The sequence below is a fragment of the Globicephala melas genome, chromosome 16 (assembly GCF_963455315.2).
Source record: "Globicephala melas chromosome 16, mGloMel1.2, whole genome shotgun sequence".
In the NCBI taxonomy this organism is placed as follows: domain Eukaryota; kingdom Metazoa; phylum Chordata; class Mammalia; order Artiodactyla; family Delphinidae; genus Globicephala; species Globicephala melas.
This window is the reverse complement of record NC_083329.1, coordinates 81,014,702-81,303,059: the sequence shown is the minus strand read 5'-3', so window position 1 is coordinate 81,303,059 and position 288,358 is coordinate 81,014,702. Positions and strand designations below refer to the sequence as shown.

At 44.4% G+C, this 288,358-nt stretch overlaps 6 protein-coding genes and 1 pseudogene across 9 annotated transcripts; 4 read left to right on the top strand and 3 right to left on the bottom strand.

Annotated features, from left to right (window-relative positions):
- Positions 1-15,120: 15,120 nt before the first annotated feature.
- On the top strand, positions 15,121-67,888 carry TRIM67 (tripartite motif containing 67). 2 transcript variants are annotated; one of them, XM_030839484.3, is made up of 10 exons: positions 15,121-17,247; positions 48,515-48,610; positions 50,192-50,314; positions 51,431-51,541; positions 52,964-53,123; positions 54,625-54,770; positions 57,524-57,662; positions 58,737-59,040; positions 60,759-60,921; positions 62,069-67,888. In XM_030839484.3, exons 1-10 carry the CDS (start codon positions 16,213-16,215, stop codon positions 62,132-62,134), a joined length of 2,343 nt encoding a protein of 780 aa, XP_030695344.2. In that variant the 5' UTR covers positions 15,121-16,212; the 3' UTR covers positions 62,135-67,888. The 2 variants fall into 2 exon arrangements, with proteins under 2 accessions (XP_030695344.2, XP_060141930.1); XM_060285947.2 differs by having other exon boundaries at positions 15,205-17,247; positions 52,964-53,117.
- Positions 67,889-71,901: 4,013 nt separating this feature from the next.
- On the bottom strand, positions 71,902-92,367 carry FSAF1 (40S small subunit processome assembly factor 1). 2 transcript variants are annotated; one of them, XM_070043845.1, is made up of 8 exons: positions 92,008-92,367; positions 89,543-89,886; positions 80,847-80,909; positions 75,179-75,235; positions 74,070-74,165; positions 73,861-73,947; positions 73,240-73,292; positions 71,902-72,198 (listed from the first exon to the last, which is right to left on the bottom strand). In XM_070043845.1, the coding sequence occupies exons 1-8, from the start codon at positions 92,084-92,086 to the stop codon at positions 72,060-72,062; spliced, it is 918 nt and encodes a 305-aa protein (XP_069899946.1). In that variant the 5' UTR covers positions 92,087-92,367; the 3' UTR covers positions 71,902-72,059. The 2 variants fall into 2 exon arrangements, with proteins under 2 accessions (XP_069899946.1, XP_030695418.1); XM_030839558.3 differs by lacking the exon at positions 80,847-80,909 and having other exon boundaries at positions 92,008-92,362.
- Positions 92,189-123,180, top strand: GNPAT (glyceronephosphate O-acyltransferase). Of its 2 annotated transcripts, XR_004035786.3 has the most exons (17): positions 92,189-92,451; positions 100,092-100,274; positions 105,599-105,775; positions 107,668-107,797; positions 110,871-110,998; positions 111,698-111,773; positions 112,025-112,176; positions 112,324-112,454; positions 113,918-114,141; positions 117,513-117,755; positions 119,066-119,145; positions 120,009-120,149; positions 120,426-120,525; positions 120,610-120,703; positions 121,186-121,247; positions 122,341-122,459; positions 122,712-123,180. XR_004035786.3 is itself a non-coding variant. In XM_030839544.3 (16 exons), exons 1-16 carry the CDS (start codon positions 92,374-92,376, stop codon positions 122,753-122,755), a joined length of 2,043 nt encoding a protein of 680 aa, XP_030695404.1. In that variant the 5' UTR covers positions 92,344-92,373; the 3' UTR covers positions 122,756-123,160. The 2 variants fall into 2 exon arrangements, 1 of the variants encoding a protein (XP_030695404.1); XM_030839544.3 differs by lacking the exon at positions 122,341-122,459 and having other exon boundaries at positions 92,344-92,451; positions 122,712-123,160.
- Positions 123,181-127,836: 4,656 nt separating this feature from the next.
- Positions 127,837-129,280, top strand: LOC115843509 (transmembrane emp24 domain-containing protein 2 pseudogene; annotated as a pseudogene).
- Positions 129,281-133,662: 4,382 nt separating this feature from the next.
- On the bottom strand, positions 133,663-136,374 carry EXOC8 (exocyst complex component 8). The gene has a single exon (XM_030839543.2). The coding sequence runs from the start codon at positions 136,063-136,065 to the stop codon at positions 133,888-133,890; it is 2,178 nt and encodes a 725-aa protein (XP_030695403.1). The 5' UTR covers positions 136,066-136,374; the 3' UTR covers positions 133,663-133,887.
- SPRTN (SprT-like N-terminal domain) lies at positions 136,312-148,568 on the top strand. Its single transcript, XM_030839545.2, has 6 exons — positions 136,312-136,477; positions 136,609-136,883; positions 137,903-138,002; positions 141,873-142,001; positions 144,722-144,989; positions 146,234-148,568. Exons 1-6 carry the CDS (start codon positions 136,475-136,477, stop codon positions 146,965-146,967), a joined length of 1,509 nt encoding a protein of 502 aa, XP_030695405.1. The 5' UTR covers positions 136,312-136,474; the 3' UTR covers positions 146,968-148,568.
- Positions 148,569-155,363: 6,795 nt separating this feature from the next.
- EGLN1 (egl-9 family hypoxia inducible factor 1) lies at positions 155,364-212,327 on the bottom strand. The gene is made up of 5 exons (XM_030839555.3): positions 211,135-212,327; positions 166,662-166,781; positions 161,609-161,745; positions 158,938-159,005; positions 155,364-157,913 (listed from the first exon to the last, which is right to left on the bottom strand). The coding sequence occupies exons 1-5, from the start codon at positions 212,068-212,070 to the stop codon at positions 157,849-157,851; spliced, it is 1,326 nt and encodes a 441-aa protein (XP_030695415.1). The 5' UTR covers positions 212,071-212,327; the 3' UTR covers positions 155,364-157,848.
- Between the last annotated feature and the right edge of the window lie 76,031 nt (positions 212,328-288,358).

Sequence of the window (288,358 nt, the reverse complement as noted above, 5' to 3'; positions counted from 1 at the left end):
CATGGTAAGTGCCAAGGCCTTAGTGCTGGGGGGTCCTTGGGGACAGTGGCCAGGCAGCAGGCAGCTCACCATTCAACCTGCTCCCCAGTCTGCTCTCAGGGCCTGTCCTGTTCCTTCATCTGTGGTCTGCAGTGAGGGGGGCATATCAATAACCCTTGGTCCTCCAACGCCTAAATCCCAGATCTTTCTGCTGCCTTATAGCTTAGAAAAGAAATGCCAGCACTTCCGTGGGATTGAAGGACGATCCCCACCCCAGAACCCTTCCTTATGCAGCATGATTCTGTTCTGCCTAGGGCCTCTGTGTTCTTTCTCACTTCTGCAGGAAGCTTGTCTTCTACCCCAGACCAGCTCTTCTCAAGCATTTTTACCTGGTAGCACGTTTTTAAAATGATGACATTGGTACAGCTTGCAGGGTAAACAGAGGATGCTGCTCTGGCTTCCCCAGCCCCTAACACCTGTAACCCATTCAAGACCCTCCACTGGGAAGCATAAAATGTCTAGCATGTGTCTGGCACATGGTAGGCATTCAAAATACGTTAGCTTAGTCCCCCTCTGTCCTATCTTAACGTAGGCAGCAGGAAAGTAACTAGATCACATGGCAGCAACATATACCAGATTTTCTGGGACAGTCCCAAATGTAAATCGTTTTATCATTTTCAAAAAGGTAACATTTTAAATGTATAATTCCATGAAATTTAAAGAAAGATTTATTCAAGTATTGAGGCAGGCAGAATTCTGTGATGGCCCCCAGGAATTCCTTAAACTAGGGGTCTTATCCAGGTGGGCCTTTTCACAAAGCCTTTTTTTTTTTTAATATTTATTGATTTATCTATTTATTCTTGGCTGTGTTAGCACGCGGGCTCACTAGTGCAGCGCGCGGGCTTCATCGCTCCACGGCACATGGGATCTTAGTTCCCTGACCAGGGGTGGAACCCGCGTCCCCCGCATTGGAAGGCAGATTCTTAACTCCTGGACCAGCAGGGAAGTCCCCTCCCATAAGCCTTTTAAAGTGGAGAGTTTTCTCTGGCTGGCGGCAGAGGAGGAAGTTAGAGGTCTGACCTGCCTCTGCTGGCTTTAAGATGGAGAGGCCACTGGCAAGGAGAACAGGTGGCCTCTAGGACCCGAGAGGTGACCTGCCAGACCGCCAGCAAGGAAATAGGGACCTTATTCCTACAGCTGCAAGGAATTAAATTCTGTCAATGACCAAGCATGAGCTTGGAAACAGATTTCTCTCCAGAGCCTCCAGACGAGAACTCGGCTGGCTGACTCCTTGGTTTCAGCCTTGTGTTTCCCTGAACGGGGGACCCAGCCACAGCACGCCCGACTTGGACACACGGAACTGTGAGCTCAGTGTGTGAGTTTATGGCGATTTGTTAGCAACAGAAAACTAACAGGTCTAACTTGCATAAAATAAATTCACTTTTAAGTGGTCAGCTCAGGGAGTTTTGATAAATTTTTTGATGCACCTACCATGATAATCAACATACAGAACATTTCCGTCACTCCAAATCTCCCTCTGCGTGCAGTTCTCTTCCTCAGTCCCCAGGTCCTGAACTGTGTTTCTGTTCCTATCTTTTTTTTTTTTTGTTTCCTTTTCTGGAATGTCATATAAGTGGAACATAAAGTAGAGAGCCTTTTGTGTTTGACTTATTTCACCTAATGCAATGCTTTTAAGATTCCTCTGTGTTGTTGCACGTATCAGGTCAGTTGTTTATTGCTGAGTAATATGCCCTTGTATGTATCATAATTTATCTCTTCACCTGTGATGTAGGTTTGGATTATTTTCAGTTGTTGGCCATTATGAATAAAGCTTCTCTGAATATTTTCATGAACTATGTCTTTGTGTAGACAATGTATTTTTATTTCTCTTGGTAAACATCTGTGTGGACTGTATGATACATTTGTGTTTTCCGAAGTGGCTGTTCCATTTCACACTGTTACCAGAGATGGATGCGGGTTTCAGTTATTCCACATCTTCATCAATGCTTCCTATTGTCAGACTTTTAAATGTTAACCATTCATGGGAGTATGCAGTAGTATCTCATGAGATTATTTTTTTTCATTTAGTTATTGGCTGCGTTGGGTCTTCGTTGCTGCGCACGGGCTTTCTCTAGTTGTGGCGAGCGGGGGCTACTCCTCATTGCGGTGTGAGGGCTTCTCATCACGGTGGCTTCTCTTGTTGCAAAGCACGGGGCTCTAGGCACACGGACTTCAGTAGTTGTGGCACACGGGCTCAGTAGCCGTGGCTTGCAGGCTCTAGAGCACAGGCTCAGTAGTTGTGGCACACGGGCTTAGTTGTTCCGCGGCATGTGGGATCTTCCCAGACCAGGGCTGGAACCCGCGTCCCCTGCATTGGCAGGTGGATTCTTAACCACTGCGCCATCAGGGAAGCCCCATGAGATTTTAATTTGTATTTGCCTAATCACTAATGTTGTGAAGCTTCTTTTCATGGGCTTATTTGCCATCTGTGTATGTTCCTGGGTAAAGGGTCTGTGCAAATCATTCACCCATATATATATATTTTTTAATGTTCTGGATACAAGTCCTCTATCAGCTATGCATTTTGCAAATATTTTCTTCCAGTCTGTGGCTTGTCTTTTCATTTCCTTAACAGTGTCATTTGAAGGGCAGAAAATTTTAATTTCAAAGAAGCCCAATTTATCAACTTTTTTAATGGTTTGTGCCTTTTCTGTCATAGCTAAAAAGCTTTGCCTAAATAAAGGTCACAAAACTTTTCTTCTAATAGTTTTATCACCGTAGCTCTTCTATTTAAGTTTATGATCAATTTGAAATTAATGTATTGTATGTGATGCATGGTAATGGTTAGGGCTTGGTTTTTGCTTATGAATATCCAGTTGTTCCAGAATCACTTAGTAAGAGTGTCCTTCCTCCATTGCACTGCCTTTGCATCTTTGTAAAAAAATCAATTGACCATGTATGTGTGAATCTATTCTGTTCTATTTGCCTATATATACATATACATATATATATATAATTTTTTAAGCCATACTTATTGTCTTGGTTACTGTAGTATTATATTAAGTCTTGAAATCATGTAGTGTGAGTCTTTCGACTGTTTTTTTTTGTTTGTTTTCTAAAATCCTTTTGGTTATTCTAGATCCTTTGCATTTCTATGTAAATTTTAGAGTCCGCTTGTCAATTTCCATGAAAAAAACCTTCACGGATTTTGATTGGAATTGCACTGAACCTATGGACTAATTTGGGAAGAAATGAAACCTTAACAATATTGAGTTTTCCAACCCATGAACACAGCATACCTCTCCATTTATTTAGGTCTTCCTTAATTCCTGATAACAACGTTTTATATGTTTCAGTGCATAGGCCTTACACATATTTTGCTAATATTTTCCCTAAATATTTAATTTGTTGATGCTTATACAATGGTATTTAAATTTTTGTGTCCAATTATTCATTGTTAGCATATATAAGTACAATTAATTTTTGTAATCTTGACCTTTTCAACATTGCTAAACCCACTTATTAGTTCTAGTACCTTTCTGGTAAATTCTCTGGGATTTTCTATGCTGAAAATTATGTCATATGCAAATACGGTTTTACTTTTTCCTTTCTAATCTGTAGGACTTTAATTTCTTTTTCCTGACTTATTGCACTGACTGGAACCACAAGCCAAACATTGAATAGAAGTAGTAGAAGGCATTCCTTGCGTGTGTTCTTGAGCTTAAGGGGAAAGCATTCAGTGTTTCACCATTAAGTATGCTGTTAGCTATAGGTTTTCAGTAAATGCTCTTTATCAGGTTAAGGAAGTTTCTGCTATTCTTAGTCTGTGCAGAATTTTTAATAAAGAATCAATCTTAAATTTTGTCTCATGCTATTTCTTCATCTACTGACACGATCATATCATAGGTATTATTTTTTTCTTTTTTAGTGTATCAATAGACTGAATTATATTAATTAATTTTCTAATGCTGAAACAGACTTGCATTTTGGGGAAAAACCCCACTTGGTCATGAAGTACTATCCTTTTTATGTATTGAAGGATTTGAGTTGTTACAGTTTTGTTAAGGATTTTGGCTGCTGTGTTCATAAGGGACATTGGTCTGTAGCTTTCTTTTCTTGTTAGATCTTTGCCTTGTTTTGGCATCAGGGTAATGCTGGTAATACAAGTTGAAAAGTGTTGCCTTCTCATATTTTCTGGAAAAGCTTATGTAAAATAGCTATTGTTTTTAAAGGTCCATATCCCTATTTGAACTCTTTTTATTTTATTTTATTTTATTTTATTTTTGGCTGCACCACGCGGCTTGCAGAATCTTAGTTCCCTGACCAGGGATTGAACTCAGGCCCGCAGCAGTGAAAGCGTGGAGTCCTTACCACTGGACCGCCAAGGAATTCCCCAAAATTGTTATTATTTTTTAAATTTTTGGTAAAATTTCTTAAATTTTTGGTGGAATTTACCAGTGAGGCCACCTGGGCCTGGAGTAGTCTTTGTGAGAACGTTTTTATCTATGAGTTCATTTTATTTAACAGATAAAGGACTAATCAGCTTACCTATTTCTTTTGAGTAACTTGTGTCTTTTAAAGAACTAATCCATTTCATCTAAGTTATAAATTTACTGGCATAAAATTGCTTATAATAATCTCTTATTATTTTTTTATTTTTTAGTGACTAGGGCTCTAGAGTGATGTCCCCTCTCTAATTCCGGATATTGGTAATTTGTTTCTTCTCTTTTTTTTGCTGATTAGTTTTGCTAGGAGTTTATCAACTTTATTGATCTTTAAAGAACCAACTTTTGGATTTATTAATTTCCTCTGTCATTTTTCTGTTTCCTGTCTCACTGATTTCTGTCCTGATCTTCATTATTTCCTTTCTTATGCTTACTTTGGTTATGCTTCGCTCTTTCACTGTGGTCAGAAGACATCGTTTTAATGATGAGAATCCTTTTAAATTTATTGAGGGTTTTTTTGTTTTTGTTTGTTTGTTTGTAGCCCACAGTATGGACTACTTTAGCAAATGTTTTATGTGCAATTGAAAAGACTGTGTATTCTACTGATGTTGGATGGAATGTTCTATAACTGTCAATTAGATCAAGTTGGTTAGTGATGTTGTTCAGATCTTATATAGCATCTCCGATTTTCTTGTCTATTTGCCTTATCCATTGGAGGGAAGTGTTGAAACCTCCAGCTATAATTATAGACTTGACTTTTTCTTTTTCAATGCTTTCCATTTTTTTCTTTATATGTTTCAAAGCTCTGTTAATACACTCTGCATACACATTTAGGATTGTTATGTTTTCTTAAATTTACCCCTTTCTGGGACTTCCCTGGTGGTCCAGTGGTTAAGACTCCATGCTCCCAATGCAGGGGGCACAGGTTCGATCCCTGGTCGAGGAACTAAGATCCCCCATGCCACAAGGTATGGCCACAAAAAAAGAGAAGTACCCTTTTCCAATTCCTCTTTATTTCTGCCAACATTTCTCATTTTGAATAAACTTTGAATGTATAGTCCCTCTAGCTTTCTTTTGATAAGTATTAACACAGAATATCTTTTTACATAATTTTACATTTTCACCTATTTGTGTGTCTTTAAATTTAAAGTAAGTTTCTTGCTTTTTAAAATCCAATCTAGGACTTCCCTGGTGGTGCACTGGTTAAGAATCCACCTGCCAATGCAGGGGACACGGGTTCGAGCCCTGGTCCGGGAAGATCCCACGTGCCGTGGAGCAACTAAGCCCGTGAGCCACAACAACTGAAGCCCACGTGCCTAGAGCTCGCTGCAACTAAGGAAAGCCCAGGCACAGCAATGAAGACCCAATGCAGCCAAAAATAAATAAATAAATTTGAAAAATAAATAAATAAATAATAAAATCCAATCTGACAATCTTTGCTTTTTAACTGAAGTGATTAGAACATTGACATTTAATATAATTGTTAATATGACTGGGGTTAAATCTACTATCTTTCTACTTGTTTTTTATTTATCACATCTGCTCTTTAATCCTTTTTCCTCTTTCACTGTCTTCTTCTGAATTGAGAATTTTAAAAATAATTCCATTGACCTCCACTATTGACTTAGTTATTCCACTTTATTTTATTTTTAATGATTGCCCTAGGTTTTACAATATATACCTTTAAGTTATCACACTCTGTCCTGTTCTCTCTCTCTCTTCCTCCCATAACTCAACTACATGTATGTTAGATCATTGGAATTTATCCCACAGCTCTTAGGGCCACATCACCTGCTTCTAGACTCTTTGGCAAGCTCGTTCACATGAAGATGGAGTGGACAAGGATGAAGAGTAGTCCAGCCATAGTAGCACCAGGATTTGACCCCTTTGGGCAGCTCAGAAGTTCAGAGTAGATGTTCAGCCAGGCTGCAAAGCACATGTCCAAAGGACTCAAGTCTTTGATCAAACTCTTCGCTCGAGGTGGAGAGAGAGGAGGGTGAGCGTTTAGAAAACTCAAGAAGTTTTAGAGTCTCTCTGAGTGAATTCAGTTTTTATTTCAGCCACGGTTCTGCTGGCGATAGAAATTTGCTGTCTGCCTATTAGGTGTTCTCGCAGTCGTTTCCAGGCAAACACCTTCCCCCGCCTCCTCTCCTCCCTGGGGTGAACTTGAGTCCTGGAGGGCTTTCCATCATGAGAGTGTGTGTCTGCACCAGGGCACTAAGCAACTAGTCTCACGTAACTGTCATCCTCACACACACTGACATCTGCTGAGACAGCGGGTTTCCAGCTTGGCTTCTGGTCATACAGTTCTGTTGATTCTGCCTACTAGGTCGCTTTAGTTTTGCCAGTGTTCTGGGGTGGACGTGAGCCACAATAAGCCACACACGAAAAAAACATTCTAGTGCCTCTGGAGTACTTGCGGGGAGTGCAGGACCCAGCTGGGCTGCCGTGGCCTGTCTGTCTAGACACATTTCAGCTCCACTGCCTTTTCACCCACCAGGCCCTCCGCACAGCTTGCGGCGTTCTGTCTTCTCCCGGGAATCAACACGCTGGCTCGCCCTGCTCTCAGGTCCCCTGACACGTATGAAGTACCTGTGATCCCTCATCCCTTCCCGCAGGGCCAGTATGAGGGCAGGGATCTGTGGTGCCCTGCGGGTGACAAGCCAGTATCTCAGCTCTCTTTCTAACACTGTCCCCTCCTCCCCTAAGGGGTGCTTTCTTTGATTGGTTTTTGTTTTATCCTGAGACGGGAAAAACTAACCGATCTTATAGTCTTCTAAAACTATTATTTATGACATTAAGTGTGTGTCCCGCATTATTTAGAACTCAGATTTTTTTTTATATTCAAAATCTGAAATTTAATATTTTTCTCTTAAAATATCATCTTTGCCCTGAGTTCAAAAACCTTACTTGGGAGTCACAGGCCGAGATCTGACTTTTCTTACTCTCTGGTTCTACTACGAGAATCATCCCTTGGCAGTGGGTACAGAGTTTCAAAAAGAGGACCTGGAGATAAAGAGAAATGACTGAAGAAAAAATTATTGAGACTATCTTGATGAGTGTCTTGAAATACTATCCAGTTACATGTATATAAAAGATGGACAACTATAAAAGTTGGTCACAATTTCTTTATTTAGCATTGTTTCACTAAAAGATTTAAAATCAACGTTCAACCCTTAACCTATGAATAGTGTAAATACTTAAAAGTCTCTCCTTGTTTCTTTTGTATCTTAAAAAACCCTTGTTGTCTATTTTTAGCAAGCTTACTACTTCTGTGTTTTCTTTGCCGTGACTGTGACATCTGCCTTAGGTATTAGGCTCCTCTGGAGCAGAGGCTGTATTTTTCCCAGGAACTACACTCATTTCCTGATAGATTGGTTCTGGCAGCTCTCCCGTCTCCTCCTCTAACTCCTGCAAGATATGCGGCTCCCTTTTCCCACTATCCCCAAATACAATCCTAGACTGCAGCCAAAATCGTCTACTTGCGGTTCATTTATTCATGAATAACTATGGGGAATCAACCATATGACATTTGTTGGCAGGCAGAAAAGTAGTAGCGTAGTAATATGTCATGTTTGTCGAGCACTAGGCATTGCCCACTTTTCTTAGTGTTTTATATGTATTTCACTAAGTTGTCCCAACTGTTTAAGGCATATACTGTTATTATTTCCATTTTACAGCTGAGGAGTACGAGTCTCTGAGAGGTTAGGCATCTTGCTAAAGTTACCGGGGCTAGAGCCATGATTCCAGCCCATCCAGTCCGGCTCCAAAACCCACACTCCTAATCTCCACACTGCCTCACACCCCAGGAGGTCTGTCAAATTTCTACCGAAACTCGAGGGATTCTTAGGTAGAACTACGTCAAATATGACTGACGTTAGGAAGCTACTGTCTACTTAAGTGTGTAGTGACTTCCCTGGGCGAGTGAGTTGGACAGCAATATTGTTTTGGTTGGTCTCCAGCACTCTGCCATAGGGAAGCAGCCCTTCCTGGAGGCTTATGAGTTCCTTCTCCTTGGTGGTGTGTCCTTGCAGAGACGTTGGGTGAATAAAGTTATCAGCGTTTGAAATCACTTCCCCACAATATTCCACAACTTTTTCTGATCTTATTCCCACCAAGTAACCAACTTATTATTCCACGCACAGCACTTTACCATTTACCCACCTAAGGCTTTGCCCTCTGTCTCACTACGGGAGGCTATTGGACTTACAGGTACCACCAAGTACCTTCTAACATCCCATTGATTTTCAGTCAGAATATCAAGTGGAGAGAGTAATAACATCACGGAGCCATGGCTCCTGTCACGGTCAGGGAGAGGAAGCTGGGGGGCCCCCCAAAGGGAAAGCAATGGCCCGGTACAGTGGTAGTCAGGGTGAGGGCAAAGGGGGAGCAGAAGCTGAGCAGACCGGAAAGGTCAAGCCGTGGGAAGAAAACAGCATGCAGGAATGAAAAGAGCAAAACCAGTGAATAGTTAAGGCCAGAATCCAATAGAATGAGAGCAGAACCATTTCAACACCCAAAAAGAGGTGACTGAAGTATCCAATTAAACAAGGGCGTTACCTCAGTCCTTTGAATAGGCACATGGGTCAACCCAATCTTTTGTTTCTGAACTTCTTTCGGAACCCCTATCTTTTCTGAAAGGAAGACACGGTATCATAATATCATTAGGGTAGAGGGGTGTTTTGTGGAACCCAAGAGCATGAGGATAGCTGGGTCTCAGAAGTGTGCAAGGATGTGGGACCCTCAGAGGCTCTCTCTTTGCTGTCTCTGCATTTCTGCTTTATTCTTCACTCTCTGTTTCTATTGCTTTTTCTAGGACCGCAACACTCCTTAACTCGGGTGTTAGAGGTCCATCCAGATTCTCTCTCTGGATTTCAGTTTTACATTTCAGGAAGAAAAGATTCTCCGATTGGCCTAGTCTGGTCAGGTACTACCCTTGGACTAAACAATCGTGCCTAGGTTTGGGGTCAAGTTGTAGTAGCATGGCTGGTGAGAACCTACTATGGGCGTTGGGCCCCTCCTTCAGTTTCACCATCTCCCAGGCCAGTCTGTGTTGCTGTAAGGATCAGATTAGAGAATATATATGAGAAGCTGCCATGAAAATGGAAAGTACTGTTACAATTTTCATGGCTGAAATGTGTAACCGTAAGGAAATATTTGAAGCCCAAATTGCTTTTGTGGTAATATTATTAGTTTCCATGCATTATAAAGATACCCTAGATATATAGAGTCCTGTAAATTGGAATCAATTTGCTTCTTCTGAGATTTAATTCTAAACCTTTTGCTTGCAAAGGATGCAGTGAGAGAAGGGCAGGCTTTCCAAGAACAGGTCTCCTGATTTATAGAGAAGAAAAGTCTAGAATTGGAGGGAGCAGGGAGAGACACAGAGACAGTCATTATTTGGTATCCAAAAAGTTAACAGAGGAAACTGTTAAGCACCAATCAAGGATGTGTGAAGGGGAAAGTGGCTGGATTTTAAGTTTCCTCTATAGAATCTCTCTTCCAGAAAAGAAGCCAGTTGTACCCCCTGGAGAGGATGCTTTGTGCCGCTAGTGATAATTGCTCCTCATTAACTTGGCCACAAAGAAGCCGTGTGCTGTGCATAGAGGTAGATGTGGTTGCTTTCTTCTAGTTAAATGCTAATTATTTTAGACCATATGGTTCTTGGGCTGTAGATTTTTATTATTAAATTTCCTGACTCCTCTTCCATTGTAAAAAGCAAACAAATAAACAAAAGGTAACTCAAAAGAAAAATATCATAAGCTTTCATTTAAAAATGTGTTTCAGGGATTCTTCCGCTTGAGAGTACAGCATCTATTTTTAGCTGATAAAGCTTTAAATTCCATTCTATTTCACACTTAAAATTCAAAGGGCCAAGTAGATTGATTGTTTTACTTGTAAGGCTGTGTTGCCCAGAGTAAATTGTTTAACCTCATTGTGCTTTTTGAGGAGGAGAGGTAACATCTTACGTCTTGTGTGTTGCTGGGACTTTAAGCATAAAAACCATGCTAGAGCATAAAGTAAGTCATGACACAGTGTTTTTCTCTGCCTTGATGACAGTGCATCACAGAATTTTAATTATTAATGTGTTGTTCAGATGTGTCCAAATGCTTCCCTTTTAAAAGAAAAAAAGCAATGGAAAATGGAGTAACTGGGATGACACTAGAAATTAAATATAGGGCCACCTTTCTGAGATCTGTAAGTAGTTCAGAATATAGATGGAGGTGATCAAGGAGGAAAGAACCAAGTAGGAATAATCAGGTTAAACAGTAAGAAGATCAAGAATAAATAAAAGGGACTTCCCTGGTGGCTCAGTGGATAAGAATCCGCCGGCCAATGCAGAGGACGTGGGTTTGATCCTTGGTCCGGGAAGATCTCACATGCTGCGGAACAACTAAGTCAACGAGCCACAACTACTGAGCCCATGTGCCACAACTACTGAAGCCCGCACAGCTAGAGCCCATGCTCTGCAACAAGAGAAGCCACCACAATGAGAAGCCCACGCACCGCAATGAAGAGTAGCCCCAACTCACTGCAACTAGAGAAAGCCTGTGTGCAGCAAAAAAGACCCAACACAACCAAAAATAAACAAAATTAAATCTAAAAAATAAAAAAGAATAAATAAAGGATGTTGAGAGAAGACGTGCAGGGGTGTGTGTGCATGTGTGCACATGCACACACACCCCAAAGAACAAAAACTAAATAACATATTTGAACCTCAGAATTAAACAGAGAAAATTTCCCTGTGGATCTGTTGACATCTTCTACAGGAAAAAAAAAATTACTTCTACCAGAATTTTTCAAGGAAGTGTATGCGGATGGATATTCTTGAACTGACAACCAGTCAGTCGGTCCACAAAAATGGATAACTTAGTCAGAGCCAGACAATGGCAGAGGAAATACACCCGGGAAACAAGATAGACATGATCCCAATCCTTGAGGAGCTTCTTGTCTAAAGGAGAGAGATACATAAACAAAAATAGCAGTCAATGATAAGGCTACAGAGGAATAACACAGGGTATGTCCAGGAGCTTATTAGAGGTGCACCTAACCTGGAGGGTGGGGGAGCCTGGGAAGGCAGAGAATTGCACGTTCAATGGCCCTGGGTGAGGAAATGCTACCGAATCCAAGCTCGCTCTGCTCGCCGCATGACAGGCCAATAATCAGAGATGAGGTGTTGAGGCAAGGAATACTACTTTATTCGGAAAGCTGGCAGACTGAGAAGATGGCAGACTAGTGTCTCAGAAGAACCATCTCATTGGCGTCTGGATGCCAGTTTCTTTAATAGAACAGAGAGGGGGAAGAAGTGAGGAAGTAAAGTAAAAAGGCCATTTGTCTTGCAAAATACCTCCTGGAATGGCCAGCCTCGAGGAGGGGATATGTTAATTTCTTCTTTCCTGCAGGCATCCTCAGGTGGACAGGGTCTGATTGTCTCCCTGTGAGCTGAACAAAGGCACTTTAGTTTAACATTCAGGTGGAGGGGCAGGGTTCCCCGAGGCAGGCCATTATGTATGCCAATAGCTATAGACAATACCCTTTTAGTGATTATAGCAACAAAAAGCAATGAAGAGCAAAGGTTAAATTAAAAGAAACAGATCCAACATGGAGTCAGATTTTGTTCTTCCCTGTTACAGAAAGGGAGCATGGACTTCTGCATTCCTGAGCTCCCCTAGACTGTCCACCAGTAACTGTGAGGGGAAGTCCTCATTAGCAACTGTGGTTTAAAGGAAAATGTTTTGAACTTGAAGTCAGACCAGTTCTAGATCCACCATTAAAAGTTGTGAGATCCTGAGCTTCCTCATCTCAGTTTCCTTGTCTGTAAATTGGAAATAATAAAATATTTCCATGATTCTAAGTGACTGGAAGCTGCATTATCAATTTAATAAGAAATTTTCAAGGTAAGCATGGAGAGAGAAGTATGTGTCAATTGTAGTATACGTCCTGATTTCAGCAACATTAAAATGTAAAAATACGTACATCATAAAATTAAGAAAATGTGGTGATCTTCCAGAGTTGTTGTGAGGATTAAATGAGATTATATACAAGAATATAATTTCACACCGTGCTGTGGACTGAATGTCTGCATCCCCCAAAATTCATATGTAGAAATCCTAACCACCCATGTAATATATTAGGAAGGGGGGCCTTTGGGAGGTCCTTAGGTCATGAGGGTGGCTCCCTTGTGAGTGGGATTAGTGCCCTTGTAAGGAGAGACAGGAGAGCTTGCTCTGCCCTCCCTCTCTCCATGTGAGGATACATAAAGAAGGTAGCTGTCTGGCATCGAGGAAGTGTGTTCTCACCAGACACCAGACCTGCCAGTGCCTTGATCATAGACTTCTCAGCCTCTAGAACTGTGAGAAGTAAATTCAGTTGTTTAAGCCACCCGGTCTATGACATTTTTGTTATAGCAGCCTGAACAGACGAGGACACACTGTCAAGTCCTACAGTGGAAGTATTATTACTTGCCTCACCATCTGCATGAGACCCAGACTTTAATAAAATACTAATGACTTGAAAAAATGGATATGCCGTTCAATCTTGGGATCAAATTTCTTCGTAAGAGTCATTTTTATTAAGGAGGTTATATCATTCTTAACAACTAATATGCAGAGGCTTTTAGAACTAAAAGGAAATTTAAACTTCAATGAATTCTATCCTTAAATTGTATAATAGTAAAAAACAGGATCAGAGAAGTAAGATTGCTTTTCTGTATACATATGGTACATGACTCCGTTGGGACAGAAAGAGGACTTTTTATAGACGATGTTGACAACCGTTAGTGATTATGGCTATGGTGAACTCTTGGAATCGCTGTGTAACCTCAGCTCCTACACAGCAGCTGAAGGATGCCAATCCCCCCCAGTAAGCAATGCCTTAGCAACAGTGCGGTACAAGGTTAAGCTGATTTGGGGGATGGGATTGGGGGGGGATGGGATGGGGGCAGGTGGGAAAGGCATAGATGGAGAATTCTGAAGTATGAGATGAGCTTCCTCCCCATGGGAAACAAAATCATGCTCAGTCTGAGGGACAGAGTTGCTGGAATTGTCGGTCCTTCTGTACAGGGGTGTTTCCATACCCCTCCAGGAGCCCTCCCCCCCCCCACCCCCCCGCAAGCCGTCTGAAAATGACAAAGCAGAGGAGGTCTCTCAGACACATGACCACTGGTTGGGGTGGAGAGTGAGGCATGTCTGTTCACACTAGAACCATAAGAGGTTATTATTTTCTTTGTAGTCACCAGGAAGGCTGCGTTGGGTTGGGGTGAGTGATGACATTGCTAGCATCCCAGGAAGTGCATTTGCGAATGATTCAATCACATACCTACCTACACCCATGTCCCCCCACCCCGGCCCCCCTCAGCAGCGTAGCAACGCTATAGCAACTCTCTTATCAAAGCACTGCAGGCAGGACGCAGCACTTTGTGCCTCTATCTATAGAAGGCAGATGAGGATGGGGTTGTCACCATCCCCCATCTGGGGATACTGACGCCTGGTTACATCATTGTTCTAAGCTCCCTGCAGATGACGAGAAGTCCAGTCTGTTGTTTTAACTCTGTGTTGCTCTATCTGGCACGCGGTTGGCCTGCTCTTCAACTTCAAGACAAACTGGAAACAGGCTGCCCAACAGTGGGCAAAGCTGAACTGGAGAGTCACAGGATTTTACAGCAGGAAGTCGGGTATGCAATCTGTGTTTACCTACAACGACTTCCTTGAGTTCTCAACACAGAAGTATCATTGCAACCGTCGCTGACAGATGCAGGATCAGAGACTAGGAAAGCGTAGTCAGACCGCTCAGCGTGGGAGGACTGGTTCGTAAAGGAGCTGAGATTCCCACCCGGGATCCTGACTCGCAGAGTTCTGTCAGGGCCGCGTCAGCACGCCTCCCCCCCAGGGGTCCCCGTGCGCGCGGCCCCGTCCCCAGGCACCGGGCCTGCCCAGGGCTTCGGCTCCGCGCCCGGCGCTGCGGCGCCTCCCCAGCCTTTGTTTGAGTGCCGGAGAGCCCGGAAACAGAGAGAGGCGTGACTTCAATATTCCTGTGGTTTTTGAGCAAGCGATTGCCTAACCTGTGTCTGTCTCACGCCGGCGTGAAGCGTCCGTAGGCAGAGCCGGCTGCGCTGCGAGCGCTTCCCTGGGCGCGCGCGGCCTCCCCACCCATCCTTCCCCGTACACCAAGCAGCCAGGGCCGCGGGTGGGAGGCTCTCCTCGTGGCTGGCGTGGCGGAGCGTGGAGATCTTTTTCATTCATAAAACGAACATCCCCGCTCGCTGCCTTCCCGCCGGCCTCTTGCCGCGCCATCCGCGGCCAGGCAGGCCTGGGTCCCGGGGAATCTGCTCGGAGGGCCAAGGGGCCTAAAGTGGCCCTTTGCGCGTTCCGCCGGGAAGCCCCATTTTATAAACCCCGTGTCGTGTCCTCCCGCTGCAGAGACGACTGACATGGATCGCGGAGGGACACTCGCGACTGAAGAGACGAGATGGCTTGTGGTTCAACTCAGAAGTAAAACCTCACCCTTTGACTTCAGGCTGTCCGACATTTTGTGGCTTGCATTTTTTGGAGCGACGGTCAACTGGGCTACCTCTCCATTTGTAAACAACCGGCTTTCTAGGTCCCTGTTGTCCCCCTTTTATGGCGGCAGGTGGGATCAGGGGAGTGGGCGGGAGGGATGCTGGCAGGGGCGGGGCGGGCCAGGTCGCTGCGCTAATTCAAGATGCGACCTCCATCCAGATAAAAGCTTGCTGTTAACAGCGGTTTTCTCTGCGAACCCTTAAAATTGCCCCAGGACTCCCCTAGCAGCGAGAGGCGAGCCCTCATTCGCCGAGCGGGCCCCCCTCGCCCCTCCTTTGCCCCCTCCCTGCCGCTCCTCTCGGCCCTGGAAATTACAACTCCTCGGCGCACGGCGCCGGCAGGAGGCGGCGGCGGCACGGAGACCGGAGGGGATTCCCGAGCCAGCCGGGCGCTCGCCTTCCACCCGCGGGCCGCCGCGTCGCACGGCCAAGGTCACAGGCGCCGCAGGAGCAGCGGCGGCGAACCGGAGCAGCGGGGCCGTGCTGGCCGCGGAAAGAAGGCCCCGGGGCGCGTTCGACCCGCGTCGGCAGCGGCCTCAGAGAGAGGCGAGAGAAGGTCTCCGGGCCGGCGGGGCCCCCCGAGGTAGTCGCGGGCGCAGAGGCCCGGCAGCTGAAGGCCCCCGGGTCGGCGAGAGCGGAGCTCGGGCTCCAGCGTCGGCTCCCGGGCGCTGTCCGCGGCCTCGTGGTGCTGAACCCAGCCGCGAGCCAAGAGGCCTGCTCGCCCGCCTTCTCACCTACAGATCGCCCGCACTGGCGGTGGCCACCGGCCAGGGCAAAAGGGGCCCCTGGGCAGCTGCCCACTGCACCCGAGGGGCTGAAACAGGAGAGCCAGCGAACCTCAGCCCGGCAGCCGGTCCTCATGTGGAGAGGAGACGCGCGCAGCCGCCAGCGGCGGCGCTACTGCTGATTCATCCCCTAGAGCATCTCGCAGGCCACCGCGAGGGCAGCCGACCAGCTCCGGACTCTGGCCGCAGGTTGCAGCCGCTGGTGCAGGAGCCTCGCGGGCAGCAGGTGAGGACCCGCTCTCCTTCCTCTTGCCCCCAGTCGTCCGTGGGCGGTGGCCCCAGGACTGAGAGAGGGGCGTGCCCCCGGCTTGCAAAGCAGTCATGCCCGTGTGACGCGCCCGCCTCCCCCTCACTGGTGCTAGCCACGCTTGCTCGCCTCTGCCCGTCTCCGGGGCTTGGGCCGTTCCACCCTCCGCGCCGAGCCGCTCTCTCCGCCGGCGCAGCGATGGAGGAGGAGCTGAAGTGCCCCGTGTGCGGCTCGCTGTTTCGGGAGCCCATCATCTTGCCATGTTCCCACAACGTCTGCCTGCCTTGCGCCCGAACCATCGCGGTGCAGACCCCGGACGGCGAGCAGCACCTGCCCCCGCCGCTCCTGCACTCCCGGGGCTCAGGGCTGCCCGCAGGCGCCGCCGCCGCGCCCCCTCCGGACCATGAGACGCCGGCTGGCCCGGCCTGCGGCGGCGGCGGCGGCGGCGGCGGCGGGAGCGCGGCCGGCGGCGACCACGCCGACAAGCTGAGCTTGTACAGTGAGACAGACAGCGGTTACGGCTCTTACACCCCGAGCCTCAAGTCCCCCAACGGGGTTCGCGTGCTGCCCACGGTGCCTGCGCCGCCCGGCTCCTCGGCCGCCGCCGCCCGGGGCGCCGCCTGCTGCTCCCTGCCCTCGGCCTCCTCGAGCTCCATCACGTGCCCGCAGTGCCACCGCAGCGCCTCCCTGGACCACCGCGGCCTGCGCGGCTTCCGGCGCAACCGACTGCTAGAGGCCATCGTGCAGCGCCATCAGCAGGGCCGCGGGGCCGCGCACGGGGCGTCCGCAGCCGCTGCCGTGGCCGTGTGCCAGTTGTGCGACCGCACCCCGCCCGAGCCGGCCGCCACGCTCTGCGAGCAGTGCGACGTGCTCTACTGCGCTGCCTGCCAGCTCAAGTGCCATCCATCCCGGGGACCCTTCGCCAAGCACCGCCTGGTGTCGCCGCCGCCGCCGCCGCCGCGCGCGCCCGCCGAGGCCGCCTCTGCGTCTCCAGGCGCCGCCCAGGGCGCCCCCAGCGCAGGCGGAAGCTGCAAGAGCCCGGGTGCCGCCGGCGCCGGAGCGGCGGGGGGCGGCGCGGCCCGCAAGTACCCTACGTGCCCTGACCACGAAATGGAGAACTACAGCATGTACTGCGTGAGCTGCCGAGCCCCGGTGTGCTATCTGTGCCTGGAGGAGGGCCGGCACGGCAAGCACGAGGTGAAGCCGCTGGGGGCCATGTGGAAACAGCACAAGGTGAGCGCCCGCGGGGCAGGGCACGGGGCACGGACGCCAAGAAAAGGGCGCTCCCCTTCGTTAAATAAGCTCCAAGTACTCTGAGCTGAGTGTTGGAGATGGGAAGGGCATGGAAGGACGACACCCTAGGTCCCCTCGCGCCTGAGGCTTTATGATTCCACCCAAAAGTCGTCTAGAATGCAGAAGCAGGACTCGTTCACTCCCCAAATTGACGAATAAATTACCTTGATGGCCCCTCTGGGTTTATGACACCTAGGGCCCCCTTCCTCCCTCTAAAAAGTTCATATTTTTTTTTCTTTTCTTTTTTCCTTTCTTTTTTTTTTTTTTTTAAGTACAAGTGTTACCACCTGATTGCAGGAAAATGTCTGATGCCACCCGTGCTTGGTTAGTCTTCTCTGAAGGCAGGAAGGATTCTATCCCAACCCTCAGTGAAGGGATACACTATCTCCCTTAGACCAGAATTCCCATCAGCTTCTAGAGCAGAAAGTTTTCTACTCTCTCAGCTAGTCTCCAGCACTTTCTAACCCCAGAATGCCTCTCAGCTTAAAGGGAAGATGTAATTCTTCATGCGCTTTATTTGAGACTTCGGGCGTGTGCCCTGTTAAGGAGGGAACCCACTGAGAGACCTTCTCTTCCTGGGACTCCAGGTGGCAGGAGTGCGGTGGAGTAAGCACTTAGTAGGACAGCCAGGCGCACTCATCGGCAGGCTGCTGAGGGCCATCTTTCCAGGGACTTGCCTGCAGGTGCCACCTCCCAAGTGGGAAGGAACAGCCGCTACAGGCAACTCGCACACACTTGTGGTGGCCAGTGTATCCTCACAGCTGACACCGAAGGAGAGAAGCCTTCAAACTCAGGGCAGGCCCTCGATCAGACCCCAAGGCAAGAGTGGGGTCAGCTTTTCTAACATTCACCTTAATTTCCTACTCAAAGGCCAGGCCGTGCAACTGGACTCACTGCCGAGGTCAGTGATCCGGGTCCTTTGTTCAAGGACTCCAACTGCAAATTTGGACGTTTATCATTCAGTATCCTCTTTCCAGTAAACTCTTACCCCACAAAGAGGCAGGAGATCTCCAAATAGCCCAACAGGAAGTATGTATTCTGACTGAGGAAGAAAAACACAGGAAAGTAAGGCAACTTGCCATGGTCCTCCCAGATCATCCAACTGGAAATGGACGAAAAGGGGAGCATAGATGGGAGGAGAAGAAGGGACCAAGCATTCATACGATAGATGTATTACATACAGTTACTGTATAATTTCTGCTACAACATGCCTGTTGTTACTGTAACTCAACATTTTCAAACAAAAAAATTAGGCAAGAACAAATGAGGAACACTTCAGAAATCCACCTCGGAAAGGGAAATTTGTATAGTAGTTCAGAAAAGGGCGATCTGGAGTCAAATCCCTAATTCTAGAGCAGCAGTTCTGATTTGGGAACAGTTTCACTCCCCCTTCAGGACATTGCCAGTGTCTGGAGACATCTCTGGTTATCCCACTTAGGAGTTGCTACTGGCATCTAGGGGTAGAGGCCAAGGAGGCTGCTGAACAGGCTACAGGGCACAGAAAACCTCCCACAAAACAATAACCCAGAAAAATATCAACAGTGCCTCTGAGAGAAACCCTGTTGTAAGTTACACAGACCTGGATCCAAATCTCAGCATTTGTAATTGACTTGCTGTAAGCGTTTAGGCACAGTTTGAAGCCCACTGAATAATATCTAACTCAGATAATTGTTGTTGGGAGTAAGTATAATGCTGTATGTTTAGCCTCTAGCACAGTACCCAGCTCACAGTAACCGATATATATTATTTATCATTATTGTTATTATAGTGCTAATACCACCAAACTTGCAGAAAGCTATAGGGCAGCAGCAAAGAGTACTTCTTTGACCTCAGTGACTTGGTAACCTGGTGAACACATGAGCTGGTAGTGTTTATGTTGAGTCCTAAAATAGCTTGGAGCTAAATGAGAATGTCTGCTGAGTGAGTTATTCATGTGATATTTTGTTGCATATTGCTCCAGGGTAATTATAGCTGCCTTGCTTATTTCATCTTTCAAGTGAAGAGAGTCATTTTACAAATAAAGAACTCTTTTGCAAAGAGGCTGTGATCAATTACCAAGACAAGGTTCACATTCAGATTTTCGGAGCTGGTAAATTTTCGCAGCCTAGAAGGCTAGAACTAATTCTGGGTGTTGCCAGCCAAACTTTTAGACTTAGTGAAGAGTGGAAACCAAAACGAGTTGAGATGAGTTTGCAGTCTTAAAAGAGATTAAGCCTCTTACCTGGAAAAGTGAGTTGGATAATGACCAAATGGCTTCAAGAACCAAGATCAGGCAGGGAAAACATTGGTCGTCCTTGATTTGGTGTCCACAGCAGTTTTATAACATTTCTATCTGAGGAAATATGGAAAGAATATGTGATATTTGCTCAATAGAGTGGGACAGTTATCTGTGGGAAACACAGCTAAGCAGAATCTAAATGTCTCAATTTAATGCCACGTCTTCAGGGAACTAAGACATCCTCTTAAGTCCAGAAGGAATTCTCTGAGATACTTTCGTGAAAAGCTGTTTTCAAGAATGAGAAGAAGGTCTGCTGTTCTCTTTCAGCAGGTGCTGTTTTTCTACAGAAAGGGCAATCATTCAGTGCTTCTTATGAGCATCTCAACTAGGGGCTGGAGATCAAAAGATAACAGAGGGAGCCTTGATGGACCGTTTGGTCTTGCTTTGTGGGCAGGCGTCTAGACCACCACTGTGAGCTGTGAAGGTGATTACTTTTGAAAGATAAACTAGTGCACTCAATTTCACACTCCCACCAGGGCAGTTTAAGTTCTTTAGTAAAACTTAAAAGTCTCTGGATTTTGTCGTTCTTGTCATCGTCCTCGTCTAAAAATCCCAGGAGCCATGACAAAGCTTGGTACACTACCAGAACGAGAATCAGGACAGAAATATTTCCCTAACATCCCTGACTGGAGAAGCCTTAAACAAAGCTTTAATTCCTCTCTAGCACGACTGGAGCTTGCCATCTAATTAGTGATTCTTAGGGAGAGAGACATGTAAGTGACACTGAAATCTACTTTGAAACAAGATTGATTATCACTTTTCAAAAAAAGTGTAAACACACTGCTATATTTAAAATGGATAATCAACAAGGACCTACTGTACAGCAGAGGGAACTCTGCTCAATGTTATGTGGCAGCCTGGATGGGAGGGGAGTCCGGGGGAGAATGGATACATGTATAGGTATGGCCGAGTCCCTTTGCTGTGCACCTGAAACTATCACATTGTTAATTAGCTATACTCCAATATAAAATAAAAAGTTAAAAGAAAAAACAACAGTGTAAACACTTTAGGTCTTGGCCAAACACATTTTTAGATGATTCTCCTGGAAGAGGATTAATAACTTCAAAGAACTTCTGATGTGAAGAAACTATACGTTGTGAAAGATAGGACAGGGAAGGGAAGCTTTCCATGAGTGCTTTTGTCTTTTTGCCTATTGATTGTGGAATTCCAATTTTCCTGAAGGAAAGGGTCCAGAAGGAGAGGGTCACTGTGGGATGTACCTCTTCCTAGTGTGACATGTCACAGAATGTCGGCAACCACTGTAATTCCTGCTGGGTGCAGGACTCTGAATTAAAAATGCTTAAAAGTTGATTCTTGAACTGAGGAAGGGACCGCTGGATAAGCCCTTCCTCAGAAGTCTTTTGAGAACCATGGACAATAGAATAGAATCAAAACAAAAATCTCATTGTACCCCAGGATTACTGTTCCCAATGAGTCAGGCACTTCACAAGAGCAAAGGAGATAGTGAGGTCTAGAAATCACAGGAAAGCCCGGACTTCAGGTTAGTCCCGTGCCCCAAGGATCTGCCAAAGGATACTTGGCTTCTCAGAAGCCTGGTCCTACCTTATTTTATCAAAGAGATAAAGAAAGCCTTTTAGCCTTTTAAAGCCTCAGAGGAAAGACTTCCTCTATTAAAAGAGGTAACACATGAATGCCCAAAGCAGAACGTGTAATCATAACTGTATACGATCGTAAGTATACTTATTCGAATATTTGTAGTACATCATAACACAGGGAATAGATGCGCTTTGTTAAGAATTAGAATTACAGAGGTAGAGATGTAGAGATTAAATACCAACCCCAAATTCCAGTTTGCAGAGAAAAATCATTTCTAACATTTTGGAGTTTTTTCTTCTAGAATTCTATTGTATATTTATTTTGTAACTGTCTTTCTATTTTTCGTCTAATCATACCGTACAAATATCTTTCCTGTCAGTTAATGAACATCACTTTCCCGTTGTAAGGATTTATTATTTTGCTTGATCCACACCCTGATGCTGGGCTCATCTAGGTGTTTTCAGTCTTTTGCTGTTAGGAACACTTTTCAAGTTAAATCTATGCCTTTCTTCTTAATAATCTCCTCAGGTTAAGTTTCTAAATACGGAGTTACTGTATCAAAGGAGCGCTGTCTTCCAGACATCTGATGAACGTTGCCAAATTGCCTTGCAAAACGTTTATACCTATTTTTCCTCCCAACAGCAAAATTATATAAAAAATTAAACATTCATGTAAACAGGGACCATTGGGGGAAACAATAAGGTGGATTGCCTTGTTTCTAGAAATAACTGTTGGCTACTTTCATTACATTATTGTTAGAACTATGTTTTAAAAGGGGATCACAAGTATCTAGATTTTTATATTTTTAACTACCAGTTAGTGATCTGCCTTCCCTCAAAAACTGCTTTAATAGGCATAACTAGTGCCTAAATAGCCCCTTTTGGATTTTAAGACCCCTGAAAAGACCAAGCCTTCAGGGCCCATCTAAGGCACTTTAAAAAATTTTTATTTCTTTATTTTTATTTTTGGCTGCATTGGATCTTCATTGCTGTGCACAGGCTGTCCCTAGTTGCGTCGAGCAGGGGTGTGCGGGCTTCTCATTGCGATGGCTTCTCTTGTTGCGGAGCACGGGCTTCAGTAGGTGTGGCATGTGGGCTCAGTAGTGGTGGCTCGCGGGCTCTAGAGCGCAGGCTCAGTAGTGGTGGCGTGTGGGCTTAGTTGCTCCTCGGCATGTGGGATCTTCCCGGACCAGGGCTCGAACCCGTGTGCCCTGCATTGGCAGGCAGATTTGTAATCGCTGCGCCACCAGGGAAGCCCTAAGGCACTTTTGAGTGGGGTCTGAACAGGGAAAAAGAGGGCTAGGTAGAGAGCAATGCTTGGCAGAAGTCTGCTGGGAGGTCTGAAGTCTCTATCTCTGTGGCTAATCGCTGCAAGCCGAGAGTTGCTAAACAAATCCATCAGGGCCCTCCGAGCATGCGGCATGGAAGTATGCACCATCTGAGTGCAAGCCTGGATTTTTCGAGATGTTGAGTCCTTCACCAACTCTGAAGCTCTGGGAAATGAAGTGCATAGGCTGGCTTCTGTTCCATCTGCTGCAGACTGACAGAACCAATGGCAAGTCTGCTTAGACCCCTGGAAACGTGAGCTGACTCCAATAAGTAGTGGCTGCCGCGTCTTCTGAAACCACCCTCTGTGTTACCATCACCACTGTCTTTAAAGCCACTGGGGCTGTAACCTGCCTTGTGCTTGGATTTAATTCCAAGGAGCTCAGTAATTCAGGAACAAGTATTAGAAAGAACCCCTGTGTTACAAGCTTTGAAGTACATGCTTTCCTCATCATTCCACACATCTGGAAAACAAAAAGTGGGTTTGACAGAAGGCAAGAACCCATAACTTGAATTGCTTTTCTCTTCTCTTTGAAGATTATTTATGGAGTATCAGGGTTCCGAATTGAGGAGGACCTTAGAGATTGTGAAAGGACAACCCCATGTGACTACTGCAGAATGTGTTTCCTAGTGTACGCTCTGGTGGCCACTCCGTGGCTAAGCTGTTCTATTTTTAGCCTGCAGTGGGAGGTCCTTTATCTGGGTCAAGATTCTTGGTAGATAGGACCTTACTTGTGGATGTCAGTGAAATGGACTGTCCTAGAGGAGAGGGGTCTCTCAATCTCTGAGACTGCCTAGAGGGGTCAGCAAGCTGGCATACCGCCTGCTTCTGTAAATAAAGTTTTACTGGAACACAGCCATCCTCCTTTGTTTACATTTTGCCCATGGCTGCTTTGGGCTAGAACGGTTGCTTTTGGTAGAGTTGAGTACTTGTGACCAGAGATCGGCAGCCTGCAAAGCCGAAAATATTTACTCTCTGGTTCTTTATGGGGAAAAAATAAAAATAAAAGCGCCGACTTCTAGACTAGGACCTCGTGACTCAAAGCGAGGTCCGAAGAGTAACAGAAGCAGTGCCGGGAGCTCGCTGCAGATGCCGACTCTTGAGACCCGCCACAGCCCTACTGACTCATGGTTTGAATTTAGCAAGATCCCTAGTTGATTCAGATGGACGTTCAAGTTTGAGAAACCTTGACGGGAATGCTTTGGGGGCTCCAGGGCGCTGGGCCCAGCACTGTAACTGTGCAAGTCATCTACAGCAGTGTGAAGTGGACTCTAGGGGGTCCCGGAGGTTTGAACCAGTCTTAATTACTCTGGGAATCTTCAGGTTCACCAAATTCTGGGTGCTGGGAGGCAATATGGTGCTCAAAGACCACCTGACCCAGAGGTGGGCGGGAACCTCTGAGGGGTGGTGGTGCTGTCTGAGCCCTCCTGGGCCAGAGCGTAGGTGACTCATGAGAAGGGAATTCTGGGCAGACGCTCTTTGCTGCTTCCCTGGGTTTGAACAGAAACGTACATACTGCTGTTTGTATCTCTGGGTTTCCTTTGGGTTTGTGTCTTCGTCGTTCTATAAAGGAGCAAAGCGGGCGCTCTGTCCACTCTTTAGGCAGTTTTAAAGGTCCTGGCCAGAGGGTGGAACTCTCAGAGCCGTGAGGCCTGAAGGAGCAGGAGAGAAGCAGGCAGGTGTTGCGGGGCTCTCATGAGTTCACCCCTCCCCGCCTGGCATTTCCCCTTCCTAGGGTAGCCCGGTTCCTAACAGAGACCATAAACCCCAGCATGCTCCTTTTGCACATGAGGAACGTGAGGCCGAGGGGCTTGCCACAGTCGCACAGCAATTTGTGAAATGATTCTGGAAAAACATGATCGATTCCTCCCTTGTACATTCTGATGAACTATAAAAATAACAGGATGCTCTGTGTATCTGAACAAAAACAGGTGCCTAGAGCATTCTCTAAAGAGTAATGAGGTATGGAAAAAATACAGGGCTAGCGGACACCTAGTCTAGACAGTGGGGACAGAGAGTAGGGCAACAGCCCCTCCCTTATTCAACGGACACGGGCAGCAGAAAAGGGAGATGAAAGGTTGAGGAGGACACAGTTCATCTGTTTGGAGCAAAGAGGATAAAAGAACTTGAGTACTGGAGGGAATCTAAGAGATCAAATGGCTCTGTCTCTTCATTTTTCATGTGGCTGCAGAGGGAAGAAGTGGTTTGCAGGGAAGAGTAGTCAAGGATCCACAAGGGACAGAAACAGGTGAGGGAGTTGGAAGGGTCTAAATGACGGATGTAACAGACAGGAACCTGGACCCCTCCACAGGAGGGTCTGGGCCTTGGTCACATGTCCTCTGAAAAGTCTATCCAGGCTGTGCATAGTTTAAAAAACACAGGTCAGGGTTGTGTTAGGAAAGTTTGGCAAATGTTTGTACTTATCCAATCTCCCAGTTCTTCCTTATCGTTTGATTCTGGGTGGTAATCCATAAAACCAAGAAACCAATAAAATATGAGTCATCGTAAATGACAGGCCTCTTTAAAACAGAGAGTTGTGGCTTACATCACTCCATAAATAACGCGTCACCAAATGTCTGACTACCTATCCGCTGAGCCGTGTACCCACAGGACCAAAAGTCAGCTCTGGCACTCACTGAGGATAACTTAAAAACTGATGATGCCTCTTGACCTGTAAGTCGTTTCCCTGAGCTATGCCGCTAATGAGCACTTATTCTTCAATCGACCTAATTCCTTATTCAGTCAACACGTAAGTCTTCAGTGCCGGTATCCTACCAGCACCGCTGTAAGCACCAAGGCCATGGAAGGGCATGTTCTTTTCCCTCAAAGAACAGAGATCTAGTCACAGGAGAGAGAAAATCAACACATGCATAAACAAGTAAATAAATTGGAGAATTTCGGATAGTAGTAAGTACTAGGATGGAAGTACAATAATGTGATAAAAAGCAGTTGGGCAGACTTCTTCAGGGGGAAGGTTGGAAAAGCAAGACTTGACGATTGGCTGAGAAGTAACCAGCCCAGCACACTTCTGAAGGCAGCTCGCTTCACAGGGAGAGGAAGAGCCGAAGAACCGAGAACGGGAGTTGGGGGACCCCCACTGTGCCTGAAGGACAGAAACGTGCCTTTGCAGTACAATGAAAAAGGTGGATAAGGTACAGGAGCAGAGACACAGGGAGGGTCCAGACGACGCAGGGCCTGGCAGCCCACAGGGAACAGATGGGATTTTATGGTAAATGCAAAGAGAGGTGACTAGAGGACTTTAACCTGGGGAGTGATGTTTACTTTTTTAACTATATACGTATTTTAAATGTATTTACTTGGTTGCACTGGGTCTTCGTTGTGGCACGTGGGCTCCTTAGTTGTGGCACACAAACTCTTCGTTGCAGCACGCACGTGGAATCTAGTTCCCTGACCAGGGATCGAACCTGGGCCCCCAGCATTGGAAGCGTGGAGTCTTAAGCACTGTGCAACCAGGGAAGTCCCCTATTTTTTAAAAGATCTTTCTGACTGCAGTTGGGAAATGTGTGGCAGGGGGACAAGAGTAGGGGGAGGAAGACCACGTCCTAGGCTGCGAGAGTCACTTGGGCTGTAAAGATGGGGGCTTGAACTAGGAGGGAGGCAGCAGGAATGGAGAGACGTGTATGCATTCACATGCTGCCTGGGGTTCTCTGAGCTTCTTGGACTTGTGGTCTGATGTCTTTTATTCTTTTTGGAAACTGTTTGTCTGTTATCTCTCTCGATGATTCTTTTGCTCTGCCCTCTGTCTCTCATACTTCTGGGATTCCAATTACATGTGTGTTACGTTGTTTGATATTGTTCCACCGTTCTTGGATGCTCTCTTCTTTTTCCCGTAGTCATTCTTTTTGTCTCTGTTACAGTTTCATTCATTTCCGTGGACCTCTCTTTAAGTTCACTGATTCTTTCCTAGGCTGTGTCAAGTCAACAGATTAGTCCCTTTCCATCTTCTCAGTTGTCCTGACCCTTCCCCAGCAATAGGAAGCCTTGAATGGTCTGGACCCAGGCCTGTTTCCTGCATCTTCTCCAGGAAGATTGGGTTTTTTCTTTTCCGTATCTCCAGCCATGTGGGATCTTCACTTTGCTCGGGGGGGAGGGGAGGAGTGGCTTAAGGTTTTTTTCTGGCGGGGATAAGGGTCCTGGTAGGGCTTTGTACTTTCCTGTGGTGACTGTCACATCTCTCCTTCAAGCCAGCTCTGCGGTGCAAATGTTTCCCTCTTTTAACCTAGTAGGCACTTTAGATTGTGCAAGTGGTCAGGTTCCACTTTTCTCTTTGGTCGCTAAAATGCTTAGAGCCAAATATTTTGTGTGTACACAATGGATGTGATTATGTTATAAACTGTGAGCCTCATTTCTGGCTCCATTTTCTGCTCCCACCCTTGGTTTTCTTTCTTTTAAGTTATGCAACCTTGAATTCTGTAGACCCTTGCAAGCTGCCTTAAATCCCTTCTGAACTAACTAGGTTAATAAATAAATGAGTCGCCTGCTTGAATAAAACCACAGGGAACAAGAAACTTCTGGAAAACCTCATTAAAGTAGTCCCCTACTGGGACTTCCATGTTGATCCAGTGGGTAAGACTCTGCCCTCCCAATGCAGGGGGCCTGGGTTTGATCCCTGGTTGAGGAACTAGATCCCACACGCATGCCACAGCTAAGAGTCCGCATGCTGCAACGAAAATCCTGAGTGCCGCAACTAAGACCCGGCGCAGCCAAAATAAATAAATAAATATTTAAAAAGAGGGAAAAAAAAAGATAGTTCCCTGCTTCTGAGCAGTGCCCAGTCACTGTTACAAAAGCTAAATACTGTTTGAAATGTTCAGATCAAGAAACAGGGACTTGCCCAGTCACTGGGACACATGACTGTTCCCTTCTCCCTGTCAGTCCCTTGTAATAAAGAAACTCCAAAATGACTGTGCTTGGTGTTGACAGCAGGATCATGTGTCCGGGTTCACATCCTTCATGTGAATATCACCGCATACCTCCGTTCGTTTTGAGGGTGTGATTATCACCTCTCAAACTGGCTTCCTGTACGCGGATTTGCAGCTTATCACTGATGAATATTTGTCCTCCACACAGCCAGGCAGGGTTCCACCCCTCTAGCTTGTTGGGAGTATGAAGGTGTTCAGAGGGGAAGTCAGGGCACGTTAAGGCCAGAAGACCCTGCTGAGGGGTGTCAGGAACCACAAGAGCTTTGAGATTTTTGCCTGTGTACAAGCTAACATATGCTCTTGCCGCGGTTCATGGATGTGGGCAGATGTGAGACTCCTGGGTCAGAGTTGGAGAACAGTTTTATCACTCACGGCAGCAACAGCAGTCAGAGAATCAGCATGTCTGTGCCATTTCCCGGAGCCCAGTTCCCCCAGGGTGATGTGAAGAGAGCCAGATGACACCCCCACACACAGTAGGTTGCATTACAGAAGAGAGGAACCTCAGCTCAGGGAGGCTGAATCTTCTGTAAGATGCAGTGAGCACCGAGCTCTTCGCTCCAGAGGGAGACAGCAAGTCCAGTTCCCAAAGTTGTTTCTGCAGACATCCTTGGAAAGATAGCCAGAACAAAGAGCAATCAGTGCCTCGCTGACAACACTTGTAAAAACCAAGAGAGCAAAGTTATCTTCCAACAGGAAGATTAAGTCAAAACGCAGGTAGTTCCTCAAGTGGTTTCTGCTTGTATACGTTATGGGTAACGTCTCCAAGCTCCTCTGGTTCTCCGAACTCCTTGCTTCGGTTGGGGTACCCAGACCTCGGGGTTTTTCTGGATGGTGATGGTGGTGAGGAAGGTGGTGGAATGTCTGTGGTGTGGGCCACAGGAAGTCTGAGGACAGCTAAGGTGGCTTTCATTCCTGAGTCCATTTGTCTCCTCTGGCACGTGAAGGACACACAGCATCTCATGACTCTGTATGATGCAACTGAAACGTTCCACTGGACGAGCATGCCTTGGGCACCTGCTGTAACCCACAGGCTGTGCCGAGGGCTGTGGATGCACTTGAAACAGGCTGCAGGGAGCTCACAGACGCCTGGAAGAGGGGATGATGTTACTCCAACCTAATGTTTGCATAAACAATATAAAAAAGTGGAATAAGTGCCACAGTTGTCACGTGAATAAACTGATGAGGGACGAGACAGGAGAAGGAAGTTAATCCCGCCTGGAGATTTGCAAGGGGAAGGGGAAGGGGTAGTGAGCGGGAGGTTAAGCAGGAGATGGTGTCTGAGCTGGGGTCGTGAATGATGGGTAGGAGTTTTATTAGTTGGGAAAGAAAGGAGAGACTTCAATATACAGCACTGTGTGAGATGTTAAAAAAGATACTGAAAATCGAGTTCCTACTTCAAATAGCTTCTTATCTGCTGGTCGAGCACCAGGGATGAACGTACATTCACACGAAGCCGAGGGACCTTGAGAACCACGACACCACTTCTGATAAAAGTGAGGGAACTTGAAATACCCATCCTTTAGCATCTGAGACTCACAGAAAACATTCGGGATCTGGAGAGAGTGGTGAGAGAACGATGGGAGAAATGGATTCCAGAAGCCACATGTAAAGGGACAGCTAGCTTGAAAGCCTAAGGAAGATTTAAACGTTGGCTTCATTTAAATTTCAGGGAAGAACTGGGGTAGGCTGGCTATAATCCCTTTGAAGGTTCTTGTAAATTTGCTTTCTTTTCCCAGGTTGTTATATTTATCCTGTTTGCCAGTAAAACCTGGCAGCAAAACCCTTTTGAACATCTCGATTTGCTTTGCTAAGTTAAGAGGAGAAGGGGGCCAAAAAAGAAGTGAGGAAACTGTATGGGAAAAGAAGGAGTAAGGCAACGGCGGAAGGAACTTGGGAAAAGGTTGATAAAGACGGCGATCTTGCACTGGTCATTAGCTCTAGCCTTTTAGATGGACAGGAGGGCCCGTCTCTCCATTTCCTCACAAGAAATAAAGAACAGTACCAGAGCGCAGATAACTGGGGCTAAACCCTAAGTGTAAGTGGGCGCAGAGCAGAGTCAGATCGATGGCAGACTGCAGGGACGGCTGTACGGAGGGGATTGGAGCTGAGCTGGGTTTCAAAGTGCTGGGAGGATTTGCAGAGGTGAAAGGAAGGAGGTATCCAGACAGGAAAGGAGAGTGTCCTTTTCTGTAATTTGATCATGGATAGAAAGCTCTAAGACACGTCCTCATGATCGTCACAAAAACCATCCTATTATGGTTGCCGGTGACTGGAGTTGGCCTGATCCCAGTGAAGAGGCAGTTTGGGTTATGGGTGATAAAAAACATCACCTGACTTTGCCCCGTGTATGGCCTTTGTACGAGTACAAAGTCAGGATTCTGGTCCGGGGACTTTGTGCGCCCACCATCCTATCCCAGGCTGGTTTGCTACCACTGGAACATGATCTGAATGACTCTTTTTTTTTTTTTCTTGCAAATACCTCTTTGAGATCCTGCTTTCAGTTTCTTTTTTTAATAAACTTATTTTATTTATTTGTTTTTGGCTGTGTTGGGTCTTCGTTGCTGCACGCGGGCTTTCTCTAGTTGTGGCGAGCGGGGGCTACTCTTCATTGTGGTGCGTGGGCTTCTCACTGCGGTGGCTTCTCTTGTTGTGGAGCACGGGCTCTAGGTATGTGGGCTTCAGTAGTTGTGGCATGCAGGCTTCAGTAGTTGTGGCTCACGGGCTCTAGAGCGCAGGCTCAGTAGTTGTGGCACACGGGTTTATTTGCTCCGCGGCATGTGGGATCCTCCCGGACCAGGGCTCCAACCCACGTCCCCTGCATTGGCAGGAGGATTCTTAACCACTGCGCCACCAGGGAAGCCTTTGTACTCCCAGTACCCAGCAGAGCAGCTGGCACCCAGTAAGCCACGAGAAGCATCAATTTAATAAGTGAATGGTGACAACACGAAAATGTATTCTAATATCAGCACCGTAAATGACTGTTCCAGTGGGGTCCCTCTTAGCTTCATGGAACAGAGTGATTCCTGCAGGAGGGGGCACTCCAGGGAACAGTGTGGAAAATGAGGGCAGGAGGAATTATGCATTTTTCTGGGCCCCTTATTGAAGAGAGCCATTCACACTCATTAGCATAGCACACCCCTCCCCCATTAGATGAGCTAACGGTTTTGGAAACAATCAGCTGATCTAGTGGGACGACAGAAGCCAGCTGGAAATATCGGTGGGATTTCTCCCAGATGTTAGCTGTTACATCTTGTCCGGAGAACAGATCGAGTCTCAGTTTACTAGACTGCCATTCCCGAACTCTTTAGTGCTCCAGAGGTAGCAGGATGCGTTGAATAAGAACGTTCGTTTTAGAGACAGCTCTCCCAAAACTCTACCACTTGCCAGGGAGTGAGATCATGCATTTTGAGAACTCATGACAGGGGACTTCTCTGGTGGCACAGCGGTTAAGACTCTGCGCTCCCAAGGCAGGGGGCCCGGGTTCAATCCCTGGTCAGGGAACTAGAGTCCACACGCGTGCCGCCACCGAGAGTTTGCGTGACGAAGAAGCCCGCGAGCTGCAGCTAAGGAGCCCACCTGCCACAGCTAAGACCCAGCGCAACCAAATAAATAAATAAAAGGAGCTCGTGGCAGCGCACACCACAGAGTAAGTGCTCGGTGAAAGAAAGCCAGAATCATAATCGGCCCCACATCGTGATTATTGTGAGTGTCGAGGCCAAGCACGGTGGGAAAGAAGAGGTGACAGTTTCAGAGTCTGAGGTGGTTCCCAAGAGCCCCCTTGTGGGAGGGCTGAGACGCAGCCGTCACCCTAATGACGCAGCTGTCCCTTGGTAGGGCCTCTTCACCACACCGCATGAACAGGTGCTACAGAGATCTGTCCTAGGACTGCCCGGACCAACCTTCTGGTCGCCACTGACTGATATCATGGGAAGGATCTGGATTGAAATCAAAAGCTCTGGGTTCAGTTTGGAGCTGTGTCTCGAGATAGGGCTCTTAATGTCTCTCAGCCTCAGTTTCCACACTTGAAAGGTATGAGGACGAAGCGAGATGAAGTAAAGGTTCGCATGGCAGCTGCAGGGCACTCAGTTTATTGTAACCCCCGACCTCTTTCCTGAAGGAATAAGCAGCTTGGCCGCGTCCCCTCTTCTCTAAAGAACCCAAAGCCCACTTTATGGTGTAGAGAAAGACTGTGTGTAATATGATTCCATTTAGTGAATATATATGAAAGAACATGTGTTAGAATAGGAGTAAAAACTGTGCATAGGGTACTAGTTTCCTGGGGCTGCTGTAACAAATTATCACAACCTGGGTGGCTTGAAACAACCAAAATTTATTGTCTCACAGCTCTGGAGGCTGCAAGTCAGAGATCAAGGTGTCACAGGGCCACGCTCCCTCTGAAAGCTCTGGGAAGCCTTGATCCAGGCCTCTCTCCTGGCTTCAGGGGGTGCCTTGGCTTGTGGCCACGTAACTCCAGTCTTGCCCCTGTGTGTGTGTGTGTGTGTGTGTCTGTGTCCAAATTTCCCTTTTTCTGAAAACATCAGTCATACTGGATGAGGGGCCAGTCTACCCCACTATGACCTCATCTTAGCTAACTACACCTGCAGTGACCCTGTAAGTCACATTCGGAGGCACTAAGGATCAAGACAGTGAAAGACAATCGCAAGTTACCAACCAGGCAGAGGAAGCCGGTTGTCTCCTCGTACCCTGTGAAAATGCTTGGCTGGATTGAATTTGAATTGTTTTCGAGCAGAGACTAGGCACTCTAAGGCGAGTGGGAGTTCAGATTCCGGTCGTGGGTCGGAGAGAATGAAGGTTTTGAGGTGGGAGAGGGGCTGCGGTGTTGGGTGGGCAGCAAGGGCCCTGGAGACTCTGGGTGGAGAGCAGGAGAGGGGATGGAGGAGAGAGGGGGCTCTCAAAGGGAACCTTGTCATCCTTGCGACTTTTCCCTGAGCCCTTATGAAGATCACCGCAGTCAATTATGTTGAAAATATTAGCCATCCAGGGTTATAGTAAGAAACGGTATTTTTGCATCAAGACATTGTTCTGGAGTTCAAATGTCCTGAATCAGAGGGCATTTGGGGAAAGAGCAAGTGACTGTTTTCAGTTGTAAAATTGCTTAGCTACCCAGGGTAGAAATTTCAAATGAGATCTTAGTAACATATGAATTTTTTTAATGAAAGTAACTTTATTGTTTTGTCTAATTATAAAAGAATAATATGCATTATTTTTAAACATTCAGACAATACAGAGGAGATGCAAAGAAACATGTGAAAAATCACCTATACTCTTACAATTCTTACATGTGTGATACACACACACATTTATATAATTACCTTAATAGCGATCATATATATGCCACACATATATATGTATATAATTTTTAAATAAATGAGCTCTTCTTACATGTGCTTTTGGTATAATGTTTTTCTTTCCGTTGAACAATCTGTTATGGAGATTGTCCTACATCGATATAGAAACACGTTGCCATTTTAATGGATGTTGGGTATTCATTCATGTGGATAAAACATCACTGATTTAATCATTATTCCTGAACATTTAAGATCATGTACAAATGTTTACTGTTTTTAGTGATGCGATGACATCTCTGGATGCTTATCCTAGTATTCCCTTTAGGATAAAGTCCTATACAAACATTAAAACATTTTAGGGATTTATTTCTTACCTCTCGCTGAAATATGAAGCCAGGATCTTGTCTTTAAGAAGCAATTCTTGGGACTTCCCTGGTGGTCCAGTGGCTAGGACTCCACACTCCCAATGCAGGGGGCCTGGGTTCGATCCCTGGTCAGGGAACCAGATCCCACATGCTGCAACTAAGAGTTCGCAAGTCGCAACTAAGAGTTCGCATGCCGCAACTGAAGATCCCAAGTGCTGCAACTAAAGACCAGCGCAGCCAAATGAATAAATAAGAAGCAATTCTCAACTGCTCCGTGTCTCCCCGGGTGCCATCTTCCTCTCCTGCCCCTCTCGCAAACGCTCTCCTGCCAAACCTATCGCACTGGTGTCGGCAGCAGGACGGAGAGAGAAGGCAATGGTAGAAGGAGGGGTTGGGTGACCCAGGGGAAGGAAGAAAAAAGTCACGTGTTTTAATGTGTTATTTGATTTCAATTGTCACAGCTAAGTAGGTAGTGTAATCCCCAGCATGTAGATTCCAATAAGAGAGGAAGAACTTGCCCAAGAGCACATGGCTAGTAAAGGAAAGCCAAAGTCTGCCTGACTCCAGAGACCGTTTTGCCAGATTTAATTATTTGTTCAAAATATTTTCTGCTCTCCTTGTGGGAAAGCTGTACTTCTTTCTCCATTGATATAAGGTTGGGCCGTGTAACTTGCTCTGGCAAATGAATGATAGAGGAAGTGATGTGTGCTACCTCCCAGGAGAAGCTTTAACAGCCAAGGTGTGTTTCTGCCATAGCTCCTTTCCTTCTGCTATGAGGCTAAGATGTCTCAAATATGGGATATGCTCCTCTAGCTTGGATCCTGAAACAAAGAGGGCATGTGACCTGCAGTGCGCATCCAGTGTGAGCAAGAAGTAAACCTTTGTTGTTGGAAGCTTCTGAGTTGGTAGGGGATGTTTGTTACTGCAGCTTACCAAGCTGAGACTATCTAATACAAACACACTCTTTCCATTTCACTTTCTTGTGTCTCTTGCCCGAGCCAGGCCCTGGTTATTGGTCAAAATATTTCTGTCTTTTCCTTTGGTTGCAGAAGAATGAGGACATAGTTTTTTGGTTTTTTTTGTTTTTTTGTTTTTTTGTTTTTTTTAGTTTTTTGTTTTTTTAATTTATTTATCTTTGGCTGCTTTGGGTCTTTGTTGCTGCACACGGGCTTTTGCTAGTTGCAGCGAGCGGGGGCTACTCTTTGTTGTGGTGCATGGGCTTCTCATTGTGGTGGCTTCTCTTGTTGCGGAGCCACAAGAGCAGGAGAGGAGTCTGCAAAGGCTTCTGGGGATGCCAACGTAGGGAGATTTCTGCAGACAGAGACAAGCAGAGGGAGCTGTGGGTCCCATGGAGCAGTCTTCTCCTTGTAAATATCCAGGAGAAAGCAACACCTAGAGAACAGCGATTTATAAGAAATAAAAGACCAGTGTGTCTTCTCTTTTTACAACCAGACCAGCACTGCTGGCCTTGCTTTATACAACTTCCAGGAACCAAATAAATCGCTTTTGCATTTTTGGCCTCTTCATGGAGATTAAGGCAGATTGTCCCAGCCCTGATGGAAGATGGAGGCCAGGGCTGTGAGCTGAAGGAAGTAGCCCACCTGGAGGCAGGGAGAGGAGTGTCTTCCTGGGGACTGGGTAGGGGATGGGCATGGGGTGTGGTGCTTGTGGGCCGTGTTGTGGAGCCAAAGAATACTGGTTGGGAAGGACACCAAGTTCCTGTAGAGGATGCTGAAGGTCTCTGGGTCTCCTGGTCTATGGAGCAGACTTTTGGGAGGAATGTCTCAGAATGCACCTGGAGCAGCCATGCCTGACAGAGGAGGACTAGCCCTCACCATAAGCTCATGGACTTCAGTAGTTGCGGCACACGGGCTCAGTAGTTGTGGCTCACAGGCTTAGTTGCTCTGTGGCATGTGGGATCTTCCCGGACCAGGGCTCGAACCCGTGTCCCCTGCATTGGCAGACGGATTCTTAACCACTGTGCCACCAGGGAAGTCCCTTTTGAGGGTCATTTGGCACTAACTGACCCTCTTATCAGAATGGGATGCAACCGTGTGCGCATGGGTACATGCAGTGAGGTAGCCAGTTCCCTTCAGGCCTGCCTCATTTTTGACCTCAGCGTTAAGTCCTAACCAGAGAAGTTTGGTTGGTGGCTCTGAAAAATCAATACTGGCAGCTTAAAGGTCCCTGTTGACAAGCTGAACTGCTCCCCCTGCACACCTGGGGCAGGAGCTCACCGAGAACTCCTGAGCTGTCAGCATTTTGGGGAATCGGAGTCTGAAGCCGAGCTGTGGTCAGGGCGGAGGAGAGGCCTCTCGCCATCAACCGTCTCCAGAGGGACTGAGCTTACGCAGCTGCAGCATGAATCACTAATTACAACATAGATATCTTTGTGTTTGTTTAGCCTCCTAGCCAGTTAGAGCGAAAGAAACCAACTGTGGTTCACTTGAATTGAAGAAAATTTACTGGAAAAATAACATGCTTGTTTCTAAGCATTTACAGAATCCTAGAGAGCTTTGAGAGCCACGTTCAAAATTACAACAGGGACCACATACAGCCCTGCATGTTTGCTAGCCTCTGTTCTCAGCACCTCACAGGTAGCAACTCAATCCCACGATAACACCACAAGGTACCTCCTGCAGGAAGAGACTAAACAATTCACCCAAGGGCACAGAGGATGTGAGTTGGGATCCACACCTGGCATTCAGGTTCCAAAGGCCTTCTCGAGCCCTAAGAAGCAGGAGCTACAAGAATGGTCTCCTCCCGGGAGTCTGGTCAGGGACCTACAGAACAAATGCCTGTATTTCTGCGTTCCTTTGCCCCTTTCTCAGTTTTGAGTTCCAAGGAGCTGACATACTCCCAGCTAGAGCAGGGCATGTGCCTGCCCCTTGTTGGGTGATGACAGTGGGACTGGGGCCATGATCCCAGTCCTACCAGATGGTACCTGGAGGGAAAGAGGCAATTTCTCAAGGCAAAACAAAAGTACCGTTAGGAAGGTTAATGGATGGCCAACAGCAGGGAAGCAGCGGTGCCTGCGATGGTCTGGAGAAGACCTGTCTGGGATCTCATTATGCTCAGAACCCCCGTCCCTAGAGTGCCAGCCCCTGAGCCCGGGGCTCTCCACGCAGGCTCTCTCTTAAACCTTGGAACAGCCCTTGGGGTGCACATCACTGCCCCCATTTCCAGTGAGGACACAAAGGCTCACAGAGAAACTTGGTCACATAGAACCAGGCTTGGAGTTCAGCCCTTGACTTTATAGTCCAGTCCGCACATGGCGAGGCTTCTGGGCACGTGGCTGGCAGGTCAGGAGCTTAGTCCGCTCTCCGGCCTGGTTAGCGCGAGGCTGAGCTGAGCTTCTGGGGAGCTTGGCCCCCGTCACCACCTCCCGTCCGCCAAAGCCTGAGTGGCTGGCTCGGCGGTGGGAACGGGGGATGTCAAACCAGCCACCTTGTAGTCGCACCTCATCCACTCCTGGCCTTTTTCCCCCGTTGTCAGGGTTCACAACTCTGTGATCTCAAACCTCTGTGAGGAAAGAGCCCTCCATCCCCTGGGCCACCCTGCATCCCACCCGCCACTTTGGAGGGACCGAGGGAGGAAAGTCAGAAGGTATCCAGCTCTGTTTTTACTCAAGTCAAGTGGGGAAGGAGTGGTGCTCAGGAGATCCCACCAGGGCGGGCCCCCCAGGGAGAAGCCCCGGGAAGAGGCCCCGGGCCCAGCAGGATGGGCAGGACGGGCCAGGCGGTGAGGCGGGGTCGCCACAGGCGCCAGCCGTCGGAGCCCCCAGAAGTCAACCTAGACACCTCCCGCTGCACACCGGGGCCCCGCCCGAGGGAGCCAAGACTCACCCCTGCTTCTCTGCTGCCGCAGCGCACACGGCACTAAACTCAGTCAATCCACAAGCCACGCGAGCGAGCGCCTGTTGTGTGCAGGCCCCGCGCTGGGCACACGGATGAATTCACGTCTCACTGGAGGAGCCTCGCTCCACTGAGGGCCAGGGGACAAGTAACTAGATACCAGACAGACAGTGACAAGGACTAAAATTGGGGGTAAGCAGGAGGCCAAGGGGGAGCAGAGGAGAGGAGGACCCCACAGACTCATGGAGTCCGGGAAGACTTCATGGAAAAGGGGAAGTGCACCTGGCCTTGGGCAGGCTGATCCAGGGCTCCAGGTGGGCGTTGTGAGGGCAAGTGATGGCTGGGACAAGGCTCACAACACAGGGGGGGAAGCGAGGGGAGCGGATCTGCCGGAAGCCGGTGTCTGGGTTCAAAAGCCCCAGGGAGGGCGGAGGTGCTGACCCCCCACCAGCACACCACCGGGCCTCCTCAGCTGTAGGTGGCCAACGGGTGCCTGTTGACGCATCAGCCGGTGACTGGGTGAAGGTCTTGACGGCCAGGGTGAAGGTCTTGACGGCCAGGCTGCAGGGTTCCCCCCTTGTTCAGCAAGAGCCACAGGAGAGGAGACCTTGAGCCCCAAGGGCCAGGCGGAGAAAGAGTCCAGCAAAGACGCCATTTCTTACTGAAGGAGGAGTGCATTTCCAGGCAGGACAGAACAGATTGGGGTCTGCCCTGGTTTATGATTTAAGCAGGACAGCTGTGAACCTCCCACTTTAAACCCTTTTGTATTAGTGTGTGATAGGAGTGTATCAAGGTACAGTCGCCCCGCTGTATCCGAGGATTCAACCATCTGTGGATCAAAATTAGTTGAGGAAAAAAATTGCAGAAAGTTCCAAAAAGCAAAATTTGAGTTAGCCACATGTTGGCAACTCTTTTCTTAACATTTACATGGTATTAGGTGTTTTAAGTAATGTAGAGATGGTTTAAAGTATGTGAAAGGCTGTGTGTGGGTTACATGCAAATACTACTACCCATTTTATGAGGGACAGTTCTGGAGGCCAAGTCTGAGATCAAGGTGTCACACGGCCCTGAAGTCTCTAGGGAAGGATCTATTCCAGGCCTCTCTCCCAGCCTCTGGCAGTTCCTTGCTTTGTGGTAGCATAACTCCGATCTCCACGTGGCGTTTTCCCTCTGTGTACATCTGTCTCTGTGTCCACATTTCCCCTTTTTATAAGGACACCAGCCACATTGGATTAGGACCCACCCTAATGACCAAATTTTAACTTGCGTACCTCTGTAAAGACACCGTCTCCAAATAAGGTCACATTCTGAGGTCCTAAGAGTTGGGACGCGGACACATCTTTTTAGGTGGCCATAATTCAACCCATAACACCTCCCCTTGAGGCTGCCCCGGGTGCAGCCTTGAGTTGGGAAGGGCTGCGTGATGGAGAGGTGGCGCTCTGGCCGTTTTGCTTCTCTCCTGCTGCCAGAGGCCTGTACCTACACACGCCCACGAGGCCCATGTCTGCCGAATCCGCAAGGCCAATTGGGCTGCTCACCTTAACGGGCATATGAGTCTTAAACAAGATAAACGTAAGAGAGGAAAGTTCCGAAGCTCCCCGGGCAAGTGACAAGGCCAGGAGGTCACCACTGTGTTAGCTGTTGGTGTCCCGGGGGCTGGGTCCTTGGGACCCCTTGGCAAGAGGCAGCATTTGAGAGGAGGCGGGGAGGGGGCCTTACCATGGGAGGGTGCAGGGCCACCTGCCTGGGCGGAAAGTCAGTGGCCACAAGTGCTCAAGGCTCTCAGGAGGGTGCTTCGAAGGTAGTTTCTCTGCTTGTCCAGGAGCCCCTGACTTTTGATTTTCTTAAACGAGCTCTCCACATCACTCTTTATTACTGCTGTTCTGTCAAAGGATTAGGACATTTTTAACTCATTTTACGGATTATCGTCAGCCACGAATTTGAAAAGCCAGCACCCGTTAGTGAGTGGAGGAGGAAAAGGGGGAGGAAACGCGCCTTGGCCCCATTTCACAGCCTCTTCCTCTGTGCTGAGTGAGCGCTCCAGACACTCGGTGAAAATTCGGCTGTCCTTGACCGTGTGCCCCAGAAGCGCGGGAGCAGGGCGGCTAGCTCTCCTAGCGCAGAGGCTCTATGTCCAGTGGCTCCGAATCGCTCCCCCCAGAGCCCTGGGAAGGCAGTTAGGCTGAGGGCCAGGGAACCTAGCTTTAGGGACAGCGGAGTGAATCGCTGGCCGTACCCTCCGCAGATAAAAGCAAATCCTCCTTTTATTCTCCCCCAGAGTGCAGCTGCTTACGTGTTCCCCCGACCTCTCCATTCTCGCATTACACAGCCTCCCGGTGTAATAGTGTCATACTGTGATTTATAATAAAATATGTATTTGGTCTTCATCTCGGTTCCTGGCACAGAGCTCCTAAACCTCTAGGAATTTCCTAAGTGATGAGAGTGATAAAGTATCTTTCATGATGAGGTGATTGTTGGAAAGCCTCAGGTAACCGAAGGATGGACTGGTTGCCAGGGGAACGACCGTGTGAGTAGGGGCTGTAGCTGTCAATCCCCCACTCGGCCCTCCTCCCAGCCTCTGGGGAGGAGAGATGGGCTGGCACTTCAATCAATCACCGATGACCAACGACGTACTCAATCACGCCTGTGTAATGAAGCCTCCATAAAACCCCGAAAGGATGGGGTCCTGAGAGCTTCCGGGCTGGGAACACGCGGAGATGTGTGGCGAGGGCATTGAAGCTCTGTGCCCTTCCCCAGACCTTGCCCCCTGCATCTCCTCCGTCTGGTCGTTCCTAGTTACATCCTTTTATAATAAACTGGTGATCTAGTAAGTAAAGTGTTTCTGAGTTCTGGGAAAGTAATCAAACCCAAGGAGGAGGTGTGGGAACATCCTATCTCTGGGCACTCGGCGGGAAGCACAGGTGATAACCTGGAGTTGCGATTGGCTGAAGGGGAGACAGACCTGCGGGCTGAGCCCGTAACCTGCGGGATCTGACACTCTTTGCAGATAGAAAGTGTCCGAGCTGAGTTGAATTGTAGGACAGCCGGCTGGCACCAGAGAATTGCTTGGTGTGGGGAAAGAACCCACACGTTGAAACTGGCGTCAGACTCATAAAGAGAAACGTCTTTTCGAGCGCTGTGTCCTGTGACTGTCCACATAAACCCCTTCCACCCCTCCCACCCCTCAACTGCATCAGGACGCGCCCTCCGGGTCCTGCGGTCCCCAGCTGGCTGCCTCTGCGCAGGGCTGGAGTGGGAGTCCTGACAGCACCTCCTGCTTGTGGGCAGGGGCGGGGCGCTACGCCTCACTGCTGTGCTGCCACGTCACCCAGGCTGAAGGGGGCCTTGCTTTGACACTTCGGAAGTTGCTCTGGTTCCCTAGGCAGCTGCACGTTTGAAACGTTAATGGAGGGGAGATGGAGAAAGTCACTCGACGGACAGGCAGCCTCACCTGAACAGGAAGAATGTGAGTCAAGATGCTGCCAGGAGAGGACGGACTGTCCCTCCCCATCAGCCCGCTTACGGACGGTTTGGCTGGAAATCAGGGTTTCTCCTTCCTCTGTCTTGCTTGAGTATCTGAAAGGCAGCCCAGTGCTAGGAGCAACGGCTTTGGGTTCAGAGAAACCTTGGTCGGAGCCTTAGCTCCATCTATCAGCTTCTAGCTGTGTGACTTTGAGCCTCGGTCCCCTCTTCTGTAAAATGAGGAAAATGCTAGCACCCCCCTGGTAGGTTGTGAGAAACCAACAAAATTAGACACGTTATTTGGTGTCGGCATTCAGTGAACGCTGTCTGCCGTCATCACCGTAGCTACTGACCCAGGTCATGAGCGTCAGAGAGCTGTACCGGGGCAAGAGAGGGGAGGCCACAATGCCAGGGGGCAGCCGGGTCCAGGCAGCCTGCATTTTACCCTGTGGCACGAGAAGCACCCTCTTCTGGCCTTAGGGGAGGGTCTTTGTGGGGTAGATGTTAGTTCTCTGGGTGGGTCCTATCCTGATACCTGTCCTGCATCCTCAGTAAGGGGCTGAGGACCCAGGTGGGATCAGACCTTCAGAGGGGCGTGGCTTCTGGTCCCTCTGTGTGCTTGGCACCTGGCCCAAGCTGGGAGTACGGCACTGCATACGCCCAATACGCCTCCATCCAGCGCACAGGCCTCTGAAGTAGCAGACGGTGAACAGTTCATCCGTCACATGTGAAAGGAGACCAGAAGAGATCAATTCAGTTGCCAGGTATGGCAGGCTGAGTAAAGGCCCCCAAGGATGTGCACGTCCCAACCTCCAGAATTTGTGACCATGGCACCTTACATGGCAAAATGGACTTTGCAGGTGTAATTAGATTAAGGATCTTGAGGGGAGGAGCTTATCCTTAATTGCTCAGCTGGTTTAAGGTCATCACAGGGGCCCTTGTAAGAGGGAGACAGGAAGGCCACAGTCAGAGACAGGAGGACAGAAGTGAGAGGCTGAGTGATGCAAGGAAGGGGCCACCAGCCAAGGGATGTGGGTAACCTCTAGAAGACGGAAAAGACAAGAAAAAAGGTCTCTCGGGGTTTCCCTGGTGGTCCAGTGTGTAAGACTCCACACTTCCAATGCAGGGGTGCCTGGGTTCAATCCCTGGTCGGGGACCTAGGATCCTGCATGCAAGCCACAACTAGGAAGCCCACCTGCGGCAACAAAGATCCCACGTGCCGCAGCTGAGACCCGGTGGAGCCAAAATAAATAAATATTTTAAAAATAAATGAATAAATAAAGCCAAGGGCATGTTTTTTTAAAAAAAAAAAGAAAGAAAGAAAGAAAAGGGGTCCCTCTCTAGAGCCTCCAGAAGGAAGCTGACAGCTTGACTTTGGCCTGTAAGACTCACTTCGGACTTCTGGCCTCCAGGGCTATAAAAGAATAAACCAGTGTTGCTTAGGTCCCTGAGTTTATCGTAATTCTTGATAGCAGCAACAAGAAGCCAATATACCGTGAGAACCCACAACACGAGGGGCTGAATAAGTCTGCGGAGTCAAGGGAGGGTAGAGCCCCTCGGAGTATCAGTCCTGGGTGGGGACTGTCAGGGACCATGGAGGCTTCATAGACAGCATGTCTCCATATAGAGGTTCTGGGGGTTGGAGGTGGCTTCAGTGCACAGAACAGCGCACTAGATTAGCATCTGGAGACCCCCATTCAAAGCCACCTCTCGTTACTGTCTCAGTGGCCGGAAACAGTGAGCCAGTGGGGACAGGAGAGGATCCTCTGAGCTGTTTTGCCTACGGGGACTCCCCCCGAATCTGGGTCACATCCACTGAAGAGAGAGGCTGCCTGCATCACCCCTGGAGCCTAGTTCTCCTGCCAAAACCCCTTTCTGCTTCTGGGGGACCCTCAGTCTACCATGGAAGGGGCCTGCCACCTGGCAAATATTCATCTGATCGCTCTCTAGGTAGACGTCTACCCGAGGCCCACCCTGCTCCGCTGGACCCCTAGCATCAGTCCTTCACACCTGCGTGACACATCCTTTACAACCTGGACCCTTGGATGGGGGCAGGCTGGGAAGGGGGATCCTGTAGGGCTGGGGTCTCATGCACCCTGTGTGGGTCGTGTCCTCACCCCCTCCAGAGCCTCCACGTGCCTGTCTCACCCACCTTCTCCTGTTCCCAGGTGTGGTCCCTGTGGGTGGGATAGTACCCTCCCATGCAGTCTCCAGCTTTGTCACTTCATCTGCTTCAGTAGTAAGGGCACCCGAGGCCCCCTGCCGTGTCGCTGCACCTCGGTTTAGGCTGACCACCAGGGCAGTCGTATTTATCTTGGTCGCTGGCCTCCTGGCGAAGGGCTTTTCCAGCCCGTCAGCGGGGCTTTTGCAGCCGTTTGTGGTAGCAGGTGGATCAGGAAAGGGGAAGCAGGCCTCGGTGGAACCCTCTGGTCTTCCGGAAGAGGGAGGGCATCGGAGGTTCTGTCAGGTAGGACTAAACCGGGGCAGGATCCGTGCCAGCGGTTAACTAGAAACAGTTAATACCCAGAAGTCGTGAAAAGAGCTTTGATCCGCAGGGCAGGGTTGGACTGCCAGTGCCCAGGACCAGATGGGGCTTCATACCCTAGAAATGGCGGGTCCAGAGTGGCCACATGGCCGTTTTAATTAAGCCCAGCGTGTAAGAGGATTGAGACGTGACTAGCTCGGGGCAGCTAGTCAGACAAAATCTAGAACAGAATCCATCCACTGACTGGATCTCTGCGGAGCACATTCTAGGTGTGAGGCCCGTGCTGCCTGTGCAGAGGTGCACAGGACAAGCTTGCAGGGTGGCCGACGGGACAGGGGAGCAGACGCATTTCCCCTGGGCTGCCCATCTCAAGGAGAGTGAGACACGCCCTGGAAGGAGTGCCAAGGGCACGTTCCATTTGGGCAGGGAAGCAAAGCGTCAAGAGGAGGTGGCATCTGGTGGCCATCTCTAGATGCTTGGTGCCTCATGTCTGCACTTCTGCTGGGTAATCCTGACGTCAGAGAACAAAGACCAAGTTTAAAAGGAGGCAACTTGGGACTTGCCTGGTGGCGCAGGGGTTAAGAATCCGCCTGCCAACGCAGGGGACACGGGTTCGAGCCCTGGTCTGGGAAGATCCCACATGCCTCGGAGCAACTAAGCCCGTGCGCCACAACTACTGAGCCTGCGCTCTAGAGCCCGCAAGCCACAACTGCTGAACCCACGTGCTGCAACTACTGAAGCCCGCGTGCCTAGAGCCCGTGCTCCACAACAAGAGAAGCCACCGCAGTGAGAAGCCCACTCACTGCAACGAAGAGCAGACCCCACTTGCCACAACTAGAGAAAGCCCGTGCGCAGCAACGAAGACCCAACGCAGCCACAGATTAATTAATTAATTTTCTAAAATAAATAAAAGGAGACAATTTAGGGGCTTCTCCACAGAGTCTGTTTCAAACATGAGAATTATCTCTGAAAGGTCCTAGTTGGGTAATTTAGATAATTCATGTCTTGGTCTGTTTGGGCTGCGATAAGCAAATCCCACAAAACAACAGAGGTTTATTTCTCACAGTTCTGAAAGCTGGACATCCAAGATCCGGCTGCCGGCCAACTTAGTTCCTGCTGAGGCTGCCTTCGGGCCTTTGCGGACAGCCACCTTCTCACTGTGTCCTCACGTGGCCTTTCCTCAGTGCAGTGGGAGGAGAGGGGGAAAGCGCTCTCCCATGTCTTTTCTTTAAGGGCACTGATCCCATCATGGGGCCTCCACCTATGTGACCTAATTGCCTCCCAAAGGTCCCATCTCCTAATACCATCATACTGCAGGTTAAGGCTTCAACATATGGATTTGGGGAGGACACATTCAGTCCGTAACAACCCATATATGATGGGTTGAACAACTGAGAGGATTTCGGGAAAGCTTGGGCTATATTTCTAAGCATAACAGTAAGAACTCGTATGAGGTAGGGGTTGTTATTCCCACCTTACAGGGGAGGACCCTATAGAACAAAGAGATGAAGCATCTTCCCAAGATGCACAGCTAATGAATGACAGCGCCAAGATTTGACTGTACTGGCCCAGAGTTCTCTTGCTTAATGCAGTATGAGGCCCTCTAACACCATCCAGAATGGGAGGGAGAAGGGAGAAAGCTACCCCATGTACCTAGAAGCTACTCTTTCGGGATGCAGGCAAAGATGTGATGCTAGGCCAGGAAGCAGGTGGTTTGGCCCACTTGGAAATACATTTTTAAGCTGTCTGTCTAAACTTAGAGACTCCGCAGCAATGTAGTTCTAACCTTAGAGGAATAAAAAGGCATAAAATACAATGTTTGATTCAAGTTAAAATCCATTCAGTCATTTTAAAAAATTTGTCTTCGGTCTGGATACTTCCTTTCTTTCCAAGAGGATAGTATAACCAGCATCCACAGAGACAGAGCAATCCATTCTCATTTCTCAGACGACAGGCTCTTCTCTCGGACCAGAAAGACACAATTTTCAGTGTCCCCTGCTGGCCCCAAGGTAGCCCTGTGGAAAAGAGGAAGAGCATGTTTCAAAACACTGAAGCCAAATACGGTATGCTGTGAACCCATAACACGTTGCCAATAAGTGAACCACTTGTCCCTTGAGAAATGGTTTCCACCTTCGCCGCCCAAACCCTGACTCCTTTGCCACTAGAATAACCAGGTCCAGTTTCCACAGTGCTGTCACCTGGGCAAGGAGAGGTGTCTCGTGGCCACATCACACAGGAAGGAACTGGGGTCAAGAAAGGGTCAAGTGTGTGCTTGTCGGGACATCCCTCGACGGCGACCGGACCTCACATGGGTGTCCGGGCTCTTCCCGGAGACCAGGAGACCGGGCACAGGTCTCTGTGCAGGCGAGCACCCTGCTGGGCCAGGGCCAGACGGCGTCAAGAGAAAGCAGAGGGCATGTCTGGTGGGCCTGGAGCCGTGTCTACTGAGCTGTGAGATCATTCCCCTTTCAGATGGGCGTTTGCCTAAGGTCCCTGGAGGCCTTCAAAGATCACTCTGTTCTGGGCTCCTTGCCAAGGTCCTGGGTCTACTTGCCAAGCAGGAAGCAGGTCCACAGGCCCTGGGGTGGGACGGGCCGCGGGGAGGCCAGGGCTGGCGGGGACAGAGCCCCGCTGGCTCCAGTTCCCCGGGTGAAGGGAAGGGGACTCTCACTAATGCAGCCTCTCGCCGGAAAAGGTGGTCGCCGTGGCGATGGATCTGCAGGGACCTGTCTTAGCTTAGCATCCGCTTCTAGTGGAGCAATTGCTTTGCTTTGTATTCAGCCAGTGAGCAGTTTTTGAGCCCCTGCTTTGTGCCAGTGCCTGGCTAGAAAGACAAAGACAAAAAACAAAGTCCCCGCCGTGAAGGATTGTATAGATTCCTGGGAATCGGTCCCTCCGTGGGGAGGGAAGGGGTGCAGCCTCAGTGGGCCCTCTGCTCTGGGTGACTGTGGTGGGGAGGGAGGTGCCCCTCTTTTCTGGGCACTGATGATGGGCCTGAGGGATGCCGGCCTCTCCGGCTCCTGCTGGGCACGGTTATCAGGGACAGGCTGAGCTGCCCGAGGACCTGGACCCCTCTAAGGACGGGTGCAAAGATCTGTGCTACCCAGGGACTTCCCTGGTGGTCCAGTGGTTGAGAATCTGCCTCCCAGTGCAGGGGACGGGGGTTCGATCCCTGGTCAGGGAACTAAGATCCCACACGCCACGGGGCAACTGAGCCCATGCGCTGCAACTAAGACCGAACGCAGCCAAATAATATTAAAAATAAAAATTAGGGCTTCCCTGGTGGCACAGTAGTTGAGAGTCTGCCTGCCGATGCAGGGGACGCGGGTTCGTGCCCCGGTCCGAGAAGATCCCACATGCCGCGGAGCGGCTGGGCCCGTGAGCCGTGGCCGCTGAGCCTGCGCGTCCGGAGCCTGTGCTCCGCAACAGGAGAGGCCACAGCAGTGAGAGGCCCGCGTACCGCAAAAAAAAAAAAAATTAAAATTAAAAGAAGATCTGTGCTGCCCAGAACAGCAGCCACTGGCCAAACGTGGTGGCTGAAAACTTTAAATAAAATTTAAATCTAGTCCCTCAGTTACATTAGCCACCTTCAAGTGCTCAGAGCCACCCATGCTGGTGGCAGCTGGATTAGAGCAGACACAGAACACGCTGCTGTTCCTGTAAGGTCGACTGGGTATTCTTCCTGCGTGGATAATTGCAGTAGAAAGTGGTCCACGCCGGGTGCCCGTGGAGGGAGGGGCCTACACCAGCTGAGGTGGGGGGCATGGGGAAGCCAGTGGAAGAAGGAAGAGCTTCTCCGGAAGCCGCCTTTCTGCTGAGCCACACCTGAGGCTCCCAGCTGTCTCCCAGCAGGACAGAGCCCAGACCTCACCTTGACCTCACCTTGAACGTTGGTGACCCTGGTCTGAGGCCCCTTCCTTCTCCCTGTGTCTCCTCATCCACTCCGTGGCTATGTTTGTACCATCCAGCGGATCGCAAACTGCATCAGAAACCCCTGGAGAACTTGTTAAAAGACAGATTCCTGGGTTTCACCCCCAGTTTCTGATCAGTAAGACAGGGGTGAGGCTGGAGAATTTGCGTTTCTAACAAATTCCTAGATGATGCTGACGCTGTCAGTCTGAGAACCACACTTGGAAAACCATGGATATGGTCCAAAGAATCACATTCATTGATTCAGTCATTCAACCAATATTTGTTTCATGCTGCCATGGGCACGGTGCTCTTTCTGTATGTGAGCAACCAGGCAAGGTCCCTGTTCTGGGGAGCCTACATTTTCGGGAGGAGAGACAGACAGGAAGCAAACCTGTGTTGGGTGGTGATGAACATTATGAAGAATAAAGCAGGGCAAAGGAAGAGGCCCCGCTGACAGATCATATCTGAGCAGAGACCTAATGGAATATTACTCAGCCATGAAAAGGAACAAAATGGGGTCATTTGTAGAGATGTCGATGGACCTAGAGTCTGTCATACAGCGTGAGGTAAGTCAGAAAGAGAAAAACAAATATTGTATGTTAACGCATATATGTGGAATCTGGAAAAATGGTACAGATGAACCTATTTGCAGGGCAGGAATAGAAATGCAGACATAGTGAACGGACATGTGGACACAGCCGGGGGAAGGGGAGGGTGGGACGAATTGGGAGATTAGGTTTGACATAAATACACTACCATGTGTAAAACAGATAGCTAGTGGGAACCTGCTGTATAGCTCAGGGAGCTCAGCTCTGTGCTCTGTGATGACCCAGACGGGTGGGATGCGGGGTGGGAGGGAGGGAAGTCCCTGAGGGAGGGGATATATGTATACATACAGCCGATTCACTTCATTGTACAGCAGAAACAACATTGTAAAGCTATTATACTCTAATTTTTTAAAAAAAGAAAAGAACGTGGAGAGCAGGTATGACCCAGCCTTTCTGGCCCCATTTTTGCTCTGCCCTCAGCTTTTTACTCTGAAACATGAGTCGTGTTAAAAATCAAGGGCACCAGTCTATTCAATAGCAAGATTTTGAAGACAAATTCGATGGTGTGTGTATGTGTTTCATTCAAAAGAAGCCTGAGGCTAACAACTGGGCAGGGTAAGGAGTCCCTAGCGCTAAGGAGGAGGCCACCATCATCCCCTTCCACGTGATGTCTTGGGACCCCCAGTCCATATGGCTCAGGCTCACTTCCAGTTCCTTTCCCCGCCCATCCCGCTCAGGCCAAAAGGCGCCTGTGCAGGGGTGGGGTGGGCAGAGCGTGGCCTGGGACCTGGGGTTCCCTCACATAGGCGTCTGAGTTCCTACTGATGGGGGGGCACAACTGCTACAGCGGGGAGGGGGCCAGACCCAGTCAAGGCTCTACTTGCCTTCTTGTCCTGGGTCCTGTCAGCCTGAACCAATTAGCTGAATGCTCCTTTCTTCTACCCAGCTTTTGGGGTCCAGACAGAAGAGTGTTGGTCAACCAACACTTTATCAACGATCGCTGGATAAATAAACACATGCGATAGAGTCCGGGAGTCAATAGCGGTCCCTTCGTAAGTGAGGACGGTTCCTGGGTTCTACCCTCTTATAAACACAAGCCTTCACGATGAAGTGCAGACCAAGTGCCTTTAACACCTAATTTTCCTTTTCAACCTGTGATATCTTTTAGGCCCAACTGTCTCAGGCCTTAAATGGAGTTTCCGATAAGGCAAAAGAAGCCAAGGAGTTTCTAGTTCAGCTGAAGAACATTCTGCAGCAGATCCAGGTGAGCATAGCTCCGGCTGGGAGGGGAGTCCCTGCAGGAGGTACGTGAAGCTTAGCGGAGGAGAGGAAAGGCCCCATGGCAGGCGCTTTTCAGTGCTGCACATGAGCAGGCCTAATTGTCCCACTGCACGCCTCAGATGCTGCGGACATCACACGCTCAATCCACTGACACCCCTGTGACGTCTGATAGGAAAGGGATTTTGCATGAACTCAGAGAGAATCCTAGAACGAGAACTGGGCAGAAATAATGCAGCACTCTGCGTGGCCACGTAGCCCTAGGCGGTATCTGTATACGGTGCTTTTGTACCAACGCATCAAAATATAAAAGCATCATTTACTAAACAGATGTATTTACTGAGCACCCATGCTGTGTCACAGGCAAGCCCGACGCAGATCAGGAAGGCACAGCCTCTGTCCCCAGGAGCTCTGTCTGTCGGGGAGACAGCGTATAAATAAATGCACGCCTGGGGGAACTTTCCCACAGATCACGAACCGTAGAGCATTCCGGTGTCTGGATGGGAAAAAGGACTGAGGGCACTGAATTCCTAAGCAGCCAATAAAAACCATGCTTCCTAATAAGTGAAAGCACAGAATTCCGCTGCCAGGCGTTTCCTGTCCTGGTTCTGATGTTTCAGGGACACCGGAGGTATCCGTTTGGTGGGGCAGCTGTAACCATCGATTGAGTGGCTTCAACAACAGTAACTTATTTTCTCATAGCTCTGGAGGCTGGAAGTCCAAGATCAAGGTGTCAGCAGGCATGGCTCCTCCCAGGGCCTCTCTCCTTGGTGTACAGATGGCCATCTTCTCCCTGTGTCCTCACACCGTCCTCCCTCTGTGTGTGTCTGTGTCCTGATCTCCTCTTGTAAGGACGCCAGTCAGACTGGATCAGGGCCCAGCCTGATGACCTCATTTAACTTACTTCTTTCAAGGCCCTGTCTCCAAACACAGCCCCATTCTGAGGTCCTGGGGGTTAGGACTTCAAATAGGCACTTGGGGCAGGGGTGGGAGAGAACACCACCAGCCCATGACACGGGGTCTGAATCCAGGCTGACCTGAGTGATGGTGAAAGTTTTTTTTTTTTTTCTTTTTTAAACTGAGAGAGTCAGATCCTACAGCAAGAACAGTGGGTTTTGTTTGTTTTACTGTTTTCTGATTAGAGAAAGCAAAAGTATGTTATAGAAATTTTGAAAAGTAGAGAATAACAGGCAGAAGTAAGAAAAGTTCACCAATATCTCAGCCCCTGAGGTGACGCCCTCGCCGTTTTGACACGTTGCCCCACTGCTTTACACACACACACGCACGTGCAGTGTGCGGTTACGCTGCACACGCTTGCAGCTGCTCTTCTTCTTCGGTCTCTCCCACGAGCTTTTCCCGTGGCATTGAAAACCCTCACAAACCCTCATGGTTTGGATGACTGAATATTCCCTCCATCCTATAGATGTGCTGAGACTCACACGTGCACTGTTTCCAGTTCAGTAACGGGACAGCTCACCCCGGGACGAGCTTGCTGGTGTGCCCCTGTGTCTCTCGTGCCGGCCACGTTTCCGAGTGTCTTCTCCCTAAAGCTCTGTGCATCCCACAGGAGAACGGCCTGGACCACGAGGCCTGCCTGGTGGCTCAGTGTGACGCGCTGGTTGATGCTCTAACCCGGCAGAAAGCCAAGCTGCTTACCAAGATTACCAAAGAGAGGGAGAACAAGCTGAAGGTGGGTCCCCGGGCGGCCGATGCCCTCGGTCCCATCATGGCCTCCGAGCCGAGCTCGGGGGAGCACGCAGTGTAGGCTCTGGGTCAGTGTTAGTTGAGTGAACAAACGAATGAATGAGTGAATGAACGAACGAATGAATGAACGAATGAAGGAATGAACAAACGAATGAATGAATGAATGAACGAATGAACGAATTAATGAATGAACGAATGAATGAATGAACGAGCGAATGAATAAATGAATGAACGAACGAACGAATGAATGAATGAACGAACGAATGAATGAATGAATGGGGAGAGGAAGGGCTGAGCAAGTTGGCCTGGGACCTACTTACACTCGTGTCACTTTCCCTGAAGCAATCAGCACCCCTGCTCTCCCTCCAAAGCTGGAGGGAGATGCCTGAATCCTGCTGTTTTCAGTCAGAAGGCCACTCTCTCCCATCTTCTCCCGGCCCCTGTCTTCTGTCGAAGGGACACTGCCTGTTCTCATCTTGCAGAGCAGAGGTGGCCACGGCGGGTGACAAGGCTCCGGCTCTCCCCCTTCTTCGGGCTTTCTGATGTCTGGTGCTCGCAGTGGTCAGCAGGGACACCACAGCCAGTGGCCACCGCGGCAGGGGGAGGCTTCCCCCCACTCGGCACCGGGTCCCCGGCCCAGGCAGGTGCCCCGTGAACACCCTGCCTTGACAGAAACTACTCACCTCATTGTCTGGGCTCGACCTATTCCATAGACATTTCCCAACTGAATCAGGAAATGTTACTTTCAAGGAAAGAAGGAGTGTGTGTTGGGGATGAGCCATGGTTTACATGCAAAGCAGCCGAGCCCCTTGAGTTTCCACCCAACGCGTGAGACTGGGGCACCGGTCACTAGGAGGGTTTCAGGGGGTGCACGTTCTCTGCTTCTCTAGCCAGAGTTCAGGAAGGTTGCTCTGTGGGGTGTGGCGACCCTGCTTGTTGGGAAGCGGGTCCATTTACCGCCCACGTAACGAGGGCACGTGGAGCTCAGGAACACAGCAGCAGCAGGAGAGGGTGCAAGGCAGCCGGGACCCATGCCGCTTGCCGCTGCAGCCGGGCTGCTGTTCCTCAATGAGACAGTTACTAGGGATACTTCTCGTGGCAGATGGTTTGGGACCAGATCAATCACTGCACGCTGAAGCTGCGCCAGTCCACGGGGCTGATGGAGTACTGCCTGGAGGTGATCAAGGAGAACGACCCGTCCGGGTTTCTGCAGGTGAGCGGGCTGGGCATTGTTCCTCCAAATCCACTGCCATGCCCCAGACTAGCCGAGGTTCTAGGAAGGTCCCTCCCAGCAGCTTGGAGTTGAGCAGAATCTCCTGTGCTCAGCGATTCCAGAAGACCTATGTTCTCTTCTTAGCTCTGCGTCTCACTAGCTGTGACCCTGGCTCTGTGTCATCCTTAAATGAGGAGATCAAACATCATAATCCCTAGGGCTGAAATGCCGTGCTTTCGTGCCTCGACTTGAAACCCCAGTTCAACATTTTCCCCACAGATGAGAAAAGACAGTCTTTGCCAGTCAAGCTGGAAAGATTGCACAGGACGAAGTGAGTCAGAAGAATCCACATGACCCGTTCCCTCAGGGTGCGGAGTCCTGCAGGTCTGGGCACGTGACCACTGCCTGCAAAGCCAGTGCAGCCTTGCTGGGCATCCTTCCAGCAGCCAGTCTGACTCGGGGTCACGAACACCTCTTGGGATCATGTGTGTGATTCAGACAGAAGCTCTGTCCTCCGTCTCTGGGGAACATGATGAATCTCCTGGACTGGTCCCCAGCAAGGGTGCATGGAGTCATGGCTCTACAGGGACACGTGCAAATGTCTGAATGAGCAGGACTTGCCAGCAGAGGAGAACAGAGCTATGGGTTTGATGCAGTGAGAGTCTGGAGCAGAAGCTGCAGCACAACGTGGAGGAAACACAGTGGGAGGGAGGGAGCTTCACGCTCCTGGGGATGAACGAGTTGCTTTCAGACCCTGGGACAAACCACTAGTATGTTTCAATTTGCAAAGTGCTGGATCTAGCAAAAGAGGGAGAGTGAAGACTGTTTTTGTATATTTTAAAAGTACTGGGCTTCCCTGGTGGCGCAGTGGTTGGGAGTCCGCCTGCCAATGCAGGGGAGGCGGGTTCGTGCCCCAGTCCGGGAAGATCCCACATGCCGCGGAGCGGCTGGGCCCATGAGCCATGGCCGCTGAGCCTGCGCGTCCAGAGCCTGTGCTCCGCAACGAGAGAGGCCACAGCAGTGAGGGGCCCGCGTACCGCAAAAAAAAAAAAAAAAAGTACTGGACTTCCCTAGCGGTCTGCTGGTTAGAACTCCGCGCTTCCACTGCAGGGGGCGTGGTTTTGATCCCTGGTTGGGAATGACCACGCATGACGCGCAGTGCGGCCAAAATAAATAAATAAAGTAAAAGAATTCTTTTAAAAAGTATCATTTGCTTCGCAAAAGGGTTTAGCCTGAAACAGCAAGTGCTTCTTTACGTTTAACATGACTAAGCTGTTAAAAGATGATCTCTGCCAGGGCGTGAGTGGGCGTGCTTAACCACCGCAGACCCCTGCGCCCACAAAGTCCCTGTCCCTTCCTTACCCCCTGCTACGCTATTTTCCCTTTGCACGTGGAAACCCTAAACTCTGTGCTTCCTTTAAGATCTCGGACGCCCTGATCAAGCGTGTCCAGGTGTCTCAAGAGCAGTGGGTCAAAGGTGCCCTGGAGCCGAAGGTGTCTGCAGAGTTTGAACTGACCTTGGACAGTGGGCCACTGCTGCAGGCCATCCACCAGCTGGACTTCATTCAGATGAAATGTAGGGGTGAGCCGTGGTTGGCCCAGTTCAGGTGATGCTGCTTCTGGAAGAGGCATCCACTCTGCAGCGCAGCTTAGTGCCCTCAGAAGACCTGGGACACTGGTGTGACCCAGAGTGGGAGGGAGGGACGCCTGAGTCACAGACCTGGGTTCAGATCCCAGCTCAGCGACCCTCAAGCTGGGTGACCTCTGTGGGTAGCACCCAGCCTGGGCCAAACTTTTCCCGTTTGTGAAAGAGGATCATTTGTTCATTCAGAGACACCTGTTGAGTGTCTACCACGTGCCGGGCACCATCCCAGGTGCTCAGCACACAGCCGTGAGCAAGTGTACAGACTCCCTCACTAGACGGAGCTGATAGTTAGAGAAAGAAATAGACAACACGTCGATAATTCAGTACAACAGGTAGTGTAATGTAAACTGATAGTGGCAGGTGGGACAAACAAGGTGCCTTTTGAGAAGGGGGCATTAGTAGACATGGGTGTGGGGGGGGAGGTATTTTGAGGTGAGGAGGAAAGAGATGTAAGGGAAGAACATTCCAGAAGGCCGAGGGGTGGTGAGTGCAAAGGCCCCGAGGCAGGTATAAGTGTTCTGTGTTCCAAGAAGAGCGAGAAGGTCAGAGGTGAGAGCAGACGGGAGAAGGTGGTGGGTCGTAGCGGTGAGTTCAGAGACCCACGGGGGACACGAGCTAAGGGTTAAGCAAAGTTTGCATAGCTTTCCCCAGGTTACAAAATTAGCAAGTGACGTCCCCCTGCCTCTCCAGAGACGTTAAGGGTACATTCAGGAGGGGGAATGAAGCTCTTTGGTTTTTTTAGACCCATATATCCAAGGGCTGAGTGCCACACCTACAGAATCTGTGAACTCAGGAAAATCCTTACTTCAAAATGCACGGCCATTTTTAAACCAGAGATACCCAGTCTCTTGTGCATCTCTGTGCTTTCTCCCATACTCAGTTTGCACCTCCCAATCTCACCTTAATCGAACTTACGATACACTTGACTCAAATCCCTAATTCCACGGGTTGACTGCCTGATACTGTAAGATGGCCTCTCCTTCCGGAATCTAGTTCCCTGGGCCTTTAAAACGCTTCCAGACAAAGGTCTCAGTGGGTCTTTGCACTTTGCCCTTCCCGCCCCCGAGAGCATCTTCCGGGCCCCAGGTGTGAGCTGCTTGCCGCCCTGTGCAGAGGGTCCGCAGAGGCCGGGCTGCAAGTCCTCACCAGCTGCTCATGGGGCCGAGCCAAAACCAGTGGTTCTTAGTGGGCAGGTGGGCAAGGGGCAGCTCTTCCTCAGGGCTCCAGACCCAGAGGGGTGGAGGCACCTGCCAGGCCTCTCCCTGCCCCAGATCCCAGGACCCCCGTCCAGGGTTGAGAAGCACACTGAGCTGCGCCCACGAGCAGCCAGGAGGGACGCAGGGTGGCCACCTTTCCTCCTGGGGTGCGGCCGGGTCCACGCGGCCTCCCTGTGCCCTGCAGGGGTTTGTGCACTAAAGCCCACCTGTCCCCGTCACAGTGCCGCCCGTGCCCCTGCTGCAGCTGGAGAAGTGCTGCACCCGGAACAACAGCGTCACGCTGGCCTGGAGGACGCCGCCCTTCACCCACAGCACCGTGGACGGCTACATCCTGGAGCTGGACGACGGAGACGGGGGCCAGTTCCGGGTGAGGCCCCGCTGCTTGCCAGGGGGAACTTGCGCTGTCCCAGCCTCTGCACCAGCCCAGGGGGCTGCCCTTAGCTCTGATGCCACCAGCGAGGGCATCGGCCCCCAGGACGCAGAGCAAGTGGGCCCGGGCTCATGGGATGTGGGGCTTCTCTACCGAGGGCTGGGTCTGGGCAGGCAGAGGCGGCGGCCACAGAAAGTTCTGGATGGTTTTTCTGTGAAGACTGACACAGGTTGGAGGCCGAGGTAGAGCTCCGAAAAGGTGTCCCCCGTGGTACCCACTTCCCAGTCGGCCCAGCAGCGCACTGGTATCTGGTCAGCACCCTCCCACCCAGCACCCCGAAGCCTCTCCCCACCCCCTCGAGGTTCCTTCACACCTGCCTTGCCCAGTTCAGTGATTAGTTCACCTGGCAAGGTGGGAAGACACCTGAGAAATATTTGTTGGGTTGGGGTGACCATCTACGTTCATGTCAATACGCTTAGCGAGTCACAAGTGCGTCTTTAGTCTCGGCCCGTGGTAGCAAACCTGGACGGCTCCCCACGCCAAGCCAGCGCCCTAACACATCTCTACCGCGAGACGGCACACAGTGAAGTTCAGGCTCCCGTCCAGTCGTTGTGCTGACAGGAACACCAGGGCGTACAAACTCGGGGTCTGCTGAGAGCTCCACCTTTCTGTCCCCGAGAGACTAAATAAAGACTCGTTCTAACAAACCAGCGCAGTCATAACAATTCTCACACTTCTTCTCCTGGGAAGTGGCACCCATTCAACGTCTCTTGCCAACGGTCAATATTCTCTTTGTTTCCCTCAACTGGATTGATGCCTATGTCTTGTCTTGTCTTATTTCAAGAATTTCAGAGTTGGGGAAATCACTGCAGTACTCCCTTGGGAATAATTGAGTCCCTGGGGATATGGGCTCTTTAGTGAGAAGCTGAGGTTGCTTTGGCCAGGAATAGTGGGTCATACACCGGGTCCAGAACCTCAGCCGTTCCAGTCGTGCAAATGAGCTAGGAACTGACAGAGCTCCCTGACTAACCAGAAACCGGGAGGAGAGCTTATGGTTTCGAAACGGGAAGAAAGAGGAGACTGTTTGAGATATTAAAAGAAGCAGCCAGGACTTCCCTGGTGGTGCAGTGGTTAAGGATCCGCCTGCCAATGGGAAGATCCCACATGCTGTGGAGCAACTAAGCCGTCTAGAGCCCGCGAGCCACACTCCTGAGCCCGCGTGCCACAACAACTGAAGTCCGCACACCTAGAGCCTGTGCCCCACAATAAGGGAAGCCACTGCAATGAGAAGCCCGCACACCGCAACGAAGAGTAGCCCCCACTCGCCACAACTAGAGAAAGCCCGCGCGCTGCAACGAAGACCCAATGCAGCCAAAACTAAATATAAAATAAATAAATAAATCTTTAAAAAATAAAAATAAAAGAAGCAGTCCACAGGGCTGAACTGAAGATGGCTTCTCCCCTTTGAAGCATGACCACTAACAAAAGCTCCACCCGAGGGCTAGAATTTATGAGAAACCACGTGTTATGGTGGGAAAAGCGTGGACGCTAAATGCAGACAGACCTGGATTTGAACGCTGGCTTCTAAACGGATTAACTGTGATCTTGGGCAAGTTGCCTACCTTCTCTGAGTATCCTTGTGAATAAAATAATGAAAATAATAGCAATGTCCCAGGGTTGTATGAGGATTAAGATGTCTTATACAGGGACTTTCCTGGCGGTCCAGCGGGTAAGACTCCGTGCTCCCAGTGCAGGGGTCCCGGGTTCCATCCTTAGATCCTGCATGCATGCCGCAACTAAGAAGTCCGCAGGCCGCAATGAAGATCCTGCGTGCCGCAACTAAGACCCTGCTGCAGCCAAAATAATAATAACATAAATAAATAAACATTTTTTGAAAAGATGCCTTATACAGCGCCTGGCACACAGCTACTATTATCAGTAACTTGGAAAAACAAATGAAGAGAAACACCCCAAGTAATCAAGCAGACGTTTTAGACTAAGCTGATGTAATGCCATAGGTGAGATGTAAGGCTATGCATTTGGGGGAAGTTAATAGGACAGAGTAAGTGTGAAGTAAACGGGAAACAAAGTAAATGTTCTAGAAAAGGACCTTTGGGAGCCGATGCAGAAATGTCCCACCCTCTGGGGAGGCCAGGAAAAAAGCAGCTCCAGGAGTCCCAAAAGGAGGAGGAAGGTGGCAGCCTCAGCAGTGGGAGAAGCGGGGAAGGAGGTGGAGTGCCCGTCTTACTCCAGAAATGGCCAAATCAACTTGAACCACCTGCGCCTGGCCACGCCCTTCCTCCATCTGCTTTTTCCCATCATGTGTGATGACCCTTCCCTTTCAAATATCTTTTGTTTTATTTAGATGCTTAGCCCATGTTTTTTCTAACTTAATTTCCCACTGGAAACCAATAATCCCCTCTTACTCCAATCGAGAAGGAAGTGGGGTTTTCAGCAGCCCCACTCCCGGGCTCCAGAGTCCTGTCCGTCCGGCCTCTCCTCTGCGGAGGCAGGATGGTCTCGGGCAGCATCCCGGCTACCGCACCTCATACCTTCGCAGGAGAGGGCCCATCAGCCAATAGGAAGAGTTTGTGTCCAACTTGGACGTGGCCTGAGACTCGGCCACCACGTGTCCAAAATCTCCTTATTAATAACTCTTCGGGGATGCTAGCACTCTGATGTCACCGTGCGGCTAAGAGAAATTTTCCACATAACGGAGGCGCCTGACGAGCCGTCTGGGTCTCTTCCAGGAGGTGTACGTCGGCAAGGAGACCCTGTGCACCATTGACGGCCTTCACTTCAACAGCACCTACAATGCCAGGGTCAAGGCTTTCAACTCCTCTGGCGTCGGGCCCTACAGTAAGACCGTCGTCCTGCAGACGTCCGACGGTGAGCCCTGGGGTGTCTCGGGGGAAACAGATTCAGGCCCAACCCACACAGACGGGCAGACAGACAAGGGAAATCTGTGAGCTGCTCATGAGGGAGCGTGAGGGAGTGGCGGAAACAGGCGAGTCTGTCTCTTCCAGCCCCGCCCCTGCTCCGCTCACTTGGCTCCATGTGCCTCACCTCCCTGCCCCCCAGCCACGAAGGAAAGAGACACTCCTTCACCCCATTTGCTGGAGCTGGGAAGGGAAGCTAGGAGTTGAGAGGCACAGGGAGGCTAAACTCCCACTTCCGAGGGGCCGAGAGCGGGTAGGACGGTCCCAGAGAAGAGAAGGCACGCGGCTGCCAGGGAGGAACCTACCCCTCGAATACCCAGCGCGAGAGCTCAGATCTGAGGCGTGCCCACCGCGCTTCATCCTTTCAGGTTTCAGGCAACAAGAGCACATCGGCTTTCTGCGGGATTTTGATCATCTGAGTCCTTAGCGTCGAGGGATGATGTAGGGGTCCCAGGACGGTGCCAGCCCTGTGTTTAGTGTCATTGTTTATCCCAGCATGTCCTCTGGGGAACACGTGACAGCCTGGACTGTCTCCCAGGGACAGGAGCAGATGATGCTTTCCCCCCCAAGATGGGTTCACCAGCTGTGTGCCCACGGGGGCCCTCGCCTGCCAGCGGGCTGTGAAGCAGAGCCTGGAGCTCTGGGGCTTTGGTGACCTCACTTCACCTCTCTGCGTCTCAAATCCCCCTCCCACGAGGTGGGGTCTGGATATCTACTCCCCCTCACTCATAACAGTGCCCGAAGCGTGCAGAAGGGGCTTAGAAACCAAGATTCCACGAAAGCATTTAGACTGGGGGCCTGACTGTCTGTGTTCCTTGGCAAGGTTGGGTTCATGGGATTGGGATATTGGATGAACACAGAGGAGGGAACGTGAGTGTGTGTGTGTGTGTGTGTGTGTGTGAATCGCACAGGGAAGAACATTCGACACCGGGTGCCCGCTTCCTGAGATGCCAGTGGGTCTGTGCCTCCGAGCCCAGGTCACAGGCTGCCACTCACCCTGCGCCTCTTGCCCCTTCCTTTGCAGTGGCCTGGTTCACGTTTGACCCCAACTCTGGGCACCGGGACATCATTTTATCCAACGACAACCAGACGGCCACCTGCAGCAGCTACGATGACCGGGTGGTGCTGGGCACGGCGGCCTTCTCCAAGGGCGTGCATTACTGGGAGCTGCACGTGGACCGCTACGACAACCACCCGGACCCCGCCTTCGGGGTGGCCAGGGCCAGCGTGGGCAAGGACATGATGCTGGGCAAGGACGACAAGGCCTGGGCCATGTACGTGGACAGCAACCGCAGCTGGTTCATGCACTGCAGCTCCCACACCAACAGGTGCGTGAGCGCCCGGCCTCCCTGTCGCGGGGCTTAGGGATGAGAGCCCTCCTGCTGTTCCCACGTTCCAGGGTCGGGAATGGCAGGCGGTGTTTTCGGCCACTTTGGCGTCCAGCTTCCAGGGAGAAGCGAGCGCTGGCCCGCAGCGCAGAGGCGGGATCGGACAGAGTCTAGAGCACAGCAGAGCCAGCGGGTGTGCAGGCCGCTCGGCGAGCCCCGCGCCTGGGTTCCGCCGCCCCTCCCCTCTGCTTTCCTCCACACCCGTCAGCCCAGCAGGGCTGTGAATCAGCCCGGCGGGAGGTGCGGCACCCTTGGGGCGCTCCTTGCTGGTGGCTCTGTCCCGGGCACCCCCAGCACTGCCTCACCCTGAGCCCGGCCCCGGCAGTGGTGTCACCAGGCTGGACACAGGAAACTCCCATGCTGGGGGTACAGGCCCTCTGGGGCTGCCCTGGCGAAGGAACCCACAAGTGGAGGGTTGTGACCCTCAGAGCTGCCTGCTTGCTGTGGGGTTTCCTTCCCAGTCTGCTGAGGGCCTTCTCCCCAGCGGCAGAGGTGAGGGGCCCCGAGAGGCCGACCTCCCTGCACGCCAGCGCTGGGCAAGGTCAGCTCTGGGGGCTCTCGGTGCTCTGAGCCCACCTGCAGCTCTGCAAATGGCCCCAGGGGTCCTGGTCTGGGGCAGGGACTTGCCCGAGGATCCTCGGGGCGGGGTTGGGGGGGGGGGGTGGAGGCCGATCGGACCCTCCCACCTGCCTTTTCACTGGCAGTGACCGTCTCTCCAGAGGCAGCCCTGCGCGGGCGCTAAGGACGGCCTGCTCACAGACCGCGCAGGGGCCGAGTCTGGGCCCAGCAGCTCCGTCTCTACTTGCTTAGGCCACGCAGGCGCCCAGATACACTGGGACGGGCGTAACAAGAGAGAGCAGGTGCGGAGCTTTCTTTGTGCCCCATGCTGTGGGAAGCCCCTGGCTCCTACGGTTCCATCTGGGCCCTGGGAAAGTGCGACTGTGATCGCCATTTTGCAGATTATGAGATTGGGGCGTAAGGTTGATGCTCAAGTCACAGGACTCATTAGAGGCGGTGTCAGGGTTTAACTCAGGATGCCGGCTCCAGTTCCGGGGGGCAGGGGCGGGGGACCCCGGGGGAGGCTGCAGCTTGGGCGGGTCATTACCGCCACCTGGTGGTCAGCATCTGAACAGCACCAACAGGCCCGCTGCCAGTTCCCTTCCCCACCGGCGGGCTCCTGCCCTGGGGGGCCCGGCTCACCCTCCGGGAAACCTGCCCTCTGAAAACTCCCAGCGAGCGCTGCTCGCCGTTTCCCGTGCTCCCAGCCCACCATCAGCCTCCAGCTGACCAGCTCATTCCCAGTCAGGAAAGGACAAGGATGGTTTGGTGATCCGAGCAGAGCAGCCAGTGGCAAGGCCGGCCGACCTCAGCCCCAGCCAAGGGAGGGGACGGTCCGACGGCCTCGGCCCGCCCGCCCCGGTGCTGCCCGCCTAAGGACCGGCCCCGCCCGGTGGAGGCGAATCCCAGCCACCACGAAATGGAGCCTCGCAGCAGGTGTCAGGAGCGTCACGACGCACGCCCTGTGCCCCGCCGCGGGTCACCGTGGGATGGCCAGCGCCCTGCCCCGCCGCGGGGGCTGTGTTTTTAGGCGAGGGTACCCACAGCATCCTTTCGGGGATCCTCCCGTCCTCACCTACGTGCCGGGCTCCTCTTCCCAGGACGGAAGGCGGCGTGTGCAAGGGGGCCACCGTGGGCGTGCTACTGGACCTGAACGAGCACACCCTGACCTTCTTCATCAACGGGCAGCAGCAGGGCCCTACGGCCTTCAGCCACGTGGACGGGGTCTTCATGCCGGCCCTCAGCCTCAACCGCAACGTGCAGGTACCGCGCACCCTCCAGGCCAGGGCCCGTCTGCTGCCCCCGGCCCCGGCCCCGCTGCCCGTGGGCCTCCAAAGTGCGCTGGGCAAAGGGGGCTCTAAAGAAGCCGCCCGCGGTGCCGTCCAGGCAGGGAACTTACCCACCGGCCCACCTGGGCATCCCCTGGAGACGCTCCTCTCCGGCGTGATGTTTTCTTGCTTGTCCGCTTGAAAGGAGCAGAGGCTCTAGGTGGTGGCTTCGGGGCGGGGTGTGGAGGGGGCGGGTGACAGGCAGGGTGGAGAGGGCCAGGGAGGGTGAAGGAGGGAGGCAAGTCCTGCTTCCATGTTCTGGGAGAGAGGAAGGTCGGTGCCCTTGCCCGGCGTGGGCCCCGATGGCCCGGGGTGTGCCGGGCCTCCATGTGGCTTTCCCCCGAGAGGAGAGACCGAACTGAGGCGGGACCTCTCCTAAGGGTTCCCTCTCACCCTCCCTGTCCCTCTGGCTCCTGCGTGAAGCAGGCAGCCCCTCAGGGCCAGGCCCAGTCCTGGGGGCTGCGGGGGTACCGCCGGCCCAGGAGGCCCGACACACCCAGAGGCAAAATGGGAGCCCGGTGAGGGGGTGAGGGAAGCTTGGAGAGCAGTGTGGAGCAGGGTGCCAGCCTTTGTTCCCGGCACACTGCTCCTCCCCCCGGGAGGTATATGGGGTGGGGGGCAGGCCTGCTTCGCGGTGCCCACTGACCCTGAATACTGTCACCTACTGATTGATTTGTACCTCCAGTCCTTGCAAAAGGGCTTTGAGGCAGCCTGAAATATGGGCTGTTCTTCCACAGCGTTCATAGAACAGATGTAGGAGAGGAAAGAGGGCCATGGAAAGAAAGCAGAAACGCATGTAAACCCGGAGCCCCAGTCCCCCGACTGTAAGAGAGCATCAGCCTTGCTGGGGCTCCCGGCAGCGGGGGCGGCGTGAAAGAGGCAACGACCAGCTCCTGGGGCAGACTCCCGGGCCCGATGTCAGTGAGGATGAGCCTGATAAACAGCTGACTCCACAGCACAGAGGAGGCGGGCTGCCGCCCGTGGGGATCCCGGGGCAGAGGGCGGCACAGCTGCTGAGCTGTCTGAGCTCAGGGTTCACGGGCGGCAGCTCCCGCCCTCGCTCACCGCGTCTTCTTTTCCAGGTCACCCTGCACACGGGATTGGAAGTGCCAACCAACCTGGGGCGGCCAAAGCTGCCAGGCAACTAGCCTCCCAGGCCCTGCTCTGCACGGCTGCCCCTCACTGCACTCACATAACCCTGAGGGCAGCACAGCCACATCCTGGGTGCAGCCCAGCAGCCACGGAGCATCTCAGAGACCCGCTTTCTTTGGGGGATGGAGAACGATCTGCAGGCTGTGCGCACGGAGGCCCCAGTCAGTGGTGAACACGGGAGTGTGTTTCCCCTCGTTCCACCGGCCATTACAAATACGAAGAGGGACCTTTCTCAAGGGAGCAAGGAAGTGTTCGGGGTTTCATTTTGTTTCCTGCCCTCCGATTTAGAAGCTTGTCTTTTTGGGGGGCAAGAGGAGAGCAGGCTCTGAGACGTGAATCCTGAGAGCAGGAGGCGGCGGGAGGCGCTCGGGAATCTCGTGGCCTCAGTGTCAAGTCTTTGCTGGACTCTGCTCCTTCAGAGAACCAAGGGTGCAGGTTCCCATCTCTGCCAGGAAACGTTGTTATCCTTTAGCTTTTCGGTTCTGGAGTCTTCAGTACGTTATGCCACTTGCAGACCTAATCCAGGATGGATAGAGAGGGATGTTAATCATTCATCATGATCTTTGCCGCTCTCGTTGAACTGTTGAGAACTTTTTAAAATAGTTTCCTTAGGTCCTTCATTAGTCCACCAACCTCTCTCTCTTACACACACACACACACACACCAGTCTGCTACAATTCACTCAGTTCTTAAACACAAAAGAAAACACTGGAATCTGAATCACTATGTGAAGAGTCTCCACCTGGTGATGGCTTTTTCGGGAGCTGGCTTCCCACGACGTTCGCTGCAAACCTGTTAACTCTTCCGAGCTCGGAGGCTCTCAGACTCATGAGCGTATGAGATGGGAGTCCCTGGGGAAGTCTCTTATACTCAGTCCACCTTCACTTTGAGACCATCTACTGTCAACGTGAACGCATCATGAGAGCAAAAGGTGGCCCCGATGGCAGGGGAGGCTCTGCCCTGACGGGGTGGGCAGGACTCTGCAGGAGGCAGGAAGCAGATGACGTCATGTTCCTGGTCTCCCTGCTTGCCCGCCAGCCCGGGTGTGCGGAGTCCACGTGGCCAGGGCGGGGCTCTGGGGTGAGCCCTCCCCTGCCTGCTGGGAACACCAACCTTCTCCCTTGAGTCCGCAGCCCGCTGCAGGGTCTGAGCCCGGAGCCGGCCGCCGTCCTGGCCCCGGAGCCCCTCCCCCTCCTCCCGGGTCTCTTCTTCCTTGACCTCCACCGCCTCCATCACCAACTGGTAGTACGCCGTTCTCTCTCCTTTTTAAAAGAATATATTTTATCAAGCATTCTTTTTGAGGTCGAGGGGTAACTTGTCTATTTGCTGGATTGGATTTTTATAAAACTTAGCCCGGAAACCGGCACCAACTGTGTTTACTCAGTTCACTCACTTCTACCTGCTAGTTTAGACGCTGCACTTGCTTTCTGAGTCAGCCCGGCCAGTGCTGTGCAAATCCTACCCTCTATTCAGCAGATCCGACAATCCTACCTCAAGCTCCCGCTCCCAGACGGGGGGTGGCCTGCGAGGCCGGCTGCCCCACGTCTGCAGGAGCCGCCTGGTGCTGTGTTCAAGCCCCCGCCGCCCAGGCCCTGGCAACCACCTGCTCGGTGGAGTCGAGGTCTTGCCCCGTCCTCGTCGTCCGGCGGGTGGCTCCCAGGGCACTCCCGCATCTCGCCCCGAAGCCCCGGCCGGAGCCCAGCAGGTGATGCGCACGGCCCGGTGCCCCGGCCGCCTGCCCCGTCTCCGCTTCCACTGCCCTTCCGTCTCACTCCTGGGCCACGGCCCCGGCAGCCTCGGCTTGGAGGGTATGGAAGGTTCCTGAAGGTTGGAGGAACCAGAGGAGGCATAGCCTTCCCGGGGCCAAGGGAGCCGTGGCCGGCAGGGCCAGAGGCGTCGGCTTTGGGATGTGTCTTTTGGGAAAGATGAGCTTGTCGGTCCCGAGGCGGGCCGGGCCGGTGGAATTGGCTCTTTTCGGTGGAGTCTGGGTGAAAGGCTGGGGAGCTCCCAGGATCATGGAAGCCGTGTGACCATGCGGCCCTGGCCCTGAGTCTTCGGGGAGGAGCTCCTGGGCATCAGCTTGGACTTAGTACCAGCCTTCGGAGAGCCAGCACCTCGGTCAGAGGGAGATGGGAAAGGGAGAAGGGAAGCCTCTTTAGGGAGAACATGACCTGTGGCTCAGAGAGAAGCCACCGGGACTCTCTCCCTACGGCCGCAGCGGCCAGAGGGGCTGTGAGTGGGGAGCCGGTGAGCACGTGCCTTTCCCAACTCCTCCAGGGGCCCAGAAGCAATACGGCGGATACTGGGGACCGCGTCAGGCTGTCCTACAGCCACCTCTCCCGTCCTCAGCACAAAACACCTTCTAGGAACCAGAACGGACCTCGGGGAGAAGGCAGGTCCGTGCGGCACACCCGTGTTCTTGAGGAACCAGCAGACTGAACAAGGGACTCGTCAACAACTCATGGCCTTGGGTCACCCTCTCGAGAAGCCTGGGATTCAGAGTAGAAGCGACAGGTCACGGGCTTCTCATCTGCCATCGAATTCCCTGTTCCTTTACAATGCGGTGACATGTTTGTACATAAAAAACGATATCAAGATGATGCTTTGGTCGGGCTGGCTGACAGATAACTTGGTATTCGTCTATCAAGCAGTTTCGGTGAGAAAGGAATTCAAAGTAATTTAAAGTGTCAAGTTCCATTATATTGTAAATAACGCCCCCCCCCCCCCCAAGCAACGTAGTTCTGCAGTTTGTTCTTTGCTAGTGAGCCAGTTTGGTCCAAGTGTATGCCTTTCCTTTTAGAATTAATCTCTTTAAAAATTGTCCAGTAGCATTTCACTGCATAGCATCCTAGCTCCTAATTCAAAGCAAGGTAAGACATTACACACAGCCCGGCTTCCCCCTCTGTCCTGTTTGGGAAAATAACGATTACAATTAAAGTGGGCATCAGTCATCCTGACCCACAAAGGGACTCACCTAAAAACTATAAAACTGTAGATAGTTATAGGCTGAGCCTTCAGCCCTATACGTACGTATCTGTAGTTTCGACAGCAACCTCAGGCGCCCTGTGGCCCACTGACACTGGAGAGGGTCATGCGTACAGCGCAAGCCTGGGCAGAACAGGGGTTCAGAGAGCCATGGGGACAGGCCCATCCTCCTTGCTCTTAGCACCCAGGACTGCCCCGTCTCTGGTGCCCCTGCCCTCTGCCTACCAGAGCACTCTCAGGAAAGGACCAGGATGCAGGATCTATGTGTACTTCTTCCAGGGATATTTGCTTTTAAGCCTTAATTCTAGTTGCAACTGAAAGGCTTGGTCCCCTGAGAAGGCGGGTTTCAGAGCAGGTGAGCAGGCCGCTTGTACAGGAAGCTGCCGCTGGTCCCAGGGCGCCTGCTGGCTGTGAGGTCGGGAGGGTGGATACAGCCTGTGAATGCTGAAAAACACTATCAGCCTGTGAATGCTGAAAAACACTATCACGAGACCCTGGGCGATGCCAGGAGTTCTCAGCCTCAGCACTACTGACATTCGGCACGGTGGGCGAGAGCGGGAGGGATAGTTCTCTGTTGTGGGATCCTGCCCTGTGCACTACAGGACGTTGAGAAGCGTCCCTGACTCACTAGATGCCAGTAGCGCCCCAAATTAGTTGTGACAGGTAGAAGCGTCTGCAGACTCCCTGGCTGAGAACCACCGGGTTATGCTGGCAGTCTGTCACGTGTCCATACGTACAGTGATGCGTGAGGCGTCCACGCTGTGGTCCCCGGAAAGCCTGTACCGCGAGGCTGCGGGCTTCACCTTGGCACCCACGAGCAGGCTTTCCCAGGTCTGCAGTGTCCTGCCAGATGGGGCAGGTCGGTAAAAGGAGGGGAGCCTCTCACAGAAGCCAATCCGTCAGGTCTCACTCTGTACTCCCCAAATGTCCCCAACCCACCCCCATGCCTAGAAAGCAAAACTCCTTACCCGTGTTTTTGCCTTCCACTTTTGACTGGAAGCAACAGGAACTTCTTCGGAGGGGTGTGGCCTTCAGCTGGTCAAAGAAATCTAATCAGGCATCATCAAAAAGCTATTCAAGGCCTCTGCGGATCCTGGGAAATCTTGGCTTTTCTTTTGCAAGTGAGCCAGGAGCTATTCATTGGTCACGTTCCTTGATCCACGGCTCTAACTTTAAATGGACTGTAAGACAGTGAAGAGTAGGTTTGGGGCAGGAGACCAGGCTCAGCCCCCAGAAACGCCTCTCCTTGAACCTGGTACCGGTGCGGCCAAATCTCTTCAGTGTTTCCGTGCCTCAGTCTCCCCGCCTGAACGTGGGAGCGGCCACACTAACCTACCTCGTCTGGTGAGCTGTGAGGAACACAGGATAACGCTCCTTAGAGAAGAAAGCGGCGCGTTTCATCTATGGAGGTCCAGGCTAACAGCTCACGTTCAGAGGACGTGCGGCGACTTTCCCAAGCTTTCTCTGACCAGTGTCTTCCATCCAAGCTTCTTGAGACCAGGAGCACGTGCTGACTACACAGCTGCCTGGCCGTGAGGAGGCAAAACCGGCTTCACGTGAGCAAAGAGGGCAACACAGCAGCTGTTCCCACTGTCAGAGCAGAAGAGCCGTCAGCAGGCTACGCGTCAGTGTTCCCAAAGGCGTCTGCAGGCAGAAACCCCCTTGAAACATGGAAGGAGAGTGACCGCCTTCCTGCCTCCTTGGTTATCTTAGTTCTAGTATCTAAGGGGTCCCCCAGCCAATGATGTGTCTCCTCTGTTTCCAAAGATCTCAGCAGAGGGAGTGGCTTTGAAAACCAGCATCTAAGTGTGGAAGGCGGGTTAGGCAGAGGGGCTGCTGTCATCACAGGCTGGGACTCACTTGCACTACCTGGCAAGGGGGGGCTCCTGGCTTTCGCGATGAACCATGCCGACTTGAGTCAGGAGGTGGGAGCTGAGAGTCCAGGCAAACCTCTACGCCTTCTCTCAAAGGGCGCGGCTCCCACAGGGCGGGGGCTGCCTGGCCGGGTCCCGGGAGACCCAGGGGACTCTCGGGCCAGCAAGGTGGGCGCTGGTCCCCAGGCCAGGCCCTCAGGAAGCCTCTGAGGAGAGTCCAAGACAGGCTTCAGGTGTGGAAAAGTGACTGCTTGCGGCTGTGGACGCAGGAGCGTGGCGGATGCTTCCTGGGGGAGGCTGCAGCCTGAGGAGGGCTTTTCCGACTCCTCACCTGGTGGCCCGACGGCCCAGACCCCGGGGTTGCTCAGCACCAACAGGAAGTGCAGAGGGAACAAAGCAGAAAACGTGAAATGCATGATGTAGAATTGCTGCTTTCACACTAAGCTGTTGTATCAAGCATGAGAGATGTGTGTCTAACGTTGGCAAAGGAATTTTAAGAGTAACAGAAAGCTTTGTGTCCTTGTTTCGGCTGTCGACAGAACCTGCGTCTTCCTATCTGTGTTTGCCCCGCCCTCTCCCTCCCCCACCCCTCCCCCACCGCACCCGCTTTCTGTCGGCATTTGGCGGCAGCTCTTGGTCCCGTCGGTGTTCACGTTCCACTGGAAACACGGAGGAGGGAAGTGGGGGGGAGGTAGGCAACGTTTTTCTAAGTTTTGTATTGGTATCCCAAGCGTTTGTATTTTTGAATTGCAGACACTGTGTCTCTGGTCCTTGGGGGTTGGCTGAACTTCGTGTATTGCCTTTTGGAAAACCTGAGTTTTACCGCAGTCGTAAGCAGATTTGAAATAAATTCTTTTGACACTGCCAACAGCTGAAAGACAAGGTATGGTCTGTGCTTACTGCTCAGCGGCAAGGTCTGCCTCTCTCCAAAGCGGCCTAAGTGCCAGCTGGATGGGGCAGAGACTGTGGGGCGGGGTGGAGGGACCCCAAGGTCAATGTGCTTCTGCGGCGTGCGCCCGGGAAATCGTGAAGGGATCACATTTGACTCTCTTCTATAAGGTACCATCTCAAGCAGTCCATGGAAGTCATTTTTGCAAGAGGTAATAACGCTGGAAATTGATAGCAGTTAACATATGGTTAAAGATAAATTCACATATGAAAAATCGATCATGGGTTCCAGTGGAAGGTAAGACTTGGGGGAAACGTCCTAAGTGACCTGGGAGCATGAAGGAGACTGACCGGCCCCTTCACCCAGACCGAGCTTGGTGTCTGACTGCAAACTCTGTGCCGCCTTCACTTCCCTCGAATTATGCTCCCCAGGAGCAGCCATCTCCAGTGCCCCCCCCAGCCCAGGACCTGGCCTCAGCCCTCAGTCACCTGCCAGACCACCGAGTGCTTCAGCAGGGTTGGGGGCAGTCGCAGACTCTGAGAGCGGAGGGCAGGACGCCCCTGAGAGAGAGCTCAGTGCCCCCCCAGCCCAGGACCTGGCCTCAGCGCTCAGTCACCTGCCAGACCACCAAGTGCTTCAGCAGGGTCGGGGGCAGTTGCAAACTCTGAGAGCGGAGGGCAGGACGTCCCTTAGAGAGAGCTCTTGACATCAACACGAAGAGAAGGAAGCAGAACCAGGCCAAGGGAGACTCAGCGAGGGCCTCACACCTCAACTGGAGTCGTCCAGAGCTGGGATGACAAGCCCCTCACATCAGGACTTCCCTGGTGGCCCAGTGGCTAGGACTCTGCGCTCCCAATGCAGGGGAGCCTGGTTCAATCCCTGGTCAGGGAACTAGATCCCACATACATGCCGTAACTAGGAGTCTGCATGCCGCAACTAAGACCCCGTGCAGCCAAATAAATAAAAATTATTTAAAAATAAGAAAAAATAATACCCTCAGGTCAATCATCACTGCCTGTGGCCAGCACGGGAAGGGGGCGGGCAGTCCCCGAAGAGCGCTGACCGCACTCTCAGCAGCAGAGGGACCAAGTCCTTATTCCTGATGGGGGATCTGTGAGGGACATCGCAGGGCCCACTGGTCCACCCCCCTGTGCCACACATCTGTGCCTCCCTGAGGTTTGGGGAGAAGCTCTTCCAGAGTCCCAGAGAGGGGAGCTGGGCCGAGGAAGGCTCGCTGGGCCTGGCGCTGCCCAGACACTCACCATTAGCGCCCTTTCCTCCTTACCCTAGACTCCCTCCGCCGTCACCCAGCACCTGATTCAGACCCTCATCTCCTGCGGGCCCCTGGACCCTTTGCAGTCCAGGGTTCCGGCACTTGTGCGTTTGCCACCCACACTGGGGACAGGGAGTACGAGAGACACATGGGTGACCACCTGGGCGCAGACAGACCCCTCCCTGGCCCCTGGGTGCCGGCAGCCCCACCGGCTCTTGCTGGTCAGGCTCAATCACCCCTGTGGGGTGGTGTCTTCTCGTGCAGGCAACAGCCTCGGTTCAGTGGGACACAGCTGTGCTCTCTGCTTCCCTCTTTGCAAAGTAGGGGCGCTAGGTCCACAAGGCCAAGAGTTTTGGGGACGGGAACCGCGAGTTCCCTAAGCGGGTCACCGGGAGCAAGGGCAGGCGGGAGTGTCGTGTGGCACCAGGACCGATCCACGCGATGTGCCCACGACCGGGGAGACGTTCTGCGACGGGGGAAGGGCGGTGAGTATGGAAGAGACCGCGAGGAAGCTCTTACCCAGCACACCCAGGCCAGGGCTCCTCCCTCTGTGGCTGCTGCCAGACGACCCTTGTCTTCCACGGAGAACCGTTTTCCATTGTCACTTCTCTCTGCTGCTAACCTTGCTGGAAGGAGGCTCACCAACAGGGAGATAAAAGCACAGTCTTATGCGTGATCATCAGTCCTTACCGTGCAGGTTGCTCGTAGCCTCTAGACCTCTGAGTGGTTCCAGAGCACCCCGTGGTCACAAAACTGCTCTGTAAGTATTTAAGAGGTGAAACGAAAACAAGGAAAGCAATTTATACTAGGGATTTGCGTGCTTTTCCAGAATTGACTAGCCTGGGGCTCTGCTCCTGAGTCGGGCCAAGTGCTCAGTCATCTGAGCCACTGAAGCTCACAGGTGGTGAGGTGAGGTAGAGCCGCTAGGTTTCCCGGCTCCCTGCAGATAAAGAGAGGGCGTTAGGCCGGTGCCCACTCCACTAGGTTATTTCCAGCTCCTGAGATTTTTCCTAGGGCTTCTGCCATATTTAGGATCTTCTACACCTTCTTAAAAAGTCCCTCTTGGGCTTCCCTGGTGGTGCAGTGGTTAAGAATCCGTCTGCCGATGCAGGGGACACGGGTTCGAGCCCCGGTCCAGGAAGATCCCACATGCCGCGGAGCAACTAGGCCTGTGAGCCACAACTACTGAGCCTGTGCGTCTGGAGCCTGTGCTCCGCAACAAGAGAGGCCGCGATAGTGAGAGGCCCACGTACCACGATGAAGAGTGGCCCCCTGCTCGCCGCAACTAGAGAAAGCCCTCGCACAGAAACGAAGACCCAACACAGCCAAAAGTAAATATAAATTTTTTTTTAAAAAAGTCCCTCTTAAAAACTGCCAGAACATACACCCTAACGAACACCGCCTTTCAAAGTGAACCTGAAAAATAAAAGTTACAGTGTTTTCACCTAATAAAACATTTCCAATCTTGCTTCAATTCAAAGCATATTTTGAACAATGGCAATGCCTTCAGAGTCAATGTACGAGTCGCTTAAGAAAGTCAGCCAGCAGTGAAAAGTACCCCTCTGTTTTCACCAAAACTTTATTATTTGTTAGGCTTGGATCTCAATTTTTGGCACTGAAAACAAAAAAAAATTGAAGACCTTTTTTTTTAAAGTTCCACAAGCTTTGAGAAGTTCCAGACACTTTCAACAAGGGCAATATTATTTTAAAATATACGTATGATTACCCCAGGTGATGACTTAGAAAGAGATAACATTTGCTTAACTCATCTGTTGTGTTATTTAATAGTCATGGTCATTTTTACCACAAAAGTTGTATTTTATTTATACAAGTTCTTACAAAGTAGAGTTTATACACTTTGGCTGAAAATCGAAAATGCTCTTCCCACAAAACAACTGACAAATGATCACATTCTTAGTTCTTTGATGATATAGTAACATTAAATCATTTTTAGAAAATTAAAAAGCAATTTTAAGCTAATTATTAGCATCTACAAATCCGTAAAATTATGAAATATCTACAAGCAAATGCACAAAACACCAGTGAAAGTGAAACTCGAGTGAACCTTGATGGAGAATATTAAAACATTCTTCTCAATAGTTTTGAAACAGGAGGGAAGGGGGCAGGGCACAACCTTTGAAAGAATGACATAGCCCGAGGACACGACATAAACTGATTAGAACCAAATGGGTCCAAGATGGCGGACGAGTCGACTTCCACTAGACCTTGAGCCTCAGTATACGCTCACTGTGACACATCAGCAAGCTAAATGACACACCCACAGGCGCCATGACAGTTCCAAGAGCGACCACAAGGGTCAAAAAGAGGGCGGCGGCCCAGTTCCTGGAAATCCCCGCCCCTTCCCCCAAACAGCTGGAATACTCCTACCACTCATTAGCCTGTGAAATGACCCACCCCTATAAAAACGGACAACCCCAGACCCTGGTGCCACTCTCGCCTTCTGAGATGGCCCACGCCGTCTGTGGAGTGTGTGTCTCTAAATAAATCCACTTCTTCCCCATCTGTCACTTTGTCTCTCGCTGAATTCTTTCTGCGATGAGACATCAAGAACCTGAGCTTCATGAAGTCCTGAGACCAGGTGTGTGACCTCAGCTGGAAGCCTGTGGGTTCAAGTCCCAGTCTGAGTTACACGGTTTCAGTTTTACTTCAGATTCACATTACAGTTGTGGCCCAACATGGTTATCACCAAAAAAAAAAAAAAAAAAAAAATCAGACACTTCAGCAGATAGAAATTTTATTATTTCAATTTGATTCTGTTCCCTAAAATAAAAGAGCAGTCTATGAAATATGAAATAAATAAGAATAATCTGGAAGTCGTGTAGGGGTCCAGTTTCGGTCACTGGCACCTTCCCATTTCTCTCTTTATTTTATAAAGTACTTCATTTAGCCACTCTGGAAGAATTTATTTTTTTGATATCAACTTGGCTCAGAATCAGTGTCCCATTTTTGAATTTTCCAACCTGTCCAATCCGTCCACTTGACAAAATACTGGGAGCCGATTTCTTCTTTTTGGATTTCCTACATTTAAAGTGAGAGGAAGGTACTATAGTTAAGCTTATACAAAAGGATTTCAGCACCACCAACCAGGCCACCGAGGTCTGGCCCTGCAACCTCCTGGCCCCTCCCATGCAAGGCCCCCGCCCCACTGCAGCACCACTAGCTTCCTGCGTCCCTGAACATGCCAACTGCCTCCTGCCCTAGGGCCTTTGCACTGGTTTCTTCCACGTTGAATATTCAGCTACCAGATCTTTCCGGATCTTCCCCACTCAGTTCTTGACTCAGATGCGGCCTCCTTAGAACGACACACCAGCCCACCCTCAGTGACGTTCTCTCACGATGCACTATTTCAACCTCCTCACAAAACCTGCCAGGACCTGACATGCCCTTACTTATCTGTTTAGATGTTTTGCTGTGTTTCCCTCCCTAAAATATAAGCTCCTCCAGGGCGGGGACTCTCAGTGTGATCATGGCTGTGCGCCCAACACCTAGACACCTATGTGCCGGCGCACAGTGGGCCCTTGACAGACCACACAACCAGAAGAGATGACCACCTTCCAGCATGTGCAAGCTCGCTAGGGGTCCAAGAAAAAGCTCAAGACAAAAGTAGATTTTGAAACAGTAATTTGAGGAGAGAGAAAAAGGTACTTGAGCAAAAGCTAAGAAGCAAGCAGAATGGCACAAAATCAACGCTCCATTACTCAAACCACGGTGCTCTGCCTCATGTGGTCATGCAAGTGCAGGCAGCACAGGCTCTCTTAGGAGGGGACAGAGGTCTTGTTGGAAACGTCAGCCTCAGCTTTTCCACTAGTCACTGCACATGTCTGGTCTTTGAAAATGGGAGACTGGAGAAGGTTCCTAGTTCAATCCTGAGGGAGTTGTCTGATCTTGGACAATTTACTGAATCCTGTCTCCCCCCTCAAGGGCTGACTTAGGATCAGGAGAGACAGTGCACCACTCTATCAGGCTTGAAACACCACATCAATTCAAGATATCATGTTCAGAACTAACCAATGGATTTATCCAAATCATTCTACCCGAGTACCTGATGGTATCACTCACCTGTCTTCCTGTCCTTTCCTCTTCTTTTTCTTGAAAATATCTGTGTCCTGGGCCTGATTTCACAATTAAAGAAAACATATGTATCAGTAATGGAGATTCAAAAAAAAGGCAAGAGGTTTGTGACCAAAAGCCACAGAGATATCATTTATTTTTAATATTTTTTTCAAGTAGGCATGTTAATTATACAAAGTTTCATCCTAAAACCCTTTCAAGACTGTGAAAGGCCATTCAGAGAAAACAGACAGGAGAAATGTCAAATCTTCCATTTTAGGCGAAAGGGAGGGAGCGTAACATCTATTCCCCTTGTGGTTTTTCAGAAGCCCGTGTGTTGTATACAATGTAAAAGGCAAAAAAAAAAAAAAAAAAAATGACTGCATATAGGGAAAAGGTCAAAGTAGCTCCCAGTACCTGAACAGGAGTTTGCTATTTCAAAGCAAACCTTTCAGGTAAATAAGTCAGATTATGTGGCTGGTATCACAAAATGTAGCTGACTTGAAGAGAGGGTAAGAACAGTCATCTAACTCTAGATTTGTTGCTGTCTAGACTGCTTTCCAAGCAGCGGGGTCCAGCAAATTGCAACCACCTTTCTGTTCTAGTTTAAGAAAAGGCTATCACACCTACCGTTCTCTTTACTTTTTCCTTTGCAGACTTTTTTTCTTTGATTTGCTCCTGCAAAACCTTGTAATTCACATAACTATTTTTGGGAGGCTGAAATGAGAAAGAACACCAAGCATCATTTCTGACTTGGCCTTTGCCCCCGCCCTGCCCTGCCCGGGGCGCCCCCCTTTGCTGCACCCCGTCTGCGGGTGGGAGGCAGAAGCAGCCCTCACCTTAGCGCCCAGCATAATGGCGCGTCCCTGCTCCAGGACTCTCTCCTTTCCTTTTCCATAACCTGTGATCCCAAACCGGTGCACTTCCAAACGAGCCTGCAGACACAAAGCACAGTCAGGCCCAAGTGCCTTCCAGAAACTCCACAGAGGAAACACAGCCCTAGGAGTGCTGCCTGCCAGACACGATGGGCTACACGCCCAGCACTTTTATGGAGGACCTGCAGGGGCTACACCTCGCAAGAGTGCTGTCACGGTGTGGTTTAAGCAGCTTTGTGGAGTCTCTCACAAAGGTCCATAACCTCCCCACGCCATTCTCCCACACTGAATGCAGGCAGTCGAAGCAAAGACTTATCTCCACACAAATTAGTGACAAAACGAGGGTGACCCGCAGAGCTCTGCTGTACTTTAGGATGTGCCCTAAAACAAGCTACTACCCATAAAGGCAACAACTAAAAGTACCTTCCCAAATACATCTACTCACACGTGGAAACCCTTTATCACAGCAGCTTCAAACACAGGTCCATGTTCTTTCTTTAAAAACATATTGTAGAAGAGAAAACGTCACCAATACCCACTCTCGGCAGCTGGATTACTTCCTGTCTTTTTTCTCACACATTATTTTAAAATTTTTATTATTATTATTTATTTATTTATGTATTATTTTGGCTGTGCCAGGTCTTAGTTGCGGCACGTGGGACCTTCATTGCGGCACGTGGGACCTTCATTGCGGCACGTGGGACCTTCATTGCAGCACATGGACTCTTAGTTGTGAAATGCATGTGGGATCTAGTTCTCCGACCAGGGATCGAACCCGGGCCCCCTGCATTGGGAGGGTGGAGTCTTAACCACTGGACCACCAGGGAAGTCTCTCTCACACATTTTTAAAACCTAGTCACAACCACAGAACACACACATCCTTGCTTTTCCTACTTACCATTGTATCATTGACACTGTAGTCACAAAACCGACATGTTTTAAACGACTGCACAATGTTGAATCAAGTAAATGTAGTGTGATGTGCTCCACCATTTCCCCAACCATTGGACAACATGTAAACATATGCATTTTTGTTACAAAGCTGAAAAAATTAAGAATTTCAAAGCACGTACCTTTTCTAAGTTAAATTCTTGTATATCCACATCTTTCTCGAGGATACTAGTTTTGGTCTGAAAAGGAAAAGAAAACATTCTTATTAATAAGGTCATCTGTTCCTTATAGCATTCATCATACCAAGAGCATACTCATGTTTTAAAAGCCTTGAAACTGGCCCAGATGCCTAAATAACAAACAATAATACATGCTTGTTGCACAGAAGCCTAATTAACAGCTAATGGAAGATAAACAGAGAAAATAAATTTAAGGTTTCAAAGTTTAAGAAAAGACTGACGAGAAGCTAAAAAAGAAAAGAGAGTAAGAGAGAGACCAATGTCTGTATCTCACACACCAAATGTGGGAAACTCTGTATGGTGGGGGGTTTAGAAAAGGATAACTGAGCAGAATTTTAGAGGGTAAAAAGGTCATATTTAAATAATTCTCAGGAATTCCCTCGCGGTCCAGTGGTTAGGACTTAGCGCTTTCTCTGCCATGGCCCGGGGTTCAATCCCTGGTCAGGGAACTAAGATCCCACAAGCTGGGAGGGGAAGGAAGGGAAGGAAGGGAGGGAGGGAGGGAGGGAGGGAGGGAGGGAGGGAGGGAGGGAGAGAGAATTTCCTCTTTTCTTCCCTCCTATCCAGCCACTGGAATAATGGCTAACTCTCTTAAACTCTCTTGAGTTGAAAATTTCTTTCAGGAACATCAGATTTCTAGAAATGATGGAGACTGGGTTTATAATTCCCCACAGAAAATAATGATACTGGAAATGCCATCAAAATATGTGACTCTTTGCATCAATATATCCCCTGGCTGTGGTTACCAATCCATAGAATTGACCAGAAGTTTGAGACTTCAAGGAAACTATTGTCAAATCTGGCCAAGGACAGCGGTCTCTACTCAACCTCAGGCCATCCCAGCCGTGCAGCATCTAGAAAAGCAGTCCTGGCCTCTGGCTCGGAGGGGCCGGGTCTGTGCGGAGAGCAACGGACAGGGGAATGGCTTGTTAAAACCCTTCTGCTTGTAACCTGCCTTCACTGGTTAAGCTCGCTTTAGTTATTTTGTTCTTTCCTTTCCCCTCTCTTTAACTGCATACCTACCCAGCTTCTCGTAGCCTAGTTGTTTTGCAGGAATTTGGAGTCAGCTCCTGCCCCGTGCGAGCTGGCTAAGGCTGGCCGGGTCATCAGCCCTAAAATGGGCCTGCGCAGGTGTCCGAGGAAGGGCCTTTTGAGGTCAGGGGCCAGAAAGCTCCGATCACGCTGAGCACCTCCATTCTGAACACAGACGCCTGTGACCCAGATACGCCTGCACAGAACACCGATTACCTCACCTTTTCCCCTTCCTCCGATCACCCTTCCCCACTCCTAAGACCACCATGCTTATCCCATAAAGACCCCAGCCCCCTCGCTGTTGGGAGGCGGATCTCAGACTTGTTCTCCCATCTCCTCACTTGGCTGCCTCCTGAATAAACTGTAAACCTCGGCATCTACGCGTCTGGCTTGCTGCACGTCGGGCAAATGGACCTGGTTCGGCAACAGATCCTTCTTTACAGAAAAAATTCTTGGATAATTATCATGGTGCTGAGTCTATCAGCATGATCCCCACCCCCACCTTCACTTTAGTTTCTACTTTTAGCTTTAAAACCACTTTAGTACAGTATTCACAATGCAGCACCTGCATTTAGAAATAATCAGTGGCCTCCCGTCTTCTTTCCCCTACCCTCACTGTGGTAGGGGGCACTAGTGCCTACAGGTAATACCGGCTCCTCCTCCGCTTCTAGGCTCACAGGAGAACTGGGCTTTGCTGCCTACCCGAAGTTAGGCACGGCTACATGACTTGTTTTGGCCAAAGTGTGAGCAGACGGAAGCATGCCCCTTCCACATGAAACCTCTAAGAGCCTTCATCGGGACTTCCCTGGTGGTGCAGTGGTTAAGAATCCGCCTGCCAGTGCAGGCGACACGGGTTCGAGCCCTGGTCTGGGAAGATCCCACATGCTGTGGAACAACTAAGCCCATGAGCCACAACTACTGAGCCCGTGAGCCACAACTACTGAAGCCCATATGCCCTAGAGCCCGTGCTCCACAACAAGAGAAACCACTGCACTGAGAAGCCCATGCACCGCAACAAAGAGTAGCCCCTGCTCGCCACAACTAGAGAAAGCCCGCGCGCATCAACAAAGTCCCAACACAGTCAAAAAATAAAAAATAAATTAAAAAAAAAAAGGCTTCATCTACTCCCCTTCTCCACCAAATGGTGGAGCCCCTATCACCCTGGGCCCCTAGAACAGGACGGCATGGATCATAGCCGCCTGCCCTGACAATCCTGATGAACACGTAACATGAGAACAAGATTAACTTCTGCCTTTAAACCACTGAGATGTAGGGACTACTTGTTATGGAACCACTGTCTCACCCATCTTGACTGATAAAGCCTCACTGTCCCACACACGAGAGAGAGAAACGTTTGGAGACTGTGAGACCTTGTCTGTTAGGTAGTGAAGAAGAAAGCAAGCTATAAGAAGCAGACTCAGACTGAGTACCAGACTCAGTGAACTTTCTCATGGGCTGACTTGCTGACCAAAAGTATTTTCTACTGCACTGGTTAAGATTTTTCTTCTATTAGTTACCCTGTCCAAACTTTGTCCAATTAGAAAAGAGTTGGGTAAATAAACACTCTCTTTTTAATTTATGCCAGCAGTTCTGGGAATATTGAGAAATTTTTTCATATCTTCTTGAGCGTAAATTATTTCAATTAGATTACTTTCTTCTTAATACCTATCTGACACTCGATATACTAAACAGTAGGGGACATGGTACAGCTAAAGGGTGATGGACTTCAGGGCAGCCCTGGGGTACGGCAGAGATTATGAGGGCAGTAAGAACCCGGGGCAGGGACTTCCCTGACAGTCCAGTGGTTAACACTCCATGCTTCCAACGCAGAGGGCGCAGGCTGGATCCCTGGTCGGGGAACTAAGATCCCATGTGCCATGGGGCGTGGCCAAAAATAAATAAATAAATAATAAAATATAAAATAAACATTAAAAAAAACACAAGAACCTGGGGCAATAACTTGACAGAATGTCTTTATGTCTAGTGAAGCTTCTGGTGCAGTACACTTGTGTTCCTCAAGAGACAAACAGCCTAACTAACCTACATTCCCTCTCGCTTGTGTAGTAGCTGGGCACACAGCTTTTAAGCCAGAAAGTCTGGGGTCTGAACCTGAGCTCTAGCACTTATTTCACATCCACAGTCCTTCATCTGGAACCCTGAGACAATTCAGATGGTGATGCTGTGAATATACTGAATACTGTCCAAGACAGCAACCCGTAATTAAGCGCATTCACGTTTCTGCAGCAATGCCTATGAATATTCACGCCCAATGGAACCAACAGAAATAACTCTTAAGCCTCACTTCAGTTCAGGTCGGGTTTTACTGCCAAATAAATTTGCGCCAAACTTAAAAAAACAACTTAGCTTGTGCTTTCTAAAGCTCTGGGGTTTTGGAACTGCAGATATGGGATGGTGGGGTACCTGCTTAAATGCAGGCAAAGAGCTCAACCTCTCTAGGCGTCAACCTCTTCTGCGAAATGAAGACAGGTCACGCTGTGAAGACCTAATGAGATACCGAACTAGTTAATGAATGCAAATAATCACGGTTAGTACAAGTAAGCACTCAGGAAATACTGGTAAATCTTTACTCAGCAGTTCCTTACATGTTCAGAAGCAGTGTATGCGTACCTCAGTCCAGGCCACAGGATCCAGGCGTCCCTTCTGACCTACAGTACACTGTTCTATTATTTCTACTGTATCTTTCTTGTCTCTTTTCTGTGGAGGCCATAAGGTTCATGAGATGGACCAGTGTGAGGGGTGGAAAAATCACATCGATCAGACACACCTCTGAAGGCCAGACAATACTTGGATCATTTTAAGCTACACTTGACCCTTTCATTTCTTAAGAGCACAGGAATTTTCTTCCTTATAGGCAGCCTTGCACTCATTAAAGAGTGAGTTCATCCACTCAATCCTCAAATCACAAGTCCAGGCCACCCCATTTTGAACCTGGACCCCTGCAGTAATCCTCACTCGGTCCCCTCATGCCTCTGGCTACTGCTCACCTATGATCCATTTACCACGCAGGGGCCAGAGCCATCTTTTTAAAATATAAATCAGATCACTTCACGCCCTTGCTTAAATTCTCTGGTGGCTTTCCATGTGCTTTAAACTAACTCCAAAGGCCCCATGTCTCCGAGGCCTGGTGCGGGCTGGCCTCAGCCTGTCTCTCCAACAGCCCACACCTTCCCCCCTCCGTCCCCCTCCCCCTTGTCTTCTGGCTCCTGGAACCCCGCAGGCCTCTCTACAGCTCAGGGCATTTGCAAAGCAGCTTCCCTCCCCTGCATTACTCTGCTCTCTCCTTCCCCAGCACCCTGCAACAGAGCATCAGCCTCAAGTCACCTCCTCGGACACCTCTGACCACTGGCTCTAAAGGAAGTTCTGCCTGCTACTCTCAGGACCCTGTATCTTTCCTTCAGAGGGTTTATAGCTCTTTTTAAGTATATTATTGATATTAATTTATCCAGGGTTTGCCCAATCCACCAGTAAACCATACACTCCATGAGAGAAGAGGGCTGTACCTTGTTTACTGTGGGATCTCCTGGGCCTGGCAAAGAGTAAGCACCCAATTATTTGTGGAATAAATGAATGAATAAGATTTCTGGGCAGACTACATCTATAGAGCTTTACAAATGGGACATGATCAGGAAGTTCACTTGTAGGTCAGCTATCTGGAATGGGTAAAATATTAAACAAATGGTGACCAAGTTCCCAGATAAGTCCATTAAAAGGGGTTCTGGTCAACAACTCCGATGCAGGGGGAAGGGTTTCCCACACAAGGGAGCAACGGTCCCACACAGTCAGGTGTCCTACAGTTCAGTGCTACTCTGACACTATCTACCAGAGATGGCACAGGTTCCGCAGGTGAAGGGGCTCAGTCCTACGATACCGTCCCCACTTCAGAGGCCAAATGCAAGCCCAGGTTGTTACCTGTAGTACTTCTAACAGACCGCCTACAGACTGGAAGTTCTCATGACCCCCTCCTTGGGTTCAACTAATTTGCTAGAGTGGATCACAGAACTCAAGAAACCCGTTTACCTCCTAGATCACCAGCTTATTCTAAAAGGACATAACTCAGGGACAACCAGATGGAGGAGATGCAGAGGGCAAGGCTCGTGGGAAGGGCGAGGAACTTCCACACCCTCTCCAGGTTCCACTCTCCCAACCTGGAAGCTCTCCAAACCGAACCCCGTCCTTCTGGAGTCTCAGAGGTTTCATCACATAGGCATAATTGAGTAAATCGTTGGCCACTGGCAACTAGCCCCTTTGCCCTCCCCAGAAGTCAGGGCATAGGTTCTCTAATCACAAGGTTGGTTCTCCTGGCAAGCAGTCCCCATTCAAGGACGCTTTCCAAGTCATTTCACTAACACAACAGAAGACACCTTTACTGTTCTCATCTCTTAAGAAATTCCAAGGGTTTTAGCTCTGTGCCAGAAACAGGGACAAATATTTAATATTTCTTATTATAAATCGTCATATCACACCTACGAAAATCTGTTTCAATACACTATGTAGTTTAATCATTGTTTATTGCACAAGCCTAAATTCTGGGAAAAGAAGGTCATTTACTTGCCAGTACCTCTTGTGTTCTCGAGAATACTTCAGACAACAGAGGGCAACAGGAACTCACATGGAGACTCGACTAGTGGGGGGAGCCACATAAATGGAGAAATAAAAGGAAAACAAATAAAAAGAAAACTTCAAAGACGGCCAGCTGATTGCACGACTGGTCAATGGAGGCTACCATTATTTGATCACGTATTTTTGCGGACCCCATGTCTGCACTGTCCTACGGTGACTTGTAAGTCTTCAGAGAGCAGGGGCCACATGTACCTGTTCCCATGTTGCACAAACTCTTAGCAGAGCACTATGTGTCTTAATTACTCCAATGGTCTATCCTTTGCCTGGCATGCCCTATACCCAGGATATGCCATAACAACTAGCTCTATATTAATTTGCAGTTATTTATATGTTGCAATGTCAACATTCTAAAGTCTTTTTATGGGCGTATGTGTTTTTACTGTGTCCACATATACTGTCTCCTTAGCCAGACACAGTCACATTTTCAGAAGATAAACTTTAAAAAGGAGAAAAGGGTCAAGATGGTGTACTAGGAGGACGCGGGGTTTGTGTCTCCGCACGACTAGGGCACCTACCAGGCACCGGTGGGGGACCAAGGACACCTAAGGGGACAGGAGGAACTCCCAGCGACCGGGCAGAACGTGGGGCATGCGGGGAAGTGAAGGGGGAGGAGAAGTGGAGGCGGGACTGGACTCGAGGGGCGGCTGGGGGAGGGGAAAGGATCCCACGCCCGGAGGGGAAAGGGGAGGGACGGTTGGGTGGGCAGAGGATCAAAAGGGAGCGTGGCCAGGTTTCCCCTGCCCACTTGGGCCCCGGGGAGCCAGCTGAGATCCCGGGCCTGATCCTCTGCCCACCGAGGCCCCCTCCAGCCGCACGGGTCCTGAGGGAGTTGGGGGGGGAAGGGGGAGCAGAAGTAAAGGCCGGACCTCTAGGACCGGCACCCCTGAGGGGCAGCTGGAGGAGGGAAGGAGTTCTCATACCTTCTCCCCTTCCCCGCCTCCACGGAGCCCACCCATGGTTAGGGGTTCAGCACCGACAGGGGAGACCCTCAGGGGAGCGGAGGAACGGAAGGGAGCGCGGCCAGTGCTCTCCCTGCCCACTCGGGCGCCAAGGAGCCTGTTGGGCTCCGGGGCCTAATCCCCCGGCCTCTGACGCTCCCTCGGCAGCACAGAGCCCAAGCCCCGCCCCTGCCCCCCACCCGGGGCCCCGCCTCTACACCCACTCCAAGACGCCCTCCAGCTACGCTGAGCCTAAGCGCCACCCACACACCCTCACTGAGGGCCCGACCTCCAAACCCCGGAACTGCACACTCCGGAGGCCCCCTAGGGCCACGCTGCCTCTCCCCCAGCAGAGTTCAGGTGCGAAGCCTGAGGCCCCGGCCCGCCCTAAACCCCTCCCCCACCTAAGGTCCACCTCCCACCACCCCTCCCCCCCTAAGTTCTGCCCCCCCCATAGCCAAGGCCCTTCCGGCCTTTCTGTTTTTCCTCTTTGTTTTTTCTTTTTTCTCTTGTGGTTCTGTTTTACCTTGTTGTAGCTGTTTCAATTCTATTTTTATTTTTCCTAATGTATTTTTTATCTTTCTAATTTTATTTTATTTTTTATGCTTTGTTATTGTACCACTCCTTTTTTTTTCTTTTCTTTTGCCGTGCCACACTGCTTGCAGGATCTTGGTTCCCAGGCTGGGGGTCAGGCCTGAATTCCTGTGGTGGGAGGGCTGAGTCCAAACCGCTGGACTAACAGAGAACCTCAGACCCCAGGGAATATTAATTGGAGTGAAGCCTCCCGGAGACGGGAGGTCCTCATCTCGGGCACCAAGACCCAGCTCTACCCAACTACCTGCAAACTCCAGTGCTGGACGCCTCAGGCGAAACAACCAGTAAGACAGGAATCAGCCCCACCCATAAATAAAAATGAGACAACAAAAACTACGTTACAGATGAAGGCGCAAGGTAAGAACCTAGAAGACCAAATAAATGAAGAGGAAATAGGCTACCTATCTGAAAAAGAATACAGAGCAATGATAGTAAAGATGATCCAAAATCTCGGAAACAGAATGGAGAAAATACAAGAAACTTTTAACAAGGACCCAGAAGAACTAAAGAGCAAACAAACAGTGATGAACAGCAAAATAACTGAAATTTAAAATACTCTAGAAGGAATCAATAGCAGAATAACTGAGGCAGAAGAACAGATAAGTGACCTGGAAGATGAAATGGTGGAAATAACTGCCAGGGAGCAGAAGAAAGAAAAAAGAATGAAAAGAACTGAGGACAGTCTCAGAGACCTGTGGACAACATTAAGTGCACCAACAATCGAATTACAGGGGTCCCAGAAGAAGAAGAGAAAAAGAAAGGGTCTGAGAAAATATCTGAAGAGATTATAGTCAAAAACTTCCCTAACATGGGAAACAAAATAGTCACCCAAGTCCAGGAAACACAGAGGGTTGCATACAGGATAAACCCTAGGAGAAACACACATATTAAGCACACAAACAAAAATTAAATTCAAAGAAAAAATATTACAGCAGCAACAAAAAGCAACAAATAACATACAAGGGAATCCCCGTAAGGTTATCAGCTGATTTCACAGCAGAAACTCTGCAGGCCAGAAGGGAGTGGCAGGATATATTTACAGTGATGAAAGGGAAAAACCTACAACCAAGACAACTCTACCTAGCAAGGATCTCATTCAGATTTCACAGAGAACTCAAAAGCTTTACAAACGAGCAAAAGCTATGAGAATTCAACACCAAACCGGCTTAACAACAAATGCTAAAGGGACTTCTCTAAGCAGGAAGCACAAGAGAAGAAAAAGACCCACAAAAACAAACCCAAATCAATTAAGAAAATGGTAATAGGAACATACATATCGATAATCACCTTGAATGTAAATGGATTAAATGCTCCAACCAAAAGACACAGACTGGCTGAACGGATACAAAAACAAGACCCACATATATGCTGTCTACAAGAAACCCACTTCAGACTTAGGGACACATACAGACTGAAAGTGAGGGGATGGAAAAAGATATTCCATGCAAATGGAAATCACAAGAAAGCTGGAATAGCAATACTCATATCAGATAAAATAGACTTTAAAATAAAGACTGTTACAAGAGATAAGGAAGGACACTACATAATGATCAAGGGATCAATGCAAGAAGAAAACAATTATATATATTTATGCACTGAACATAGGAGCACCTCAATACATAAGGCAAATGCTAACAGCCATAATAGGGGAAATCAACCATAACAAAGTAATAGTGGGGAGACTTTAAAACCCCACTTACACCAATAGACAGATCATCCAGACAGAAAATAAATAAGGAAACACAAGCTTTAAATGACACAAGAGACCAGACAGACTTGATTCATACTTATAATAGGATATTCCACCCAAAAGCGGAAGAATACACTTTTTTCTCAAGTGCACACTGAACGTTCTCTAGAATAGATCACACCTTGGGTCACAAATCAAGCCTTGGAAAATTTAAGAAAACTGAAATCGTATCAACCATCTTTTCTGACGAACTCTACGAGATCAGAAATCAGTTACAGGAAAAAAAACCGTAAAAAACACAAACACATGGAAGCTAAACATTGCGCTGCTAAATAACCAAGAGATCACAGAAGAAATCAAAGGAGAAATTTAAAAAATACCTAGAAACAAATGACAATGAACACACGACGATCCAAAATCTATGGGAGGCAGCAAAAGCAGTTCTAAGAGGGAAGCTTATAGCAATTCAAGCTCACCTCAGGAAACAAGAAAAATCTCAAATAAACGATCTAACCTTACATCTAAAGCAACTAGAAAAAGAAGAACAAAGAAAACCCAAAGTTAGTAGAAGGAAAGAAATCATAAAGATCAGAGCAGAAATAAATGAAATAGAAACGAAGAAAACAATAGCAAAGATCAATGAAACTAAAAGTTGGTTCTTTGAGAAGATAAACAAAATTGATAAACCTTAAGCCAGACTCATCAAGAAAAAAAAGGGAGAGGACTCACATCAATAAAATCAGAAATGAGAAAGGAGAGATTACAACTGACACCGCAGAACTACAAAGGATCATAAGAGACTACTACAAGCAACTCTATGCCAATAAAATGGACAACCTGGAAGAAATGGACAAATTCTTGGAAGGTACAACTTTCCAAGACTGAACCAGGAAGAATTAAAAAATATAAACAGACCAATGAACAGGTAATGAAATTGAAACTGTAATTAAAAATCTTCCAACAAACAAAAGTCAGGACCAGATGGTTTCACAGGTGAATTCTATCAAACATTTAGAGAAGAGTTAACATCTATGCTTCTCAATCTCTTCCAAAAAACTGCAGAGGGAGGAACATTCCCAAACTCGTTCTACAAGGCCACCATCACCCTGATACCAAAACCAGGCAAAGATATTACAAAAAAGAAAATTACAGACCAATATCACTGATGAACATAGATGCAAGAATCCTCAGCAAAGGACTAGCAAACAGAATCCAACAACACATTAAAAGGATCATACACCATGATCAAGTGGGATTTATCCCAGGGATGGAAGGATTCTTCAATATACGCAAATCAATCAATGTGATACAGCATATAACAAACTGAAGAATAAAAACCATATGATCATCTCCACAGATGCAAAAAAAGCTTTTGAAAAAATTCAACACCCATTTATGATAAAAAAACTCTCCAGAAAATGGGGACAGAGGGAACCTACCTCAACATAATAAAGGCCATATACGACAAACCCACAGCAAACATCATTCTCAATGGTGAAAAACTGAAAGCATTTCCTCTCAGATCAGGAACAAGACAAGGATGTCCACTCTCGCCACTATTATTCAAGATGGTATTGGAAATCCTAGCCATGGCAATCAGAGAAGAAAAAGAAATAAAAAGAATACAAATTGGAAAAGAAGAAGTAAAACTGTCACTGTTTGCAGATGACATGATACTATACATAGAGAATCCTAAAGATGCCACCAAAAAACTACTAGAACAATCAATGAATCTCGTAAGGTTGCAGGATACAAAATTAACGTACAGAAATCTCTTGCATTCCTATACACTAACAACGAAATATGAGAAAGAGAAATTAAGGAAACAATCCCATTTATCATCACAACAAAAAGAATGAAATATCTAAGAATAAACTTACCTAAGGAGGCAAAAGACCTGTACTCAGAAAACTATAAAACAGTGATGAAAGAAATCAAAGATGACACAAATAGATGGAGAGATATACCATGCCCCTGGATTGGAAGAACTGAGACTGTGAAAATGACTATACTACCCAAAGCAGTCTACAGGTTCAATGCAATCCCTATCAAATTACCAATGGCATTTTTCACAGAATCAGAACAAAAATTATACAATTTGTGTGGCAACACAAAAGACCCCACACAGCCAAAGCAATGTTGAGAAAGAAAAACAGAGCTGGAGAAATCAAGCTCCCCAACTTCAGACTATACTACAAAGCTACAGTAATCAAGACAGTATGGTACTGGCACAAAAACAGAAATATAGATCAATGGAACAGGACAGAAGGCCCAGAGATAAACCCACACACCTATGGTCACCTAATCTATGACAAAGGGATACACAATGGAGACAAGACAGTCTCTTCAATAAATGGTGCTGGGAAAACTGGACAACTACATGTAAAAGAATGAAATTAGAACACTCCCTAACACCATACACAAAAATAAACTCAAAATGGATTAAAGACCTAAATGTAAGACTGGACACTATGAAACTCTTAGAGGAAAACATAGGAAAAACACTCTTTGACATAAATCACAGCAAGATCTTTTATGACCCACCTCCTAGAGTACTGAAAATAAAAACAAAAATAAGCAAATGGGACCTAATTAAATTTAAAAGCTTTTGCACAGCAAAGGAAACCATAAACAAGATGAAAAGACAACCCACAGAATGGGAGAAAATATTTGCAAATCAAGCAACAGACAAAGGATTAATCTCCAAAATATACAAACAGCTCATGCAGCTCAATATCAAAGAACCCAATCAAAAAAATGGGTGGAAAAAAAAAATTGGGTGGAAGATCTAAATAGACATTTCAGCAAAAACGACATACAGATCGTCAAGAGGCACATGAAAAGATGCTCAACATCCCTAATTATTAGAGAAATGCAAATCAAAACTACAATGAGGTATCACCTCACACCGGTCAGAATGACCATCATCAAAAAATATACAAGCAACAAATGCTGGAGAGGGTGTGGAGAAAAGGGAACCCTCTTGCACTGTTGGGAATGTAAATTGATACAGCCACTGTGGAGAACAGTATGGAGGTTCCTTAAGAAACTAAAAATAGAACTAGCATATGACCTAGCAATCCCATTACTGAGAAACTGTAATTCAAAAAGACACATGTAGGGACTTCCCTGGTGGCGCGGTGGTTGGGAATCCGCGTGCCGATGTGGGGGACAAAGGTTCGTGCCCTGGTCCGGGAAGATCCCACATGCCACGGAGCGGCTGGGCCCGTGAGCCATGGCCGATGAGCTTGCACGTCCGGAGCCTGTGCTCCGCAACGGGAGAGGCCACAACAGTGAGAGGCCCGTGTACCGCAAAAAAAAAAAAAAAAAAAAAAGACACATGTACCCCCATGTTCACTACAGCACTATTTACAACAGCCAGGACATGGAAACAACCTAAGTGTCCATCGACAGATGAATGGATAAAGAAGATGTGGTACATGTATACAATGGAATATTACTCAGCCATAAAATAAATGAAATTGGGTCATTTGTAGAGATGTGGATGGACCTAGTGTCTGTCATACAGAGTGAAGTTAAGTCAGAAAGAGAAAAACAAATACCGTATATTAATGCATATATGTGGAATCTAGAAAAATGGTACAGATGAGCCTAGCTGCAGGGGAGGAATAGAAAGGGAGACGTAGAGAATGGACATGTGGACATATGGGGGGAAGAGATGGTGGGACGAATCGGGAGATTAGGTTTGACAATACACCACCGTGTGTAAAATAGCTAGCTACTGGGAACCTGCTGTAAGGCACTGGCAGCTCAGACCGGTGCTCTGTGATGGCCTCGTGTGGTGGGATGGCTGGGGGGAGGAGGTCCAAGAGGCAGGGGATGTGTGTATGCGTATGGCTGATTCACTTGGCTGTGCAGCAGAAACTAACACAACATTGTAAAGCAATCATACTCCAATTAAAAACAAAAAAAAAAAAGAAAGAAAGAAAAGGGGAGAACCACCAAGGAAGCTAAAAATTTCATCAAGTTGAGGAAGTCCAAAATGTAAAACGAGTTGAGGTTCCTGAGAAAAGCCAACTACAATGAAAAGGGATTCTTTGGAGCAGAAAGAAGAATAACAGCCTGCTACACATGTTCCATTATTAAGAGATAGGGAGATGCAGACTCATTCAATGCCAACTTTTTTGTCCTTTCTATTAGAAAGAAAACTCTCTATTCCAGAAAGATGAACACGAGTTGAATCTAAGCAGAAAGTGAAGACCGAGACCTTTGAGGAAACAAGGGAGGGTACCTAGATGCTTTATGTCAGTTAAATTCTCCAAACACATAATTGTATTGCACAACAGTGCTTTCCAACCTTCTTCACATCATGGCACACAGAGAAAATACTAATATGTCTGGCTCACTGCGGTACTCTGTGGTAATACCAGTCTTTCTGGAAGCTCCCTGGCTGGCCGGCTTGGGGGCTCTGGCTGCAAGGGCCAAAGGAATCCATTTCTTGGTCTGCCTGTTAACAGTTCCCATTGCCCCAGTATTTGGATACTGTAAGAATTGGAAAGCTGACCTAGAATCCTAAAATAAAGGTAGATATGGTTACAGAATGCATTAATAATCTTTGAGGAAGAGATGCTGGTGAGCTTGACATAAAGTACTAACTAAATTCTAGAAAAGATGTGGTAAACACCAGTCACTAGCACGTGTTCACATGTTCATCAAGAATACGCAAGCCTAACTGTCTTTGTAGTGGGTTGAATCGTGGTCTCCAAAAAGAAATGTCCATGCACTAATCCCCGGGAATCTGCAAATGTGACCTTATTTGGAAAAGGCATCTTTGGAGTGTAATTAAGTTAAGGATCTCACGATAAGATCCATCCTAGATTTAGGGTGGCCCTAAATCCAATGACGGGTGTCCTTCTAAGAGAAAGGCAGGAGAGTTGAGACTCAGACACCAGGAAGAAGTCCATGTGAAGACAGAGGAAGAGCCCAGAGCTCTGCAGCCGCCAGAAGCTGGAAGAAGCAAGGAAGGACCCTCCCCCGGCAGAGGGAGCGTGGCCCAGCCAACAACATGATTTGGACTTCTGGCCTCCAGAACTGGAAAGAATACATTTCTGTACAGCAGCCCCAGGAAACTAAGACAATCCTCTTTCTTTTTATGACAGACAAAAGTGTACAGGACATGGGGAAAGCAACAGATATGTGACGTCTGGATTTTTGCAATGAATTGGACAAAAACTTGTGAAAAAGTTTGGATAAGCAGCCATGCCTCTCTCAGAGAGACTGAATTCGGAGTCAGACTTCCAAGTTCAGCCTGAGATTGCTGCTCAGCAGTCACACTGCTTTCCATCAGAATGCAAGTTCCTTGAGAGAAAGCAGTTTTTGCCTTTTGTTCCCAGGGCCTAGAACAGTGGCAGGGCAACATCAGGGTTTTCACCACGAAGGCCAGTTCATTACCTTTGTGTTCTCGTCTTGATCGGGCTTCTGTTTTCTTTTTCTACTTCTGCTGTGAAATTTCACCACTTCTACTGGTTCCCTGTCGTTCCTCAGGGGAGAGGGGGCTACTGCAGAACTAGAGACTACAGGTCCTGAAGGGAAACCACCAGGGGTCACGGCGGGAACACCCTGCAGCTCTTCCTGGAGTTCCTGGAAGAAGCTGGAAGCGCTCTTCCTCTGGCCTCTGACAAGAGATCCAGGTTGGAGATCTGGCTCTGCAACCAAGGCCCCTGGGGTCCCCATATCTCTTTTCTTCTCTGTTTTCTTTCTGATCCTTTTCTGCTCTGCTTCATCTTCCGTCTCTCCTGTTCGTTCAAACACAAAAGGAAAAATAAACATTTTGTGTTTTAGCTATCACTAATACCAAATCACGCGAATGCACGTGTACAGGTGCCACAGCTATAAACATGCAGAAATACACACAAAGACAAAAACTATTTTTATTCCAAGAGGGTCGTATTTGCACAATTTATAGAATCCAAAGTGCACAGTCATCTTTTCCCAGGTAACTATATTTACGTCTTTGACTCTTACTAGCACAATTACTTTAGTCCTCATGTTGGTCCTGACTGTACGTGTCATCATCACAATACCCCAGAAACTGGTAGTCCCTGTTGGCTCATACTTTGTAATAAAAATGTTAGTACATCTGCCACTGCAGCCAGTGTTTCTTTTTTTTTTTTTTTGCGGCACGCGGACCTCTCACTGTTGTGGCCTCTTCCGTTGCAGAGCACAAGCTCGGGACGCACAGGCTCAGCGGCCATGGCTCACGGGCCCAGCCGCTCCGCGGCATGTGGGATCTTCCCAAACCGGGGCACAAACCCATGTCCCCTGCGTCGGCAGGCGGACTCTCAACCACTGCGCCAACAGGGAAGCCCCAGTGTTTCTTTTTAACACTTTCTAGGGTTACAGGTGGGGACCGCGGTCTTCCTATTTCCTTTCACGGTTATGAATTAAGATGAACCTAAGACAACTGGCTTAATTCGAATGCCTTTACTTTCAACTAAATCTCCACACCTCCCCTTTGTTTCAGCTGCTCAAACTCTGACCAGTCACCTGAAGGTTCTGACAAGAACTCTAGGCCTAACGACTCACCGACAGTATGACTATTACAGAGCTCTCCAAACATTAGCTATTTATGTTTGTCTATTTTCTCAGTCTTTTATTCAGTAAATATGTATTAAGAGTCGACTAACCTTTGGCATTAGGCATATACAAATGAGTAGATACAGCCCATGCCTTCGGAGCTCCAAGCATAATTTCCAGGCTGTGTTAACACGACCTATATTTAGGATTTTGCAGAATAGTCCTTTCCTCTAGGACTTCTCAAGGTCAGAGGCTAAGTCTTCTCTGTCTTCCGACATTCCCAAGGGCACAGAGATGCCCTGTCCACAGTTCAAGTCGATAACAAGTGCAGGGGTTGGAGCCAGAGAGTGTAGGGCTTGGAACCCAAGCTCTGAAAATTACTAACTGGGTGAACTTCAAGTTTTTTAACCTTTAGTGCTTGTTTCTACAATAATGGGATCTGTCTTGTAATAATGGTATTAATGACAACATCTATTTCATAGGATTGTTGTGAAAATTAAACGAGTATATACCTGCAAAGCATGGAGTGTATGGTAAGTTCTCAATACGATTTTAGCTATTATTTTTACTGTGTAATGAGCTTAGAATTTTGAGCAATGGCTCCAAAATAAAATAGCAACATCACGCTACAAAGTTAAGAAATACGTTTGGCCTTTAAAGGCACTAATGCCTAACGATTATCTTTGGTGCAGGAACAAAGGATGTCACCTTCCCTGGGGCAAATTCTTCAGAGTGTGTGTAACGGTCTCCCTACCCAAGTGCCAGGAGTTGCCAATCTTTAACGATAAGCTCTTTTATCTTCCTCTTCCCCAGTCAAGATAAAAGAAGGAGAACATAAGTCAGCCAACTTAGGGATGACAGGTCATGAAGAGCTTCCTGTGAAACCGCCCCCCGAAGTCCTTGGCAGGGGACACACTGAAGGATGAGATCCCCACATGACAAGGTGGCACCAATGCCCGAGGGTCAGGCGAGTCTGGGGGGTGCGTGGGGAAAAGGGGCTTCCCGGAGGAAAGCGATTCAGGGGAAAGGGGTGCTATTTCGAGAGCCCGAGGTCCTGCGAACACCTCCCCGGTAAGTCTGAAAGCCTTGGTGCTTCCGACACGCAAGCCGGTCCCCACCGAAGGACGAGCTAGGAGGTTTAATTCATAAAAAACGCTCAACAGACTCCGGTCGCAGGTGAGGGTGATCTCCGACAGAAGCGAGTGGGGGACCCACTGTCAGAACCGGGTCGGACGAGCTGAGAGGTGCTCGACGTTCAAGAACCTTTAGTCGCGGAGGTCGGCCCAGTTCCGGGCTGCTCAAGTCCGCTCTCCACGTGGGCTCCGAAGGCCCGTACTCACCAAAGTCGTAGAGGTTCTGGAGCAGAACGTCCAGAAGGGCCTGAGGAGCGGAGGCGTCTAGCGCTGGCTCCTGCGCCATCGTGGGGCCCGGCCGGTCGTAGCGGGACAGCGCAGAGCGCGCGAGACTCCGGCGGCCCGGCACCCGCTTCCGGGTTCCGATATGCTGCGCACGCGCGCGCTGCAGGTCCCCGCGCGGCTTCCGTCCTGGTTAAGATGGCGACGCCCGGGGTCCTGCGGAGGGGCCGCGGAGGGTGCTGCCGCCCTAGGCGAGGTCGGGCCGCCCCGCGCGGAAGAACCGCCCCCAGCAGCACCCCAACCACCGCTTAGCTAAGAATCCCAGGCCACGCCCGGGACAGCGGCCGCAGCATGGATTCTTCCAGTTCGTCTAGCTCTTGCTTCTCCGTCGGCTCCACCAGTCCCGGCGCTGTCGTGCTCCTCTACTCGGTATGCGCCCGGGGGAGCGAGGCCGGGGCGGGGCCGCGGGAGAGAACCCCCTTCTCCTGGTCCCGGGTTCCTCCGGGCCGCGACCCAGGGCCCGGAAGAGTGGGTCCGAGCCTCCTCCCCACCCCCGCAGGAGGGATTAGGTGCTTGATTTGGTTTCTAGGGCAACGGTGTAGCGCTGCGTGTGGGAATGTCCGTGTGCTTTTAGAAGTTTCTCCTGGTGATGGTTCCGCTGGTTCCCTCCCGCTCGTTCCTTCCCTTCCCTTCCACCAGGCGTTGGGCCTTCAGAACGCCCCTGGCACGGGAACGAGGCGGGGATAATTGGAGTCTCTCCATCTCTTGCGAGGCGTGTCGGGCTACCTTTCGGTCGAACCCGAGGAACCTGCGGGTCTGACTCAGCTTGAGGTAGCCCGTGGCTCCCCATCCCGCTCTTTTGCAGCTGTGATATTCCCGGGAAAAAAAGTATTTGGCTTGTCTGTGGGCATTGAGTTTCTAAGACTTAACGTTTATCATCTAAGAAGATTTGGAGTTCTGGAAATTTGTATTGTGTTTCTGTCCTCTGCCCATCATTGTACTTTTTCCACAAGTCATTTTGGAAGAGAGCTAATACCCCCCGGCCTCTCTCCAGTTCACCCCCCAACCGCCTCTTCTGATTTTAACCGGTCTTTTTTGCGACGGAATGTTGGTCACTCAGAATTGTCATGAAGAAATTACGAGGTGGAAGCTTTGTAGCCCTCAGTATTTCACAACCCTGGGGCAATTGACTTTTTTTTTTAAACCAAATTAAGTTTTATCTACCTTAGGAGGAAATAAAAGAATGCATTTTAAAGTCATGTTACCAGTGTTCTGGCTTAAATATAATGTTAATTTATGTAGGAGGGTCATAACAGGGAAAACACAAGAGCAAGATAAACAAAAAACTCAGTTTCAGAAAAGAATGTATATACCTATGGCTACCTTCAAATTGGGAGACCAGTGGAGCATGGGGAAACTTCTGTTCCCTTGCTGTCAAGAGCTCTGGGCTTATGATGGCTGCTAATTGTCCACTTTCCCAAGGTTTATCACTTGGACCTCTCTCTTCATTGACCTCACCGCACAGTGCAGTGGTGAAATAGTTCAACCTCAAAACGTAGGGAAAGAGGGTTGCTGTGTAGCTCTGACTTCCCATGGGTAGTTTTTTTCAGCCCTCAACTGGTTTGTGAATTACAGCAATTTTCCACGTGTGTATTAAAGGAAAGAGTTGGTTTTTTATTGCCCCATTCACCAATGATAAGACTTTGGTCACCTTTTTCACGTGAAAAACTAAAGCAGTTAATTGCATGTAAGCCGTTACTGCTTCTGAAGCTGGACAGCCACCCTCACTCCTCTTATGACAGCAGTCTTTTAACTTTCATGTTAACCTGAACTTTTTCTTACTGTTTCAGACTGTCCTTATTTCATTCCTCGGCCACACTCTTATTGTGCAATACTCTAATCTAGTCTTGGAGATATTTAAGATACTGCTGCTTGCAGCAGACGTTGCAGCTGTAGGTACTTACAGTGTCCTCGTCAGTATTCTCCGTGTGCAAGATATGGAGGTTAAAATTCCAGCCCTTGCCTTTAAGGACCTCAAAGGATGTCATGAGAATAAAGGAGTAATCGCAGCTAAGTGAGATAAGCCCAGTGATTGAAGCATGCACAGTATATTGTGGGAGGGCTGGGAAGGAGGGCCTGAGCTGTCTGGGGACTTGGAGAAGGCTTCTCAGAGAATGTGACACCTGAGTTGAGATTTTGAGGTATGAATGGGAGGTGAGGGAGAGGAGGACTGTCGTAGGCATCAGTGTAAGAAGACCACTCCTTGGCATGTGTGGGGGAACCAAGATAGGTAAGGGTAGAATAAAGGGGACGTGAGAAACGAAACTAAGGAAGTAGGCAGAGGATATTTCCTAAAGGAATTTTATATGTTTAAACGCCTTTCAGGATAAAATTTTCATTCTATGGGACACCATTTAAGGATGATTGGATTTGTATTTTTGAAAGTCTAAGAAGACTACTAGGTTTCTGGCATGATTATGTGGGTAACCTCTATTATTGATACTTAAGCAGAGGCTGTAGAAAGGGAATTCGTTGGAGAAAGGAATCTGATACCGGAGGAATCTGAAGCGTGGAGGTCAGTTAGGACGCTGTTGCAGTAATCCAGGGAGGTGACGAAAGCCTGCAGTGAGGCAGTGGCCGTGAGTCTGGGGAGGAGGGAGACGGGTGAGTTAGTGTGTTATTCAGGACAGTTGAATGTGGTAGCTAAGGAAGAAGCCACAGTCTGAACTTGACTCCCGTCTCTGCGATCTGGCAACTGGGCGGATGCCTTTCACTGATAAAGAGGAAGAGGATGGGCTTCCCTGGTGGCGCAGTGGTTGAGAGTCCGCCTGCCAATGCAGGGGACACGGGTTCGTGCCCCGGTCTGGGAAGATCCCACGTGCCGCAGAGCGGCTGGGCCCGTGAGCCATGGCCACTGAGCCTGCAGATCCGGAGCCTGTGCTCCGCAACGGGAGAGGCCACAACAGTGAGAGGCCTGCGTACCGCAAAAAAAAAAGAATACTCAGAACTCAGCACTTCCTAATTATTTTACTAAATTTTCCTGTTATCCATGCTCTTGAAGTTATTTCCATCTGTCACGCTGTAAGGTGGAAATCCTAGAGAACGGTGGCTCCTTGCATCTCCTCCCAGCTCCACATTCAGTGAGGTCATATTGGTAGCTTGAAATCTGCCACGGTGGGAGCGTGTATACCCCAGAAACTGGCAGATGCTATAAATCAGGGCTCTCCCATAGTTGCACGTTACCAGCATGCTACTGGTGGTGTCCCTAAGTGAACTTACCTTGTGTATTTGTTGTCCATCTTTCCTTCAGCTCCCTCAGGGTTCCTTGTCCACCTTGTTCATGCCGTGTTCTTAGCCTGTAGAACAGTGCCCTGTATGTTTGGGGCTGTCAGTAACTGTTGAATGAATGGATCCACCAGAGCAGTTGAAAGGGAGGTACAAGGAGAGGCCTGTTTAACTAGCAATAAGGAGAGGCCCACTCTGCAAAGTAAGATAGGGGGACAATCGTTCACGTCATTCTTCTCACTTGGCCTCCTCATTGTATCGTGCTCCTGGGTGAGTATTTATTTTATGATGGTAAATACTTCTCCAGCACGGCGTAGGGAATGCCAGTTAATGAGCAGTAACGCTCAACCCTGGCTGCATGTAGGAATCGCTTAGAGTACTTTCAAAAATACTTTTGATAACCCAGGTACCACTCCCAGACCAAATTAATCAAGAATCTTTAGGGGGGCCTGGGCATCAATATTTTAAGTTCCCCGAGTTATTTTAATGTGAAGCCTGGGTTAAAAACCACTGGATTAGACATTGAGTTAGACCAGATTGGGAGAAGTTGGAGCTTTAGACTGTGAATATTGGAGAGCTGTCATCAACAGGGCTCAAGAAGTGGCTTCATTTAGTAAGTTATTTTTTACTCCACAAACAATGATTGAAGGACTGGGAATACGAAAATGTGTAAGACACATGACAGGGAGCTCACAATCTTGTAGGGGAGACACCAAAGACAAGTTTATTGACGTATTCTAGATGAAAATGTGATGAGGATTCCCTAAAGGCTTAGCGGAGAAGGTGACCGTTTTGGTCCTGCGTTAAAGGGAGAATCTGGACATGGTACACAGAGGAGGTGTACAGAAGCTGTGGTTGATGGCCGAGGGTTTTCCAGGTGAACGGTGGCGAACGGCCATTTGTAAGTGCCCCGTCTCAACAACTGGGACCACCATGCACAGGGTTACGGACAAAAGAGGCTGTGTCTGTCTTGGTTAGACAAGGCATATCCCCAACACATACCACAATAGCACGCATATAACAGATGCTCCGGTGTTTGATAGGAATGCCATTCTTAGAGGTGACTTGAACAAAGCTGTGGGAGCCATGAGATGTCATAGCTTGTTGAGGCAACTAGGTCTTTGTATGGCTGGCTCGTGTGTTAAGAAGTGTGAGCTTGATCCTGCAGTTACAGAACCGTGGAAGGATTGCAGATGATCGCAGCTGGCAAGGTTTTCAAAGGATACATACGTGCTGCTCTGCCTTGCAGGTTCTTGTTCTGAGGACGCCCTCCCTCCCCTCTCCCCCTTTCCTCTCTCCTCCCCTTCCGCACTCCCCCCCGCCCCCCGCCTCCACACCACAGACACCTCCCCAGCTGATTCTGATCCTTTTCTGTTCCCACACCCAGGACGGCTAAATGGGAAGTCTCTGAGATCTTTCTTGTCCCTAAAATTATATCATTTATAATGGTAATTTGTGGCATTCTACCAAGTCTGAGCCTGTGTAACTTATGCTATTACTTCATTAATGAGAACTGTGAAATTTGAGGTTCTTCAGCCTTAGAAGCAGGAGTATGCAATACGTTACAGCGACTGCAGTTTTACACCAGAATTCCAAGCTCGAATATTTTCCCCTCATATATTCTCTATACTTATATACGTGGGCATAAAAATGTTCACATTTGCGTATTTTACATGTTTTACATGCTACCCTTTTATACTTAAGCTCCTTATAAATGCTCTTTGCTTCTGTCTGTATTCTCGTTGTGCCCTAACGGTGGTCTCAGTTTTTCTGGGGTTTTTTATTACCTTAACATTTAGTCGGTCAGTTATTGATCAATTGTGCTATATTCCAAACACAGCTAGATGATGGAAATGCAAAGAGGACACAAACCGTCCTGCCCTCAAGGTAATTGCATTTTAGTAGGGAGACAGACATGCAAACGATTACATGTTATGGGACACATACCACAATAGACGTATGTAGAAGGTAACGAAGTCCTGATGAGGAAGGGAGAGTAATTCCATCAGGGGAACTCAAGGAGAGCTGTCACAGCAGAGTGATGCCAAGGCAAGGGTGACAGGAACAGAAGGGCGTTCCAGGCAGAGATGGACACGTGCAAAGGCCCAAAGGCATATCAACGAGGGACTGTGTTAGGGAAATCAAATCACTCACTGTTGAGTGGACCATGAGTGTGGTGGGAAGGAAAAGCCAGGTCATAGAGGTTCTCATATGACGCCAGAAGTGGCTTAGGTCTTGTTCTGAAGGAGGTGAGGGGTGTCATGTAAATATTTTAAGCCAGAATTGTGTTTTAAAAAGGGCACATGGTGGCATGGAAGACTGATTCAAAGGGACAAAACGTAGGCAAGGAGACCAGTGAGGAGGCTGTCGTGATAAAGAGCACAGGCTGGACATGTGAAGGAGGAGTAGACATGATGGATACTTAAAGGCCGTGTTAGCAGGATGGAACGGATTGCATGTAAGGGGTGAGGGAGGAAAGGTCTAGAATGATGTAAACACAGGGATGTAGATGGTGTGGGGTTATTGATTGAGATTTCAGGAAAGTAATCAGCTTGTAGGACTGTGCAGAGGAGAGATGAGTTCAGTTTTGGAAAAGCTGGATGCGAGAGGAGGACAGGGCAAGGGATTCAGAAGCATAAATATTTGAAACCAGTTGAGTAGGTGAGAGTACTCAGCACTGTGTGGAGTGAAGAAAGGAGGGATGGAGATGTTAACATATACTAAAGGAAGTGGGAGGAAAGAAGACATATTTGTAATTGGGGGAGGAAAATTTCCCCCAGGTTGAGAATCTCTGGATTAGAGAAATGAGGTGGGGTTTTTGCTGTGACAGAGTCATGAATTAAAAACCACAGTAGGAACATTTCAGAATAGCTGTAGGTAATGAAAGGAGGGAGTGCTTGAGAACGGTGTCCCACGGTGCGGAGGTCTAGGAGGAACGAAGACTTGAAAGAGGCCAGGGTCTGACGATTAGATTTGAAAGAAATATTAATGTCTGTTACGCTTTTTATAGTAGCAATGAATGAAAAAAAGAGTCCAAACATCCAACATTAAAAGTAATATCGTGCGAGAAACTTAAATGACATGGAGGAGTGTTTATAACATTAAGTAAAAAGAAAATCAGGAGACAAATCAAAATGTACGTGTGGTGAGGGAGGGACTCTTCACAGGCACAGAAAAAAGCATTCACTGAAATGGTCACTGGCTCATTGGGAGACAGTTGATTTTAATTTTCTTCTTTGTGCTTTTCTGTATCTCCTCAATTTTTATAATGAACATGTATCACTTTGGTAATTAAAACATTACATTAAGAAATTAGGGAATACAAAGGTGACGGTGCAGCCACTAAAATATTTTAAAACAATATTTAATATAGGGAAGTATTCAGAATACAGTTGATAAGGCAAGATAAACTATATTTGGTAGGGTCCATGTTTTAAATTTAAAAATATGTATTTTTATATCTATGAATGGAAAAAATAAGGGAACTAGTAAGTGTTACGAGTAGTTATTCCCAGGGTGTAACACTGTGGGCAGTTTATCTTTGCTTGTATGTTTCCACGTTTCCAAATCTTCCATAATTAGCATGCTGAGTAGTATAGGGTAGTGGTTAGGAACAGGGTCTGTGAAGCGATAAGGCTTCAGCTTGAATCCTGTCTCTGTCCTCTGAGAGCTGTGGGACCTTGGCTGAGTTATTTCACTTCTCTGTGCCCTGGTCTCCCCACTGTGAAACGTGGCAGTGATGATAACTCCCTCACAGGTTTGTTGTGAGGATTGACCCTTCGTATAGGTAAAGTTCTTAGGACAGTGCCTGACGCTTAGGAAGCAACGACGCATGTTAGCTGTACTTATTATTACTACTATTACTTTTATCATCAGAAAAACAAACTTTTAAGAATTAAGGATTCAGAAGTCGTTGGTAGCCTAATAACGAGCAGTTTCAGGGGCTGGTTGGATAGAAGCTGAATTTCAGTCGGTTGAAAGGAGAAAAGAAAGTAACACAGCAAAATACAGACTGCACCATAGTAGCTTATATGGGAGCACTTTGGTCTTGCGTTTGCACCCATGTAGTTTTATTTGATTTGACATAATCTTGACTCTGATGTACGCTTTAATTTTTAAAACTAAGAGAGGCAGACAGAACAAGTTTATTGGTGTGATTGACGAAATCTGTAAAGTTGATCAGATTCTCTAGAGCCTAACGTCCCACCTTTGCTATGTTTGTTAACTTTCATAAAGGGGCACTGGCTTTATAAAGGTAGCAATCAGAAATATAATAAAATATTATAATTCAGCATCAATTCATTGATCCTAATAATAGCTACATTTCTTTTTCTTTTCGGTAATTTTATTCTTTTTTTTTAATTTTTATTTTTGGCTGCGTTGGGTCTTCGTTGCTGCGCACGGGCTTTCTCTAGTTGTGGCGAGTGGCAGGCTCCTCTTCGTTGCGGTGCGCGGGCTTCTCATTGCGGTGGCTTCTCTTGTTGCGGAGCATGGGCTCTAGAGCGCAGCCTCAGTAGTTGTGGCGCGCGGGCTTAGTTGCTCCGCAGCATGTGGGATCTTCCCGGACCAGGGATCGAACCCGTGTCCCCTGCATTGGCAGGCAGATTCTCAACCACCGGGGAAATCCAATAGCTACATTTCTTTTTCTTACTATGTGAAAACCTAACATCGGAACACTCTGCTCTTGTTCTATGTCATAGAATAAAAATTTTGGCTAAGATGAAACCTTACCAATGTAGTTTTACAGCATGTGCATTACTTTCTTTCATTTGCCTCATCCACAGAAGGAACTCAAAAAGTGGGATCAGTTTGAAGATGCTTTGGAGGAGAGGAGGCATGTCAGTGACCTGAAATTTGCCATGAAATGCTACACACCTCTTGTCTACAAGGGAATTACTCCTTGCAAGCCAAGTGACATTAAATGTAGTGTTCTCAATTCTGAAGAGATTCATTATGTCATTAAACAGGTAAGTGATTTCCTCTTCAGCCATAGCCAGATTTGTTCATTGTCAGCAAGTTCTCTTCTTGATTCTATGAATTTATTTTGCTATTTTTAATGTATCTTTTTAGATTTTGCTATATTCAGCACATTCATCAAATGTTTATTGTACCCATAATGCATCTTAGCCCCTTTGCTAGACATTCTGCCTAATAGCTAGTTGAGCAGCGTGCTTGACCTCATAAGTGTATAGTCTAATAGGGAATGATGACAGTTGTGCAGGCAATTACAGTGAAATATGATACAAGACATGCTAATGGGAGGCCAGTGTACAGGGGCATTAATTAGTTATAAGAGCAACTAATTTTGTGTAGGGAGTTAGAGAAGTGATTTTATAAATGAGGCCTGAAAGATGTTTGGGGGTTTTCCAAGTGAAGTGGGTGAAGAAGAGTGTTCCTAGCAGGGCAAATAACTTTTTCCCTGTGGTTTTGAAACCTCGTGGCACATTAAAATTATTCGGGGAGGGGCTTCCCTGGTGGCACAGTGGTTAAGAATCCGCCTGCCAATGCAGGGGACACGGGTTTGAGCCCTGGTCTGGGAAGATCCCACATGCCGCAGAACAGCTGGGCCCGTGCACTACAGCTAGTGAGCCTGCGAGCCACAACTACTGAAGCCCGCGCACCTAGAGCCCGTGCTCCACAACAAGAGAAGCCACCGCGATGAGACGCCCGTGCACCGCAGCAAAGAGTAGCCCCCACTCGCCACAACTAGAGAAAGCCCGCACACAGCAATGAAGACCCAACAAAGCCAAAAATAAAAAAATAAATAAATTTTTTTAAAAATAGAACGTTTAAAAAAAAAATTATTCTGGGAGCTTTTAAAAATCCCTGTGCTTACGTCTCACCCTCATACCAATTAAATCATAATGTCAGGAGTGAGAAACCAGGCATCCGAAGTTTTTTAAAAGCCCAGCCAATTCCAAAGTGTGGTGAGGTATGGGAACCACCAGCTTATTTTAAGGCAAAGAGCACATGTGTGTTCGTGGTATTGAGAGGTGTTCAGTGGAACCAAGACTGAAGAGAGCAGAGGAGGGTGATGACAGGAACTGGGCTGGAGAGGAGAGCAGGCCACGTCGCGAAGGGCTTTGTGAACCGTCTGAAGGAATTGGATTTATCCTACACACAGTGCAAAGCCATGGAAGGGGTTCAGGTTGCAGTGTGGCGTGATCAGTTTATGTTTTAGAAACACCGTTGTGCTGAAGGAGACGGGAAGGCTGTGTGTGGTGCTCCTGCAGCAGTCCCTTTGTAGGATCGTAGCTGCCTGGACTGGTAAGTGGTTATAGAAACAGAGAAATGGTCAGGTTTAAGAAATGACCAGTTGGGTGAATGAAGTGAAGGAAAGGAAGAATCAAGGCTGATAGAGCCATTCACTGAGATAGGGACTTAGAAGAGGGCTTAGGAGAGAAGCTGTGCTCTATTTTGCACACGTCATTTGAGGACATCCAGATAGAGGTCCTTGGCAGGCATGATCGGAGCTCCCCGACGGCGGGCTCTTCTATCATATCGTGCTCCTGTGCCTTGAGGTTCACAGAGAGATCCTGCTTCTTTGACTTTTCACTGGAGGTTAGTCCGGTTTGTGGCCTTGGGAAGATTCTTCATTTTGCAGCGGCACTGGGGTTGGGGGCTGCGTCACACGGCTTGCGGGATATTAGTTCCCTGACCAGGGATGGCACCCAGGCCCAGACATGACAGCGTGGTGTCCTAGCCCCTGGACAGGGATGAAACCCGGGCCCAGACACTAACAGCGCGGTGTCCTAGCCACTGGACCAGGGATGGAACCCGGGCCCAGACACTGACAGCGCGGTGTCCTAGCCACTGGACCAGGGATGGAACCCGGGCCCCGGACAGTGACAGCACGGTATCCTAGCTACTGGACCAGGGATGGAACCCGGGCCCAGACACTGACAGCGTGGTGTCCTAGCCACTGGACCAGGGATGGAACCCGGGCCCAGACACTGACAGCACGGTGTCCTAGCCACTGGACAGGGATGGAACCCGGACCCAGACATTGACAGCACGGAGGGAGCCCTAGCCACTGGACCAGGGATGGAACCCGGGCCCAGACACTGACAGCGCAGTGTCCTAGCCACTGGACAGGGATGGAACCCGGGCCCAGACACTGACAGCGCAGTGTCCTAGCCACTGAACCAGGGATGGAAGCCGGGCCCAGACACTGACAGTGCAGTGTCCTAGCCACTGGACAGGGATGGAACCCGGGCCCAGACACTGACAGCGCAGTGTCCTAGCCGCTGGACAGGGATGGAACCCGGGCCCAGACACTGACAGCGCGGTGTCCTAGCCACTGGACCAGGGACGGAACCTGGGCCCAGACACTGACAGTGCGGAGCCCTAGCCACTGGACCGCCGGGGAGCTCCCAGGAAAATTATTTGTTATCTTTATTATTTGCTGTCTCTTTTATTCTGATTCGGACATATGACCTATGCTCTTAATCGTATTGTTGTGATCTGTCTTGGGGAATCTATTAATCTTGTCTGACTGAACTTATTTCATAAGTGAAGTCAAATTCTCTCTCTCTCTTTTTTAAATTGCTGTATTTCTGGTGCCTAGCACATAGTACACATTCAATAAATATTTCTTGAATTAATGAATGGAAAAAAATACTTTGGTCCTATCCCCAGAGATTCTGGTGTAATTGGTCTAGGTTAGGACCCAGGCATTTCTCTTTTCTTCTTCTTCTTCTTTTTTTTTAAGTTTCCCCATGTAATTCTAATGCACAGCCAGGTTAAGTGCGACTGATTTAAGCCTGTGTTTTTCAGACTTGAACGTACTGCTGAGAAAAATCATACAATCGAGGTAGATTGGAATTATTATAAATTCTTGATTACGCAGCACACTTGGGCCCTCTTTGTTACCCAGTCATTGATTGTTTCCCTAGGAAACTCTCTCCCTTTCTCCAAAGTGGCAGTTTCAGTTGCCCCATTCTCCTTGAACCTCCAACCCTACCTTCTCCACTTACTCTGGACAGATGACTTTTCTTCCTACTTCACAAAGAAAATTTAAGCCATTATATAAGTGAGAGCTGTTTCAGCTCTCTGAGATCAGGCCCCTAATTTACCTGCATCTAACACCCGTGATTTTCTTCTTCCCTCCTACTAGAATGGAACAGGGATCCCTTCTGTTCGAGTTTAATCCCTACCCTACTCCTTTGCTCCGAATTCCACCTCCCCCCTCCTCCTCGGGAACTTTGCTTGTCGTCTGTCCCCTCAGTTGTCTCAACTTCTTCCTGTTATCAGCTCTTTACCCTCAGCATTTAACATGCTCACTTCTCTTCCAACTTAATTAGACTTCCTTTGACCACATTCCTTCTCTACTTCCTACGCATCTCTTCCTTTCCCACTTCTGCTCTGCTCTTTGAAGAAGTTGGCTGTGTTTTCTATGCTTGTTGCCCTACTTTCTCACCCTTCATGTACCGCTCAGCTCACTGGAATCTGATTTCCAACCCTCTGTAGGAGCTCTTCGCAAGATGGTGAATGACCTCCTTCTTCCTCGTGGCAAAAATCAACCTCATTCAAATCCTGGATAGCTTTTGGTACACACGCTCTCCTTTCCAGGACACCACACTCTCCCACTTACCCACCACATCTTTTTGATTATTTCCCAGTTGTCTTTATGGCCTTCTCTTCCTTTGCCTGTCTCTTTAAATGCTGCAGTTCCTCAAGATTTTGTTCTAGCCCCTTCTTATCTACCCACTCACTGGGAGTTTTATTTATTGCCAGAATTTTAAGTACCCTCCTTATGCTAATATCTCCATATTATAATATTACTATATAAAAATAATATATTATCATAAGTAATATAGATAATTAGTATCTATTGCTTCAGCCCAGATCTCTTTTGAGTTTCACACATATATTTTTACAGTTTATTGGGTATCCACTTGGAAATTCCAGAAGCACTCCGAAAGCATTCAAGATGTCTACCTCAAAGTCTTGGATCCACCGCACCCCTGTACTGTGTGTATTCCCCCCTCCCACCCAGATTGTCCTGTCTCTAAGAATGCCCCCCCCACATATGCTAGTTGCTCAAACCAAAAATCTGGATGCCGTCTTCAGCTTCTTACTTTCCTCTCACACGCTCCCAGGCACTAAGAGCTGCTGATGTGCTCTGCTGAAAATGATGTACCCTCCTAAAAATAGCGCTGGTCTACCTCCGTCCATCCCTGCTGCCACTTCTCCAGCTGAGGCTGCCTTTATTTGCAGAGTGCAGTAGCAGCCATTGAAGGGGCTTTAGCCAAGGAAGGATGTGATGACTTCTGCGTTTAAGAGACTGCTCAGGCTTGTGACATGGACAAGAGACTGAAGAGGGACATCACTGGGGACAAGGAGTTGTAAGACCACTGCTTCTCTCAGGTTTCCAGGGAGAGGGGTCTGTAGGGACAGCACATCAGTCGGGCAAATGAGAAGCCCAGGTGCACAGAATAAGAGGCCAGGCCATTCTCTTCTCTGCTTTCCTCCAGTGCCTTCTGAACAAGCCGGCCTTTTCACCTGTGTTCTTCACCTATCCAAGTCCTTCCTGTCCCCAGGGGTCTTGGCTTTCCCACTCCCCAGCCTTCTCAACCGGCTCAAACTGGCATGAGCATTTTCTGTCTCGAGGAAGGTCCTCTCCTGGCAATGTATTCTTTCTTTTTAATGCTCCAGTTCTCTCTTTCCCTTCTGATCCTGATTCCTCAGATGTGTAGGCTGTGCGACTTCCCTGGTGGTGCAGTGGTGAAGAATCTGCCTGCCAATGCAGGGGACACAGGTTTGATCCCTGCTCAGAGAAGATCCCACATGCCGCAGAGCAACTAAGCCTGTGCGCCACAACTACTGAGCCTGCACTGTGGACCCCGTGAGCCACAACTACTGAGCCTGCGTGCCTAGAGCCCATGCTCCGCAACAAGAGAAGCCACCGCAATGAGAAGCCCGTGCACCGCAAGAAAGAGCAGCCCCCGCTCGCCGCAACTAGAGAAAGCCCGCGCGCAGCAACGAAGACACAACGCAACCAAAAATCAATCAGTCAAATACATAAATTTTAAAAAAAAACAGTTGCAACAATGTACTGAAAGTAACTACTAAGTGTATGCTCTCAGACACTAGATCTTGAGCAACAACTTATTTTAGAGAATTTGGATGTAAGCTTAAACTATATCAATTTAAATTAAGAAAAGAACATACCATTTTGAGTTATATAATAACATTGGTCCATTTGGAACTGGTCCTACTGATTTGAGCAAAAAGAATTTTGACTTTTTTTTTTTCCAGAAATTTATCCCTGCTTTCCCTTTTCTTGTAGCTTTCCAGGGAATCCCTTCAATCTGCCGAGGTCCTGCGAGAGGAAGCCTGTGGCATCCTGGATGAAATGAACCACAAACTGCGTCTGGGAGCCATTCGGTTCTGTGCCTTTGCCCTGAGCAAAATATTTAAACAAATTTTCTCGAAAGTGTGTGTAAATGAAGAAGGTATTCAGAAAGTGAGTATTGCTTGTAGAAAAGCAATCTCTTCTTCAATCCCTCACAATTCATTCAGCTCAAAGGCATCCCGCTTTGCACTCGATGAGCAGGCCCTGGTTAGCAGGTGGCCTCCAGCCTGAGCAGAAGAGACTCCGCCTCTCCGCGGGGTGTTTTTTCCTTTTACCTTCAGATCTGCAGGCTTCAGACAAACTAACGTAGTCACTTAGTTACAGACTTTACAGACTAACCTAATGTCAGATGTTCATAGAGTTACAGAAGTCGTACAAAGAAGTTCCACATATTCTTCACCAAGATTCCCCTACAACATGTTCTCTTTCCTTTCCTCACACACCTTTCTGGTGTGTTTTCCCTATAAACAAGGACATTCTCTTATGGTGTAATTATCAAAATAAGCAAATTAACATTGACACAGTGCTGGTAATACAGATCTTATTCATGTTTCACCAGCCGTCCCAGCTGTGTCCTGTATAGGCCAAAGAAAGTCCTGCATCGTGTGTTACAGTCAGCTCCCATATCTCTTTAGACTCTTTTAGTCTAGAACAATTACTTAGGCTTTGTTTGTGTTTCGTGATATTACTTTTGAAGAAATCAGGCCAGTTATATTCTAGTGTCCCTTGATTTGGGTTTGAGATGCTTTTTCGATTAGGCTCAGGGCGTGTCCTTCTCAGTGTATCAGCCCAGAAGCACGCGGCCTCCGTTTGCCTGTTCCTGGTGATGGTCACGTTCGTCACTTGGCTACCGTGCTCTTCGCCAGGCTCTTGGCCCCTGTAGAGTTACTCTTTGTGCCCCTGTAATTAATAAGTATCTTGGGACAAGAGACTTGAAGGATGCTTCAGTACGCTGTTTTTCATCATACTTTCCTCCACGCGTTTTTACAGCCACTGATGTTTTTTGCTTGAATCAGTTATTACTCTTATGATTGCCAAGTGGTGATTTTTCTAATTCTGTCACTCCTGGCATTTAATTGTTTACTTTTTTCTGAAAGTAAGAGCTTTCCCTATGAAGATTATTTTTATTCATTTGTTTTTAATACCTTTCTTCTCTTACTAGGAAGCTCTTGCCTTCACCGGCCTTCCTCCTCATACCTTTTAATGCTTTGTTTTTATTCAGTCATTTATTTTGCTTCCACGTATTTCTTCCTGCTGTGACTGATTTCTAGATTGCTGACTTACGTCTGCACCTCTGTCGGAGAACGTTTGATACGGTGTTGGGAACGGGGGATGTTGCTGGCTATGTCTTGTTTGTCGGTAGGTTATGTATTTCGATTTCAGAAGAACAGACACACGTTGACACAGTGGGTATTTTTGAGACTGACAGCCCGAGGAATGGATCGGGAAGCTCGGATGCATCCCTCCCTGCTACAAGGCGCCCACTCTCCCTGACAGTGAACCCAGTGCATAAATAGAGAAATACCATTCCTTTCCTTGGTCCTAACAATTTGTAATTTTTTTTAATCTCCCTGAGAGAAGTTTTGTTTTCTCTTCCTACGAACTAACAGTCAGTCTAGCGCGGTGGCTGACAGATCCAGTCGTAGCTCCACCGTGTATTAGAGGCATGACATGTCGCAAATGAGGAAGCTGAGGCTTAGGCCTTGTGTACAAATACGTGGTATTAAACTGCATGTACGATGCTTAATATGCTTCTCAACTAATAGCTGCTAGTGATCGTCACCATTATGATGATCTGTAAAATTTATGTTTGCTGTCCTTGCGTTATGGGAGATTATTTAACTAGAACTCTGAAATTAGTTTTGTGCACGTGGTCGGGAGACAGAAAAGCATTACTCGTATTCCCTCTGTGCATACGCACAGTCTTCCGTTTTCTGATTTAAGATAGCGATTTTAATAATATGAAAGCTGAAATTATTCAAAGTGTAACATTTGTTTTAAAGCTACAGCGAGCCATCCAGGAGCATCCTGTTGTTCTGTTGCCCAGTCACCGAAGTTACATTGACTTTCTGATGCTGTCTTTTCTTTTATACAACTACGACTTACCTGTGCCGGTCATAGCAGCAGGAATGGGTATGCATTGGTTTTTTCCCTTTTTTTAACTATAAAAATTAAGGCATTCACGGGAATGATTTTAACAGTGCCGAGGTTATTTGAAGAAAATGATGAGAATAGCTTCTCGCTTCTTTCATTCATTCATTTATTTATTTATTTATTTATTTATTTTTGGCTGTGTTGGGTCTTGGTTGCTGCGTGCAGGCTCTCTCTAGTTGGGGTGAGTGGGGGCTGCTCTTTGTTGCGGTGCGCAGGCTTCTCATGGCAGTGGCTTCTCTTGTTGCAGGGAACAGGCTCTAGGCACGCAAGCTTCAGTAGTTGTGGCACGCGGGCTCAGTAGTTGTGGCGCACGGGCTTAGCTGCTCCGCGGCACGTGGGATCTTCCCAGACCAGGGCTCCAACCCGTGTCCCCTGCATTGGCAGGTGGATTCCCAACCACTGTGCCACCAGGGAAGTCCCTCTCCCTTCTTTCTACAAGTCCCAGTGTTCAATAGGTTGGATTCTGTCCTCTGCACTGTGCTTTACTGTGCCTACCCAGACATCAGCAAGCATATATGCACATAGGGTTTTTGGTTCAGGTTGAAAAATGAGATTATACGACCTGGATGTATTACCTGCTGTTGTTATTTTTATTTGGTAATATATCAGTGGCTATCTCTGTATGTCAATAAATAGATCTAAATTCTTTTAACATGTTTTTCAATTGTGGTAAAATGCACAAAACATAAAATTCACCATCTTCAGCAGTTTCAAGTGCACATTCAGTAGCATTAAGTTCACACTGTTGTACTGTCATCCATCCACAGAAGGCTTTTCACCGTGCAAAACTGAAATTCTGTCCCCATTAAACACTTAACTCCTCATTCTGTTCTCCCTCCAGCCCCTGGCACCCAGCACTCTCCTTTCTATTTCTGTGAACCTGACGGCTCCAGATACCTCCTGTAAATGGAGTCAAACAGGATTTGTCCTTCTGTTGCTGGCTTATTTCACTCAGCGTGATGTCCTCAGCCTCCATCCATATTGTAGTGTCTGTCGGAATTTTCCCTTTTTCAAGGCTGAATAATATTCCACTGTATGTATATACCATATTTTGTTGATGCATTGATCCATCCCTGGACACTTGGGTTGCTTCCACTTTTTGGCTCTTGTGATTAGTGCTGCAGTGAGCATAGGTGAACAAATACCTGTTTGAGTCTCTGCTTTCAATTCTTCCAGGTATACACCCAGAAGTAGAATTGCTGGGTTAGATGGTAATTTTATTTTTAACTTTTTGAGGAACTGCCGTACTGTTTTCCACATGCAGTCACTGCACCATGTTACACTCCCACCAGCAGGGCACAAGGGTTCAGTTTCTCCACATCCTCTCCAACACTTGTTATTTTCTGTTTTTTAGGTTTTTTGTTTTTCTGTTTTTAATAATAGCCATCCTAATGGGTGTGAAGTGGCAGCTCATCGTGCGCTTGATTTGCATTTCCCTGGTGATTAGTGACGTTGAGCATCTTTTCATGTGCTTGTTGGCCAATTCTATATCTCCTTTAGAGGAGTATTCAAGTCCTCTTGGTTATTTGTTTTCTTTGTTGTTGAATTGAAGGAGTTCTTTATATGTTCTGGATATTAACCCCTTATCAGATATGTGATTTATAAATATTGTCTCCCATTTCACTCTGTTGATTGTACCATTTGATGAGCAGAAGTTTTTAATTTTGGTATACAGTCGGCCCTCTGTATCCACGGGTTCCGCATCCATGGATTCAACCAGCCATTGATCAAAAATATTCAGGAAAAAAAAACTCCAGAAAGTTCCAAAAAGCAATACTTGAATTTGCCATTCACAGGAAACTATTTACATAGCAGTTACATTGTATTTACGATTGTTTACATAGCAATTGTATTAGGAATTATAAGTAATCTGGAGATAATTTAAAGTGTATGAGGATGTGCTAGGTGATGTACAAATACTCTGCCCTTTTATATAAAGGACTTGAACATCCAGGTGTTTTGATATCCATGGAGAGTCCTGGAACTAATGCCTCACAGACTCCCCCCAACCCCAGGGACAGCTGTAGTCCAGTTTATCTGTTGTTTCTTTTATCTTCTGTGCTTTTGGTCATATCCAAGAAATCATTGCCAAATCCAATGTCATGAAGTTTTTCCCCTATATTTTCTTCTAAGAGTTTTATTGTCTTGGGTCTTATATTCAGGTCCTTGATCCATTTTGAGTTAATCTTTGTAGGTGGTGTGATTTTTTTTGGTAAGGTTCCACCTTCACGTCTAACATTGTTACTGCTATATAATATTCAGGAGTGTATATGTATCATAATGTGGTAGTTTTGCTGTTACAAACAAGCTTTCAATATGTTTTCATATTAGTGCTTTTATTTCTGTAGGATTGATTCCAAAAAAGTAGGATTGCTAAGGCGAATAAATGGTCTATCATCTCCTTTCTGAGCTAGCCAGGAAAGCTGGGGTCCAAGCCCACACCTTTGCTAATGGACACAGTAAGCAGTAAAGTAGAAACTGCCAGGACCTTAAGCACTTAGAAAGCGTTTCCATCTATACAGACACGTGAGGACGTTATTGGAAAATTAGGGGAAAATGAAAAGAACTGTTCTAAAACAGGTGGTAGAACTCTTTCTCTCATTCTGGACTTGCTTTTCTTTTCTAATCTGTGCCACTGAAAGAAGCGTGGTATTTTCACCTGATGGTTAAAAAGGAAAGGTGAGAGCTGGTTTGGCCTGACTGTGCAGAGCAGGGAGGATGTATGTTGATCTGTCACTGAGGTCAGCGGCACTGCTGACTAAGGCAGTTGGCATGGTGGCATAGTTGAGGCTGTCCCATTGCCTGCTGCTGCCCCACCTCTAGCTGGTCTGGTTGTAAATGCAGAGGTGCGTGGGGAGTGGGGTGCACAAGGTAACCTCCCAGCCAGCACCTGCCGACAGAGTCCCTTCTTTTCTTAATTCCATTAGATGCTTCTTCTTAAGATTAGGGGTGTCTTACATACATGAAATCTATCTTAATAGAATCTGAGCTGAGATATTCATAGAAAGCTTCAAGGTCTGCAAATCAACATTAACCATTGTTTCTTTCGTAGACTTCCTAGGAATGAAGATGGTTGGTGAGCTGCTGCGAATGTCGGGGGCGTTCTTCATGCGGCGGACCTTCGGTGGCGATCAGCTCTACTGGGCGGTGTTCTCTGAATATGTGAAAACTATGTTACGGGTAATGCAAATAATAACCGACTACTTGCAAGCTGTGTTTTCTTTTCACTGAAGTTTGCTCTAAGATCTTACTTAAATTTGTGACTTTTTCTTCGTTTTTGTTTTTTCTTTTGTTGCAATAGAGACTTTTTTAATATAAATTTATTTAGTTAGTTATTTTTGGCTGCGTTGGGTTTTCGTTGCTGCGCATGGGCCTTCTTTTTAGTTGCAGCGAGCGGGGGCTGCTCTTCGTTGCGGTGCGCGGGCTTCTCGTTGCAGTGGCTTCTCTCATCACAGAGCACGGGCTGTAGGCGTGCGGGCTTCAGTAGTTGTGGCTCACGGGCTGTAGAGCGCAGGCTCAGTAGTTACAGCACACGGGCTTAGTTGCTGCGCGGCATGTGGGATCTCCCCGGACCAGGGCTCGAACCTGTGTCCCTTGCATTGGCAGGCGGATTCTTATCCGCTGCGCCACCAGGGAGGCCCTAAATTCGTAACTTCTGAATGGACTGCTTAGCTGGTTTTTCCCCCTCGAGGAATGTGCATAACCTCCGCAATCTGTTTCCTCTGTGTGACTCTCTTGTCTAAGTTTCACTGTGAGCAGTGTTTGCTCGGAGGGCTGGGGAGGGAACTCAGGAAAAGGAATCAAAAGAAGCATTTATCACTTTGAGAGTAGGCAATGGGTTTTGTGTTTGTTTTGTTGGTTTGTGTTTTTTCTTTACAGAATGGTTATGCTCCTGTTGAATTTTTCCTCGAAGGGACAAGAAGCCGCTCCGCCAAGACACTGACTCCAAAATTTGGTAGGTTCCTTACAGACTGAGGGAAAAACACAAGCCCAGAGGCTCCAGGCGTGGTGTCATCGTAACTGCTGAATAGAACTTGACACTTTGTTTGCAAGATGTTCTTTACTTCATAAGTGTAACTGTTTCTTTAAGTTCAACTGTTTATATTTATGGGCTTGGTATATAATGTATACTCTTAGTATCTTCCTGCGGCCTTGTTTACTTTCCTTTTCAATATGTTTGAACATCATTTCTCCGTCCGTTTACAGGTCTTCTGAATATTGTGATGGAACCGTTTTTTAAAAGAGAAGTTTTTGATACCTACCTTGTTCCAATCAGCATCAGTTACGATAGGATATTGGAAGAAACTCTGTATGCTTATGAGCTCCTAGGGGTTCCTAAGCCGAAAGAATCTACAACTGTACGTAAAGGATAGCCAAGCTTGATCGTACTGGAATTTAAAGAAATTAAATTTCTTTAAATTTATATTTATTTATGATGTACTTTATACACCAACTGATTTCTGAATGTATTCCTGTTTTCTTTTCCCCTGTTGTGATACTCTCAGGGATTGTTGAAAGCCAGGAGGATTCTCTCTGAAAAGTTTGGAAACATTCATGTGTACTTCGGAGACCCTGTGTCACTTCGATCTCTGGCAGCTGGGAGGATGGGTCGGAGCCCATATAACTTGGTTCCAAGGTGCAAGGCCTGTGTTTTCATAACTGACATAGAAACAAGGATGAATATCTGAAAGTGTAAACTGTGATTCTTGAGTTGACCACTTCTAGCACTGAAACTTGATTATCTGAGATCACACCCCGGAGAAGCAGAAAGCTTCAATTAATATGTTCGCTGGACACTTAACTGCAGGATATATACATTAAACATGCAAAGCCAGACAGTGCTCAAACAAACAAAACAAAACACAAAACCCATTGCCTGCTCTCAAAGTAATAGATGCTTCTTTTGATTCCTTCTCCCCAGGCTCCCTCCCTAGTACCCTACTGACTTAAGAGTGTGAAGAGATAAGCCGTTGTTAACAAGTGCATGTGTGGGAATTGCTGAGCACTATTGGTAGGCCAGCCAAAGTATCTACTAAGTATTGTTTTTGATCCTAGAAAGGATTGTTTAATAACGAATGGGAGTGAGTGCCTGTTCTCAAGAAGGTTATAGTTTTGTGGCAGGGAAATGTGTTAGCTTCTTCCAGCGTGCAGCGTGCAGGTACACACACACATGTGGGTTTTCTCAATGTAGAGAAACACACCCGCAGGAGTAAAGGAGACCAATCGCCTGCCCAGCCGGGCTTCCGTGACCGCAGCATCATTCATGATTCATCTGTAGCGCCAGTGGTCCCACGGCAGCTGGCAGCCTCGCTCGCAGCCTCATCAGCTGTCAGAGGCAGATGTTAGCTTTCGGCAGCCACGAGCTTTCACTTGGTCCGTCTCAAGTTGGCCAGTTGTATCCATTACCAGGGAGTCCTCACTGGCTACAGCTTTCACGCTAAGCCACCTTATGTGCCTGCTGTTAGGTCCTATGCATATATCCTTGCTCCAGCCAGCTCTGGGTAGGTTCTGGATATCATCTGACTCAACGCTGGGTGATTCACGCATGAGGACTCTGTCAGGCAAGGACCGAGACGGTGCCTAGCAGGTGCCCTGAAGCTTCTCAGAAGGGCGGTGTAGCAGTCAGGCCAGCGGTACAGCCTGTCGGTACAGGCATGAGCAGTTGCCAGGCATATCATGTCGTCACCTGTTAGGCGTGTTCTGCAAGAGCCGTGTTCAAAGCCCTGTGGGTTCTCAGGAGACAGAGCAGTTCAGTCCGCGGGAGGAGGCATCGGTTCTCACAGAAGAAGTGATGTGGCCCACTGACAAAGCAGCAGCAAGTGTTTTTTGTCTGTTTGCTTCGGCCTGGAACCAGGGGTCATAAAACCAACCCTCCTGCCTTGAGTACTTTTAATCACCTCTCAAGAGCATAGCCCAGAGACGAATGGAGATCCCACTCTAGTAAAGTGAAAGTATATTTTTGCAGCGTGACCTGAGAGAGTTCAGCTGGCAGAGAGTATGAAAAACCTTCTAAAGGGTCTGTCTTCTCCCATTCCCTTCTCCACTCACATTGTCTAAGTAGCAGAACTGTAATGGGTTGTTCTGTATTCTTCCTTTTAGATATATTCCTCAGAAACAGTCGGAGGACATGCATGCCTTTGTCACTGAAGTTGCCTACAAAATGCAACTCCTGCAAATTCAAAACCTGGTTCTGAGCCCGTGGCCACTAATAGTTGCTGTTCTGCTTCAGAACCGGCCATCCATGGACTTTGATGCCCTATTGGAAAAGACTTTATGGCTGAAAGGCTTAGCCCAGGCCTTCGGGGGCTTTCTCACTTGGCCTGGTATGTATGTGGGACATATGTGGTGATAATGCTTGCTTTTTTTATTTCTTAATTTGGAAAAGTTGTAGCCTAGACGTGAAAAAAAAACCCATATAGGACTTTAAGCAAAGCATTGCTCAGAGGAAGCAAGCCTAATCTGTTTTTATCGCTCTAGGACATTGAACGTAGCGTATCAATTATTTGAGAAGAATTGTTTACATGTCATTTCTCCCTGGGAGGCTCTGAGTAGACAGAGGACCAGAACACCCTCCCTTGCTTCCTAGCAGAGTGGAGAATAAATAATGACTCTCTGTGCTCCACATATTCTTTCCTCTACACCCACCTCTTTCTTTTTCTTCTTTTAAATTTTTTTTTAAATTTTTATTTATTTATTTTATTTATTTTTGGCTGCGTTGGGTCTTCGTTGCTGCACGCGGGCTTTCTCTAGTTGCGGCGAGCGGAGGCTACCCTTCGTTGTGTGTGGGCTTCTCATTCTGGTGGCTTCTCTTGTTGTGGAGCACGGGCTCTAAACTCGTGGGGTTTAGAGTGCAGGCTCAGTAGTTGTGGTGCACGGGCTTAGTCACTCCGCGGCATGTGGGATCTTCCCGGACCAGGGCTCAAACCTGTGTCCCCTGCATTGGCAGGGGGATTCTCAACCACTGTGCCACCAGGGAAGCCCCTACACCCATCTCTTTCTACCACATTATATTTGCAACCCATTTGCCTCACTGGATTGTAAGGATTAAAGGGCTGGTCTTGGAGAACTGTATACAATTCTCTGATAATAACAACTTTGTAGAAACCTCATTGGAGTTATGAAGACTATGCCGGGAGTTTGGGATGTATATGACAATAGTTAGCTTAAGTTGTTTTCAGTCTCTGATTTAAAATTGTAGAGACTACAATTGGAAATGCAGTCTTTTTAAGACCGGATAATTATTTATAGTCAAGTATTTACTGTCCACTCATTAAACCCATACTGAGCACCTAGTGGGTGCTGGGAACTCCCAGGGGTACAAAGATGAACTAGATGCAACCCTTGTTCTGGAGGTTCTGCTGGTGTGTGGAAGACAGGGTGGGTAGTAATGTGTAAACTAGTAGAGAGGGCTCAGTGACATGAAGACAAAGAGCTACAGACAGATTGCTGGGGCTTACTGAGACTGCTGCGTAGGAAAGGGCCCACGCGCAGGGAAGATTTCATAGAAGCTACTTGAGCCCATCTTGGTGGGACGGTAGGCGCTCTTCAGGAAGACAGATGGAGAGGAGCGTTGTTAATGTAAGGATCAGGAAACACGCGATGGCGGGTGTGACAGCCCCGGGCATCCCTTGAGCTGCTGGCGGTTGGTAACATTAGAACATTGGCTCTGGGAAGGGAGTGATGGAGGCGGAGATGTGGACAGAGGCTGGATCATAGAGGCCTGCTGCCTGGGGATCTAGACTGGAGTCTGTAGGTCACAGGACGCAGACGTGGGTTTTAGGCAGCGAAGTGTGAGGGATTGGCCTTTAGCAAGCAGCCCGGTGTCAGGTTTTTTGTTTTTTTTATAGGGTGGTATGTTTTTGTTCTTTTATTTTGGCTGCACTGAGTCTTAGTTGCGGCATGCAGGGTCTTAGTTGCAGCTCCTGTGCTCGGTAGTTGTGGTGCACGGGCTTAGTTGCCCCGTGGCATGCGGGATCTGGTTCCCCGACCGGGAATCGGACCCAGGGCCCCTGCATTGGGAGCATGGAGTTTTACCCACTGGACCCCCAGGGAAGCCCCCGATGTCAGTTTTAAAGATGGACCACAGTGGGGAGAAACTGGAGGCAGGGAGACAATTGAGCAGGTTGCCGTGCGTAGATAAGAACTCAGGAAGCCGAGCCAGGCAGCGGCAGAGGGCGGTGTGGCTGAGAGAGGCTGGGAGGAATTGCCAACAGGAGTGCCGGCCAGTTGAGTGTTGGTCACCGGGAGGGAAGTAAAGATGAGTCCGAATCCCAGTATTGTTAACGGTCTGATGGGAAGCAAAGGACATGTGGACCGCAATACAAGGCAGAAAGTCGTGAAAGACGCATGTTCGGCCCAGAAACGTGTGAAAGCAGAGGCACCTGTCTTTCTAAGGTGTTGGTTTTTCAAGAGGGGATAAATATGTGGCCAGTTCACAGCGAAAAGTACCTGTGCAGCTGCCGCGACAACTCCAGTTGTTACAAAGTGAGAGCTGCTTGGTATCCAAGTACCAGAAGTCATGTAGTTATCAAACACTATTCCTAATCTAGAACGTGGTATGTATATTCGGTTCCTTTTTGCTTTTTTACCCAGATTATCCCATATATTCTTAAGCATTCTGTCTCGGCCTTTTTATGATATACATATCATTATATGTACCTGTCACATAAATCATCTTGTATTATATGTATGATGTCATGTGCTGCACCCTTACCTCGAGCAAGCTGAGACAGGGCAGATTAGTCCAGAGCGGATGTGACGAGTCCGAAAGGAGAACCGCAACTCCCCCTTGTCCCTTCCGTGACACACGAGCAGCGCCCCTGCCTGGCACACCTGTCAGCCAGCTGAGACAAGGCAGGTTAGCCCAGAGCGGATGTGATGAGTCCGAAAGGAGAACCGCAGCTCCCCCTTGTCCCTTCCGTGACACACGAGCAGCGCCCCTGCCTGGCACACCTGTCAGCCAGCTCTTTGGCTCGGGTGAGCAATAAAGGTATTTCCCTTATCAAGAGTGTTGTTAAATATCACCGTCTCTTTATTAGACTTGTCATTCTAACTCCTTGGCTATCTCTAGGCCAGTGTAGTGTCAGGTGATGACTTACCGGGAACTGTTATGAGCCTGCCTCTTCAGTTATCTTTGATGTAGGAAAACCAGAAAAATCTCCTCAGTGTCCCTCTGTGCTCAGAGAGACCTGAAGCTAGAAGAGTGCCTCTCTGGGCTGCCCTCGGGTTTACCTGCAAAGTTGTAAAGCGATATCCTTGCCGTCTCGGAATTGGTCTAAGCGAGGTGTGTGTATGTGTGTGTGAAGCATGTCTTCCTGTCTTAGTATTCTTAAATTCCCATATATGTGATTTTCTTGTCCTGTACCTTGCAATTACAAAACCTTGGTTCCTGAGGAAGTGTTGGTTTTCAGAGTGGGAAGTGATGTGCATTTCAGAATGGCTGACAGATTGGGGGTAGATAAGAAAGCATGTTACATGTTCTCAGAGAGAGCTGATTTATGAAAGAGTGCTTTTAAAATATCCTTCACATATGGTATCATTAGCCCAATTGCTGGAGCCTAAAACCCGTACCTGGCCCTTGAAAATAAACGTGTCGGGTCAGTAGCGTTGATTCATACTGAGCCTAAGACTCGCAGCAGTAACCTTCCCATTTCTGTGCCATTTGCCTGAATGAATTGTCTGTGTGTGCGTGTAGATAATGAACTTGCTGAAGAAGTGGTCCAGTCCAGCCTTCTTCTGCATTCCAACATCGTCAGCCTCGTCAAAGACCGGGTGACTCTGAAAGTGGACTCTGGAGGCCCAGAAGTGGTCGATGGGCTTGTCTTCCAGCACGTCACTCTGCTCATGTGCTCGGCTTACAGGAACCAGCTGCTCAACGTTTTTGTCCGTCCTTCCTTAGTAGCTGTGGCATTGCAGATGACGCCTGGGTTCAGGAAAGGTAACCTTCGGGAAGGTGGTCTTGAATTTTGGAAGAGACCTGGCCGTTGAGTTCCATATAGAGAGCAACGTTTGAAGCCTTCTGTTATGATGCTCTGCCACATGCCTGCAGCCCACACACCAGCAAGGGATGGGACCTCTTCTCAGAGCTCATTAGGTTTTTTTTCCCCTACATACCTGGCCATAGAATTTGGGAATTGCAAGGGACCTAAGAAATCATCTCATCTCAACCTCTCCTTTTATAAATAAGGAAAGTGAGGCCAGAGATTCCTGATCCCTTAAGGATCTGGGACTAGAGCACAGCTCCCCACTTGCTGGTCTGATGCTCTTTTTCTGACGTCACTTCCCGCATCTGACAGAAGCAGACAGGGCGGGTAAACGGTCCAGCGGTGTGTGAGTGCTCAGCACACGGTAGCATTCTGGCCCCACCGAGGAGTGTAATAATGAGTAGAACTCTTTTTCACAGAAACCTGTAGTCAAGGCCAGGGGTTTTCTCCCCGGGCTGCACCTTCGAATTTCTGGAGGCTGAGTCCCATCCCCAAAGGTTTCTGATGCAACTGGCGGGGGTATGGGCCAGAAATCGATGTTTTTGTTTTTGGCTTTTCAAAGCTCTGTAGATAATTATAAGGAAAAGCCAGAGTAGAGAAACACTGAGCTCAGCCACAGACCTTTAGCCTTGGAAGGAACCTCAGAGGTCCGGCGTTCATGCCCTCATTTTGTGAATGAGGAAACTGGGTCCCAGAGACGTCAGACAGCTTAGTTCAGGACACAGAAAACTCAAAGCTTGTGTCCATATGGATGTATATTTTTCTAATGAGAAAATTCACGTCAGAAAGCTGGTCTGTAGCCGACGGTCAGGGCAGACCTACACGCCCGAGGGATAAGACAGTAGTCTCTATGATTGTGTGCCAGTGTGTCCTAGCGCTAAAGGTACAGTAGAGACATCAGCAGATATGAGTGTGGAAGGGAATGAAGGAAGCCATTCCTTTCCTTCTCTGCTAGGGAACCACGTACAGGGGAAATGAAGTGCCCTGGCTTCTGCGGAATGTGGCCTCTCGCTCGTTACCAGACTGACTGGTTAGAGACCTGGTTGTAATTCAGTCTCAACCATTGAAACTATGCTAGCCTGTAGTTTCTCTGTAGGTAAAATTTGGATTGGTTATAGCTTCCTTTGGGGGCCTTAATTCTTGTCCCTGGTATATGAATAATATGCCTTTAAAATACTGCATTTTGGAGTATCATGGACTTCTTGGTACTCCCTGAATGTTTAAAGAGCAGAGTTGTAATTTTATGTAATGAATTTATTTCCAGAGGATGTCTACAGTTGCTTTCGCTTCCTATGCAATGTTTTTTCAGATGAGTTCATCTTTCTTCCAGGAGATGCGCTAAAGGTAAATCCTTCCTGCCAAAGAGCAGGTGTGTTTGCGGAGTGAGTTCTGGAAACGCTAGGCTTGGTTTCACGGAGGTGTCTTCCCTGCCTTCAAGGCTACGTGCAGCAGAACAAAAGAGAAACATGGACACTCACAGTTCAACAAACTCTGTTTTAATTCTTGGTCAGGTTTAATCAATAATTTAGGGATTATTTGGTGAGAGGAACCAAATCTTTGAACCATTAGCGCAGCCACTGTAAATAAACCAACTCTATTTTGTTAGAAAATTTAGCAACCAGCACACTTTTTCCAGCACCACTTGTTAGGATGAGTAGGCCCTTTTGCTTTGCGATTAGAGAACAGTGGTCCTGCCTGGTGGTGTAGACAGCAAGTGAAGGATCGGGCTCCCAGAGCTGGACTTCTGGCTTGCTGGGCTGGGGGCAGTGCCAGCATTGACAAGTGGGTTAAGTGTCTGTCCGTTAGGCTGAGGGCCACAGGTTTTATTCAGTAGGAAATGAGGGCAGCCGTTCTCAGCATAACATGACTCTCAGTACTTTTTGGACTTGCTACATGCACTTCTATTCAAGAGCAAGGAGTATGCTCGTCAGTGCAAAGCGAAGGAGAATCTGTGGCCCAGGTGATGATCTCTGAGGCTCATCAGGTTTTTGGTGTTCGCTGTATTTGAGGTTCAGCACTGTGAGTGTTGGAACACTGCTGCTCTGGCTCCTGTCTGACAGCCACAGCAGTCCGGGAAGGCTTGCAGAATTAGCTGGTATTTCCCTTGTTCTGCGGGCACAGGGCTGCACATGCTGAGCCCAGCAGTGGATCGTTGACCTCAGTTATAAATTAGAGGGTGCGTTCTGTCTTCTCCCCTCCCCTTGCAGGACTTTGAAGAAGGCTGTTACCTGCTTTGTAAAAGTGAGGCCACACAGGTGACGACAAGGGACATCCTAGTTACAGAAAAAGGAAATACTGTGCTAGAGTTTTTAATAGGACTCTTTAAACCTTTTGTGGAATCTTACCAGGTGTGTAAATCTTTCGCAAGTTCTCCTTCATCCTCCCATAGCAAATATAACTAAGACTTTCCTACCCTGTACTTGTTTCTGGTCTGAAGAGCAAGTGTCTTCCCCAGGTGAAAGGTAGAACTTTTTTTGGTGGGGATCAGGGGGAGGTCTTAATTCTGCTCTAATATAAAGTATCGTTCTGTCAAGAGCGGCAGGTGTAAAGTTATTTACTCTTCTCCGGTATTTGGCTGCTCTGTTTCACTTTCTGTTCCTCTCATCCTCCCTCTTAAAAATCAGATAATTTGCAAATACCTCTTGAACGAAGAAGAAGGCCACTTCACTGAGAAACAGTACTTGGTGAACGTTAGAATATTCACAGGTCAGCTTCTCCATCAAGGTGAGTCACACCTCTGTGGGTGGTAACTTCTGTTAGTTGAGCACAGAAAGGAAGCCACTAACTCTCCCTTTCCCTCTCTTTTAGGTGCCTCACAGTGTTACGATGTATTATCCTCCGATGTACAAAAAAATGCCTTAGCAGCTTTTGTGAGGCTCGGTGTGGTGGAGAAGAAGAAGGTGTAAGTAACTGTGCACGGTGCCCAGGGTGAGCTCAGGGCAGCGACAGCTCAGAGCAGTTGGGCACCAAGTCGAGAGAGAGATGTGGGAATGCAGGATCTAGGAGACATTACATCATGCTTCACTTATCCATGTCCTGGTTAGCTAAGTCACTCTGAGTTACCATGCGAATTTTATTGTGGGTGTGAATAAAAACCACATTGAAGCAAAGAAAGAAAGTGCTTTAGGCCAGCATTTTAGCTTCGACCTAATACGGAAATTTATAGGTTAATTATAAGAAGAATTGGGGGGCGGGGCATGGTGTGTGTGTGTGTGTGTGTGTGTGTGTGTGTGTGTATTCTTACATATATATACACACAACTTTCAACTATTTCAAACGAGCCCTGAGGAAGACTGTTTAAAAGTAGTCTTACTATATAAATGATGGACGTTGTCTTTTCATCCTGGTTTATGCAGTAAGGAAGCTTGTTACTTTTTCTCCTAGAAATAATGATTATATATTTACTGTGAATGAACCTGCCACAACCAAGTTAGAAGAAACGCTTGGTAAGTGCTGCTTAATAAAAATATGATGGGTTTGCACATTGCACTTAGCAACATACAGCAAAACAAGAAAGGATGGCACTAAATGCTTTATCAAAATGAACAGCAGTAGAGTTTTAGTATACGCAGAGAACTATTTCTGTCATCTAGAATTTTCTCAAGGAAACTAAGGAGAAAACTAGCAGAGAAGACACAGCAGGCATAAAATAGGCGGTCTTATACAACATAAAAATGATCAGCTCCTGACATAACTCATCAGGGTCCACGATCTAGACCTTTCCATCTAGTCCTAGTGAGCATCAAGAAAATTCCTCTCGTTTTGGTCCTTGGATTCACTTGCTCCCTCTCCACCCTCAGATCTCTTCTTTCCCGTGTGAGGGTCGGGATCAATGTCCACATCATATATAGACTCTGAACTTGAAATTGGGGGCTGATAGCACATCCTTAGGAGAATAATCCAATCCAGACTCTTCTGCACATCCTATCAGCTTATAAAGAAATAGTCCAGTCCCAAAAGGCGAGGCCATTTGTTTATGGTATACAGTAAGAGTCAAGACTTTTGATATAAACAGATTTTCAAGGTCAGAGGAGGTAGAGAACACTTCTCATAGGAATGATGGGGTGACTTTAGAAGGGGAGAGTGTTAGCTTTTGAAAAAAATAATTGCTGATTATATTGAAAAAGCACTAGCTCACTGAGTGGATATTCTTACAAGTAGTATTTTTGTACCTAATCGTAACTCAGTACACTTGTCAAACCTGTATAGAAGAGCTGTAGATAGATGTCTGCTGGGATTAGGGGAAAACCAGGGCAGGCGTATACTTAAAGGAGAGTCATTGAAGAAGAAAGTATAGAGGGCAAAGGTATGGTTGACAGAGAGAGGGAAGGTGAAAATGCTGATTTCTTGTTGAAGAAAATACGTAGGTTGAAATCCCAGTCTTTTCTTTTTTTTGGCCTCGCTGCGACTTGCAAGATCTTAGCTCCTTGACCAGGGAATGAACCTGGGCCCTCGGCAGTGAAAGCGCAGAGTCCTAACCACTGGACCTCCAGGGAATTTCCCCCCAGTCTTCTATTTATAGTATGTCTGAACTTTCAGAATACGTGACCTTGGAACTCGATTTTGAATTTGGTGAGAGGGGCATAAACTAAAACAAACCCCGAAGCCCTCGTCGTGAGGACGACGGGATTGAGTTCTTCCTCTCAGAAGGCAGATACGTGAGTGTGAACGTACTAGACCACGCTAGACGTGAAGTTCAGGAAACATGGCTGTGGGGCTGGCCATGCCCATCGCCTCTGCGACACCTCTGCTTCTCCAGCGAAGGGTGCTGCTGTCTCCATTGGTGCTTGTCAGTCTGTAAAACTCTGCACAAGTGTCATGTGTTTCTCTTTTGCCAGTGCCTAAACAGTTGTACAAGGAAGGGCAAACTCAATATCATTTCATGAGCTGTCTGTGTCTTTCTCCCTTAGGTGGTAAGACACCAGTAGGAAAACCGGCAACTGCAAAGCTTTAATGATTGCCAAACGGTTACGGAAAAATTGGTCATATAACTACTGTCATCCAAGGACTCGTATTACAACAAAGAAGGAAGCAAAGGAAGAGACCATCTTCTCGTCCTTCATAAGGTGTCAAGAACGGCGGGCTTAGTAGAGAGGAAGAGTGACCAATTTAAGCAATCCGTGAAATCTCCACGTTGGTTAAAAAGGCATTTGTGTCCAACTCCACGTGTGTTTTAAAATAAAACAGGCTTTCGGAAACATGTTTGGAAAAACAAAGCCCAGCTCCTATTTCACTAATACTTTTTAACTTACTACATGTATTAAACTGTTACGTTGACTTCTGAATTAAAGTGCAGCATCGAGTCTAAAGGCTCTGGCTATCAAAAGAAAACTACTAGAAAGGGCATATCTGAGACTTCTCCTGGCTTTCTTTAATTAAAGTTGCCGCAAACAAGTGCACATTTGACAGAGATCTGTAATGTGGTGGCTAGCTTACAGTAAGTTTTGCCACCCAAGGGCCTTAATCAATACAACTGAATTAGAGAAAGTACATGGAACAAAGAGAAGTTAGGAGAAGTATCATAAATAGGCTTAACAATTCAAGGGAAGAAAAGTTTGAAATAAGGTGGATGAACAGCTAGCTTGACAGCCAGCCACTACTGGAAGTGACGTTTAAGCTGAGAATTAGGGTGAGAGGAGCCAGTCCTCGAAGTGTGGGCTTGAGGTGACAGGAGGTACGGGGGTGGGTGTGCAGAAAGAATAGTGATCGAGAGGTCTTGGGATTGGTTCCAAAGGACCTGAAATGTGGCTGAAACAAGAGTCATGGGAAGTGAAATTAAAAAGAAAGGCAGGTGTATTCGTCTGCTTGGGCTGCCATATGAAATACTACACAGTGGGCGGCTTAAACAGCAGAAATCTGTTTTCTCACCGTTCTGGAGGCTGGAAGTCCAAGACCAAGGTGCCAGCAAGGTAGGTTTCATTATGAAGCCTCTGTTCTGGGCTTGTAGGAGGCCACCGCCTTGCTGTGTGTTCACATTACCTCTTTGTGCATCTGGAGACAGAACAGTCTTCTCTGCTTTCTATTCTTAGAAGGGCACTAACCCTGTCAGATGAGGGCCACACCCCCATTTACCCCCTCTAGCCCTAATTTCTTCCCAAAGGCTCATCTCCAGATACTGTCACACTGGGGATTAGGGCTTCAATATCTGAATTTGGGGGCCACCGTTGAGTCCATAGCAGCAGGGCTCAACATATGTAGTGGCTTAGAGACTCTTGTAAAACATTTGAACAGGAATATAAGTGCCATGGGAAATGCTGAAAAGTTTCTCGACCTGTGGTTGTAGGACTATCTGTATGCAAATTCCTGGAATGTGCGTTTGTTCCCCAGAGGCCAAACTGTTTCTGCTGCACATTCAGATTGGAGAGCCATTGCTGTAGTCCGTGTGGGGGGGCAGAGGGGCCCTCCGTGTGGCTCTGCTTGTTTCGGGAGCCAGAGAAGACTGGCGTGTGTTGAGGCTGCGTAAGAGCTGAGTCAGTGGGGCTGTTCCTGGCTGAGGGCTGTGTGGCACGCCAGCCGAACGGCACCGAGCTGCTGCCCTCCAGGGAGACCAGAGCAGTGGGGAGGCGGGGTCCTGGCCAACCCTAGCTGCGTAGGCATGCCTTACAAAGGATCCCTGCACACCCGGTTTGGTTACTTGATCTCTTCTCATGCCATGAATATATGTGTTGAAGACTAAGGTGACTTTTATCTACTTTGAGACCTGTTTGTAATGCGTTTCAGGTTTGGGGACAAAGACCTTGGAGTTTGGGGTGCACGTGGCTATAGACTTGTCTCCTGGCCAGCTCTGGCATCAGAACCACACAAGCAAGCAGACAGGAGAGGTAGGAAAACGGGGTGCAGCCCAAACCAGATGAGGCCTTGCAGCAGAGGGAGACAGCTGTGGGAGGGGGCAGGGGGCACTTCTCCCCTCTCAGTCTCCTCAGACCCTCCCAAGTCACCCAAGTCAACCTAAAGTCTCAGTCAAAGAACAGCACGCGTCATATGCTGTCAGAGCTTCAAAGCGTGTATGCTGTGCCCGGCCGCACAAGAGCTCCTGCACACGCCGCAGCTACAAGCCACACTGCTGTCCCTAAGGCCTTCCCCTCCACACCCCCGCCCGACCTATAAATTCTGCAGCTGCCCCTGCTTCGAAGTAAGTAAAAAGACCCTTAGCATCTGGTTTTCCAGGACAGTCTCCCATCCAAACAGTATAATGTAGCAGCTAAGAATGCAGGGTCCAAAGCCCAACTGGCTATGAAATCCAACTCTGCCGTACAGTAGCCCTGTGTTATGTGGGATTTGCTTAAACTCTCAGAGCCTCGGTTTCCTTATGCATAAAATGGGGATGATGCTAATACCTCTTGAGTTGTGAGAAACGTGTGTCAGTGAAATGTTTCAAAGAGTCCTTGGCAGCAAGGGTAACCTGTTATTACTGCTACTCCTGACTGGGACAAGCCCTCCTTGGCTTCTCAGAGTAAATGAGATTGGGTGCTTCTGGAGTGGTCATTGTGGCCATAGGCACTCGCATCCCTGACTTAGAGCAGGTCTCAGCCCAGCTGTTCAGCCCAACAGCATTATGGGGTGGTGCATTGCTCCATCTCTCTCTCTCCTCTCTCTCTCTCTCCTCTCTCTCTCCCTCTCTCTCTCTCTCTCTCTTTCTCTCTCTCCTCTCTCCTCTCTCCTCTCTCTCTCCCTCTCTCTCTCGTTCTTTATTTAAAATCACCATCCTGGTGAGACCCAGTATATATATGTGCTATATACACATGTGGATGAATATTTCTCGATGTTTTAGTTTTTCTCCTTATGTGTTTTTCTTTTCCTTTTTCACCGCTCAAATAATCAAGCTTCATTTTCCTTGTCTTGGGGGAAGTTAGCAGCGGGGTGGAAGGCAAAAACATCACCCACAAAATGTCTCCCTCTTAGGCTTTTTGGCTTTTGTTTTCACTGATTTAAACCCAAGGCAGAAAATGGGATTTTCAGGAAGAAGCAGGGCCCCAGGAAAGGAGCAGGGGGAGAGATGCCTGCTTCCTGCCCACTGCCTCTCGCCTCCTGCACCTGGCCCTGAAGTTCTTCAGAAAGCAAGAAGGTCTTGGGGCCGGGGGAGTTGGGAGCGGTTTGTCCTGCGGGACTCCATCTACTGTTGAGTCCAGAAATCGACGCTGGGTAGGGGCGAGGGCGGCAGGCGGGGTAGGGTGGGGAGAGCCAGCATGGAGAACCCAGCCCCTGGGGTTTGCCCGAGGGCCACCTTCATAGTGACAACAAGGAAACCACATATTCTTAATAGCCTCCACGCGATAAAAGATACTCTGTAAAGGGGACAGTCAGACAAAAAGAGAGCTCAGGTAAAATAAACATGAAAACGGGAAATGAAAAACTCAGTAGAAGGTTGGAAGATGAAGACATTTCTCACAAACTAGGGCAAAAATAGATGCTGAGATTCAACATGCATTCCTGACCTAAAAAAATTAAAACCACAACTCTTAGTTAACTGGAAGAGATGATCACTTCCTTAACATAATGATCAAAAGCCAACATCAGGCTCTGAGGGAAAAAAAAACAGGAAAAACACTTCTAGTAGATACATATCTGGTATAATTTCTAATTCCTTGACATTAATATCAAGCAAAAACTATGATTTAACATAGTTTTGGATGTTCAACTTAATATAGGATATTAAGAGAACTCCATAAGATGTATAAAAATTTAAGAGGTAAAATTATCCTTATTTGGGTGATGTGATTATATACTGGAAAACTCTTAAAGATTTCATTCACAAAAGCATTACAGATGAAGTACCAAGGAATAAGCTCACCAAGAAACGTGCAAGATCTACCTGAAGAAAAGTGAAAGTGCTGCTGAAATATGAAAGTACACGTGCATAAATAAATAAGATTCAAAATTATGAAGATGTCAAATTTCCTTAAATTAATCTACATTCGATATGATTTCAATCAAAATGCCAACTCTTGGAGGATGGTAAGGAGTGTCATTAAATTATTCAAAATGCAATTTGAATAATAGACATGTAAGAATACTTAGGAAAATACTGAAACAGCAGAAGAATGAGACCAGTCCTACCAGTTATTAAATTATAAATCTACAATTAAAACAGGTTGATAATGGCACAGAAATCAAAATATCAGTGAAACAGAACATAGAGCCAAAAATGTACCCAGATACACATCTAGTACAACTATAATAAATTATTAAAATGGCATTTCAGGGCTTCCCTGGTGGCGCAGTGGTTGAGTCTGCCTGCCAGTGCAGGGGACGCGGGTTCGTGCCCCGGTCCGGGAGGATCCCGCGTGCCGCGGAGCGGTTGGGCCCGTGGGCCGTGGCCGCTGGGCCTGCGCGTGCGGAGCCTGTGCTCCGCAACAGGAAAGGCCGCGGCAGTGAGAGGCCCGCGTACTCCCCCCCAAAAAAAAAAAAAAAATGGCATTTCAAGTAAGGTCGGGGAAAAGAAGCATGATTCAAAATTACTGCAGCAATTTGCTAATTATTGATAGTTGTGGGAAAATGGGATTCTTACATCATTCTTTAAAACAAATTACAGACGGAGCAAAATTTCAAATACTACAATATACTAAATTGCTAGAAGAAAAGCATGAATGTTTTTGGAATCCAAAAGCGAGTAAGGCCTTTCAAAGTCTGACCGAAAACATAGGAATCACACAGAAAAAACACAGATAAGTCTGGCTTCATAACAGATTAACAAATACTGTACTCCAAAACTAAATAAATAAATAGATAAATGAATAAATGACAAACGAGGGGATAAATATCTGTAACACTTAGTACACATGAAAAATTAATTTCCTAAATATACTATAAACTACAAATCATAAGACCAAGATCATCTAAGAAAAGAATGGCAAAGGACAGACGTAGGGAGCTTAATAAAAAAAAGAAATATACAAGGTTGCTGAATGTCACTCATAAAAATTACAAGCAAAACTTGGTAAGTTTTTTTCACAGATGAGTAAATCGTATTACAATCGGAATATTCTGGAGGCCGCAGTCCCGGTCCTGGGTCCTGGCTTCGGGCCCAGCGCCACCATGAGGACGCTCGCTGAACTGCTGGCCGCCCTCCCGGCCACGGCCTCGGGCTACGTCGTCAGCATCGGCGGGCAGGCCAAGGAGTGCTTCTTCCAGCGGGTCACCTCGGGCACCGAGGTGGGCCTCATCTTGGAGGTGGCCAAGGGCAGCTTCCTGGACATCGACGTGGAGATTACAGGGCCTGATAATACAGGAATTTGTAAAGGAGACCGGGAGTCCAGTGGGGAAATACACATTGGCTGCTCACGTGGATGGAACGTAATAAGTTTTGTTTTAGCAATAGGATGTCCACTGTGACCCCCAAGACAAAGTGATATTCACAGTGATAGTGGGGAGGCTCCAAAAGGACAGGACATGGAAACAGAAGCTCAACAGAACAAGGCAGACGAAATGATTCATGAGCTCACAGTGGCGACGATGGCTGTAAAGCGTGAACAGGAATACATGGAAGTTTGGGAGAGAATACACAGAGCGATCAATGACAACACAGAGAGCAGAGTGGTCCTTTGGTCCCTCTTTGAAGTTCTTGTTCTAGTTGCTATGACACTGGGACAGATCTACTACCTGAAGAGATTTTCTGAAGTCCAGAGGGTTGTTTAAAAAGCCTTTTCCTGAAGATCCCAAATTCATAATTCACTGTTTACCAAACATCCTGGTCATAATAATGTCATTAGTTTCTCTGTTTTTATTTTCTGAACTGTACATTCACAGCTTCTGTTTCTTTGTGATTAACAGATATTGGGGGAAAACACTTTTTGGGGAAAGTTATAGTGAAAATTTGACATGTGATTGGCATGATTTCACATTTGAATTCTTCCTTCATTATACAGGTCCTTCCAGAACTCAAACACTGTGAGTGGAATATAGGTGTATAGTCCTTACTATATCTTCTTTCCTTTTGTTTTCATCATAAAGTGCAGTTTGTTCAGGATAGTACTTTACTGATAGCACTTTACTAAAAATGACTACATTCTTGGGATCCCTTATCCTGCAGTTCAAGTCATTAAAGATTCCTTTTGTTGAGTCCTTACCAGAAACAACAATCTGAATCTTGACATTTTCTATCCAGCCTAAACTTTTTCCCCTTTAAAGTTTTACTTTGAACCTTAGAACTCAATCACCTCCACTTAAAATTGTTGACACAAGCAGCTAATAACCATTTTTTGGTTTCTGCCTAACCTTGTGAGAAGTCTCTGTTAAAGCCAGTTCTCTGGGTGGTGCAGTGAACGGTGGTTCTTTTTCTTTCTATGCCGGCACATACACTTTCTCTACTCTTGGCACATAGGAGGTATGCATTCACGTAATTGGAAAAATTTGGATTTCTGATGCCAAAGGGTTAAAAGCCTCTTGGATTTCTTTGCAGTGATATACGGCCACTATTTTATTTTTGATCGGTGGCATTTTGGCCACTAATTAGTGTATTGAACGTTACTGTCAGTACTAGGGTTTTTGTTTCTGTTTTTTTTTTGGCTCTTTCTTTTTCGGCACATGTGAATCTTGTTTTGTATAAAACGAAATGATGTTCTCTTGGTCTCTGATGATGGGTTTAAAATTAAAAGATCATCCAGTTTTGGTGTGGGGTGATCCAGGACCATGTTGTGACTGATGTATATTAGTTATTTGGACATTTTCTTTTTGGATCTTTGCAAGGGGAAAACTACAAGTAATGAGTTTTATATAATTAATTTAAATTTGTTACAGGTTTTCACGTTCAGGATAAACAGTTTTTCAACCTTGGGTGAAAATACTTGCAACAGTTTTAAGGTGACTGTGTTTTACCTTGGGACAACTGTTGCATGCCAATTTGTGTGTGTGTGTGTGTGTGTGTGTGTGTGTGTGTGTGTGTGTGAAAACACTTCAAAAAGATGTAAATTATTTGCTCCGAGGCATGTGGGATCTTCCTGGACCAGGGCTCTAACCCGTGTCCCCTGCATTGGCAGGCAGATTCTTAACCACTGCGCCACCAGGGAAGTCCCATTTACCTAAATTTAAAATGTACGGTTTGGCCGAGCAATTTCTAGAAATGTGTCCTAAGACACAGTCGCACAGGTAAGCAAAGATACATGCACAGAGAGCTTTTTTCGGGATTTTTGGCAATCCTGAAAAAAACCTGAAGACAGCAAAGTAATTGGAAAGCGCGCAATCCTGACAGATCCATTCATTGTGATTGAGTGCTGTTCAATCACAGAAAAATCCAGCCCGGTGAGGTACTGACGTGAGCAGTTCTGAGAAATATTGAACTGGTGGCACTCGAGTAGGAGCAAGAGGCTCAACAGTAGGTGCCGTACAGTTCAATTTCTGGGGAAAAGATGTATGAGAAACTCTTACAAGTGGCACCTATGCTGAGGGGGTCACCGGGGGCTCGGGCAGGATGACGTGGACTTTTTACCTCCTGCCCTCTGCATGATGGAAGCTTCCTTAGTAGGGATGAGTTACAGACACAGCGTTCCTCTCCTCAAATCTCTAGCACATCTGCAACGGCGCTGTGACAGTGACATTACTCCACAAGACTGTCCCAAGCACGCACGCGCTCCTGCTGCATGTCTTTGCTCACACTTGCACGCCCATCTTCCTTGCACACCTAAATCTCGTCCCCTCTTCCAGGACCTGCTCCAAGGCCAACAATTCCACGAGGCCTTTCCAAACTCCTCAGAATAACACTGCTCTCATCCTTCTCAGCATTCCCATGGGACTTAAACTGCGACACGCAGGTTTTTTGGTCGTTTTTTTTTTCCCAACACGGTTTGCAATTATTCAATTATTTATTGATAAACGAATTAATTTTGCTGAATTTAATTTGCAACAGTTTTGCCTTTAATTTGCTAATTTATTTTTTCCAAGTTTTTATTCTCTATTTTCACCAATTTTTAAGCATATTAAGTGAAAGCATGCTTAACTTTCTTTTGTCCTCCCCACCCGCATTTTAGTCAATGTGAGGCATAGCATTCTTTAAATACTGTTAAATCAATTATACGTGATAGTTCCCGCAATATCCACGTATTATTTAAAAAAAAAAAAAAAAGAAGATCCTTGTCATTTATGATCCTAGTTCCTAGGTCATATAGCCCACATTATATTTTCTTCACTTAAAGATGTGCAGATGGTATGAAACCCACTTTTTATATTTTTATTTTTACTTATTTATTTATTTTTGGCTGCGCCCCATGGCGTGCGGGATCTCAGTTCCTTGACCAGGGATCAAACCCACGCCCCCCGCATTGGAAGTGTGGAGTCTTAACCACTGGACCGCCAGGGAAGTCCCTAACACCCAGTTTTTAGAGTAAATTCACATTTTGTACATCTGAAATCTCCCACTCAAGGGAATCCTAAAAAGTTGCCATCTGACTTAATTCACTTAATTCTGATAGTAGCAGAACACTTACTTAAATAAGCTAACAGTTTTGTACCTATTACTCCTCATATAGAAAAACAAAAACTAGAAAACAACCTAGGCTTTTAAAACATTTCAGTAACATGAACATAACAATATTAAATCCTCATTAAAGAAAATAAATAAATATAACATTGTAATATCAATCGATTTTATCCAGTGTAAGAAAAATGTTCAGCTTTATTTTGGTAAAACATCTCAGATTCCCTCAGATCACAGCATACCAATACGCAAAATGTACACGTACTGATTTTATAGTACACGTCGAGTCCCGAATTCCCAATCCCAGGAAAGCAAGTTGCAAAGTACAAGTGCTGATGACAATGATAGGTAGTGTTTTAAACAAAAATAAGTGAGTTTTCAGCACTTAAGTGAAATGAGGCTTTTATCGAAAACAGACTTAATTCCACAGGGCATCTTTCTTCAACACTAATTAATTCAATCAAGTCTGATTTCAAGCTCAAGTGACAGTGTTACCTTCAAAGCAACCGAGACAAGGCAATCAACACTTAAGTGGTATAATACCGTATGTACGACATTTTGGGGCAATCTCTAACCGCATTCCATTTTCAGACCTTGTTTTGGTGTCGAACTAAAGAGAACTAGAGAGAAGAGCTCTGACCCCACTTGGAGGAAATGCAGCGAAATGCTCTGTCCTGGCACAAAGGCACGTTGCAACATCGATGGTCTTTAATCAACTTCCCACACGAACTGATTCACCAACAGCTTAATTCCTCCCGCTACAACTTTGCTTAAGGAACACACAACTTTTAACAGAAGAAAGTTCTGTACTTCCAGTTTTAAAAAGCAGACAGTTCTGTGAAAAGGCTACCATTTAAATAGCATCTGAGAGCATACGCACTGAGGTTTTTAACACTTCATGCCGTAAGAGAAGTTTTCATTTCAGAAGTATCATTTCACGGACCCAGCATCAAATATTGACACAATACATGTTTCATACAATATAATTTTGGAAACTTTAAGTGGCACAAAATAATCATAAAATTTTTATCAAATTCAAGTTTCCAGTGATCTTAAAAAACAAAAAGGCAGATTATAGCTGTTTTTGTTCAACTGAGATATCCAGTTATGGTTATTATCTAGCAAATGCTAAAGTTATGTGAAAAAAAGGTCAAAGAAAATCTTTAACTTTGATAATTTTCAACCTTTTAGATATGCACAGCTAAATATAAAATGAGAGGCTCGTCTGGCATATGAGTAATTAAGTCAAGGAGCTTTACAACCCTAGCCTGCTATTAGAAGCTATTTTAGGTTTTACATAATTCCCAGAGTCTTAATACCACTATTTTCCTTCAGATAAAAGAAACGACCTTTTGAAGTCATCGGCATCAGAAATGACACTTAGGGACAAGAATCACAACCAGAGTTAGGGGAAAAATGGGTCTTAGCAGTTTCTCTCCCAGTATGAGGAAGGCCAGATAATCAAGATACAATGGATGCAAGTTTAGAAACCTAGGGAAGCTCAAATTTCTTTATTTTTGTTTACTAAACAATCTGAAGTAAGCATTATATTCAGTTTGAAAAACAAATAAAATTTAAAAATAAAACAAGAAATATGCAGCCTGGAGCATTTTAGGAGTCACCAAAGGTTTTTCCCCTCCTTCCTTTGGGCACACTGTCTCACTTTTCTGTGAGACGAAAAAACACTTACCCTTAGCCATGAAAAGCTCTCCACTTAGCCACGAAAAAACAAAAACAAATCTCTGCTCAAAGCAGTCATACTTAAGAACACCGTGGGGTCTGCATAGGATTTTCCCTAATTTCCCACCCACCCAGACCCTGAAATCTGAAAACTTTTCTTCCACTTGCATGAAGTCTGCGCCACTATGTGTAACCCACACAAAAAGCGCTGTCAGGTTCTTCAATGTGTCTTGTTTATTTTTTTTAATATGATAAAAGGGAACTTCAGACAACTCAGAAATATGTTTAAAAAAATTTGATGATAGTTCTTAAGATTTTCAAGTAAATGCTCCCAAATCAAGTGTTATCAACATGCTAATTGGCAGCTAAAAATGCTGAATCATTTAAATTACGTTGGAACTGCGTTTATGACAGCTTCCTCTTGTGCTCTGTAAGGATTGGAGTACTCAAGTCCACACACTAGCTACCTTCATGAAGGAATTCTTTTGACCAAAGTTTACCCTAAAACCAATTTCCTCAACTCCTTTCTTTCCCCAGAATTGTTCAAACACATTTTAAGGTGTGTAAGTATAGGGCACAGGGTGTTTTATATGGCACAGTACCCTTTAAGAAACCTAACATTTTTGTGAACGGGGAGACATTCACAACATACTTAAACTCTGTATTTACAGAAACTGTTTATTGGCGCTGCACAATCTGCACTGTGAGAACGTGTGTCGTGAGTCAAAGGATAAGCTGAAATGCTATAGTGTGACGATATATGCATTAGAGAGCTGCATAATTTAAAAGGAAAGCATATATTTTAATAATTCCAATGTTTTCGTCATATGGCCTTAACTTAACATTTTTTTTCTTTCTCCTTGTGATTTTGCACTTCTATCCGAGAGGGCATCTTTTATTTTTAAGACATGTTTGAGACTATAAAGAATACGCTACTGCAACTTAATATAAATAATCCATAAGCAATATACACGGATACACATAAACAGGTCCAGGCATCAGACCACTGACGTTGTACTTTCGGGATTCACACGCATCAGTCTCGATGCATTTCTCAGGTCCTGGAGTTGCTTGGCGGGTTTCCCCACACCCTCCTCAAACCTTTTCTCCACCACGGGGAGGACAGTTTCATACAGAAAGGATGCATTCTGCCTGATAAAAGCCTTCTTCTCTGGATCCTGCTCACATCGAAGACTGTAATCCACGTGCTGAACAGCAACCAAAATGATTTCCACCAGGCTCTCCAAAAGCACCATGTGCAGCTCCGGGAAATACAGCTTCAGGGCCTCTTCCAAGAAGCCCATGGTCTGTTTGGTGAAAGCAACCACCGTGTAACTGAGGTTCACCCAGCAGTCATCCCCCGTGTACTGCTCGAAGTTACCCACTCCACAGCTCTTCATCTCCTCTTTGAGTTTCCCCAGGGCCTCTGGAGTCATCAAGTTCATCCTCCTCCACATCTCCTCGGAGTTGCGATGCTTCGTGGCTTCGATGATGATTTCTTTGTAACTGTGTAGGGCCCCTTGGATGTCTTTCACCAGGAGGGCGTGGATGATGAAGGTGAGGTCTAGTCCGATGTCGCCCAGCTGCTGACAATGCTCCTTTGCCACTTTTACACACTCAGCCGCCGTGGAGAGGCTCTCCTTACTATCAAACACCTGCTTGCTAAAAGCATCCACAAACATGCCCATGGCTGACCTCGCCCAGACCACAAAGGCAGAGTAGCAGCCGCTGTCGGTGCCCGCAAAGTCCGTCTCAAATTCCCTGGCGGTCTCCAGAAGGCTGGTAAAGAAGACGTGGCAGAGCTTATGAATGTAGAGTAAAGTGGCACCTTCAATGCGAAGCTGGCGTATTGCAGTATGCACAGCTGCTGCCCTGTTTCTCAAAAACAGCTCACAAGCCTTCGTGCACTGGCCAAGCCGGATTAGCTGAGAAACCGCCCGGCGGGTAGCCTTGGGACCACCTCTCAGGGACCGATCCGGGGAGAGTTCAAACACTAGCACCTCAGTGAGCTGGCGGACACGCTCATCCACTCTGGCCCTTAGTTCTTTCACAGGAGGTGGGCTGGGCTTATCTTCCAGGTAACGGTTCAATTTATCCAGCAGGTCGACGGCCCCTTCAAAGTCCCTCTGGGCAATACAGACATCCAGGTCTTCAGGCAATTCCTGGATCCATTCCACTGAGAGGTCCACCTTCTCTTCTTCTGCCTCGGGAACAGCTGGTTCGCCGTCGTCTTCGTCCTCAAATGGGTTGCCAGCCTTGGAAGTCACCTGGGGTGGCCCTCGAGGGGCAGCTGCCTCCTCCTGCCCCCTGCGTCTTTTTTCACTGAGGGCCCTCTTGGTTTCCTCCAGCACTTCCAGCCACTCTCGTTTGATTTTTGCGTTTTCCGCTTGAAAAATACGGCTCTCAGGAAACATGAGCAGCTTGAACATGTCCTTCATGGGCGGGTTGTCCTTGACATTGACCACGGCCAAACCATCCAGGGGATAGAGGGCGTTGTAGCGATACATCCCCCGCCGCTGTGGCAGCCAGGTGGCCACCAGCAAACAGTCGTTCATGAGAAAGCCGTGCACCCGCTGCAGCTGGGCCATGTGGTCCGCCTCGTATTCCACCAGGTCCCCGTTGTACACCAGGTACTGTCCCGGCGTCTCCAGCAGGTGCCTGCAGCCTTCCACCTTCTCAAGCAGGGTGGTGAGAGTGCGCTGCTTTCCTTCCTCGCCTGGCCCAGAACTGTCGCGGGAGGCACCCCCGGGGCTGGGGAAAAAGCCAGCCTGGCCCCGGAGGTGGTCGCGGACCCCCGCGCCGCCTCCCCCCTCCTCCCCTCCGGAGGCGGCGGCGGCCCCCGCGGCGGCGGCAGCCGGCAGCAGGGTAAGCGGGATGCTCTCCAGGCTGCTCTTCTGCTCGGTCAGCAGGTGACTGAGCTGATACATCTCGCTCTCCAGGTAGGAGATCTCGCGGGCCGTCTCTATGAACTGCCGGTAGTTCTGGTAGACGTTGCGCTTCAGGTTCTGCGCCGTCTCCTCCGCCAGCGCCTGGATGCGCTGCCGGTGCTCCTGCAGGTCTCGGTCTCCGTCCGACTGCTGCGAGAGCTGCTTCACGTACAGCCGCGCCTCGAAGCCGCCCGACTCCAGCTGCCGCCGCAGGCGGCTCGCCCCGCTGTCTGACATCGCCATCGCCATTTCCGTCCGGACTCACGCAGTCCCTGTCACTATCGCCGTCGTCCGTGCCGCCGCTGTCGAGGCCCACCCAAGCCGGGTCCAACTCCAGGGCTGCGGAAGCAGGCTGCAAGAGAGACGAGTACGCCTGCGCCCGCGTATGAACTTCAGACACTGCGCCTACGCAAGAGGCCGGGCGCAGGCGTTGCGCCTGCGCAGCAGCGCCAGCGGCCTAGGGCGCATGCGCCGGAGAAGCTATTGCGGAAGCGAGTGGAGGGCGGGGCAGAGAGACGTAGGTGCTGCGCCAGAACCGAGCGTGACGTTGGTGTTTGGCGTTACTCGCGAACCGAGAAGGCGGTAACCAGGTTTCTGAAACCTGCCTCCGGCTCAAGCCCTGGGAACCCAAGTTTTGAGCCCACTGGGACGTGCTGTCATGGTGAGTTCTTTTTTCTTTGAGCCCCAGAAGCTTTACTTCGGCGTCTGGGACAAGTTCCGTTCTCGTTGTCGGGGCAGTTTGTCTGAGTCTCGCGAGATCGGTGGGCTGACCCGTGGGCCGGCATCTCCTAGGAGGAGCTCGACCCGGCCGTCCGAGGCTCCGGTACGTGGAGTCCCCCGGCAGCCATGGATGAGGACCTGGTTTTGGCGCTGCAGCTTCAGGAGGAGTGGAACTTGCAGGTCTTGGAGCGCGATCCAGCCCAGGAGCCTCTGTCTCTGGTGGACGCGTCCTGGGAGCTGGTGGACCCCACCCCCGATATTCAGGCCCTGTTTATGCTGTTCAACGACCGTTTCTTCTGGGGCCATCTGGAGGCGGTCGAGGTGAAGTGGAGCATGCGAATGACGCTGTGAGTCCCGAGCCGCGCCGCGGGCGGGGGGCGCCGGCGGCCGCAGCTGGCGCTGAGGAGCTGGGGGCAGGCGGCCCCTCGGTCCTGTGTCCCTTCCCTGCCCTTCTCTGTCCCGCCCAGACAGCGTCAGGGGAGCCCTGTGGCCCACCCCGCGGCGGTTTGGCTGGTAAGGGGACGTTCCTTGGCGTTAGAACGATGAGCTGACCGTTTTCTGATGGGGCTTACGGGAGCGCTTTAGGACCCAGGCGGGAGAAGCAGCCGGAAGCTGACCCCGGGAAAGGAGGCCGGGGCCGCGGCTTGCTTTCTTCCCCGGGACGCGTGCAGTCTCTGCCGGGCTCGGCGGGTACCGCCGCTGGGCCGCGAGCTCGCGGGTCAGGGTGGGGAAGGGGCGGCGTTTCCCTACTTCTGGGTCCAGGGGCTCTTCGGGGCGGGGGGCGGCGGGGTGCGTCTCAAAGCAGCCCTTTCCGGCACGCCGAGTCCGGGAAATGCCGGCTCCAGGTAACTTGCTGCTGCGTACGAACGGAGTTGAGAAGTTGACAGTGCGGTTCGAGGCCACCGCGCTTGCTCTTGGATGGAGGCGAAGCGCCCTGAAGTAAGAGATGAAGGTACGACACGGAAGTGTGTTTCTAGTGCCATGCTGCTGCGTATGTGGGTTTCCTCGACACTTCTGGACACAGGCTACTGGAGACCTGGCCGTTACCGCCACCGACGACTGACCGACGGTGGCGTGTAGGGAGGAGGCAGGGAGCGGCAGAACGGGACGGCCTTCTTCGAGCTCTTACGGCCCGGCTGGGGTTCGGGGAGTCCCTGCTGCTCAGGTGCCTCCCTAACTGGCGCGGAAGGCAGGGGCCGCCCCTCCGAGCGGCTGCGCGTGCGCTCTCGAGAGAGAGCCCCTCCCCCCCGCCCGAGAGCCCTCTCAGTCTGGACCGTTGGAGAAGGAACCGGCGGTTGCCCTTCCCCGTCCGCTTCCCTTTCGCGTATCTTTGCTAAGCGACCGTTTTGTGGTGGTTGTTTTCCAGGTGCGCTGGGATATGCAGCTACGAAGGCAGGGGCGGAATGTGTTCCATCCGCCTCAGTGAACCCCTCTTAAAGTTGAGACCAAGAAAGGATCTGGTGGAGGTATTCTTTGCGTGAACCCGATGCTTAGCTCAGTAATTTAGAAACGCTTGTTACTGGTTTAGACTGCTGTAAATTAATTTGTGCACGTGAACAAGAAAAAACCCGTTTTCCCTCACTGCGAACTTTTATTGTGGGGCAGATAATAGTGATTACCTTATATTCTTATCGTGTTTCGAAAATAGAGGCTTTCAGGTAAGTCACCCAATGTGATCTTTACGGTAATCCTGTTTATGTTCACGGTGTGTTCTCATTTTATAAATGAGATAATCAAGGTTCAGAGAGGCAAAGTGGTTGGTTTAGAAGCAGAGAAAAACTTAGGATCCAGATCTTTGTATTGAGACACACAGATTCTCCTGTGTTCAGCCACCATGGTGTCCTCCCAGGACGTGTAGCTGACTGGCAGAACAAAGCAGCGTGAGGGCACGCTGCGTATCTAGAGCTAGTGGTCACTCCTGCTAGCAAAACGGAGCCGTGGGAGCTGTCAGAGTATGTTTAGTGGAGTCGAATAGTTGCCTGAAGATCCCCAAGATACAGCCAGTGTGAGTGGTCTTGCCCCAATTATATCACCTGCAACATACGCACTAGAGGGCATAGGTGGTAGAGAAATACCACCTGTGGTATAGGTGGATGGGAAATAAGTTAAAGCATGCTTGGAAGTATGTTTTTAAGGGTAATAAACGGTAATGGGTTTCACAACAATGTGAATGTACTTAGCACTACTGAACCGTACACTTAAAATGGTTAAGGTGGTAAATTTTATGTTACTTTTTTTTTTTACCACAGTTTTAAAAAGGTAAATAGCCACTAAATGTAAAATGGTACAACAGAAATAACCCAATTAATAAGAAAGAAAGGAATAAAGGAACAAAGCCCAGATGAAATAAAGAGAAAGGTGGACATAAAAACAGCAGTTATTATGTTAAATGTAAATGGATTAAACACTCCAGTTAAAAACATGAAACGACGTCCTAGGTTAACAGAGACATGCTTAAGATAAAGACACACATGTTAAATATAAAAGGATGAGAAAAAGCATATCATCTAAATACTAGACAACAGAAAGCTGCTATGGCTTTATTAGTATTAGTTTAAAGATTTTAAGGGAGGGAGTTTTACTAGAAAAAAGGGAGACATTTTATAATGATAGAATAATCTATTAAATAAAAACACATAATGACCCTAAAAGTAATAACATAGCTTTAAACGACATGAAGCATCAATTAGCAGAAACAAAAAGAGAAATAATCAATCCACATAGTTGCAGATGTTAACACAACTCCGTTGGTAATTAAATGAATAAACAGGAAAAAAAATAGTGAAAATGAAAAAACAAAAGTTGAACAATATGATTAACCAGATCAACCTTACCAGGAGCCCTAATTGGAACAGCCCTAACTGAAAACTGCTTCATGAATATTTGTTGCATAAATGATTAAATTAACACGTGAACAGTTTTTATCTTTTTAAGGTGATGGGCAAGAAGAAGATGGGAAATAGGTGCTAATGCTTCCAGTGAGCATTTGCTGTTGGCAGAAAGTTCTAACATCAGATCGGGGAGGCGGGCAGAGGAAGAATAGGGGGACTCTGGCCCGTATTGAAAGTAGCTGCCTACATTGTAATCAGTAGGACTCAGAAAAGGAAAAGACTTAAACTGCTTGAGGAGGTCAAGAAAAGCTTCAGAGATGTGGATTTTATTACTAGTAACATCACCACGCCTACTGCGTGCCGGACTACCCTGGTTATTGTAGCGTTCGCCTTTACCACAGCCCTGCAAGATTCGGGTATCTCCATTTTAAGGGTGAGGGGCAAGTGTAACTTGTCCAGGGTCACGTGGATCACGAATACCAGATCCTCGCTTTAGGCTCTGGATTCCCTGGCCCTAAAGCTCTTGTCCTGTCCCCTTAGAACTGTTACCACTGCAAACTAAAACATGGGGGTGAACCTGACAGGACAGGTTGGATTCTCACATGTACACATAGTAGAGGAGACTATCTTGACAGAAGGAACGGGAGTGCTGTGAACAGAAGCGAGGCCACTAAACTTACGGCATGTTTAGGAGCAGAAGTACTTGTTTTTGGCCAGATACAGAACAGTGGTGGGCAATAGAGGTATTTGGGGACCATGCTGTGTAGAGCCTAAATGTGGAAAATGGTAGATATATAAAAATAGAAGTGTTCAGTACAATGCCATGTCCCATTTTCGAGATGTGTTTAAATTGGACCAAAAATCAGGAACCTAAGTAGTTTCTCCTTTCTGAGAATAGTTATCATTATTTTAGAATGTTGAGAGACATCTGAAATGTAGAATGGCCTTTGACTCTAAGTCTCAGTAGAGTGGCATTTTCTTGAAAAGATAGAGTTGATAATTTTAAAGGGATGGTTTCATAATGACCAAGTTAAAATGTTTGATTCTCCCATTTTGCTGTTCAGCATAATTTTGTAAGACTAAAATTCATTAATGCCAGTCTAGTTCTTCTGATGGAAATTCTTTTTTTCACAAAACTATGGAGGATTATGAAAAAGGTATGCTTTTGAAGACCTTTATGATTTTCACTTTTTGTATTCACTTTTTTTTAGAATAAAGTATGAAATAGCAGCCTTAAGTGCTTTTGTTAACTTTGCACCTAAACTGCTGCATCCTTGGTGTGGAATGAGCAGGTTTTACTGTTTGTTTTAAATTTTTACATGATTCAGAATCCCAAAACTATAGAAAGCTGTACACAAAGAAATCTTGATCTCCCCCATCCCTCTATTCTGAACTCTCTACCTACTAAAGGATACTGTTATTAGTTTCTTTTTTCTATCGTTGTTCTGTTTTGCCAATATTTATATCCACTCTTATGCCCTCCCCACCATATAGCATACTTCTTATACAAAATTCTGTGTATACTCTTCTGTACTTTGCCTTTTTTCATTAAAATGATACAGTCTGTAGCCTCCTTCAGATCATTTCATAGAGAAATTTTTCTTTCTTTTTTATGGCCGCATGGAATTCCATTATGTGGCTCTTCTTTCAACAAGGCCCCTGTTGCTAAACACTGTTCTCACTCTTTTGCTTTTGTAAGCAGTGCCACCGAGAAAATACCTCATATGTGCGGCCTTTCATTTTAGTCTGGGTATTGCTGAGTTCAATGATAAATGGATTTGTAATTTTGTTAGATGTTATCAAATTCACCTCCCCAGGGAGAGGAGAATTTGTACCATTTTGCACTCCTACCAGTGATATATGGGAGTGCTTATTTTCCCTTAGCTTTACTAATGGTGTCAAACTTTAGGAGTTTTACCAGTCTTGATAAGCAAGAAGTGGTATACTAATGTATTAATTTGCATTTCTGTTTTTATAAATGACGTTGAACGTTTTTCACATGTTTATGGATCATATATGTTTCATTTTCTCTGACCTGTCCGTGACATTTGCCTATTTTAAAATTGTATTGTTGGTCATTTCCCTGTGGACTTTTAGGAGTTCTTTATATTTTAGGAATTAATAGGCTGTGAGACGGTTGCACATATATTTTTCTGAGTTTCTTTTTTCGCTTTACTTATAAAATTTTTTCCCCATACAGAATTTTAAAATTTTCATGTAGTTGGATTTGTCAGTCTTTTCTACTGGATTTTTATTAATAATTAAAAAGGCTTTCTTTGAACAAGAGTTCTTAGCCTGGGACCTACAGAGCTTTGAATATTATAGAGACAAAGTTTTGTGAATGTGTGCTTATGTAAGTTTTCTAGAAAGATCGTTCATGACTTTGTTCAGTATCTGAACGGAGTCTGTGATCCAAAGAAGGTTAAGACCCCAGGTAGAGTAAGTAAATGCATTTTTATTTTCAAAAGCACCATAACAAATTAATTTGACTGTTCTCTGTTTCAGACCCTCTTGCATGAAATGATACATGCCTATTTATTTGTCACGAATAACGATAAAGATCGGGAAGGGCACGGCCCAGAGTTTTGTAAACATATGCGTCGCATCAATCGCCTGACGGGAGCCAATATAACGGTATATAAAGCCACACACATTTTCAATATTCAGCAGTTACTCATTCAGCACTTCCTGAACATAGAGAACTGGGTAGAAACGAACACTATGTTTGAGGATTTTCCACAGCAAGTGAGAGGCCCAGAGAAGCTGCCTGGCCTGTCGAGGACCACGTAGGCGAAGGGCGGCCGCACCAGCGGTACCCTGGTGCCTCCAGCCCCAGCGAGGGCAGCACGTTGCCCAGGGTTGCTGCAGGCCTGCGCACCTCTCTTCTGGACCACTACAGTCCGCTCCTAATTTTGTTGCCTCATCGTGTCCTCCTCCAGTCTGTCCCATATTCTGCCACCATTTCATATGTCATTCCCTTCTTCAGAAGTCTTGATTCGTGTTTCTGCATGATATTGTAGGAGATGGCAGAGCCTGGGGTCAAAAAAGCAGGAAGAGTCAGGTTGCTTGCGTCCAGACGCTGGTGCCACTGATTCACTGTGGGACCCGCAGATTTCTTCTGCGCTTCAGTTTACTCGCGTGAAAGGAGGGTAGTGACAGCACCTACCTGTTGGGTCCTGTGAGGCTTAGAGGAAGTACGTGCAAAACGTTTTAGCACAGTTTGAGTACTCATTAAATATTAGTTGTCTTTGTTATTACTGATTCATTTTTTCAGATAACCTTGCTCTTCCCTTTCTCTTACCTTCTGCAGCCGCCCTGCTTATGTCTTAACGTTTCTAACTGAACTTTGCACCTCCGTGCCTGTCCTCATATACCCTCTTCCTAAAAGATGCCACTTCTCCCATTTTCTGTCAAAATGATCTCCATCTTTACAGTGAGATGCAGCTTCTGCCTCCTTGGAACCTGCTCGGCAGATGTTTAACCTTTTACACTCCTTTATTCTGCTTTCATACCTCTCACGGGGCGGCTCTTGCCTGTCCTTACATACCTCTGCATGAGATGTGTAGTGCAGTGTCTCTACAGGCGCTTAGCAAATATGGAATTGAATGGAACCAAACAGAAATATTAATTCCTACAAAGATTAAATGCCTTGGTGTGTTTAGATATTTCCTTCCTTTAAAAGGCAACAAAGGCCAGTGTGATGGAAAGCGAGAAGTGCTGACCCTCCGTGTAGTATTCTCTAGCCGTCAGTTTAATTTTCTAGAGAGCTCATTTAATTACCGGACAGAGTTCCTTCAACATCAGGGAAGTGGCTTGCATTAACACAATCACATAAAATCCAGATTAGCACAAGAATTACGGAGTTGCTAGTGTAAAAGACTTAGTTTCTTCATCAGAATTCACACTTTAAGCAAAATCCTAGTATACTTCCTGTTGTTCAGTTGGAAGAGGATATGCCCTTTTATCTTGGATGTCTGTGTGTTTTCATCTAGGAGGTTTTATCAGGTGGACACCCCTTGCTTTCACGGGTTACATCACATTATAGCACACTCCACAGGGCATCCACATTGAGAACAATTTTATTTTAGTGACTACATTGTTAAAAAGTTACATCCCCAGGCTATAGGAATTACGGAAGCTGCAAGCAAAACAGATCCAGTTCGCTGTGGTCTTTGCCACTGAATTGTTAAGCGGAGTGTTCTCAACATGAGAGAGCGGGCAGGGTCTTACAGGCCTCCTCGCTCCCAGACCCTCTGTCCTCCAGTCTCTTCTGCACCTACCATAATTTGCGTTGTTGGCGTGCTTGCCAAATAATAGAGTTTGTTTGCTTATGATGGAGAGATGGTGATTATGAAACTATTTATCTGTAGAGTTATAGAAAGCTTAGCATTCTTTCCCACAAGGGGACTTTACTAAAGAGTTAAATGCCTTGGTTTAAACAAACAAAACTCATATGCTGTGCTCCTTATATAAACAGTAACGTTTCACTGAGAGGACAGGAGGAAAAGGTGCTCAGTCCTTCAGGAGTATCCGTTTCAGACGGTGCCCTGCCGTCCTCAGTACTCCCGAGGTGGGGGGGCTATAGCCGTCCTGTCTGTCTCCTGCTTAGGTTCTAAGTAAGATTTCATCTAGAGGGTGAAACAGACGGATCCTGTTGAAGGACTGAAAAGCACATTTACAGAGAATTTTATTTGACTCGAAGCTTTTCACTCAGCAAACACTGAGCACCTTCCCTGTGCCAGGCGGTAATAGCCACTAGGGGTACAGGCTGAGAACTTTCAAGTCCTGGAGAGCTTTTCACCTATAATCAGATAAAATGATAGCCCGAAGCCTTATTATGAAGAAATGGGCGGAGCCGGGCGCATGTGCGGGGCGGGTTTGACAGACGCTGCACGAGGTTTGGGTCCAGCATTTACAGGAAACAGTCCTCAGGACCCTTTGTTTACTTACAGGGGAAGATTTCAGCTTGGCAGTGGGAACAATTCTTATTTATTACAGCATTATATAAAATCTTGTCTTTATCCTAGTTTTTCATCGTTTAGAAATAGGGGTTCTAAAACTTTTAGCATTTATAGAAGCTTTTTGGGTTTTTTTTAAATTTTCTTCTAGTCTCACCTTTTTCTATCTTTACACAGTTTATGAAGCACTAAATTAAGTGCTGCTGTTTCCCATTAAAATGAACTTTTGAAGAGAAGCTAAATATCGTTACTGTCTTTCCCAAAACACAACTTCAGAAAGCTCTGGGAAACTGGAAAGTTGAAAAAGGGGGCGGGGGGCTGCTTATATATTGCTTGTATATTCTCTTACACTTGTTAACCTGCCTGCTTAACGCTGACAACTTCGTCTCGACCCAGGTGTACCATACTTTCCACGATGAGGTGGATGAATACCGGCGACACTGGTGGCGCTGCAATGGGCCGTGTCAGCACAAGAAGCCATATTACGGCTACGTGAAACGCGCCACCAACAGGGCACCCTCTGCCCATGACTACTGGTGGGCTGAGCACCAGAAAACCTGTGGAGGCACCTACATAAAAATCAAGGAACCAGAGAGCTACTCAAAAAAAGGCAAAGGAAAGACAAAACCAGGAAAGCAGCCAGTATCAGAAGCAGAAAATAAAGGTAACTCTGCTTATATGCTCCCAACTTTTCCGCGGCTGTGGCTGTAACGCAGACAGTACTGTCCATCAGGGACCTGGCATTAGGTAAGCTTAAGGATTGTTTCTAGTGTAGACGTTTTCAAGTGTGGACTCAAGGGAAAAAAAAAAATCCCGTTGTCCATGAAATGGTGGTAGAAAACTATCCTCTGCTGTATACACATGTGAGTAAAAGTAGAAGTAGTTTCCACCGCTGAAATTTGAGGGTGAAGTCCCTTTCCCTGTCCTGACTCACTGGGTCATTAGGATAGAAACAGAAGGCAAAGACTGTCCGAATGAAAACAGTAATTCAGATAACAATGCCCGGAATAGAAGTCCTAGCTACACCCCTTCCTATCAGTTGGAGTCTATCCAGGTGACTTCTGTTGATGTATGTATTTTCATTGGGAGAATGGGAAAAGGATATGACATGTATTACGCTAGTACTTCATCTTCAGGATTTATCCCTTTCCTGTGCAGTTCAGAGTTACTGCCTTTTTTTTTTTAACTTTTTTTAGCTCTGTAATCTCACTTTTTTTTTTAAAGTCTTTATTGAATTTGTTACAATATTGTTTCTGTTTTGTTTTGGTTTTTTGACCTGGAGGCATGTGGGATATTAGCTCCTTGACCAGGGATCGAACCTGCACCTCTTGCATTGGAAGGCGAAGTCGTAACCACTGGACCGCCAGGGAAGCCCCTAGAGTAACTGCCTTTTGAAGGGGTAACAAGGTTACTAAAGTTAATGCTTCTTCCCTTGGGAAGTTGTGGATTTGATGTGATAAGGACTCACAGACATAAGCTATATTTCTCATATCTGAAGTGTTCATTAGTAAGTTGAGAAGCTATAGAAGAATTTATGTGGAGAGATTTTATGCCCTCAGTTTTGTGAGTTGGGAAGATAAGAACGTGGTAGCAGATTTTTCGCTTCTGAAATGACACTTAAGAATACTAAAAGCAATTTTCAAGGTAAAAGTTACTTTGCTGTTGATGTTTGTGTGATAGAACTGCTTATCTAAATATGAGAGGGTGTTTTTGTCCTTTATGTTTTCTCAGTACCACAGCTTTCGGACTGCTGAGGATTGTCCGTCTCCCGTCAGTAGATAATTACAACATAGTTCTAATGCAGAACAGAAGTAGTATTTCTTCATTTGGAAAAGCTATCCATTAGCTTAATATTTGTTATGGTATTGATTTTGAGCCAAGGAAGAATCTTATTTGCTTCTTTTGCAGGTAAACCGAACAGAGGGGAGACACAGTTGTTAATCCCTTTCAGTGGGAAAGGGTATGTTCTAGGGGGAACCAGCAATTCGCCTTCATCTGGGAAATGTCTCACTTCACATGCTGTTAAAACCCAGGATCTTTTAAATCAGGACCATTCAGCAAATGCCTTAAGACCCAATTCGAAACCTGAGGTGACATTTGAACAGAACGGCTCAAGTGGGAAAACTTCCTTAGTCTCCGCTGCTCGCAGTTCCAGTCACCAAAGTGTTTTAAGCAACTACTTCTCGAGAGTATCGGTCTCCAAGCACAAGGCTTTCAGAAGTGTGAGTGGGTCTCCGATGAAAAGCCTCACGGTTGGTGACATCGCTAAAAACTCGGTCTCTTCTAGTTCTCAAAGGAGGGTGACATCTTCTAAGATATCCCTAAGAAGTCCTCTAAAAACAGTGGAATCGACATCTGTGACTGCACCCCAGGTTGCAGGTGGGCCTGAAGATCAATTCCCAAGTAAACGCCCCAGGCTCGAAGACAGGACTGTTTTCGACAACTTTTTTATCGCGAAAGAGCAAACACAGAGTGGTGGTAACGATCCAAAGTGTGGTTCACGTCCTATAGCTGCAACGCAGAATGCCAGCAGTTCATCTAGTCAGAGCAAAATGGTTCACTGTCCTGTTTGTCAGAGTGAAGTTTTGGAGTCTCAGATTAATGAGCACCTGGACTGGTGCCTTGCAGGTGATAGCCTCTAAGTCAAAAGCTGAAAAAAATCTCTGAAAAATGAATGGGTCTCACATGTCCCACCCGTATTACCTCATAGCACAGTGTCAGCCGCTCAGGAATTCCTGGTTAGTGCTAAGATTTGCAGATTATAACCTAGTTCACCCATATTAAATGTTCTATTTTATATATACATATATGAGATTGTAACTTAAACTGTTTTATGTCTGAGGGTGCTATACTCACTCGTAGGTGTACTGTAGCCCAGAGTTGCTTCTGGGTGCATACATGTATAATTTTTAGATACTTTTGTTCTTTCTTTTAAGAGTATTTAAATCTGTTAATCTTTTTAATTTGCATATTTTCCTTAAAATAGTCAGTGAGGAATCCTGTCAGGTGTTTGGTTAAATTCCTTTATTAATATTAAAACTCATTCCCAGAACTGGTAATATTCATAGTATCGGACATATTGACCAAAAATACAACCTAGTTGTTTTCCGGTACTCAAGGCTTTTGGTTTTTCTTTTTTTTTTTCTTCAAAATTTTAACAGGAAATACGTTTCCTATATTATAAAGATTTTTATTTCTCTGTTTCACTAAAAGGTGGCAGCAGGTTTAAGGTTAAAGTAGGTAAGCAGAGTAAAATAAATGCCTTTTGGAACATTGCTGGTAACAAATAGCCAGTGTAATTCTGTGGGCCAGGGCTGAGCTCTAGCGAAATGGCTGGTTAAAGCTCAGTACTAAGTAACGGCATATAGAGCATAACCGAGTTGCCGAGTTTATGTGCACGTGGACCATCATCTGGAAACAGTATGATGAACCTTAAGCCAAAGTTGAAACCATTTAGGAATACCATTTGTGTATGTAAAAAATTATATTTCTTTTAAAAAGCATTCTTTTCCACGTCCCAGCAAAGGGACAGAGATAGTTTGGTCAGCTTACTTTGTCTCATGGCTCTGCCGCCAGTGTGTTGGCATATTTTCAGGGCCTTAGTTCACAGGTTTTCTTTTTCTTAACTTTGTTGCAACACGACTTTACATCCGTAAGGTGCAGCTGGGTTCCCCGCTGAGTGACCACTACGCAGGTGCAGTTAGAGAGCATTTCAGTTGCCATGAAGTGTCCTTATGGGCAACTCTCGCCAGCCAACACCCACCACCCCAGAGTAACCAATGTTTTCGTCTGTCACCACGGTTAGTTTAGCTTGTTTTTAAACACTATGAAGTAGTACCTTTGTTGCTATGGGTAGCAGAAGTTCAGTCTTTTCATTGCTCTGTAGTATTTGTATGAATGTGCCCGAGTTTATCTATCATTCTGATATTAATGGACATTGCAATTATCTCCAGTTTGGGGCTGGCCATTCTGAATAACGCTGCTAAGAACGTTCTTACTCATTTCTGCTGAGCATATCCCCAGTCTGGAATGCAGGGTCACCAGGTGCATTTATGTTTAGCTTTAGTAAATGCTGCCAGTTTACAGTCCTGCCCGCAGTGTATGAGAGCTTGTCACTCAGCAGTCTTAACGCTGTTGTCAGTCCTTTTCATTTTAGCCTGTCTGGTTGAGTGTTTATGAGTTTTGATATTTCTTAAGCATGAAGTTAAACAATAGTATTTAATAAATATTTATAGATAAATGACTTAAAATGTGTATTATGTTGAATATATACCGTTACACTTTCATAGAGGATCATTTTCTCTACTTCAATTTAACAAATTTTGTGCAGTTTAACACTTTTTGGGGGCGGAGGGGTGCAAAACCGTACAAGGTTCTGGGGCTGTGAAGTAAGTAAGAGCCCGAGTCCTCAAGGAGCTTTACAGCCTAGTCGGGGAGTGAGACAAGCAGAGGTGGTTTCAGCGCAGTAAGTGCTCTGACGGGCTTCTGCCGGCGCTGCGGGAACTTAAAGACGATCAGCAGAACAGCCCAGGGCTTCAGGGGACGGAGGGACAAGTTCTGCATCAGGCTGAGTCTCCTAGGGCCAGTCAGGGTCGCCTGGGGTCGGGGTGGGGGATAGAAAGGGCCTTGCAGAGAAGGAACACGAAGGCTTGGAAACAGACCGGCACGTTCGACTGGGAGAACGAAGCTGTTCCAAGTGGACGGAGTGTATGTAAGATGTGAGGGGTAAGATGGCAGGAGAAGGGCTGCAGACAGGACAGGTGTACGCAGAGCCTGAGGGCAGAAAGACCCATCCGTCCGTCACGTTCTGCGCTTTACATCCAGTTTGTATGGCCATCTGCTGATTCAGGTAGGGCTGGTGCAGTGAGGGTTGGGAAGGCTTGTAAGCCAGCCAAGAACATTCGAGAAGTGTTTTGACCAGTTCTCCGGGGGCAACAGAGACAGGAGGAAGAAAGGGGGGCAGTGGCAGGGAAGGAGAGAGGACGGGTTCGAGAAATACTCAGGTTGTAAAATCAAGAGCTGGTCAGTTTTAAGGGATGATGGGAATGTTAGTTGGCAAGAAAACAAGTTAATTTTAAATTTGGGATTAAATAAGCCTTCGCGTCAATCGCTCAGAATTCTGATACTCCCCAATCTGTCATTTATATTAGAAAAATAGTTTTCTGTTCTGTTGGTTTGTTTTTCCCTTTTAAAGCAAGTTTCCTATACTGATAACAGTCATTTGGGGTCAACCTTTAAATGTTGTTGCCCTTCATGTTGGAGAGATGGGGTGGGAGAAGGGGAGCAGACTTGACTTCTGTAAAAATTCGGTGTTTTTTAAAGTCAAGGTTATACAATATCTAGCAAAGCAACTTTAGACTTAGAAAGTATAGTAGACTTTCACAGTAGACTGTACATGCGTGTGCTAACTGGAAATTCTAAGGTGGGTGGGGATGGGGCAGATCTCGCAGAGTATCCCGTCGTCCTAAAGCGCTGAGCTTGTGGGGTTCCCCCCCCCAAAGCTTAGAGGAGTTTTAAGTAAATTAGAATGTCAAAGTGAAAGAGGCGCTGCATCTCCCTGCAGATTAGTACCCAGCTGGGATCCCGTGCCTGGGGCACACGCGGTATCTCCTCTCACTGGGCTGCTTGGTGAAAAAGCGGAAGTCTTTGCAGTTAGTCCTTATTGAGGGGCAGCGGGTTCCCGTTGTTCTTTGTCTCAATTTTTTGTCCTTGAGGCTACTGGTGCCTTAGCAGTTTGTTGTGTGTGTTGTTGACTAAGTAGCGTATCCACCAAATGAAGTGAAACTCTATTGGACAATTATCATTACAGATTAAGTTGCCTGGGGAGTTGAAATGAACAGAAGAGGATGCAATGAGGAGATCAGCTCTGGTTTTCCTTTATTTTTCTAACATTCCACCAGAATGTTAGAAGTTATGTAATTCCATACACATCATCACACACCTTTTGATATGAAAAGTGAAAGACTTGATCTTCTTAAGTGACTCAGGAATCTCACTATTAAAATTTACACCGTTGTAGACTGTAATACAGAAACAAGCCGCTGTTTGCTTTCTTCAGTTCTGGTGCTAATAAACCTACCAAAAGATTTATACCCTCTGGCTTCACTGAACACCAGATGGCGCTCTTAGTAAATTAAATTTCTCTGAAAAACCGAAGGCAAAAGCAAAGCCAAAAGGATATAAGGGAGAAACTTCAACGGGCATAGTAACTGCTAATTTTGACCCATAAAGGGAAACGGTAGGTTAGGATCTCAAGTCCTGAGAGAGGAGGGGACACAGCATGGCCAAGAGTGTGTGCTTGTTCAGACAAACGAGGACTGATGTACAGGGCACCGTAATCTCCCCAGACTTGTTTTCATTTCACCTTCCACTCTGAACACTTAACACATGGCAAAACATGGTACTCCCCAACAGAATGTCTTCCAGACGCGGTGGGACCTATACTTTCTACTGCTTTCAAAATCACAGCACTCTTCCTTTGAATGTCTGGTACTTCTTCTTTTGTTGTGTATCATCTAGGTTAGTCTGAAAGCTTCCTAGGACTTAATGTCCTTTGCCCCTGTGTCAGAGGTCTAGAAGAAAGAAGAGGGGCCTGTTAAATTCTTGGCGTTTCTCAACTTCCATCGTTACCTGCTTTTGCAAAAACATCTTAATGTAACACTGACTCGTTCCCATACTTCCCTGAAGAATCAAAGTTTGTATTTTCAAGATAGGATATTCTTAAGACCCAAATCATTCCAGGTTATAAGCATGCTTTGCAAACTAAATACATGAAAATCTGCATCTACATGAAAGAAAACTGGATTTTTTTAACAAAAGATTCCTCACAGGGTTCCTTTATGTATTTGTATACATTTAAAATAATTCCCTAGGGAAGGTAAGATGCACCCAGACACCTGTTCAGTTGCATTCTTACCATCAGATACTCAAATAGCCACCTCCATAGGATCCCCGAGGGGAGGATGGAGTCTAGCTTCTTGGCATGTCTGTGAGAGCCACCGTGGTTATTTGTAGACTGTTCATTCTCATTGGTATAGCAGGCGTGTATGTGTCCATCCGGCTTTCCAACTCTTTGTGCCTATTTTATTTTGTACTTTGGGCTGCTTTCCTACTTTTTTTTTTTTTTAAATGACCATTATATATTCAGTTGAATCTATTCTTCCTGGGGTACCTCACAATTTAATCTTTTTAATTTTGTCATTTTCAATTTCTCTACTGAGTTACATCAGCTCTTGTTTCACAGCTTCCTGAGGAGTCTTTTGGACCATTTTTGTTCTGAGGTTTTGAATTTCGAATTTCAGGTGTTAGTTTTTATTTCCTGCCAAGTTCTGTTGGAGGATATTTAATGCACACCGAATATTGTTGCAGTTTTCTGCCTTATGGTTGAGGGGAGAATTTTCAGCAGCTATACTTCTCGTTTTTTTTCTTCTTATAGATAGTAGTGTTTGTAGATATTTTCTTCCGTTTTCGGCTCATTTTCAAAGGTATTCTTTGCCTTGACTTGCAGAAATGGTTGGTTCGATGTAGGCAAGGATGAGGGGTTTCTGATTCAAGAGTGTTTTCTTCTGCTGGAACAGTGAAATACGGTATTTCTCAAGAGATGACACTTTTCTTTGTGAGGTGTGTTGGGGCTTGGAGTCTCACCTGATTCTGTAATTTTACTTTTCTAAGACCCTTACTTCCTCCTTTCATTTTATCATCAAGCCTCCAGGAGACATCTCCCCCTGTCCCAGACACGGTACCTTCCTCACACAGCCCCCTTCAATCTCATTCAGACTTCCTCTTGATGATCCCGTGGGCAGCGCTGTGATGCACTGGTGTGAGGCGTCAGTATCCCCATCACTCGTGCTCGGGCCCTGTGTACTGCCACAGCTAGGCCCCCTGCCCTTGTCCCTTTACCATATAGTTTCCACCTGACTCTGCCTTCATAGGGATTCTGATGCCGGCTCTAGCTTCCCATAAGATGAACTTTTTTCTGTGTCTCACAGTTATGCTGCAGGTACAGGTTATAGGTGACTTTGTTGGGAAGACAGTGAAAGAAATTCAGATTCAGGCAGCAACTACTATTCCTTGGAAAACCAGAAGCTCAGGTACTCCCCCCTTAAATATGAACACACAAGCAAGAACTATCAGACCTGGGAGGAAAGCTTCTAACCTGACAGACAAAAATGAAATCAAACAGAAAACAACGTTCAATACTGTGTCTATTCAACAGAATAGGTTTTTCTATATTTTAAAAATTTAGAGAACATAAAAGAGAGCTCTTGAAAATTAAAAACGTGAGAGCAGACGTGAAACCCTTGCGGGCAGAACTGAAAAAGACACGTCTCCTCGGTAAAGGACAAAGACGCAGAGGAAGCAGACGACAGCAGCTGGCTCAAACCTGAGGTGCACTGTCTGAATGACACGGGTTCAGAAAGAGCAGAGAGGGTGGAGGGGAGAAACAATTTAAGAAAATGTCCCCGAATGTACGGCACGAATTTACAGCTTGCATACCTAGCGTATTGGCGGAGAACGGGTGACTGTAAAACGGTGGAGCCCTGGGGACAAAGAATTATTCCGTGAGCTTCCACAGAGGAAAAGCAGATGACATGTAAAGAATTAGAGACAGGAACGGCTTCAGATTTCTCAGCATCCACACTGCGACTTAGAACCTGGACAGTGCCTTCAGAAGTCTGAAGGGTAATTATCTCCAAGCTAGATTTCTAAACTCAGGCAAGTTACCAATTAAATGTGAGGGTCAAAAAAAAAAAAAAAAGACATTGGTCTCAGGAAACTGAGCTCTCACATACTCTCTCACAGAACGCGTCGAAGGCCAGGCCCACCAGATTGAGAAAGTAAACCAAGACGGAGGAAGACATGGGACCCAGGAAATGGGAGACCCAACGGAGAGTGGTGATAGATCTCCAGAACAATGTGGAAGGAGGTCTAGGGAAGGCAGCTGTGCGCCAGGCACAAAGGGCAACCACTCCAGGTTCCTGCAGGTTAGACGCCACAGGGGAAAACAAAAGATCAAGCAAGACATAAAGAAAAAAGTAAACTGGGAAAGTCATCATGGTTTATTCTGCGTCTCACCTTTGAATTAGCACAAATAGCCTTCCCCCCCCCCCCCCGCCCCGGCTGCGCCGCGCGGCATGCAGGATCCTAGTTCCCCAACCAGGCATCGAACCCGTGCCCCCTGCAGTGGAAGCGCAGAGTCCTAACCACTGGATCACCAGGGAAGGACCGCCAGGGAAGTCCCAGGTAGTCTAACATTAATGTGACCTAAGTTACAATGTAATTATGTAAGGACATCAGGGAGGTATCGCAGCGGCAGTGGAGGAGGGCTGGAGAGACACCTGTATTCTTACCTTCCACGTGGGGAAGTTAGGAGATAAATGTCGGACAATGAAGAATCAAGAATGTAGCGACGAGGGCTTCCCTGGTGGCACAGTGGTTGAGAGTCCGCCTGCTCATGCAGGGGACACGGGTTCGTGCCAAGGTCCGTGAAGATCCCACATGCCGCGGAGCGGCTGGGCCCGTGAGCCACGGCCACTGAGCCTGCGCGTCCGGAGCCTGTTGCTCCGCAACGGGAGAGGCCACAACAGTGAGAGGCCCGCGTGACGCAACTGTATTAAGAACCGGGCACACACCCAAAGAATCACTTAGAAGAGGTGAAATCTTTTCTCAGGGGAAGGACACAAGGGGCTGTTTTCCTTAACAACCCCTACAAAACAAGCTGACTTAGCTACGTGTGCATTTATACCTTTGACTTAGAAAACTGTAAAGGCATTTTATAGAAAAGCATAGAAATATAACAATTTTGGCAGAAAAAGGCCTAATCTCAATGAAAGGGAGGTCTCATCCAGTAACTCCCTATCCAGTAATCTCTACAACACCTGTTCAGAGCGCAGAAATTATCCATTCGATACGAAGAGCTTTAGCCGCCTGCAGCTGCGTAGGCTCTCCCTGTCTTATGAACTGGTTTATATTTAAGTGTTTTCTACTTGTAAAGCTCTTCCCGGCTCATGAGGCCACGCCCTTTATACATATCATTGGTCCAATGGTCCGTCCTTGAGCACTGCCACGGTTCAGGTGAAATTTACTTGCTGGTCAACATCATGAGAAGACTCTGCCTTAAAATCAACGGCAGAATCTGGAGAACGCATTCCTGGCATTAAGATGTCTAAAAACCTATTCCTGAAGCAGTGGAGACTGGGTACTTCTGAAAGTCCATGTGCATTATATGATCAAATATATGGTATAAATACGTGTAACTGCCACCCGCAGCTAGATACTCTCTCATCCTTGAACCCTGTGTGTCTCGGCAACAACGTGTGTTTCATTTAGGTCGCGCACGACTCTTAAGGTTGGAGCTACTGTGCTTGTTTCAGATGAAAAGGGCTCCGAAGGTCACGCAACTAAGTGGCTGAGCCAGAACTAAACAGATCGGTCAATCCTGCTGTGCTCTTTTACCACACTACCAAATTTAACGAAGTCTTCATCCCTAGCTCATCTGCCCTCTCCTTTAACCCACGCAGCTATGTTTCAGCACAACTGTCCAAATGCCCCAGGATAGGTTGGGATATAACAAAAACACCATACCGAAAAATATTTTAAATAAGAGATAAATGAACTTGTATATTGACCTCATGTTGTGAGAGCTCTTCAGTTTCTTACATACACACATAGGACACCTGTGACGGCCAGCGATAGAACCTAGTGGCCCTTCCTTTTTGCAGCAGAGGGGCGACACAGATATGCTCGACAGCATAAAAATCCTAGTAAAAGGGCAAGAATCCAAATGTTGAGAATCCAGCCAGAGGTCATGGAGCCCGTGGACCCAGTTCAGCTACTCCCAGGATGTTGGTGAAATTGTCAGACTCCCATGTTTACTGTTCTCTCTTCCCCGTTATCATTTATAAAAAGCAATACCAAACCCTCTGGACTGAACCAGAGATGTGTGATAGAAAAGCACATTATCTGACGGAAGGGCCCATTAAGAAAGTCAGTGTATGATAAAGGATTAAAAAAAAAACAAGACAGGCGGAAAGAAGCATAATTTTTTCAAGAACATTTATACATCTTTTTAATTAGATTAGCTTTACAAGCATCTGGAGAGCTTTTTCATAATGAAACGCCGCTTCTCAAATTACATGACTTTATAGTCTATCTGTAGATGAATCCTCAAATTCTTTGCCTGCTGTGGATAAAGGTCTGTGTTTTACGGCTGGTTAATATGGTGAATGAAAACAGCATTAGAAGCTTTATCTTTAACCAGGATTAAACACATATAGGCCACAAAAAGTTTTAAATTTTGTTTTATATAGAGTCCTGCTTGGTGACAAGTTAACGGTCCCACTAACATGAAATGAACAGATTTTAAATGGATATTAAAGGAATGGCTATCCCGATTTCTCAATCCTTTCACAACAATCTCCAAGAACTTACATAAACTTTTCCAAAAACAAAAAACAAAAAAACACAAAAAACCAAAACTTAAAACCTGTCTGGTGAGCAAAACCCACAGGTAGTAGAATCTGACACTTTGCACAACTGCAGAGAAACACATCTGAATGACACAGGGGCTCCCAGATTAAAAGGCTGTTGCTGTACACCTTCACAGACAAGCCTCCCATCCACATCATAAGATTTCTACTAGACCTAAAAATAACAGCGCTTTTTGAGTTGTGGCCTCAGGCAGCGCACTGCACCGCAGGCCGGGTGGCAAAGACAACTTGCGCTCGGGGAGTGTGGAGGGCAGGGGGCAGAGGCACTTACTGTCGAGACGCTCCGCTGTATTCTGTGGAACTAGGAGAGGAAGCGGAACGAAACTGCACGCGGGCGAGGAAAAACAACAGTCAACTGTAATTGTCTCCTGCAAGTTCTCCGGAAGTGAGATCACAATACTGAATATTCAATCCCACCCTAAGTCCACACTGTCAGTTCACTAAACAATTTTTTTTTCATGTTTTACATGAACAATAGCAATCTTTTAATAAAAATTACTGAGCTTTCCATAGAAAAGGTCTCTAATTGAGTACAAACTATACAGATGCTAAAACTGTCATAGGTTGAAATATACAGAAATATTTCTGTACACTCACATTATTTTGGCAAAGAAGATTAAGGATAGAGATAGAAAACTGAAGTGGGCAAAGGTCTTACACCCATAATTCACGCAAAATACAGATACCACCCTTAGGGCTTTGCTGAAGAGCCTAGGAAACTGAAGTCTAAGACACCCATCCTAATTCAGGTGTTAAATAACAGAAGTCTGGGAGGCCTTGTGTGATTTTGTAGTATTCCCTCTTTTTTTCCTGAAAAGTGAAAAAGCAAACTCATGAAACATAAAAGTATCTGTTTTTCTGCTTTGTGTTTCGTGTTTGTAAGCTAAACATCCATCTTTCGGTACTGACGAAGAGCGTCATGTCTGGGGAGTGTGTCAGCAGGGGTCTGAGGCGTCACTAACGTTAAGTCTCTACCAACACCGTTCAGTCTGAATGTGCACAGCCTCCCCTTGACGCTACCCAACAGGAACGAGGTGCTGATCTGCTGACCAGATGGGCACAGGAGTAGGAAGAAAACGTTAACAGCAAAACTGAAAGTACAATCAACTTGACGGGAAGCAAAAGGAAAAGTCTTAGGAAAGGGGACAGTATCTTCTACATCTATAGGATATATATACCTGAAAGCATAAGAAAGCCCTTTATCTTGGGAACTTGATGCTGAGGATAACCTCAAGTTCATTTAGTGCCAGTCACTTTAGTTTTTTTAAATGTAACTTAAAAGATAAAACCTTTTTACTATGTATGTTTTCTTATAAAGCATGAACTAGAAGTTATTGGTAGTAAACGGTGATGGCTTTACTGTTATGTTTCACTACTAACAATGTCAGGAAAACAACAGCAGCAATTTCTAAGAGTCCAAATTAGTGTAAGACAGGACACAAAACAATCGGATTTTTCAGCTGGTGATTAAAGTGCTCCTTTTCTTATTTTAAGTAAAAAGAAAATTAAAGTAATCATTAGTCACTGGCAACAATCATTATAAGAGGCCTCTTAGGGCAAAATTTAATAGTACGAAGAGGTTTACAAAAATAGATTGATGCTATTTGGGGGAATAATACTGTAATTTTTTTCTCAATTCAGTTTTGATAAATTGTACCTGATCATATAAAAATTACTTCAAATTCAAACTTGACTATATAAAAAAGGGAGAGATGCAATGCAGTCAGCTAGACGACAGACCTGGCAAATATAAGAGTGAAAAAGTTCCACCTAGGGCACTTATCTCATGTCCAGATGTAAATACCACTTTCAGCTGATAACTTATATTCCTCCCATCACAGGTTTGGAGTCAATCATGCAGTACAAAGCCACACAGTCAAAATCTTCGTTTTGATGCAACACAAAAAAGTTGTTGGTTTCCTTAAATTGCCAACTGGTGGTCTATTTTCTTTGTCCCATTTATTCGTATTCACAAGTTAACAAACAGCGTCAATAATTACTGTAGATGAGTGGGGTATTGCTGGATCAAAGGCTCTATAAGACGTCTTTACTGATTGAATCAGAAGGTTTATTGAGTTCAACCCTCACACCTTTTTCACCTGCAAGGTAAAAAAAAATTCATTCATTCAGTAAGCACCAGAGTACTGCTTCCCACTAAGTTCCTAACAGTATGCACAGCGTTTCAGCTTTGCAAACACACATCATCTGAAAACGATCATGCTTGCACTTCCAAAAGTTACCCTCAGGACTGTATTACGAGGCATGCACAGACGCTGAACTAGTAAACCCTCAAAGGGAAAAATCATTCTCTACACAGAGATAATGATTTTTGTCTCCTTTTATTTGAAAAGCAAATCAAACTGCTGTAAGAGCACAGTGTGTTCAGCATCACTGAAAGCACACTACTAGGCTTCTGTCCCAAATAAACTTTAAAAATACACAGAAAATGCGTGAACATTCAATTTTTATAGTTTTATAAAAGGCTGATGTGGGATTATCAACGGGCTCATGAATATACAGCTAGTTAAATCAGTAATATGAATGAACTTGAGCAGGTTTGTGGAGATACAAGGTAGGGTTAAAGACAAGACAGGTCAGTGGTCCATCCGATGGAAACCTCAGACCCAACTGCTCCAGGAGATAACCCGTAACTGGGGGTGACCTATGGACGCCACTGGCAGACATGGACTCCACATGCCTGTCTGCTTTACTGATTTCAGCATGTCAATTCATCCCCTTTGTATTAATTTTCTTCATGTCCACATTTTACATGGCAGACCTGGAGTACTCTTCAGAGCACGTACATCTAACACGGAAAGGATATTATTACCTTTCCTCTGTGGGGAGAATGAGAGGAAGCCAGCCTGTGACTGAAAAGGATTACCACAGAAAAACTCAGCTTGGACTCAAACGATTTTCCCAGACTTCTTTGTCTCAAACTTTCCTCATCTTTGGGCAATTGTGACGGTTCAAGATAACAATGAAGATGACTTAAGAGCAGCCCTCTTCAATAGGGGAATTAAGAATCAGACGGAAACAAGGAGCCAGTCTTCTGGCTCACGGAAAGCCCTGCCTGGCTGCGGGGTCTCTTCCTTCCGGTGTACCCTGGCCCCAGATGTTTACCTGTTAGATATTTTACTTTAGCTCGTGCTCTCTCATCTGCATCAAAATACCAAACAGTTATTGCGTACCTAAAAGAAAATTCAGAATAGGGTAAGAATGATCACACTGGGGAAAACAAAGGGTATTCTGTTGCAAAGGTCTACTAAAACTTGTAACGCCAAAATAATGCCTAACTTGGGGTGACATCAGATGATAAGCGAGCGGAGCAACAACCCACTCACTTAACCAGTAGTCCCAGTGCTCAAGAGTATGGCAGAGAGCCAGGAGTAGCTAAAATTTATGTTGCAGAGTTGATGAGTTTTTATGACTTTCTTAACACCCACTTAACCTACTTGATTATCTGTTTTGCAAGCCCACAGCAGATCAGAAACAGACAGTAAGAAGGTAAGAGTGGCTGTTACAGAAAAAGCACGCTATCAATAGCACAAGTTCTAAAAGAAAAACAGAGAAGGACTCAAGGCCAGGGGCCCTGTAGAGCAAGGGAGGGCTAAGTCTCCACCACTTCTAAGGACACCACTACACACATACCGGCAAAGAATCGTGATGGGGGTTTACAATTTTACAAGCTGGAGTCATCAAGAAAGTTACATTATGCTAAGAATGTTTTAGGATTTTTATCAAAGCAATTATACTATGTTTTGTTTCATTTTTCTGAAAATTTCATCACTCACTTGGAATATCTCATTTCACAAATACTGAAGAAGCTCTGGTTTACTAAATACCACTTAGTTACAGCTTTTGGTACCAATAACGTAGGAAATGTGCACACACCACAGGCAGCGGAGCCCGCTGCACATGACCAGCGCCTGAGTAGAACGCAGCCATCGGTCAGAGTGTCCTGCGGCTTCTGGCCAGTGTTCACTGGGGGACAAAGCAACACTGACTGATCAAATGAAGAGCCAGCAAACGTGGCAGAACTAAATCCCGTAACACGTCGGAAGCAACGAGTCAAAGGCAGAGTAGAGTGGAGGCTGGGAGTCTGGGCAGCGGGGGAGGCCGAAGGCCCAGGCCACTCAGCTGCAAAGGGGCAGAGCTGAGCTTGAGGTCTGGCCTCCCGGCTTCCAGAGCTCCAGCCCCTCCCCTACCACGCAGCCTCTTCTGTCCTGTCAGGCGGCCGTGGCAACAGGGAAGGTGCACAAACACTTTGGCAGGTCTTCCGCACCTGCCCTACACTTTCAGTTACGTAGTCATCAGAGTTCTAACACCTGCCCCAAGGCCTTCCCAGAAGACAGCTGTAGAGCAGCAGGCGTGGCTCTGCTTCCCCTGCCTCTCCCTCCAGCCATCTGTTTAGAGGCCCCTCGTCCCCACGTCCCCCTCTGCTGGGACTTCCACAGCCGCCCCCGCTCCCGGCAGAGGCCGACGCTGCCCTAATCCCCACTCCCCACACTCCAGGCCCAGTGGTGACACTGGACCCATCGATTCCAATTCAACAGGCCTGTCTCCCTCCTCCAAAGCCCTGGAGCACTCCCTAATCGTCTGGCATCTATTTACCACCTATCGGTTCTGTCTTCATCTAGAAAGGCTACAACCACACCGTATCCGAGATTCCATAAAAAGCAATGTCTGTGAAGCGGTCTCTAGGGCAGAGACGGGCACCGGGGGCACGGGAGGCGAGGCGGGGATTCAGGACGGCGCGCCGTGTGGTGTGACGGGACCCCCGGCCTCCACCCAGGGATTCTTTTGGCCGCTAGCCACACCACTCAGCCGGCACTCACTACGATGAATTACGGCTGAGGCGACATGGCTCGGAGAGAAGCCAGAAGGAGGGACAGGTGACAAAGGCTTCAAAGCTTGAACCTCATCAACTGCTGGCCCGTCCCTAACATCATTATCAAGAGGCAGCTCTTCTCCCAGTGTGTCTAAGGGACCTAGGCAAATGCGTGCCAGTGATTCAGTACTGTAAGGTTCGAAGTTCCTTCTATAATGAAAAATAGGTATTAAAAAGTAGCACTTTTTTCCCCGAATATTCATTTTGATAACAATGTCTGTAACATCTTCCATTTTAATAAACATTTTAATTGGGTCATGGTAAATGGTAAAAGAAATGTTTTTAAGAATACATTAAACATAATAAGTTTAGAAAACTAAACTTTGTAGGAAGAGAGTGTAACGTAGAAAATAATGCAGAGGAGCGTGTAACAAGCCTCACAGATGCTTACTGTTGAAGCTGAAGGGTGAGTTTTCTAACATTAACTCCCAAATACCTCTTCTCCACTTGCCTTTGCTCTACTCTTCCTCTGTATTTCTACTCTCTGGTCATGTGTTTTTCTCTTCTGTATCATTTTTCTACGTCATCCCTCTGCCCCCCACCCCTGCCGGACCACCTTTAACGAAGTTGCCCTTTCCCTTCTCTATCTAATCTTTACTCCCTAAGTGAATACTCTCACCAGATCCGAGAATGGATCATAGTTAAGGGAAGACGGGAGCCCCATGCTCCCGTGACTGACCCCAGACACCGAGTGGCTGTGCAAAGAGACTCACAAGCATTTGGTACCAACTGTGAATCAATCTCATAGAATTATTCAAATTAAACAGTTACGACCGAGGCCCTCTGATAAAGGCAGGTGAAGAGCAGGAAAGTACGCATTAGAAAATGTCCATGTTCCCCCCAGCCACCCCCTCCTACCCTACATGCTCTTGACCACTTCTTCCTGAAGGGGAGGAGTACTACCTTGTAGCGTATGCTGGCTGCACTTCATGAGGGTTGCGACGGTCGGACCAGAAAAACAGCAGTCTATCAAACCTGGGTTCAATGTCGGCAAACTGGGCCTTGCCTTCCGGGAAAATTCGAAGTATACCTCCACTTACCTAGGAAAAGGGCCAAATATGTAAGCGTGAGTGACCCAAGAATGCTACAAAATTAAATTTAGGGGGGAAAAGACCAATTCAGGATATCCGAAGTCTTAAATCAATTATTCACAAACATATCTCGGTTAACGAGGTGGGAAGGTGAGCTGAGATTTCAAGTACATGCACCAATCAATACAAGGAAACATTCGTTCCTTCTTTTAGAGAATTTTGTAAATACTTGATGAGACAGATGTATATGATCTGAACTCAAAAGTCTTAAAATGACACTTGAAAGCCTAGAAGAGTAGTAAGCATTTCTTATTTATGTATGGTGATGATCTGCTTAACCTACTCTTAAAAATGTATTCGTATCTAGTCATGTTGACTAAATTACTACAAATGGTTAAGTATGTCAAAGAACTAGTTCTTTGCCCTTGCCAAATCTAATGCCTCTTATTTAAGGAACTCACTAAATCAGTAGAAAGTGTCATTTATCATCAGCGCTGCAGTCATTATTAGAAACTGTAGCTCTCCCTCCCCAGACTGGGCCTGACACAGGGATGACTCCCCGCCTATACAACTGGACTCCCCTCACAAAGGATCATTACTATTTACCCCAGCAAATACCCTTCTCTGTTTGGACCAGATGGACTTACCTATTCATTCCAATACTGACTGGATGTCTATTGTTCTGGGCCCTGTTCTGGGCCCTGGGAGCAGAGTAGGAAATAATTCAGACAGATGTGGTCCTTGTGGTAATTATAATCTGGGTGGGGGGGGAGTAAAGCGAGGTAAACCCGACCCAAGTGAGTAGCTCTTCACCCTTGGAAAACTCAACTCCTAACAGGTAGACTCTTCAACTGAAAGGCACATTGATACTTGATCAAGACACCATGGAGGCGGAGCCTATTCCTCGGTTCCACTACAGCCAGAGAAGCTCACTGTCAAGTAAGGTAGATTCAGGCTACCCGGTTCCCTTGCCTTCCTTCCTCAGGTTCCAGCGTTGTTCCGAGCGACTGCCAAAGCACTCGTGCAGACATCTTTTAAAGGAGCTCTAGACTGTGACCGAGAACATGCCTCTTTTCTCTCCCCCTGCCCTCCGCCCTTTCACTGGAGTCGCCGGGAATAGCACAGGCCATCTGCTGAAAATGTTCAGAAACACGTAGTTGAAGCTACCAGTCTTCCTCTGGGAAACGTTCCCTGATCCCTGAATTAGGCGGGCTCCCACGTGTTCCCACAGCAATCTGTCCTGCACTTGGCAGCGCCAACTGTAATCGTCCGTCTACTGATCTGTACCCTCCACTCCAGCCCAAGCTCTAGGAGGGATAGTTCTATTTCTGCTGTTTCCAGCACCCAGAATAACTTCTGCCACAGTGTACATATTCAGTGCAATCTTGCAGTGAAAGTTTTCAGTTTTACATATAAAAATACTGAAGATTTTTTTCTGCTTATATGCTAATTTAAAAACAACGTATTAATGACCTTGGACAGGTCATATAAAAATTAAAAGATCAGCCTAGAAAGAACCTAGATTCTAACAAAATGTAAAATTTAAGAGTTGATCAAACATATTCATAGTTTTCTAGATATTCACAAAATCGGGAAAAAAATTTTAATTCTAACCAAATTTATAGCAATTTGTTTTGTGCGTTGGGCTCAAGGTGAATTACCAATTTTATGTCTCTATTTCAAACTTTAAAAGCTATAACAAAAAACCATGTTTGTTGACATAATGCCTCAAAATATACTTAGCAGTAAAACTTACCTCTACTTTGAACTTGGAGTAGGACAGAGGAAATTCTTTTTTTTTTCCCAGAAAAGTAACATTTTTTACTTTTAACTACTTGTCACACTTCTATAATACTTTCTATTCTTGCATTTGTTTTGTTACTTGCTCTTTTTAATTCTAAACTTTATTCATTTTATTGAGGTATAGTTGATTTACAATATTGTGTTAGTTTTAGATGTACAGCAGAGTGATTCGGTTATACACATATGTGTGCATATCTATATTATTCTTTCTTAAAAATTCTTGTCGATTATAGTTTATTACAAGATATTGGATACGGTTCCCTGTGCTATATAGTAAATCCTTGTTTCCCGATTCTAGATATAGCAGTGTGCATCTGTTAATCCCATACTCCCAATTTATCCCTCACCACTTTCCCCTCTGGTAACCATAAGTTTGTTTTCTATGTCTGAGTCTGTTTCTATTTTGTAAATAAGTTCATTTGTAATATTTTTCAGATTCTACATATAAGTGATATCATATTTGTCTTTCTCTGTCTGACTTACTTCACTTAGCATAATAATCTCTAAGTCCATCCATGTTGCTGCAAATGGCATTATTTTGTTCTTTTTTGTACCTGAGTAGTATTCCATTGTATATATGTACTGCATCTTCTTTATCCATTCCTCTGTCGACAGACCCTTAGGTTGCTTCCATGCCTTGGCTATTGTAAGTAGTGCCGCTATGAACACTGGGGTGCATGTATCTTTTTGACTTAGAGCTTTTGTCTTTTCCAGAACATGCCCAGGAGTGGGATTGCTGGATCATATGGTAACTCTTTTTAATTTTTTAAGGAACCTGCATACTGTTCTCCATAGTGGCTGCACCAATTTACGTTCCCACCAACAGTGCAAGAGGGTTCCCTTTTCTCCACACCCTCTCCAGCATTTATTATTTGTAGACTTTTTGATGATGGCCATTCTGACCGTTCTGTGAGGTGTTACCTCATTGTACTTTTGATTTGCATTTCTCTGATAATTAGTAATGTTGAGCATCTTTTCCTGTGTCTGTTGGCCATCTGCATGTCTTCTTTGGAGAAATGTCTACTTAGTTCTTCTGCCATTTTCTGATTGGGTGGGTTGTTTGTTTTGTTATTGAATTGTATGAGCTATTTGTATATTCTGGAAATTAAGCTTTTGTCGGTCGCACTGTTTGCAAATATTTTCTCCCAGCGCATAGGCTGTCTTTTCTTTTTGTTTATGGTTTCCCTTGCTGTGCAAAAGCTTATAAGTTTGATTAGGTTCCATTTGTTTATTTTTGCTTTTGTTTCTATTGCCTTGGGAGACTGACCTAAGAAAAACATTGGTACGATTTATGTCAGAGGATGTTTTGCCTGTGTTCTCTTCTTGGAGTTTTATGCTGTCATGTCTTATATTTAAGCCTTTAAGCCATTTTGAGTCTATTTTTGTGCATGTGTGAAGGTGTGTTCTAACTTCACTGATTTACATGCGGCTGTCCAACTTTCCCAGCACCACGTGCTGAAGAGACCGTCTTTTCTCCACTGTATATTCTTGCCTGCTCTGTCAAAGATTAACTGACCGTAGGTGTGTGGGTTTGTTTCTGGGCTCTCTATTCTGTCTCACCAATCCATATGTCTGTTTCTGTGCCAACACCACACTCTTTTGAGTACTGTAGCTTTGGAGTATAGTCTGAAGTCTGGGAGGGCTGTGCCTCCAGCTTTGTTCTTTTTCCTCAGGATCACTTTGGCAATTCTGGTTTTTTTGTGATTCTATATGAATTTTAGGATGATCTGTTCTAGTTATGTGAAGAATGTCATGGCTAATCTGATGGGGATTTCATTAAATCTGTAGACTGCTTTGGGTTATATGGCCATATTTTAACTATATTAATTCTTCCAATCCAAAAGCATGGAATATCTTCCCTTTTCCTTGCATCACCTTTGATTTCCTTTATCAGTGTCTTATAGTTCTCAGCATATAAGTCCTTCACCTCCTTGGTTAGATTTATTCCTAGATATATTCTTTTTATGATGTGATTTTAAACAGAATTTTTTTACTTTCTCTTTCTGGTATTTCATTGTTAGTGTAAAGAAATGCAACAGATTTCTGTATATTAATCTTGTATCCTGCTACCTTGCTGAATTCATTTATCAGTTCTAACAGTTTCTGTGTGGAATCTTTAGGGTTTTCTACATAGAGTATCAAGGACAGAGGAAATTCTTTAAATCAGTATATGATATGGAAAGATGACTGGATCACCGTGAGCATACTCTAAGTTTTAGGATTTGCTTTTAGAACAGGACTAAGTTTTTGTACATTTAAGACCTCATGATTTCCATTTATGTGCGTATGCATGTGGTGGAAGAAGGTGTTTTAAAGGTTATTTGATTTTTTAAAAATTACCTTAGCTACACAAGTGTGTTCACTCTCTGAAAATCCACTGGGCTATACATTATGTTCACTTTTCTATTTAAATATTTTGCTTCATTACATGTAAGTAAAAAGAGATTTTTTACAAAAATCAACCAAAAATTAGTTTATACAACCTCCAGTGCAATAATACATGACACACTTCTAAAGTTTAAATCATTTAAACTTAAGTGAAACTCAGGCTGATGTTAAGGGAATAAATATTTGCAACACGAGAAATTGGATACGCTGCACATTCTAACTGGTTTTACAGGATTTTTCAGTACCGATAAACTAGCTTTTCATAATCCGGGGACAAAGAAATCCTGCCTCCTATATCCCATAGCCCAGTGCCAGACACCACCTCTGCAACAATGCAAAGCACGAAATGCAGGCGCTAAAGAGCAAATAACTTCATAATCATAATACATAATCTCCTGCAAAAGTCATGATAAAACAAACACTCTCAGAAGTGTTTTTATAAAAACTACTAGAAGGGATATTATTTTAATAAAAGATACTTTTGTTAAAGTTAAATTTTGGATATGAATGTTTCAACATCCGAAATAAGGGAATCTACTTTTTGAGCTCTATGAGGATCTGTTTCATGTTAACAAAGACCCACTCCTAATACCTGAGTGAAACATACCTAAGGAGGAATGTTTAACTGTGCCACGTTTTAAAGACAGTCTCACCTATGAGGAGTATGAATCTTAACACTACTTGTGAGGAAAAAATACCTGTAAGAAAAAAAAATGCTCAATGAGGTGGCATACCTTGGCATCCCAGTCTTTATTAAGATAATATATACATGTCACACATCTTCCATCTCCATTTGGATTATCGACATGACGTACATAACCCGTTCCGTTGCCTGGATAACAAGCAACCATGGCCTGTAATAATAATAATAATAATAAATTTTAAAGTCCACATATGAATAAAAAGGGAAAACAGCTTACAGCAAAGATCTCTGATTTTCGGCTACTCTGACTTACGCTTAAATTCTTTCTCTAATAAAAATCATGTTTGTAAATAGAAGAGGTAAAAATCTTCTATGTTGACATTAAGAAAAAACACAGGGTGGGCTGGTGAACAATGCAAAGTGTGGTGAATTCTGCCTCGCAGCGATGGGAAAAGCTGATGTGGAAGGATGGGAAAGCCTGCAGGACCTCTTTCGTGATCGTCACTCATGCCGATAACCAAGATCAGGGGGGCTTTGTCCTGCTCCACGGGAGATGGCCACCCTCCCCGAGCTCGCCACAGAGCACCTGCGTTACCGTCCGACACTCACACACGTCCTCTGACACCATCTCTCTCTGAGTGGTACCAATTTGGATAGACACAATTTAGAAGATCAACTCCAAACACTAACTCATTTAATGTCAGTGATTTTTTAAAAAAGGCTAAATGACAAATTAGCATGTGAGGAACCCCTCTTCAAATCAGAAAGTCATTTTTCCACTCAGATTATAACAAGATGTAGTTCAGAAGACTGTTGGGTTTAAGTATGAAGGCGTAAGAGAGGCCCAAAATAAAAAGCACCAAATAACTTGCATGTCCTAGAAATGTAGTACATTATAATGAAGTGAAATTAGTAAGGGTAATTTTTTTTAAATCTCAGGAATTACGAAGAAAGCAAAAACAAAGATGCTCAAGATTACCAGTTATTCTTGAAATTCTTTATTTCTCTAATTTCTCCACGTGTTAAAGTTAATGGATAAGTATTAATGTCAATGAATTAGTACAGTCATCAAACAGTAATTAAATTACATCATTATTTAAGATAAATGGCAAATGCTGATTTTTAAAATTCCTAAGTGAACAAATAACTCTGTTCTATCTCTGAGGGACTAGAAAGCATTTTAAACATGAATGCTTAAAAAAAAAAATCACATTTTCATAGACACCTGGACCTACTGCTCTTTATCAGAAGAAGAATTTTTGGTGAAGATTACTTATGTCTCTATTTTTCATAATACTAGACAGACTTTAAATCCCTCTTCTTGTGACCTGAGGTTGTAATAAGAGGGAGAATGACATGTTTCTTGCATTTAATAATGCTCAATAAAAGATAAACCCAATTTCCTTGTCATTAGCTGCAAAGGAAAGGCATATGTAGCAGACCTTGAACATTAACTATAAAAAGGTACTAATTTAATAATGCAACTAATCCATATGTGATTAATTGAGACAATTATGGTAAATTACTTGATACATTCTTATCAACAAAAAAGGAAAAAGAAAAGAAAAGAAAAGAAAAATCAACCTGAACTCTTCCCTAAGGAGTTTTCATCTCGAGAAAGTTTACTCAGGCCTCCCTCCAACTATCTGGTTTGTAACCTCAGCATTTCTCGGGTAAGAACAAATGGGAAAATCTTTCTTCGATAGTCCACCCCACCCCACCCCACCCCACCCCACCCCATCCCTCCATTTACAAACACCTCTTGAGCACCTACTATGTACATGAAAGGGCCTGGGGCTAAAATGATGAACGAAGTCTCTTGCTTTCATTTGTTATGGAACTCAGCATAGTGGGGTAAATAATCAACAAACAGATATATAACGTGATGTTAGGTAGCGATGATTTTCTTCATATCTTATGAAAAGATAACACATTATTGACTGGGGGATTTTTGCAGAAACTAACGTCTGTGGCGTTAATACATCTCCGGTCAATAATGTGTTAAGTTGAAGGATACAGAAAATGACAGAACGATACTCTGACCGCTCTGAGGATCTAACACTGAGCAGAGATGAAAGGAAGGGAGTGGCGAGTCGCGTGTCCATGTGCGGGGTGAGCACGTCCGGCAGAGGGCCCACGGGCACGGAGGCAGCAGTGGCGTGGCAGGCGGAGGGCAGCAGCAGGACAGCTGCAGGAAAAGGAGCGAGGGCAGAGGATGGTCGGAGGGGGTCCTGCAGGCCATGGTGAGGACTCTGGATACTGCTCTAAAAGTGACAGGAGGCTGATGGAGGACACATCTGATTAATGTCTGAAGGCGGTCAGTTTAGACTCTGTATGAATAAAAAATAACAACTGCAATACCCTCAGTGTCACCCACTACCTAACATTCACTGGATGTTTACTATTTGCCAAGCGCTACTCTAAGTAATTTCTATACAATAACTTATCTGACACAACTGTATGAGGTAACTAGTACCGTCCTCCTCCTCGTCATTTACCTGTTAAGGAAACTGAGGCCCAGAAAGGTTAATTCACGTTCTTAATGACATAGACAGCTGACCCAGGTATGAATGCAGGCAGTCTGGTTTAAGAACCCGTGTAACTGACCACTGTACTAGACTGTGGTGTGTGTGTTGGGGGACTGGGGGTGGAGAGTGAAAAAAGAAGACTGCTAATTCGCTACTGCAGTTTGTTTCTAGGAGAAAAACAAAAAAGAGGCTGACCAGGGTGGCAAGGTGGGATGTATTCTGAAGGCAGAAAAGCAACATGGTGTGCTCAGGGACCGGAAGCGGAGAGTAGGGAAGAGACAAGGATGACTGCAGGTTTCGTTTCAGCCTGTGTAACTGAATGAATGGAGCTAACTATTTACCAAGATGGAAACACTAGGTGAAAGAGTGGTTTTAGTAACATGCACAGGGTAGGAAAGGAGTTTCTCAGCAACAGTCACGATGAGTCAGACATCCCAGAGTAGAACAGGATTGAAGACACCAGGATTATGCCTCAAGATGGGACCTGTTTGTGTCAGTCACTTCTACTCCGCTTTCCTTAGGGTTACTGGAGGTACCTGAGGGTGGCCACCTGTGGCGGGGGGTCCAGTGAAATGAGAAGAGGCCAAACATTCGTTTGGTCTTGCCCCAGCCTTCAACTAGGGGCAGCATTTATCTGTGTCCTTTGAATTCCAAGTGAGACTTTTGGAAAAAATAAAAGATGCAATAAAAGCTTTAAACAATTGTATTAATTAAATTCTGTAATCCCTGATATAGCTCACTCACGCCCACCTAAGTGTATTATCTGAGGTGCCATTACCACTTTAGCCTGGCCTGCTGTCCCCTAGATCCCTTTAGCTCTGCTCTGGTGGCAGGGACGCTACCAAATGTAGAGAAAGGAAGGAAGGAGAAGGGGATCAGTGATACACAGGGCCTGCATTTTATCTGCCAGCTTGACCTGTCAATACCAGCCGCAGGAAAGGCAGCAGTACATTAGGACAACTGTAAAAGGATAAAATGCAAAACACCAGCGTAACCCAGCGAACTAGACGGCCTATCAATAATTACAGCTAACTGCGGCTGGCTATAAAATAAGAGTGATGTGTAAAGGAGAAGGAAGCAAGGCGACCCTGACCCCAGAGCACAGACGAGCCCTTCCGTGCCTATAACTAGAGACTCTAAGAGGAAAGGGAGAGCCAAGCATACCCAGAAAGAGCAGATCGTCACGGAAAACCTGAGACCCGAAAGAGCCACACTCCTAGAGGTTCTGGGGAAAGATAAATTTTGTAGGAAACATGCAAAGATTTGGAAGGATCATAAATTCATTCAAGTATCTGTGTGGCCTAAAAATGACACAGTGAAACTGCACTTAGCAATTCATGTGTGTCCTGAAACTCCTCCCCACTTGGATTCTAGAAAACATAAAAAGGTATTTCTATAACGTCTCGTGAAATCTGGAAGCTGTTATATTTAAAATAAGTATTCATATTTAAATAAAGTTATCCTTAGCTATGGTTTGGATTATCAAAATTTAAAGTTCCTTAAATGTAACATAGTGCTTCCAGGTTTGAAAAAATATTTACACTTTACGTCTTAACTGGTAATTTTGTTTTCCTGGTGTATATATATATTTTTTAATTTTTAAAAAAATTTATTTATTCATTTTTGGCTGTGTTGGGTCTTCGCTGTGATGCCTGGGCTTCTCACTGCGGTGGCTTCTCTTGTGGCGGAGCACAGGCTGTAGGCGCGTGAGCTTCAGTAGCTGTGGCTCGTGGGCTCTAGAGCGCAGGCTCAGTAGTTGTGGCACTCGGGGTTAGATGCTCCACAGCATGTGGGATCTTCCCAGACCAGGGATCGAACCTGTGTCCCCTGCACTGGCAGGCAGATTCTTAACCACTGCGCCACCAGGGAAGCCCCTTCCTGGTATATTTTACATGTATTTGTGTAAAAAAGACTCTTGATAGTGCTGTTCTTGTTTTGTTTGTTTTTAATATGCAGATTCTTATTCACAATACTTTTAATAAATTCAATTTATTTTCTCTTAATCTCTTGATAAAGCAACTAATAACAACTCATTCGACACCTGATTTCACCTGCTTGAGCATGTTATTAGTCTAGAAGTCATTAGCAGTATTAAAAAATATTTATGGAATACCTACCATATCACACTACAAAAAGGGTCAGTGTGATATCTGTCTGAAAGGACTTAACTGGAAAGAAAGAAAACACCAGGCAACTGGAAAGAAAGAAAACACCGGGCACTTACAAATCAACTGATAAAACTGAGTAGTGCAAATAATAAACAGGAAAATAATTCTGAAAAAAAGGAATTATTCATGTGGGATAAAATAAAGGGACAAGGCTCTGAGCTACACATGACCCCAGCTTATCTTTAAAGGACAGATGTGATTTGGAAAGGTGAAGGGATAAAAAGCAAACAGTATAAGCATGACAAATATAGGAAACAGCTGAGGGGACAGTGGGGTATTTTTATAACGGTCTGCTCTGTCACTTAATTACTTAAGTAGTAAAGTTAATTTGGTAAAAATAGGATGAAATTTTGAAAATTCAGCAAAGGAAGAAGGACAGGAAAGGTCAGCAGCAGTGAGCCACTGTGGTCCTTGGGTGGGGATGGCCACAGCAAAAGCTTTTAAGAAGGCAGCTTCCGTATTCTGGGATTTATATGAAAGATTATTGTAAGATAATGCACACTGCTATGGTCTGAATGTTTGTGTCCCTTCCTAAATTCACATGTTGAAATTCTAACCCCCAAAGACTTAGGAGGTGGGACCTTTGGGAGGTGCTGAGGTCACAAAGGGGAAGCCCTCATGAATGCAACAGTGCTCTTACAAAGGGGCTCTGGAGGTAACCCTGCCCCTTCCACCATGTGAGGACACAACCAGAAGTCGCTGGCTACGAACCAGTAAAGGGCCCTCACCAGACAGTGACCCGCATGGTCGCCCTGATTTCGGACTTTCCAGCCCCTAGGGCTGTGAGCAATATATTTCTGTGTTAATAAGCTACCCAGTCTGTGGTATTTTGTTATAGCAGCCCACAGGGAGTAAGACACACCTATGAAGGGTAAAACTGTTCCAAGAGATTTACACCGTATGTACTGGTCCTAAGGATAAGGAAAGGCATTAAAGTCGACGAAGAAAAACTGAAGTATCTCTATCCCTAGAGAGTTGTTGGGGATTGGAGCGGTACTCCCTGGTCATCCTTCTGTCCTTTCTGAGGAGCAGCAGACACGACCTCACACTCCTATAAGGGTTGGGCTGGAAGACAGTGGAAGAGTCTAGACATTAGCCTGAAAAAGAAACAATGCGATTGCCTACTATATCATTCTGAGGTACATTCCTAATCTGACATCTCTTTGAGACACCAAGTTGAAATATTTCAGTTTCCCATTAGGAAAAGTCTATTTAAACATAAGCAAAACAATTAAATACTATTTTTTTCCTTTTTGATATGAAACTATACATGATTGAGGACGTTCTTAAGATAAGAAACACCATAAATTTGTTTTTTACTCTAAGAATAAAAGGAAGGAAGAGGTTTGCGATACCTCTTTGGAATCTGAAGACATTTATTTCTGGCACTGGAAGGCTTGTATTCAATATGAAGTTGAACCAGGAAACTTTTTTCCTTTTTCCTTTTTGAACTGAATTGTTTTAAAACATTGATTCAAAGGCAAGAAAAGTAAAATTTTACAGGCTATCAAAGTACTATATTTACCCTGAATGGGGGGAGAAGCTTTACTATCTGAAAATGTATTCTATTAAACTATATTGCCCCAGGGTCGCCAGCCCTCTGCCCTTTGTAGATGTTGACAGTTAACATTCAGTAAGCACTTACCTTGAGCCAGGCAAGGATTACCGTCTCACCGTGTCTTCACAAGTTTATGAGGTTAGGTACAATTAATGTATCCATTTTGGAGATCAGAAAACTGAACTATAACGAGAACAGAAAGCCTGCCAAAGGCCCCAGAGACCTTGAGGGGCCCAGAGGGAAAACCGGCGGCTCTGCAGCCTCCCCAGTTCCTGGCTCCAGTGGGGTCCTGTTCGGCCTGACCGCCTACCTGACACAGCGATACGCACGTGCGTAAGGCTCGGTCCTCCCACGTCCAGATGTGCTTCAGAAGGTTTCCTCCAGCCCTGCAGTTACAGCTTTTAAGTCTCTTCCTCCTTCATTCCCAAAGCACACGTACCCACCACTATTCACTACCTCTGGGGTCCACAAAATCTAGCTCAAATACGGGGAAAACAGGTCATCAAGAGAACTAGACTAACAGCAAGTTGGTATTTACTATAAGAATAATCTAGTTTTTAAAACTGCAGATTTCAATTACACCTGCTTAGTTAATCTCGTTTCCTAAAAGAGACAATTAAAAACTTCATAAAGTTATGAATTTGGTTCACTGCATTAATTAGCATGTTAAAAATAGGGGTAATGAGGAAGGGCAATCCACAGGCATTTAAAATTTTAAGGCTCTTGACTTATTTCCTAAACTTCAATGTTATAAATAACATATCTCACCATAAATAAACAGACTTTGTGTTTGGGGAGGTGAATTTTTCAAATCTATATCATGGAAAAAATAAAACTAGCACAGAGAAAAAGGATAATAGCAATAAGAACCAGGGCAGTCTCTCTTGGTACTAGCCTCTAGTCCACACAGGGCAATAAAGACCATTCAGAAGATCAGTACTGGATAAAACTTACTCAACTAATTCCAGGTAGAAAGAGAAGATTGTAAAAGGAAGTACCAAGACAGTATTAGGACAGATCATGGCAGACTTTAGGGAAGAGGAGGGCACTTTAATTCACAGAGTGAATTAACTAAGGGAAGGTTTAAATGAGAAAATAAAGAACATTACTCAGATTTGCTGAAGTCCAGGGTTCATGAGAAGAGGGAAGAAAACGGAAAAGGTAAGATGGGCCAGACTCAGGAATAAGGGACCTTTATACTACAGGTAGAGGGAAGCCATCATTTTGGGGCAAGGGAGCAACATGATGAGAGGACTGTGCTTCAGAAACATGACAAGTAGAATACAGGGTGGATCTGGGAAAGGGGGCAGGAAGAAAAACGACACTGAGGAGACCAATCATATCACAACTGCAACAGACAAAGAAAAGCAAGGAGAGCCTGACAGAGAGGAGGGAGCTGGTGAAGGGTGGGGAAAGAGGGAGCAGGACAAAGGATCAACAGCATGGGGAGGGGTAGAGACTGAGGAAAGTGAGAGGCCTTAGTATGCGCTCTCACCGATAGAGCAAGGGACAGGCTGGAATCAAAGACGGTTTAAGAGGGTTTGTGTCTGGTTGAGATGAACAGACCACTACTGGAAGTAGGAAATATGGGTTTGGGAAAGATGAGTTCCTTTTTGTGGACATACTGAGTTTGCCATGCTGCTAGGCCATCTGGGTGCAGATGTTCAAAAGGCAGTTGGGAATGCGAGTCTGGAACGTCAAAAAGAGGTCATGGCTGGAGATGCGGGTTAGGCGCCATCTTCACAGGGGACAGGGGAAGCGACGCGGCTGCCACTGAGTGCCACGGAAGGAAGAGCGTGTAGGGAGAAGAGAAGGAACAGAGGACACGTTCTTATGGAATAAACTCATTTAGAGTAAGAACTCATTAAGCTTTGTTGCTGTCCTCATCACAGGAAAATGGTTAAATAACTAGCCAAAGGTTGACCAACTGTAAATGAATTTTGACTAATTATTTCACTTATTCTTTTTTGACTAATTGTAAATGATTAAAGATATATTATAAAACAGGACATACAAGGGCATTACGTTGTTTCCTTAAAACGTTTTTAAAAACTTTTTGTTATTATAAACAATACTGTGATTGAGAACAGTTTTGGAGCTCTAATCACTGTAAACATCCTCAATAACTCCCTAAAATCAAATTCCTGGAAGTGAAAATATAAATCTTTAAAAACTTTTATTGCCAAAATATCCTTCAGAATCCTATACTTTGTATGAGTACATATATATTCCCACCCATTTGCCAACCCCGGCTGTTAAGTTTCATTCTTTTAAAATAGGTAAAAACTTGTATTATTAATGTTTTAATCACATCTCAATTTATGAGTAAACATTTTTCACATTTTTACTTGCTATTTAATTCTTTTGTTGACTGCTTACTCACATCCTTTATTCACTTTCCTATTGGGTTATTCATCATTTCTCTACTGATTTTTGAGAGCTGTTTATTAATCTTCTATCATATAATACAAGAACAATTTCAACATTTTTACTATGCTCCTATAGAATATTTTAATACCAGCTAGTTATAATTTGTGTAGTAAGGCAGAGTATAACCATAATAATTACTAATATAAGTTAAAGTTTTAAAAAGTCCAAGAGACTCTTCTCTCCATACTCACAGGAATGAAAAATGCAGGGAAAAAAAAGGAAACATAATAAATTGAATTGCTCCAAATTACTCCTCAAATGGCCCAACAATGATGGACTGTTTAATCCAACACCAGACACACTACTTTCCTTATTGGGCCCTAATTCTAGCCCCAAAGAAAAAAAACTTCAATATATATTTAAAAATCCACCTGCTTAAGAGCAATGTCCCAACAGGCAGTGTAATCTAGAGATACATAATGATGCCTTACTGCACTCCTTTTCCCTTTTAGCAAGGAATTGATGAAGTCCTACTGTACAAATCACGAATCGGTCTGGGGGAGCAGTTTATATTTGAGCTGCCTGGCTCTGCTGTCAGAGGAGACCTATAATTTGTTAGCCTCGGCTGCAACCTCACCAGCTCTGCACAACCCTTCCTCAGGTTCCTAAGCTGGGCTCTGTTTATGGCAGTCACCTGCAGCACCCCAAGATGAAACCTGAGGAGGACAGAGCAGCCTCTCTGCACAAGGAGGTGGGGATCCCGGGCAGGCCTCAGCTGGATCTCCAGGAGCGACACGACTGCACTGCATTCCAGCCCATGCAAGGAGGTGCACAGGTAAGACACAGTCTCTGACAGCTATGGCAAACCTGTTTTATTATTGATATAACTCTCTGGCAGAGTTTGCAATTTAGCATTCAAACAAACAAACAAACAAAACCCCCAGCTGCTTAACATTACAAACATGCACTTCGGCACCTCGCTAGGCCTGGGGATACAGAGACGGAAGTTCAACACCTGCTTCCTGAAATTCCAGAGTCTGGAAGAGAGGTGTGATTTAAACTATTTAAATTATTTCAGCATAGAGAGTGCTTATTTGTTTTAACGGACTGGAGGGCTTGGATCAGAGGGTCCTGATATTCATCCTGGATTGTCAGTTAACATTTGCAAAGCCACTCCCGGATAGAGACAGTCATTGGTTAATTTTGAAAGCTTCTAATCAGAAACCTCAGGTAAGCCCAGGATCTTTCTCTCTCTTCAAATCCAGAGAGTTTGGTGATTAGCATAATAGATATTAGAAATGACTACAGTATTAGAAAAGAGTGGTGAGTAAGCTATGTGGTTTGGCTAGATGTCAAACAGGAACCACTGCTCTTACATGAGCACGTACATAGAAGTCTAGTGAACCCAGTGGTCTATACTCTTTGGGATGGTACCCTAGGCCTTAAGGTTCCCGCTGGTTCTGCCATTAGTCCCCTCTAAGGGAATTCTGTTGTCTGATCTCATGTAGGTTAAAATGAATACTAAAACCATATTAGCACTTCTGCCTGGAATAAACCTTTCATAAAAGGTGCTTGTCAGAGTTTCTAAATGAATGGAGAGTAGAGATTCCACCCAGTTTAGAAAACAGTCTCTAAGACTATTTGTGTGTGTGTGGCAGAGATCAGGCTGAGTTTTGTTTTCATAGTAACATGCCATCTGGAAGCTCAGTTTTGGGGGAGCAGATCAACCGTACTCACTTATCTGTAGCTGCAAACGTAAGCAGTGTCTCTCAGAAAGAGCCTAATACCTAAACAACTGAATTGGCTCAGGTGGGTCATAACAGGGAGACAGTCACATAAAGGCATCCGGGACGGCGTACTGAACAAAACAGAGCCTTATATGAGGCATCCAGACAGCAAAGATGATCAATGCGCTCATGGGAATGGGGCGGCAGAAAATACTGTATGGAGAAAGTGACAAATGAGCAGAATTTTGAAGGATAAAAACAGAACTTTTCCAGAGCAGGGGAAGATTCTGAGTAGAGGAAACACAATATTTGGAAAAGGCGGCACCCTGAGAGGGCCACAAACAGGCGAGCACCGCTGGAACACGAAGGGGCGGGGCGGGGCGGGGGGAGATGAGGCAGGATAGACGGGCAGGGGCCGGCAGAAAGGCTCTCAACGACTTGCTCAGGAGTTTGTTTTACAGGCCAGTGAAGCCAAATGTGTTCAGTAAGAATCACTTGGTCTACTTCTTAGAATATGGTTCCAAACCCCATACTTGAAATCTTGATTTCGTAAGCATGGGATGAGGCCTATGCTCAGAATTCTAAACAAGCGTTCAGCAGGATTCTGATTATCAAGGGCCGAATGTCAAAGCATAGTAGCAGAAGAATCGTATTTCAACTTTCCAAGCACCACTCAGGCTACTCATAGGGGATGGAGTGGAGGACCTGGGATTAGAGGTTACCGACATGCACGTGAGAGATGCGAGCCCGGACGAAGGGCCACAGGACTGGAGAGGACGGGAAAACTAAGGCAAAATTAAGACTGTGAAACAGACAGGATTTGGTGCAGTGACAGAGAAGGAAGAACGCGTTAAAACAACAACAACCACCTTAAAAATATCCACTGTTTATTCATTCATTCAACAACTGTTTTCTGAGCATTTACTATATGTCAGACACTGTTCTAGATCTTGGGGGTACAATAATGGACAGACAGATTAAAAAAGTGACTGCCTTCAGGGAACATATTCTGTTAGGAGGAGAAAGGACAAACAAAATAATTAAGTCAACACAGAGCACAATAAATAGTACGTGAGAAGATAAGCACTGTGGAAAAAAAAAAACAGGAATGGGGAATACAACGCTGGGCTTATAATTATTAATGGGGTGGTCAGGCAGACCTCTCTGAGAAGCTGACGTCTGAGCAAATCTGAAAGAGATGAAGAACTGAATGTTCCAGGCACAGTGTGCCTGGCCTGTCGGAGGGAAAGGAGCGTCAGTGTGCCTGGAGAGGAGAGAGCAAAGCAGGCGACAGTGGGAGATGAGGTCAGAGGTGAAGAGCTGGGGGCTGTAGACATCACTGAAAGGACTAAGAGAGAGGTCGCTGGAGGGCTTTGAGCAATCTGGCTGCCATGTGGAGCAATGGCTGGAAAACTACCGCCCACTGCCCGTTTCTGTTAGTCAAGTTTTATTGGAACACTCATTTGTTTACATATTACCATCTGTGGCATGGCTGTTTTCATGCCACGACAGGACTGAGTCGCTGCGACACAGACTGTTTGGTCCACAAAGCCTAAAACGTTTACCATCTGGCCCTTTGCAGAAAGTCTGCAACCCCTGATGTGGAAAATAGACTGAAGGCTGGCAAGAGTGGAGGGCAGGAGGTGAGTTCCAAGGCTACTGCAGTAACAGGTGAAGTGCGCTGACGGCCTGGATCACGGCGCTAAGAAGTGGCTGGACTCTCCTTCTGTTTTGAAGGCAGCACAAGCAGAATCCCCAGAGGGACTGGTACGGGGTAGAACATGACTCTAAGGTTCTGGCTTGAGAAGCTGGAAAACTGTAACTATCCTAAATGAACGGAGACAACAGGTGGCACGGGCTTAGGGCAGGGGCTGCGGGAGATGAGGAGGCCAATTTTGGACACGCTGAGACTTAGGGTTCACGAGACGCTGGTAGGAAGACAGTCCCTGCTCCTGAAGAACTTGCAGTCCAGAGGAATCAAAAGGAAAACTAATCATTTCAACACAACCAACAATTAAAATGACCAGACTAGGCACTAAGCATTATCCCACGGCGGGAAGTTGGGATCAGGGAAAGCTTCTTGATAAATGTGTCTTGAAAGAAGAATACAAATTAGCTAGGCAAAGAGGAGAGGGAGAACATTCCAGCAAAAGAAAAAGTCACAAACGAAGACAAGGAACAGCACGGTGTTACGGGCTCAGGCGTGTGCTGTGTGTAAACTGCAAGTGGGGGAGCCAAAGTGTGAGCACGAGGCTGGACACGTGCAAAGCCCCTTCCTGGAAGGTGAGTGCTCCTTGATAATGAACTTGATTTTATCTGGTGGGTAATAGGGAGCCACCGAAGAGCTCTGAGCTAGGAAGTGATACAATCAGCTCTGAGTTTTCATTCACTTGAGTAGGTGATAGAGTAGCACCAAAGCATAGCTGCAAAGTAATGAGTCTGCTTTTCTTACTGGAGCTGGCAAACAGCTAGCTGTTTCCTCTTTTGGGTCACTCTATAGAGGAAAAAATGATGGGTGGTTTTTTTTTTTTTTCCTTTGGCTGCGTTGGGTCTTCGTTGCTGCGCGCGGGCTTTCTCTAGTTGCGGCGAGCAGGGGCTACTCTTCATTGTGGTGCGCGGGCTTCTCATTGCGGTGGCTTTTCTCATTGTGGAGCACGGGCTCTAGGCGCACGGGCTTCAGTAGTTGTGGCTCGCGGGCTCAGTAGTTGTGGCTTGTGGGCTCTAGAGCGCAGGCTCAGTAGTTGTGGTGCACGGGCTTAGTTGCTCCGCGGCATGTGGGATCTTCCCGGACCAGGGCTTGAACCTGTGTCCCCTGCATTGGCAGGCGGATTCTTAACCACCGCGCCACCAGGGGAGTCCCTGGGTTGTTTTTTCTGTTTTGTTTTGTTTTGCGATTCCAAATCCTGTGTTTTTTTTTTAATTGAAGCGTAGTTGATTTACAATGTTGTGCCACTCTCTGCTGTACAGCAAAGTGACTCAGTTATACACGTATAGACATTCTTTTTTTATATTCTTTTCCATAATGGTTTATCAAAATGCTTGTTTTTTATTTTTAATTTTCTTGATGTAGAATCAATGCAACAGTAACAACAAAAGTCATATTTTTAAAAATATTCCCAAAATGAATGGGTTCAAATGCATTACTTAAAAGTTTAAACTTAGCCCTAGCCTCAATGCTTGGAGAGAAATTCAGTAGTCACTAAAATGCTTTTTTCATTAAGATTTAATAGACAAAGTCAGCACTCTTTCTTAGTTCATAAGAACATATAACTCATGGTCATATAACTCAAGACTCTTAAGAAATCAATAATTCCAATAATGAGCTGATTCTTTTTTTTTTCCAATAATAATAGCACAACTCTCTTTGTAGGCAGAGAACCAAGCACTTCTGAAAAGCTTTTGTGGCGTGACTGACAGAGATTCAAGTCGCAGCATTTGTGAGAGGACGAGTTTACTGGGAGAGAACTCCAGTTTACAGGACTTGCATACAGTGCATCTCATTTCAGTCCTGCAACGGCTCCATGAGTCATGCAGGAAAGCGACTATCTACATTTTACAAATAAACCTATCTGGGCCTTGTTTTAAGTGCTGAAGGGTTTAATATGCCTCTCCATACCACTGCACGGGAATGTAATCAATCTTATAAGAGCCAGATCTGGTCTTAGAAAATAATTATGGCCCGGTTCAAATAAAGTTAACCTCTCCTCTACTTTTATCACTTTGAGTGAGTTTAATGCGCTTTTAACGTTCTTTGCTTTTCACATCATCCTTAAGGTACTTGCTTAACTATAAATTGCCATATCTAGACACCTTTATAATACTTACTTTATGGGTTTTCCGATCAGATTTTGGACTCCTACAGGGCATGAACCAGGCTTTACTAATCTGTGCCAAACACAAGTGCTCAACTATGTGCTGAATAAATCAATTAATGACTAAGGGGGGAGGCTGGGAATAATGTAAACAACTTTAATACATTTAAAATAGAAGCTGAGTTTTACTAAAGGTTGACAGAAGTATTATTAGGTCATAAGAAATAAATTTGAAGTTCAACAGCTTTCTACTTGCAAGGGATGACAAAAATAACATACACACCACACACACACACACACACACACACACACACACACACACACACACACACAGAGGCAGGGTTACTAAATTAAGCCTACAGACTGGTTTTCATTCAGTACCATGTGACTTTATTTTGGCCCTAGGCGTAGCTTATTTTTAAGAATGTTCAAGTGTACCTAGCGAGTGGTTTAGAAAAACGGTCTAAAAGGAATACAAGATTTCCATAACAACTATTAAGAACTCAAGTTCTCTAAACCCTTACGCCCAGTGACTTCCAGGCATATTGCCAGTAACTAAGTACTGACATCCAGAATTTCCAACCCTTGTTCCCACTGCCCTCCAGAACAAGCATCTGTGCCACTCTGCTGCTTCTCCCCTATTCCTCAGGGCCACCTATTTCTTTGAGCTACAGTTTTCTGCTGGCCCAGGTTAATCTTATGTCACAATGTTTACTGAATCCTGTTAATAACAGATCCATCCAGCTCATCTGATCAACATCATTATGTGTAAATCTACTGCAGGCAGAATTTTACCAACTGTTGTTCAATATTATCTCTACATACGCTGCTGATGAAAGAGGAAGTTTTGTTTTGGTTCTGGAGGGTGATGGGGCCCAGTGACTCTAACCAAAGTGACTGATGGGCTATGAGGTGGGCCACTGCTGTAAGGATGTGATTAATGTGCAGAGAATGTTGCAAGAAGTCTTAAGGTGAGGCTCCACTTTTGTATACAATTTGAGAGAATTTTAAGTAAATTAATTATGAAGAACCAACCAGATACACCTTGAAAACATTCTCATATATTTGATTGATAAGATGGTGAAACAGGAGCTGGACAAACTAACAGGTTGCTTCTCGATAAATCCCACATCTGGCCCCTGTCTGCCTGGAGGTTCTATTCTGTCTTTAGCCTCTACCTAATCTACCTTTTCATCAATTTTTTTTTTTTTTGGTGTAAACATCTCATATCTTAAAAGGCTTTGCAGAGGATAGTATTGCAACAATACAAACTTTTCTTCTCCCAAACACTTAACATGCAAACCAAACCACAATGGTTAAAATTACCTAACAGAATTTAAAACAAACAGCAGAAGCGTGAGAATAGTTTATATGATTCTCAAATGTTACTTCCCACTCTACAACCCTTCCCTAAACTTAACTTCAATTACATTTATTTCTACCCAAATGTAGCCACTCAGCATCCTGACCACAAATTTTGATCACTACCAATGATCTTGAATCACAAAAATAGAAGAATCTATCAGTGTAACTTTTCTGAAGGGGAAGAGTTTAGATAAATAAATATAACAGGAAAACAACCACCATTTATTGAGGTATTACTACGTGCCAGTCACTGTGGCAAGAACTTTATACTCATTCTTTCATTTAATTCTCACAACTCCTGGGGGGCAGAGTAAACTATAAAACGGGGATAAGACAGTTTAGAGAACAGATATCTTAAAAAACAAAAAACTCCCCAAATCTAGGAGTTTGGGTTGACCATAAACTTAAACGAGCCACTGTGTTACTAAAAAGCTACTGCGACATTAAGCAACATTAAACAGCTCCTAGATTCTGTACTACTCAGGCCATACCTGAAGCCTGTATCCATTTCTGGGGACACATTAGAGGAAGAATACTGACAAGCTGGAGTATTTATTAAGAAAAAAAAAAAATGGCCAAACAACGTCCAGTAAGTAACAGTGGTAGAAGTGAGCAGGTTTAGCATGGAGAAGACACATCCCCAGTGGACTGTCATCTCCAGAGTGCAGGGCCCAAGTCAGATAAAATAGCACCCCATCTTACGTAGTGCTTTCCAGTTTGCAACATGGCTTTTACATCCCCAAAAGGCCACATGAAATAAAGGAAGGACACAGACACTGCCTGCACTGTATGTGCTGGGTCACTGGGGAGGTTATTTAACTTTGCTGTGCCTGATTTCTCTTGTCTGTAAAGTGAAAATAACAACGGTATACCTGACCTGCATGGCAAATAAGATAGGACACAAAAAGTGCTTAAAACACAGCCTGGGAAACAGAGAGCGTCAGCCGTGTTAGCTACTACCGACAGCTACGGGGCGTGGGAGAAGTCCCAAACCTTCAGAGCTGTCTCCTCATTTGAGAAATTAGAATTAGCACTATTTCACACGAGGATGTGAGCTAAACAAGACAACAAAGGAAAGAGTTCTGTACATCTTAATTCCTTTCTTCCTTCATGAACACCTTCATTATAATCTCTACAAGAGCCTACTATGCACCAGGCACCTTGCGAAGTACTGATATAATCTTTATTATCTCATTTAATCCTTACAACAGTTGTATAGAATGCTAATGTCCTCATTTTACAGACAAGGCCACTGAGATCTGGAATGGCTAACTTACCTGAGGCCACAGAACTAAGCAGCCAGCTAGACTGTGAACCCAGGTTTGCTGGACTCCACAGCCCAGTTTTGAGACTCCACACTATGTGGCTTTTCATGCACATTCCCTCGTTTATGCATCTTGGCAGCTAGCAACATGCCTAATAAAATGTTTCTTTAATCAAATAAACGCATGCTAGCTGTGCTCCCCTTGGCACAACTGTTCTGAGGAAAGAAGAGTGCAGAGCAGCAGAGGCAGAAACCCCCCTTCCCTGCTGCATCTGCCGCTGAGTGGCGGAGCTCATGGACCACGTTGTCTAGCCAGCTTTCTCTGGCTCTGAAACGAGGAACCTGGACTACATAACTTTCCAATCTAGCTCGAAGACTACGTTCCATCTGGCAGTACTTCAGATATAGCAGAAATTGAAAGTAGAAACTCTAGAATTTTAAAACTGGAAGAGACCATAAAGGTCTGCCCCAAACTCTTCAGTTAAGAGACCCCTCCAACTAGAGATCCAAAGGACAAAAATCTGGGTCTCCCAATTTCTAATCCTACACTGCTTCCTTTATAATGGCACAGAGCAGACATTTCAAACCGACAGGATTAGAAGAAATATAACTGGCGTCACAACGCATGTAATAACGGACGCCAAAATTAAACAGTACTTGGTAACTTTTGTTGGTCTAAAAACTCAAACTTTATTAGTCAGCCCAGAACACTCACTGCTTAAAATAAACATCGCAAATGAGGACACATTAAGATATCGGCTCAGTTTTGTGAATATCCAATTCTAATAAATAAACGGGGTGACCTCAATAAATTACTGATGACAAAAGCCTTGCAGAAGCACTATTAGCTTTATTTTGTTTTGTTTTCTTGAAAAAAAAATTTACAGAAATACTGGGTAAGATTCTGAAACTACTGTTATAAAGGCTCAACCAAGATTAACAAAAAAATTTTCATAATCTCTAGAGACACACTAAAATGCAACAATTCAACTAGAATTTTACATATTCAAGGATGGTATAAAAAGACTTAGAAAAAAAGAAAGTGTTCTGTGGCTAAATATAAAAAGCCACTTGTGAGATTAAAATATAAAGCACAGGGAATTCCCTGGCGGTCCAGTGGTTAGGACTCTGCGCTTTCACTGCCGAGGGCCTGGGTTCAATCCCTGGTTGGGGAACTAAGATTCCACAAGCTGCGCGGCATAGCCCAAATAAATAAATGGCACAAAACATTTAAAAGGAGAAAAATGAGAATTTAATTTTTAAAATAACAAAAATTTCCACTATAACATTTAAGGCAAATGTTATTTAAGTCACATTAACAAATGTTTATTAAAAGCATATTATATAGAACAAATGGTAACCTAGGTCTGATTCACTATGCTCTAAACCGCTGTAACTCCCCAACTATAATAGACAAACTGTGAAAAATACAATGAAAAAAACACAAATAAAATGTTACAGCGGGTACTTCCCTGCTGGTGCAGTGGTTAAGAATCTGCCTGCCAATGCAGGGGACACGGGTTCGGTCCCTGGTCTAGGAAGACCCCACATGCCACGGAGCAGCTGGGTCCGTGAGCCATGGCCGCTGAGCCTGCGCTCTGGAACCTGCAAGCCACAACTGCTGAGCCCGCGCGCCTGGAGCCCATGCTCCGCAATGGGAGAGGCTGCCGCAATGAGCAGCCCGCGCACCGCAGCGAAGAGTAGCCCCCGCTCGCCACAACTAGAGAAAGCCTGTGCACAGCAACGAAGACCCAAAGCAGCCAAAAATAAGATAAATAAAATAAAAATAAATAAATAAAAGGCCCTTAAAAAAATGTTATGGTGGTATAGAAATGTTATGTGGTACAGAGGAGATAAAGCAACTTATAGTACAATGGTTAAGTAAGTATATTAAGATTTGCAGCTGGCCAGCCTGGATTATAATTTCAGCTCTGCTACTTACTAGCTACGTGTGGGGATACCTACAGTACAGCTGTCCCGCAGTATCCACGGGGATTTGTTACTTGGATACCAAAATCCATGGAAGCTCAAGTTCCTTATATAAAATAGCACAGTATGTGCTAATAACCTACACACATTCTCCATATATTTAAAATCATCTCTAGATTACTTATAATACCTAATACAATGTAAATGCTACGTGAATATAGCTGACCCTTGAACAGGGGTTAGAGGTACTGACCTGCCACGCAGCCAAACACCTGAGTATAACTTATAGTTGGCCCTCTGTATCTGAGGTTCCTTCAGATCTGTAGTTCCGCATCCACAGATTCAACCAACTGCCGATAGCATAGTACTGCAGTATTTGCTAATGAAAAAAATGTGCATATAAGTGGACCTGTGTTGTTCAACTTGTGTTGTTTGGGGGTCAACTGTAGCTGCCAGCATTGCAGCAAATTTAAGTTTTGCTTTTTGGAACTTCCTGAATATTTTTCCAATATTTCTGATCCACAGTTGGTTGAATCCATGTATGCGGAATCCACGGATAAGGAGGGTGGACTGTATGTATCTCAAAGGGTTACTGTGAGGATTAAAAAGAGAATGCATATAAAGGGCTAGCATTGCACGTGGTACCCAGTAAGCATCCAGTTAATGTTAGCTATTATCATCATTCCTGGTACACTCCTCACACAGTCACGGGGGACTGCATCCCTGCCCGTGTGTGGACATCTGCTTTGGTTTGCGCAGCATCCATTCCCCCTCTTCTCGTTCCAGCAGCCTCATTTCCTAGGGCAATGCTGATCTGTCATCCTCAGTGCCTATGTCTGGGTGAGGCTCACTCTTTACCCTCCAGGTTCAGCACATGGTTCAAGCCTGGCCAGAGATTGGTTCACAAATAAGCACACAGCCCAAGCCAATTTCTGTCAGAGCCCCTGGTAAACAGAAGCTCTCTTTCTATGTACAGCTGACCCTTGAACAATGCCGGGGTTAGGGACAACACCCCTCCGAGCAATCAAAAATCCAAGTATAAATTATAGTCTGTCCTTTGTATACACAGTTCCTTCACATCTGTGGTTCAGCATCTGGGGATTCAACCAACAGCAGATCATGCTGTATTTACTTTGAAAAAAATCCTATAAGTGGACCCCCCTGCAGTTCAAACCCCTGCTGTTCAAGGGTCAACTGTGTATCTCCAGGATGTAAGGCTGAAACTACTGGTGAGAGAAGAGGATGAAGAGAGCTTACAAGAGAATAAGTAATATAGAAAACAAGGGCTGAGAGATCAAGTTTTGATGATACCGCTTGCGCCCTTGGTTCCAACTGTGCGCCAGAAGGTCAATTACTAGACCTAGAGTTCTGGGAAGCAATGCATTTCTCTTTCGGCTTGCTTAAGCCCATCTGAGGAAGTTTTCATTTTCTTTTGTCATTTACACCTGGTATCAATCACCTCCCAGAATGCAGTAGAAGGGCGTGGATTTGGTTCTGCCACTTACTAGCTGTGTGACCATGGACAATTTGTGTAAGCCTACTTGATGAGAGGGTGAATGTGATAACGCATATAAACTGCTCAGTCTTCTGCCTAACAGTGAGCAAACACTCAATTAGTAGAGGCTATTATTATACCACTGACTCCCAAATTGACCTTCATACTTGACCTCTCTTGAGTAGCATGTCTATATTACCAGTGGGCTAGCCATCTCCACCTAGATAGTCCCCTATCCAGCCTCAAATTTGACATTTCCAAATCAGATCTTACCCTGCCTCCACACTTCCCATCTACAACAAAACAAAACCCCCACAGGAGATCAATTCCTCACTGATTAATAATGTACTCTAAGCAGTCTCTAAAACCAGAATTCTAGGAGTCATTCTAGACTGAGCCTTCTTCCCTGTTAGCCAGTCAATCACTAAGTCCTGATAAATCTCTACAGCCTGACAAAAAAGAATTTTCCTCTTCCTGGTAGATAAGAACAAGGGCAGAACTCCTCCAAATCCAGGATGTGTGACCTCATAGGCTTTCAAGAAGACCTCCAATCCTTCTACCCCTCCTTCTCATATTCCTCCTTGTGGCTTCGTTTCTTTCTTTATCCAGGATAGAGTTTTTGTTAGCCCTCTCATTTTTCCCTTAACCTCACCCTGCAAACTAACAAATTTACAGCCAAGCTACTCAGCACTGCTGGAAAAAGTTATTACCATGCAGACTAACACCTAAACAACTGAAAGTGGTCTCTGACCTCAGCCGGAACTTCAGATTTGCTTGGCAATTTCACCCTAGTCAATTTATTTGTACTCCTCAAAACGATTATTCCAAACCTCCATCACTCACCTCTTCCAGCCATTATTTCAGCTCCAACTCTTTAATTCAATAGATGGAGATGTTTCCTACTTCTCTGAGGTAATTAAGGCAATCGGGTAGAAACTTCTTCAACTTCTTACTCTCAGAACTCTTAATGTATCTAACCTATAGGCCTCATCACCTCATTCCCCTCAATCGGAACGGCTGGCGTGTACAAGATTACACAACACAGTGATGGAATAGGCAAAAGGGGCATTCTTTCTCCTATGGAGGGATAATCCTGCCTATACAGCGCTTCTGAAATTTTAACACACATTTATAATCACCTGGGAATCTTACTGAAAATCCATATTCTGATTCAGGAGGTCTGCAGTGGGATGTGAGATTCTGCACTTCCTTCCAGCAAACCAATGCTGCGGGTTTGCAGCAAGGTTTGGAAAAGCAGGGTCTAGATTCCATCCTGTCTCATCTCCTCAGAGACCTTTCACTCTAAGTCAACACCTTTATCTGCCATATCTTCACATCTGTTTCTCTCTCAGCTGTTCCCTCCCCCAGCATGTAACATACCTGTCTTTTCTACTTTAAAATAAGCCCTTTCTCAGTTACCATCCAATCTTCTCGGCCGCTTTGCTCCACAGGTAAGTTTCTATGAAGAACAGTTATGCCAATGGTTCCCAGACTTTCTTGGTTCACACAGTAATTAGTCACAGTAATTTTTTCATGGCACTCTTAGGCCAAAAGAAATACCTGATTGTTCACTTTATTAAGTCGTATGGGCCAAACCACTTGGCAAGTATTTAAATCCTAATAGTTTAGCGTCTGTTGGGCACTGCATAACTTTTCAAACCTTGGAATCAGCCTCATTTCTGTTTCACACTGATTTTTAGGAAGTACTTGGTTTTTTTTTTTTTTTTTTTTTTGCGGTACGCGGGCCTCTCACTGTTGTGGCCTCTCCCGTTGCGGAGCACAGGCTCTGGACGCGCAGGCTCAGCGGCCATGGCTCACGGGCTCAGCCGCTCCGCGGCATGTGGGATCTTCCCGGACCGGGGCACGAACCCGTGTTCCCTGCATCGGCAGGCGGACTCTCAACAACTGCGCCACCAGGGAAGCCCAGTACTTGCTTTTCTAAAAAAATCAGAGTAAGCACTGAAAACCCAGCTTCACAAAGGTATGACATCACCAAAAGGAATACAGTGACCTAATGGTGTGGTGTCCAAGAGATGTTGCTGTATTTCCCTTGAAATTTTAAAAATATTCATGGCACCCCTGTGAGTTTGCTACAGTGCCCTGGGCTGCCTTAATGCACAATTTGATAACCGTGGGTGGTCTACATAGTTCTCAGAATAGCAGCGTTCGCTGCTCGGAAGGTTGTTGGAAATGCAGAATCTTGGAATTCACCCCAGGCTTACTGACTCAGAATCTCTACTTTAACAAGATCTTCAAATGACTCCTAGATACCATTAAAGTTTGGGCGAAGTCCCAAACTACGCCCGCCCCACTTTTCTTTTTTTTTTTTTTTTTTTTTTTTGCGGTACGCAGGCCTCTCACTGCTGTGGCCTCCCCCACTGCGGAGCACAGGCTCCGGACGCGCAGGCTCAGTGGCCATGGCTCACGGGCCCAGCTGCTCCGCGGCATGTGGGATCCTCCCGGACTGGGGCACGAACCCGCGTCCCCTGCATCGGCAGGCGTCCCCTGCATCGGCAGGCGGACTCTCAACCACTGCGCCACCAGGGAAGCCCCGCCCCACCTTTTTAATAAAAGCAATATATGTCTCAAGTTCTAATCCTAATTAACCCTCTCTGCTGTGGTTGATACTATTGATCTTCTTGCACCTCTATTCTCCTTGGTTAAAACACCACTGTCCTTTGGTTTCCTTCTTTTTCTTTCAATATGCTTTCCTCCCATGCCCTTTCTCCACCAATGAAGTTTTCCTTCCCACAGGGCTTCTGTAATTAGCACTACCGTTGCTATGCAAAATTCCTTCTCCAGGCGACGGCACTCAATCCTGTGGCTTCAGCTATGACCTATATGCTGACCACCATAGTCCAGATGCCTCTCTGCAGCCTTAGACCTATAAAACCTATTTCCACTTGTACATACACAGGCATATTAAACTCAACGATTCCACGACAACTTATTTGCCTGTCATCCCTGGTCTTCAAGTTGCTGTTCTTCATATATTCTTTCCTTTACCAAGTGGCAACCTTGGTCAATTTCCCTAGAGAAGCTTAGAAATCATCCTCGACTTACCCTTCTCCACTTCCCTTGCCCTATACAATCAATCAGATCAAATATCCCTTGCTATGTATGCCTGGATCTCTACAGCGCTAGTACTTCTATCTTAAAAGAGGTCCTTATCTTTTCCTTGGATTCCTAGTCCCCGCCTCCAGGACTGCCATGCCCTGCTCCAAACTATTGTCTGTACTCCATCCAAGTTAACTTTCTAAAATCAAAATCTGATGTCCCTGCCTTCCTCTGATCCTTCAATGGCTCCAAACGCCTAGCAGTGCTTTTCAAAGTTTTCCAGCAAACAGTAGAAGGGTCTGCAGATACACATCTAAGAAGCTCACTATACACACGACATTTCTTGCAAGGCTCAGTTTTATCTTAAATAGTCATTTCAATTTTACATTCTATTCCATGGTTAGCCACTGATGTTATGGCAGATTCGAGTAGTTGCAACAGAGACCATGTAGCCCACAAAGCCTAAAATAACTACTACCTGGCCCTTTGGGGAAAAGTCTGCTGACCCCTGCATTACACCATGAGTACTGTTAAGGCTAGGATCGTGTTTTACTTGTCTTTACGTCCCCAGCACGTGCCTAGAGAAAGTACTAAAAAATATTAACTTAAGGAATTAGAATGCTGCTAGGAAGAGCTCCAAGGGCTCATAAGGGAGCTCCAAGGGGCTCACGTGTCCACCAGGTTGATACAGAATGTCCCTAAGCCCTAGGGAAGATATACAGCATCCAACAGAGATTTTCTTCAGTAAAGGGACGAATCAACATCATGTGCTTCCTGGTAAGAGGCACTGAGAAGGACACAGCAACACTTGAGCGATATTCCTGACAAAGTCAAATAACCCTAATCTAATGGTTAAACAATGACAGACAAACCCAAACTCAAGGACATTCTACAAAATAATTGGCCTGTACGCTTCAAAAATGTAGGTGTCATAAAACACAGGCGATCTGAGGAACTGGTTCAGATTAATGGAAAGTTCAGAGACATGATAACTGAATGCAATGTATGATCCAAGATTTTCATTTGTTATAAAAGACATTATTGGAATAACTTGCCATATCAGGATAAGATCTGTATATTAGATAACAGAATTATCAGTGTTAATTTTCTGATTTTGATTATTGTTGTGTGATTATATAAAACAATGTACTAAGGTAGCTAGTGGTAACGGGTGTCATGCTTGTAATTTATTTTCAAATATTTCAGAATACATATTGAGAGACAGGAAAAAAAATGAAGCAAATGCACTAAAATGTTAACATTTGGGAAATCTGGATGCAGAGCATTCAGAAATTCTTTGTAATAATATCGCAACTTCTCTGGAAGTTGTAAATTAAAAAAAAATTTTTTAAGAAAAAAATATAATAGAGATGTTCCTTCATCACTCAGTGAGATCGGAAAGGCTGAGATGAGATAGGAGAAATAGAATACTACTATACAGAGGTCAAAACAGGTTCTGAAGAAACTGCCACTAAGCCCATCAGACCTAAAGCTATTTTCCCAAAGAACTTCCATGTACCACGGCATCACTCACACATGCGTCCAGAATGGCTAAGAAAGTGTTAGGAACTACCATTCAGAGCAACTGGTATGAGAATTAATACTTCTGGAACCTTGGAATTGCATCATATTTTGCTTCTCCAAATGGTGAGAAGTAGAACACTTAAAACCAAAATACTTTAGATAAGAATAGGAAAGCGGGGTGCTAGGAAAACTGTTCCACCTGGCAGTCAGTATTTTAAAAAGGGAATTATTTCAAGAAATACTATGAGAAGCGGTAATTTAGAAGGAAGAGAGGGAGGGAGGAAAATTAAAAAGCACACACAGAGTGCTTACTCTAAAACCTTAACCAACAAAAGAACGATGAGATTGCCCTAATAAAGTATGGCGTGTCCGAAGAACAGGAGGTAGTTTCATTTGCTAGAATAAACAACGTATGACAAGGGAAATAAAGCTAACTCGAGGCAGACCTCAAATACTATGCTAAGGAATTCAGACTCATTTTTCAAGCTACAGAATGCCTGAAGTCATATAAGCAAGCATTGACAATAATCTGAGCTGCCATTTAGGACAGCAGTCAGCAAACCCTGACCTGTGGGCCAAAGCTAGCTCACCTCCTGTTTTTGTAAATAAAGTTTTATTGGAACACAGCCATGCTCATTCATTTACACATTGCTATGGCTGCTTTCCCGTTACAACAGCAGAGTTCAGTAACTACAACAAAGAATGTTGGACCTCCAAAGCCTAAAACACTTAGCCCTTTGGGAAAAATCTACTAACCCCCCCCCCGACTTTAGGAAGATGAATGTAAAGTTGAATGTAAAGGATAGACTAGGGAGAACAAGGAATACTGAAAGCAGGGAGATGACATTCATGGCTATCAGGAGAAAGCACACAAAAAAAAGATAGTGGGAACTGAAAGCCAAAGATGGGTGTTTGAGCCTCAGTGTTGGTGAGAATGGAACCCTTGCTGAGAGAGGAAGCAGAGACAGACTGAAAGACAGCATGAATCAACCCAATGCTAAGGTACCATGTCTGGGAGGATGTCAAGAGCAAGGATTAAAAAATGGAACACACAGTAAAGAGCAAGTTTCAGAGGGAAGATGATAGAGGATTAATTTGATATCAGATATGAAAACTCTAAAATACCAGTAAGAAATAGAGAAAGCGCACCTTAACAGGGAGAGAAGAAAATGCAACTTGGGAAACAGAACTAAGAATCAACAGTTCGGGACTTCCCCGGTGGCCCAGTGGATAAGAATCCACCTGCTGATGCAGGGGAAACAGGTTCAATCCCTGGTCCGGGAAGATCCCACATGCCGCGGTGCAACTAAGCCCGTGCGCCACAACTACTGAGCCTGCGCGCTAGAGCCCGCAAGCCACAACTACTGAGCTCGCGTGCCACAATTACTGAAGCCCGCGTGCCTAGAGCCCATGCTCCGCAACAAGAGAAGCCACTGCAATGAGAAGCTTGTGCACCGCAACGAAGAGTAGCCCTTGCTCGCCGCAACTAAAGAAAGCGCGCGTGCAGCAACGAAGACCCAACGCAGCCTAAAATAAATACATAAATAAATAAAATACACATTAAAAAAAAAGAATCAACAGTTCAGTGATGTATCTGAAGATACAGAACTGGATGAGATCAAGTGGATGACACAAGCTAGAAATGACAGCAGGAGCAGAGGATCCCATTCACTCAGCAACTAGTGTGCCAGACCCTATACTGGGTCTCTAACCCTCCCAACAATCCGGAAGAAAGGAACTGCCTCTACTTTACAGATCAGACACCTGAGCTTGGAAAGGATTCAGGTTAAAATCTGAGGTCATTCAGCTAACATGCAGCAGGGCTAGAACTGAAACCAGGTCTGCTTGATCTCAAAGCCAGTGGCCCATCTCCATATTACGGGTAAAGAGAAGAATGCTGATGCCAAAGGGAGGGAAATACCTACACTTAGAAGAGAGGAAGCCAACAGAGAAGGAACGGTTTGAGAGATTACAGAAAGCCAGGGCAGTGCAGTATCATGTTAGCTGAGGAAGGAGAAAGGAAAAGGGAGGGGTGAATAACAACAAGTGGGAATTCTGCTAGCTTACTACATGCCAGCTACAATGCTTGTCATACATTAGCCAATTTAGTCCTCTCCACAATCATGACATAAGTACTCTTTTTATCCCGTGAAACAAATGTGAACACAAGGCAGGTAACTTGCTAGCATCACACAACTAGCCAATGGCACAGCCAGGCTTAGGATCCAGGCATTCTGACTCTGAATCCTACACTCTTCACCAATACAACATACTACCTCCAATCAAGTGCTACAGAGTGACAGGAGAAAAAAGGCAGCAGAAAGAAAAGGACAGGTCCTCTTATAACAGGGGAATAATACCTTTCAAAAGATTAGCTTCAAAACAGCACTTGAACGCACACATCATGTTGTAAGTAGGTTAAGGAATAAATAAGTGATGACCAAGTGAAGGCAGATGGTATCGCCTACTTGTATAGAAGCCTTGGGGAAGAAAGATGAGAGAGCATTAATTTATGGGATTCATATAATCAAGAAAATGTAACCAGCTGTTTTCATTAATAAAAGATTTCTTCCTTGCCAACTTATTGGTTGTTAAGAGGTATTTAGAATAGTTAATAAATGTCCTTTGGATATCTGAGATATCAGATGTCACATTTTTTATATCCCTATCGATTAAGAATACACCTTATACCAGTTTTCTCAGACCCAAATATGAACTAGGATCTCTATTAAGTTTTAAGAAGTTGTCTGGCCTTCTCCTGGGATTCAAAATCTGATTCAGAAGATCTACAGTGGGCCCCTGACATTAACGTGATTCTAATGCAAAGCTTACACACTTAAAGGAACTACAACACGCTGTGCATATACAGCCTATTTGAAAATCGCTACAGGTTAATATGAACTTTACTACTTGACCAATACCTTTTATGATCTATGTGAAAAAACGAACCTGTTCAAAGAATTGTACACTATATTTGTATACTATCAAAAGACTGTTCTGTTAAGTGAACAGTTTGTATTTTTCGAGTATGACTTTGTCTATGTTGACATTAAACAACATTCCAATAGTGCATTTCTGAAATTATTTCAGTAAGAGAAAGACTCTCTTGATAAATATTTGGCTTATCCCCAATGTTTTAAAATTAAGAAATTTCTATAATGCATTGAACAAGATCAAGTAGGAAACATAAAAGTAAATAAACTCCCCTAAAACATGCATAAATAGAAACATACTTCACATGTCCTACCTAGGAGGTCAAGCTCTGGAGTCAGCCTATCCTGGTTTGTGCCCCGGCTCCGTAAGTCCCTAATTGTGTGATCTGGAACAAGTTTTTTTAAAACAAATCTGTGCCTCAGTTTCCTCAACTGTAAAATGAGGAAGATAATAGTATCAACCCCTCATATGGTTGTTGTGAGAACTAAACAAGATAATCTGGGTAGAAGGAGTATTTATAATAGTGGTTGGTACATAATAAGCATTGAGTAAATGTTAGCAATATAAGTATATAAAATTCTTCAATCCAGCAATTCTACTTCAAGAAATTTTTCTCATAAAAACCTTACTAAAACGCACAAGATTCACCTTCAAGAATATCCGATGCAGAATTATTTGTCAGAGCAAAAAATTAGAAATAACCCAAACTTCCAACACAAGGAGCTGAATAATTTATGGTACACTCTTTCACTGAGCACAACGCTTCTGAGATTCATTCATATTGTTGAATAAAAGAGTAGTTCACTTTATTGCTGAAGAGTATCCCACTGTATGATGTACCATATTTTATTTATCTAGTCACCGGATGATGGACATTTGGGTTGTTTCCTATTTTTGAGGAAATGAGTAATACTCAAGTCTTTATCTGGACAGGTTTTTATTTCTCTTAGTAGATACTTAGGAGTAGAATACTTAAGATACTTAGGGGCATATGATGAGTCTATATGTATTTAACTTTCTGGGCAGTGGCTGACCTGTTTCCCAAAGTAACCGTACGACTCTGCATCCCCACAAGTGATGAAGGAATGTATCAGCGTGTAAGGATTCCAGTTGTTCCACATCCTTGCCCAAAAGGTGGTATTGTCAGTATGCTAAATTTTAGCCATTTTAGCATATATACGGTGGTTTTTCATTGTGCTTTTAATTTTCATTTCCCTAATAACCAATGATGTTGAGAATCTTTTCACGTACATGGTCATTCACATATCTTCTTTTGTGAAATATCTGTTCAAATCTTTTGCCCTTTTTTCTGTTGGGTTGTTTCCCTTCTTATTATTGAGTTATAAGAAAGCTTTCTATATTCCAGATAAAAGTCTTTTGTCAGATATGTTTTGCAAATATTTTCTCCTAAAAGGGTCTTTTTTTTTAATGGTGTTTTTCAGTAAGCAAAATGTTTTAATGTTTAAAGTCCAATTTGTCTTTTTTTTTTTTTTTCCTTCATCGTTCATCCTTTTCTTTTTTGGTCCTAAGAAATCTTTGCCTATCTTAAGATCATAAAAATTTTCTCTTCTTTTTTTTTTAAAATGTTTATGGTTTTAGGTCTTATATTTAGGTCAGTGATCCACTCTGAATTAATTTCTTCTGTATGAAGTGAGGTAAGGGTCATGTTTACTTTTTCCATATAAATATCCACCTATTCCAAAACCATTTATTTAAAAATAAAATAAAAAACTATCCTGCAATGAATTAGCTTAGTCTTTGTAAACAAACAAAAATAAAAACTCAATTGATGTTTTGAACGTGGGTCTATTTCTGGATTCTTATTCCTGCCCATTGACCTCTACGTCTATATCTATTACTTCTTTTTTTTTTTTTTTTGCAGTACACGGGCCTCGCACTGTTGCGGCCTCTCCCGTTGCGGGGCACAGGCTCCGGATGCGCAGGCTCAGCGGCCGTGGCTCACGGGCCCAGCCGCTCCGCGGCATGTGGGATCCTCCCGGACTGGGGCACGAACCCGTGTCCCCTGCATCAGCAGGCGGACTCTTCAACCACTGCGCCACCAGGAAAGCCCTCTATTACTTCCTTGACATTATTTAGGAATGTGTTTTTCAATTTCTGCATATATGGGATTTGCAAGATTTCTTCCTATTATTTACTTCTAACTTAATTCCACTGTGGTCTGAGAACGGCCTCTAAATGATTTCAGTCCTTTAAGTCCATTGAGACCTGTTTTATGGCTCAGCATAGGGTCTATTCCCCATGTGTGCTTCCAAAAAGTGTATTTTATTCTGTTATTTCGAGGAGCGTTCAACAGATGTCAATTAGGTCAAGTTGGTTGACAGTGTTCAAATCTTTCATACACCCTTGTTGATTTTCTGCCTGCTTCGTTCTAACAATTACTGGAACGAAGTACTGAAATCTCTACCTGTAATTTTTAATTTGTCTATTGCCCCTTCCTATTCTGTCAGTTTTGGCTTCATGGATTTTGAAGCATTGGATTATTTTTATTATCAGAAAACATATAAAGTCACAAACAAAGGAGCAATCTCTCTTCCCATATGTAAGATCTTTACAGTTAACATATACATGCAGTTCCCAAGCTGAAAAGATAGCAAGCACGAAAATTACCACATATATAATCTATATTATTAAAAGTATTGTATAATTCAAAGAAATTACTCTTCCATATCTCGATAGCATATATTTCTGTAAGAAAAATACAGATATGGATACATGTAGTTTAACTTTGCTTTCCTCTCAATTCTTTATTTTCAAATAAGCTTTATTTTCTAATAAGCTTTATTTTCTTTGTAAACAACTAAACTAATTTTGTCCAGTGTCAACATAAAAAAGCTACTTCCTATAATATATAAGTAGAGTAGTTCACATCTTACTGGTTTCAATTGTTAAAAATGACCAATTTTAGGAAAAATGTGGAAGCTACAAGCAATTTCTTATATCAAGGACAACGTGAGCTTCTTAAAATGCATTTTTCACTAGAATCACAACTATTATTATTATGAATTGAATTCAACAGTGCAGGCACCAAAGGAATGCTATGAAATGGTAACAGCCACAAGACGATACTACTAAGAGTAAAAAAGACATAAAGCATGACTGAACAGTAGCTAACCCCAAACACCCCCCCATTATTTTAGGGAAGGAAGAATTAACCTCTCAGATTTTGTTTTAAAAGCCTATTAACTTATAGCCTACATGGCAAATAAGGTAAATACTAATATCAACAAATCACCAAACAATCTAATCTATGTTTATATCAATAAAAACTATAAAATAAGTATAAACTCATTTGTGTGAGATTTGATCTGATCATTTTATAGGTACTAGCTCATCTGTACACACAACTAGCTCTTAAAAGTAATTAACGTCCAAAGGTTTCAATTTTTTAAATGCACCTTAAATAATTCAATTCATGATTATAAATAAAATATTTATTGCCATTTGACTTGATTCCGCTAAAGGGGAGAACATGGAGGGAGAAAGAGCCTTTGATCAGGGTGTCCCTCGGACTGAGTTATTTCACTACCCATGATGTAACACAACTTCTGAAATTCAGTTCAAGGTGCCCTTATCAACTGACCAGTTTCTTTTTTCACAGTGCCAAGGCTATGTACCAACCGCCTAAGCAACAACAGATTCCTCTTAATTAAAAATAAGGTTCTGGTATTGCGTTAAAAGCAAGTTAAGAATTCTTCATCTAAAACTGAACTTAACCAACACAACAAACGGGGGCAAAGGTGGAGAGTTAAGGACTGCCAGGGCCGAGGCCTAGTGATTTGAAAGGGCACTGATGAGAGCCAGAATCACCTTTTTGAAAAGCTTCTTACAATAATCAATTATTCAACATATCTTCTGTTAACCAGGTCAACGTCACCCCCATTTCAGAGCCGAGGAGAGTGGGAGGAGCGCTGAGCGTTGTGCTCAGAGCTCCGAGAGGCCGACCGCATGCATCCGAAGTACTGCCAGCGGGTCCTACTCCCACCCCTGGCTTCTGTCAACAATGGCCCCTGACTCCAGACACTCCTGAGATAAAGAAACACCTGCAAGAATCTTTACATCAAAGAACAACCTCACAGTTATTATGCGACACCAAAGCACAGATCCTGAGATGCGCAAGATGGACAAATTATTCTTACACGTATTAAAAATGTTTTCTACCAAAACTACCAAGAGATCCTTCATGTCTAACAGTTACAGCAACTATTTTTAATAAAAACAAAACCAACCAATATGAATTCTAGTTTCATTTTTGTTTTAAAGGCACTCCCCCCGCTCCCCCCCAGCCCTGATGCTCTCTTATTACCAAGGTTTTCATTTTTAAAAAACTTCAGAAGAATCTTACTGAAATGTCAGTTACAAGTTAAAAACAAAAAGCAAAATACACACGCACGCATGAGCGTGTACAGCGGGAGCAGGAAACAAGACGGTGCAACGGAAAAGGGGAGAAGAGAAAGAATCAGCGTCCAGCGTTATCTATTGGTGATAAAGGATCTCCGTCTTTTATGGCAAAACTGCACATCTAGAATTCTAAAGCAAGGATAACCTAGCAGACGTACTTGCAGAGGTGTGCCCTCTGGGAAGGCATTCTCCCTAAGGTCATGGTTTCCATCCTGGTACACAAGTTAACTTTGTTTTGTTACATAGCCAGCTTGTACAAGGCAGACATCTTTCAGAAATCTGCACACCTACACCACTAGATTTAAGTTATAATATATATCCTTTATCTGGGTCTCCATAACTTAAATTGACTACTATCATGGGGGGAAAAAATTCAAAGCAGAGTTCTGTGGACATGAGGCAAGAACAGCAACTGAATAAATGTAGAAACCTCACTCAACCATAACCAGACACGAAAAGGAAAGGGGGAGACACGAAAAGCTTAAAATGTTTTTAGTTTTGTTCTGTTCCTTAGAACTCTTCTCATAACAGGGGTTCTTACTGTACGGTCTATGGATGGGCTTTAGTATAAGCAAAACATGCATGTATGTTCATTTTTAGGGCGAGAAGGTGCATGGCTACAATTAGATTCCTAAAGGGGTCCAGATGCAAAACAAAGTTATGAACCACAAGTGTATATAATTACCTTGAAACAAAAAGTGTAAGCTATGGGAGAGGGGTGCTATTTTATTATCATATGTGATTTTTAGCCAAAATTTTCTTCATTGAAGAAATTTGATTCCAAATACTCTGGACTGTAACGACCCAAAACTGCACCCATTCTTTGCACATAAATTATCTGTGGTAAATATTAAACCTCAAGCTACTTTCCTCCAACTAAAAAACTGTTCTCAGAGAACGAAAACACATTTTAAATACCAAAAGCAAGCGAAGTTGGAAAGTGAAATTCTTTTTAAACATAAAAATGTAAATACAACTCCTTCAATGTGATCTAAAATTTTGACTAGATTACCAAATACTAAAACCAAATCAAAACTATGATAATTTTGCTCTTGAAAAATTTTAACTTTGCACGTCAATCCCATGGTATAGAAAACGCTGAGCTTTGTGTCAGCTTGCTAGGCACAAGCTTCTCTCCTGGGTCACAGAGAAGAGTATGTAAGAGGTCACTTTCAACATCGTGTCTATTATGCACCTTTGTTTTGAAGTGACACATGTTCCCTGGGGATTCTCACTGGTGGGGATGAGGGAGGTAAGACATACATGCACTCTGCCCTCGAGATTCATGGATGTGCAGGCTTCTACCACAATGCGTAACCTACCAACCGACCGTGGGCCAAGGCAATGGCTAAAACTTCATTTCACTTTCAGACCTTTCTCCCAGTACTTGGAGTTAAAAATAGTTTAGGCCATCTTGGCCTGGGTTATTTTTATCTGGAAAATAGGGACTGGAAATAGCATAGTAAGCATAGAAAGGAGAGTTGACCACAATAGGATGAAAATGCTCACAGACTTTCAAAAGGTCTTACTGTAGTTTTAGAAAATGGATAGAAAGAGGGGAAGCAGAGGTGGTACACGGCAGGTTGGTTGAGGGCAATTCACTAAGTGTTAGCATATGAATAATAAATAACCAGAACAACAAAAAGTGCTTTGTGTAAGACCAAAGAGTATATAATACAGCTCCCCTGCTCTTACAACTTTCTGGAGAAGATACTTCAGGAATAAAAGATATACAAAATTTTTGAGAAAAGAGAGATCAATGGAGGTTCAGAGTTCAGTGAGATACGGGGGATGGGACTTAAAAGCTAGATGCTAAGGGACGCACAAGGGATGCATAACATCTGAATCCTGGGAGCATAAACCAGTCAAAGAACTCACAGACGTGTTGGGAGGAGTGAGATGCGAAGCAAAAAGGCAGAAAATAGTCTGGCTGAAATAGTGGCTGTATTTCAAAGAGGGGTAGCAAATAAGGGTGGATAGGTGGGGTGGGCCTAAGTAGCTGGGGAGCATTAAGTGCCTAGGAATCAAATTGTATCCTTTAAATAAACCTCAGAAGACTTTTGAGTAAGGTTTTTATAAGTGTTAGTAAACTTATATTAGATAGATGTAGGTGGTACATGGAGAATGAATTAAATAATAATATTGTATAACAGTCCAGGTATAAAGTGATTAAAAATCTCAATTAGGGGGCTTCCCTGGTGGTGCAGTGGTTGAGAGTCCGCCTGCCGATGCAGGGGACGCAGGTTCGTGCCCCGGTCCGGGAAGATCCCACATGCCGCGGAGCGGCTGGGCCCGTGAGCCATGGCCACTGAGCCTGCGCGTCCGGAGCCTGTGCTCCGCAACGGGAGAGGCCACAACAGTGACAGGCCCGTGTACCGCAAAAAAAAAAAAAAAGGACACCTTTCCTGGCTTGCAGACCAACCTAGGTCTCCTCTAACATGCTCCCATGGCCTCCAGTACATCTCATGAACATCCATCACACATGGAACTGCAGGTTCAGTGTTATCTTCCCCTCAGACAATAAAACTTGGGAAGGGCAGAGAGAATTACCTTGACCTGGGCATCGTGGTACTCTCAGTGCCTAGCACTGATCCGGGCATATATTAGACACCACAAATAGTTGTTGAAAAAATAAATGGGTTTTGCAAACAGGTTCAGTTTTAAACCTGTTCTCCCATCAGAGAGCCCCACCAACCCTGATCCCCTCCAAGAGGAGACTTCAGTCTTAACCACGCTGGGTTTGCAGTACTTGTAGAACATCCAAGCGGAGCCGTCCATCAGTCCTTTCCAGATGCCGGGGTCAGAGACGGTCAAGGCGTCTTGAACAAAGCCCAACAGCTGAAGCCACGGCTGCTCCCCTTCTCCTCCTCCTGCTATTACAGTTACAGCTAAAATTAAATGAACACTGATAATCTGCTGGGCATTTCTCATGTATCTCACCTATCTCTGAACAAACCTTATTGAATTAGGTGCCATTATTAACTCCTAATATACTGATGAGAAAGCGATACTTTAATTGTTAGGAAATTTGCCTAAAATCAGAGAGCAATTAAGTAGCAAAACAAGAGCTTGAACACCGGCAAACTAGCTCAAGAATTTGTGCTTCCTCCAGCACATAAGATCACCCAGGGAGAAAAAGATATAGACCAGAGCAAAAGGAGAAAACAAACCACAGATCATTAAAACTATCACTTCAGGGCTTCCCTGGTGGCGCAGTGGTTGAGAATCCGCCTGCCAATGCAGGGCACACGGGTTCGAGCCCTGGTCCAGGAAGATCCCACATGCCGCGGAGCAACTAGAGCCCGCGAGCCACAGCTACCGAGCCCGCGCGCCACAACTCCTGAAGCCTCAGCGCCTAGAGCCCGTGCTCCGCAACAAGAGAAGCTGCTGCAACGAGAAGCCAGCACACCACAACGAAGAGCAGCTCCCGCTCGCCACAACTAGAGAAAGCTGGCGTGCAGCAACGAAGACACAACGCAGCCAAAAATAAATAAAATAAAAATAAATAAATTTAAAAAAAAACCAGTATCACTTCAGGGGCAAACACTATAAAGGAAGAAGCAATTTAAGAAATGGTATTCACACCCCTGTGTAATTACTTCCCCTTGAGTATGAAATGAACCTAGTGATTTTATCTAACCAAAAAAATACAGCACAGGTGATGGGATGTCACATCTGTGGTTAAGTTACAAAAGTCTGGGACTTCAGTCTCGACAGAGGATTCTTTACTGCCTTTCTGATTCGCATACTTGGATGAAGCAAGCTGCTGTGCTGGAGAGGCCCACGTGGCAAGGAACTGAGGTCCTCAGTCCAACAGCCCACGAGAAACTGAACGCTGCTGATAGCCACTGAGTGAGCCTAGAAGCAGATCCTTCCCCATTTGAGCCTCTGGAGGAGACCACCGCCCCTGGCTGACGCCTTGACTGCAGCCTTGTGAGAGGCAGCGAAGCAGAAGATGCCGCTAGGCTGTGTCCAGGTTCCCGATCTACAGAAACTGAAATAATAAATGGGTGTTATTTTAAGTCACTACGTTTTGGTACAACTTGTTACATTGCTACATAGCAACAGATAACTAATATAAGCTGAGAAGAAAAGTCTAGAAATATAGATGCTTCAAGTTCCCCCTACATGTGTCTTCTCACAGTGCTGAGCAGAAAGCTAAGAACTGAGCTTCAAGAAAAAACCACAGTTAGAAGCTGAGAAAATAAGGAAAATTCTGAAAAATATACTGAGAAAACAACACTTGAAAGGCTCAGATCCAGGCTAGTAAATGAGTGATCAAAGATTCTAGAGGTGGGGTGGTCAATAGTGCTACTGAAGCAGCACGAAGACCTGGCCTACGGGGGGAAATCACGCAATTTTCTAATTAAAAAGTAACTTTCAAGGCTGTATTTCAGAGAAGTAATGCTAACAGGAGTCAGTGGAAGACATAATAGAAGGTAAAAAATGCCTAGAGATAGAATAAAGGATAATTACTGACAAAACTATGGACTCAGAACCTCTAGTTACCATCTACAGATGAGAGTACCAATATTAATGAGAAAAAATTCAGATGCGGTCAATCTTTTCATACCCCAAACTCCTGATTAGACTCTTTCAATTAACTGGCCAGATCTGACATTTCCCATGTATACAAAAATCAGGCTGAAACTGATGTTGTTTGCATTAAGTTGAGATTATAAGGTTCCTCAATTCTATAGCTCAAGTTTGACCTTTCAGGTTTTAATTTTTTTTAATCATTTCATATAGAGTATTTTAATGTTTACCCATACTTCTGTGACCCTCCCTTACCCTAAAGTCAAAAGCAAGGTTTCCTATGCTTAAAAGTCCTGGGCACTATATTATAATTTTAACCCTATCACTTCCCATCTGATAGGTGGTACTTTTATTTCTAATTCCAGGGTCAGGCTCCGCATCAAGTGGATGAGAGCTGTATTTCTCTGCTATCTTTTCGGATCCCTAAAGTATCATACACTTCCCCCTTCTTTTCCTCAGCTATCACAGAGCCGTTTGCATCTATATGTCAGGAATTATTTTTGATATTTTATGGTCATTCTACCTCTTCTCAATTTTCTACAATAGCTTTAACTTCCAACAGCATATTTAAACAAAGATGTTCTATTTCTAATTTTATTTTGAAATTTAATCTAAATCTATGCTTGTCTCTCAGGTTGAACCATTCAATTTTCTCCAGTGTTTCCCTAAATTTCAGAATCTGTGTAATTCTTCTTACGTGGATTTGTATCTACAAGCCATCTTAAGTGAGCAGTTCATGTAAGAGAGCACAGACCTACTTGTTGACAGCACCAGAAGTTCAGCAAGATGTCCTGCAGTACTTCCCGCAGGCAGCCCCAGGGGCAGAGCTGATGAGAGTATACTGTGCAAAGAAGCCATAAAGCCTCTGGAGAAGAAAGGATGGCGCTGCGAGGTCAACAGCAGGAGCAGCAAACACGGCCAATTTGAAGGAATGTGGACAAGCAGAGCATGGAACTTTTCTCCTCTGGATTGAGCTGTGAAATAAGTGTCAACAATCTGCTCTAAATGGAAACTGAAAGAGCGGGGCCAGAGGAGAAAAGCAGGAGGGTTGGAGCAAGATGAAATAAGAATTATCTCCTTCCAGTTGCTCAAGCCAAAAACCAAGAGACATTCTCAACTCCTTCCTTTCTCACATTCCTCCGACCAATCCATCAGCAAATCTCACTGACTCTACTTTCAAAATATATCCAGAATCCAACTAGTTCTCCACAGGTCTGCAGCTACTGCTCTAATGTGAGCCACCACCTCCCAGGGCCAAGGCTGCTGGAAGAATTTCCTACCTGGTGCCCCTGCTTCCACCCTTGCTCCCGCACAGCAGCCACAGAGATCTCCTAGAACAAGCTCTCCAGGGGCCTCCTGTGTCACCTAGGATACAACCCAGGACTCCTGCCGCGGCTCACAGGCGAAATCCTACATGAACTGACCTCACATCCCCACCCCTGCTTTACTGACCCCATCGCCTACCACTCTCGCTCGGTCCCTCCCCTCTGCTCCGCTAGAGACGCAGTGGCCTCCTCCTTGCTGTGTTCTGAACACACCAAGCACATCCCACGTCAGGGCCGCTGTGTGTGCTATTTAATACCTCTACTTGGACTGTTCTTCCCCCACGTACCTCTATAACCCAGGCCCTCACTTCATTCAAGCCTCTACATGAATATCGTATTACTTTACCAAGCCTGTGTAAAAGAAAACCCCCTGGTCACTCTGTCCTTACCTTGTTTATTTTTTTGTCTTAATATTTACCACCTAATGTGTCATGCACTTACTCATACATCTCTTTATTAACTGTCTCTCCCCGCCCCTCACCTGCCTCAAGTGGAATTTAAGCTCCCTGAGAATGGGGGCATTTTTGTTCTCGTTGTTCAGGTATTCCTAGCTCCTAGGACAGTACCTGTGCATGCAAAGTACTCACTTCATGTCATTTGTTGAATCAACGAACGAATGAAAAGACTATCCAAACAAGACTCAGAGAACACGGTAAGGAGAAGCCAAGAGTGCATGCATTTTGCTTTGATGAAGAAACGGGGTTTGGGGCACTGAATGAAGAAAACGAGAAATCCAAACCCAAGAACACTTTCCGGTGATTTCAGCGAGCAAACAGACAGAGGGTACAGATACCATCCAAGCTCTTCAGAAATAAAACTGTGGCTTGGTTCTGGAAAAATGTGATAATGAAGCACAAAACATTCCAGTAAAGATGGCAGAACAATTCAGAGTCTGGGCTAAGAAATACAGGTGTGAAATAAACCATTTTAAGGGAAGACTTTGGTTAATCATCTATCAGTTTTTTTGGTTGTTTCTCTGTTTTGTTCTTTAGAATAGAAAGTTTTGAGCTGGAACAGAAACCGTCAAAGACAAGCCATGAATATGGTTCAGATAATCATGTGAATGCCATCCTGTGGCCACAAACGACGTTTCAGGTGCAGAAACAAACGCATAGTGGAAAAGGAGGTAGAATGCAAATGCAGCGCTGAAATGCATCTGTGAAACACTGACCAAGAATGTGTGCAAATGGAAGGGAGACTGAAACATCTGGTGTTGCTTTAAAAGCCTAAAGAGAAAAATTAAATAAAAACAACTAAGCTGATAACATCAATCCAAAAGCATAATGGGAAGGCACAGGCTTCAGAGAACATGCTAGAAGATGAACAAAGACAGACTTCATGCCCGATGGGGGAAAGGGGGGAAAGGAAAACAGAGAATAAACATTTCAATCAGAAACACAGAGCAGAAAGACAGTTCCAACTAAGGAAATAAGAGAGAGTGGGCCTGCTTCAGGGAAAATGGCTTCAACAACAGAGGAAAAAAGGAGGTAAATAAAGAACATCTAGGGAAATTAGGGAGGAATTCTTGAAAGGAGGAAAACTTAAACTAGAATGTCAGCTAAGCCAAACTGTAGAGTGACAGGAGTAAAAGGGAGAAGAAAAGGAAGTCATAAATGTTCAAGTGTAGCCTCAAAAATGGCATAAAAGACACCAAAATTAGTTAAGTGGGAACACGTGATTTTTACAGGCGCTGCAGCATTAAGGTGCAGATATAAGAATGAAGTAAATCACTAACCAGCTCTCTGACCTTGAACAAGGCACTTAACCTCTCTGGGACTTATTTCCTCTGTTAAAAAAAAAGTGTGTGTGTGTGTGTGTGTGTGTGTGTGTGTGTGTGTGTGTTCAAAAATGGGTGATCATTTTCCTCTGTTTAAAAAAAAAAAGTGTGTGTGTGTGTGTGTGTGTGTGTGTGTAGTCAAAAATGGGTGATCATTCTAAAGTCTTTTTTCCTCTAGCTTATTAAAGAGGAAAAGCACAGGACTCTTAAAGAAAGAAATCAGAAAAGCAGAAAATTTTCTAAATGAGAAGAGTAAGTTAAGGACACTTTTGCATAGTGCTTTACAATTTAAAAAGTGCCTTTACATGCAAGGTTATATACATTCGTCACAGCAAGCCTGAGAGACAGAAAAGGCAGGCATCATTTAACACCATTTTCCAAATGGAATAACTGAGGCTCAGAAAGCTTAAGCAACTGGCTCAAGGACACGGAAACAGTGGCAGATCCAGAATCCAAGCCAGGTTTCACAGAAGGACAAAGTCCACTATCCTTCTATGTTCAGATGCTCTCCTCCTGTGTGACTAAGGTTTTGCAGGAAATTTTTGTGGCTTATTAGGCGGTAGATAAGGGAAGAGCTATAAACATTTCTGAAAAACCAACAACCTGTTAATTTAAACTAAAATTCCTTTAGAATTAAAGAAGTTACCATATATGTAAACTACACGTACACTAATTCACCGTACAAAATGTTTTCCTACAAAGTTGAACTTGGTTGTCACAACCTATTAAGACTACTCTTCAGTCCACTTGCTTCTCTTTTAAAACAGTAAAGCGCTATACAAAACTGCTACTATGGAAGTTGTAATATTTTCAGCCTTTCTGAATACAGAATAATTGACTTTGATCTCGACTCTGACGTAGCTATTAAAACATTAAACAAGCTGCTTCAATTAGGACATCCTGGGAGCCAAGAGTATAGAGAAAGTGGCAGAAGTAGATTGAGAAGGCAGTTTCGTTTGGTTTTGTTTGTAACATCTAAGAGGACTGACACCACATCTCTATGGTAGTGATAATAAAGGATCAGGTCTTTCCTTATCCTACCCTTTGCTCTAAAAGCCATAATCAGCTAGAGCTGCCCAATTAACTGCGGGACTGGTGAAAAATCTCAGGAATAGAATCTGCTGCGTATTGGTCTTATTTTATCGCTCCTTCTCTTTATGTACATTTTAACTGAACAGAGTAAGTTTTAGACAAAATTCCAAAAACATGTATATGATTCTACTAGTTTTATTGTAACAGGCAAACGTTTTCCTTCAGAGTGGTTAAGAAACTCCAACTGAGGGCTTCCCTGGTGGCGCGGTGGTTAGGAATCAGCCTGCCAATGCAGGGGACACGCGTTTGAGCCCCGGTCCGGGAAGATCCCACATGCCAGAGCGACCGAGCCCGCGCGCCACAACTACTGAGCCTACGCTCTAGAGCCCGCGAGCCACAACTACTGAGCCCACGTGCCACAACTACTGAAGCCCGTGCGCCTAGAGCCTGTGCTCTGCAACAAGAGTAGCCCCCGCTCCCCCACATGCAGCAACGAAGAACCAACACAGCCAAAAATAAATAAATAAAACAAATAAATTTAAAAAAAAAGAAACTCCAACTGAACAGCTGCACATTTTCCCAGGATCTGCACTCCTCTGCATTCTTCTTCCTCTACCAAGTAAAGACACCTATGATTTCTTACAGCCCACACAAAGCTACTCCTCACAAATCAGCAGGCCGTGACTCCTTCCTCTTGGACATCACTGCAAGTCTTCTTGATGGAAGAAAGGGTGTGAGAAAGGATAAAGGATCAAAGGGCAGTTTAAGGGCAAAATGGGGGAAAATCCCAAAAAAGGACCAGAGAAAGTGGAAACTGGAGCTCAGTGGCCACGATCATGTTCCTGTTTTTTTCCTGTATTTCTTCATCTTTCCCTTGTAGTTCCTCTTTTAAAGTAGCTGGACAAACAGTGGCCAGATAAGCGTGCTGGCAGCAGAAATTTGGGAGAAATCCAAGAATATACTGAACGAGCCACAGCCAATTATAAATTATATGTCATCTGATTATCAGGCCCTGACATGCACAAAGACCAAACAGAACAGACAGTGTAAATGAAGAACATCAAATCTCGGTCTGAAAGCCTGAATTTAAGTCCTGGCACGCTGCAGGATTTCCAGCAAGCGACCTTTCCTGAGGCTCACTTTCCTCATCTGTAAACAGGGATAATACACCAACAACCTAAATATTTTACAGAGTTGCTGTGAAAATCTATGTGAGAAAAATACCACACATTTGAGGCAAGTACCTTTTAAAATCACTACAATGTCGTAAAGGATAATAAAACCCTCAACTGAAGACCCTCTCTGCCATCACATATAGTACCCATATTCTGCCTCTCTTAGGAGTATAAGCATGATCCAGGCAGATAAATTTAACTGGCTTTTCAGTCACTATCTGAAACAAACATTGTAATGAAAGAAGTTTCTACAGTCCAAAGATAAACTACAATTATTCACATACAAGGCTAATGCTCTCACTGTCAACAAAGTATGTATATCAAATCTTAGTCCCAGTAGTGTGCTAAGTAATCTACATCTTCTCACCTAATATCCTACCCATATCCAGTGTAGTAGAAAAAGCACAGGACTTGATGTCTGAATGACCCCAAGTTTGAATCTCAGCTAGGGTGTCGTAAGTGGCAGGCCTTAGCCAAGTCGGAGCTAAAATATCCTCAAATGTACAGTAAGAATAATGCTACCGATTTCACAGGATTAAAATTACTGTGACCATGTCTGTATTGAGTCTAACCTGGTGCCTAGCACACTGAGGTTGCTCAGTATATGGTGGCTGGTAATCTGACTGCCTTTCCATTCCCCCAAAGCAAGCATCTGTAGTTTCTTTTAGGAATGCTTAAACTACACAATCAAACAAGATTACCAAAACCTCTCTCAACCAAGAAGTACAATGAAAGGGATTCCCTAAAACCATTCACAGATCCTGAAATTGTGTCCCTAAAATTAACGTAAGCATAAGATCAAACTCTAAAGAGTTTAAAATCCATCCTTCCTTCACATGATCTGTGTAGTCAGGCGATCTAGAACCTCAACGGCCCTTCAACCACTGGCACTCCTGAGGAAAGAGGTGTCTATTCTCTAACAGCCTCCCCATTAGCAGGCCCTTTGGTAAGAGCCAGGCTGACTGCTGTCCCTTCCCTGAGAAGAGCAGTCAAAAACAGGAAGATAGGAGAGAAGAGGATTTAGCTTAACTTGGAAAGCTAAATTAACTAAGGAAAGCAGAGCAAGGAAGATTCAGGACATTATCTTCTTCACCTGAAGCTTGTGCCCCAACTGTATACATACTTCGGTCAGTCTTGTACAGTTACATTAATGTGCCTTCAAGCTTTTCCAAGCTTTCCTTCCTCTACGGTTTATGGCTATATTCAGATTTGATCTATAACAAATTTTAAAAATATATATGTATATAAATGAGAATTGCATTAAAGACCGAAGCTGGCGTTTAATCAGGCTCTTTTTTCCTTCCAGCTTAGTGTTAAGCAAGCGTTCACCTTTTTTTTTTTTTTGGCGACCATATGATATTAAGACACGCCTTCATCCAGCAACGAAGCAGCAATGCATAAATTAGACTTTACATTGTCTTTTCCCACCAAATTTTCCGTTTAGAACTTTCCTCATTGCGTACGCCTAGCCTTTTGGGCAGTCTGAGAGTCACACATAATGACTGTCAAAACAGATGGTCTGACACACACAAAAGAACTACTGGGAAGAATCAGTGTCTGTGTACAAACACCCACGTGTGATAATCTCCTCAACAATCTCCTCAAACTCACAAAATCAGACAGAGATTGATGATGGAGGAGGGTGGAGTAGGGTGGCCTGGAGTGGAGCTGGATACAAAGAAAAGATTAAGATCTGGGGAGTGAAATGGAAAAGAACCACAAGAGAGTACAGAGAAGGAGAGTCTATCATCTACCATACTGAGGAGGGAAGAGCGATCAGACCAGGTAGGAACGGAAGAATCTGTTGGGGAACGACTACAATAGTCAAGAGAAAACAAAGATTTCACCAAACCGAGACTTAAGAGTGAGCCAATTCCATGGGGTTTTTGTTTTCTTTCCAGGAAGCTACAAAACGGTTCTTTTTCAACAGCGGGATTATACTAACAAAAGCAAATAAAGGAAACCTATGCTAAAAATGTAACCTACCTACACTGAGCGGTCTGAAAACGGAAATACTTCTTCCCCCGTTTAGCAGTGGGTTTCAAAACAGCAGGGACAAGGGAGAGGGATGAGAGCTGTAAGAGGGGGAGGGGAACAGGCAGGCTCTTCCTGAACATAAGGAAAGGAGCCTTCGGCCTAAATGCTTATTTTACATGTACCTTTCTGTGGTCAGCTGGCAGGTTCCTCACTGAACACAACATTCGACTGTGGAAGTCGGAAGCTGATGAGAGGTTCAAAGCCCACGGGGAATTTAAGAGCCGCTGCAAACACAAGGCTGATGCAGAACCAGCACTTGCTTCGGGTAGCACTCTAATAATCCCCGTCGGGCGCCTAGAGCTCCAGCGAGGTTTGACCCGACTCACTGTGCAAGGGAAAAAAGAAAACTGCAAAGTTCAAGGAAGAGCCTAAGTTTAGCCAGAAGACCTTGCAATCAGACGCAGAAGTGTGTGAGCCGGCAGGAGGTGGATGCTATCCGTTTGCTCCACCGGGTGCTGCACAAGAAGGAAATCCCTTTTACACACAGACACCGCGTTCCCTCGCCCCGCGCCCACTCCCGGCACACACTTACTTTCGTCCGGCCATTGATCTTGTAGTTGCCCAGCTTCCCGTTACAGTGGCGGATCAGGTCGTCCATGCTGCTCATGAGCAGCCCGATGGTTTCGCAGCCGGGCTCCTTGCCCTCGATCCAGGTGATCTTATCGCCTCGGATGTCCTTGGACGAGTCGCTCTTCTGGCTGACCAGCTGCCCGTCCGTGAACTTGCCGGTGTCGTGCAGGGCGCGCACCTCGTCGCCGATCTGCTGCCCGGTCTCCTTGCCCAGGAAGTCGTCCACCACGCAGATGCCGTGCTTGTTCATGCAGGGCACGATGTACTCCAGCGCCAGCTTCAGCGCCGGCAGCGGCTTCGTCTGCCCGTTGGGCCGCAGGCCCCCGCCGTGGCTCAGCGCCTCGCCCGGCGCGCTGCTCGGCGGGTACAGGTTCGCCTTCTCCTGGTACAGCGACGAGCGGGCCAGCGGCTCCTCCTTCGCGGGCTCCGCCTCGGCGGCAGCCGCCGCCGCCGCCGCCGCCGAGCCCTGGCCGCCGGGCGCCGCGCGAGGCGGGGACGCGGCCACCACGGGGTCGGCCGCCGGCTTGGCCTTCGCCTTCGCCATCGCCGCGTCTCCGGCGGCCCGCGGGCCCGCGGCCTCGGCGACGGCGGCGGCGGCTCTGTCCCGGCGCGGCGCCGCCTTCCTGGCCTCCCTGGCCCCGGCCCCGGCGGCCCTGGGCGGCGGCGCGGGGCCGGGATGCTGGGGCTGGCCCGCTCCGGGGGCGAGGGCGCCCTCGCCGCCCTGGCACACGAGCTTGTGCTTCTTCCAGTCCTGGCGCTGGTGCTCCTTGCTGCAGTAGAAGGAGCTGCGGCAGCGGCTGCAGCGCAGCAGGTTCTCCATCTTCCCGCACAGCTCGCAGTACTGCCGGTCTCGCTCGCTCGGGCTCGGCCCGCCGGGCCCGCCGCTGTCATTCGCCATGGCGGCGGCGGCGGCGGCGGTGGCCGAGCAGGAGGGGTGGCGGCCGGACGGCCTCGCCTGGGGCCGGGGAGCTGGAGGAGCGGCAAGGGCCGTCACTGCGCCATGCACCCGCCGCCCCTCGCCTCGGGAGGCCAGCGCCCCGCGCCCTCGGCCGGGCCGCTTCCTCGTCCTCCGGTCCCGCCGCGCGGCGCCGGCCGCCGCCTCAACGCCTCATCGCCGCGGAGGGCTGAGGGAGCGCGGCCTGCGCGGCGGACGGCGACCTCCGCTCGGGCACACAGGCCCGGCGCGCGAGACCCGCCGCCTCGGCCGCCGCCGCCTCAGCGTCCCAGGCGGGCCGGCTCGGCCCGCGGAGCAGCGCAGGGCGTGCGGGCGCCACTCGCTCTGCGCGCTCTGCACGTACACCACGGCCCCGCGGCGACCCGGGCGGGCGGCGCGCGAGGGCGGGGGGCGGGGCAGGGCGAGGGGTGGGCCGAGGGGGGCGGTGGCCGCGCGCTCGCGCTCGGGCGCGGGCGGCGCCCGGGCCGCCTCCGCTCTCCCGCACTCGGCCGGCTGGGCCTCGGAGCCCGGTCTGGCGCCCTCGGCGCCCACGCCAAGTGCGTCCGGGGCGGGCCCGGGACGCTGCTGCGGCCCGCCCGGGGACGCCGAGGGGCAGGCCCGAGAGCGGCGGAAGGGAGGGGGCCGCGCCGTCGCCGCCGGGCCCGCGCCCCGGGCGGTACCGACACCTGCTGGGCAGAGCGCGGCCGCGAGGTCGCCGCGGAGCTGGGCGGCCTTAATATGGCTGCTGTTTGTGCGCAGCCGACTGGGTGTGTTCCAGGCGCGCTCCAGACTACGTTGCAAGGTGGCTGCTGCCACCGTCGTGTTGCATCGGAGGAAACGGAAATTCAGAGAAGTAAAGTAACTTGCCCAAGGTCACGCAGAACTGGGACGGAACCCAGAAACCAGACTCTAGGATTCCAAGGCTCCTTTTTCCATTACGCCAATTCAGCCTGTATTTCAGGAAGGCCCGAAATTGTTAAAAACAAAACTAAGTATTCCTGCGGTCAGTCCAAGCCCCTGTGCCCCGTTTGAGCCAAATTTAAAGGTACTGAAATTCGATGCATTTTTTTTTACCATTTTTAAATCCTGTGAAATCTTGCGGAGTTTAAACCCTCGTGAAAAAATGTTTGGCTACCTAGTCGACTAAGTTAATCAAGGCTCATTTCAGGGTCCACATTCAGGCACTTGAGCTCAAACTGCTGGAACTGCTCCTGAGAAGTGGATCTGGCCGGGGCGCGGGGCGGAGGGAGGGCAAATGGGCATTACTGCATTAACGACTTTTAAGTTTAAACAGAAGTATCTCTTATTATTAGAATTTGTGCTATGCTGATGAGTACAATTCTTTCTTTTATAGTACATAAAAACCTTACCAGAACTAGGCCAAGGGTGTTTCTTTCCGCCCTTTCATTTATTTTTGGAATAAAAAGGGCTGTGACTGCGATGTTCACCATCTTTATTGAGCACCTGCTAATGTGGGAAATGCTGTGCTGGGCTTCTGTACCATCTGAATAGACTGCAGGTAACTTCAGCAGTCCTTGAGATGTTAGCCTTCCAGATTAACAGCACAAGAGCTGAAATGTGTAAGGTTAAAAGCAGAATAATATAGGTACTTATAAACCACTTCGTAAAATATTTTTTAAAAAACTAGCCTGAATCCAAAAACTCTTCATCAACTACACAGAACTTAAAACTGTCATTAAATTCTGCCATATAAATAAACAGTACCCTGGGGATCCAATCTGGTGAAAGAGGACAGTAATTCCAATTAGCTTGGCCTTTGGAAGACAGATAAGTTCCGTGCAGGGGGCGGACGTGTAAACAAATAATGACAACCTAGAGCTCAGAGTAAACGCCCTAAGAGAGGGCGGATAGGATGGGATGGGAAAAAAGAAAAAGGAATTGCTAGCCCTGCGCATTGCACTAATCAAGATTTCAAATCGATTAATTTAGAAAGTCTTAAAAATGGCTTAAAAAGTTAGCTTTTAAAACGTTTTGACATATGTAAATTATAAAAGTAAAATATAATTTCAATACAAGTGAAATCTGACTTCCTTGGCCTCCTTTTGCTGTAGTAATGATAACTGATTCTTAAGTATTCTCAAGTTTGCTAGGGAACACTCATTCTACAAACACTTGATTCTTCTAAATTTAGTTATTTGTAGATATTAAAAGTAGTCCAGCAATATCTTTAAAAATTACTATTTAGGTCTGCGGCATGCAAAGAAGTGTATTTACATCTCTCTATGCTTTTTTCATGTATTTTCATTGATATCTACCTAAAAGATTAGATGTCCGTATCAAAACCTTTATTAGCTTTCATTTTGTTCCAATTAAGTATACAAAATCACAAACTTAACATGTGTATCTTGAAAATACTTAGTCAAATGTGACACTTCCAAATTTTTCATGAATAGAACAAATATAAAATGTTGTTTCAAATACTTCCAAAGATCTATGATTTCAGAATTTTCACTTATTCAGGTTTAATAACCTGTGAACTAATTCCAAATTAGTGAGGTTTCACCAAACTATCTGCTGACCATGCAATAGCCAGTGAATGACAAGTTCACCAAGGAGATTCTAGAACTCCACCGGCATGTAACTGTTGTCATTTATTCAAATGTTATAGAGAAGATCCACACTGTCATGCAGGAATTTATCTTATAAACACTTACAGGGTACTTACTATTATGTGCCAATCTCTGTTCTAAGCATTTTACAAATATTATCTCATTTAATCTTTACAATCACCATGAGGTGGGTACCATTATTATGTCCATTTATAGAAAATGAAACAAGAGTAAGGCAATGAGATGAGTAGCAGTAGGAGTGTTACCTAATACTTTGGGGAGAACAAAGGCTTGTGTCTCCCAAAGCCAGTAATTAGTACAACTTTTTCCCTGCCCCGAACCTAATGAAGATCAACTGTTCTAAAACCTGAAGGATGAATTCAAGGAAAGGTGCTGTCATCTCCATATCACACCAGCTTGGAGGAAAGCTAATTGTCCACCTCTTTCACTTTACTTTGTTCTTCTGGCAATGTTTACTTAAACTATAAAGCAGTAACCACTATGAACTGATGAGAGACTTACAAAAGAATGAGGCAAAATTGAGATTAAATGCAAAGGACAGAATTAAATGAGGAAATGAACTTAGAAATGAATGTGCCGAGTCTTGAGGAAAGCCCGGTGAACAGGCTTTGCCTTCAAGAGACTAGCCCTATTTCTCCTTTAAAAATGTTTAAAATGCACAAGAGAGCGTCTTTTCTGCTCAGGAAATCACACATCTGATTGTTAACTAATGACCTCTTGTTTCCCCATCTGTGGCAATCTTGTTTTAATACATTACAGAGAACAGAAAAATCACAAGTACAACATAGGCATCCCACCAAGATAAACAGGAAGACGATCTTCAAGTTCTGGGAAAAGCAACTAAAAATTTGAGCCATTTTCTAACTATAGTATTGGGACACGCACAAGTAGGTGTCTTGGAAAACAGCACCTGCTCTCTTCTGTACTGGGTGTTCTGCCAGATGCACACATGCGCTGTGCTTCCCCACATACGTCGAACCAGGTTTACTGTCTACCAAGGTGGTTTCCTTATGAAAATAAAATATTTAAATAGACTTTGTATATATTCAGGAAAATTTATCTATCACCCACTTTATCAGCTTATGATTTAAAACTTACCCACTAATCCAGTTAAAAATTGATCCTCTCAAGAAATATAACATGAAACTTTAGAATCATTCCTCATTATAATGATTATTTATTTATATAATGTATATAAATAGAATGGGTTAATATAATTACACTATGAGTTGTTTTTTGTTGTCATTGTTAACAAACATTACCTTAATGTTGAACCCACTTTTAATGTAGTCCCAATTAGTAACTTATACCAACCCAGGTTAAAGACAGCTCAATTTTTTCTGTAACTCTTTTATGTGGGGAAAGGTAAACATACACAAAGATAGAGATAGTCGTATAATTAACCTCAGCCCTGATTAGGTCAATAATTATCAACTTCAACAATTATCAACATTTTTATGTTCTTGTGCCCCCCCATTTTGCCTTTTCTTTTTATTTTCCTTTTTTTTTTTTTTTTTTTTTTGGCTGCAGGATCTTGGTTTCCCGACCAGGGGATTGAACCCGGGCCCATGGCAGTGAAAGTGCGGAGTCCTAACCACTGGACCGCCAGGGAATTCCCTCCGTTTTGCCTTTCTTTTTTTTTTTTTTGCCTTTTTTTAAATTTATTTTTTATTGAGTTATAATTGACATATAACATTTTATTCATTTTAGGTGTACAACATAATGACTTGATATATGTATATTTTATGAAACAATTACCATAGGAAGTTTAGTTAACATTCATCACCTCACACAGTCTTTTTTCCTTGTGATGAGAACTTTTAAGATCTTCTCTCTTAGCAACTTTTTTTAATATTAATTAATTAATTTATTTATTTATTTTTGGCTCCGTTGGGTCTTCGTTGCTGCGCGTGGGCTTTCTCTAGTTGTGGTGAGCGGGGTCTGTTCTTCGTTGCGGCAGGCAGGCTTTTCATTGCGGTGGCTTCTAGGCGCGCAGGCTTCAGTAGTTGTGGCATGTGTGCTCAGTAGTTGTGGCTCGTGGGCTCTAGAGCGCAGGTTCGGTAGCTGTAGCGCATGGGCTTAGTTGCTCCGCGGCTTGTGGGATCTTCCCGGACCAGGGATTGAACCCGCGTCCCTTGCACTGACAGGCGGATTCTTAACCACTGCTCCACCAGGGAAGCCCCTCTCTTAGCAACTTTTAAACCTGCAATACAGTATTGTTAACTATAGTCACTCTTCTGTACATTACGTCTCCCAGACTTACGTATAACTGAAAGTTCGCACCTTTGGACCGTTTCACCACCCCCTCTACCCACTGCCTCTGGCAACCACTAATCTATTCTTGGTATCTATGAGTCAGTTTTTTTATTTTTGTCCTTTAGAAACCACATGTAGGTGTGATCATACAGAATTTGCCTTTCTCTGTCTGACTTATTTCACTCAGCATAATGCCCTTGAGGTTCATCCATGTTGTCGCAAAAGGCAAGATGTACTTCATTTTTATGGATGAATAATATTCACATATATATACATATATATGTATACACCACATTTTCTTTATCCATTTATCAATCAATGGTCATTTAGGCTGCTTCCATAACTTGGTAATTTTAAGTAATGTTGCAATGAACATGGTGGTGCAGATATCTTTTCCACTTAGTGTTTTCATTTTCTTCAGGTAAATACCCAGAAGTGGAATTGCTGGATCATATGGTAGTTCTATTTTTAATTTTTTGAGGAACCTCCATACCGTTTTTCACAGTGGCGGCACCAATTTGTACTCCCATCAACATTGCACAAAGGGTTCTCTTTTGACCATATCCTCACCAACATTTATTTCTTGTCTTTTTGATAATAGCCATTCTAACAGGTGTGAGGTGATATGGTGGTTTTGATTTACATTTCCCTGATGGTTAGTGATGTTGAGCACCTATTCATGTACCTGTTGACCATCTGTATGTCTTCTTTGGGAAAATGTCTATTCAGATCCTCTGCCCACTTTTTCATTGAATTGTTTGTTCTTTTTCTGTAATACATATAGTATACCAGATATATGATTTGCAAATATTTTCTCCCTTTCTCTAGAATGCTTTTTATTTTGCTGATGGCTGCTTTTGCTGTACAGATCGTTTTAGTTTGATGTAGTCCCACGTGTTATTTTGCTTCTGTTGCCTTTGCTTTTGGTGTCAAATCCAAAAAATCATTGCCAAGACAGATGTCAAAGAGCTTCACCCCTATGTTTTCTTCCAAGAGTTTTATGGTTTCAGGTCTTACGTTCAAATTTTCAATCCATTTTGAGCTGAGTTTTGGTGTGGTGTAACATAGTGGTCCAGTTTCATTCTTTTGTATGTGACTGTCTAGTTTTCCCAACACCATGTATTGAAGAGACTATCCTCTTCCCATTTTGTTCTTGGCTCCTTTGTCATAAATTAATTGACCATATATGTGTGGATTTATTTCTAGGCTGTCTATTCTGTTCCCTTGATCTATGTGTCTTTTTTACTTTTCCCCAGTTCAATAGCATTCTCATTACTTTTGCTTTGAACTCTTTATCAGATAAATTATTTATCTCTGCTTCATTAAGGTTTTTTCAGTGGGTTTTTATTTCTTTTTCTTTTCTTTGTCTTCTCATTCTGTTTAACTTTGTCTGTATGAAATTAGGTGAAACAGTTACCTATCTGGTCTTGAAGGTGTGCCCTTGTGTGTGAGTGTCCCTGTGCGGTTTGCACGTGTCCAGTGGCTTTGGTGGAAGAGCTGGATTTGAAGTGAGCAGGGCTGCATACGTCGCGGTGGTGTGCTGGCAGTGTTTGCCACATAGGAGGTAAGGCTGGGGTTGGAAGGACTAAAGCCAGAACTACGTGCAAGCCAGGGCTTCTGCTGTGCTCAGTGGTCATCACAGCCCTCTCAGGTGTGAGGCCAGGAGCAGGTGCCCTGAGGGAGTTAGGTTTTTCCTGGGGGTGAATGGTAGTCTCCACCTTGATTTGGGATGCGGCTGAGGCCTGAGGGCTTAGGGCTGCACTTCTGTGCTGGTTTCCCTTTTTCCCTGGTGTGCAAGCCTTGGTTGGAGGCTGGGTTGGGGCCTGAGGAGTTGCTGCCTCACCACTGGGCTGGCCCCATCCTCTCCCAAGTGTGCACAGGGAAGGGAGCTTTGGAGAACGTGGTCTCTGCCTGGGAGCTAGTTTCACTCCCAAGTGTGTGCACCAAAACGCATGCTAGCAATGGCTGCCTCAGCCCTGGCCAGAGGCATGGGCGGGGTCTGAGTTGCCTCTGCTCCCTCCAATAATACCCATTCTCATTGGAAACAGCGACCTCCGCCTTCGTGGGGAGCAATGCCAGAGCGAGAGGGGCTGGGGCAGGAGCCTGGTGTGAGCTGTGCGGCGTGCACTGGGGGGGGTCCTGGCAGGCAGGCCAGAGCCCCAGGCAGTTTCCAATCTGCTGCGTCCGTGCTGTGCGTGTGTTCAGGAGGCCTGGTTTCTTACAGCACTCCGGTAAGCCCCCCTGTCTTCCGCTTAGCGGGCTTGTCTTCCTGGTGTCAGACCTCAGGGCTGGGGTGTGGCTCAAACGCCTTGCTCCCCAGGGCAGGGATCCCCGAGCCTGTGATATCCTCCTCTTCTAGGGGTGTGGGTCCCAACCATCTCCATTCCTACCACACTCCGTGTGGCTCTCTCTTTACAGCGTTGGTTGTAGAAGAGCTGTTCCGGGAGGCCCCGGGTCAATTTCTGTGAGGGTCAGTCTATGTGCAATTGTAGTTTTGATGTTTTCATGAGGGGAGGGGAGCCCAGCGTCCTTCTACTCTGCCGTCTTGATCTCTGCATCGCACTCTTTCTTTTTTTTCAACATGTTCAAACATTTTGTTTCAAGCTTACTTTTTTAAAATTAATTAATTTATTTATGGCTGCGTTGGGTCTTCGTTGCTGTGCGCGGGTTCTCATTGCGGTGGCTTCTGTTGTTGCGGAGCACGGGCTGTAGGCGCGCGGGCTTCAGTAGCTGCAGCTCGAAGGCTCTAGGGCACAGGCTCAGTAGTTGTGGCGCACGGGCTTAGTTGCTCCGCGGCATGTGGGATCTTCCCGGACCAGGGCTCGAACCCGTGTCTACTGCATTGGCAGGCGGATTCTTAACCACTGCGCCACCAGGGAAGCCCTCAAGCTTCCTTTTTTTATTTCAAAAATAACATAGATGTTTATCCTATAATTTGGTTTTTAAGAAGCCATTTTATTGACTATTATTAATTCATAAAAAGCTGTACGTGTTTAATGTTTACAAAAGATATCTTTGAATATAAGTATACGTCCATGAATACATCACCACAATCTATGCCATAAAAAATCCATCTCCAGAAGTTTCCTCCTGCCCTAATTATTTATTACTGTTATATTTTGTGATAATAGCACTGAAGATCTACCCTCTTAGCAAATTTTTAATTATACAATACAGCATTGTTGACTACAGTCACTATGCTATACAGTAGATCTCTAGGTCTTATTCATTTTGTATAACTGAAACTTTGTACCCTTTGACTAATACCTCCCTGTTTCCCCCTCCCCTTAACCCCTGGCAACCACCATTCTACTCTCTGCTTCTATGAGTTTAGCTATTTTAGATACTTCATATAAGGGATATCATGTAGTATTTGTCCTTCTGTGTCTGGCTTATTTCAGCTGGCATAATGTCCTCCAGGTTCATCCATGTTGTTGCAAAAGGCAGGATTTCCTTCTTTCCTTAAGGCCGAATAATATTCATTGCATGCTTATGCCACATTTTCTTTATCCATGCATATTTATTTTCATATCTCAGCTATCGTGACTAAAGCTGCAATGGACATGGGAGTCCCGATATCTCTTCAAGTTTCTGATTTCAATTCTTTTGGATATATACCCAGAAGTGGGATTGCTGGATCTATTTTAATTTTTTTGACGGACCTCCATAATGTTTTCCATAGTGGTAGCACCATTTTTGATTCCCACCAACACTGTACAAGGGTTATAATTTCTTCACATCCTTGACAGCACTTGTTATTTTTTGTTTTTGCTTTGTTTTGTTTTTTTATAATATCCATCCTAACAGGTTTGAGTTGATATCTCATTGTGGTTTTGATTTGCATATCCCTGATGATTAGTGATGTGAGCACCTTTTCATGTACCTTTTGGTCATTTGTATGTCTTCATTGGAGAAATGTCCTTTCACATCCTTTGTCCATTTTTTGGGTTATTTGTTTATTTTGCTGTTGAATTGTAGTTGCAGTAGGTCCTTTATGTAAGGATATTAGCACCTTAGATATAGAGTCTGCAAATATTTTCTTCCATTCCATAGGCTGCCTTTTCACTGTTTACGTTTCCTCTGCTGTGCAGAAGCTTTTTAGTGAGATGTAGTGCCACCTGTCTATTTTTGCCTTTGATGCTTATCCTTTATGTGTCATATCCAAGAAATCATTGCCTAGACTAATATTATGACTTTCCCACTATGTTTCCTTCTAGGAGCTTTACAGTTTCAGGTCTTACGTTTAAATTTTTAATACATTTCGAGTTGATTTTTGTGTATGTCATAGATAAGGGTCCATCCAATTTCATTCTTTTGAATGTAAATATACAGTTTTTCTAACATCATTTGCCCCATAAAGATAGCATATTCGTGTCGCTCAACCTAATATGTCCCACACAAAAGTATATTATTAACCATTTATGAATTGGCGTACCTTGTTCACCCTGTCTCCTTTCCTCACAGGAGTTACCTGGATGTTGTGTTTTTAGTTCCCATTCACTTTTTGAGCCCACTGTGATCTGATTTCTATCTCCATCACTACCAAATTGGCAATGATGTTCTAGTTGTTAAATTTAAAAGCCATTTTTATTCCATTCTCAACGTTTTTTTTTTCTTTTATGACATTGACATTTTTGAAGAATATATGTCAGTTGTTTTACAGAATGTTCTTCAGTTTGGATTTGTCGTCCTCGTGATTAGAGCTAGATTCAGATTATACACTCTCTGGCTGAAATACTAAGGAAGTAATGTCGTGTCCTTTTCTGGGTATCACATTTGGAGGTACATGGTGTCCATCTGTCCTTAACTGGTTATATTAATTTTGATCATCTGGTCAAGGTATTGTTTTGTGTCTCCGCTATATAGTTACTGTTCTTCTCTGTGGAATTAATAAGTAATCTGTGGGGAGACACTTTTTAAGACCTCATCAAACTAGATATAACATTCCTTAGCAATTCTTGCCTGAACCAACATAGTGTTTATCCAACTCCACTACTCCCTTCACACTAGTGAGCATTTTACTGAAAGGAAGAGCCTTCCTTTCTTTATTTAATCATCAATATAGACTCACGGATCCTGTTTAATTCAGTGGATTATAATCCGTTGCATCCTTATTTATTTTTGTGCTCGAAGTGTCCCAGACATGGATAGTAGGAGTTCCTTCAAGACTTCTGTGTCTTTTTTCCATGCTACATATATCTTGTTTGTTTGTTTGAGCACTTCTGGTTCAACAAGATGTTCCAGGCTCAAATTATACCTTCCCTGCCTCAACCCTGGGATCAGTCATTTATTCAGTGACCCCTGCATCCTTTTAGTGAGTAATGGTATCTGGAAACCAAGATCTAGATTATAAGTGTGCTTATTGCAACTAGGATATCATTGCTTCTAGACCCTTTCAGCCTACAGAGCTAAGTAATCTTGAGTTCATACTGATACCTCCAATTCCAATCCAATACCACAAGGTTCTTCGTTGCCTTCCCCTGTTCTTTATTTGTATCTCCCTTCGTCTGTAGTGTGAACTATGGCTACAGACATTAACACAATTTGCTACAAGTAAAGTAGTTTCATAATTACCACACACATACTGCTACCACTGCTACAAAACAAAAACAAATATTGAGTTCAAGATTGGTCTGAAGTTCTTTTTTTCTCCTAGATTGAGAGTATGTAGTCAAAGTACTCTGTTCAAAAGTAATTGATTTAGTTTTCATTTTTATTCCCTTCAGTGCTGTAGTGTTATGAATTTGCAGTCCAGCTAGTGTTGTTTAGTTGTGTTTGCATTCAGTGTTAGGGCATTCACCCTTCCTCATTGATTTAATTTTTTACATATGTAAAACATTAACATGATTTCAAAGGGAAACTATTAAAAAAGTTACATTCAGAGAAGTATCTATCCCTATTCCTTCCATCCATCCACTTCACCTCCTTGCCTCTGTGAGTAACCAGTCTTCTTCTTCTTTTCTGGTTTATCCATCCTGTATTTTTCTTTATTGAAATATAATTGACATATAACATCATATAAGTTTGAGGCATGCAGCTTGTTAATTTGATACATTTATATATTACAATATGATTAGTGTTCCTGGTACCTTTATCATGTCACAGAACTTTCTTGTTTATGTTGAGGACAACTAAGATGCAGTCTTAACTTTGAAGTTTATAATACAGTATTGTTGGCTATAAACAATCTGTTGTGCATTAGAGCTACAGAACTTATTTATTTGCTAGTTGAAAGTTTGTACCCATAAACATTTCTCCAATTTCCCCAGCCCCAGCCCCTGGAAACCACCATTCTACTCACTGTTTTTACGAGTTCAACTTTTTTAGATTCCACATATAAGTGAGATCATACAGTATTTGTCTTTCTCTGTCTGACTTATCTCACTTAGCATAATGCCCTTAAGGTCCATCCATGCTGTTGCAAATGAAAGGATTTTTTTCCTTTCTCATGTCTGAATTTTCTATATATATATATAACCCACAACTTCTTTATCTATTCATCGGTTGACAAACAGGTTGTTCTCATATCTTGGCTGCTGGGAAAAATGCTGCAATGAACATGGGTATGCAGATATCTTTGAGATACTGAATTCAATTCCTTCAAATATATACTCAGAAGTGGGATTGTTGGATCCTATGGTAGTTCAATTTAAATTTTTTGAGGAACTGCCATACTGTTTTCCATAATGGCTGTACCAATTTACATTTCCACCAATAGTGTATAAGCGTTCCCTTTTCTGCACATCCTCGCCAACATTTGTTATCTCATGTCTTTTTGATAAAAGCCATCCTAACAGGTGTGAGGTAATATCTCACTGTGGTTTTGATTTTCATTTCCCTGATGATTAATGATATTGAGCAACTTTTCCTATACCTATTGGCCATTTGTATGTCTGCTTTGAAAAACCTATTCAGGTCCTTTGCTCAATATATAATTGGATTGTTCACTTTTTTTGCTATTGAGTTATGTGAATTCTTTTTTTTTTTTTTTTTTTTTTGCCGTACGCGGGCCTCTCACTGTTGTGGCCTCTCCCGTTGCGGAGCACAGGCTCCGGACGCGCAGGCTCAGCGGCCATGGCTCACGGGCCCAGCCGCTCCACGGCATGTGGGATCTTCCCGGACCGGGGCACGAACCCCTGTCCCCTGCATTGGCAGGCGGACTCTCAACCACTGCGCCACCAGGGAAGCCCCTATGTGAATTCTTTACATATTTTGGCTATTAGTTTTGTATCATGTATGTGGTTTTTGAATATTTTCTCCCATTCTGTAGATTGCCTTTTCAATTTACTGTTTGCCGTGCAGAAGCTCTTTAGTTTAGTGTAGTCCCACTTGTTTATTTTAGTTTGTGTTGCTTGTGCTTTTGGTGACTTATCCAAGAAATCATTGCCTAGACCCATGTCAAGGATCTTTTCCCCTATGTTTTCTTCTAAAAGTTTTACGGTTTCAGGTCTTACATTTGATTTCAGGTTAATTTTTGTTAGTGGTGAAATATAGGTGTCCAGTTTCATTCTTCTGCATGACAATATCCAGTGTTCCCACCATCATTTATTAAAGAGACTGCCCTTGTCCCATCGTGTGTTCTTGACACCCTTCTCAAAAATTAGTTGACCATATATTTACAGGTTTATTTCTAAACTATATTCTGTTCCACTGTTCTGTGTGTCTGTTTTTATGCCAGGACCATATGGTTTTGATTACTTTAGCTTTGTAATATAGCTTGAAATCAGGTATTGTGATGGCTCCAGTGTTGTTTGTCTTTCTCTAGGTTGCTTCAGCTATTCGGAGTCTTTTGTGGTTCCATGCAAATATTAGAATTGTTTTTTCTATTTTTGTGAAAATATGCCATTGCAGTTTTGATTGGGATTACACTGAATCTGTGGGTCATTTTTGGTAATATGGACATTACCACATTAATTCTTCCAGGAACATGGAATATCTTTCTATTTGTTTGTATCTCCTTCAACCTCTTTCTTCAATGTCTCATAGTTTTCAGTGTAAAGGTCTTACACCTCCTTGGTTAAATTTATTCCTAAGTATTTTATTGTTTTCAATGCTATTGTAAATGGGATTGCTTTCTTAACTTCTCTTTCAGATAGTCTGTTGTTAGTGTATAGAAATGCAACTGATTTATGTGTGTTGATTTTGCATCCTCCAACTTTACTGAATTAATTTATTAGTTCCAACTATTTTTTGTTGGATCTTTAGGATTGTCTATGTATTAGATCATGTCGTCTGTGAACACAGATAATTTAATTTTTCCTTTCTGCTATGGATGCCCTTTATTGTTTTTTTTCCTTGCCTAATTGCTCTGGCTAGGACTTCCAGTACTATGTCAAACAGAAAAGGTGAGAGTGGGCATTCCTGTCTTGTTCCTGACCTTAAAAGAAAGGATTTAAAATTCTCACCATTGCGTATGATGTTAGCTGTGGTCTTGCCATATTGGCCTTTATTATGCTGAGTGTTTTTATTATGAAAGGATGTTGTATTTTGTCAAATGCTTTCTCATCTATTGGGATGATTATATGATTTTAATATTTCATTTCATTCATACTATTAATGTGGTGTATCACATTTATTGATTTTCATATGTTGAACCATCCTTGCATCTCAGGGATAAATCCCACTTGCTCATGGTGAGTGATCCTTTTAATGTGCTATTAAGTTTGATTTGCTAGTATTTTGTTGGGCATTTTTACATCTATCTTCATCAGGAATACAGGTTTGTAATTTTCTTTTCTTGTAGTGTTTTTGTCTGGCTTTGGTGTCAGGGTATTGCTGGCCACATAAGATAAATTTGGAAGTGTTCCCTCCTCTTCAATTTTTGGGAAAAGTTTGAGAAAGACTGGTGTTAATTCTTCTTTAAATGTTTGGTGGAATTCACCTGTGAAACCATCTGGTCCTGAGCTTTTCTTTCTTGGGAGGTTTTTGATTATTGATTCAATCTCCATGCCCCTTAGTTGTCTGTTCAGGTTTTCTATTTCTTTAGATTTGGTCTCGGTAGGTTTTCTGGTTCTAGAAATTCATCCATTTCTTCTAAGTTATCGAGATTGTTGGCATATGTTTATTCATAGTAGTCTTTCATAATTATTTGTATTTCTGTAGTATCAGCTGTAATGTCTCCTGTATTTCTTTTTATAAGCAGATTTGTGTATGTTTTCTTATTTCCTCTTCTCTTATACACAAAAAAGCATATTGCATGTACTGTTCTGCATTTTACTTATTTTACTTAATATATCCTGGAAACCACCACATATCTTGTCCTAGAGTTCTTCCTCATTTTTATTACAACTTCATGGGTCTCCATCATGTGAATATATCATAGTTTATTTAACCAGACTCCTATGTTTGAACATTTAGCTAATTTCCTAATATTGATCATTTGTATTTTCTCTCTTTTTCCCCTCTAATCCATCTAGCTAAAAATTTGTCAGTTTTGTGGTTGGTTTTTTTTGAGGTATAATTGATATACAATAGTATATAAGTTTCAGGACTTGTCAGTTTTGTTTCTCTTAGGAAAGCAATTTTGTTTTCATTGATTTTCTTTATTGTTGTCTGTTCTATTGATTTTGGCTATTATGTGAATAATTTCCTTTTTCAATTCACTCTGGATTTAATTTGCTGTCTTTTTCTGTTTGTTAAGGTAGAAACTTGAGTCAATGATTTTAGACCTTTCTTCTTTTCTAAGCACTTTGGACATCTGACTTTTAAAAACCAGGAACAGGATTTACAAATTATTCAAAATGAGCTGCATATGTAATACTGACATGGAGTTATTGAGAAAATACTGGTTTTAGTTGTTTCCAGGTAAAGCAGTCTCTAGTAACATGTCAACCAAGAAAATATATGCAGTTGCTAGATAGCCTTAGATATACTACACTTTATACACTTAAAGGTATAAATTCCTCTCTAAACATTACATTAGCTGCAATCCATATGTGTTAATATGTTGTGTTTTTATCTTCATTCAGTAAAATATGTTTTTCAGTAATATCTCTTGTTATTTCTTCTTTGACCTATGGCTTATTTAGAAATGTGTTATTTAATTTTCAGATATATGGGATTTCCAGATGTCTTTCTTCCGTTGAATTCTAATTTAGTCCATTTTGATCAGAGAACATATTCTCTATGATTTCAATCCTCTGTCAATTTTGGAGGCTTATTTTATGACCCAGTCTATGGCTTATTCTGGTGAATGGTCTTTGTATGCTTAAAAAGAATGTATTTTCTGCTGTTGCTGAGTCAAGTGTTCTACAGACGTCAGTTAGGTCAAGTTGGTTGATAATGTTCAAATCTTCTGTATTCTTACTTATTTTCTGTGTACTATCAGTTGTTGAGAAAGGATGTTGAAATCTACTATAGTTATGGGTTGTTCTTGTTCTCTCTGTTCTGTGAGGTTTTGCTTTTTTATATTTTAATGCTCTGTTAAATACTCCATTGAAATTGTATGCCTTCTTACTGAACTGATCTTTTTATCATTAGGAAATGTCCCCCTTTATTCCTGCTACTTATACCTTTCCCAAAGCTTACTTTGATATTAATAAGCACTTTATCTTACAATTAGTGTTTGTATGGTATATTATTTTCATTCTTTTACTCATGTCTCTATGTTTTAAGCACATTTCTTGGAGATAGTATATAGTTGGCTCTTGCTTTTATATTCAATCTGATAGTCTCTACCATTTAACTGAAATATATAGACTACGGGTCAGCAAACATTCTCCATAAACAACCAGATAGTAAACTGGTCTCTGTCACAGCTACTCACATCTGCTATGGTAATGTGAAAGCAGGTATAGAAAATACATAAACATATGCACATGGCCCTCTTATTTACAGGAGGCTTCTTCTGCTTCTGCTTGTTCTGTTTCTCTTCTTGATTTCCTGCTCTTGCTTCTGCTCCCCCCCTCCTCTACCTTCTTTCTCCTTCTCTTCCTTACCCTCTTCTGCCCCTTCACTTTCTCTCTCCTGCTCTACTTTGGTAGAGTGGTGTTTTTCTGCCATAATTGGAAGCACAATTGGTGTTTTTCTGCCATAATATGGAAGCACAATGAACTTCCATACACTTCTTTAGTGCAAGTCTGGCTGGCCGAAAAAAATAATAATAATTCTCCCACCATTTGTTTGCCTGAAAACTCTTTATTTTGCCTTTATTTTGAGAAATATTTTTGGACTTCCCTGGTGGTCCAGGGGTTAAGACGCCATGCTCCCAATGCAGGGGACCCGGGTTCGATCCCTGGTCAGGGAGCTAGATCCCACATACCGCAACTAAGACCTGATGCAGCCAAATAAAAAAATAAATATTAAAAAAAAAGAAAAATACGTTTGCTGGATATAGAACTGTAAGTTGAGGGGTTTTCTTCTAGCCAAACATAGTTGTCCTTCCATTGTGTTCTGGCTCTATTGTTTCTGAAAATTGTCTTTGGTATTTATTACCTTTGGTCCACTGCTAACGTGTTTTATTTTCTGAATGCTTTTAAACGTTTCTCTTTGTCACTAGTTTTCAGTGATTTGACAGTAACATGACCTGGTGTTGTCTTCTTTGTTGTAATTCTGATTAACTTCGTTGAGCTTCCTGGATATGTATGTTTATAGTTTTCATCAAGTCAGAAAACATTCTAGCTATTGTTTCTTCAAATAGTTTTCTGCTCCCACTTTCCTGAGATCCAAATAATACATATATTAGACAACTTAATATTGTCCCATAGATCACTGAAGTGAAGTTCTTTTGTTTTTTCCCCTCAGTCTTTTTGTCCCCTCTGTGCTTTCATTTGAAAGCATTTCTTTTGCTGTATCTTCAGGCACATGATCTTTTTTTTTTTTCAGTGTCTAGTCTTCTGATAATCTCATCCAGTGATTTTTTTCATTTTGGTTACATCATCTTTTTCAGGTCTGGAATTTCCATTTGGCCTTTTCTTTCTATATCTTCTATTTCTCCCCTCAGTACATCTGTATTTTTCTTTACATCCTTGAGTGTTTTCATAAAAGGTGTTTTAAAGGATTTGTCTGCTCATAGAAAACAAACTTATGGTTACCAAAGGGGAAAGGGGAGGGGGGGATAAATAAGCAGTTTGGGATTACATATACACACTACTATATATAAAATAGTTAACCAACAAGGACCTACTGTATAAATAAATATTGACCTACTCAATATTTTGTAATAACCTATAAGGGAAAAGACTCTGAAAAAGAATATATATATTCTGCTGTACGTCTGGAACTAACACAACATTGTAAATCAACTATACTTCAATAAAATAAATAAATAAATAAAGGATTTCTCTGCTTATTCCACACTGTTTCTGGGTCTGTTGCAATTGGATTAATTTTTCTTTGTTTATGGATTACATTTCTCTGCTTCTTTGCAGATTTAGTAATTTAAAAAAAAATTTATTGAAGTATAGTTTGTTTACAGTGTTGTGTTAGTTTCTAGTGTACAGTAATTTTTAATTGCATTTTAAACATTGGGAATATTTCATTGTTGATTTTTCTAAGTTATACCTCGGAGTTCATCATAACAGGTCATTTTTCCCATGTATGTGGTGAGCCCTTTCAATATCTATATTAATGTTTTCTCACTTTGGGAAAGTTTTTTTTTTAAAACAACACTAGTTTTATTCCCTTGTTTCATTTCTTTTCTTCAGAGATTCCAGTTATATGTATGTTGATTTTGTGTGTGTCTGTTTTCCATTCCCATCATATTGTCTCTAATCCCTTTTAAAATATCTTTATCTCAGTTTCATCCCCTTGTTGTTTTACTCACTTTCTTCATTGTTTATTATTAGGTCTTTATTTGAATTCCTTCTTCCTTGGGCACTTTGTAGTCCTTCATTTTTTAGACCTTATGCTTTTTTCTTCAATTACTTTACTGACTTTGATCAATTCTTGTTGCATTTCTTACTGTTTTTTGCTTTGTTTTGTTTTTTTGTGGCGGGAGGTCCATATTTCTTCTTAGTGTTTGAATTTATGATTCTAAGTGGTGTCCTACAAAATTATCTTTACATGCTTATTTGAGAATATATAATTCATAGAATTTTGTGTCACAGTATACTACTTGGTGGCTGGTTTGGGGGAGAGAGTTTTCATCAGCTAAAAGTATGATTCTTGGTTTGTTTGTTTTGTTTTTGTGTTCTTATAGTTGCTTTGTATGGAGTTGGTTTAATTTTTTGCTATTCCTGGGCATTTAACACATAATATGAATGCCCAATTCAGCCAGGATATGGACATACAGTTTCTTTTAAATAAATGAGTTTGTGGTAGTGTTGGAGAGTGAAAGTGTTGGTGTGTCCTGTTGTTTCGGATCCTTGATTTAACTTTCTCTTTTCCCCTTGCTGTGGTGTCTCCGGGGTGCCCCACCCCCTCTCTGTTGACTGACACCCTGCAGGACGAGTCCTGATTGGAGGCAGCTGCTTCCAGCCCCATCACCTTCAAGCGTCTTCCATGTATCCAGGACTGTGAATGATCACCTCCCAGACCTGAGTGCTAACACCCAATGTGGAATGTTTTCTTCCTGGGGTGATTTTGGTCAATGCTTTAAGTCCTTTGCTCCCCTCTTTTCTTTTAAATGGAGTTGCTTAAGCCACTGTCCCCCTACTCTTAGCCTCCATAGGCTTGTAGGAGCAGGAATTCTACTGGAGTTTGGTGTTTATTTCTCTTCTTACAGGTAATTTGATGTTTGAGTTGTTCCCTGTCTCCTACTAATGCTGCAGGCTGGGTAATGTTTGGTTTTATTTGCATTTTGTTGATTTCATGAATTTGGGGGAAGCTGTGTAGACTGATTCTGATTTGGGCATCTGACATTATGTTCTGGACCTGGATGCTCTATTTGGAATCGCGTCTCTAGTACCAGAATATGGGGATTTGTGAGCATATGGGCCAGAGAAGCTTTGAGCGGGAATCAACATTGTAGTGTGTATCAGGGGTCAGCAAACCTTTTCTGTAAAGGCCCACATATTAAATATTTTAGGCTTTGGGGGGCCACACTCTTTCTGTGGGCCACCAACTCTGCTGTTGTAGCACAAAACAGCAAAAGACAAGTAACTAAATGAATGTGGTTGTGTTCCTATAAACTGTATCACAAAAACCGACAGTGGGTCAGGTTTGACCCTCAGGCCATAATTTGCCAACCTCCAGCATATAGCAACCCAAACGAAATGGCTTTAAAGCAGGTAAAACAAATTACAAATGTTATGACACTTGGTTCTGTAGAGAACTTAGAGCCTCTATTACTAAAATAATAATTTAATTTCTCTGGAGTTTCTCATTAAATACAAAAATATTAGCTTGTATCCTCCATTAAATAAGCAAAAGGGTAGAGATTGATCTTAAAAATTTTACAGTGCAACAAGTGTGACCGTGGAAGATATTTAATGATGGGAAAATGTTTACAACACATTGTTATATAATGACATATTTCAACATTCAATTAATACTTGTTGAATGAGTAATTCTTTTTTTTGTTAAATAAATTTATTTATTTATTTCTGGCTTCATTGGGTTTGGTTGCTGCGTGCGGGCTTTCTCTAGTTGCGGCAAGCAGGGACTACTCTTCGTTGCGGTGCGTGGGCTTCTCATTGTGGTGGCTTCTTTCGTTGCGGAGCACGAGCTCTAGGCACACGGGCTTCAGTAGTTGTGGCTCGCAGGCTCAGTAGTTGTGGCTCGCAGGCTCTAGAGCGCAGGCTCAGTAGTTGTGGTGCACAGGCGTAGTTGCTCCAAGCATGTGAGATCTTCCCAGACCAGGGCTCAAACCCACGTCCCCTGCGTTGGCAGCCAACTCTTAACCACTGTGCCACCAGGGAAGTCCTGAATGAGTAATTTAAAAAAAAAAAAAAATTATTTATTTATTTTTGCCTGCGTTGGGTCTTCGTTACTGCACTCAGGCTTTCTCTAGTTGCAGCAAGCAGGGCTTACTCTTCCTTGCGGTGCACGGGCTTCTCATTGTGGTGGCTTCTCTTGCTGCAGAGCATGGGCTCTAGGTGCGTGGGCTTCAGTAGTTGTAGCACGTGGGCTCAGTAGTTGTGGCTTGCGGGCTCTAGAGCACAGACTGAGTAATTGTGGCACATGGGCTTAGTTGCTCCGTGGCATGTGGGATCTTCCCGGACCAAGGCTTGAACCCCTGTCCCCTGCATTGGCAAACGGATGCTTAACCACTGTACCACCAGGGAAGTCCCCCGAATGAGTAATTCGTAAAAGCTGACTATAAAACAGTACTGCAATGGGATGTTTACCAAAATGTTAACAGTGACTACCTTTAAATGGTATGACATGTAGAATTTTTTTCCTTCTTTAATCTTTTCTTATTCTGCAGTGATTCTACAATAACTGTGTAAAACATTTGTTAAATACATTTGTTTTGATCTAAAAGAACCAATCAATAATATACTCATTTGTTTGTAATAGAATAACAGTGTTCAAATAATAAAAGGATGAAAGGACTTAAAAACAAAAGATGTTAGTAGGTGGTCACAGAATGAAATTGACCAAGTTACTGGAAGCAATCTGGTGCACTGGCAGAAGGATGGATTTTGGAGAAAGAACCTAATTCAAATTCAAACTCCCTTAATGTGTATGTGAGATTTGAAAGTGAGACACCTTCCTGAGTCTCAGTTTGCCCATCTGTAAAGAGCAAATAATACTACCTGCCTCAATCTTGTTGTAAAAGTTAAAAGACACAATTTACGCAGCTAATTCAAAGAGCTCTGTAGAGCACGTTTACACTCCACTACCTTTCCAAACTAATTCCTTAGAGCCACCTTCAAAAATTTGTTTTGAGTTGAGTTTTTGACCCATTTTGTCTTTTCTTCTATAATCATGTGAAGTCTTTCTCCACATCGTTTTATTCCATGAGTAATTATATATAATCTCAGGGCCATACATTTAAAGAATACCAAGTTAAATCCAGCACCCTTCTGGAAACTGCTACCCACATACTTTCTACAGTCACCATTCTGTGTACGTAATAGAAGGGTATAGTTTTGTGTATTGGAATTTTTTTCACAGAAATGACATTATACTCTTATGTATCCATCTGCAAATTGCTTTTTCACTAGACTCTTTCTTTTCTTTTGCTGTCAGAACCGTTGGGACCTTGCAGAACGTCCATCACAGTTTCTTTTCTGTTGATCAAATTTTGCTTATGCATGGCAATTCCAAAAAAAATGTAAGAAGGCATCTTTTGCAAACAATGGCCTCTAAAAATATTTCTCAGCATTTGACTCCCGATTGAGTCAATGTTACTATGTAAAGGGAGCTTTCGTTATAGTAATGCCTATGTCAGAGGAAATATTATTAGTATTGTATCCTAGGAATCACTGGCAGGGATGTGGAAAGGATTGAGAAAATGATTAATAACTTTGGTTACTTTCTTACTCACGTTTCCAACAAAGATCCTTCCCTTGTAGTAGCTGCTGCTCTGGATCATTCCTTTGATATTTTTTGCAGATGTACATAGTCTGAAAAGGCCTCAATGAAAATTAAATTGTTTTCTGTACGGAACGAATGCCAATCGGACTTCAAAATGAAGATGCAAAAAGAAACAAGAGACAAATTAATACCAATCACCTGAATATAATAAACAAGTGAAGATGGTGAGAAATTCATTGCTGTAGAGAAGACTTACTTCTTGAACAAAGTGTTTAAAATGAAATTTCTAAAGAATTTCCTGTGCTACTTATGTTGCATACATTTTAGAAAATCACTTCTTTATTAATTGGATTTTAAATTTATTTTCAAAATGATCAAAATACTTCAGAACTCTTCAGGAATGTTTATGCCATCAAGATCTGTATGACATCTCCCATGCTCTCTGATGAGTTAAGTTTTATGAACACTTTAACTATTTCAGAGGGAAGTAGAAATAATAGACTTCCTCAAGGGGATCTTAACTAATCCATGAGTAACACTGTAACAATGAAATGACTGTATTTTAGAAATATTTTGTAAAGGTAATCCATATAAAATTTAAATGATCTATAAAGATAATGTCATCTTGTATTAAGTGAACCTAATACTAAAAGAGGAAGACCAGCTTCATCAAACAAAATTGCCTTCTGGCCCACTAAGCATTCTAATTATGTTTAACTTACATGAAGAAGCAAATTAAACATCATTTTATAGTTTAGGAGATAATATTAACATCCTAATGCTATAATTTTGAGAAATCTCTAAGTAGGACATAAAGCAATTAATTATTCCAGTGTAATTAGATCTGGAATCAGTAGAGTGGATAGTCATTTTGAGAAACATATTTACAAATATAATACTTTTTTATAATTCCCCTCATGTAGGCCTACTGCTAATGGATATAAGGTTTGAATATACGTGAAATGTTTTTTAAAAAGTTATTTACTTTTTCTTTCATTTATTCAACAGGTATTTTTTGTGTGCCTAGCATATGTGAGATGCTGTTCTAGTCACTAGTGGTACAACAGTGAATAAAACAGAAAAATAATCCTCACTTGTATGTAGCACACAGTGAGGAAGAATGAAAAAGGTAAATATAATTATGGCACGTTAGAATCTGATAATGCCAAGCAAGAAAACCAAGGAGATACCAGGAAAAGTTGGAGTATAAATTAAGGGTTGAAGTGCTGGAAAGACCATAACAGAAAAACAGGGTGCAACACACTCTTTTTAAGTATTTTAGACAGGAAGCTTCTGGCTAGGCTTTTACATAGTGTCTGACATGACCTGTGGGCATTTGGCTGAAGGTGCAGAATTCCAAATGGAGAAGACACCATCAGTGCTTCCAGCTGTCTGCCGGAGAGCTACCTTCATGTCCTGCCGGCACTTTGAACTCCAAAAGTTTAAATCAGCTTTCACCCCAGCCTACTCTTGCATTTCAAGGCTCTGCTAATCATGCAGTTGTCTGAGATGGACACATCAGAGTCTCCCCGGCTTCTTTTTCTTATTTCTCTCCACATCTGTTTAGTTGTCAAGTAGGCCCTCCCAGTCATGAATAGTCATGAAAGGTCCTCAGGGCAGCTTCCTGAGTGTCCCCATCACCACTTGTACTGGGTGCAGTGTCGGGACTGCACAGGCAGAAACTGGGAAGGCGTTCATAGCCCCACTTAATCCACAAGGGGAACATGAATGTAATACTGACTTAAGAAACAGTGCAGGGTAGTCACGAAATCAAAATGCACTCTGGCTCAGGCAGGAAGGCCAGAAAGATCGAATCCAGTCAGGATCGTGTCTTGAAGAACTAGTCGTCAGGCTACCAAGAGGTCCATCCGCATCCAGTTCTTTCCCGTGCCAGCCGTCCTCATTGGCACGCCAGGTTGGGTCACTCCTGCGGATCACTGGAGCTTTCCCTTCAGTGTTTCAAGGATGCCGTGAGCTGAGACACAACTCACCTTCCCCAGCTCTCCCTAGATTATTGTAGCCATCTCCTGACTGGTCTCCCTGCTGCCAGTACCTATCCCAGCTATCAATCCACCTTCCAAAACCACTAGTTCAGAATTATCTTTCTCAACATGGAAACCGCGTGCTGCTCCTGTGGGGGGTTTCGTTTATTTGTTTGTTTGTTTTAAGATGGATTGATTGATTTTATTTATTTTTGGCTGCATCGGGTCTCAGTTGCAGCACGCAGGATCTTCGTTGAGGCATGCAGGATCTTTCGATGCGGTACGTGGGATCTTCGTTGTGGTGCACAGGCTTCTCTCTAGTTGTGGCGTGCGGGTTTTCTCTTCTCTAGGTGTGGCGCGTGGGCTCCAGGGCACGTGGGCTCTGTAGTTTGCGACACGCAGGCTCACTATTTGTGGCGCGTGGGCTTAGTTGCCAATGGCATGTGGGATCTTAGTTCCCTGACAAGGGATAAAACCCACGTCCCCTGCATCAGAAGGCGGATTCTTTACCACTGGACCACCAGGGAAGCCCCTGCTCCTGTGTTGAAACAAACAAACTTAGATGCTTCCCCATTCAGCATGATAAGTCAGACTCCTGGGGGACCATATTGGACCCTCCATACACTGGCTCCGCCCCGCTTTTCCAGCCCCAGCTCCTGCCACCTCTCCCATTTTACCCATATGAGTTCTTCCACAGATAAGTGCAGTTCCCTCATGCCTGTGTCTTTGGTTACATTCTTTCTTCTGCCTGGGATTCCCTTCACTTTTTCTTCTGTCTGGAAGAGAAAAACAGAGACAGAGGGATATTCATTACTTAAATAAGAGTTTCTATGCAGTAAAAAATGAGGACTCCATGGAAAACAAAAATATTCAGCCTTACTGATGAGCCTAACATAGAATTCTACTATGCATGTCATGAGGACGTGAAGAAGTTCATAGATAGAGAAAATCAGTAAACTCAGAATAATCAGTAACCTGATTATTCTGCCTCTACAGGGGTAAAGAAAAAGTAGTCCCGTGAAACCATTGTTTATAATAAAGACATCTCATGTTGACAAATTGACTGTAAGTCAGGTCAAGAAATACACTGATTCTCAACATTCCTTCTGATCAAGTCATGCTACACACCATAGGACCAAGGTTACATTTTGTCCAGGGAGAAATTCTAGCCAACAATGTGGGAAATAACCTGGACAAGAACTTCAGTTCTTTAAAGACAAACGTACCGGATGTAGTGAAAAAAATTTGAAACTCCAGAATATTTGAAAGGCAAGTTCTGGGGGTTTGATTAAAATTCTGGAGACAAATTTTAAAAAGATGAACTGTTAAGAGTAAACAAATATTTGGAGAAACCAATAGACAAAAATACAAATATCTCTAATGGAGGGATTGGCATTAAAGGTATAATCCTTGGGCTTGAAGAGGACAGAGAAAACAAAAGAATATTATGTAAGGAAGTGGGATAAAATATTGAAAAGATAGAAATCTGTACAGATGTTATAAGTATTTATAAAATTTATTTATCAAGAGAAACTATTCCTTAGCCCAGATATTACTAGTTCATAGTTCAGGAACACAGGTAAGTGACAAACTTCCATGGAACTCAACCCAAACTGTAAAAGGAACTCTAAAATTTTTTTCAAAAATATAAAAATTAGGGCTTCCCTGGTGGGACAGTGGTTAAGAATCTGCCTGCCAATGCAAGGGAAACAGGTTCGAGCCCTGACCCGGGAAGATCCCACATGCTGTGGAGCAACTAAGCCCGTGCGCCACAACTACTGAGCCTGAGCTCTAGAGCCCGTGAGCCACAACTACTGAGCCCACGTGCCACAACTACTGAAGCCTGCACACCTAGAGCCCATGCTCCCCAACAAGAGAAGCCACGACAATGAGAAGCCCGCGCACCGAAAGGAAGAGTAGCCCCTGCTCACTGCAGCTAGAGAAAGCCCGCATGGAGCAACAAAGACCCAACACAGCCAAAAATAAAAAAATAAAATAATTAAAAAATATATATATATATGTATATATAAATATCCCCAATGAAGTAGAGGCAATGAAGAGAACGTAAAGTTTAAAGTCCTGCTTTCTACTGAAGAAGAAATACAAGCCTGGAGAGGAGCATGGAGGAGGAAGCAGCAGCCTGGAGTTCAGAACTTACCAGAAGGACAAACCTAAGTAATTCAGAAGTCTCAGAAAGACACAGAAGGACTCTTGGGTACAAGGAAAATGAAACTAAACATTTTAATCATTGCATCATGCAACTGAAATAGCCAGATCTTCATTCTGAATCAGGTGGCAAATACAATATAACAAAAGAGAAAATGAAAGGTGTAAATCAGTGAATGGACAACAGGTAGATCTTTGGAATGAGGTGCTAAGAGATCAGAAAAGAGATGATTTATGTCCTGTGTGCAAAAACAGTTACTGAACGCGAGTTCATGTACCCAACGCACAGCGAGGCCAAATAATACCAAGACATCGGTGTTTGGAGCAGAGAAAGGTTTATTGCAGGACCATGCAAGGCGATGTGGGCTCGTGCCTCCTCGAAGGGTTTCAGCAAAGCACTTTTATAGGCGAGGTGAGGGAGGGGCATGGTTAGTTGTTGCAAACTTCTTGGTGTCTGCGCACTGAGGATTTACTACGTGGGGTCTGAAACAGTGGTCTCCGTAGTGCATGCATCCCTTCCACGTTTACCTGCTGGCGCTCTTCTTGGGAAGAGCCCTCTTTTCTCCCCTCTTCCCTCTCCTTATTTACATTTGGAAGACTTATTTTTAGAGTCAGTGGTTTCATGGATTCTTTTTTTTTTTTTTTTTTTGCGGTATGCGGTCTCTCACTGCTGTGGCCTCTCCCGTTGCGGAGCACAGGCTCCGGACGCGCAGGCTCAGCGGCCATGGCTCACGGGCCCAGCCGCTCCGCGGCATGTGGGATCCTCCCGGACCGGGGCACGAACCCGTGTCCCCTGCATCGGCAGGCGGACACTCAACCACTGCGCCACCAGGGAAGCCCCCCTTTTTTTTTTTTTTAATTCAAGGTGTTATCCCTTATGGTCATTACTTACCCCTTGTCCCAAATCTGGCTGGCTCTTTGACAGAGTCCTGTCATTTTTGTTGTTTTAGCATTCTCTATCTGCCATTAACTAGACTCAGGCTCACCTTGTACTTTCCCTGCCCCAGCCCTGGAATCGGCCATTTCCCCCCGGTTCCTTTTAGTGGGGAAGGGTGTTTAGGAACCACGGACTGAGTGCTTGGTGTGCTTGGAGCTACTGGAGTGTCTCTCTCCTACCACTAAACCCTGTAGTTTATCTGTTTATTGAAGGATTACCCAGTGTGTTTAGATAGAAGAAAAAAGAAGGAGAAAAGTTATCACGTGATACTCTCCTTGCTAAGGGGGGACCACAGAGGCCCTGGGTCAGTGCTGCGTCCACCAGGCTGGTGGCTCCAAGTGCTTGTTTTATTATTGCTTCTAAGGTGCATGTAAATGTTTTCTTGCATTATTTTGTGAGTATGCTTTATTTCACAGTAAAAAATTTAAGTTGAACATGCATTAAGAAAAAAAAAAAGAAAACTTATTGGTGTCTGAATCCTTTGTGCTTACAGCTGTCCACGTAGGTCAGGTCACAATGTTCCTGTAAACCTCCAATAAGACAAATGTTACTCTCTGTTCTGCACCTTTTTATCTCTATATGAATGGACCCTTAAAGGTTGGAGCCCTGAGATGAGGCTATCCTGTATATTTCAGGCTAGAGGCAACATTCTTTTACAAAAGGTGCAGAGCCAGCAGCAGAGCACCAAAGGTTAAAGTATAAAGGAACAAATCTAATATGGAGTCAGATTTGTTCTTGCCTAATACATTTCCCCCCTTTTCTTTGATACTACTCAATTTCGAGGAGAACAGCTGTTGGACAAGAAGGGGAATACTGTTTGGTATAGAGAGTTTAATCATAAACTTGACAGGAATTCAGTTTTGGGGGAACTCAATTTCAATCTCCAATCCCATCTCATCCTTCCCCAAATCTTTCAGGGAATTGGGCAACAACTGCTCTGGCTACTTCTTGCTGAAATGGGGCATAGCCCTACCTTGATTTGCAGAATGGACACTGAGTTGGAAGTATTCCCAAGTTCCAAGTCCTGGATTCAAGTCTTGTAAGATTAAGACCTCATTCCCTGAGGTATTCAGGAGAATAAACCTGAAAAACAGTCTGGACCTGGCATTTTGGGGAGACTTGTAGCCAGTTGTCTACAAAAGTAGGTTTTAACTTCTGATGTGGTATTAACATATACGTAACAGGAGCTGTCGGCCACTACATGTCTCCTTTTTTTTTTTCTGCTAACATCTGATCTAAAGCAATTTTATTGTCTAAAAATTTAATACTTACAAGAGGAGACTGTGAAGTCATAACGTTATAGCTACCAGCTGCCAGCAGACACTGCTTTGAGAGTGGCTGGTGGCATCCTGAGTATGACGCAGCTCAGAAAACTAAAGTTCTCAGCAATATAGAAACTTGTCTGAAATCAGGTCCACAATGGCCACCTAGTTTTACCTTGGATGTCTGAACCACAGCTACTCCATTTTGATTTTCAAATGTATTCCCCTCCTCAATGGCCAAAGCAGATGTCCATGTGCTTTTAGCAACAGACTTAAAGCAAGTGGTGTTATACATCATGAGTAGTTATGCTCTGTGGCAACCGCATTAGAGAATTTTCTCCCTATCCTAAACATTAGGGGCAACAGTGTGGTTAGAAGTAAAACAATAACTTTCAATACTGATAGACAAACATTTGGTAAACAGTTAATCAGAATACATAGATGAAAAGCCAACAATATTTCAGATGAAACCAAAAAATTACAACCATACTCATCAGTTTAGTGAATCCTATGTAATTAATCCTTTTTATCAACAATTTCATGAAATCAGAGTTTCCATTAGACTTTTTAAACATCTTACCCAGTTCAGCATTACGATTTAAATGAAAATTGTACTTATCAAAAGAAAGTCCTTTTTATGAGTCTTCTTGAAGATGCAGCAATTTTGCAAAGCATCAGTTTCGCTGTCTATACAAGACTTAAAAAGGCAAGGTGAAGGATCCGATTACAGTGTTTTGACAAAGAAGCTCAATCGAGTTGCTGTGACATACAGTATTTTAAGGTAACAGCTGGAATTATGACATGACACTGAGACATATGCAAATTTTGGAAACTTTCTAGACTGTCTATAATAATAACATTTATCCATGTAGTATATTCTGAGGAGGCTTATCACTCAGTTGACAATGCTTCCCATGTCATTCAACACACCAAAAAATTCTAGTTAGTTTAATATTTCTCTGAGATGCCTCGGGGACCCTCTGAAGCAACCCAAATTGAGCTGAAGTCAAAAGAACTTTAATTAGAATTTGATAGAAAGTTTGTCAAAAATATCAAAAAGCTTTAAAGACATCTGGTCAGATAGAATCATAGGTCACTGTGAATATTTAAAAACAAATACAGATCACTTAAAGGCAAGGAAGTTCACACAATCTGTTATCAAAAGCAGCATTTTAAGTAAACTTGTTCTCTTAGCAGAGAAGAACCAAATCTAGTCCTGCAGCAGCCTACTTTTAATAACAAAATCCATTTACCTAATTAAGTTTAATCTAATCTCAGACTGACCATACACAAAACTTCTTTTTTTACTCAAAACATATATCCTACTCTCCTACTGTATCCTGAAATGTTTCCTTTATTATTTTAGTAGCTTTAATTACATATTTAAATTAGAATCCTCACCTCTCAAAGACCTTAATTTCTAGTGAAAACCAAGAGGCAAGTAATTGTGAACTGTTTGTCATACCAGCATTTCCTGATTGTAAACTTATGCTTTAGTTTTACTCTCCTAAGAAGGCAAAGGTAGGTAAACTTACACCTTCCCAGCAACTAATGTTCCAATATTTTATCCTATTTGAAATGACCCAGATGGTCAATGAATTCTCACCATTCAACCTAGTTCAGTTTCAAGTTACCAAAATCTGGAGAGACTATTTTAGATAGACATTTTCAAAATATAATTATTCCTATAGAATTTACCTAAAAGCTCTTATCTCATTTGCATTTACTTAAAGTTTCATCATATTAAGTTATTTTCTTTGCTGACAAATGTCTATATTAATCAAACCAACAAGCTTAAGCTAGCTTCAGCAGCAGATGATTCAGTATTGAATATTTCCCACATCATGTGAACCTGAAATCTGCTCTGTCCAACTTCCCCTATACCTAGGAGTACCAGTCAATTCCCACGTAAAGACAGACAGAACCAGAGTTCCCACAGTTTCTCCACCTGAGTTTTTTTTAAAGCAACTTCCTTATTTTTTTCAGTTCCCAAATATCCACTTCAGTCTAAAGAAATAACAGCAATAGACAATTACATATATGTGTGTGTGTGTGTATACACACACACACACACACACACACACACACATGTATATATATGTATAATTCGTTCACATTCACATGCCTCACTTTCAGCAAAACCAGGAAGAGAGAATAGGATTTGGACTCAGGTACTGAGACACGCGCACAGCCCTCCAAGATAAAATCGAAAGCAAGTGCAAAAGGCCCACTTTGATATAATAACAGAGTATTGGGGGCTATTGTTTTCCAGATCTCAGGGAGTACTGAGGTCACACAGTGTTACAGTAAAAATATCATTTTCTTTCATTTATGGAAGCAGAGATGAAGATCTCCCAGTTTTGCAAAATACACCCTAGGGGGACTATAGGATGGAACAGAACTCCGATTATCCACACTTAATTATTCATGACCAGTGTTATCAAATATCAAGCAAACAACAACTTACATCAGTCTCTCAGAGTCACAGTTCCCTGGCTCCAGAAGGGAGATTCCAAACCAATGTCCTGTCAGTCCAAAAGGGGAGAACCCCAACCAATGCCCCATCAGAGATGAAGCTGAACAAATGACCAAGGCTAGTCCAAAAGGGAAAATCCCAACCAATGCTTCTTCACAGGCAAAGCCCAATGCAACAGGGAAGGATACCCTGGTGTGGTCACACGCGAGCCCCGTTATTTCCTAAAGACATCTCAACTGGCCGATGCAAGTACTGATACAAACACACGTACAAACAACAAATAAGCTATGCTTGCACAGACAGGAAATCCGGGGAGGTGTGGTCTAAAAACTCCACTTCCACTCCCAGACGGAGGCCCCCAAATAGAGTGGCCCAGCTCTCGAAGGAGAACAGACCCAGAGTGGCTCACTTCCCACAAAGGGATGAGCCCAAATGGAGTGGAGAGAATTCTCCATCTGCTGAAGCTAGAGCTCCTTACCCCTAAGCGACTCCGAATGTAGACCGCAGCTCTGAACGTTTCGTGGCTCCACGAAGCCTCATGCTGTGGGGCTGCCGGTGCCTCTGGGGCCAGCGCCTCCGAGATCCCCAGAGCAAAATGAGCTCTGGCAGCTGCTGGGGGACTCAGCAAAGGGGTTGACCTGTTGACCTGCCATGGGCACAGATTCCTAGACTAGCTTTGCCAAAATTGTTACCGAATGCAAGGTTGCGTGCCTGACACACAGTGAGGCTAAACAATACTGAAATGTCGGAGTTTGGAGCAGACAAAGGTTTATTGCAGGGCCAAGCAAGGAGATGGGTGGTTCATGCCCCCCAAACCCCAAACTCCTTGAAGGGTTTCAGCAAAGCACTTTTAAAGGCAAGCTGAGGGCGGAGCGTGGTTAGTTGTTGCAAACTTCTTGGTGTCCGAATCCTTTGTTCTTGCAGCTGTCCATGTGGGTCAGGTCATGATGTTCCTCTAAACCTCCAACAAATGTTATTCTCTGTTCTGCAACTTTTTTTCTCTATATGAAGAGACTCTTAAAGGTCAGAGCCCTGAGAAAAGCTATCCTGTATATTTCAGGCTACAGGCAACATTCTTTTTTTTTTTTTTTTTTTTTTGCGGTACGCGGGCCTCTCACTGTTGTGGCCTCTCCCGTTGCGGAGCACAGGCTCCGGACGCGCAGGCTCAGCGGCCATGGCTCACGGGCCCAGCCGCTCCGCGGCATGTGGGATCTTCCCGGACCGGGGCACAAACCCGTGTCCCCTGCATCGGCAGGCGGACTCTCAACCACTGCGCCACCAGGGAAGCCCTACAGGCAACATTCTTTTACAAAAGGTGCAGAGCCAGCATGACTAAGCACAGGCAACAGAGCACCAAAGGTTAAAGTAAAAAGGAACAGATTTAATATGGAGTCAGATTTGTTCTTCCCTATTACAAAACTACATCAATATTAGTTGCAAATGGTAGAGACCATCTACAATCAAAAATGAGTGATGCATATATAAATGGAATATTACTCAGCCATAAAAAGAAATGAAATTGAGTTATTTGTAGTGAGGTGGATGGACCTAGAGTCTGTCATACAGAGTGAAGTAAGTCAGAAAGAGAAAAACAAATACCATATGCTAACACATATATATGGAATCTAAGAAAAAAAAAAAAAGGTCATGAAGAACCTAGGGGTAAGATGGCAATAAAGACACAAACCTACTAGAGCATGGACTTGAGGATATGGGGAGGGGGAAGGGTAAGCTGTGAAAAAGTGAGAGAGTGGCATGGACATATATACACTACCAAATGTAAAATAGATAGCTAGTAGGAAGCAGCTGCATAGCACAGGGAGATCAGATCAGCTCGGTGGTTTGTGGCCACCTAGAGGGGTGGGATAGGGAGGGTGGGAGGGAGAGAGACGTAAGAGGGAAGAGATATGGGAACATATGTATATGTATAACTGATTCACTTTGTTATAAAGCAGAAACTAACACGTCATTGTAAAGCAATTATACCGCAATAAAGATGTTAAAATATATATATATATATATGTACCTTAATCTTATAACAAATATAGTCTGGGTTGCTGAGAATTTTTCTTTCTAAATAATGTTTTATGTCTTTTGTATTATAATTGGGTGTCTTGATGTTTAGGTTATATCATTATAACTGGGTTAATAAATTCCACCCTAATAAATGCAGTGAAGAATATCAAGTGTGAAGATTTAACTGAGATAAGTTATACAGAATATCTAGCTCAGTATCTCAATAATGGTAAACATGAAATAAATGGCAGCTATGATTATTATTGTTAAAAAATAAAATGAGTGATGGGGTGTGAGCTGGGCATGAAGAGGGAGAAAAACAACAAAAAGTTATAACAACTTTTGATCACTGCACTTAACAAAAGCACAACTGGAAAATAAATACAAAGCCCTAAAAATAGAGGCTTTTAGAGAACTCCCTGAGCAGATGGACATTCTTTAAAACAAATTGATTTAAGAAGAATGTAAGGACTGGACAGAAATTGTCAATGTAGAGGAAACAAATATTTACAGGCAGAGAATTCAAGACATGGAGGATGCTTTCATAAAACAGTTTCCATGAATACCTATTTCCATGAACTTGCTATTACTGAGGGAGAGCCCATGACAGCTGACTCCCTGTTTATGCTACGGAAAGAGCCTTTACTGGAGACAAAAAAAGTAATGAGCATAAGATAGAAGGAAAACCCCAGAAATATGTATGCTTGAAAAGCAGTGATCCGGAAGACCTGATCATCCAATCCCCCCACCACAGAGAAGTCTTCTGAGGTGACTCTTTGATTCCTTCCTGTGTCAGACTACCCCAACCCCAATAAAGGCTGTTCCATTGACTCTGCCATCTACTCTTAGTAAATAGATGGGACAAGAAGTGATCTGGAGTCTGTGGATAAGATTCCACCTAGTCTGAGATCTTCTTAAGAAATATCTGTATAGACATCTACCTCTGATCTGTGGTGTGCTTAGCTTCATCAATACACTTGGTGGCCAAGATATCCACCATCCTCCCACCTCTTAAAAGTAGAGCATCCTACCAGCCCCTCCCCCAGTGCATCTTAATCAAACAGATGAGACTGAAGGAGACTGGGAAAATCTCCTTTCAGATCCTGAGATCCTGAGACAGGAAAGTACATCCACCTGTTCCTATGATGAGGTATGAGTCAGAAATCTTTTGCTGTAAAGACCATATAGAAAATATTGTAGGTCTCTGTTGCAACAACTCAAGTCTGCCATTGTAATGTGAAAACAGCCAGGGATATTATATAAACAAATAGGGATGGCTGTGTTCCAATAGAATTTTATTTACAAAAACATGTTGCAGGCTGGATTTGGCCCTCAAGTAATAATTTGCCAAGCCCTAATCTCTCTGACAAAACTGCTTCATATCTAGGCCTTGGTGCTACTTCATTTAGGAAGAGTGATCAAAATATCCCCTTTAGCCCACTCCCTACGAATGTTAGAGGATCCTGTCCACCAATGATCTTGGAGATAACTGACCATCTGGCCTACCTGTAATTGAAGAGAGATGCCTAGTAATGGCTTGGAACCTAAAAAATAACCAAGTCACTACCTCATCAAATGGAGCCTGTGACAGATTTTTGTCTTTCCAAAAATGACTGCAACAGTATTTGCAGTCTTACAAGCTCTTCCAGAAACTTGCCTCTCCCCCAATTAAGAAGTGGAAGGCCTTTTACCCTTGAATGTGGTGATTCCTTGTAATGACCTCAGAAATAAGACCTCCAGAGTTAAGTCATAAAAGGATATGCAGGTCCCCTCTGGCTCTCTCTTTCTCTTTGGGATGTGCACCCTTGAATTTCAGTGCCATGAGTGAGGAACCCCAAGCCACACAGGGAGGCCACGCGTAAGTGTTCCAGCTACTGGTCTGAGAGAGGTTGCTGATGGCAGCCAACATCAACCACTGGGGATGTGCATAATCTCTGCCTGTGAATGAAGTGTATATTCCATTTACATTGAATGTAATTATTGATATGGTTGGCTTTAAGTATCCTGTCTTGTTAGTTGGCTTTTATTTTCCCATTCGTTCTTTGGTTCTCCATTCCTCCTGTCCTTCCTTTGTGTCTGTGTGATCATGTGTTATTTTTAGTATTTTCTTTTGCCTCATCTATTCACTTTTTAGTGTTATATCCAACTTTGTGTTATTTTTAGAAGGTGCTCTAGAGATTTTAATAAGTATTTTTCAGTTACCCTAATCTATCTTCAAATAATATTCAACTGTATAGATAGTATAAGAACCTTATAACTGTACATTTTAATTTACCTACATCCACTCTTTGTTCTCTTATTATCTTATATTTTCCTTCTACATATACCATAAACCCTACAATGCATTATTACTTTACATTTTGTTTTAAAACATCAATAATTTTTCAAAGAAACATTTACATAAATATATTTAAAAGGTGAAGATTTTTTAAAGTTTTTTTTTAAATGCATATTTACCCACCATCCCTTCCTGCATATATTGCATCATTTTCCTTCAGCCTGAAAAACTTATAGTGCAGGTCTCTGAGGATAAGTTCTCTCTGCTGTTGTCAGTCTGAAAATGTCTTTATTTTGCCTTGGTTTTGTAGGATGTTTTCACTTGTTCATTTCTTTAGCATTTTCACTTTTATTTTCATCTATTTGCTATTGTTTCCTGTATTTAATGTGCCTTTTTTTCTCTAACTGATTTTATATTTGCTATTTATCTTTGCTTTAAACTTGTGATTATGATATGCCTAGATTTTTTTTTCCTTTGAGGTTTCTTTAACTTCTTGGATTTATGAATTGATGTCTTTCATCAAATTGCAGGACATTCTTAGTCATTATCTCTTCATATATTTCTTCTCCATTCTGTCTCTCCTTTCTTTCTGAGACTTCAATTACCTATATATTAAACCATTGGGTATTGTTCCACAGATATTGGACACTCAGGTCTTTTTTTTTTTTTCCCTCTTACTATCTTTTCTCAACTTGGATGCTTTCTGTTGTCTCATATCCAAGTTCATTGATTCTCCTTTTCCTGCTATATCTGGTTTGCTGTTAATAATCTAGTGAATTATTCTTTTCTGATACTGAACTTCTTATGTCTAACTTTTCCATGAGGTTCTTTTTTGTAATAGATTTTATGTCTCTGCTAAATTTCTCTATCTTTGCATGCATATTGTTCACCTTTTCTACTAGACCCTGTAGCATTTTAACACAGCTAATTTAAAGTTCTTATCTGATCATTCCAACTTCAGGCCATCTCTGGGTCTGTTTCTATTGACTGTTTCTTTTCTTTCCTTTCCATGGATCTCATTTTATTGCTTCTTCATGTGTTTTGTAATTTTTGATTGCACACTGAATGATATGTACTGATATAAAAATAGTAAAGGATAAAGTAAATATTTTCCTCTAGAAAAGTGCATACCCTTTTTGTGTCAGGCCACTAGAGTTGGGGGCTGAGTCAATTTGTTCAATAGTTGACCTTGGTTTGGACTTTGTTGTATTTTTAGCTGGATTTAGTTCAACATCGTTTCTAAATGTTTTGATGGTGGAATTAGGACTTTCTGCTCTGCAGGGAGAAAGATCTGAGCAATGGCAAGTTTTCAGAGATCTCTCTGTACTTTACAGCTGAGCTATCAGTTCTTTAAACTATTGGTGATGCCTTTCTGCTTTATAGCGTGGTTGACAACTTTTGGGGTTATTGAGGAGTTCTCTTTGTTCTCCAGTACTGGCTCCAGATTTCTGTAACTCAGGAGATCTCTGTCTATCCTGCTGTACTTTTACCAGTCTGTGGGGGACAGTTGCCTTCTATTCTGTGGAAACTCAGATTGTTCGAGCAGAGTTTCTCTCAGTTCTTTTTCTCCTTCCCCAGCATTTGGAACTGAAAGCCATAGGCATTTAGGTTAGACTTCTGTCAGCTCTCCTGATCTGCCTTCTTATTCTAAGGGCATCTGTCTTGCACTTAGGAGAGGCCCTGCACACCTGGAAATGGATGTGTCTCAGGCCTCTTATCCTGCCCTAGCCATTGGCATATTGCTCTCCAGTATTCTGTGAAGACTTATTGAAAGAGTTGGTGAGTGGGTACAAACTTGCTGTGTGACTGGAGCTCTTCGGAATTCTGATCTGTCACGCCCAACCACCTATGCTGTTAAACTTGTTAAAGATTTGGTTGGCTTTTCCTTGCCCACCAGATAGGGCAGAGCCCTCGTCTCAGCATTTCACAGGGAGAAGAGCAGCCAGGAACATTTTCTCTTCCGTGAAGGACTCCTTGCTTTCTGAATTTTAGTTTATTTAGGTTTCTTCAGTTCACTGAAAATCCTCAGTTTTCTGATGAGTTTTTTTTTTTTTTTTTTTTTGTCTGCGTTGGGTCTTTGTTGCTGCTCACGGGCTTTCTCTAGTTGCAGTGAGCGGGGGGCGGGGGTTACTCTTCATTGTGGTGAGCAGGCTTCTCATTGCGGTGGCTTCTCTTGTTGCGAAACACGGGCTCTAGGCGTCTGGGCTTCAATAGCTGTGACACTCGGACTCAGTAGTTGTGGTTCGTGGGCTCCAGTGCACAGGCTCAGTAGTTGTGATGCATGGGCCCAGTTGCTCCACAGCACGTGGGATTTTCCCAGACCAGGGATGGAACCCATGTCCCTGCATTGACAGGTGGATTAACCACTGCGCCACCAGGGAAGTCCCCTGATGAGTTTTATTTATTTATTTATGTTGTTGTTGTTGTGTTGGGTCTTCGTTGCTGCACGTGGGCTTATAGTATACAGGACTCACAAGACACAAGGCAATATTTAATAGTGGGACAAGTTACAGTAAGTGCTAAAATCTCAAGCTCGAAAGACTTCAAACTGGCCACTGTGAGGACAAGGACAGATGTTTCTTACCTGGAAGAATGCATTGTTCACTTTGCCAAAAGAACAGATATCACTTATTTCTGTAGAGATTACAAATAACCTTCCTTTAACTGTCAAAACAAGACAGATATATATTATAATATTCTTTAATTTGGGAAGTTTCAATCACTCCATCAAGTTCTTAATAGGCTTACAGATATTCACTGGGTAAGGACAAGATTAAATAGGACCAGAATTTCTATTTCACAGCAAGTCAATAATTATTTAAGAATTTATTACATGTAAGGCATTTTTTCCAGGTGCTGTACATCCCTAGCACTGAGTATAGTTCTTCACACCCAGTAAAGACGCAGCTAATTTGTCTTGTTGAATGAATGAATAAGCCTCACCTCTAAGGTGGAGAAAAGACTCTGGGTAAAGTTTAACTTGAACAGGATTTTGGAAGGCAGAAGGGATGCGGATATGAAAAATGAACAGGGAGGGCATTTGTAGGGAAAGAGGTATGTTTTAAAGGGCGAGAAGAAACACAGGGCACGTTCAATGAACGATGATAAAATTGGTTTGTCTGGATCAGGGATGTTGTGTAGCAGAGTCGTGGGAAACATTGGAGAGCTTCAGAGAGGAGTTGGCCTGGGGTAGCCCAGCTTCTGAGGAGGTTGGACTGGACGTTACTGGCATGGGAGTGTCCTAGAGATGATTGGGTGGGTGACATGATCGAAGTGGTCTTTCAGGACAGTGAAACCACTAGCACATCCACTATGGGTTGGAGTAGGAAGGAGACCAAGGAAGTGGAGACCAATCACAGGGCTACTGCTGTAGCATGTTCATTTCCTTCTACTGACCTTAAGTCTTTGAGGAGAAGAATTCTACCTTTGTCTCTTCATCTCTAGCACAGTGCCTGGACATCATAGGTACTAAGTATTTATGCCTGATCTTTGTTAGCGGTGCTGGGAATGGAAAGAAAGGGATCCATGAATTTGTTTATTAAACACGCAATGAAGTAGGGACCAACTACATGATCAACATCACTTAAGAATTCTGAGGGTGAAGAGGACACTTCTGTTCTTGCACATGTGGACATCAAATGTGGTATACATGGTGGAAAGATTGTCATTTATCCTCTCTTTGAACTGTTATAACCCTTAGTTTCCTAAACCACCCACCCTGGGTAACAAATAAGGGAGTAGGTTACAACTTCATTGGTAACAAAAACAACACTTGGTTCAGACTCCACATCCGTCAGGGTCGCTGGGACCTACAACCAGTCTAGACACTGTGTTCTGACCCAACTAACCTGCAAGTTCTGGTTGTCTCCATTTGAGTTTTCTTGGTGTTTTACCCGCAGAAGGGCTGAGTTTGTTGCTGTGTCTCCCATCTAAGAGAGCGGTCCCTGGCCTTTTCGGCACCAGGGATTGGTTTCGTGGAAGACAATTTTTCCACAGATTGGGGGGGAGGCGGGGGGGGATGGTTCAGGTGGTAACACCAGCGATGGGGAGTGATGGAGAGCGGCAGATGCTTGCCCACCACTCACCTCCAGCTGTGCAGCCCAGGTCCTGACAGGCCAAGGACCAGTAGCAGTCCACAGCCCAGGGGTTGGGGACCCCTGCTCTAAGAAACTTACCTTAGTCTGCTCACTGATGACCTGCCACTCCTCTCCGTCAGGTCCTCTCTGCGCCTGAATTGTAATGAAGCTATCAGACTCCGAGGAACCAAGGCCACATTCTTAAGTTCCCTTGTCATGTCTCTGGGGCTTGGTGGGAAGGTGGGTGACTGGCATGACAAAACCACACCCCCAAATATCTCTTGCCTCAGGAATCAACCTGTGCCCTGGGTATGTGAATTCTGTTCTCCTCAGAGTAAGGTTTCTCTTCTCCATACACTACGCTTGTTGGCTTCTTGTTCTTTGAGCATGCTTGCACTTCCCGCAAATTGGATCTGAGGTGCCAGGTAAGTACCCGCATTAGTTCTCCCTTGACACCCTTGCTTACCGAGTTATCATAATACAATTTTCCTGGAGATAGATGACATTTTTGTTGCTTTTATTTTTTACACCTGAGGAAACAAATATAACTAGTTGAGTAAGAATAAATGATTGGGGGGGCTTCCCTGGGGGTCCAGTGGTAAAGAGTCTGCCTTCTGATACAGGGGACATGGGCTCGACCCCTGGTTGGGGGGCTAGGATCCCACATGCCGCGGGGCAAAGAAGCCCACGTGCCGCAACTACTGAGCCCACGCGCCCTGGAGCCCACGTGCCACAACTAGAGAGAGAAAACCCACACGCCACAACTAGAGACAAGCCCATGCGCCACAATGCAGCCAAAAACAAATAAATAATAAATATCTTAAAGAAGAATAAATGGTTGGCTTAATATGACTAAATGACTAAGGTTTATCGATTATAAGCTGGACTAAATAACATTGCCACCACCACCCATAACTCTGAGCCCAGTCCCTGGCAACAGTAGGTGCTGATAAATGCTTAACCGCCGGCTTTCAGTGGGAATATGGGGCACAGTTCGTAGCATCTGCTGGTTTCTGAGGTGTACACTCTTCCACTATGGCTGATTTCAAGCTGCCAATGTTACGTCACCAAACGTGGAATTGGGAAGAGAGGTGCATAACTGGCTCTTACAAGCTTGTAGAAGCCAGAGAGTTTAGGATTTCGTTTTTCTTCCTCGAGCCGTTGCCATGACAAGTAACCAGTCGCAAAGCTGTTTGTCGTAGTATATCTGCCTCTGGGGAGTCTTGCTTTTGGTGCCAGTCTTGAGGAGGCGTGTACACATTGCTAGTTGCTAGTTAATTCTCTTCCAGAGATAAAAGTTATTAATTTAGGTACAGGCAGTACGACTTTGCCCAGTTTTTCAAAATATCAAGTATGTGAGCGCGTATAAGATTGTCTTCAACAAGTTTTAGATTCAAGCAGGAGCGGGGGTGGATATCACTAGCAGGGTCACAGGGAGGGCCCGTATGATAGCAAACTCTCTGGATTAGGAGTCCAGAGGCTTGGGTTCTAGTCTCAATTCTGCCACGAATTAATTGTGAGACTTTACCTACTAAAGCCTACTGGGTATTAGCTTCTTCCTCTGAAAAATGAGAGAGTTGGGCCAGGTCATCTGTAAAAGTCCCTCACAACTTTGTCATTCAAATTATACAAAATAATATGGAAAATAATAATGGGATGAAAAAATTATAAACTTAAAAATTATATCAAAATTATAATGACAGTATATACGCAAAATAATTGACAACAGGGACACGAAGAGATATTTATATATCCGTGTTCACAGCAGCATTGTTCACCATAGCCAAAAGGTGGAAGCAACCAAGTGTCCATTGAAAAATAAAAGGATAAACAAAAGGTAGTCTATCCATCCCATGGAAGGAACTTCTAACCCATGCTACTACATGGATGAAACTTGAGGACATCACGCTGAGTGAAGTGAGCCAGTCACAGAAGGACAAATACTGTATGATTCCACTTATATGGGGTCTCTACTGTTGTCAGCTTCATAGAGACAGAAAGTAGAATGGTGGTTGTCAAGGGCTGGGGGGAGAGGAGAGCAGGGAGTGGTTTTTTAAAAAAAATTAATTAGTTATTTTGCCTGTGTTGGGTTTTCGTTGCTGCGCGCGCGCGCTTTCTCTAGTTGCGGCGAGCAGGGGCTACTCTTTGTTGTGGTGCGCGGGCTTCTCACTATGGTGGCTTCTCTTGCTGCAGAGCACGGGCTCTAGGTGTGCATGCTTCAGCGGTTGTGGCACGCAGGCTCAGTAGTTGTGGCACATGGACTTAGTTGCTCCGCGGCATGTGGGATCTTCCAGGACCAGGGCTCAAACCCGTGTCCCCTGCATCGGCAGGTGGGTTCTTAACCACTGCGCCACCAAGGAAACCCTGTTGTCTTTTTCTGAATTGTGTGAGTTGTACACTGGATACTCCTGTAATCCCTAAATCCCAAATGTATATTTCCTAAAACCAAGGACATTCCTTTACACAACTAACAGTACAATGATAAAATCAGGAAATAGATATTGACACAATGTTTTGTAAGCTAAAGCCCTTATTCAAATTTAACTAATTGTCCCAGTAACGTCCTTTATAGCAAAGGGGAAAAAATGGTCTTCCTGGTTCAGGATCATGTGTAGCATTTGGCTGCCTTTTTTTTTTTTTTAAATTAATAGACTTCTATTTTTTTTAGAGCAGCTTTATTTATTTATTTAGGCCATGCCATGCACTTGCGAGATCTTAGTTCCCTGACCAGGGATTGAACCTGGGCCAGGGCAGTGAAAGCACGGAGTCCTAAGCATTGGACCGCCAGGGAATTCTCAGAGCAGTTTTAGATTTACATAAAAAGGAGTGGAAGGTGCAGACAGTTCCCACATGCCCTCTCCTCCCTCCTCCCCTCCCCAGTTTCCCCTGTTATTAACATCTTGCACTGGTGTGGTACCTTTGCAACAATTGATGAACCATAATGTTGACATGTTATTATTCATTAGAATCCATAGTTTATATTAGGGTTCACTTTTTGTGTTGTACAGTCTATGGGTTTTGACAAGTATCTACCACTATAGTACTATATAGAACAGTTTCACGCCCTAAAAATCCTCTGTGCTCTATCTCTTCATCCCTCTCTCCCCTCCAGTATGTAGCCTTTTCAATCTGGCTTATACTTAAGTCATGTGCGTCAAAGGTTCATCCACATCTTTTTAGGATTTTTGTTGTCATGTCACTTTTTTCTCCTTTAATCTGGATCAGCTCTTCAGCCTTCCTTGGAGGTTCATGACCCGGACATTTCTGAAGACTACAAGCCAGCGACTTCATAAAATGTCTCTATCTTCACTTCTGTGTGTTTGCTTGTTTAAGGTAATGCCCTATGAAGTTTATCATAGTTTTTATTTTTAGGAATTTTAAATTGTGCTGATATTTTTATTATAATTATTATATTACAATTGCTAGCGCTCTAGTTTATCAAGTTGCATTGGTTTTAAGTGATTTGTCTTATCCTGTTTTTTTCTGTAAGTCTATTATTTTTAATATGCAATTCTGCAGAAGTCAAATTCTTCTGTAAAAAGGATCAAAGAGAAAGTAAAGAACTGGAACTAGAAGACAGGCAGCAGAGTTGTAGTATTGGTACTATTAGAGTCCCTGAAGAGGAAAACAAAATAATGGAAAAGAGCTAATATTTGAGCTATCTATCATCCAAGAAAATTTCCAGAAGTACAAAAAGATGTTTCCAGGTAAAACTACCAAATATGAAAAGGCAAAAGAATTAGAGTAGCATCAGACTTTTCAGAACAAATATGCAAAGCAAGACAGCAATTGAGGAGCATTTTTAACGGACTCAAGCAAAGAAAGTGTGAATCAAAGATTTTATATTCGGTTAAGCTGTCCATATATCAAGGCCATACAAAAACACAGATGTAGGGAATTCTGCATCCATAAGCCCTTCCCGAGAAATTTACTAGAGAATGAACTTCATCCAACCAAGTGATGACTGGACAAACTTGAATAAAAGAACTGAAGGTAAGCATTAAACAAAGGTGGGTGTGAGGGTGGGTCACTATCATAAATATGACATATTATAACAAAGTAGAAATAATGCCTTTTTTAAATGGGAGGATAAGGAAGGTGGAAAAAGCTAATTGTTAGATACGTATTAGCTGGATATTAAAGATACCTGAAAAAATGAAAATTCTTGATAAGCCAGATAATAAAATGTTGATTAACAGAACAAGAGACCAAGAACTTTTAAAAAGGTGTAAGTACAAAAGTACTCACTAAAACAAAAATAGAAACCTTCCTAAAAGAGTTATAAATAAAATAGCAAAGAAAATATGTCTCATAGAGGAACATAAGGAATATAACAAAATATAATAAAATGTTATGATAGAATTAATGTCAAATTTGTCAGTTATAACAATATAGCTGAATGCGCTTAATTTACTTTTTAAAAAATAAATTTATTTATTTTTGGCTGCGTTGGGTTTTCGTTGCCGCGCACGGGGGCGGCTCTTTGTTGCGGTGCACGGGCTTCTCATTGCGGTGGCTTCTCTTGTTGCAGAGCACGGGCTCTAGGTGTGCGGGCTTCCATAGTTGTGGCACACGGGCTCAGTAGTTGTGGCTCGCGGGCTCTAGAGCGCAGTCTCAGTAGTTGTGGCGCACGGGCTTAGTTGCTCCACGGCATGTGGGATCTTCTGGACCAGGGCTCGAACCCGTGTCCCCTGCATTGGCAGGTAGATTCTTAACCATTGTGCCACCAGGGAAGTCCTGATTTATTTATTAAAACAAAAAGATTTTCAATTTGGCTCACAAAACTAAACTCAACTGCATGCTATGTACAAGAGACACACCTAAAACAAAATGCTTCAGAAAGGCTAAACATGAAGGGATGAATGAAAGTATACCAGGCAAATGGAAACAAAAAGAAAGCAGAGGAGCAGTCTTCACATCAGAGTAGTCACAGAAATATAAAAACAAAATCTTTTATTAAACAACCCTTGGCTAAAAGGAGAAATACAAGCTGAAAGTATATGATTTTAAACAAGTAATAGACAGTGAAAACACTATATATCGGAATCTACAGCATGTATTTAAAGCAGTGATTAGAGAAAAATTAATAGCACTAAATACTTTCTCAATAAAAATGAAAGAACAGGGCTTCCCTGGTGGTGCAGTGGTTGGGAGTCCGCCTGCCGACGCAGGGGACATGGGTTCGTGCCCCGGTCCGGGAGGATCCCACATGCCGTGGAGCGGCTGGGCCCGTGAGCCATGGCCGCTGGGCCTGCACGTCCGGAGCCTGTGCTCCGCAGCGGGAGAGGCCGCAGCAGTGAGAGGCCCGCGTACCGCAAAAAAAAAAAAAAAGAAAGAACAAAAAGTAATGAGCGAAATTTGTAGTTCATTATTTATAAAACAGAAATAGAGTCACAGATGTAAAAAATAAACTTATGGTTACCAGGGGGGAAAGGCAGGAGAGGGATAAACTGGGAGATTGGGATTGACATATACACACTACTATATATAAAATAGATAATTAATAAGGACCTACTGTATAGCACAGGGAACTCTACTCAGTACTCTGTAATGACCTATATGGGGAAAGAACCTAAAAGACAGTGGACATATGTATAACTGATTCCCTTTGCTGTACAGCAGAAACTAACACAGCATTGTAAGTCAACTATACTCCAATAAATTTTTGTTTTTAAAAATTGCAGCTCAAAAAGCTAGGAAGAAAGGAACTGTATAAAACAAAAGAAAGCACAAGGGTGAATATATTGAATGTAAAACCAGGAATTAGTGAAGTAGAGAATAGACATACAGAAGCAAAGCACTCAATAAATTTTTTGCAAAAATATATAAAACACTTTATTTTTTCCTATGTTTCTAATTTTTAAACTACAGTATACTAAGTGAATATGAGTTTCACTCTTTTCTCATTTTGCTATGAATTTATAACTGACATTAGAGTTTTTGTTTCGACAAACATTTTTAACGATCGTGGAACAATTCTAACTTTTTCCGTAGTTTATTAAGAATGCTTTACACAGTCATTTTATGGTCTCACACTAACTGTGCAAAGCAAGGACTGCCTGGAATTTATTGAAGACCAACTACATGCCTGGCACAGAATAGTGCCCAGGCTCAGACTGAGGTCCTGGGCTACAGTGGTAAATAAAACAGACAAAGCCTCTGTCCTCGTTACCCTTAGTCCAGTGGATGTGACGGATAATAAACAAAAAAATGTTGCACGTTTAAATAAATTTATATAGTTATATAAATATATAAGAATTAAAAGAACATAATAAATGGGGAGGAAAGGAGATCATTTGGATTTGGATTCGCACCGGATTGAGACTTTAAACCAGAGTACAGACTTAGGGTGCTCCCACTGATGCACTCAGAGGAATTATGTGCTCAAACCTGATGAAATATAACATAGGAATGATGAAATATGACAAGAAGGGGGTCATCAATGAACGCCAACTAAAGCCCCCTTGGTGACATCATTATATTCTGTGGTGTGTGGCTGGTCCTCAGAAATGCAGGCACAGACACCTGTTTTGTCAACACATCAAGAATGGTTTAGTTCTCTGAAGACCTGGAGAGATAACTGTATAAACTCAGATGCTAATATATTAACTTGTGAGAGGTGTAACTTGCAGAGTGATCAGTCTGTTATGCCCTATGGACAGTGAATTTTAAAATTTTGATTCCTGGTCAGAGGTTGCTCGATTAGTATAGGTAGTATAATCTGCTAGCTGTCTATCAGGCATGCATTCCCCATCTGGCCCCCATCATATTCTACCTAACAGAGCTCCAGTTTTGTTCATATGCAGCTTGTGTGATAAAGGGGAATCTGATTCTGTCCTCTAAGTGGGAGATTTGAGGTCTCTATCTGGTCTAGGCCAATAACATCAATTCCATCCTCTTGTCAAGTAATTGACTCAGGGATGACATTTGAGCCAATCAGCACGTGACATGTCTGTGGCAATAATGTGCGATGCAATAGTGGCCACTGACAGCTGCTAGCTTAATGAGGCTGATGGGAAAGCCCTCTCTCCCCTCCTCTCCTCCCTCTCCTCCCCTCCCTTTCCCTCCTCTTGTAATAATAGTGGAAACAGGCTAAGGACAAAGCTACACACACAGGGCGGAGCAATAACAATTAAACAGAGCCAGAGCCTTCATTGTGCTGCATCTGGAGCCTGTACTACATTTAGACTTCCTGCTCTGTGAAATAATACCTTTCCTTCACATTTAGGACAGGTTGAGATTTCTGTGACTTGCAGCCCAGAGCATCTTCCAGATACAGTGAACAATCAGTACAAAAGATGTGAGTGGTGTGGCTCGTCAGTTTAGACACAGCTGGATGTGCCCTCCTGACCTCTCAGTTTCTGGTGCTCACCATTCCCTTCTGATTCCTACCGTCTCCATTTAGATATACTAATACCAATGATTCCAGAGCAGTTTGGAGCTTATTAATTCAGCAATAATTAACTTTCTCTTTCCGCTTGAAAGCTAGAAGTTATTCCACGGTTAAGATGACTTCATATAATTAGCCCAATGCATGTGTTTATAGTTTAGCTCTCGTTCTTCCATATAACAGGACAGGTGCACGTATCCACTGACATGATCACATTCCAGGGGTAAACATCACTTCATGTTCGACTACTTGGTTCCAACTAAGGTCTTTATCGAATCCACTCAAATCTCCACTCTTCATACCTGGCTCAAGTGTGTCAGATTCTCTGATTTCAAAGCAAGATACAACTATATTTTGATTAAAAAATATATAATGTATATATTATAAATATGAAATATATATTTTTCAATATTCTATATATGTATTCAATATTCAGTTTCACATATACATATATTTCATTGTAGCTGATTTTCACCTGGAGTTTTTTCAATTCTGAAAGAGCAGTAGGTAGCTTTTCCTCAGAGGCTCCCTCCCAAACACAAATGCAATGTCACCATGGGACTGCTATGAATAGATGCCACCAGAGTTCCAACTACAGATTCCAACCAGCAAATTGTGACATTCTTTGAGTTAGCTGTCCCTTCCGCCAACTTGGCTTCCACAGAGAAGTTGAACCATCATGAAATGCAGGATATTTTTGCACATGGCTGTCCTGACCGGAAGTCATCTTAAGACAAGAGAAGGGCCTAGAACACTACGTGAGTGTTGACCAAAGATGTGAGGTGAGAACTTTATGGCAAGAATTAAAACAAAAACAACAATTGGCACGTGAAGAAAGGCAATTACAGATGAACTGCTGAATCCAAAAAGCTTCCTTTTCTCCAGAACCCTATTAAATTAAGCACAAGACAGCATTTTAAAATGGGCCAATAGCCAAGATTGTGAGCTGATTATAAAATAATAATAACAGTATTTATTAAGTATACTATGTGTCAGGTAACATGATAAAAGCTTTATATAAGTTATCTCATTCCGTTCACATCACAGTTTTGGGAAGCAGCTATTGTTCTACCTATCTTCCAGGTCTTAATGAAAGTGTCTTACCCAAGTCCCACGGCAAGTAAAAACTGGAAATGAGAGACACCCACAGGGCCGCCCGGCTCCAAGCTCCAAGCGGCATTTACGGGCAGAACCACGTATACAGGCACGTATATGGAGTTGTGAACAGACCTTAAAGGAAACCCTGACATATATAAATATAGGGTTACCAGGAGCCTCGCTTCTTTCCTTCTCGACATCAAATCCTAAGGCCCAGCCTTCATCTAGATTGGTTTGATTACAAAAGCACATGGTTGATAAATTGGTGTTCAAATACTCCATTTTAGAAGACTTTACAAATCACTGACATAATTTCTATAAAGCCAAGAACAAAATTTTAAATCTGACGTGCCATTTATGCTTCCACCAATAATAGTGTATAAATGTGTTTATTTTCCCTTACTCTTAGCAATACTGGGTGTTATCAAACTTTAAAATTTTTGCCAATCTGATAAGTGTAAACCGTATTTTGTTTTAATTTGCATTTTAACTCAAGAGTGAAGTTGAGTACTCTGTCACTGATTTATTGTCCATATGTCTCTTTGCAGAGCTCTGTCTGCTCATGTCTTTGGCCCATTTTTCTTAACTATTGATCATTTCCTTATTAATTTATAAGAATTCTTTTTATAGTAAGGTAATTAACCCTTTGTCATACTTTTCCCCCACTCATGTTTTTAAAATAACTCTTATAATTTGTCATTTGTTTTGTGTACATTTTTATTTTGTCAAAGAGAATTGTTTTCGTATTGTCAAATGTGTTAATTGCAATGAATATCCCATCTTTTCCTCAACAATTTGAAATGCCATATCTCACTGATTATTAGAGGCACATCTTTTTGACATTTTAAACCTCTGAAATCAGAATATGTCTTAAAATTGATAACATTTTATGACCGCTTTTGGTCAGCTTAAGGACTTGTCATTACTTATCTACGCACAAATTGTTCATAGTTGTTAATATTTTCATTACTTCAACTGATTTATTCTATAATTAAGGGAAGGAATTTGATTCAGCCTGGACAAATTGACACGTTACAAAGCCACCACAGATCATATGCTTTTTATATAGTAATACAGGGAACTGCATTTATGGAATTCCCAATTTTGCACCGTTCTTATGTTCCTATAATGAACTCTGCCTGATATTTATGAATTACTTTATGAATGTATTACTGTGCTCCATTGAAAATAACTTTATTTACTATTTTTGCAGTCACTGCAAAAATTGATGGGCTATAAGGGTTTTATTATTATTTTTTGGTGCTATCTTTATCAAGTTTTGATATAACACCATTAATTTTATTAAAATATTGAAAGTATTCTTTCTTATGCAAAATTTTTAAAAACAGGTCTCAAATAATTTATTTCATATATCTCTAAAATTTGTAATAAAAAGTGCTGAAGCTGAGGGCATGAAGAAAAGTGATGAAGTACGATGTCACAACAACAACATTTTATTGCATTCCTGAAAAGGTGAATGTGATAAATCAGAAATATGTAGCTATAGAATACTTCAGTTTATATACAATTGATATCATGGTCATTCCAAGGATCTGGAGCAATTCAAACTCTAAAAAGAGAAGTGGAATTTCCCATTGACTCTTCAATTTCTAATTTTGAGAGTTATATGGGAGGTATGTGACATATTTATTCATCTGCATGAATCCAGTAGGCATATATGTAACATAAATTTTCTATGTATTGAGATATACATGATTGAAAGACAGAAAACATTTGTGTTTTATCCCTTCCTGGAAATCAGCACACAATATGAATAAATAAATGCTTATTAAGTAAATGTTACAACTTTAATGGGTCATTGAAACTATCATTTAAACATCACTTATGTATCAGACACTTTTCATACATCATCTCACTTACATCTCACATACATCATAGGCAGATGAGGAAACTTAGGCCCCGAAAGATGACGTTACATGCCTGGAGCTTTAACTTGGTGGCAGAGCCAGGGCTCAATCTGACGTCTATTTAATTCCCAAGACTATGTTATTTTGCTCCCCAGTGCGGCCTCTAAAATAAGCCTCACTGCAGTCCAAGAATATACTTTAGCTGCCAGTGGTCATTTCAAATATACATAACAGTATAGAATATCTGAGGCTGTGTGTGAACCACCAAGAGCCACAAATCTGGGACTTCCCTGGTGGTGCAGTGGATAAGACTCCACGCTCCCAGTGCAGGGGGTGCGGGTTCGACCCCTGGTCAGGGAACTAGATCTCACATGCATGCCGCAACTAAGAGTTCATATGCCACAACTAAGGAGCCCTCCTGCCACAACTAAGACCCGGTGCAACCAAATTCATTCATTAATTAATTTAAAAAAAGAGACACAAATTTTCTTGTCATACAGGTACCCACTCATCACTGAGAACCAAGATAATTCACTATGAAATACTAAGTGTGAGAAACTATACTTTCAGCGGACTTTAAAGCAACATGCATATGACAGAAACTTCTATTTCCATGGGCCTATGTAGGCACTTTCAAAAGAATGCTGTTAAAAACTAAAGCACAATTAATCATTTGTCTTTCATATGCCAGATACGAGAGCATTTCTGTTTTCTTTCTTAGAATTCTCAACATTCGCACCAAAAGCAGAGGCAGATTTGAGATTAAGATCGGACGCTCTCCAGGTAAATTAATCTGTCCATCACTGAGTTCTGAGTCAAAGCAACAGTGTGACACAGACTGTGTAAACTGCAACGTGCAGCAAGGCAGGTGCAGCTCTGCTCCCTGCGGTGGTGGGGAAAGCTTTAGACACTGATCGTGTGTCATATTCACTGGAAAGTTTCAGGGGAAGTTTCTGCTTGGCTCCTGTCATAATAGATTCATTTGTTTTGCCCAAACAGGTTGATTTATTTAGGGATGTATTCATTTATGTGCCAAACACGTTGATCAAACTTGATCTGAGCCAAGTAAAAGTAGTCCATGCAGTTTACCAGTAACAGAGACAAAAATAAAACTTGTTTCAAGTTGGGTAGCTTGACTAATCACGTAAGGAATTTGTTATATACTTGCACACACCCTTCATCAGAATTTTCAGTTACTCAGACTTAAAATTAAGAAAAGAAAGGCAGACTCTTTCTTATTTATTTATGGCTGCATTGGGTCTTCGTTGCTGCGTGCGGGCTTTCTCTAGTTGCGGTGAGTGGGGTCTGCTTTTCCTTGTGGTGCATGGGCTTCTCATGGTGGTGGCTTCTCTTTTTGTGGAGCATGGGTGCCAGACACTTGGGCTTCAGTAGTTTTGGCACGTGGGCTCAGTAGTTGTGGTACATGGGCTTCAGTAGTTGTGGCACTCAGGCTCAGTAGTTGTGGCACATGGGCTCAGTAGTTGTGGCTCACAGGCTCTAGAGCACAGGCTCAGTAGTTGTGGCGCATGGGCTTAGTTGCTCTGCGGCATGTGAGATCTCCCTGAACCAGGGCTTGAACCTATGTTCTCTGCATTGGCAGGCGGATTCTTAACTGCTAAGCCACCAGGGAAGCCCCAGTCTCTTTCTATTACAGGTGGTCTCATCAGTTCCTTTGAAAAGATCGCCTGACAAGAGTTAGATATAGATCCAAGTCACGTCATTATGTATTTACCAAGAGGCCATTACGTGCAAGGTTCTGTGAAGAAAAGAAGAAACAGGAGGGGAGGAGGAGGAGAAGAAGAAAAAGAAGAAGAAGAAGAAGAAGGAGAAGGAGAAGAAGAAGGAGGAAGAGGAAGAGAAGAAGAAGAAGGAGGAAGAGGAGGAGGAGGAAGAGAAGAAGAAGAAGAGGAAGAAGAAGAAGGAGGAGGAGAAGAAGAAGAAGAAGAAAGAGAAGAAGGAGAAGAAGGAGGGGGGAAGAGAAGAAGGAGGAGGAGGTGGAGGAGGAGGAAGAGGAGGAGGAGGAAGAGAAGAAGAATGGGAAGGGGAAGGAGAAGGAAAAGAAAAGAAAAGCAACAACAAAAAAAAAAAAGAGAGAGAGAGAGAAAGAAAAAATAGTCCCTCCTCTGGGGTGGGAGGTAGGGAGTGTGTGGTCTTCTTTCCATGAATCCTTATCTCAAAGAGCCCAGGTCAATGGTGACCTTAAGAGTGAGTAGTGTCATCCAAGAAACTCATAGTGTTTGACCATCAAGTTTATCTTTGAAACCAAAGAGAAAAAGGTCTAGAAGTTTTCTGTGAAGAGGAGACTCCTGGCTCCTGATAAGAAGGCAGCCATCTTAGGCTGCTGGTTCTATCTCCCCAAATCAGAAGTGAGAGCAAGTGAGGATCTGAAGGCCCAACAGAAAAACTGTGGGAAGCCCAGTATAGACGGGAGGACTCACAAACTGGTGTGAGTGAGGGGATAGCCAGAGGGGGCCTCAGCCTAGGGAGGAGAACACCCAGGGACCAAGAAAGCCAGACCAGAGCTTTAAATTCTAACCTGGCTTCTCCCACACATGGCCTTCAGAGTATCATCACGGAAGCAGTAGCCAGGCCAGCTGGTGTCTCAGGATAATTTCAGGGTGACCTAGAAGCCCTGCTGGGGTGGAGTGAGGTGAGACACTGATGGAAACAGGTGCTAAGCTCTCACACCTGCACACACTCCCACTCCGAACTGCAGGACCCGTGCATCGCACGCTCAGATTCTTTCTTTCCAGCGCAGCAGCATCTCGCTAAGACTTTTAAGAGCAAATCCCTGACCAGGAGTTTGCCAGTGTGGTGGCAGGAAACAGGGCTACGGATCGCTGCTGTGTGGTACCCGGGGCTGTCTGCACAGAGGCACATCTTCTCTATTACCTTAAAGTCACCAAGAAGAGAAACCAGACCTGGGCATGGCTCTTCCCGAAAACATACAGCTAACTAGAAAAACAACAAAACCGAATAGTGTACACCACATGAATTCTGAAAGCAGAATTATTGGTACAGATGAACCATGAATTTAAAATAAGCAACATATATCCTCACAGAAGACATAAATAATAGGAAGCTGATACAAGAGGTCAAAAAGGGGTAAGTGGAAATGACAGGTATGAAAATATAAGAACAATTAATAATAATAGTAACAGTTTGAATGTATGTATTATTTACTTTGTACCCGGCAATGCTCTACGTGTGTTTCATATATTAACTCATTTAGTTCCCACAATTACTCTGTGAGACAGGAGCTAGCATTATTCCTACGTTACAGATGAAGATATTGAGGCACAAAGAGGTTAAGTAAATTGCTGAGGCGGAGCCAGGATTTAAACACAGATATTCTGGCTCCATGAAAATAATAGTGATGGATACACCCAAAGCAGGAATTTGTGAATAAGATCAAATAGAAGGGGGAAGAGGACAAAGGTAAGTGAAATGAAGTGTACAAGTGCCAATATCTGGATAAAAGAGCCTATGAAGTAAAGAAAAAAAACAAACCGAGGGGAGGAAATATTTCAAGTGAACGGTGATAAATTCCTCAAAATTAAGGATGAAAGACGCTACATGTAAAGGGCTCAGAGAATGCCAAAGAGGACAGATAAGGGAAAACCTATACCTAGACATATTATAATAAAATTTAAGAAGAGCAAAGACAATGATAACGTTAAAAAGCTCACACAAAGAGCCAGTCTTCTTCAAAGAAACAAGAATTAGATTGACATCATACAGACCAAGGGACTTTGGATACAGGAAGACAGTGGGGTGATATTTTGAAGCACTGAAGTAGTTCTTTGTACCTAGAATTTTGTATTCAGTCAAACTGTCATTTAAATATGTACATTCACAATATTAAAGACATCACCAGGCATATAATTCTTCAGGTTTGTCAGACAAAAATCCATTAAAAAAATACTACTGGGGAAGCACTCAAATGAGAACAATTCCTGAGGATGCTGCAGGAGATGTAGAAAATAAATATGATGAAACAAATTAGTAAAAAAAGAAAGACAGGACTTCCTTGGTGGTACAGTGGTTAAGAATCCATCTGCCAATGCAGGGGACATAAGTTTGAGCCCTGGTCCAGGAAGATCCCACATGCCGCGGAACAACTAGGTCTGTGCACCACAACTACTGAGCCTGTGCTCTAGAGCCTGCGAGCCACAACTACTGAGCCCGTGAGCCACAACTACTGAAGCCCGCATGCCTAGAGCCCATGCTCTGCCACAAGAGAAGCCCCCGCTCGCCGCAACCAGAGAAAGCCCGCGCACAGCAACGAAGATCCAACACAGCCAAAAAAAAAAGTGTACAGAAAAAAAAAAAAGACAAAAAATTTTTTAAACAAAAATATTTAAAAATTCCTCAGAACTGAAATTGTATCTCTAATCAATGTGGGGTTGGCAGAGGTGTGATTAAAGCGACGTGAGTGTGCTACGGTACGTGTCTTAATGGGGGAAGATAGAGATGTGGAGAAGTCTAAGAAATCAATTCAGTTTGGTTCTTGAGATAAGGGCAACTATCATAAGATAAAAAAATGCAGAATGGAAAACTTGTAAAGTAACAGGAGAAAACTTGGTGTAGCCAATGGAATGTAGGAAACGGAAAAAAAGGAAACAAAGTACTGTTAATGGAAAGTCTGGAATAGGTTGGGAAATAAGCAGTCATATAATATTGCAGCAAGTAAAACTGGGATAAACACCCATCAGACAGAGCCTCTCAGATCATATTTTATTTATGTGTGTGTGAGAGAAATTTGTATCTTAAGCCGTTTTTTGAGTTTTCTGTTGTTTCCAATTGAAATTGATTCTAACTTGTATACTTCCTTAATAATCAAAAGATTTCAAGATTTTCTAAAGAGTTTTGAATAATGAAACAGGGGACACTATAGAAAACAACAAAAGAGAAACTTATGGTAGAAGAATTCTCCCAACATTGTGAAGACTTTCAGAAATGTGTGGATACAGAAAAGAAAAAAAAAAATCTAGGACTGAGCAAACTGAAGACAACTTGGTCCTTCAGATTCCACGACAAGGAGATCTGTGGACGGAGAGAATAGTGTCAGCATAAGCCAACTGCCTTGCTGTACGAAAATTGAAGGAATACTTCAGACACCAGCGTATCCTTCAGACAGACTCCGCATCACGCAGCACAGGATCAAAGCGGAAGCTGGTACAGTAGGAGACCTGATCTAGTGCTGATCAAAGGCTTTCATTTCTGGAAGTTACACTTTCTGGGTGTGGTAGAGACAAAGTTTCACCCTTAGGTGGCCAAAATTCAAGGGTGGAGAATGAAAGCGATTCACAAATAATGCCATTTGCAGCAACGTGGATGGACCTAGGGATTATCGTACTAAGTGAAGTAAGTCAGGCAGAGAAAGACAAATATCTTATGATATCACTTATATGTGATATAAAATATGACGCAAATGAACTTATTTATAAATCATAGAGTCACGGACATAGAAAAGAAACTATGGTTACCAAAAGGGAAACAGGGGAAGAGACAAATTGGGAATTTGGGATTAACAGATACACATTACTATATATAAAATAGATAAAAAACCAAGGACCTACTGTATAGCACAGGGAAATATATTCAATATCTTGTAATAATGTATAATGGAAAACACTCTGAAAAAGAATATATATATGTATATATATATGTATATGTATAACTGAATCACTTTGCCGTACACCTGAAGCTAACACATCTTTGTAAATTAACTATACTTCATTAAAAATAAATAAATTTTAAAAATAAGTGTTAAAGAAAAAGAGGCCCCTGTGCTGTGTGATGCTTAGAATCTGCTCTGTTTTCCTCTGCACACAATCTTCAGTGGAGGAAAGCACGCCACCGGCCACGGCTGAAATATTAAATGAAAGTTCTGTGAAACATGTGAAGCAAAAATAAATAAAACTGAAGTTAAACATAAGTGAATAAATAAAGATTACTTCTCAGCTGAAGTTTTGAGGAAAAAAAAGAAGCTTCTGGAGAAGGAAGAAGTAATTTAGAATGAAAACACTTGAAGAAGGTATAGACATGTTGAAAGATGTAGGTTCTTGGGATCTGTGTGAGAACAGAAACATCAGTGTGTCTGAAGATGGCCTGCCCATCACAGAGGTATCCGAAGAAGTGAATATCGTCAAAAATTTTGCTCAGGGGTAACTCCAACAGAAGATACACCTCTAGACAGCGAAGACCAGCTGAAAAGTATAGTGGAGTTACCAAATCTCACAGCTGTGAAGAGGGATGTTCTTAGAATTAAAAAACTTAGTGAAAAAATATACAAAGATGCTATATTCAAGTATATGCGGACCTTAAGTGCAGGTTAGGTTTTCATGAATTGCTCGGATTTGTACCATCTTATTTAGAATTGGTTCATTTTCCGTTTTCTTTGGGGAGTGTTCCTTTCTATAAAGAATAGAACACATCAAGTGACTGAAAAATGGTTTACACAGAGCTTAAAAATAATTTGAAAGAAATAGAAGAAATTTTAACAAGATGTCAGATTTGAACTACATGATCAAAGAAGCAAATCAGTATTTTATGAAGCCAAGACACGGAATAAGAATCTCTCTGAGGAAATACCTGGGCCTAAAAATACATTCCGAGGGCTTGAAGAAACCAGTAAAATGCTAGTGGAAAATTGAGAACTAAGAAAGAATAGAGTGTTCAGAAATAGGACAAGACAAAGTTGGGACAATCTGAGAACAAAGAAAACTGCCACAGATTGAAACACATCAAGTATATTTAAATCCACAAGTTCCTAATTACACACCCCTCCCCCCCAAAAAAATAGCCTTTATAGGTTACCATCAGAGGATGCTGGTAAACTAATCCATCATTTAGAAAACTGGTAAATAAAAGGGAAATAATCAGACATTTATTCTGCCTTTCCTATACACACTCTGCTACTGAGTAACTAAACAGTAGATGACAGGAAGTTATTTTTTAGAGAAGTATTTCAGATAATAAGCAAAGAGGAAATAATTGAATTGGAGGTAATTCATTTGCAATAAATTAATGGATCTTACCATTGATTATCAGTGGCTGCTAACATTACACACAAAAAAACAATCAAACGTTATGTGCCTCTTGATGGAAGAACACAAAACATAAAGATGTACAAATAAATGAAACTTCTTATAGCTCTTAAAATACAACCAATAGAGATGTTTCTGCTTGACTAGTTTTATTTACTGTATGTAATTTGAAGGCAATTTTAAATAACAAGAAATAAGCAATACATATGAAAAATAGCCTGTTATCAGCATCAATCAGTGGCTCACAGAGGGACTGGTAAAGAAACATGCTTGTTATTCTATTTCTCTATTATCTGTTCCAAAAGACCAAAACAAAATAAAAGGACTCTAAAAATATTTGTTGATAAAGATAACGAACAGTCAAAATTAGACTGACTGACAACCAGACTAAAGGAGTGCAAGTCAGAACACAATGGCATGATATTTTTAAACAGCCGAAAGAAAATAACTACCAACTTAGAAAATATCCTTCAACTGATAAAGAGCAAATATTTTTAGACCAAGAAAAATTGAGACAATGGACCATGAATAGACCTGCACTGAAGGACATACTAAATGGTATTACTCAGGCAGATGAAACTGTACTCCCAGGTGGAAGACCAGAGATGCAAGAAGCAATAAAGAACAATGAAAATGGTAAACATTGGAGTTAATCCTATCAGTATTCATTACCTAAACTAATAATAATAATACCTTGTAGAATTTCAAATAATAGGAAAATTTACAACACGACAACAATGCACATACATCAAAAGGAGGAAAATGGTACTTCTGATGCTCAGGAGGTGGGTAAAAGTACCGAATAGCATTAGGTTCTGATAAGTCTAGGATGCACGTTGCAAACTTTAGGAAACCACTAATAAAGGAGCTACAAGAGGATATAATACAAGGCTGAGAAATGGAAGAAGGGCTGGGGGAAAAGAACTGTAAAAAACTAAGTCAATCCAAAAGAATGCAAGCAAGGAGGGAAGGAGGGACACAGGGGAAATGAAACAAATAAAAAGCAAATAGAGAGGTGGTGGATTTAAACTGAATGTACCAGTAATTACATTAAATGTAATTAGACTAGCTGGTTCGATTGAAATACAAGGATATGGAAAAAGACACTATGCTAACTCGAACCCAAAGAAAGCTGGTTACTTCTATATTAATATACGTACAAAAAGTTGATTTTTAAAGCAAAAACTCTTAAGATAAAGAGGTTCACTTCTTAAAGAAAAATAGCAAATGTTAAACCAAGATTTCAATTTAACAGGAATACACACACACACACACACACACAATTTGCATGTAAAACATAATTTGTGAAGAACTAATAATTAGGTGGAATATAATTGTATAGAACTATATATACGTTGTTTTACTGCTCACTGGGTGGTCAGGCTGTGCCACAGGATGGAATGTTATGCTATTAGAAGTGTGGTCAGGGTTAAAAGGAGGATAAGTGCCACCCAAGGAAGAAACCAGTGCATGATTCAAAGTCCCTGAGAACAGAAAACACGAACACCAGGCTCGAGTAGTCCAGTGTTTACTTACAGCAAGAAGGAAGAGTGGTAAAATGTGCACAAGATCCAGCCTCCTGCAATGCGTTGGCCCCCCATGGCCAGCGGATCTGTTCTGCAGCCAACCAGGGGACCACATCATCTCCAACCCCTCCCACTCAGGGTCTAAATACAGAAAGCTGGGGGCGTGCCTGATGGCCACTGACACACAAGCTTAAGCAGAACAAAGGAGTACATATACATCAAGCTCAGAACAGGAAAAGGTTCTCACAAGGCCAAGAGCCCAGCACAGGCTGTGTTGGCTTTTTATGTCCTAGTAAGGAAGTGTTCCAGGACCACGGCCCATTCTTACGCAGCTGAGCAGGGGCTGGCAGACTGTATGTACATGACTGCCTTTCCCAACATACACACACCCACACACACACACACACACACGTATATAAATTGACAGAATTATAAGGAGAAATAGGCAAATCCACAATATTAGATTTTCATGCACTTTTATCAGTAACTGATAGAATAAGATTTTTTAAAAATCAGTAAGGATATGGTCGATTTTGAACAACACAATGAACAAACTTGACTTAATTTATATGTATATACCATTGCACTTAGCAATTATAGAACACAGTTTCTTTTCAAAAATGCAAGATGAAGTAAAACTTTGAATAGTCTTGCAATTATTAAAGAAATTCGATCCAAAATTTAAAACCTTCACACACACACATACAAACACACAACTCATGGACTATTTCAGTGTAAATCCCGATATTTCAGGAATAAATGATGCCAATATTACATGAATTCTTTCAGAGAAATAGAACAGGAAAAGAAGAACCACTCCCTAATTTTGTTTTATGAACCCAGCATCACCTTGATACCAAAACCCAACAAGGAAATCATAAGAAAAAAAGTTAAAGGACAATCTTTCTCATAAAGATAGATGCAAAAAATCCTAAACAAAACAATAGCAAAGCAAATTCAGCTTTGTCTAAAAAGATGATGGATTCCAATAAATTTGTATTGATTTTTGTAGTGAAAGCTTGGTTTAACATTTGCTATACTGAATATTAAGACTTCATAAATAGTTATGACAATTTAGACAGTGCAGTATGAGGATACATGATTTATGACAAAGGTAACACTACAGAGCAGTAGGGAAAATGAATTTTTAACAAATTATACTTAATTGGATATCTAAATTGGAAGAAAATGAAATTTAGCTCTTACACTATACTCAGTAATCAATTCTAAGTGGATTGTAGCTTTAAGTGTGAAAGGCAAAATAATAAAGCTTCTAGTAGTTGATACAGGAAAATATCTTCATTACTTTGGGATAGGGAAACACTTCTTAAAGGTGAAGCAAAAATCCTAGCCTTAAAAAAATTGATTTTAAAAGTAAAGACTTCTATTCTTCAAAAGACACAATCGAGAGAGTGAAAAGTCAGTCCAAAGAGTTGAAGAAAGTACTTCAATACATATAACTGGCAAAGAACTCGTGTGCAGAATCTACCAAAAAAAAAAAAAAATTCTACAGAGTAATAAAAAAAATAGAAAATCCGATTTTAAAATGGGCAACAGGCCCTTCATGTGAGAAGATACCCAGATGACCACTGAACATATGAAGACTTACTTCATCATTAGTGACTAGAAAATGCAGATTTAAATCACAATGGAATATCATCACACAATTTGCAGAATGATAAAAATGTAGATAACAATACCAAGGGGTCTGTAAGGATGTGAAGCAGCTGGAACTCTCATACACTGCTGGTAGGCATATGAATTGACCCAAGAATCTGTTAAACATTTTGGCATTTTCTTTGGAGGTTGAACCTATGCATACTTGATTACCCAGCACTTTTACACTGGGTACATTCATGCACCAAGAGGTCGAGATAAGAATGTTCATAGCAGCATTACTTGCAGTAGCCAAAGATTGAAAAGGACTCAAATTTCCATGAACAGTAGAATGGATAAGCAAATTTTCAGCAATGAAAACGAACAAACTACCGCTACATTCATCAACACGGCTGAATTTCACAACTCTAATGTTGAACAAAAGAAGCCATACATAAAAGAATAAATATTCTTTTATAGAAAGTTTGAAACACAAAAACTAAACTAAAAAAACTAGTGGGAGTCAGGAAAGCCAGTGATTGGGTGGAGGCAGCAGGGAGGGCTTCTGAGGTGTTGATGCTCTACTGCTTGACTGGATGGGTGTCACATTGGATAGATGTTACACAGGGGGTTACAATGGATCCTGCTGTACAGTCATGGGGAGTGTATTGTATTTTGTGTATTTTCCTCTGTATGTGAGTTATATTTTTCAATTTAAAAGGTTTCTTCTTTTTTTTGAAGCAAGAAGTTATCTCAGAAGGGAAATCTAAGATTCAAGAAGATATGAAGAGAAAGGAAAGTGGTAAAAATGAACAAACTGATGGTATATAAGAAGATAATAAATTCTAAATTGTAGGAGTTAGAAAAATACTAGACAATGTATGTAACACAATGTAATGTAATACAACAAAATACAATGCAATGCATGTAAGTCTGGAGGGAGGTGATTAGAGTTAATATAGTGTATTTCTTACAGATGAAGGATAAATTTTTTGATAGGGATAGCAGTACACATCTACTATCCTGGCTCAAGATATGAGCTCTTATTCTTTGCCACATGTGACTGACTGACTGCCTTACTATTCTTCAGGGCTGCACATGATGTATAAATATTACAATTTCAAGGAAAGCTACCAGGTATAGACATATACATCTTCCAATCCAGTGGAAAAGAAAGGTACAATGAGAAAACCCATAATCAATTTTTTAGTAATGGACGTAAAGAGAGAAGAAGATTAGAAAAATTTAGAAAAACAAAAAACATAAAATAATTTGGTAGAAATAAATCATATCAGTAATCATAATCAATGTCAATGTACTTAACTGTCCAGTTAAAATGCATATGTTGTTAGATTGGATTAAAAAAATAAAAACTCCTTGCTGTTTATAAGAGATACTCCTAGTACCAGAAGAAGGATGGAAAGTAAATGATGAAAAGAAAATTGCAAGAAAATCAAAAGAACGCTAATATAGCTCTATTAATTTTTGAAAATAGAGTTTAAGGCAAAAAGGATAACTAGGTATAAAGAGCACCTATATAATGATTTAATATATATTAGATAATTACAAAAGGCAATCTACCAAGAGGACACAATAGTTCCAATTTTTTATGCACTCAATAACATATCTTCAAAAATCAATCGAATAAATTTCGGCAAAAGTGTAAAAATGAAAAAGTGATATATCTATCATTATAGGAGAAGATTTTCATACACTTCTCCCAGTAATTGAAAAGTCAAATAATCAAACAAGCAATAAGTAAGGGTATAGAAGAGTTGAACAAGACAATTAACAAGCTAATTATCATGAACCCTGTAGAACCCTCATGCAACAGTTGTAAAGGACACAAAGCATTTATGAAAACAGAAGATGTATTAATTATAAAATAAATCTCAACAAATTTTAGAATTGTCCGAGAAAGACCACCTTTTCTGACCAGAATGCAATTAAATTTAGAAAACAATAACAAAAGATAGCTAAAACAAAAAATAGCATACATTTGGAAATTTTTTAAAAAAATAAATTTATTTATTTATTTTTGGCTGCATTGGGTCTTCATTGCTGTGCTTGGGCTTTTCTCTAGTTGCGGCGAGCGGGGGCTACTCTTCCTTGCGGTGCGCGGGCTTCTCATTGCGGTGGCTTCTCTGATTGCGGAGCACGGAGTCTAGGCACGCGGTTTTCAGTAGTTGTGGCGGCGCACGGGCTCAGTAGTTGTGGTGCACAGGCTTAGATGCTCCGCGGCATGTGGGATCTTCCCGGACCAGGACTCGAACCTGTGTCCCCTGCATTGGCAGGCAGATTCTTAACCACTGTGCCACCAGGGAAGTCCCAGATTTGGAAATTTAAAAGTACATTTAAAATAAATAACTAACAGGCCTAAGAAGAAATCACACTAGAAATTTAAACTGCATCAACAGAAAGAAGTGAAAAATTACACATGAAATTTTGGGGGATGCAACTAAAGTGATGCTTAGTAGGATACTTGTGTCATTGAATTCAAACGTAAAAGAAGTAAGACTGAATTTTTGTGAGCTAAGCAGGTGGTTTCTTTGAAGAAAAAGGGTCACTTGCTAAAAGAGGTTTGATCTTCAGGCCCTGTACTGTGACTTTCCTGCTGTGAGTCACAACAGCTTCTTAGAGCATCTGAGTTAACTCAGTTCTTTGAGGAGCATTAGACCTGCTGAGGCAAAAGGCCCAAGTACCAGAACTGTGTGTATTGTAGTCTGGACTAGCTAGAGAACCTCTTTGCTCTGAGCATAAATCAAACCTGGCAGCTTTCTCAGTCACTTGGCAAATGTACTGGAGCAGGAAAAGGGAAATTATAAATGCCGCCTCCAGAATAAAAAGAGGCCCAGCAAATATTGTACCACCTTCCCTGTGGTTGTTGGTGAAAGATAGAATATCTTTCTGTGACACGAGTGAAAATACCTTGACACATTCTAACCTACTAAAGGCATAACTTTTGTAATGCGGCAGGATCTTGTATTTTCATGGATTTTTTATTTTCGAATGCTGTAAATTTGAGTCATGCAGGACATCTCGGGTGCCTGCTATTTTCAGCTCTCTGGATCCTATTGGCATGCCATCATCAATGTAGTGAATTCATGTGCAGCCCTGAAGAATAATAAGGCAGTCAGTCAGTCACATGTGGCAAAGAACAAGAGCTAATATCCTGAGCCAGGATAGTAGATGTGTACTGCTATCCTTATCAAATGCAAGCAAATGCTTCTACTGTTTCTTTTTTTGTTTTGTTTTAAGTTATTTACAACCATTAAAAACAATCAGGGACTTCCCTGGTGGTCCAGTGGCTAAGACTCCATGCTCCCAATGCAGGGGGCACGGGTTCAATCCCTGGTCGGCGACCTAGATCCCGCATGCTGCAACTAAGAGTTGGCATGCCACAACTAAAAGTCCTGCATGCTGCAACTAAAATATCCCACACGTGGCAACGAAGATCCCATGTGCTGCAACTAAGACCTGGCGCAGCCAAATAAATAAATAATTTTTAAAAACCCCAAACATACCATCCTTCATGATTCCCACTTCATATTCCCTTTAAATTGGCTCATTGCAGTACCTACCTGGTCCCCTAGAACTTCACTCTCAGAGGGCACACAGTCCCAGATGGCCACAGTAATAACATTTTGCCATTTTGTACTATGAGCTGCTACCTTCCCATCATGGGATGTAAAATATGATTCTCTTTTGCTTCATCTTATCCTTATAACCAATACTGTGCTCCCCACAGTTCCCTGCAATCCAGGCTGTGGTTATGATTTTTTTTTTTTTTTGGTTATGATTTTTGAATCAGTTAAAGTTCTTATGTGGCAAGCAATACAAACTGACTCTAATTAAAAAAATATGAAAGAATTTTTCTGAGATTCTAGAGAACAGCCAGCATCAAAATAAAAGATGAACAATGGATCCTTGGGGAGGATAGGAACCAGGGCAGTTTCAGGGATCGTATTCGTGGGAAGCTGAGGACCTGCAAATGACTCAGCTAAAATCACCTTTCCTCCCGGGGTGTGTCTGTTTGAAAGTCAAGTTCTGGGAGAGAGAATAGATTTATTTAGGATTATATGGCATAGAGAAGAACAAATGCCTAAAGGAGGTGATATTGGGCAGGGCAAAAACAACATATTATATGATACAATAATATCATAACATAATAATACATTCCAATCCAAGCCCATTTTTGGAAATACAAAAAACGTAGAAAATGGCAGCATGGGAACCTACCATGTTTCAGTAACCAAAGATATTCACTGTTATCATTTTTCTAACGATTATTTTCCTTAATAGAGTAGGAAAAACACTACGGATAATTTGAAATAATTCAAGGTATACAACACATTAAAATTGCCAATAAACCTGCAGATACAAACAATCTTACATTTTGGTGGTATTCATGCTTTCATTAAAAAGTTTAAAGTTAAAAGGTTTTTTTGATTGCAAACCTAATCCATGCTGGTTACATTGCAGAAGTTATGCAAAAGGTGAAGCAAATGTTTCTTATAATTCTGACTCCCTGGGCTTCCCTGGTGGCGCAGTGGTTTAGAGTCCGCCTGCTGATGCAGGGGACACGCGTTCGTGCCCCCGTCCGGGAAGATCCCACATGCCGTGAAGTGGCTGGGCCCGTGAGCCATGGCCGCTGGGGCTGCGCGTCCGGAGCCTGTGCTCCGCAACGGGAGAGGCCACAGCAGTGAGAGGCCCGCGTACCGCAAAAAATTAAAAAATAAAAAATTCTGAATCCCTGAGATAATCACTGTTAAATGCTTGAGATATATCCCCCTCATTTCTATATGTGCATATATGTTATTAATTTAATGAAAATTGAATTCTTCTGTTCTTTCACTAAATCTTATTAAATATTTCATTAAATGTCACTTAACTCGGTATCTTGGCAAGTATTTCCATGTTAGTACGTTTACTCTGACCTGATTCTTTTCAACAGCTCTATATTATTCTATTGAATGGATATGCCATAATTTATTGAACTAATCCTATTGATAGACATTTAAGTCATTTCAGATTTTTTACTATTACCAGCAGTGCTTCACTGAAAGATCCTTGACCTATGCTGGCTTAGGTCTCTGGGTCAGTCTTTCTATAGAAATACACATGTTTAATAGATTGACCTCATAGTTTATGTAAATTTATATCTTGCTTTATTAGTTAGCATATCACAGACTTTTAAAATAGTAACAAAATGTGAGTTAAATGTAATCTTTATATAATATTCCATTTTATACAGGTGTCATAATTTACTTCATGTAATGCTTCCTACATTTGAGGGTTTTAAGTTGTTCCCAAGTTTGGTTAATAAAAATAATTCCGCGTTGAACATTTTTGTTTCTAAAGCTTTAGCTGCATTTCTGAATAATTTTAGGGGATATTCCTTGAAGTGAAATCCTTGGCACAAATAATATGAACATTATTTAAGGCTCTTGATGTATATTGACAAATTATTTTTCAAAAATGTTGTGGAATTTACATCAGCAATATGAGTGCTTTTATTGCTGGACCCTTACCATTGATTATATTGTTAATAACTTTTTCTGTGCATAGTTACATTGTTTCATTTCTTCACTTAATATAAAAAACTTGCGGAGGCATTTCGAGCTCTTCGTAAGTTTCTTTTCATGATATAAGTGAAACATGATTTGGTTCATGCCCTTGTTGTTGGCTATCTAGACAATTTCTTGACTTACTCTTTTTTTTTGAAATTGGAGTATGACTGCTTTACAATGTCATGTTAGTTTCTGCTGTACAATGAAGTGAATCACCTATATGTATACATATATCCCCTCCCTCTTGGACCTCTCTCCCACTCCCCCATCCCACCCATCACAGAGCACCAAGCTGAGCTCCCTGTGCTTTATAGAAGGTTCCCACTAACTAAATGATGGAGCTCTGAACATCTGAAGACATTTAAAAACGTTATTTAGTTCCTGTTGGCATGATGATTATCTCAATGGGTAGACCAGAGCTATGTCCTATGTGAGACAGTGAGAGGAGTAAGATCTCTGCAGCCTGGATTCTTGCACAGACACAACCTTGAGGTAGGAAAGTGAGTGTGCTCTGGTGTCCCTGTGAAGCGAAAGTAAACAGTCAGATCAATGGCTATGATTTCAGATGCTGGGGGAGGCTTTGATTTGCGTTAGAAAAGAGACCATATTTGAAATAGCAGTGGCAGTTTGAGTCACCACCTGATTAGTTATGATAATCCACTCTAACTATCCTAGACACATTGTGCACTGGCAAAAGAGGGAAGGTAAACAGGATTGTGCTAAGAATAATCAAGTCTCTGATGGCGATACAAGTCTCTGATTTCCCTAGAAATGTGGTATTGCTCTGGCTTTGTCTTTTGGCAGGAAAAGCTTCAAAGACTTCCATTTGGCCCTTCCTACAGTTATAGTGTATATTTCACAGATCACAAGGTCAATGTGAAAATTCTGCCAGTGTTGAGTACTTGTGTTCCAACTATCCATTTGTTTATTCAAGAAACAACTACGGAATGGGCTAGGAGTCCCCTTGAACCCAGCATGAGGCTGACTCAGATAAAAACTCTTTAATCACCTAGTCCCAATAAAGCCCCACACTTACCAGTAGACCATAGTCTTCTGGATCCCAGGTAGTCTTTGCCATAGGTATCCTGGTAAGTGAACACAAGTCCCTTACGGGAAGACTTAGGGGGATAATGTACAGTATGTGCCGGTGATGTTATTGCTGGGGTCTTCTTCAAGAGTATCTTACCTCCCCTGTCCTTCAAGAAACTCTAAGTCAATAAACTTACTCAGGATGGGAATTAGGTGAGGGGCAGTGCTATTCGATCATGGATACTTAAGTGAAGCCCCTATTTGCTAGGAAATTAGTGGGCCGTTTGGTCCTAGGGTCTATGTGATCTACAACCAGTCTGATTATTGTTCCTACCGTGCTGTCTATTTTAGTAATCATGCCCACTTTGATTTTTAAGTGTTTCTTCTGGGCACTGCCTAGGATTCCATTAACCCTGTTGAAATTAAAAAGCCCATTTCAATGGCAGAATTACCTACCTGCATCCCCAGATTATAGAAAACTGTTACTAGATCGCTTTGAAAAGTCTGATGTATCCCTCACCATTGTACTTCTGAAGCTGTAATCAAGAGAGTGTATTCAGGCTCCTCTTACTGGATGTAAGTGAAGGATGAGTGAGTAGATACATTTGGTAAATCCATTCTAGCATTCCTATCTCCCCTCCTCTGTTTTATCAAAAGGAATTCTTGCAACTTTATTCCATTTAGCACTGGCCACCACTGAGTTCAGGTTTTAGACAACTGAGTAAGCAAACTATTAGAATCACTCCCATCTGCTTGAGCACCTGTCAATAAATTCATTTCAGTCTGAAAGTACTCCTCTTTCCCTAGTCTGGGACTCATTGAATGCATTGTCGTTGACGTTCTTCAGGTTTTTGCCGTAGAAATGAACCAAAGTCTTTTGTCGTGTGAGGCTTCTCCATTAGGGTTTGACTTTGTAACTGGCTTCTGGGTGGCTGCTGGGATCTGACCCTGTTTGTAGACACAGAGGCAAATGAGAAGTGATAGAAAGGAAGGATGAGGCAATTTGGCCACCACTTACAAGGTGACTGTCGGAGGCAAGTTCATTATGAGATCTCCAAGCAAAGCAGGAACATCTCCATCAGATGTGTGGGGTGGGACACTCCACTTATGCTTGGAAGGAATGCTCAGTGGAGGGCGGAGTAGCCTAAGCCATCCCATTACTCTCCTATTTTCCCGTTTCAGTTATGGGGTCTTCCATTCTGTCTCAGTTAATGCCCTAATATTGCATGAGGTCTGCTGATGCTGTAAATGCAACTGAACTTTGCAATCCACAGGATCAAGTTTTATTTTTTTAATGTATTTTTTATGTTTCTGGTGTACAGCAAAGTGATTCAGTTATATATATATATATATATATACACATGTATGTGTATATATCTATATCTATCTAACATCTATCTATATACTGCGCTATACAGTAGGACCCTGTTGCTTATCACAGGATCAAATTTTGATTCTGATTTTATGCAACCTGGGTTCTGAGACTAATAACCTAATAGTCCTCATAGCACAAAGACAGTTCCTGGTTCTCTACGCTTAGCCAAGAATTTGATCTTAAGCCTGTCATTATCTTTCTTTTACATTCTTCAGCATTTAAAGAAGGGGCTTGCTGCCCAAAGCCTTCCTTTAACGGACACTTCATAGGTAATCACTTAAGTAACTCTTTGGCCTCTGCATGCCTTAGTCTACCTGGGAAATACTCACTGAATCCTCAGTGCCTTCAGATCCAGCTAAGCCCAATAGCTTTTTCCTTGAGGATCTGTGACCTACAACTATTCATCAGAACAATGTCTGTAATCAGAGTTTTTCTTTGCAACTGTACAATTCCTTCCAACTAGTTTATCAGAAAAGGAAATTGTTAAGGAATCCTGGACTGGTCTCCAAAATTGAAGGAGTAGTTTGTGTAAGAGGAAGATACTTTTTACTCAGGCACAACCCTTGAAATCTGTGTGATTTCATGCTTAGAGATTACCCTGAAAATGCAGCTGTTAGCTCCTTCCCCTTCCCCCAAACATTGCAAAACACATTTATTGAGTAAAGTCTATTCTTCATTAACGGTGTTCTGAAAGTGTAAAATACTCCTACCTGATTTGGGCTTTATTAACATTGACTTTTTTTTCTGTGAAAGTTATCAATGAGATTCTTAACTCTCTTTGCCTATCTATCTGCAGATACTATTTTTTTGTCTTCTGTTCTTTTTTTTGTTTGTTTTCTTTTCTGCAGCGAAAGCGCGGAGTCCTAACCACTGGACTGCCAGGGAATTCCCTGTCTTCTGTTCTATCCAAAGTTTGTGATTTCTATTCTTAGGCACCTAGAGAGATGCAATTTCTCAGGAAATTCTTATTTTGAATTTAATTTTTGTGCCACTTGATAGGACCAGGAATAAAAAATATCTCATGTGACACTGTGGGCCACTGTTCTCTGAGTCCAGGATCCTCTTAGGTCATTTCTACCGTAGTTCATGGTCAATACCTTCTCCATACTTGTGGAAAAACAATAAATGTAACAACCACCATTACAGCATAGATGCGATAGCATGGGTAAAGGAAAGGAAAGAAAAATTTTTGTATGAGATACGGCAAGCCAGGAGGTAGAGGTAGAGCCCACAGTGCTCGCTTCGGCTGGTCTTGCCATTTTCCTCCCCGCCACTGATTCCATGTTTTGCCTTTCTTTGACTAACACTGTAGTTGGCTAAAGTTCTCTGCCAAATGGGGCAACCTACACCTTTATTTCTGGGGGGCTTAAATCCTTAAATCCTTATTGGTCCTGCCTGTAAATTTAGTCTGCTGATAATTTTGACCCTTGCACACAGTATACAACAAAGGACCTCTGGGGATCTCCTGTGTTCCTGCTGTACTTTCCCAGCATCTATTGTGAAACAGCAACCCTATTTCCTTTTGATAGTCAAGGTCAGTTAGTAGAACTGTGCCCCTCCCCCATCCCCCTGCACCTGTTTGTTTAGTGCTGGATTTCTCAACCTCTGTACCGTTGACATCTTGGACTGGATAACTCTTTGCTGTGAGGAGCTGTTCTGTGCATTGTAACATATTTAGCAGTATTCCTGGCTTCTACCCACTAGATGCCAGTAGCAACTATACTCCCACCCCTCAACCGTGACAACCAAAAAGGTCTCCAGACATTGCCAAATACTCCCTGGGAGGAAAATCATCTTTCTGTTGAGAACCATTAGTTCAGTGGTTTGAAGAGCCCCCAAGGGACAGGTGAGAGTCTCAGCCTTAGCGATGCCGAAGGTCTCCCTTCGTGAGTGCTCTTCTCTCGTTACTATCACTGCTTGACCAGCAAAACCTATGCTTGGAATGTGGAAGATCCTCCAAATAGCAGCCACACCGCAAGTGTTGGAGGGCAATTTACCACTGGAGTGTGAAGGGGTAATGCACGCAAGGGACGCTGGGCAGAACAAAGGAATACAAGTTCATTGCATCCATTTTACATTAAGCAATGTACTTGTTATAGTAAATTTGAAATATACAGAGAGAAGGGAAAAAACCTCCACACACCAACATTTGAAGACAAATACTATTAATACTTTTAAAAATAACATATTCTCCCTTATTATAAATATATGTATATTTGCCATAAACAGTTTGGAAGATGAAAATGAAACTTCCCAGAATCATATCATTCAGAAAAAAAACCCCACATTTAACACTGAGATATATTTGCTTCAGTCTGTTTTCTTTTTTAATTTTTAAAATTTATTTATTTTTGGTTGCATTGGGTTTTCGTTGCTGTGCGCCGGCTTTCTCTAGTTGCAGCGAGCGGGGGCTACTCTTGGTTGCGGTGTGTGGGCTTCTCATTGCGGTGACTTCTCTTGTTGCAGAGCATGGGCTCTAGGCGCACGGGCTTCAGTACTTGTGGCTCGTGGGCTCAGTAGTTGTGGTTCGTGGGCTCTAGAGTGCAGGCTCAGTATTTGTGGCACACGGGCTTAATTGCTCTGCAGCATGTTGCATCTTCCCGGACCAGGGATCAAACCCGTGACCCCTGCATTGGCAGGCAGATTCCTAACCCCTGCGCCACCAGGAAGCCCCTCTATTTTCTTTTCTATTACAAAGTCATACTTGGTTAATGTAACGAACATCCAAGCATTAGAGAAATTTATACTTTAGAAAGTGAAAATTCTCCATATTTCTGACTCCAGATATAACCTCTGTTAACATCTGGTGTATTCTTTCTCATATTTTTTCCTATATATAACCCAAATTACATTTTTTAAAATTATGAAATAGGATCTCACTCTAAGTACTGTTTTGCAAACTTGCCTTTTTCTCCTGATGATATATCTTGAATATCTGTTAATGTAAATACGTAAGTCTATCTCATTCTTTTTAAAAGTTGACAAACTATTCCATTGTATGAGTGCATCCAAATTTAGTTAACTAACATACTGGTGGACAATAAAATAATTTCCAATTAAAAAAATTTTTTTATTGAAGTATAGTTGATTATTGATATAATAATTATATAAGTTACAGATGTACAACACAGTGATTCACAATTTTTAAAGGTTATACTCCATTTATAGTTATTATAAAATATTGGTTATATTCACTGTATTGTACAATATATCCTTGTAAGCTTATTTTATACATAATACATGTAGTTTGTACCGCTTTATCTCCTGCCCCTATATTGCCCCTCTCCCCTTCTCTTCCAATTTTTTTTTTTTTTTTTTGTGGTACGCGGGCCTCTCACTGTCGTGGCCTCTCCCGTTGCGGAGCACAGGCTCTGGACGTGAAGGCTCAGTGGCCATGGCTCACGGGCCCTGCCGCTCTGCAGCATGTGGGATCTTCCCGGACCGGGGCACGAACCCGCGTCCCCTGCATCGGCAGGCAGACTCTCAACCACTGCGCCACCAGGGAAGCCCCTTCTCTTCCAATTTTTAAATATAAACAGTGATGCCAGGAGCAGCTTGCATGCATGTATATGTATGTATACATGCATGCACACAAACATATATATTTGCACAGATCCTGGTGCTTAACTAGTCTTTATAAACATACAAACATATGTTACACCAGTTGTCTATTTTCCAGGGTTGTGTTTCAGTGAGTAAACTTGAGAGATGACACAACATGTGTAAGAAAAATGCAAGCTTGCTTACTGCTTGCTATAAAAGCAGTGGAGTCTCCAGTTCAGTGTTCCTCAGCTGTGATAAAATCTGCTATGTGCACAGAATCCATCTGGGCTCCTCTGTGTTTCTCCTATGTAACTTAGGGAGCAAGGGAAACCAACGTGACACGATATGCTGCTTGTTGTAATTCAGTTCTTTATCTCTGACCCACGAGGCTTACCTTCACTGCCAGCATCCATGAAATAGTAAAAGGCTAACATTAGCTTGTAAGTAAGGTAAAATTTCAGGCCCTGACAAAAGTAGTATATTTTAACTGTGTGAGAAAAACACTAAAGTATTTTTGTCAACTGTGTTTATAATGGTTACATAATTACCCTCCAGATGGATGCATCATAATTTATACAACTTAACCTCGCCTATTCTCATACAGAAAATTGTTTCCAAATTTTGGTAATCTCTAGTATGTTGAATTCATATCTAAGTCTTTGTCTACATTTCTGAATGGCTGCCTAGGATAAATTTCAAAAAGTAGAATTGCTAGGTCAACTGATATAAACATTTTGGTCTTTTATTTTAATTGAGGTATAGTTGATGTACAATATTATATTAGTTTCAGGTGTACAACATAGTGATTCAATATTTTTATGGATTATACTCCATTTAAAGTTGTTACAAAATACTGGCAGGCTTCCCTGGTGGCGCAGTGGTTAAGAATCCACCTGCCAATGCAGGGGACATGGGTTCGAGCCCTGGTCTAGGAAGATCCCACATGCCATGGAGCAACTAAACCCGTGCACCACAACTACTGAAGCCCACGTGCCTAGAGTCCACGCTCCGCAACAAGAGAAGCCACTGCAATGAGAAGCCCGCGCACCGCAACGAAGAGCAGCCCCCACTTACAAGCCCACGTGCAGCAATGAAGACCCATCACAGCCAAAAATAAATAAATAAAATATTTAAGATGTTAAAAAAAAAACAAACGGGCCCTAATCAAACTTAAAACAAACAAAATAATGGCTATATTTCCCTGTGCTGTACAATATGTCCTCATAGCTTATTTTATACATAGTAGTTTATACCTCTTAATCCCCTTCCCCTATCTTGCCCCTCCCTCCGACTCTCTCCCCACTGGCAACCACTAGTTTTGTTTTTTTTTCTTAATTGAGGTATAGTTAAGTTACAATGTTGTGTTAGCTTCAAATGTACAGCAAAGTGATTCAGTGAAATATTTTGTTCTTTATATCTGTGAGTCTGTTTCTGTTTTGTTATATTCATTTCTTTTTTAGATTCCACCTATGTGACAATATACAGTATTTGTCTTTCTCTGTCTGACTTATTTCACTGAGCATCATGCCCTCCAAGTCCATCCATGTTGTTGCAAATGGCAAAATTCATTCTTTTTATGGCTGAGTAATATTCCATTATATCACATCTTCTTTATCCATTCATCTGTATTCTGTGTTGATGGACATTTGGGTTGCTTCCATATCTTGGCTATTGTAGATAATGCTGCTATGAACAGTGGGGTGCATGTATCTTTTTGAATTAGTATTTTCATTTTCTTTGGACATATAGCCGGGAATTAGATTGCTGAGTATATGTCATATGGTCATTAAATTTTCAGCTTTTTGAGGACCCTCCATACTGTTTTCCATATTGGCTGCACCAATTTACATCTCCACCAACAGCGTATAAGGGCTTCTTTTCTCCACATCATTTTTAAAAGTCTTACTACAAATTGCCAATGTGCTTTCTAGAAGACTTGCTCCAAAATATATTCCCATTAACTTTATTGTCTCCAACTCAATACATACATGTGAGCAACACACATTAACGTTTTTCTGTGTATTTTTTAATACTTAGCTGTGATCAAACTAAATTCAACTTTTTTCCACTTAACTAATCATACACTTCTCTGTGTTACAGTATCTTAATGCCATTTCCAAATACCCACTTTAGTCATTCATTTATTGTTAGACACTCATTTTTTCCCTCTGTTGTAATGTAGCTATAAACATCTTAAATATCTTAAAAGTGTATCTTTGTGCATAATACTACCCTTGATACTGCACAAGATAACTACAGAGACTTAGTATTCAAGCTTTGCTGGCTCAAAATAATATCTATCTACTAGTTAGATAACCAATTTAATACATAAAAAATAGAGATCCCACTCATAGTACTTCCAAAAGCTGTTAAGTTCACAGCATAAAGCTAATAAAAACTATAACGAACCTAGAAATAAATCTAATGAAAGTTAAGCGAAAGTCTATTTATGAAGAACTTAAAAAAAGGAATAAATCAGGAGAGATTCCCACAGTTTACAGAGCTAATAGAAAACTCATTGCCATAAATTCTTCCCCCAATTACTCTATACATTCAGTGCATTTTAATTAATAGATTGACAAGGTTTTTCATAGACCTTGGAAAGCCAATTCCAAAATAGGTAGGAACCAAACGACCTAGCAGTTCTGCTCCTAGGTATATACTGAAGAGAACTGAAAGTTTATGTTCACACACAGACTTGTAGGCAGATGTTCATAGCAGTACTACTCAGAATAGCCAAAAAGTGGAAACCACCCAAATGTCTATTAACTGGTGAATGGATAAACAAAACATATATCTTTACAAGGGAATGTTATTCAGCCATGAAAAGGAATGGAGTACTGATATATGCTATGAGGTAGATGAATTTTTAAACATTATGCAGTGTGCAAGAAGCTAGACATAAAAGGCCACACATTGTATGATTCCGTTTGTATGAAATGTCCAGAATAAGCAAATCTGCAGAGACAAAAAATAGATTTAGTGGTTGACAGGGGCTGAGGAGGGAGGATGGGATATGACTGTAAATGGGGTTGGGTTTCTTTTTGGGGTAGAGAAAATGTTTTGGAATTAAATAGATGATGTACAACCTTGGGAACATACTAAAAACCACTGAATTTTACACCTTAAAAGGGTGACTTTTATAGTATATGAATTACATCTCAATTTTAAAAACTGTTAAAACTGATATGAAAGAGTAAAGACCACTTGCAAAAACTGTGAAGAATGTTGTAGGGAGAGGAGGCTATGGGAACTTGGCCTTCCTGAGATCCAGCCATAATACAAAGCTATAGTGATTAAGAGAATGTGCTATCGGTATATAAACAAACAGACCAGTGGAACAGAACAAGAAACCTAGAGACAGACCCAGGCATATATGGAATCTTGATATATGAGCACTGTGGTGTTCTAAATCAGTGGAGAAATGATAAAAGAGTCAATACGTGGTTGTGAGATAATCATTTATTAATATACACATTGATTCCAGGTAGATTAAAAACCTAAACGGAAAATGCAAGTTTTATACTTTTACAAGAAAGTATATGGCGATATTTTCATAACCTAATGTAGGAAAGGCTTTATTAAACAAGGCATCAAATACACAAATCTGAAGGAAAAAGTTGATAAATTTGACTATACTAAAAATTTAGGGGACTCCCCTGGTGCTCCAGCAGGTAAGAATCTGCGCTCCCAATGCAGGGGGCCTCGGTTCGATCCCTGGTCAGGGAACTAGATCCCGCATGCATGCTGCAACTAAGAAGTCCGCATGCTACAACTAGGAGTCCTCGTACCGCAACTAAGAGCTTGCGTGCTGCAACTAAAACCGAGAGCAGCCTAAATAAATAAATAAAATAAAATAAAATTAAAAAGATGAAAAAGAAGCTACATGGGCTTAAGAATCTTTAAAAAATATTTAAAACTTCCTTTCAACCAGGTACTATAACAAAAATAAAAGGTGATCTACAGATGGGGATAATGTATTTGCATATCATTTGCTCAATCGTTCAACAAATATTGAATATCCATGATGTGCCAGGTGCTATATGACACCAAGTTTCTATGGTGATGGGAATGATGCAGAAGAAAACAAACAAATAAAAAATATATGTAGGAGAGAACAGGGAGAATTACTGGCACACAGGGCAGGGCAAATACTCCAGATATTTGCGTGGCCCACTTGTTCCTCCTTCAGATCTGTGGCCACATGTCTGCTTCCCAGCAAGGCCTTTTCTGACCATCCTCTCTCAACTGCAACTCTTACCCTCACCGCAGGAAACCTCACCCTTCATCTCTTTTTCTTTCCTTCACTTTATTTTTCTTTACAGCAATGATCATTTTCTAATGCCAAATACTTTACTTATTTATTTTGTTCTTCATCTGTCTCCTCTCACTAGGAAATAAACTTCATAAGATTAGGGATCACCAAGGCTTAGAATAGCACCTATGACATGGTAGGTACTCAATGAATATTTGTTGAATAAATAAGAAAATAGTTGTGTCCTTAATGGCACAAATCAAATTGCCAGGCATAAACTGTTCACAGAAGTATTTGTTGAAGATCATATAATCTGTAAAGGAAAAATACTTTATATTTTATTACAGATTATTAAAAATTAAGGTATTTTGCTTAATGCTTTTCCCTAATAACATTGAAGTATGTCTATATACCTACACGTATATATTTACTGGATTTGAAGATTGTTTCCCTTCACACTTTAAAATTTTTTAACAGCTTTATTGAGATATAATTCACCTATTTACAGTTCATCCAATTCAATAGTTTTTACCACGTTCACAGATATGTGCAACCATCATCCGTCAATTTCAGAACATCTTCATCACCTCAAAAAGAAATGCAATACCCTTTAGCTATCACCCTTCTATCCCCTGTGCCCCATTGCTCTCAGCCCTAAGTAATGAAACTTTGTCTCTATGGATTTGTCTAGTCTAAACATTACAAATAAATGGAATCATATATGTGGTCTTCTGTGAGTGACATCTCTCACTTAGTATAATGTATCCATATTGTACCATGGATAGTATTTCTTTTCTTTTTGTTGCCAAATAATATTCCATTGCATGGATATACCATATTTTGTTTATCCAATCATCTGCTGGTGGCATTTGGGTGGTTTCCACCTTTTGGTTATTGTGAATGGTGCTGCTATGAACATCTGTGTACAAGGTATACATCTAGAAGTAGAATTATTGGGTCATATGGCAATTCCATGTTTAACTTTTTGAGACTGCCAAACCATCCTCTACAGTGACTGCACCATTTTACATTCCTACCAGCAACATATGAGCGTTCCAATTTCTCCGTATCCCCACTAACACTTGTTATTTTCTGTTACTTTTGATTATGGCCATCCTAGCGGGATGTGAAGTGGTATCTCATTGTGGTTTTGCCCATCCCTTTTTACTTCCTCAAATACCAGCTTCTTTCTCCAGTAAAAGATCTGGAACATCAATTTTCTCCTACTACGTCCTAGCATTGCTTAAAAAATAAATCTGTGAAATGGTATGTGTACACTTCACAATACCTCTTCCGACCCTACAGGTATCTTTTAAATATTATGGTTATCATTTTAGAAATGGTCACTCAAGGTTCTGGCAATTTCTCATGATTCCCTGTGCCCGCCCAGCTCCCTGACACCCCGTCCCCAGTTTATGTAATAAGTACATAATAAAGTAAATGCTAGAGCAGAAAATCTCTTGAGGGCCTGTATTTCTTCTCTTACTTGATTATGTGCTTTTTAAAATAACCAAAACCAATTTCGGTATTGATTTTTTTTCTGTAAAG

Coding starts and splice junctions, on each gene's coding strand:
- SPRTN (XM_030839545.2), top strand. Junction 136,884..137,902: donor TGGAGCATGCGAATGACGCT/GTGAGTCCCGAG, acceptor GTTGTTTTCCAG/GTGCGCTGGGATATGCAGCT. Junction 138,003..141,872: donor CAAGAAAGGATCTGGTGGAG/GTATTCTTTGCG, acceptor TCTCTGTTTCAG/ACCCTCTTGCATGAAATGAT.
- EXOC8 (XM_030839543.2), bottom strand. CDS start 136,065: ATGGCGATGGCGATGTCAGACAGCGGGGCGAGCCGCCTGCGGCGGCAG.
- GNPAT (XM_030839544.3), top strand. CDS start 92,374: ATGGATTCTTCCAGTTCGTCTAGCTCTTGCTTCTCCGTCGGCTCCACC. Junction 92,452..100,091: donor CTGTCGTGCTCCTCTACTCG/GTATGCGCCCGG, acceptor CCTCATCCACAG/AAGGAACTCAAAAAGTGGGA. Junction 121,248..122,711: donor CAAGTTAGAAGAAACGCTTG/GTAAGTGCTGCT, acceptor TTTCTCCCTTAG/GTGGTAAGACACCAGTAGGA.
- EGLN1 (XM_030839555.3), bottom strand. CDS start 212,070: ATGGCGAATGACAGCGGCGGGCCCGGCGGGCCGAGCCCGAGCGAGCGA. Junction 166,782..211,134: donor AGATCAATGGCCGGACGAAA/GTAAGTGTGTGC, acceptor TTATTATTACAG/GCCATGGTTGCTTGTTATCC. Junction 157,914..158,937: donor TAAAGTAAAATATCTAACAG/GTAAACATCTGG, acceptor TTTACCTTGCAG/GTGAAAAAGGTGTGAGGGTT.
- TRIM67 (XM_030839484.3), top strand. CDS start 16,213: ATGGAGGAGGAGCTGAAGTGCCCCGTGTGCGGCTCGCTGTTTCGGGAG. Junction 51,542..52,963: donor ACCCGTCCGGGTTTCTGCAG/GTGAGCGGGCTG, acceptor GCTTCCTTTAAG/ATCTCGGACGCCCTGATCAA. Junction 57,663..58,736: donor CGTCCTGCAGACGTCCGACG/GTGAGCCCTGGG, acceptor CTTCCTTTGCAG/TGGCCTGGTTCACGTTTGAC.
- FSAF1 (XM_070043845.1), bottom strand. CDS start 92,086: ATGGCGCAGGAGCCAGCGCTAGACGCCTCCGCTCCTCAGGCCCTTCTG. Junction 74,166..75,178: donor AAGAATTTAACTTAGAAAAG/GTACGTGCTTTG, acceptor TTGTGTCTGCAG/GCTCGTTTGGAAGTGCACCG. Junction 73,948..74,069: donor CCATTATGCTGGGCGCTAAG/GTGAGGGCTGCT, acceptor TTCTCATTTCAG/CCTCCCAAAAATAGTTATGT.